This window comes from Protopterus annectens, chromosome 8.part0 (genome assembly GCF_019279795.1).
Source record: "Protopterus annectens isolate FY-2018-M chromosome 8.part0, PAN1.0, whole genome shotgun sequence".
Lineage (NCBI taxonomy): Eukaryota > Metazoa > Chordata > Ceratodontiformes > Protopteridae > Protopterus > Protopterus annectens.
In genome coordinates this window covers 1,438,090,411-1,438,378,768 of record NC_056741.1, presented here as the reverse complement: position 1 = coordinate 1,438,378,768, position 288,358 = coordinate 1,438,090,411, and positions in this window count along the sequence as shown.

Sequence of the window (288,358 nt, the reverse complement as noted above, 5' to 3'; positions counted from 1 at the left end):
CATGACATATGAGGTCAATGACAATCTGAGCCTGTTCTTTGAGGTTACACATGTAACTACACTGTGCATTGTGGTTCTACTTTGATTGGGTGGCTACTTTTGTCACTTACCATGTCTACTCAGCATCACAACATCACTATGTGCTCCTTTTAGCTGAAGAGGTAGTGCCTCCATGTTAGGGGAGGCACCCCTCATCACAACTATTACACAGCGCTGTCCACCTGTCATTGTACGGCCTGCTAATGTCAGTGGCCACCAGTCAGGTGGCCTGAGCCATAATGAGACTGTGTCCCTCATGTCACATACAGCTGAGTTCATGCCATTCTAATGCTGCTGACATAATGCATGGGTGTAGAGCCCTGCATACTTGCATGTCCCTTCTAAAGAGGAGGTGCAGTCACACTATGTCAACCATCCCACAGGAGATAATAAATGGCTGTCTTGACATATATGTCTGTATTGACTGTGGGGGGTACATGCCAGAAGTTCTAAGGAGAGTGATCTGTGGCCAGATCCCACCAGGGAGGACCTCACATTGGGGGGCTGTACTGGTCACCCATATTGGCAAACACATGATGCACTACATTGGTTCCCTGTGTGGGGATGTCATGACTCTGCTGCTGGACATTGTAGGTAAGGACCTAGATCATCCTTTGGGCAAGTGAGATGCAGCATGACTAAACAACAGAGTGTATACATATTTCACTTCCCTAATGTGGTTGTCTGTACTCTGTACAGACATCTTGCATGACTCTCATCCTTCAACATGCTGGAAGTAACTACAGCACTTACTTGCATGAAGGACAACTAGCAGATAGTACCAAGCAGTGTCCCCAAATCTCTGAGTCATGTCACCTGAAATGCCATGATAGGAGTTAGCATGGATATGAGCACTGACAGTGGACCAAACACTAAATCAAATATGCACTGCCAAAACACAGTCTTCTTTCAAAAAACTACAATAATTCCAAAAATAAAAGAATATGAAAACCAAAGCTGTAGAATAATTGATGGTCTGATGAAGTGTTATACGAAAGTGCTTACCTGTAATTAAATTCTTCTAGAGCTTTGGTGGTTGTATTCTTTTATTTTTTGGAATTACTGGACCAAACAGTATTACTTTTGCTCAAGACCAGATCATGCCTACTGACTCCAACCGGTGGAGCCCATTGACTGTTACATTATACATTGGATGTCAGACATGTCTCACTCCACCAACAATGGCCTGACAAGGTGTATGACAATATTACACCAGCAAGCCTTGCTAGAAACTGTGTATGTCATGTACAGAGTGTTATGTCAGCTGGTGGATAGGCAAGTGTCTGAAAATGATACTCTGAGAAGATAGCAATGAGTGCCCTGCGCTGCAATGACACCAGTCACCGGTGGGGTTCACCATCCTCCATTACTGGCATACCCATCTACCTATTCCCTCTCTGCAGTCACAGCCTCTGTCAGTGACCTCTGACTGAGTACTTTAGTACATCTTGCATAACCAACAGTTATCCAAGATGGCCTAAGACACAGTCAGTTGTACGATGAGCCACTGACAAAGACTAACTGCCAATGACTGCACAATACTATCCTGTGGGACATCATCCACCCCTGAAAAATATTGTAGTGTCCACACACCGCACACAGTTAAGCCATTACACATGGAGTTATAGGCACAGAGAGTAATGTAGACTTTGACTCTCACTGGTCCTTAAGATGTGGGAATGCATTCACTGTTGTACACCCTACACCGACAGGTTTGGGATACAAATCCCAGACTGTCACTGTTATACTGAATACGGCAGTTATCATAGCTATCATTGTGTGCAATGGCACCATTGCTATGTCACTACATAGGCATATTGTACAACTGTAGCAGCCACACAGGTGCCATGGTACACCAATTTATAGCATAGATAAGTCCTATGGAGTCCATGTCACAACCATACATGTGTAGTCTGTCCCCTAAAAGCTTTGGAGGGGATGTTTCCAGGTCCATACATGGAGGTGTCAAATCCCACTGTGTACCCCGTGTATCCATGACAGGGCTAACACATGTCTCACCTGTTCTACATGCCTACAACATCACTGTGGTATATATAGTACATACTGAAAAGACAGGTATGTAACACAGACAGTACATATGCCATACATGAAACAGCCCCCCCCCATACATGTGAAGCACACATCTGTTGTGACACAGCATGTGGAGGTTGCAAAATGGGATGCAGAACATGATATTCATAACGGATGCCGGGCAACTATCTGTACTGGACACATGGTATTTGTAGATCGGCCAACTCCATCACCACAGCTTGCAGATGCATGAGTTCCCAAAACCCCAGTGACACTTACCAAGGGTAGCAGACCTGTTCACAGATTAGGGATCACAAGTACGCTGAATGCCAGCATTGTCCTTGCTAGCCTGTTATACACATGTGAACCTATGGAGCCATGCACTTATAGTGCTGTACCTTGCTGAAGACATATTCTGCTGTGCTGACATGCCATTCTATGCTGCTTTATTGTTGCTGTGTATCCCTAGGTTACCCCAACAGACTTCTGAAATAAAAATCATAAACAGGTTCATGACAAACTTGTTATCATGTAACTATACAGCCATTATAACATCAAGTACACAAAACTATGTGGCATACTCATGACAGATGCCAGCATACAGTATCGGCCAGTAACCACTATAAGTGGCATGCCAAAACAACAATGCATTACACAAGTACATGTCAAGTAATATAGTCACCCTGTGCATCAGACTCATAGCTTCATTTCCGTGCATCAATGGTGAGGATGACAGGGATGTGGCACAGGTATAATCACTTACACAGGGTGTTGTGTGGGTGTGCAGGAGGCCTAAGCTGACCCAAAGGGTTGACAGCATGTGTGTGTCAAGAAGGGTAGGAGGTAAGATGGACCATGGAAAGGTGCCATGTGTGTCTATTGATGACCTACATTTGACAGTGTTGTGTGAGTGTGTGAGTGTACACAGTCAAGCTCAGTGATAGCCCTACATGTGTGTACGTTGTACAGTTTTGGACCGTACATGGTAAATTTGACAGTTCACCATCTCCGGCCCTGAACATACGAACTGGTTCTGCCAGGAATTGCACTAGCACCTCCATGCTCAAGGTCAGAAGCGGTGCTAGTACCTGATGGTGACTGCTGTCTGCTGGGAATGTGTCCCCCACAGGAATACCCAGGACCATGAGCCCATGGCATGGACAGCACACTCACCTCTGTAGCACTGGATGTACTGCGTGATTGTGCATGGCCACATGGACTTTCAGCAGATGAGCTTGCTAACCTATGTCCACGAGTCTGACACTCAAGTCCAACCACATGTTCCTGCACAATGTGCGGTTCAAGACAGACACTGTCTCAGCCCACTTTCTGTACACTGCCATCAATCAACTGATCCAGGGGGTCCCCAATGCAGTGGAGGCAGCCATGGATGTCAGACTGTGCTGTATCCATAACCCTAAGCATACATCTGATGTTCCATTTAGAATGTGCCTGTGCCTCCATGACAGCCTGAAACATGCACCGAGTGACCCATGATGTGACACCTACAACAGGTGATGGATGGATAGCAGACCACCTACAAGAACCCCTGTCAATCCAGTTGTGTGGACCTTGTCAGCTCTCTGGCTATGGCCAGTGTCTACACTCACTGGAGCCATGCCATAGTTGCCACATTTTCCTGTTCAATGTCCTCACCCTCTGATTGTCCAATATTTGTGGCCTTTGGGGATTGGGTATCTGTGGGCATACTGACTGTGTGTGGTGGCAATGGAGGCAGAAAAGTGATGTCAACCTCTGAGACAGATTCAGCCCCTAACACCCCCACTTCTGCCTCACTGTGGCCACCATCATCATCAGAGTCCAGACACTGGCATCAGGTTGTGTAGGGGACAGAGACCAACCCACCCTGTCACCTGTGATAAGAAAGAAAAAAGCAGTACATGAATACCTGCACTATTGTGTATGAAAAATCCACCAATACTCATAATAACAAAGACTGACAACTTGATTAGCAGTCAAATTTTCTCTCTCCACTTTCGTCCAAAATAGGCTTCTTGAGAACAAAATACACATCCAACTCAAGACTTTTATAACAGTCACTTTAAGTAAATCAAGTAAAACATGACCAGTACAATTTACCTTTTAATTAAGCAATATGACACAGTACTTGCTAAAACAACACATAAAAGCCCAGTACACCTATCATAACACATATATTGATATACACATTTCACTGTGTAATTTAATGCCCTTTCAACCTTTTGTGTTGTAACATGCATTTTAGTGCAAATGTCTCATTTAAACCAGGAGGCTTACCTTGTCTTAACTGTCATTGTCAAAGTGTTTCTGTTTGTTCAACAACACTCCTGTGATTACCCCCTCTAAGATCCTTACGTACCTGTTCCAGAATGGAAAATAAAAACATTCTACCCTGTTTACACATGACATTATGTTGAAATATGGCATTATTCTGGTCCTTAATTTTAATAGAATTTAAATGTTTTTAACAAAACCATGTCATGCTTACCAGGAGCAGGGCTAGGGTCTTGGCCACTTCCTGATGGACCTGTGAGGGTAAGGTAATGTCAGTACCTATACATGTTGCAGCGCAACAAGGTAATACATAGGTTCATAAGTTCATAGGTGTGTACTAGCTAATGGCCATGGGGCCTTTACAAGCCTACCCCATAGGATTACCCTGGCATCGTGCCACCCAGCCTTACTTCCCAGTACATCTGTCAAGTAAAGTCACTGGAGTGATCTCTGGGGTGAATTTTCTATTCCCCATCCACTCAAGATTTCTCTTGAAGAGGGCCAGTGAGGTGCTCTGCTTGACATGTATGGGAAGTCTATTCCATAGCATGGGCAGTCTCTGGGTTATGAACCTGTCTCTCCAGCATGTTCTGTTGATTGTGGTAATGAGGTTGATGTCTCTGGAGCATGTGGTGCAGAAGGATTGGGATTTCTTTAGATGTAGCATTTCTAACAGAGCTAGGTCAGACATGGCTTTGTAAGATAGGCAGAGATCGCCTCTAAGCAGGCAATATGAGACAAAGAATAGTTGGAGTTTTTTGAGTCTGTCCATATAGGAAAAATGTTTAAGGCCTAGGATTCTCTTTGTGAGGTACTTTTGCGGCCTCTCCAGTTGTTGCTGGTGTTTAGTGAGGTACATGTCAAATAGAACATTGTACTCAATGATTGGCTTAATGAGAGAAGAGTAGAGGGAGACAATGACCTCTTTCTTCCTGGATGCAAAACCCTTAATAATGAGATGTGCCACATAGAAGGACTTTTTAACCACAGCGGCAAAGCAGTGGTCAAAATAGAGGTTGTTGTCAAACTGTGTGCCCAGATCTCTTATAACACCTTCTGTGTTCAGTGGACTACCATTGATGTGGTAATTCATGAGAACTGGGCTTTTCCCAAAGGGGATGATGGCACATTTTTTGGCATTACGCTTAAGGCCATGGTTCTGACACCAGTCATTGGTCTCAGTGAGGCCTTTCTGTAGGATGTTAACATCACCGGGGAGTTAATAATAGCTCCCAACTTGCAATCATCTGCAAACATTGTCAGGCAGAGTCCCTTTATGTTGGCCTGGACTTCAGAAAAGTAGATACCAAACAGGAGAAGACTCAGGACTGATCCCTGTGGGACTCCACTCATGACTGTTCAGCAGCCTGACTTGGAGTCAACTACTTTCACACTGTGGGTTCTACCTGTGAGCCAGTTTGTAACCCATCTAATGATATAGGGGTTGATGCCTAGCTTAGTGAGTTTTTCTATGATTCATGAGTGGGGAATGGTATCAAAGGCCTTGGTTAGATCAAGGTAGGCTGTATGAACCACCTTGCCTTCATCCACAGCTCTGGTGACTGACTCAAAGAAGTTGACCAAGTTGAGCAGGCATGATCTACACTTCACAAAATCAAACTGTGTGGGATCCAGTGTTTGGAGATTTCCTATATCCTTGTTTATTAGGTCCATGATGATGCATTCCATAACTTTGCATTTCAGACTCAGCAGGCTAATGGGCTGATAGTTCCCAGGGTCTTTATTTGCTTCTCCTTTGTGGAGAGGGATGACTGTAGCAGTGCACCATTTGGTAGGGACAAAGGCTGAGGTGAGGCTGTGATTGAACAGGGCATACAGGTGTGGTGCCAGTTCACTCTGTAGTTCATGTAGAAGACAGCCAGGGATATTGTCAGGTCCCATAGAAGCTGTATTCTTGGCCTTGGACAGTGCTGTTTTAACCTGTGCAGCAATAATACTGGGTGCCTGGCAATCTACTGGTATTGTGACTGGTCCTTTGGGGGGGAGGGGTAAAGTTGGCACTGAATCTGTCGGCCAGTATATTGGCAATATCTTTTGGCTTGGTATAGGAGGTACCATTGTGCAGTAGCTCAGAGCAAATCTGGGTATTGCCGTGGAGATTCTTTACATAACTATAGAAGGCCTTGTGGTTGTCTTTACTATCAACTGCAATTTTGTTTTCATAGCTAGCTTTAGAGGATTTTATGAGGGATCTCAACTTTTTTTGAGGTTGATATGGGAGTTTTTCCAGTCTTGGGACTTCACCTTATTCCGCATCAATTTCCTCCTTCTGTTGTAGAGTTTGTTTATGGCAGGGGGCCACCAGATTGGCTTCCTTTCTTTTGGAGGAGAGCATCTTGGTTCTATTGGGTAAGGCAAGATCCATGCATTTGTGTACGTGTTCATACAGTGCATTGATGTATGATTTGGCAGTCATGCAACTATTCTCCATTTGCATGGGTGTCATGAAGTTAGCCACCTCTGTTTTTAGGAGCCCAGAGTTAGCTTTGGAGAAGTTTTTCATGGTGGTTACCTTTGCAGGGGTGGGGTGGGGTGTGAGGGATGTGGATTTCCAAGGTGATTATTTTGTGGTCGGATCTAAACAGGGAGGAGTTGACTATTGTTGTAGAGCAATGGTTGCTCATGTTAGTAATGACCAGGTCAAGGATGTTGTTACCTCTAGTGGGGGTAAGAATGAGCTGGTCCAGGGCATTGAAATTAATGAATTCCAGGAAACATTGGGCAAGTGTATTGGTACATGAGTAGTTTCCCCAGTTAATGGAGAAGTAGTTGAAGTCATCCAGTATGAGAGTGTTAGGTTGGACCATAATATTCTCCAGGGTGCTTAGGAACGTGGAGTGTGAGTCCTGGAGCATGGTTGGGGACATATAGCAGGCTATGGCCTGAATTGCTGTCTTACCCAATGTTAGCTACACATGAAGTATTTCAGATGCGTTATGTTGGGCTACCCATCTAGAGGTGTGCACATCCTTTATGAATATGGAAACACCACCGCCTTTGGAGCTTCAGTACAAGTTCTGGGGCCAAAAGGTGTGGAATGAGTTATAGCCTGATAGTGCAGGGCATCTATATATCTCACATTTATAGTACCTACTGTGTTACTGGTTGTATTGCTCACATTCTGAGTATGAGAGTACGACCAAGGTAAAACCTTCCCCTCCCAAAGAACTAAGACCTGACACCCACATAAAATTATATTCAGCCTGACACACTGACTGCTACAGTATTACAGTGCTGATAACAGTAAGCCTACCTGCATGCTCTTCTGCTGTGGAAACTGTGGCACCCACTTCCATGATGTATCGTATGATAGATGCCTGCGAGCTGTTGTGTATGCCTAGGTTCACCAGGAATTTCTCAGTGGTCATGAGTGGTTGTTCCACTGCAGACCCTCCACCAGTGATGGCACGATCCCTGGCTACATCTGCTGCCCTTCATCATACAGCATTGATAATGACTGTTGCATGGTGTTGAAACTGCTCATATGTCCTGCCCTGATTGCTCATGCCATTCATGTCATGGACAAGGTCTGCCCACAATGCAGCCCGTTGTTCTCTGTTTGCATCCCCATGGACAGTAGGATGTGATGATGTTGCCTTAGTCCTTGCAGTATAATTTCATTTTCCGCATCAGAGAAGGGTGCATGGCATCTAAAATACATGATTCCTGAAAGACAAAAAAAGAGGGGAAAACATTACAGGATCACATACATGGAAGTACACTATGCAGAGATACAGCAAGGACAAAATGTCTGGCAATATCCAGTGCTTGCTCACATATGTCACTCTCCGCAGTGTTCAAACATACTAAGTGTGTGTGGATGCAACTGAGATAGTAACAATAGTCAGGTATTCCCATGTGTGCCATGACAAATACTGCTGTATGATCATACACCCAACACTTGGGTCTACTGTGGTGTGTCCCCTACAGGCAACCCCCTGATAATAGGAACAGTACTAAACAATTAGCAGTGTGGTATTACAACCATTATAAAGGGACACTCCAACGAGACGAGTGTGCCACAATGACAACAGACAACACACCTTTGATGTATAGTGCATCCTGTATAGGTGTAAGACAGCAGGAGATTAATGACATGTCATTATCTCAGGTCTGCATCAGGCTTAATGCTGTGATCCCTATTCCCCATATGTCTGTTCACCCATTAGCATCCTGTTGTACACAAAATCAGTTACATACCTGATCAAATGCAGTACTCCTCTGTTGATACATGGTGACAGTAAAGTTTTCACACATGTGTGCTCTGTGTAAGGAAAGTCTCATACATACTCATTCCCCATAGCCAGCTGCTTGCCTTTTAACCATGCTTCTCATCAGCAGGTGATTTTCTCTAAACCAATATGTGGGTCTGAAGCAGACATGTCATTTGAAATGCATTGTGTGTATAAAGAGTGTATGGCTCAGTCATTAATTGCTGCCTTCACAATACTGTAAATTCAGTTCTACACACCACTGAATTTGAACCCAGGACTGTGCATGACAAAATGCACCGGTTGCAAGGCGATTGACAGACGGAAATACTGAGTCACTGCTGCAGCAGGTGTATTTGCAAGATATATGTGCACACATACAGGCTGTGACATACATTTTCTGCATCCATCAGTATATGTATGGCTTTATATGGATGTATGTGTGCATCAGGGTCCCAGGGGAACATGTATTGTGCCATTAATGCCTTAGCAGGTGTCTCTCTACCTGTTACTGCTGAAGGGCACATTTACCTGCTAACACGTCTCACTTACATCCATTCTTATGTTTTTTTAATCAAGTTTTGGCAGTGCGGAGGCGTGACATGCAGCTCCGCTGAAACACGCTTAATGGCTGTGACTGGCAATTACTATGTTTTCTTTTAATCACCTGTTTTAAGTAAGAGTTGTGTAGCATGGCAGGTGGTCTGCAGATGTGATGGTCTTGGGCTCAAAATATGGGATATGGGACAAGTGTTTATTTTGTAAGTGTGTATTACAAATTTAAAAACAGTTATAGTCAATATTGCGCTGAGCTAAGTGAAGCTGCATGACGTGAAGTGACATGCAGCATCGCGCTAAAAAAATATAAAGAAAAGAAAAATGGGGAGATAGGATAGTGGTGAAATGGGGTGCAAGCAGGGGTAAACACAGTGAAAGGCAGGTAGGGATGTGGAGGAAGGGTGTAGGAAAGAACCACAGCTATCCATTTCTTGTACAGCAATGACTTTGAACTCTCAACCCCAGAAAGAAGGGTGAGAACAACATAACTGCGTTGTCAGTCCAACTGGACCAAATTCCGTATGTCCAGTGGACACGTGCAAAATGGAGAGCTATGTATGGGGCGATATATTTTTTTTTTGGGGGGGGGCAGTGCCCATTTTTTTTAAGGCGAGAGTAGAATGTTGGGGAAGGGACATAGGTGCACATGGGGGAGGTAAGTTAGGTAGTTGAGGATCCATTTGCAGACAGACAAGACAGCAAAAATAGATTTGTAGTGAAGAAACACATCCGAAGTATAAAACACACAAAATTTAATAAAGGTAAGCACTTCACATCTGATATGATGCTTCATCAGACCAAAATAAACTCTTCACAGCTCAGCTTATATAGTTACAACACAATTAACCAATTAATCATTCAATCAAATCCTAATTAAAAAAGTATTAAAAGCATACATAAATACATTCCTATTTCAAACTTCTATTTTTGAGGTAAGGCTTTATTGATGGTCTATCATTTAAGTCAGGGAACCGATCTGCTTGAAATTCAATAATCCATTTAAGCTCCCTTAGCTCAGTAATATTTTTTATATCACCTAGCCTAAGTCCTAACTCTACACACTCTATCACTTTAAAGTTAAAGGTATGGGACTGATCAACAGATACTAAATGCTTAGCTAAAGCACTTCTGTTTATATCTCATTTATTCATTGCTAAGAGATGTTCTCTAACACGTTCTCGAAGAGTATGGTTCATCATACCTACATAAAAACAGCTGCAGGTATTACATTCAGCAAGATAGATTAAATTCTTTGTATTACAATATGCTGATATTTTGAAAAAGTACTTCTTCCTAGTAGTGGGGTGAATAAATTCACTATGTGCAGCCAAAACATCGCATGCATTACATTTCCCACACAGGGTTAAGCCTGTTTATAAATTATGCCATTATTATTTGCATTACATAACAGCTTCTTTTTTTTAATTAGGATTTGATTGAATGATTAATTGGTTAATTGCATTGTAACTATATAAGCTAAGCTGTGAAGAGTTTCTTTTGATCTGAAGAAGCATCATATCAGATGTGAAAGTGCTTACCTTTATTAAATTTTGTGTGTTTTATACTTAGGCTGTGTTTCTTCACTACAAATATATTTTTGCTATTTGGACTTGTTGTTGCAGTGAAGTTCATCCACAGTGGCCTTCTTTTTACTGTTTTGGAAACAGACAAGACAGCAGACAGGGGCAGTGTGTGACACATAAGGGGGGTGAACACCCTGGATAGGGAGGGTGTTGTGGAATCCAAGTCCCATGTGCCTCCAGACAGCAGCAGCATGACTCACATCCCCACTCATGGGACAGTCGATAGTGCTCCTTCACTGCCCCGGGGGTGGCAGTGCTGGAGGCTGGGCACTGGGTCAAGGCTGCCCCAACAGGTTGGCCAGCATGTCCTCAATCAGGTGGTGGTCAAACACAAGGTAGACTATTCTGTGCACCAAGACCAGCAGCTCATCCTGGGTGACAACACCCCTTCCACCATTGCTCCCAGAGTGGGGACCATCTCCATCCCATGGGGTGGTACTACCTGATGCCCCTAGTAGTCCAGGGGCAGCAGAAGGGGCACCATTGGTCTGGATCCCAGACGTGCTGGGATCCAGAGCCACGGCCGATTGAGGCAAGGTATGGGGATCAGCCGGAACCAGCCTACCTTGACATGCTGTTGTGAATGCGGCATAGCAATATGTTAAGGTTAGCAATAACCAAACCATTGCTAGTATTAGCAGATTGGAACATCATTTTCATTCATCCAAATACATATTAATGTACAGCATGTGTAACACAACAGTAAATAACATAACACTCAGTATGGTAACAGCATGCCAGTAAGACGTAAACCACAAGGGCAACAAAATAGTTTAACAAAGTATGTTAATAGTAAATCATAATAACACATAACAATATTACATCACATTTTGCAAAAATATAATCAGTTTAACAACATATGTTAATATTAAATCATAATAATAAATGGCAGTAATAAATAAATGAAGATAAGGGGTGGGGAGGAAGAGAAAGAATCAATCCATTACTGACAATGCAGACTATATCTCTAAAAACACCAATACTAAATACTCTACAGGCGTGTAGTGTCAGTTCTGACTACAGTGACTACAGTTCTCCTATAGCTGATGTAGCACGTACATACCTCTGAAGCTGTTAGCATGGGTCAGTATGGGCCAAGCAATAACAACTATAGGTACACTACTACACAGAACACTTTCACATAATGTGGACATCTATAACTAGCAAGGTGTTCTGTAAACAGATTTGTTAATATATTGCATTCTAGGTAATCATTTTTCTGGCAATCCAGTGACAGACAGATTAGGCAGTTTTAATTACATTGTGTGAAATTGTGACACTTGAGAGGCATGTTTGTGTACAGTACATAATCAGAGGTGGATCCAAAACAGCTATGGATGGGAGGGGCTTCCACTGTCTAAAAACAGATGCCAGGAGTTATCCAGTACTAGACAGTCTCACATCTTGGTGCACTCATCCCACACTTTCTATTCAAGTTCTGTATATTTAGAAATATGCATACGAAGCTATGAACACTGAATTAAAGAAAGCAAATACATTTCATACAGACATTAAAAGCATAAGCAGAATTTATAACAGTCGATATTCACTTTAGACAAAAGTAATTTCTTATTTTACTTACCCCTACCCTCCCCCCAAGTCTGCCCACACCATCTAGATGACATCATCCTGTATTTCCATATCTTGTCTTAGTCCAGCTTTTTCTTCAGTTCTTTCATTGAACTAACTGGCCAATAATTCTCTGAAAGTCACTGAAATAAACTGATTAAGTCAGGAGTGTGGGTATCTGGTAGGCCCTCATAAGCCTTGGGGTTCTAGATTCTCTAAGGTGCATTTTATGAGATGTTTTTAAATCTTTTGATCCAATAAAGTCCTGAATAAAAATCTTGACTAAGAAAGAAATAAGTTATGTAGAATGCTTAAGATTATAATAATATTTCCCCAAAAATAAAAAGTGTTTATGATACACAAGTCATATCTAGAAATAGTGTTTACCTTCCTAACCTCCCCAAAATAGTCACCTTCTATGAACTACTTTGGTGTTAGATCAAGATGCAAGTGAAAGAGCAAGTGGCTGCATACATTTTACACTGTTGCTGTTATTCATATAAATGCCTACTAATCCATACCACCAAAGGATCGCCATCTGTATATATGCATGTTTCTCCTACATGGTACACTGGTTCTAGATAAGCTACAGTAACTTTCTGTGCAAGCGTATGAGTTCAGACAGTGAGAAAATGAAGGCAGAAAAAATGGCCACACTGTCTCCATCTCCCACATAACTTGTAACACACCCTTCTGAGTACATACCTGGGCATGGGTAATTTAGATTGAAACCTAGTGAACAGGTTGATTCTCCCCTTCTAAGGCTGTGTCAAAATCCACTTACACATCTGGGGGTGTGGGTGTTGCCAACTCCCAAGAAACTCAAGAGTCTAGATGCTCTGAGATGCATTTTTGTTTCATTTGGAAAGATAATTTGCTTACTCAGTCTCTTATGAGTCCATTCTGGCTCCTAGAGTGACCATATGGACAACCACCTCTGTCCTCAGAGTTTTCAAGGCAAAGGTGTTCCATTACTTGGCCATTTCTCCCCAGTTACTATAGAAACTATTCAAACCCCATCAATGTGCGTACTGTTTTATTTACGTATACGGTGATTACAGATATTGAAATAAAATAGCACAAACAATGATATCCATTTGCTAATGCAAAATACAGTCTCACAATGAAAAGAGACTTAGTATGAGCAGTAAACTTCTCTGCCTTTGAAACTCACATTCATTGAAATGGCATGAAATCCACATTCAAACCAAATACATCTGGCCAGTGCAGGAATAAGTTCACCTTTGGGCTGTTTGTTTTCAAACCATAGGCTCCTTGCACACATTTTTAGGACCATGCATACATATATGTGTTCTTTGATTCACCGTCTTGATTGTATTAAATTATATTCCTTGTGTAATATAGCACCAATTGTTAGAATGTGTTTTAAATTTGTAATTTGGAAAATCCTTCTAATAAGCAATGAAACAAAATGTATGAACCAGTAATGACAAAACTACTCATTTCAGAAAATTTCAACCATAAAAGGCAAACACCTTTCATTACAATCCACCAATATCACTCAAGTAAGCACAATCTCTGCAAAAGTAAAAGTCATATGAATAATTCCACAATAAACAGTGCTGTAACTTACAAAGATGTTGCTACTGGCAAACAACTTTGCATTTTAGTGTTTCATCTACAAATTCAGTGCCTGCTGCCCTTGAAGAATTAATTCATTATGTTACATTAAAAAATACTGGTAAGCTGAAAATATTCAATAGGGAATGACTAACAAACCAACAACAGATTCATAGTTACTAGGCATTTCTTACAAAGGAGGACACACCAAATAATCAACAATAAAAAGGACACTACAATATCTGCACTGCACCTACATGAGCAACGTCATATGTAACAATATCAAGTGTTAACCAACCAGTTAGCACCAAAGTCACTGCACATAAGAACTTATAGGGGGAAGCCTACTGATTTATTTATTTATTTATTTATTTATTTATTTATGTTCAATCCCTGTAGCTTTTTCTTGCCAAATTAGTCCAGCAGAGCCAAACCTTGCCATGTCCACAGCTCCCACAAAGCTGCACTGTGTATATAACGGAAACAACTACAGCTGTAATGTGGGCAGCAGCACCATAAATAAACTTGTATCATGGTCAAATTCTATGTCTGTCTCTGTCTGTCTACCTGTGTCGCTGTGTCTTGGTGTCTGTCTGTCTCAGTGGATGCCTGTCTGCTGTGTCGCTGTGTTTCGCTGTCTGTCTGTGTCTCGGTGGGTGTTTGTTTGTATGTTGGTGTGTCTGTGTGTATTGCCGGGATGCAGGATGACCTCCATACTTTATGTGCAGTTGAGTAAAATGTGCACTTCTTTAAATCCTACTATAATTAATAAGCTTTATGATACAGTGGTATGCATCCTTGACTATGCACTGCAAAGTCAGGGCACATTTACTTGCAGAGCCCTTTGCATGTCCCACCCAGTGATACCACTTAGAACACTGTAGGAAGCAGAGCTAAGTAAAGTCCCACACTTAAAACAGTGCTAGGGTATGATGGCTTGCACCACTGCTGAACATACAGACCCATGGTGGGGCATGGAGGAAAGGAAGATATTGGCAAGTAGGCCAGAGAGACATGAAGTCAGTGCTGACTGTGGAAAACAAACTTCAAATCAAGCAGTATATACATAAAAATGTACATACCATTTACTCAATACTTCCACTAGGACAGCTGGAACTGAGACACTGAAGATTCCAGAGTTTTAATTCCACAGAACTTCATTTACTGTTTCAGAAGGATGTTTGGGCAGCCAGTCAGGTGTCACCCTAATACTGGGTGACTTTAACTACCCTGCCATTAACTGGGAAAACTACTCATGTCCCAACACCTTTGCCCAACGGTTCTTGGAATTCATACATTCCAACGCCCTGGATCAACTAATCCATAGTCCCACCAGGGGCTCCAATATCCTAGACCTGGTCATTACCAACATGGGAAATCAATGCTCCATACCTATGGTCACCCCCTCGTTAGTCAGGTCTGACCATAAGCTAATCACCCTTAACATCCACATCCCACCCCCACCCCCCAGTAAAGAAACCACCATAAAAAACTTCTCCAAAGCCAACTTCATGCTACTCAAGTCAGAAGTGACAAACTTCATGACACCCATGCAGACGGGAACTGAAATTTCAACTGCTGAATCCTACACTAAGGCACTGTACGAGCACATCCACTCATGCATGAATCGTGCCATCCCAAATAGAACCAAAATGCTCTCATCCAAAAAAGGAAGCCAATCTGGTGGTCCCTTGCCATAAACAAACTTTACAACAAAAGGAAGAAACTTTTGCAGAAAAGAGGAAAATCCCAGGATGCAAAAAACTCCCTTACTAGCCTCAGTAAGAAACTGAGATGCCTCATAAAATCCTCCAAAGCTAGTTACGAAAATAAAATTGCCAAAGAGTCCAAAGACAACCACAAAGCATTCTATAACTATGTCAAGAATCTAAATGGCAATGCTCAGATCTGCTCTGAGCTAAAATAGAATGGCATTAAATATACTGATCCGAAGGATATTGCCAATATCCTGGCAGATCGATTCAGTGCCAACTTCACCCCCCTCTCTCCCCCTAAATGGCCCATCTCAATACCGGAAGATTGCCAAATTCCAGTAATAACGGCCACACAGGTACAAAACGCACTCTCTAAAGCCAAGAATACAGCATCCATGGGACCAGATGACATCCCGGCTGTGTACTACATGAACTACAATATGAACTGGCACCTCACCTAAGTGTCATGTTTAATCATAGCCTCACCTCAGGTTTCGTGCCCACTGAGTGGCGCAGAGCTACAGTTATCCCAATCCACAAGGGGATCCACCTTGGATCCCGGAAACTACCGTCCCATCAGTCTGACAAACCTTATCTGCAAGGCCATGGAGCGTATTATCATGGAACTTATAAACAAAGACATTGGCAACCTTCAAACACTGGACCCTACCCAGTTTGGGTTTGTGAAGGGCCGATCTTGTCTCCTGAACCTGATTGACTTCTTTGAATCAGTCTCCAGAGCCATGGACAAGGGTAAGGTGGTCCAAACAGCCTATCTAGACCTTGCCAAGGCCTTTGACACCATCCCCCACTCTGGAATCATAGATAAACTTACTAAGTTGGGCATTAATCCCTATGTCACCCAATGGGTTGCTAAATGGCTTACTGATAGAACCCACACTGTAAAAGTAGCCGACTCCAAATCCAGCTCCAGACAAGTGACAAGTGGAGTACCTCAGGGTTCAGTCCTGGGGCAGCTCTTGTTTGGCATCTACTTCTCTGAAGTACAGGTCAACACTAAGGGACTCTGGCTAACAAAGTTTGCAGATGACTGCAAACTGGGAGCCATTATTGAATCCCCAAATGATGTGGATACTCTACAAAAGGGCCTTACAGAAACAGATGCTTGGTGCCAGAGCCATGGGCTCAAGCTCAATGCCAAGAAATGTAGTGTTATCCCCTTTGGGAAAAAACATGTATCCATGAATTACCATATAGGTGGCAGTACACTAAACACAGAAAGTGTGATAAGAGACTTAGGGACACAGGTGGACAGTGGTCTCACCTTCGATAACCACATTGCCACAACAGTCAGGAAATCCTTCTATGTGGCACACCTCATTACGAAGGGCTTTTCATCCAGAAAAAAAGGAGGTCATTGTCCCACTGTCCTCATCCCTCATTAGACCCATTATAGAATACAATGCCCCATTTGGTATGTACCTCTCAAGACATCTGCAACAACTGGAAAGGCCTCAGAAATACCTCACTAAAAGAATCACAGGCCTAAAGCAGATGCCCTACGCTGACCGCCTTAAAAAAATCCAGCTATACTCTGTCGCATATCATCTACTCAGAGGCAATCTCTGCTTAACATACAAGGCCATGTCAAACCCAGAGCTGTTGGACATGCTACACTTAAAGAAATCCCAATCCCTCAGAGCTACACGCTCCAGGGATCTAAACCTTGTCATCACAATAAACAAAACATGCTGGAGGGATAGGTTCCTGACCCAGAGACTCCCCAGACTCTGGAATAGATTGCCCATACATGTCAAGCAGAGTGCCTCTTTGGACCTCTTCAAGAGGAACCTTGACGATTGGATGGGAGAAAGGAAATTCACCCCAGGGATCACGTCAGTCGCCCTGCTAGACAGGGGTCCAGGAAAGTAAATAATGTGGGAAGAAATAGCCAGGGAATTGTTATGGCTAGGCTTGTATAGGCCCTAGGGCTGATAGCCTAGTACCAACCTATGAACCTATGAACCTATGAACCAATGCCCTGATGAAGATTGGGATTTTGCAGCTGCAGTAATAAAAAACAAATAAAAATGTAAGCAGCAAAATAAATTTAAATCCAGCACAGCAAATGACCACCTGTGTAAAATGGCCAGTTTAAATTCCATGTGCGAATGTGGAATGCCTTGTCCATCCATTTTAGTGTGCAACACACAGAAGCATGGTTCTCCTTAAAGGAAAAGACCCACTGCAGAGTGAAGAAGTTTCATTTTTAATTGTTGAAGTCTCCTGCAGCTTTAAGAGTGGTAGCATGCTCGCCCCCCCCTCTCCCTATGGTTCAGGAGCCCTTGGCAGACAGACAGGGAATAGAGTGCAAGAGCCGAGACAAAGAATCGCTGCCAGCATGACCAGTGGCGTAGAGAGAGTTTGTGCCAACCAGGGCTGTCTTTGAGTTTGCTATACCTCCCCTTTCACAAAATCATGGTCAAATGGGACCTCCCATACACAGCTCTCTCCCCCTGCAGCCGTTCCAGTGTCGCATTGCTCCCCATTTACCATAAACACTGAAATGTGCTTACTGTTTTATGCTTTACTTCTACAATGATTATTTGGATTTCATGTAAAACTTTTATTTTAAATTTTATACTACAATTTTATACTACAAGCACTGATAGACATCTGCTAAACAAAGCAATGCAGTCTCACAATGAAAACCGACTTACCATTAAAACTTCTCTGCCCTTGAAACTTACATTCATTTAAACAGCATTGAAACCCACATTCAAAGAAAATCCTCCTGGCCAGTGGCAGATAAAGTTTATCTTTGGGCAGTTTTCAAATCACAGGCCCTTTGTCCACATATTTAGGATCATGCAAACATACATGTGTTCTTTGATTCACCTTCCTCATTGTATTATATTATATTCCTCATATAATATGGCACACTTGTTAGAGTGTGTTTTAAAATTATTGTTTTGAATGTTTTTCCAGTAAGCAATGAAAAAAATGTATGAACCAATAATGACAGAATTGCCCAATTCAGAATATTTGTATCATAAAAGTCTACTCAAACGTCTCTCATTACAATTCACCAATATCAGTAAATATACACAATCTCTACAGAAGTAAAAGTCATCTAAATAACCACATCGATGAGATTTGTAACTAATGAAGAGGTTGCTCCTAGCAAACAACTTTATATTTCATTGCTTCCTCTACAAATAAAGTGCCTGTTGCCCTTGAAGAATAAATTGCCTTTGTTACATTAAAAAATGATACCCTAGTAATATTGCAATAGGGAGTGGATGGCAAACTAATAACAGGTTCATAGTTACTAGGACATTCTCAGGACTGCACCATCCACCCCCTTTAAAGTACAATGCAGTATAGTATCAACAATCTATCTACTTACTGTGGGAGTAGAACCCACAGCCTTCTTTATCAAAAGCAAGTATACTACCTGTTGTGCTACTAACAATGTGAACAGGATTGGCATAAGCAGCACTTAACTTCTCTTCCCCTGAAGCTCAGGTCTTTGCAAAATCCACTTGACACTCAACTATATCTCTCAACTTTGCAGCACAAGAAATCTGGAAAAAGCCAAAATTTACTGGGGGGTGGAAAGGCCCAAAACCAGGGGCACATATTAAACAGTGCTTGTACAATCTAAAAAGTTGCTAGAATAAAATGTTTTGTGTTACCATGCATTTCCTGAAAGATAGAAAGAATGAAAGTTAAAGTTTAGTGAATTCAGTTTTCACTGATTTGCCAGAACAAATTCAAATTCAACTCGCACACACACACAAAACTTAAAATTTTCCTTACATACACACACATACATACACACACACACAAACACATGCACACACACAAAAACTTGAAATTCCCCACACACAAAACTTCAAATTCCTCTTACACACACAAAACTTCAAATTTCCCTTACATACACGCAAAACTTCATATTTCCCTTTAAAGCACACAAAAATTCAAATTATCCTTACTTGGTGGTCATTGAATAATTTCAGTGGCAGCAACACTTACTTGGTCTATGCTTGAGCAAAATAACACTCATACAAAAATTCAAATTCCCCTTACTTTGCAGCAAAATAACATTTACTTGTTTCATGCATTGAGCACTTTGAATGGCAACAAAATAATGTTTCAAAAATATAATTAATTGCACACTTGTTAGCAGCAAAACACTTTAAAATTGGGATAACAGGAAGACCAGAATGTCTGTGTGGCACAGAGGATAGGTGTGTGCAACCAGAACAGCTACAGGACCATTCTTAAATAAGAATACCCTTAAAAATGAAACAAGTGCTGCCCGGGACCCTTTGATGCTTAATAATGCAATGGGGGGCTCAGCACCCCACAGCCACCCCCCCCGATAAATCTGCCAGTGATAATCTAAACATCCATTATGCCTTACCTGGCAGGCGCATGGGACTAGAACCCAATACCTTTGAACATCTGAAACAAATTAAACTTTATTGGTATTGCTGATAACTGTCTGAAATGTTAGCACACTCATCTGCTCATAACATGGGCTACCTCAACCATATACCATATACCATTTGTTCCTGGAGTGGAAGAATAAGAGACCATTATGTGACTGAATTCATTTTGCATTCTAGAGCTATTACAGTGCTATACTTGACTGCAGTGACAGTAGAACTCACATGCATGGCATATAGCCGTACTGCATATATTGAAACAAATTTCTTTAGGAATCAACAATGCTGCTTAGCACTTTATTGGTATTACTGATAAGTGTCTTTGAAATGTAACCACAATCATATCTGTTCATAACATGGGCTACCTCACCCATATAACTTTTGTTCCTGGACTGGGAGAAAAAGGCAGCATTATGTGACTGATTTCATTTTGCATTCCAGAACTATTACAGTGCTATACTTGACTGCAGTGACAGTAGAACACACATGCATGGAATATGGCCATAATGCATTTATTAAAACAGATTTCTGTAGGAATTAACAATGCTGCTTAACACTTTATTGGTATTTCTGATAAATGTCTGTGAAGTGCATAAAATATCTGCCCATAGACTGGGCTACCTCAGCCATATACCTTTGTTACCTGAAGTAGGAGGAACAGAGAGCATTATGTGACCAATATTAGCCTGGAGACAGCTTTGGACCACACTGTAAGTTCAACAATTCAGTTTGCAAGCCATTACTTTTGCATTCTACAGCAATGGCAATGTTACACTTGACGGCAGCAACCTTGCCATAGACAAGTAATGCATACAACTCTACTGCAATGGTTATGACAACACAATCCTGCTGTACACCATTTTGCTTACTGTTATTGGTATTGTTTATCATTTATTGCAATACAGTTGTTATTGTTAATTTCATGCACTACAGCTCTACTTGCCCATTTATTGTACTACAGTTTTTATGGTGTATACTTCATTGCAGTAAATGCTTTACTCTTTCTTGCTTATTGCACTACAGTTAGCATAATAAATCCATACATTCCACACTCACAGCACACCTGGCCAGGCGCCCAGTATGGGACTCGACATAGTGAGCCCTCTCAGCTGCAGCTGTTGGGAGAAAAGCACACCATTATGCATACCAGTTTTGCATACATTCAGCTTGCATATTAGTAAAACAGAGGAAAACATACTTATGTATTTATGGGGCATTCCAAGCTCTAGCTTCTTGGACCCAGGTGTCCAAGGTTCCTCTTTTACTCCTCTTCAGGTCATCATAATGGTGATGACACTGCTCACCTATGCAGGGGATTCCAGTAACACTGGTAAATTCCCTGGCCAACCAGTCTCAGGCCTGCGCCTTACACTCCAAGCCCTGGAAACCACCCTGCAGCAGCCTGGGTTCATGATTTTTCACCAGGAGTCCAACAAAGACCCTGGACTCATGAAAACCTCATCTATGCACCCAAAAGCTCGCACCTTCATCAATACTGCCTGCCATATCCACAGTTGATTAGACTCCAAGGGATGATGCTGAATTTCCACCTATTTTGCTTAATATAGGCTGTTTTCCTGCACTTACACATCATTGAACAACATTCAAAAATGCATCACAGTGCTTTGCAACATGCAAACCAGTTAAGCAGAGCTAACCAGCATGAAAACTTTCACAACCAAGATTTTAGCTAAGCTTAGCACCACACAAACAAAAGTAGCCACTGGCATGTTTAAGCAGTGCTCAGCCCAGTGCAACAGTGCCATATTTTACAGATTTGTTTTTAAAATTAAACATATATAATAAATTAAATTATACACATCTTATCATTGCTATGGACTCGAACCCAAGACCTACTAAACATTAGGTTGTATCTCTACCCATTTTGCTACTTGGATGTTACGAAAACTTGTATACTTTCACATATACTACTGAGCTACCTGTTAGCATTGCAAAGCATTGTGGTGAGCCATGCAAATGCACTTAAAGAGACCCAGACATAAATAAGTAATGACATCCAGTTTCTATTTCTAGATGTCTAGCAACTGTTGGCTATGTATGTATGAGTGCCACTTGGCTCTGCGGTGCAATAAAAAAAAAAACAGAAAAAAAAAATATTTCAAATTACAAAAATACATAATTATGATAATTAATGACATTCAGTTTCTATTTTTAGATGTCTGGCAGGTGTCTGCTGTCTATATGGGACTTCAGCTTGATATTGCTGCTCTCCACTCCGCTCCGCACAAACATGCAAAAAAATCGAAAAAAAAAAAATTAAGTAAATATTACACATTTGACCGAATTCACAGCATTTCAACAATAGCGGGGAGGAGTACAGGCCATCCACAACCACTGGTAGCCTCTACATATCTCTCTACACCAATTCAATAATCATGTTCCTTTGCTCTCCATCGGCAGAATGCCATCATTAATATGCATGGCTCGCTGCAGAGGGGCAACTGTGGCCATGTACATGGATACATTCTATGTAGGCTCTACTTGGAGCTTACATGTATTTTATTAAATCCTGGAGTATGTGTGTGTATTTATATATATATATATATATATATATATATATATATATATATATATAAAGAGAGAGAGAGAGCGTGTATATGTGTGTGTGTGTGTGTGTGTGTGTGTGTGTGTGTGTGTGTGTGTGTCTGTGTGTGTGTCTACATGTGAGTGTGCACAATACTATTAAATACCTACATAACTTATACTTCCATAAACAGCAATTAGATATCCCATATGAACTCTTAAACATTACACAGATGAAGCATTATGTATCAAAAATACTATATATTTATATATATGGCTGTGTGCATGTGCATGCCCATGTGTGTTTATGTTTTATTTTACAACACATTCATCACAAGCAGATTTTATTACACAAATCATTATTCAATTGACTGAATTATACTTTAAACAGTTTTGTGCTTTTCCTCACTTCAGGGGGAGTTGCTTAGGTTTAGTGTTGTGATTGCATGTGTAAACAGGTTGTTGACATTTGAAATCATCGTGGTTCAACCAATTTTATTAGCAATAAATGGTGTTTTAGATGAAACTGATCAATGGACTATATATTTACCAATTTCATCTTCAACCTATAGTAGTATAGTCATATATAAGAAATAATAGAATTTCTAATGATGTTGCAAGGCTCACTATCTATGGCATTAGGCCCCTCAAACCTGCCCGGACAGTCCATTATGTGACTGTAATACCCTACCCACCCTTTTGGGCAATGCATCAATCTGATAAAAAAGGGGGGGGGAGTGCATAACCACAATGTTAGTCAATATAGTTTCCAAGGGTTATATGGAGAAACCTTCCCCTGGCATCTAAGGTTTGGACCTTGGTCAAAGGTCAAAGGCTAAGTCTCTATGCCCAAGTGTTGCTTACATCTCCACACAGCTGAAGGACTTTTCTATAATGTTTAGTCCTATGAATCAAGGTCAGCCTGTACTTTTTGATCACAGAGCTTGTCAGCTTCAGGATATCACAAAGACATTTAAAAAAAATATAGATTATTAATAAAGAAACCAGCAACAAAAATAAAAAGAGAGCAACTTACTGTACTTTATTGGACAAAGTGCATAAAAGTAAGATCTAATGCATTCAATTAAAATGTGAAGTCAGTGGCAATTAACAAATCAGATTCAATTTTTCAGAGTTCTGGCTTTTAAAATTATTTCTACAGATACAGATTCATTTAAACCAGGTGTGATATTCCTTTAAAACCAGCCACATGCTTGCATCATTCCCTTCCATTGAATTCCACTATAATTAGTACTTGAACTGTAAAACTTTTAAGTTCATAACCATACTCAAAGTATTTAAATAAAGCATTATCTGCTTTTTAGTCCTTTATAGCATAAATTCTAATATATTCTTTCTTGTACTAAAGATCTTGAAAATTATTTTATTTTTAAATTCCTAGCCTCATCATCTGCATAAGGCTTAGGATATATTATTTTTTTACCTTTTGTTGTTATGTGTTTAACTTCTCTAATGGGTGTACCTCCCTTCTATAAAACCTTCTTTAAAGGCAATAATCTTTTTATAGATATCATTGTCACCTTTACTTAACATGGATTTGTGTGTTTTCTGAAACTCGATCACGTTATGTGTGTAGTTCTTTGGAAAGCGAACAGTCTATGTTTCCAAAATGCTGTAGCATTATTATTAAGTAACTGATTTCAGCAGTTGTGCTTGATATATATATTTATATATGTAAATATGTAATTATGTATATGCCCTGATTTGTGCTTGCCTCTTTTATCTTATAATTCTGACCTTCAGCTGAAAAGTGTCCTCATACAAAGATTTTTTTTTTGTATTATGAATTCATTCAAATGAATGCATTACCAGAAAAGGCTGGTGTTGCCCTTTCCTAAACCAACAGAATACATTCAGCTGGCTTGCTTTCTTTGAAATGGCTCCAAACATGATAAATTAATATGATACGGGTTGTGAAAAAGACAGCAACATGGTTAGCATTTTAATGTCAATAGTTTCTGTTATGCGCAGCTTAAAATATAAATAAGTAAAAAAAGTAAAACTAATAACTAAAGCAATCTGAAAAGTCTTACAGAATGTATACATTATGAATCTCGTTTTTTCTCCCAATGAACTATAACTTTTCATGTAATAACATATGAAATAGGCTTTGAACTATAAATCATTTCTATTTTCTCAAGGGCAACCTTTTCTCTTTGTGGAAATAATGCAGACACGTACACATTTAACCTGCTCCAGCCTGAACCACTTAACGTTCTGGACATAAATTATTCCTGCAACATAAGTGAAGAATCGGTACTATACTTAATCACATTATCCTAAATGCTCCTTAGTAAGTACCTTGTTCATTTTGTCCCCCCCACCACCACCACCACCACTTTTCCCTATTTCATAAAGACTTTCCCAGGTTTCTCTTGACTGCAGTTGAACAGTGTTGGCTCTCATCCATACTGCAACAAAGACTTGGCATTCCAGCTGTCTGCTTCTAATCTCCAGTGTCAGCTCTTGTTAATGTTTCGGCGTGAAATCAGAAGGAGAGAAGCTGCATGGAATATTAAAACCATGATCAGAATTCTTCTGAAACACTGATAGTCTGCAAGCAGCATTAACTGTGCGGCCAGATCACTGTCTCACATTAAATGAATGAGGAAAGATTGCCATCGGAGGGCACAGAGAGAGGACAGTCAATGAATCATTCAGCTAAATTAGCATTTTCATTTGAAGATCTAGGTTGCTTTATTGTTCTGCACAACATAAAGGTAACTAGTTGCTTCCCCTGCCTGGGATCCCACCTCATATTTGCTAAAAGTCTTACTAGCCTTCACCTTTAAAATAAAGTATTGCCTTGTGCTCTAACACTCTTTAAATGTAAGTAAAGAATCCTCTTAATTTCAATGTAAATTTCTAATACTTAAAAAACTTACTGCTCCAAACATTTTCATAACAGAGTGGTTGGAAGAACAATAATTTGCATTCAGCTATGTCTAGTGAAAGTACAGCTCTTCTGTAAATCACAAAAGAAAGAAAGAAAAATAAATTAAAATGGTGTTCTGTGATGCAGAAGTATGGACTAGTTTTACATTTACTGTTAAGCATTTTTTTCATAGGCGGATAACATCAGCTAATCTTTTAACCCGTAATTTAAACATATGCTAGCAAGCTGTAGATCACCAGTAAATCTCTGTACTGAAAAATAAATTCTTCATGTCATGAAATTAGTTACTCTCAAATTGACTTTCATTTTGTAGGTGCATGATACATAGTTAATATGGACCAAAGCACTAATAAAAATATAATTCATTTTCTGCTTGAATACTACAGCCTTTTCATTTGCCCTCTCATGATTATTGTCAGGTGCCTTGCTATAAATGTAGTTTGTTTGTACAAACATACTTAGCATCTGTATTCTTTTTCAAAATCTAGGTAAATCACCACCCTGTCTCTTAAACATAGTAAAGCGTACCTAAGCAGTGTTGCTATGATAAGCAGTATTCTTACTAGGTTGTACAGCACACCATGGTGAGGAAGGGGTATTTAAGAAATGCTAAACAAACTGTTAAGATTATAAACTATGAGATATGCTGCACAAAGCACAATAATTTACTTGATGTAAAGAAATATTAAAATAATAACATAAAGCATATATGAAACAGAATTAATGATATAGATACTTTCTGGTGATTCATTTCCCAATCCTGGCAGCTGAGACAAAGCTCTATGTTGTGGAAAAGTTCCACGAGGTACTTAACTGTTAGCTTCCAAAGCAAAAGTTTGTTTCATCTGTTTATCTTATACATAAGTAGGAATAGCAAATCTGCTATAACTTTGTTGAACTTCATGTCCGCAAGAAACACAAAGCAAATAATGCATTTATTCCTTTAAGACATTTGAAAAGTAAAGTTGTAAGTGCAGTATCTAAGTCATGTGCATTCGTCTTGTGCTTAAATTATGTTTTTAACGTGTTTCATAACTGAAGTACTGGAAAGATGAATTATTTCACAGGAAGCAGCTCAGGCTTTTTCTGCAACTGATGTCTTTTGTCTCTAAAAGGTAGAGGCTGAATCCCATCAGTTATGTCTTCCATGCTGTACCTTCACCCTTTCTCCACCTGTTACCTCCACTCTTACATGCTTCCACAAATTCGCTCTCATTTGTCCATTCCAGTAGACTATGGTATGCGTCCATAAACATTGCCTTTTCCACAAAGGAGTACTTTCACAAATCCAAGGAGTAGGTAGTCCCAACAATGTGGTGCTCATTTGTCCATTCCCATCACCCCACCCTTTAGACCTAAAGCAAGCCTTCACATTTTATTGACATAACTGTATGTGCTCATATCCAGTCCTTCCTGTATCTCCTGGTGTGTTGTGAGAGATCAGGCTGCTCTAGTCTCCGGTCGTATCAGTTCCCCTCCATTCCTTCTATCTTTTTGTCTGATGTGCTGTGGATGCCATCAAGAAGCCTGATGTCTCTTTCCTAGCATGGCTTTAGGAATTGTTCCTTTCCTATTGTAACTTCACAAATTGTTCCTTTCCTATCAAGGCTTCAGGAATTGCCCTTTTCTTAGCATGGCTTCATGAATTGTCCTTCTCTAGTGTGGCTTCAGTAACTGTCCCTATCTTAGTGTGGCTTCAGGAAATGTCTCTTTCCTAGCATGGCTTCAGGAATTGCCCCCTTCCTAATGTAGCTTCTGGAACAGCTCACAGTACTAAAGATGTAGTCTGTCCAAGGCATGGTACAGTCAAAGGTTTAACTTCTTTGCTAGTATAATCTGTTTCTCCTAAGGATGCACCACAGTATTCTGTTGGCACCTGCCACTACCTCATGTTGGTGGTCTAATTTAGATGGATCAGAACCTCCAGATCATTCTTTTTAACCATTAAAAGCATTTCCCACCAAATGCTGATATTCACATCAGAGTAGTTTGCTTTTGTCTGCACTGAACCTTTTATGTCACTTTTCATTTTGTTTATGTAGGCTTTCCAAATCCTTGTTTAGACCCCTCTCCTCACTTTCCAGGGTTGCTTCTAAGTCTGTGTCATCAGCAAAAAAGTCGATCCTGTACTGTACATCATCAGCTATGTTTGAACAGTTTATTCTTCTTTCTAATTGCTTTTTCCACCTGTGCCTGCTGAGTATCAAGCCATGTATCTCATACCTGGTAATTCTACCATATCTCAGAGTAAGATATTTCTGGAGGTGGCCTTCATACAGGCAGTCTTGAGGATGCTTTACCCCAGCTGTCTCAGAGCCATCACCCTTTACTGCAGTCTACTCACCCACCAAAAGGTTTGCCAGTTCACCTCTGCAGACCATCCCATTTGTCAGCTTGTGGGCCAATAGCGGACATCTGATATCACAAATGACCATTCAAGTGCAAGCGCAAGGCCTGCCAAATGGTCAGCAAATTCCCATGCGGTTACTACTTCTCCAGACTACTAATGGATCTGCAGTGAAACTGTCATCAGGTCAGACAACTGGGCATCTCTGTTAAGCCCTAAACCATAATCCATGTGGTAACATCAGTACCACATCATCACAAGATATCCAGTACCCTTCCCCAATGTGTGCATGCTCAGCATGCACTCTGTGTCTGACAGCTGCCATCACCAACTTGAGACACCAAGCTGAAGTCACTCCAGTCAACAGCCAACAGCAAGCCTCCATTTGTTGTTGTTCCAGCTGACCAGGATTCACCTCATTCTCCAAAGTGGATGAGATGACAAGAGCCAATCACTCCTGTTACCTGGTACCAGTAGATCTAACTAGACAGTAAAAGTTATATAAATAAATTATTATAGCTGGACCTTCTGCAGCATTCTCTCACTATGTCACCCTCACCACCTTCTTATGATTTTTACTCTATGATTTGTATGAAATCATAATGTTATGCAGTCTTACAGTCCCCATGTTCCCCTCTCAGTTAAAAAAGCACTTTCTGTGATTTTTCCATTCATCCATCCACAAACCCCTTTTCCCCATTTTTGCACATGGGACCAGGGTGTCACTTCAACACTGACAATCATCTAGAACTAAGGTTTACACTGCCAGGTGGCTAGCTCTGCCATGGCAGTTCATTCACTCCATGCACTCACACCTATGGCCAATTTAGAGTGCCCAATCCACTTACTGCATGTCTTTGGAAAGTGGGGGAAACCAGAGCACCCTGAGGAAACCCACAAGAAAAAGGGAAGACCTGCAGTAGGCATCATAGCCAAGAATTGAACCAGGGGACCTTTTGCTGTGAGGCAACAACACTATCTGCTTGCCACTGTGCTGCCCTTTCTGTGGTTTTTCCCACTCTGGTCAATTCCAATTTCCTAATTCTTTCCCTTTATAAAAAGAAATATACAGTTTGTTACAATATTGCTCTCATTTTAATGTTATTGGCTTTGCATGTAAAAAGTTTAAAGTGTGTGGAGCCTCTTTCTAATCCTTCGATGAACCTCTAGTCATCATAAGAGCCTTTGTCGCACTTATCCAACCATTCTGTTTTCCTGAAAGCCTTCTACCACTAATACTATCTCCTACAAGCATTATCAATGTTGCAAACAATATTGAACCCAAGATCACAAGCCCTGTGGTCCTCCACATTATAAGGGATACAGGTGAAAAGAGCTGATGTATTACACAGGGTCTAGGACTATTCACTGAAAGCACATTTCACTGAAAGTCAAATGACTGTGCACAAATCACTGAAAGCTCAATTCACTGAAACACATTTCACTGAAAGTTATATATGGCCTTTTCCCCACTGTACTACGACCCTGGAGTTATTATATATAGTAAGGAGGGGTATGGGTGGTGTAGTCCCCCACATAGTTTGGATATATATTATGTTCAGAAAAGAGTAACTTCTTGGAATTGCAAGTATCCATGTATATAGTTCAAAATATTTAAAATAGGTGGGGGCGGTGCCCCCCACTTACCCCCTTACTATATATACTAACTCCAGGGTCGCACTACAGTAGGGAAAAGGCCATATATAATTTTCAGTGAAATGTGTTTTAGTGAATTGTGTTTTCAGTGAATTGTGCACAGTCAAATGTGTTTCAGTGAAATGTGCTTTCAGTGAATAATCCTAGACCTATTACACATACCTCTGTATATGTCTTAGCAGGTAAGAGGCAAATCAGTCTATAAAATTGTAGGAGAGACCACATTAGGAGTGAAAATGGTTGACCAGGATATCACGATCAGCAGTGACTGTCACCTTAGATCAAAGACTACAACAGAGAAATAACAATGAGAAAAATTATTTTTCATGTGGGATAAAAAATTCAGTCCATGCTGAAGAAGGCAAATTCGTAGTTGGAGAATGCAGCAAGTTGTCAGGAAGGCTTAGATAACCAAAACTCAATTAAACTAGATGGAAAGATCTAAAATATCAAAGAAGATTTCAAGATGTAAAAAATAATTTGGCCCAGAACACCCAGGCAGATCACAACCAGCGTGAATGGATATGGGTGCAGTCCACAATTTGTAAGGCAGATGAATGAAATCACTCACATGAGCACATAGCATTTAGGAACGTGGTCAGGGAGCATGGAATCTTTTTTCAGCTACCTCTTCTCCACACTCCATAGACTCTGACTGAAGCTGTGCCATTCTAGCAGTGGCAATTTTGCCATTTAATATCTGAGCAGATAACATGTAACGTCTCAAAGTAAAAGCTCTGTGGATCAAACATCAGGATGGACTTTGCAGTCTGTCCAGGACCCCCTGTCCTTGAAATGAAAGAGCATGTTCACCTTGGGGTCTGAATGAGGAGATTATGAAATCAGCCAGAAGAGTAGTAGTGCTGAAAGTGAATTCACTGAATAAAAGAAATAGATTACTGACATTCGGTAAGACCCGCAGTGTTATAAGTCTGATAAAGCAGATGAACACAGTAATCAAGACTATTAACAGAAATTCATGTGATATAACAGAAGTAAATAGGATATAGTGCAGTGTATCTAAATTAATATCGGATAAAATCTTACCTCAAAAACAAAAAGCAGTAATGAAAAGAAAGCAGAGAAAGAAAATGCTGTCATGCAAGCATCACATAGAGAAACTATAAAGCAATGGAGACAAGAAACATCACTGTTGGACGAATGTAGATGAGGAAACAGATCAATAAAAATACTTAGAAAGACAGACAGGGTAAAGGCAATGCCAGTATCATAACAGACCAGGATCTGTCATATACTGTTGCAAATAATAAACTAAAGATATTATGATAGGCAGAAACACTTAGAAGATATGCAGATAAATATAGAGAAAATATACAGAATAAGCAATTCATTGATGACTCAAAAATGTGTTATAGAAAAGTCTGAAACAAAGCAAAAGCAATAGAAACACCACCAAAAAACAAGAAATTGACAAATTTTGGAGAAATATTTATGAAGACCCTGTGGAACATAACAAAGATGCTAAATGGATAGAAAAATTAAAAGAAACAGTAAGGAATTCAAAAGTATAGGATTATGAACTGGGCTGAAGTAACAGCCAGAGAAATTGAAATAACAGTAAGAAAAGCTCTTAAATGGAAAACCTCAGACCCAGATGCAATACCTAACATCTGGCTAAAAGTATAAACATCTTTACACAAAGATTTAGCCCTGAGTAAGGATTGCTTATATGTGCATCACTGACAGACATCAACCTGGTTAACGACAGGAAAAACGATATTCCTTCTTAACATTGAACCTGTAAGCCAGTCTAAAAACTATAGACCAAGAATTTACCTTCCCATGATATAAAACTATATAATGGAATTTATGCAGACAGAGTTTATAGTCATTTAGAAAAAAAAACCTCAATCATGGCAATCAGTCGAAGGGGTAACAAAAGAAATTCACATAGAGCAAACAATAATTTGCTGTTAAATAAACTCATAGCAGAGAATTGTAAAAAGGGGAAGAATCTAAGTATGGCATAGATAGATTACAAAAAAAGCATTTGACAGCATCCCGCATTCCTGGATAAAGAAGTGCTTACAGATATATAAGATACTCCCTACATTGGTACTTACAGATGTATAAGATACTCCCTACATTGATCAATTATATTACAGTGACCACAGAATAGTGGCAAACATCTTTAAGCTATGGGAAGGATAAATTGTTATCCCAGGGGAAAAAAAATTCAAAAGGGGATATTCCAGGGTGATTCTTTGTCACCATTGCAGCAATTGTGTTTTCTCTTGTCCTTAACTCATTAAGCTCTTTACTTAACAGATAAGTTTGGTTCCCAGAAAAAAAAAAAAAACTTGCTTAAAGACTTTTCATCTACTTTTTTGTGGATGATTTCAAACTATATAGTTCATCCGAGAAGGAGATGAAAACACAACTGCAGGTGGTTAAAACTTTTTGAGATGGTATAAGAATGCCATTTGTTCTTGATAATTGTGCGCAACTTTAAAAGCAGGAAAGTTGTAGTACCAAAAATATCAGTAAGGAACATGAATGTAATAAAAATGGAACCTGAGCAGGTGTAACTGAATAAATAGTTTGAAACTGATAAAGGATCAGCAGTTAAACATGAACAAATGTAAATAAAACTAAGTAAGGAATACTTCAGAAGATTAAAACTAATATTGAAAACAGCCCTGACATCTAAGAACAAAGTCAAAGCTATAAACAAATCTGCTCTTCCTGCGATAAACTTACAGTTGTGGGGTGATTGACTGGCCCCAAAAAGTACCCCATCAGCTGGACAGGGAAACAAGTAAAAGTTTCACACTTATCAAATGATATATAAAAATCAGTGTATACCAAGATTATATATTCCTCACTCAGAAGGAGGTATGGGCTTCCTCAAAATTAATTACATGTATAGAGTTTAATGTCAATGAACTGCATAAATATCTGCTGATCAAAATAGATCAAAACTTAGTGAAAGTGTTAAAACATGAGCAGAGGAATTCTAAGATGACCTCTCCGCTTAGTTTAGCAGAATCATTCCTGTATCAAGTGGAAATGGAAATCAAATCAGAAGTAGACATGAATCAGATAGCAACTGAATGTGCCAAAAAAAAGAAAGTATAAGGAGAAGGATCAGATGAGATGTAAAGAGATGTGGAAAAGCCTTAAATATAATGGCAAGTACAGAGATTTACATGTATTATTTATTTATTTATTGACATTTGGTGACTGGGGAAGTCCAAGTGGAACAGAAACCCATTTTCAGCAGACTCCCAGGGAGAAAAGCTCCAACAGTAAATTTAATACAATAGCAGTAAAGATATCATCCAATTAACATGTCATTGAAAGTTCAAGACATCATTACAAAGTTATCAAAGCAAGCATTATGAATAGAGAAATATGCATACATACTTTTACAATTTGAAAAAATTATTTACAAAGTATATAGCAATCACTAAAATATACACAGAAGCATATTTTATGGATCTGAGGATAAGAGGCAAAAAAACAGATATATCAAAGAGTTTGGTGGAGATTGTAGGATGCAAGAGGGTAGGTGGAAGGAAAGGAAGAGAGAGGGACTAAGACATAGGAGGGTGGGAAAAAAACAGATATTAGTTTGAGCAAAGGCAGGTGCAGGAATTGTACAGGTAGTTTTTTAGTGTAAGTTTATACTTTTTGGGGTTGCCTGTACTGGTGATATTATTTGATAGGTTGCTCCATAGTTTAGCTATGGCATAAGAATAGAGACACTCACCTGCCGTTTTGTTGGCATTGTATATGTCTATTAATTTTCTGTTGCTAGATCGTAAGTTTCTGGTGGGAATGTAAGTGTGCAGAATGGATTTTAGGGCTGGACAGCTATCAGGTGTGTGTATTAGTTTGAGTGTGACTGATAGCTGTAGGTAGTCAAGATAGTGAGGGAATTCTAGCCAGTTAAGCTCTTTGAGGGCATTGCAATGTTGGGTGTTTTAAGATGTACTAGTGGCAAATGTAACGATTTTATACTAACAAGACTGAAGTTTTGTTCTGAGGGAGGTGTCTAGATTAGTAAAAGTGGGAGCACCTTAGAGTAGAGAGTGAATCAGGTAGGTATTTGCCAGTTTTTTTTTTAGTGTTTGGGTCCATAAAGTATTTATGTCTATAGAGTGTTCCTAGTCTGAAATTAGTATTTTTAATGGCATTTAGAATGTGTTGCTCAAAAGTGAGTTTGCTGTCAATGGTGATTCCTAAACGTGTTGCAGTTTTTACGACTTCAATCTCTGTTTTTTATGGACATAGGTTTTGAATTCAGATGTATTAGTTTTAGGAGAAAAAAGTAGAAGCTTGTTTTTTGGGGGGGCGGGTTTAAGAAGTAGTTGTCCCTAATTTAGCCATGGTTCAATAGAGGTAAATGCACTCTGTGTTTTTACTAGCAGGTTGGGGATGTTGTTAGAGGAGGAGATAATAGTGGAATCACCAGTATATTAGATTATTGTGCTGTGATGGCTGGCGGTATGTAATTTATTAATGAATATATTAAAGAGGAGGGGTACTAGAATGAACCCTTGTAGGACTCCGTTTTTGTTGGTCTCTTGTTGAGATAGCCAATTTTGCCATTTTACACATTGTTGCCTATTGGATAAATAGTGCAACCATTGACTGGAGGTTGGTGAGCAACCTATTGCAGACAGTTGCTGAAGTAACTTGTTATAGGAGACAATGTCAAAGGCCTTTGGCAGGTCTAATAGTACTACAGAGGTGTGTAGGTTGGAGTCCCTAGCTTTGTTAATTATGTCAGTGAAAGAGATAAGAGCTATTGTTGTGCACTGAGCTGGCTTGAAACCATGCTGGGTGAAAGAAAAGAGATTATTATAGATAAGGTGGTTTAGCAGTGAATATGTATGCACCTTTCAAGTATTTTGGTATGGGAGAGAGAATAGAGATGATCCATAATTTGTAAAGTCATTAGATTTACCTCCTTTGTGTAACTATCTCCTGGAACAAACTCATGTTGGTCAGAATTTGATGCAGGAATGGTTAAGGAGAGGTGAGTTGAAAGCAAAAGTTAAAAAGTTAGAAATGGCAGCCCAGGATAGTAGACTACAATACAGATTGGTTTACAAAGTATACTGAACACATGGGAGAAACAGACAAATGCAGGTTCTGTAAAAAATAATTGAAAACAGTTGCACATCTAATTGCTGAGTGTGATACAATAATGGCAGAGGGCCTGTAGATTGAAAAGCACAAAAATATGCCAAGACTGTTTCATTGGGGATTGGGCAAACACTACGATATAGAAGTAGCTGAGAAGATTTGGAAACATGAATCACATAGCATTATAGAGCATGAAGGGAGCACCAATTACTAACAGTTGAAAAAAACAGATGCAAGAAAACCAGATACAGTTGCTCATGAAAAGAAGACAAAAGTAGTATTGATCTTTGAAATTGCTACACCCATTGATTACAATGTCTTACGTACAGAGAGACACAAGTCATAAAATATCAGGATTTGCAGGCAGAAACAGGAGCAACGTGGAAGAAAGATACCCTGACAATTCCAATACTAGTGGGAGCAACGGATCTTATAAAAAATAATCTATAGTCATACTTAGATATGCTACCAATACATGTAACTCCATTTGAATTGCAGGATGAAAACAAACAACAAAGGCAATGGATATTCTCCAGACAAATTTAATGTGAGCGCTTTCGAACACAATAATATGCAAACTTCTTCAGACAAACATAAAAATATAAACTGAGTTTAAATAGGCCTCCAAAAATGACATCAACAAATGACACCTATTTAAACTCAGTTTGTACTTTCATCATACTTTGTAAATTCCTCATTTACATCCATGCTGTGAGTCCCTGCCCTGTGTACGTCCTTCTAAACAGAAGTACATATGAACATCGACATTCCAACTGTCACTCCTACCATGTTCGAGGAGGAGGCTGCCATGCATGTCAGTGTTGACCTTTTGACTGTAAATCTGTATGTGGATATATATATATATATATTATTACTTATATTATTATTATTATTAAAGTTTGATTTTAGATATAATATTTATTTTATTGTTTTAAATGGACTTAATATATTCTTATGTGTTTTTTAGGGAAGGTTTGTGCCTTTAATTGTGGTGGACTGAATGATGATGTCATTTTTGGAGGCCTATTTAAACTCAGTTTGTACTTTTATGTTTGTCTGAAGAAGTTTGCTTATTACTGTGTTCAAAAGCGCTCACATTAAATTTGTCTGGAGAATACCCATTGCCTTTGTTATTTGTTTTTACTGTTTTGTCCTTTGGATTCGGTGAATTGCAGAATGAGTCAGTTCTGGGTACATCGCTGGTGCTGTAAAGAATAATTTTGGCTAACATCACAGACAGAAACAGTACTAATTTCGTGAACTTTAATTATAGCCTGAATTAGGAATGGGGTCTATTCCTGTGATGGTATTAGAAATCCAAAAGACTAGGAGAAATTAAACCCAGAGATATCTGTGGGCCGAAGAGTTGTCTTCTTAAGGGACATCTCTGAATGAAAATGAGAATAACGCTTACCAAGTTAAGTTCTGTCACCGCAGTGACCAGAATAATGAGACCAATGTTAAAATCTCAGGGAATATCTATTGATAGCATAGTGTCTCACAAGCCCTGACAGGGTGCCCAAGATGGGGAGAGCATTTCCGTAACAATGATCAGTGCCTAATTGTCAATTCCATCCATCTCTTTGAAACTGCCAACGCTATTACAGAGAAAAAAACAGGAGAGTCAAAGAGAGTAAAGAAGATGAAACGTTATTGAAATTAAGACATAATATCTGTTCAAGGTCAGAAGGATAAATAAGAGTCAGCTCCAGAGCAAAGTAACCAGTAGAAATGTCTGTCAGAACCTCTTTGCGTTATACCACAAGGCTACTGGAATGATTGTCTTTTCTTCAGATATCTATAGAGAAGTCTTTAATGAGTAATGCTGTCTGCCATCAGTATCTTATCCTAAGTCAAATAGCTGTTATTCCTTGCACTATGCTGATACCATGAAAGTTATCTGCAGCAGATCTCACCCTCTCACCCACTAACACCCATTATTTCATTGATCACTTCATTTCCTTAACAAATTAATTCCCTATACTTTTTTCTGCAGGTTGCTACCTTATTTGGGAGCCTGTCAGTCTATCTGCATCCATTTCTTTGACTTGCAATAGACTGAAGGAAAAGTGTCAAAATAAGTTTCAGCAACAGCATTTTTCACTTTTCTTTTCTGCAGTATGGCCTTAGAGTAGATGTCAATAAGCTTGGGTGAGGGGTAGTCGCCCTTCATCAGGGATACATGGGGCCTTTTCCTTGTAAAAAATACCTCTATGGTTCACTGAAAGTTATTTCAGCTTGTTTTTCATAGATTCATTTTCATTTAAAGTAAAATCACCCTAACAACATGATTCTCCCATATTTCAGCAAGTATATTCTCTATCCCGTTCATCTGGAGCTCATTGTTTTTTGCTTCAACCCATAATTCTACCCATACAAATTGCCACATAACAACCACACATAACAAATTAAAAAAAAGTACTCAAGTTCTTATAAAATTTGTCTGATTTAAAACTTCAGTTGCATCCATTCTAGAGACAGATAAGCTACATATCTCTTGCTTTCTGGCATTTGTCAGTCCCTTTTAAAAAATAGATTCTGTCTCCGCTTTAGATCTTTTGAACATCATCCACTCAGTGACATCAAGGCATGGGTACAAAGCTTTACAGGCGTTCTCATTGGCTCACACTTAAAATTAACTTAACTTATTTAAAATTAGAAGACTAGAACATTTGGTGTTATGATTTCATTATTATTGCAGAGGCATCCTCCAGATTATTGAGGCATTTGGTCTTAGTCATGTTATTGTCACTATAAGCCATTTTAGAGGACATACTTAAACTTTCAGCTGGGACTGACTATTAAGGACCTGAAGATGTAGGTGGCATTTTGGTCTGATCACTACCTAAGTCTACAATTGGGGGTTCTACCAGTTTAGTCATCAAACAGCAAAATGGTTCAGCATAGGGAGTCAGAAATTCAATAATATGATGACTTAATTCCACTGTTTTGGACCAGTTCCCTATACACTACAGTGCTGATTATCCAAAATGGTTAGCTGCATTCTTCTATCAAAAGTATTGTCTCATAGAAGTAGATTGCACAAGACCTGGAATGGCCATAAGCTATATGGAATCAATAAAAAACAGAAGAGGCTGGAGTGGAAAAAGTGATGAACTGTCTTGCTAAAGGACAGGCACGCGGTAAAGAACATTAGCCCACCTGTACACTTAGAGTGAGATGTCAGATGTAAAAGAAACATTCTTGTCTCAACAGATAATTTTAGCATGCTATGCAGTCTATCCTGTCCTGTCCTGTGAGCCAGGAAGCTCATTCCATCTAATACTGTTGATAAGGTACCTCAAATCATGAAAGGAGCTCTACAATATGCTGTCAGTGCTCAATGTGACATTCCTAACTGGGGTCCCCCAGAGTGGCTCTGGGTACATTTTTGGTCTTTTATGTATTCTGAGGTTATAAGGCTGGTTTCTCTTTTGCTTCCCACTTATTTTATTTTGGAATGGACCAAAAACATCCTAGACTGATTTATTCAAGCTTTACCATCCTTAGTCTGATAAGTTTAACTTTATTAAGAACAGGTGTCTGCATGTTGCTTTGAATTTCACCCATCTCTATCCCTTACTTCCTTGACTTGGTTACAGAAAATTGTTGATATACAACTTGTTTCAGTTTTACCTGCCCATACCTATTCTTTATTGTCCAGGTTGTCCTTTTTAGGTGTTGACACCATGTTGAAACAAACTTCTCAAAGTAATAAATGATCGAGTGATAAATGTTCAAAAGTATTAATATGAAATTGTCTGTCTTTGATCCCTAATATTTGAATACTGTACTATAGACACATCTGTATACCTTGTAGAATTTATGGAATATTCTGAAACAGGTATGCATTTTCTTGTAAAACTGGTGGGAGGGAACAGTCTTGAGAATTAATACCATTTTGAAAGATGCTTTGACTTATGGATTTCCTCAAAGCTCCACTTTAGTTCTGTTATTGTTCCATCTGGATATGCTATTCTTTGAGGTAATTATGATTAGTAGAGGACTAAATTCATTTTCTTATGATAATAATAAAACTTGCTCCTTTTTCTCTAAAAAAAGTGATGCATCTTGTTACCTCAAGATCAATATGAAGGTCATACTAAGTGGGCAGCAATTATCAGACTTAAATTCAGTGTCAACAAGATAAATGCTGCAGACATACATTTGTTTACCACAAATTTATTACAGGGCACTATGCTTGAGCTTGTAAGTAGGTGCACAATATAGGTATCATATTAGATGTCTCAGTGGCATTAAAGGACTAGGTTCCAAACTAAGGAATACCACTCAGATAAAATGTCAACTTTCAAGCCACCCAGCAGTATATACATTCACTTTAGATGATTATCACTGTTGATGTGATACCCCAGACCCATGTACAAAAAAATGTTTAAAAAGAGGTTGTGGATGGATGGATGGATGGATGGATGGATGGATGGATGGATGGATGGATGTTGATTAGAACGCTTATATATTTAAGAAAGATAAAATTAATTAACATTGACAAACACAATAAATAATGAGACTGGGACGAGAATAAAAAAAATATTCAATTGGAGTTAACAATCCATGAGAAATGAATCTCCAAGTCACAATGTACTCTCTATTTAGATTAAAGAAGGGAACAATAATGCCAAACGATTCATGAACAAAATTATTCACAATTATTCACAAGACAAATAGATGTAGAAAACTAATCATAAAACTGATATAATCTATAGTTGCACACTAACAAAGTCATTTAAAAGTGATTGTACTCTATAAAACAAAATGAAAGAGGTAGTAATTTATGTGGTTCCTTATTGTCTGACATGCCATTAAGCACAGATAAGACCCACCAAGAAAAGCAAGGAACCTCACAATCAGAATTTAACATATTCTAAGAAACACATTCAGTTTGAAAAATTATTTGAAAAAAAGCAGTCCTTCAAACCATGATTAGAAAATCACTACCAACTAGTAACATAACAGCAAGTAAGCACCCATCTTACTGGATAGAATGACCAATAGTCAAAGCAGAAATACTGTCCATTTAGCTTGATACACATAAATGTTGATGAGAAAATCAAGTGCGTGAAAAAACACAGCATACTGTATTAAGAAGAAAAGATGACATCTCCATCTGGCAAATGCATGCTCAGAGGAAAAACAGTGGAAACCCTCCAGTCAAAGCACAATATCAGAAGGAAATGTTCCAGCTGTCAAAACAGCAATCCAAGTCCAAGATTAAAGGACAGAGCACCATAAGTGCTTGATTAAATCCTGGCACATAACACATTTTACATAGCCATCCAAACAGTGCTCAGCATTGGAAGTAGTTTAAAGTCCTACTAGACAGCTAGCACTCAAATGCATTATCTCTTCTTTTTTTAATTCACATGGCATTCTAAGGTACAATAGTAAGACAGATGGAGGCATTAAATCCAAGCACCTATGTGTGGAAAGAAAGAAGTGTTCATATTAACTTCTCGGCGCAGTGCTATCTCTAGCATAGTTTACAGAGCTAGCGGCATAATATGCTCAGCTTTTTTAAAGGAAAAAATACTTTCAAATTACATGAATGAACTATAGCATCTAGTTCTGATTTTAGGAAGAAATTTTTGAATAATGCTTTTTATTGTCATGTTACAGAAGTAGAACCAAACCATTCTTTTGTATTTCATGTTTCCAAAAAGATACATGTGAACATACAGATAGTACAAATGATACAGAATTTGCTGAGTAAAAATTGATTTAATTATTACAAGCTGAAGTCTCCAAATAATTACTGTACTTTTAAACCAGTTTTGCAGCACATATGTTTGAGACATTGATTTTTTTAACTATTAATGTTTACATATATGTTACTTTTAGATAATAGGCTTGCTATTCTTAGAAATGTCTCCAACTAAATCATGTCATCCAGCTGAGTTATAAAGTGCAAACAGTTTCTACTAAACTTCGAAAAACTTCATGAAACATATTAGTTACACAAAATGTTGTGTGTTTTAAAAGTGCATGTCTAGATAGTTTGCACATTAAGTTTCCTGATATGGTTCTTGACCAGCCAAGAGGTCCAAAGAGGAATCAGAAAAGAAGATAATGCAGAAAATATACTCAAATACACAAATAGCAATACATTGGCATATCAGTTTGTGCTGTTATATCCAGTGCTTACTAAATGAACGGTTACCATATGCACCATTTTGGTTTTAACAGGTTCGATCTCTGTCCAAACTACAATTAACTAGTTACAAAGTATATGGTTTTTAACCATCTGATATAATTTAAAATGTACTTGGACTACACAGAAAACTCTGACAATAATTTGAGCTAAAGCACTCAACCTATATCTCAGCCTATTAAAAAGTATTTATTTGTAGTTAATGTATAATCTGCTTTCTCCAGATGCTTCTGACAACTTTGTTTATGCTCTTCTAATGCATTGTCATGACTTTTCTCATAAGTGTGAACATTTTACTAACTTGAGATCTTCTCCTACTGTAATGCTGTGCTTCCATTGAAAGAAATGATTTCAAACATCACCACCTGCTTGTAAATGTTTAATCTGCCAAGCCTCTGCTTACACTCACCAAGGGTGCCAGAACTTGTCAGACATTTGGGATGGATGGCTCGGCTAAAAAAAGACCCAACTGGTCATTAGCCTTGTACACACCTATGAACCTCTGACCCTATAGCTCAAACCATGGCTCTATATTCTTAGACATTAGTTTCTCCTGAAAGATGGTGCCTGCTAAAGTATAGATATTCTTAGCAAATTGCATTTCTTTTATGCTCATATTGTCAACCTATCCACATGCATATAGTTACTAGACAATATTATTTCTTTATATAATTACTGACAAAGACCACAAATCTTTGTAATTCCTCCCTTTTGGCATTTTTCATGTTACCTGTCCTTGCCTAGAAAATGGCAAGGGTGTCCAGAATGGCACATTGTATTTTAGCAGTCTTTAATTTTCTTTATAATTCCTACTTTCACACTGTCTCATGTAAGTGCCTCTTTTGCATTGACCTGTGGTGTTTAATTCATTGAAACCCTAGTTACTCACCATTGAATTGGGAAATAGTGAAACACTCTACCTATCTTCCATTGTATATGTGTCAAACTTGTGAATGATTTTATCAACTACAGGGATGACAAATGATTTGGAATAGCATTGTTATAACTTTCATATCACTTTTTAACCAATAAATAAAATAATGGTATTTAATATAAACATGGCAACAAACACCCCTGCGGTGTTGCAATTACAATTAACTGTACTAGCTAAAGTACTGAAATGTTGGGGCCATCTGCAATGAATCTGCAGTATCTGCCACATCCACATTGCTTCATTAAACAATTGTTGTTCAGATTCTTGTTCATAGCAGTGTGGCACCGAGTCTCAAGATTCTGTTTAATATTCATATTCTTGCAAGGAATAAACATCAGTTACAAACCCACTTTCTGTTTCATTTCCAGAGACCCTTTTTATAACCACCACCCTGATGTTGTTAGAGGCAAATGAAAAAAGGAATAATCGTATTCTTAGATTTATCAACACCCAATGAGTTGCTAATATTAAAATTTTTCCGTTGCCCAAATACGTTGAAACTTTGCCTTTCTACAGTTCAATAATATTTTTTTTCTGGGAAGTCTCTGTCTTCTAACATGTCTACAAGTTTATCTATTCCCAGTCTAAGCAGCCTGCCATCAGAAATTAATCGTAAAATGCATACTACTGGCCCTTGATATTTTTTAACTGAAAGGGTAGCAGCTCCAAAAATGAAGGCATTGGAAGAAGCGAGTTTTTGAAAAATGTTGACATCAAAATAGTGATCCATTTTCTGCTTGAAAACTGTATCACCGAAAATGCCAATTCTTTCAGAGTTAGCATTATGTGCACATGTTAAAATGGATGTGGTATTATTAATAGAGTTAATAAAGGACTCCAGAAAGGTGTGCCTCCTCTCAAAAAATAATAATCTCATATAAAAATCAGGCATAGAAATGTATGTAATTCTTAAATGTTGCATTTAAAATAAAAATATTCTCCCATTGCCACAAAATAAATTTGGCAAACCTCAGAACTGATAAAAGTAGTCACCTTCAAAATAAAAATAATTATTCCTTAAAATTACCTCGATAAATTCAAGTAGATAAATACAAGTATAAGGTAAATTTTTTTTTATTAAAATTCAGTAAGTATATTAAAATTTGCTTGAAATCAAAACAAATGATAGTGTTTATAATAAAGCACGTTTCTAATAATGAAGAACTGAACAAATTCACTGCGATATCTTGTTAGAGAAGGAGTCCAAATTCAATGTTTAAGACATATGATGAACATTTAAATCTGGAGTTACAGTTGAGTTATAGTCATTGCTTTCTTTTAAGCACTTTCCAAGGACTCTAGAACCTCTTCATACTGAAATTAGGTTTGTAGCATCATTCAAAAGCACAATTAACAGTTTTGACTGAGACTAAACTAAGACCTGGACTTAAACTGTCCTAGCGTAATAAGCTAGTTACTTCATTAAGTAATTCAAGCCTTTGCTTAGCCTAGATTAGATTGTACCCAGTACATGCAAATGCCTATTTGGAAGGATAACCTGGTGGAGTTGCTCAAACTAATATTTTGCACTAAATCAGACAGCATTTTGATGCAAGTTACTTTAATCAACCTCCTCTTTACTCAGTGCTTGAAGCCTGTTTGTAACTCAGTGCTATGACCTTTAGGCTATACTTAAAAGTAATAAATAATACTGTTGCAGTAGTTTTATGTGTTTCTGAAAGATTTGTGCCCCTCTCCCTGGTTCATGCAGCTTATTATTGTTTAAATTTGTATTTAAAAATTCAGAGCTTGACAAATTCATTTTTTTCAAGCAAAGTCAAATTTGTGTTTCAGAATGTTTTTACTGTCTGATTTAGCATTTGTCATGCAACCCTCTAAAGGAATAATGTTGTTTGCCTCAGCTTGCAAAGTTAGGAAGAGGTATTTATTTATTTTTATTTAAGTGCTTTACTGCTTGATAATCAGGAAAGCAGGCTGGGCCAAAGACTCTTTTCAGCCCAGACCCTGGGCCACAGGCAAAAACACTGAGAGTAAAGTTAGGTTAATAAAATATTACAAAAAGTACCATTTACAAAAAAGCAATACACTTTGGAATATATCCTTCTACAATTGAATGGTTTAATTGGGTTGTCTTATTCAAAATAATGTGATCAGGTTATTTCACCTTGCAAACATCAGTTCACACAAGCATGGAAAGTGTAAGAGGAATTCAAGAGAAACATGCAGGCACTACAAGTTAACTAAGGTTTGTAACCAAGAGCTGTGGTTAAGTTAGTGATTGGTGGTTATTTTATTTACCCATAATTCCTAGATCTATGATAAGTCAGTAATTAGAGGATATTTTATTTATCCATAATTGCTAAAGCATTTACGGGCTACTTCCTTGAAGAAGTGTTCAGAAAGAAACTTCTTAAACCCTCTCAGATTATTGATTTCTGCTATTTCAGAGAACTGATGCTGTTCTTTCACCAATGACTATTTTGAATATGAGTTGATTAAGAGAGATTACATCCTCCTGAGCATTCATTAGGGAGTATGACTGTTCCCTGAATGGAAGCTTTTTTTTCAGAGGAGGGCAATAACCTGTTTTCTAGAATTTCAGGAATGGCAGCAGTGCAGTTTTAGTAAAGTAGTTTTCTATAGCTTTGATCAAGTTATGCACATTAGTTGTAGCCTTTCTGAATGATACACTAGCCTGTGAAACTTCAGTGCTACCACATTTGAGTATTATAACATCAGTCATATGCACAGGTATGTTGCTTGACAGCTTAGTACTGGAAGCAGTGCAGTATTTCTTACCCTTACTATAATTACTGTATTACTGTAATTATTTTGAAGGATTTGTGTACAATTTATACACTCAGGTTTTATCTTGCCTTACTCTGTACCATTATTTATATACCACTAAGAAACGTTAATATATGCTATCGGGCACTCCACAGTAATTATATACAAGGTAAGGATGCTCTTGTCTACCTAAACACAGAAACTTGCATAACAACCACAGAAACTGATTCATGCAACCAGGCAGAAAGCCTGATAAGAATATGAACTTAATAATAATAAATCCCATTAGGCTGTGAGAACCAGTATGTTAGTGCACTTGCATTTAGTCAGAGGATGGTCTTATTTTTTTTCTCACATCATTTGATGCTTTTTGAGGTTACCTACAGTAGGCCATTCTTTTCAGCAGAGGCAGGCCTTGGGGGAGGGGAAAGCTTCAATACAGTAAGCATCCTGAGAGGATTTCTATCAAACAGATCTCTTTTCTATGAAAGATTCTAATTAATTCCTTTCAGTTATGAAATGCAACTCCATGTTACATAAAAAAAATTACATGGAGTCCGTTAATCTGTTAATCCTTCCTCCAGACAAGCTGGTTCTTTTTAAATCAACTTCCATTTTATCAACCCAATGGAGCAAAGATCCGCACTGCGCTCTATTCAACAAAACATTCTTTTCATGAGAGACTGACACAGCTAATATGACACCACAAAGGCATGAGGAATTCCAAACACCCAGCTCTTTGGATTAAAAACATACTAATCCCATGCCGTTTTTTTGTTCAGAGTTGAAGAGATGGTAGTGTGGAAACTCACAGTTGTTCACACTTATCAAAGTAACTGTATAGCAAGCATATCTTAGCATAACATTTTTCCTTCCAAAAGAGATTCACTTGTTTCCCTTGCTTATCACAGCACAGATTCTAATGCATATAACTGAGATGCTCACAAAAGAGGCGCAATCTCCAACTTTTTAATTTCTTAGAAGGATGTGTTGCATTATGGTTCCTAGTCAAACTGTGGTTATTACTTTAAGCACTGCCATCAAAGGAGCTAAGGAAATCAATTAGCTATTCTGTATATTCAGCAAAATCCTTGTCTCTGCTGTTCATTAAAGTTATGTATCATTGATTAACTGATGTGGGTCTTTGTTATACAAATATACTGAGACCCCCTAAAGAATTAAGCTCTTACATTTACCTAATCTGTGTGGACTGCAAAGCATGATTCTGAGTCTTTGTTTTTAATTCTGTTTGAAGTATCATACCTTATGATCAGGGCAACAGGTGAACAGGAGAAAGCAAAGTAAACTGCAGACATTTGTGCATTACACATTTAAGAATATGCAATATAACATAAACAGGTGTAAATTACTTATTCAAGAATATGCTACATAGCATAAGGTGAGTTGTATGTGTAATATATGAATGTCATTTTGTAGTCAAATGTGTGGCTGCAGCCTGCAGAATGGGGGGGGGGGGTCACATTTCTATTAATCTGCTGGAACATCCCTATTTATCCTATAGCAATAATTTGAATAGAACAGATGTACAGCCTAATCGGTTATCTTTCATGTGTCTCACTGAAGGTCATCTTAAGCTCAATGTAAGCTTTTTATAATATTCCCAAATATGTCACTGTCTAGAATACATTCCATGTAGAACAATTAACTCCCTACTTGAGCCAGTCTAAAATCATCAGACTACAGCACTTTCCCTAAAATGTGGATATTATGATATCAGTAAAAATGACACCTAAACAAGATATCCTGTACTCAATCAGTCTCCTTTCCTACAAGATATAGTGCATTAATTAATTAATTATTTTTTTCATTAATTCATTCTCTGATTATCTGCACAATCCAGTTTAGGCTTGTGGAGAAGTCAGATGCTGTCACAACAACCACCGAGTACAAGGCATAAACACACACTCACACACACACACACACACACACACACACACACACACACACACACACACACACACACACACACACACACACACACACACACACACACACACACACATGTGCACACACATGTAGTAGTAGATATGAGTATCCCCTAAACTGCTCCTAGGCACACGAGCATGACGCATGCACACACGCACACATACACACAAATACCAGCACATACTTTCACACACACATCATACATGTGCACACAGAAACAAACACATGCACAGTTGCACACAAACACACGCCCTTTTATTGCTGATGCACATGCACAGGTGCACAGATTAACATGTAGATGCATGCTTTCACACACACACACACACACACACACACACACACACACACACACACACACACAAACATGCGTGCGCACACACACACACACACACACACACACACACACACAAATACATACACACAGACATACCCAGACATATACAGACACATTCAGACACATGGCACACATCTAGTAGCAATTTGAAGAGCCATCATATCTAATACCTCATATCATTGGGGTGTGGAATGAAACATGATCACCTGGTAAACACTGATGGTGACTGACACACAGAGGACATGCAGTGTCTACATTGGCAGAACCTCAGTTAAGAATCTAATTAGATAAACAAGTTTGAGTTTATGAGTTGTCAGTACTAACCATATTGTACTGCCAATACAGCCAACTCAGTCATGACATGTCACTGCATATTGGACTGGCTAATGACCTTGAGAGATTTTATACACCAAAGCTCATTGCACCCCTATTCATGTAGTATTACCGCAATCTTCTTGGGAAAGTACTCCGAATTATATGGTGCCACCTTTATAAATTGCTCCATCAGACAGAGTGAAGCAGCTATACTGCTAGCAAAGATCAGCACAGGTCATTGGTCATATTTTTCACCATACAAACTGAATGCGGTACTGACCTACAGCTTATAGGTTCATAGGTTCATAGATAGATACTAGGCTATTAGCCCTAGAGCCTATATAAGCCTAGCCAAACAGTACCGTGACTTTCGCCACCCAAGAAAATTATTTTCCTGTGCCCCTGTCGAGCAGACCCACAGAAGTGATCCCCGGGGTAAATTTCCTATCTCCCATCCAATCATCAAGATCTTTCTTGAAGAGTGCTAATGAGGAGCTTTGTTTGATATAGATAGGTAGTTTGTTCCAGAGTATGGGAAGTCTCTGGGACAGGAATCTATCCCTCCAGCATGTTCTGTTTATTGTAGCGACAAGGTTTAGGTCCCTAGAGCATGTAGCTTGGAGGGATTGGGATTTCTTTAAGTGGAGCATGTCCAACAGCTCTGGGTTTGACATAGCTTTGTATGTTAGGCAGAGATCACCTCTGAGTTGGCGATATGCAACGCAGTAAAGCTGGAGTTTTTTGAGAAGGTCTGCACAGAGCATCTGTTTCCTTTCCCACTGCAGGAAATGCATTATCCAGGCGTTAACAAAAATCTCAGCTTTAGATTATACAAGGGGTCACTTGGAACCTCATGCCCAAAAATGCTCAGGGTACACTGTTAACTTATTGCAGCTCCATTCAAGTGGGGTAACTACTACAGTATTAGAAATATTGATGAAAAGCTAATTAAGGAAGTAGAGCTGCGGTGGTGTTGCTGCAGTAGCATTGTCGCCTCACAGTAAGATGTTGTCCTGTTCGATTCTCAGCTAGAGCGTCTTTTGTGTGGAGATATGCGTGAATGGGCGTACCTTCGTTCAAGGTTGTGTGTCAGGGCCGGCAACTCAGCACATAAAAATCTACTGCCAATCATTAGCGGACCAGAGTTCCGCTGTGGCGACCCCTAACTGGGAAAAGCCGAAAGACACAACAACTGACATATCTAAAAATAATCATGCCCTCCTCAGTTGTTCGAAAACTTGTGGAACTTCTTGCAAGAAGTTCATTACCTGGCAGGTTAATCAAAATGAACTAATACATAACTTTAATCTTGAGCAGTCGACATGTTATTTCCCCATTCACCATCACTGTTCTTTGACTATATGGCAATGGGAAAAATATCAATAGCCCAAATTTCACCCATGAGCATATAAATAGATAGCTGTAGGACATCACTCTAATATTCAAGCTCCAGGAAGTAACTCTGGGAGAAGGCAATAGGCAACTGAAGTCAGTTTCAAGCTATGGCTTCATTGGATTCGATGAACCTTCGCCACAGCTCATAAAAATGTGTGATGCTTTTTATCACCCATCCACTTTGTACCCTTATTAACATCTTTCTGCAGTCTGTTATATTCTGCAAGAAATGGAGGTTTGTTATAATCTCCTAAAAAAATGGGTCTGTATTAAATAAGCGAATGCTTAAATAAGCGAATGCTTATTCATTGACCTTAGTTCAGCGAACGCTGAAAATGTCGAACACTCAGAACAGGGATTTTTTCCCAGGGAAAAAAAATCGCTGTTCAGCAAAAAAAAAAATAAATAAATAACTTAAAACAGTATTTAATGTGGGGGGCTGTTCCCCCCCACACCCCCCAACTTAAATATACCAACTCCGAGATTGCACCACAGTGGAGGAAACGGCAAACTCCCAAAACCGGCCCAGCGATTTTTTTCACTAAGAAAAAAATCGCAGTTCCAGGTGTTCAGGATTTTTAGCATTCACTGAAATAGGGCCAATGAATCAGCATTCGCTTTTTTAAGCATTTACTGATTCAATATAGACCCAAAAAACACACATGCATTCACATACAACCTATCTAAGCAAATGCCCTCCCATCTTGCAATATCCTTTTCTCTCATTTCTGGATGTCCAGTTAACTGACCTCATATCTGAATCATTGTGGCCTCATGTGCAAGTAACAAAATTGCTTCTGCAAGGTCCAGAGCACACTATTCTTTATTTTATCTTAAATATGAAATCAATATCCTGTGCCACATGATCAAAGACAAACTGACATGTTTGCTTTTAGGGATCTCTCAAAACCATTGTCCCAGTGAAATACCACAAACTACTCATGCAACAGTTGTGCTATGATATGAAAAAACACTGTTCGTGGTTGGTTTCAGTGCTACCTGCATAACCAATGTAAAGAGTAAATGTGTACTGAGCAGTATGCAGTGCTATTACAATTACTAGACAGAGTGATGTAGGAATAATTTCTTTGTCCCTTTTGTTAGTCACTTTTATTAATTCAGTTGTCTTCAACTTCTCTGTCATCCAGTCATTTCTCTGTGCAGAAGACATTCCTTTCTGGTTCTGTTTACATTCATCAAGTGTTGTCTTTTTAACTTTAGCAAAGGCTCTACTAAAAATACATCAACTGTTCAGCAAAGTAGGTCTCAGTCTGAACTTAGGAAAAAAACAAAGCAATGTTTTTTAGAACAATTAAACAGCGAGCACAACCATTAAAAACTGTGAAGTAGGTTCATTTCCAGGTGACTCTTTCCAAAAAGTTAAATAATTCAAACAGGTGGAATTATGTCTGGACCATCTCCTGCATTTTTACATAAATGTTGACATTGCACTCTAACAGTTAGTAACTGTAATAAAACATTACTAGAAATCTGTAATCTTCTGAACAAGGATATCAGGTAATGCATTCAACAAAGGTATGACCATTACCCCCTTACATAAACATCCTTGGTACAGCAGCTGGCAGCACCACCAGATGTCAAAGATTGCAAGTGATAATGAATAAAACCATCTGCTGAATGGTCCAAATAAGAAAACATTATGTAGCCACTCTAGGCAAGGGTAGTTTGTTTCCCACTGCAGAAAAAGAGACTCTCCTAAAAGATTCTTTAAAGTAGGGTCCCTCATTCATGATGAGACATCCACATATTCATTGTAATCATTGTAACCATGTAGAGAAGGAAACGTTCATGGACAGACTTTTATTGTAAGAGAAAGATAAAAATAAGGAAAGCAACAACAGAAATAGTACAGGTGTAGGTACTTCGTTAATGTTCTCACTAAGGCATATCTGAGGAAAGAGAAAACAGGATCGCCCTTTTTGTTGATGACACAAAGAATGCTGAGCCATCGAGGAATGTGGCCATGCATCAAAGGAATGATTTAGAAAGGTTTGCAACAGGATCAAAAAGGTGTACTTGAAGTTCACTGCAGACAAATACAAAGTACTTCAACGGGGCCAGAATAGCCTTAGTGGGAACCATAAAATTGGAGGGGGGAGCAGAACTGCCAGCAGCATAGCATTAAAAGAGTCTAGTAGCATTGTTCACACCAAGATTCACCCCAGGTACAGAATAAGTTGTATATGGCAGCAAAAACAAAATGAACCAAAAACGATCCAAACTTCCAGTGACCACCAAAAATAAATAAAAACAACTGGAAAAATAGCAAAGAAGTCAAGGAGTAACGGTTTTAGCGTAAACGGTTTATTTTCCGCCTTCATCAGAGGCTTCTTCAGAAAACACAGACCGTCATTTACTTTAAAACTATTAACAAAAACAAAATGTTGAAGTATGTTTTTAGCAGAATAGACTTCAGAACCAGAGTACTAATACTTCCAAGCTACTTGGCTCTGGCCATACCACATTCTGACTAATTAATGCAATTTTGAACATGATACAAGGAGAGGGGCATTAGGAAGAAGTCCTGTGCAAAACCAAAAGAAGTATATGTGGAATGGAGGTCCAAGAGTAGGACCAAAACCCGTCTATCAAAATAAAATAAAAATAGCCATTCTGCTTTTCCATTGTTTTATTTTCTCGTGCTTGTTAATGGTCTTGGCTCAATGTTATATCATGGAATTGTCAACTAAATTTCTAAGTATAACCAAAAGAAATTTGTGATTAATCATCAGTCTATCCATAAAGCAGACATATTAAGAAAGATAGATGTGATAAAAGCAATGCGCAGTATTCAAACAGACCAGGATCTATTATGCACTATTGGAGATAAACTAAAAATTTCAAAACAGGCAGAAAGACTCAGAAGATACAAAGATAAATATAAGAGAAAAGCACAAAATAAGCAATTTATTGCTGACCCAAAAAAGTTTTATAGAGAATTGGGAAATAAGGTAAAAGGAATTGATAGACCGCTGAAAAAAGAAGAAGTAGATATATTTTGGAGAAGTATCTATGAAGATCTTGTGGAACATAACAAAGATGCTAAATGGACAGAAGAAGCAAAAGAAAGAAAGAATAAGAAGTTTAAAGGTACAGGATATGAAATGGGATGAAATAGCAGCCAGAGAGATTGAAACAAAGTTGAGAAAAGCCTCTAATTGGAAAACCCAAGGCCCAGATGCAGTACCTAACTTTTGGCTTAAAGTATTAACTTCTTTACAAGAGGATCTAGTCATGAGTAAGAACTATTTATATGCACACTCCGAACAGACACAGCACTGGTTAACAACAGGAAAAACAATGCTCTTATTTAAGAGTGAACCTGCAAGCTACCCTAAAAATTATAGACCAATAACTTGTCTTCCGACGACGTATAAACTATACACAAGGATTAATGCCGACAGAGTTTATAGTCATTTAGAAGAAAACTCAATTACGGCAGTAGAACAAAAGGGCAATAAAAGAAAGTCATATGGAACAAAGGATCATTTGTTGTTAAATAAAGTTATAGTGGAGAACTGTAAGAAAACGAAGAATATAAGTATGGTATGGATTGACTATAAAAAAGCAATTGATAGTATCCCACAATCATGGATAAAAGAGTGCATAAAAATGTATAAGGTACATCCTACACTAATTGATTACATTACAGTAACCATGAAACAGGGGCATGCCACTTTACAATTAAGCCATGATAAAGGACAGACTATTATCCCAGGGATAAAAATCCAAAGGGGCTATTTCAGGGTGACTCCCTGTCACTGTTGCTACTTTGCCCTGCCATTAATCCAATAAGATGTTTACTTAATAGGTTAGGTCATGGATATAATTTGGCTTCTAGAAAACAACAAAGTCTAATGACGTCTCATCTTCTCTTTGTCGATGATTTAAAATTGTATAGGTCTTCAGATGAGGAACTGAAAGCACAGCTTCAGGTTGTCAAAACTTTTTCAGATGATATTGGAATGTCATTTGGTCTTGATAAATGTGCAAAAGCAACTTTAAAAAAAGGAAAACTGCAGCACCAGGAAAACATCAGTTTGGGACAAGAATGTGATATAAAAGAACTTGAGCAAGAGGGGGTGTATAAATACTTGGGAATTGATGAAGGATCAGCAATAAAACATGAACAAATGTGAATAAAGCTTAGTAAGGAGTACTTTAGAAGACTTAAATTAATCCTGAAAACAGCATTGACACCTAGGAACAAGATCCAAGCTATAAATCAATTTGCTCTTTCTGTCCTAACTTATAGTTTTGGAGTGATTGACTGGCCCCAAAAAAGTGTTGGATAGATTGGATATTAAAACAATAAGGATGCTTCATGCTCACCAAATGATTTATAAAAATCAGTGTATGCCAAGATTATATATTCCCTGTTCTGAAGGAGGGATGGGCCTCTTGAAATGTATTACATGTATAGATCTGCAATCGTGGGACTCCACACATATCTACTGACCTCACAAGATCCAAATGTGGTGAAAGCTTTGAAACATGAGGAGAATAAATCTAAGATGACATCTCTGCTTAATTTAGCAGAAGCATACCAATGTCAAACAGGAATGGAAATCAAACCAGAAGTGGATAAAAAACAGGCAACAGATGAATGTGCTAAAAAACAAAAGAATATAAGGTGAAGGACCAGATGAGAAGGCAAGCAATGTGGAAAAAACATAAATATAGTTGCAAGTATAGAAAACTTCTGGAAGATCCTCATGTTGATCAAGAACGAATGCAGGAATGGTTAAGGAGAGGTGAAGTTACATCAAGAAATGAAAGATTAATATTGGCAGCCCAAGATAGTGGGCTATGTACATGCTGGTTTACTAAGTCCATCGAACATCTGGGAGAAACAGACATATGTAGGTTTTGTGGAACCAAATTGGAAATATTCACACACCTTATTGCTGGTTGTGACTCTCTAATGGCAGAGGGACTGTATACTGAAAGGCATAATAATGTGGCAAGATTGTTACACTGGAGATTGTGCAAACATTATGGTATCGAAGTGGTTGAAAAACACTGGAAACGTGAGCCACAGAGAATCATAGAAAATGATGAAGTTTACATCACTTGGGATCACCCAATACCAACAGTCCAAAAAATAAATGCTAGAAAACCGGATATAGTGGCCCAAGAAAAGAAGACAAAAGTAGCATTGACCATTGAAATCGCCACAGCTAGTGGCTACAGTGTCTTGCATACAGAGAGACACAAAGTCATAAAATACCTCGATCTGCAGGCAGAAAAGAGAGGCATGTAAAAGAAAGATACCCAGACAGTTCCAATAGTAGTAGGAGCAACTGGTCTTATAAAAAAAGAATTTACAATCGTATTTAGATATGTTACCAATTCATGTAACACCGTACAAATTGCAGAAGGAGTCATTACTGGGCACATTGCGGGTGCTGTGAAGAGCACTTTTGGCTAACATCAAAGAGTGAAACAATACTAATTTCATGAATTTTAATCATACTTTGGCTTAGGAATGGGATCCATTCCCGTCATGGTATTAGAAACCCAAAAGACTTGGAGAAATTAAAAAAAAAAGACATATCCGAAGTAGTTACTTAAATTGTGGTTTCAGCAATATGCAGATGATTTTAAACTTTTTTCAAACATTATTCAAATCTGGACAATTTTGTCCTGAGGCTGATGACAATCCATGAAGGAGAGTGTCACTCTTATTCAGCTCTTGGAGGGTATTTATTCCCAATTCCAGCTTGCTGGTACCAAAATTGGCAGACTGGATAGTGAGATCTTCCTCCTCCTTCCCTCCCCCTCTCTCTACTTTATGAGCAGTCATGGTGTTCTCTTCCCAATTTTCCCATTCCTTTCCTTTCCTGGGCCAGTTTACCAGAGCGCATGATGGATTTATGAGTGGTTGCAACATTGTATTGGTAGAACTGTCATGCATACTCAAGGGGGCACTCTCTGTTTACCACTTGGCTTGAAGACTGGACAAGTCCACTGAGGAAGGGGGCGAGGGTTGTTTACTTTACCTGACAGGAGGCTGCCTATAGCAATGAGGCCTCAGAATTTGTTCAGTGGTAAAATAAAATTATCTGTGGTTTACTGTTTGAACGATTCAGTGTTATAATGTTATGTTGGCATTACATGTCATGGTGTTTTGTTGGGGGACTGGACTTGTGGATAAACAGCAGCATCTATTTTGCAGCTGCAGTAAGCAGATACACCTATATACAATGCATTTCATAGTTATGTTTAATTTGTGCTGTTTTGTGATGTCATATGATGTCTGCTGAAAATGTTTAGAAAATGAAGCCATAAAGTTTTTATTATTGGAAAATGGAGTAATCTCATATGGGTAAGAGACCAGTTGCCATAATGGTTAAGGTCTTTGACTCCTATGCACAAGGTACAAGGCTCAATCCTGACCTTCAATCAATGCCTGTTTGGACTTTGCATGGTCTCCCTGTGTCTCTGGGGGATTCTTCCCAACTCCAAAAAACATGCTGAGTGTTTCCATCTCAAATTCACCAATGAGTTGTAAAATGGAGTAATCCCATTGAATTGGAGCTATGGGCAGCAGTACAGACTCTACATGGAAGAGTTGTTTAGACCAACTGCTTTGTATCTACTGTGGTGCAAAGTATCCTCAAGACAGAACACAGATGTGCACAATGGCAGGGCTAGCCACTTGATGGTGTAAAATATGGTTCTAGGTGATTTGCTGGGCATGGGCATTTGCCTGTGATAAGTGCATTGAGTACCTGGCCTATTTCCGGGACCTATGCTAACAGTGGGAGGGTGTATGTACCCCTATTGGCCAGTGTGTGCTTGCCATGATCAACCTGCCAAACAGGAACTAAGACTTGCTACATGCAGCTTGGAAGTGGATGACATGATGGTATGGAGGAGGCTGGACATCCTATGTATCCAAGACCCAAGATGGAAGGGCAGTGCAGCAAAGACACTTGGCTTGGGATCCAGAGTCTGCTACTCAGGAGGAGGACAGGTTAGAAATGGTGTGGGAATTGTGGTGAGAGACAGGCTTCAGAAGGCACTGAGGGATATCATCAGAATTAGTGACAGATCCATGGCAATCAGACTCCAGTGTAATGATAAGGCAGGATTCATAATCTCAGCCAATTCTACACAGCAGGGTTGGGATAGTGAGGAAAAGAGTGCACTCATACAGCAGTTGCAGGACCTACTTGATAAAGCAGGGCAACATAAAGTAGTGTTGATAATGGGTGATTTGAATATACATATCAGGACAGACAGAATACAATATGAAGACTGCTTGAGTCCACTTGGGTGAGGCAACAGGAATAAAGAAGGAGAGGCCATTTTACACTTCTGTCTGCAGCAACACATGGTTCAAAAAGAGAGACAGTCACAACATCAGATACAAGACTGGCCAACATACAACTCAGGTAAACTTCCTCCTAGTAAGGAAAGGGCAATGCAGTAAAATCAGTGATTGCAAAGTCATCCCCAGTAAAACAAACAATGGTCATAGAAAGCTCTATGGTCAACAGAGACCAGGATGTAGACCTAGAATTTGACTGGAGAGAATGTAAACCTGGAAGTTGACTGGAGAGAATGTAAAACAGTTCAAGGAATTACTCGGTTATCTAGCACTTCAAGAAGAATGGCAGCACCTCAAATCAGCATGTGAGGACTACAGAACAGATATGTGGCCAAACCAGGTATAGAAATAAGGTACATAAGAAAGCTCCTGAATGAAATAAGGAGTGCAGGAAAAAGTGTGAGCTAGAAAAGACGGACCAGACTAGGAAGGAATACTGGTTGGCTAACAAAGAAATAGCAAAGAGCAATGCATCAGAGGCACTTTACCAGCTTCTGAAAAGTGATTCAGTAGGTGGCACTAAGAAACTATATCAGGTTGCAAGACAAAGGCAGAAAGATAAAGAAGATTTGAGACACCCATCATAAGGGATGCCAGCAATGACCTTCTCATCAATCCACAGGATATCAAAGGCAGATGGAAGGAGTACTTCCAGCAGCTTCTGCATGAACAAAACCCCACAGAAGCTGTATTACCCCAGACACAGCCTACGATGAGAGAAGAACAGGAGCCCACCCTAGGAGAAGTAAGAATGGCATTAAAGAAAAGGAAATCAGGGAAATCAACAGGCTCGGACGAGGTCGCAGCAGATATAATAAGTATGCTGTGTGAGATAGAGTAGCAATGGCTCTTGAGGGTACTCCTAGCACTGCGGAGAGAATGGTATATCCCAGATGACTGGAGAATTAGCATACTCACGCCAGTGTACAAGAATAAAGTGGACATACATAACTGTGGGCAGTACAGAGGTATCAACCTCCTGTAACATTGCAAGAAAGTTCTGGAGAGGGTGATTGTTAAATGGATACGCAGAGTAGTAGAAAGTAAGATGGGAGAGGAGCAGTTCAGATTCAGGTCAGGATGCAGCACAACTGACCCGATTTTTGCAATGAGACAGATAGTCGAGAAGAAGCTAGAGATGAGAAAATAGTCCAAGCTGATTTGGGCAGTACTGCAATGGTTCAAATTCCCAGAAACATTGGTAGAATTAGTACAGGCTATGTATAAGGACCCAGTGACTCAAGTACAAACAGTGTTCAGTCTCACAGAGGGGTCTCAGTGGGAGTGGGAGTGGGTGTGCATCAGGATTCAGCTCTGAGCCCACCGCTGTTCATACTAGTGATGGACTACATTAGCAAACAGATCGGAGGGGACAGATCAACAAAGTTGCTGTGTGCAGATGATATGACATTACAGGTAGACTCTGCAAAAGAGCTTCAGCAAAAGATAGTGTAATGGAATGCAAAACGTAAGACACATAGGCTGAAACTAAGTACAGATAAGACAGCGGTAATCACAGCAAACTGGGGAAGTCAGAAGAAGCTGAGAATCGAGCTAGAAGGGAAGGTAGTTGAACAGGTTAATAGCTTCAACTATCTAGAAGGGGTGGTTGAGGAGAAGGGAAGTCTGAATGAAGAGGTCAAAGCTAGAATCAGAGGGGCTGCAGCAAACTGGCTTAGAGTGTCAGAGATGCTGAAAAGTAAGGTGTACAAAACAGTGGTGCATCCCATACTATTGTATGGTACAGAAACCTGGACAGTAAAGGCAGAGCAGATAAGAAGGCTAGAGGTGATAGAAATGAAGTGCCTGAGAAGGGTGGTAGGATGCACACTGGGGACAGATGAAGAAATGAGGACAAAAGATCAGAAGCCAAAGCAGCTTCAAGTGCAGAAAAGATCAAAGAGAACAGATTATGGTAGTTCAGGCACATGTGCTGAAAAGCAGAAGGCAATCCGGTGAAGAAGATTTGGAACAGACAGGAAGACAGTAAGAGGAAATGAGGGCACCCGGCAAAGAGGTGTATGGATTGTGTGAGAGATCTGTGAAAGTTAGGCATGTGTGTCAAAGAAGGCAGGAGTGTGGCATTGAAAATGGGAATAAGGGGGTTGATCTTGATGACTGAGTAGTCCCATACATGTGGTAAAATATTAACTAACCTGCAAGATGACACACTATATGTACACCATATCATATACAATGATTCTACTTTCCTTCTGCAACCAGTCTAGTGTCAAGTCATTTTTTTTCCAAAGGAAAGGGGCGCATATAAAATAATTATTAACGAGTTTTCTTAAAGATATTAGGTTTTAATATTCCATATGGTATGTGATTAATTCTTAATACCTGTATCTTTTATTTTTGTGGGAAATTTGCCAAATCCCTTTATTGCTGTGATCTGTAATGGAAGGACAACAATGAACTTACCAGTGCAATGAAGAGGTTAGCACATTGTTCATGTTGTACTACTTAGTAATTCTGGTTTGTCTGGTTAGACTCTGTTTCCTAGATGGCATGGTTTGCTTGTATTTCAAGTCATGGGTACCTTCATAATGTTTTCCTAAATATGGTCTACAGAATTTTGGCTTCAGCCTACACTTTTGTTATAGGCACTGACAACAAATACAGTTTGTAATGAAGTGCAGTTCTCAGGTACAAAACCTTGTATATAAATTTACAAGGCACTAGGTACAATTCACGGTCTTGGTCTTCTAGTAAAAACTATTCATTAGCAAGACTTTGTTACCTCTTATGTCATCCTCCATCCAATATTGTCTAATTGAAATTAACTCTTATAGTAACCCCATTAACAAACAATGCTAGCCACAGATTTTACTGGGCAAGTAAGGAATGGAAAAAGATTGCCCTGTCTTTCTTCTATATAATATACACACATCTATAGACACTTTACAGTTACCAATCCACATATCGCATGTTTCTGGGATGTGGGAGGAAACCAGAGTACAAGAGAAAACCTTATTAACACCAGAAGGTCATGCAGACTCTGCAAAGGAGGCACCCCAGTTGAGATCTAACCCAAAAAATCCCTTTTCATGCCATTGTGATACTATTTGGTGTGCCCTTGCACCCTTGTGCTGAAACTCATGGCATCTTTCATCTTTAGATAGATTACACTAAAATATTCAGCCACTAATTTAGAGAAGCTCTTCTCTGGTCAAGCATTATATAAACACTACATGACAGTGCTTACATTATACTCCATGATAAATACATTAAATAATGTAGGGTTTAACAGTGAGTAGACTGATAAGCTAAAAAGACCATTTTGCCTTTCTCCAGTGGTAACGTCTGTTTCCCCATCATCAATTTTTTACTATCCTAGATTTCAACATCTTCTTAATTAGTTAGTTTTCATTTTAGGAACATTACAATGTGGCTTGATTAAGATACAAAATCAAACAAATGTAAAATCAAATGCTGCAACCATATACATTATTAGTGTGCAATATCAGCAGTGAAATGTATGGTGGTAACATAGCATTTTATTCTATCAACTTTCCAAGATCATACAAGCAATGTTTAAAATATGTCCCTGTTTTTTGGGCTTTTGTCCCCCACAATACATTTTGCTTTTTTCCAGATTTCTTGTGCTGCAAAGTTAAGAGATACAGTTGAGTGCTGAGTGGATTTTACAAGGAGCTGAGAGCTTCAGGGGAAGAGAAGTTTAGTGCTGCTTATGCTGAGTTGGTTTGCTTTGTTAATAGCTCAACAGGTAGTGTACTTGCTTTTGATGCAGAAGGCTGTGAGTTCTACTCCCACAGTATGTAGATGCATTACTGATACTGTACTGTGTTATACTTTTAAAGGGGGTAGATGCTGCAGTCTTGAGAATGTCATATTTAGTGGGGATACCTAGTAACTATGAACCTGTTATCAGTTTGCTATCCAGTCCCTATTGCAATATTACTAGCTTATCATTTTTTAGTGTAACATAGGCAATGTATTCATCAAGGGCAAGAGGCACTTTATTTGTAGATGAAACAATGAAATATAAAGTTGTTTGCTAGCAGCAACCTCTTCATTAGTTGCAGATCACTTTAATGTGGAATTATTTAGATGACTGGTGGATTGTAAAAGTTTGAGTAGACTTTTTGATGGAAATGTTCTGAATTGGAGAGTTTTGTCATTATTGGTGCATGCATTTTGTTTCATTGTTTACTGAAAAAATGCTCAAAACAATAAAATTTAAACTCCGTCTGACAACTATACTGAATTATACAACATAATTTAATACAATCAGGAAGGTGTATCAAAAAATACATGTACATTTTGTGTGCAAGGGGCGTATAATTTGAAAACAGTCCAAAGTTAATATGTATCTGCCACTGGCCAGATATATTTTCTTTGAATGTGGGTTTCAATGCTGTTTCAATGTGTGAGTTTCAAGGGCAGAGAAGTTTGAATGCTAAGTCTATTTTCATTGTGTGACTGCATTGCTTTGTTTAGCAGATGTCTATTAGTGTTTGTACTGTAAAATATAAAGTAAAACTTTTAAATGAAATCCAAATCATGGTAGAAGTAAAGCAATATGCACATTACAGTGTTTATGGTAAATGGGGCAAAATAGCCAAGTAATGGGACATTGGAACGGCTGCAGGGGGGAGGCCCCATTCAACCATGATTTTGTGAGGGGGGAAGGGCAGCAAACGCAGAGACAGCCCCAGCTGAACTATACCTCTCAACTGTCCAGATTTTTGCAGAATGAATAGTTTTTTTTGCTTATTTTTGGTTTGTTCCTCATAAAATTTGTGGTTTTCTGGAAAATCCTTTAGGAATGAAGTCACTTAATAATGACAGACATTGAGTTTCAGCCTTCATATCCTTCAGAAAAATGATTGCTAAAGCAAGACCTGTTATTATATCAACTAAGTTTATACAAGCCAATTTTTTGTACTGTTTGTATGTTCCACCAATATATTTGGCCTTGTCCGGATTTCCTGCGTTAAGAGGTTGAGAGATACATGCAAATAAATTACTTTATAGAATTAGGCATATCCAAACCTCTCAGCTATCTCCAATTTTGGCTCAAAGTATTGCTCTCCCCTAATAATCCCTCTGCAAAATGGCAATTTTGGAAGAAAACATGGACGGTTTACAACTAATAAATAATTGTAATGATCAGCATTATAGATTACTTTTATTTCAGAAATGCATGTAGATTCTCTTAATTTGTCAGCTGCTCAACTTAACATTACTAATATTAAAAAAATGTCCCTTCTTTGACAGGTACCCAGCTGCATTGTGTGGCTGTTTTATATTTTTGCATCACATGTTTGGTCTGTCTTTCATAAAATTGTGTTTTTCTGGCAAATTAGTGGCAAATCATTAAAGACTGAAGTTAGAAAATAATGACAGACATTTGAGTTTCAGATTCCATACCCTTCAGAAAATTCATACTAATGCAAGACCTACTATTCTATTATCTTTCTAAGTTTATAAGAGCAATATTAAAAAAAAACTGTCCTTATTTTTGGGCCTCTGTTCAACTTCTGTTTATGGCTTTGTCCAGATTTCTTGCACTGAGGTTGAGAAGTGTGACAAATGTGTCAGGGGCATCACCGTCAGCCAAAGACATTTCAAATTACGACATACTTGTTGCACCCCACTCCTCCATGTAGTGACTCTGGATGTGTCCAAGCAAGGCAAGGAGCAGTTATGTAGTGTAAGTGTGCAGAGTATCCCCCATCCAAGGTAGACACAAGTACTACAGTGGCTTGTCATCTGTCCTTGATTTTGCAGACTGTTCTGGTTTTCTGTCATATTTTTATACTGTTGATTTATGCTTCTTATTATTTAGAAAATGCATATTGTTGCAGTGTCTGTTGCTCTGTGTTTAAGTAGCAGTGCTTTAACAACCATCAGGTAAGCTTGTCTGAGATTGAAGATGCAAGTAAGCTTTAATAAGCATATTGTTAAAGAATTACCAACATTGAAAGCCTTTCTGCTCTTGCCATGCAGAGAATATTTACATAACTAGATAATGTAAAGCCTTAGGTAGTGAAATGCATATGGCAGTATTTGTAATAAAGGACAGGATTACAGTATTTTCAGAAGCTCACTACATTTTTGCAGGCTTTACCCATAAACTAAACAGAATGCCAATCTATCATGTGTGGTCCATAACCTGTGCAGTAATCCTTTAAGCAATTTACCTTGAGCTTGTTTCTTGTTTGCTATTCATTTTTTACTTTGATCATGTTTTCCCCATGAAACAAGTAGATAGGTGTTTTCAGGCAGCAGGTCTTTTTGGGTTAAGAAACATTTTTACAAATGGGGATATCACAGAGATTGCTACTTTCAGCATGTTATTTGGTACTTTTATAAAGCTGAATATAAATTATAATTAGAACTGCAGTGCAAGGAGAAGTGGTTTGAGTTGAGTGCTGCTTGTTTTTTTTTACTTGATTTTGACTGGCATTCCAGTAATTTATTTAAAAAGTAATTTATTTTTTCATGCCTCACAACCTTTTTGTTTCCATCTAGATATTAAGTAAGTTGTCATGTAGCCAATGCATTAAAATATTTTCTTTCTTCTACACTTCATTTTGTCTTGATTGGACTCTCATAATGATGATTTGGCACCCAGGGCAGCGTATAAAATTCCATGTTTCTGTGGTTTTGAGCATAGCACTGCCCCTTTCTAGTTGGCCATACCCCTTCCCCTTGGCCCCACCCATTCAGCTGTCTCCTGCAGCCCCCTTTGATTTGAAGTCACCAGCCAACACTGGATAGCATTTTGGTTCTATTAGAGACTGCATGATCCATTCACTGGTGTAAGTGCTTATAAAGTGCATTTGTGTAGGATTCAGCAGTCGTATCCCTATTGTCCATCTGCATGGGTGTTGTGAAGTTTGCCACTTCTGCCTTAAGAAGCGTGAAGTTGGCTTTGGAGAAATTTTTTACGGTGGTTTCTCTAATGGGGGTGGGGGCGGGATGTGGATGTCTAGGGTGATTAGCTTGTGGTCGGATCTGACCAACGAGGAATTGACCTCTGGTGTGGAACTCCGGTTGCCCATGTTGGTAATGACCAGGTCTAGGATATTGCTGCCCCTGGTGGGGGTGTGGATAAGTTGATCCAAGGCGTTGGAATTTATGAATTCCAGAAAACGTTGAACCAAAGAGTTGGTACATGAGTAGTTTTCCCAGTTAATGGTGGGGTAGTTGAAATCGCCCATTATTAGGGTGTTAGGTTGTACCCTAATATTTTCCAGTGTATCAAGAAATGAGGAGTGGGAATCCTGGGGCATGGTGAGGGATCTGTAGCAAGCTACAATTTGGATTGTGGTCTTGCCCAGAGTTAGTTGCACTTGGATAATCTCGGATGCATTATGCTGAGCAACTAGCCTGGAGGTGTGGATATCCTTAATGAATATGGGCACGTCTCTGCCTTTAGTGTTTTGGTACAGGTTAGGTGGCCGAAAGGTGTGGTATGAATTATAGCCTGGTAATGCAGGGGTGCTTTCTGTTGCCTTGAACCAGGTCTCTGTCACTGCACAGATGTCGATGTTCTCCATTTTGAGTGCCTCAAGTGAGTGCATTTTGAGGTTTAGACTTCTAGCACTGAGGAGCATTACCCTTAGATTTTGCTTGCTTGTATCTGTTACTGTGGTGAGTTTGTCATTTGAACCTTGCCTAAAAAAGGCACTATAGAGATGGCAAGAGCCTTAACCAGTATCCAGAATCCCAAGGGCGACAGGTGCAGGCCATCTCTGGCAAAGCATCGTGGTCTGTCGATCATGTCATCCCAGGCAGACAGATACTGGATCCCCTTAGAATGATACCAGTAGCTTAGCCAATTCTGGAAGTCAATCAGTTTGTCCTCGTACTGTGGAATCATTCTGGGTGATGGCAGGATGCTACTCAGGGCTAGGGTCATACCTGACTGGGCTACAGATCGGACAGCTCCTTCATATCTCTTTTCATGTAGTCCAGGGACCAGGCTTGCACTTGTTTCAGCAAAACTCCACAGAGTTTGGCAACCATCTGTTGCTCTGCTGTACTCATCTGATCAATCCGAGGCATCCACTGTTCTCTGCAAAACTTAATATGATTTTTTTCACTGTGTCTGCACTTTTCAACTGTGTTTTTACTGTACCACTGCTTAATAGAAGTGTTTTTACACTTTGTTGTACTTTGATTGCTGTAACATAGGTAGATTCAGAACTGCTGACTCTAATTCTGTTTGTATAACTCGAGCACTAAACCAGGCTATCTTTTTCTTGGATAGAGTTCTCCTGCACCCTTGTGGCAGGAGTGTGCAGTTAGGACTTGTCCGATTGAAGGTTGCTGGCTCAATTTGAACATTTTTATTGATTAATTTGTTTAAATCCATTGCTACATAAGCCCCGTGTTTGCGCAAAGTACACCATCGTACACTGCCATGCAGACATGGTTACAGTACGCAGTTATAGATGCAAACATCTCTGCTTTAAAATGTTTCCCTTAATACTTTGCTGGTGCTCCATCGGTGTGTTCTCATGATTGTGTCTCACCAACATGTGATACACTTAGTGAAGCCCCTGAGGTACCAGCACAAATCTTGCCCACTAGCCCCTTGTATTTTTGACCACTTTTCCTGTCCTCTACTTACTTGGTCCTTCCTGTCCTCTCCCTGTTTCTGACCACATAAAACTTACTTAGCACTATGGACTGACAATTTCCCACAGTTTCTCCAGGCAGCCTGGTCAACATAGGCATTCTGAGGCAATGTAGCAATTGCCTCATGTACAATGACAACTCGCTTCTTCTAGTTCACACAAATTCACTGTGTGAGAGAGGCACCTATATTAAGAACCTAGAATTCAGGCTCTCTCACTCACCTGTAGAGAATATATGCAGTCCAACAATCCAACCACCACACGAAGGGATGCAAAAGAAGTTTAATGAGATAAGTGCTTTCTCGACATCTGTAGCTTCATCAGACCACTGAAAACAATTGCTGTGTCTTTGCCATCAGCTTTTACGGGCCAGAGAAAATCTTCTCTAATGAATCCTCGTTGAAGAGACCTTACCAGAGCCTAATGCAGAGCCAGGTAAATTTCAAGAGATGGAGCATAGCAACTTAGTCTTTAATTTGATATCTTGTGACTTAACCTCTGAATGTCTTGAAACCTAGTTCCTTCATACCTGGCATACACCCTGCACTGAATACTTTTTTAACTTTTTGTGAGAATGAACTACGGCAGACTTTGTCCTATGATTTTAAATGTTCATATTATAACTTGACATATAATGAGAATTTAGCTCTTAAAGCCTTAAGAGAATCTGATTCACTGGAAATAAGACCTGCAGACAAAGGTGGTGACATTGTTGTTTTAGATCGTATAGATTATGTTAGACAAGTGCATGCTATGCTTAATGATGAATCCACCTATTTAAAGATATATAAGTACCAAGTTAATGGCATAATGAGGAAAGCTGAATTTTATATTTGTGATCTTTTAATGACAGACCTTATTAATAAGGAATTATCTGATTATTTTTTTGGTTAAGCATCCTTTTGTCCCCCTTATATATGGGCTTCTGAAAATACATAAAGATGTACATAACCCCCCCATGCAACCTATAATCTCCAGCCAAGGCTGGATTATAGAACCGCTGTCAAGTTTTGTTGAAAAATCTTTATGTCCTCTTCTCAATGATATACCTACTGTTCTTAGAGATACGAAAGTATTTTTACATGATTTATATGCATGGCAAAATGAACGTAATGATTTATCTGAATTGCTTTTTGTTACTTTGGATATCAACTCATTTATAGTAATTCCCAATAATGCTGGAGTTGGGAGTGTGAGGATGTTTCTTACAAGGTTGAGTGGTATGAGCCACAATAGGGTGATGTTGATTTGCTCTTCACTGGAGTTGATACTAGAAAATAATGTTTTTATATTCCAGGATGACTATTACTTGCAAAATGTTGGTGTGGCAATGTGGACGGCTTGTGCTAATTCCTATGCAAATGCCATTCTTGTCCAGTGAGAGTTTAAGTTTGTACACAACAACAATTTATATTTGGACAGCTTAGTTTTTTACAGACATTTTGTTGACGAAATGTTTATTTTATGGAAAGGTACTACAGATAGTTTTGATGAGTTTTTAGAATATTTGCACAGCACGACATCCTATTTGGAATTTAAGTGTACTTATTATTTTTCTTCTGTTGATTTCCTAGATGTCACTATTAATAAGGATGGACTAGGTTTTGAAAGTAAGATATTTAGGAAACAATGTAAAAGGAATAATATATTGCATAAGTCGAGTATGTATCCAAGACATGTTCCTAATATTGTTAAGGGACAGTTGTTGAGAGAAACGCGTTTACATAGTAATGATATATTAGATGAACAAGCTTTTGCTGCAGGTGAAAAATGGTCACTTTCTAGAGGCTATTCCATGCTTGACGTCAAGAGGACAAGTAATTTTGTGCTGTCACATAGAGATACTGTTGCTAAACCTTATTTCAATGCACATGATGTCAGTTTAGATGTTGGTCCTGCTAGAGAACGTCAGGATAACCTACGATTAGTTTTTACCTATTCTAGTGGTACAACAGACATCTGTGACATTATTAAGAAATATTGGCCAGTGTTGCTAGCCAATAAAGAGATTAGTCAGATAGTAGGTCCTAAACCAAAGTTTGCGTTCAGGAATAACAGATCTCTTAAGTGCCAGTTATGCTATAAGAATTGTAAAACACATACTAATGTTGTTACTTCAGAACGTATAGGTACCTTTCCATGTAGAGGCTGTTCAGCTTGTACATACGTATGGACTACCAGTCATATTGTTTGTCCTGTTACCAAACGTCGTATTGATTTTAATATTTATGCAGACTGTAAAACTGCACATGTGATCCTATTAAACTGAGTGCTGTCTCTGTCAAGCCTATTACGTTGGTAAAACAAATTGTAGTCTCAAGGAGAGGATACTTGAACATGTTAATTATATTAGGAAACTGGATGAACGCAGTGTGTTAGCAAAACATGTTATTGAAAAAGGTCCAGGACATAAGTTTAGGTTTACAGTCTTAGAGGTTATGACTATTAATATAAGAGGGGGGATTTTAAATCTAGAACAGAATGTGTGGAGTAACGCTGGATAATTCGGTTTAAAGCTGACACTTTTCCTGGCTTAAATGGCAAAGTGTCTTTGAAGCCCTTATTAAGGACCAGGAAGATACCTCATTAATTTTAATATTTTACTGAATATATATATATATATATATATATATATATATATATATATATATATATATAATTTATTTTTTTTTTACTAAATGTTTTTATGCTTGTGAGTTGAAAGGTTTTAAGTTTTAGTACTGAATTTTATAGTAATAAATTTATAGCAATGTATGTTTAAGAGGGTGTGTTGTTTTATGTGAATGTTGATTTGTTAATGCTTTCTGACATCACTGTTTATTTAAATAGCGCTTTGGCACTTTTTATCAGTGGTCTAATGAAGCTACAGTTGTAGTGAAAGCACTTACCTCCTTAAACTTCTTTTCCATCCCTTCGTGTGGTGGTTGGATTGTTGGACTGCTTATATTCTTTACATTGGATTTTACATTTCCAAACTTTACCTGTGAGCTCTATCTGTTTTTTACTCTCTCACTCACCTGTCAGTTCATCTGACACAAAGCAGGTGGTCAACATGCATACCACACCTCTTGAACTTACTAACAATACATAAACCTAGATATGCGGAGGTCCTTACCAGAATCTTACCTAAACACCAAAGACCTCCCAAACACCAACACACTTCACATAATACATCTGCTGTAGTACATAGTGTACATAACATCTCACCCACCATTGTCTCATCAGATAAGCCCCTATGTCCTAACACAAAATCAGACATCCTAGTCACAGATGATTCTGTTGTGAGACACAAAGATGTCCCTCTCACCAGGTTGGATAAGGAAAAGGCCACTGTCAACTGTCTATCAGTGCCAGGATCCACCATATCACACATGCACCAAAGTCTCTCAACAACAAGTACTGTTATGACTCCATCAGAGTCCATTTTGGTGTGAACAACTTGAGACATAGAAAATAAACAAATCTATCCAACTAATAAAACAGCCGGTGAACAAAACAGAACTAAAATAAATGCACCAGCCGTACCACAGTAACGAAATTTAACAGTGCTGTAAGTGCTTTTAAGAATAAACCTCTTCAGCAGACTCAGAATAAAAACATTCAAAAACTTAAATAGTAGCATCAATTAAAGACAATAACCATTTAAAGACACAGTATCAACAATACATCTAAAAATACATGCCTAAAATATAACAAACTCAAAAATCGATGTGTCTTACCAAAAATAACTATCAAAAATAGTTAACAAGTAAAATTAAAAAAATAAACTTAATGCTCAAGAGGCCTAGTCTTCAAAAAAGGTTTGAGGGACACCTTATTGTTTAAACAGGGGGATTTGTCGGCACCAAATAACATAATCCATTTCTGCTCAGTGGCTTCAGTATAGTTTTTTAAGTCACCTCCTCTCTTATTATTAGCTAAAATCTCCAAGACTAAGAATTTAAAAATATGTCGGGATCCTTCACTTTTATCATGCATAGCGAGAGCACTACTCTCCTTACCATTTTTAATATCTCGATGCTCCAATATTCTATCTTTGAGACGTCTATTCATCTTGCCAATGTAATATGAAAAACATATTTCACAGTATGCTAGATAAACAACATTAGACATCTTACAATCTGCATAATGAGTACCATTGAATCTAAAACCTATGTGGGGGTGCATAAAGTTACTACCTGAATGAATATATGAGCAAGCCATACAGCTTCGACAGGCATATGTGCCTGCCCTATCAGACTTACTCAAGTGTCTTAAATCAGTAGACCTATGGCATAGATGACTCTTCAAGGATCTATTGTTACAAAACGTAAAATTTGGTTTCTTGTCTATCACATCCTTCAATCCATCAACACTAGAAAGAATACCTCAGTTCTTATTAATAATGTCACAGACTATACTAATATTGATGGCAAAAGTTAATGGCATCCTTAATTTATCATCACTTACATATTTTGGTGCTCCTGTAGTTACAGTTTCAGTAATATTAACAGAGCTTGTGACTTGTCTATCCCCAAAATAAGGTTTACAATGATCACCTCTAGTCTCCCAAGCTTCATTAATATATTTATCAATGGCTCGACTATCATAGCATCTCTCCAAGAACTCAGACTTCAAATTTTGAAGTGCTGAATGCAACTGATCATCATCGTTGTAAAGCCGCATTACTCTAAACACCTGCCCTTTAATTACATTGCGTTACGTATGGTTTGGATACATACTTGTGTTGTGCAGTAAATTGTTCTTCCTCACTGACTTTCTGTATAGACTAGTTCTAACAGTATTCAAATGATCTTTAGTAACTTTAACATCTAAAAGTTCAATTTCATGAACAGAATACTTGTGTGTAAATCTCAGAAAGTCAGTGGTCCCATTTAAATATCGAATTAATGCATTCAAATCAAGTTCAGTACCCTGCCACAACAAAAAATATCATCCACAAACCTTGTATACCATATTATATATCTACTATACATCTCATTGGAAAAAAACAAAGGAATGCTCCCAGTGTACACAAAGAAAGGTTGGTGTAATTATTGGCATAAGCTGTGCCCATAGCCACGCCAACCTTTTGGATGTAATAGTCATTACCAAACATAAATATGTTATTATTCAAAATAACATCCAATAAGGTACAGATCAAATTAAATTTGTCAGATGTAATACCTGCACTGCATAACAGCTCTCTTACATTATCAATGCCTCATCGGTTCGGGATCACCATAAATAATGATTCAATATCTAAAGTTACAAAATAACATTCAGTTTGTGCAAAAGCCCATTTGTAACTAAGTATCTCTAAAAAGGTTTTAGTGTCTTTCAAAACACTTTCACAACTGTCAAGTAAAGGGTGTAAGTTTTTTTCAACGTATATAGATAAGGGCTCTGTGGCCCATCCCCTACTGGACACTATCAGGCGCATATGTGGAACTTGAAGGCATTTATGTATCTGTATCTTAGATAGTCCATATGCAATAGGTATCACAGGATGATCAACTGAGAAATACTCAAATAATGGTTCATTTATCATTCCAGTGATTAATAAATCTAAAATCAGGAAAGCTATCTTATCTATTACACCCTTAACTACTGTCAGGGATATACAGTGATATGTCATCTCATCATTTAATAGAACATGCATTTATCTAATATATAAATCTTTATCTAAAATAACAATCTCGCCGCCCTTATCACTGAACTAGATGAAGAGAGACGTAACCAAGTTCTCTGATTATGTGTCTCAGCCAGGTATGTCCCAGGTATGTAAGCAGCATTTTATCTTTGTCTAGGATGATTCCACAATACAAACAAAAATGACTGACTTCAATAATTGGCTAAGTTTCTGATGTCATTCTAAGGGGATCCAGTGTCTGTCTGCCTGGGATGATATGGTCGACAGACCTCGATGCTTTGTCAGAGATGGTCTTCATCTGACACACCTGGAATTTCAGTTACTGGCTGTTGCCACCGCCCATAGTGCATTTTTTAGGCAATGTCACGAGAACAAAATTCCCAAAGTAAAAATATCCTCTAAAAGCAACCTCAGGGTTATGCTGCTAAATGCTAGGAGTGTCAACCAGAAACTGCACTCACTGAAAGAAGCCCTTATCTTGGAAGATGCTGACATTTGTGCAGTCACAGATACCTGGCTTAAAGTATATGAGAGCACCCCAGCCATACCAGGTTATACTTCTTCCACACGTTCAGACCCCAAATATAAGGCATGACAACCAAAGGAGGTGGTGTATCATTATTCATTAAAAATAATACACCTACAGATTGGAGATATAAGATGATTCCCTGGAATTACTTCAGGTAAAATTGACTGTTGGTAAGACCCCTCTTCAAGTCAGTGCCAGCTATAGGACCCCCTCCATGAAACAGGACATCCACTCAGCCTACTTGGATCTACTTGAGTCAATCAAGATAAAACCAAGCACCCTGGTTTTGGATGACTTTAACTACCTGTGCATTTACTGGGTAAATTATACATCTTCTAACACACTTGCCCAAAGGTTCCTGGATTTTGTTAACTCCAATGCCCAGGATCAGCTGGTTGATACCCCCATAAGGGGCTCAAATATACTGGATCTGGTGTTCACCAACATGGGGGACCATTGCACCATCAATGGCATAATGCCCTCCCTGGTGAGATCTGACCACAAATCAATCTCATTAGAAGTAACTATAATACCAGACCACCACCCCTTAGCAGCAACTAGGGGTGATGTTCCTGCAAACTATCACATCAATAGTAATACCCTAAGCACTCATTCAGTGGTGAGAGATCTGGGCACACAAGTTGACAGCAACCTTACCTTTGATTAGCATGTCACCACAGTGGTAAGAATGCCATTTTATATTGCTTATCTCATAAGCAAGGGCTTTGCCTCCAAGAGGTTATAACCCCCTGTACTTTTCCCTCATCAGGCTAATAATAGAGTACAGTGCACCCTCTGGTATGTACCTCTCCAAGCACCTGCAGCAATTGGAGAGACCACAAAGGTTCCTTACAAAGAAAATTCAGGGTCACCAGCGTCTGTTATATGAGGACAGACTGAACTCACTGTTGCTTTACTTTGTGACATACAGACTACTCAGAAGCAACATGTGCCTTGCATATAGGAAATCTCTGACCCTGCTCTATTGGAAATGCTGCACATTTTCAAGTCAAACAGCACATGGGTAACACTCTGCAAGGCTCTTATCCTAGGATGTGACGCCAACATAACCTACTTGAAGGACAGATTTGTTCTCCAGAGGCAGCCTCACCTTTCTAACAGGTTTCCAAATCATGTTAAACAGAGCCCTTCATTGACCCTATTTAAGAGGAATTTGGATGATTGGACGGGTAACCACAAATTCACTCTAGGGGTTCCACCTCTGTCCCTCTTGGACAGGGGCAATAGGTGCTGACTTTAGTGTCTGCTTTAGAACAGGCACTCTTGGTAACAATGGTTGATATTTGGCTAGGCTTGTAAGGGCCCCAGGGCCAGTAGCCTAGTAACCCAATATGATCCTATGCTCCCATGAAGGCTCTGCATGAGAAGAAATTATCAATTGACTGATTAACTGCAAAGTTTCCAGAAAGAAAGAGAAAGAGAGAGAGAGAGAGAGAGAGAGAGAGAGAGAGAGAGAGAGAGAATGCTACATGATAAAAATAGTAGGAATTTGTACTGTTTTCCAGACAAGATTACTGAAGTTGAAGAACTGTGTGTTTTCTATGCAAGAAGTCTCATGACAGTAAAAGAGAGCTGTGTTATAGTTCATTTCTTTTATATATATATATATATATATATATATATATATATATATATATATATATATATTTTTTTTTGTGAAGCCAAAGCCCTAATTGAATCTAAAGCTAATTAATGTTATGAGAAATGGAAAATATCATATAAGCCTTAGTGAATGCTAACAAAGCTTTAGAGAACTTGATCACAAGAAGAGATGCACAGCTACTGACCAGCACATGCTTAGCCTACAAAAAACAGATTTCCACAAGTTTGAACAAGCAGTACACCTCACTGGGAGTCTGAAATGCCAGTGGGCCTCTAAAGAAACTAAGCAAGGACAATGATCTCCTGCTTGGCAGCCTTCAAAAGTTACACAGCTTAACAGAAGTTGTCCTTAACCAAGTGTCCAAGTGTTATAATTGTAATTCTGTCATCCCACTGAACTGGGAATTACTGAATAAATTCACAGATGTAAAAGGTGCTTACGGCTAGCACTACTAGAAACTAAAACGAGAAATATTGGCAAGATCTGAAGCTTTATCTGAAATTTAGCGCCTTAAGTTTCACAAATGCACATTTAGTATGGACAGACAAGATGGGTTACAAATGGTTAACTTAATGCATATTTCAAAATGATAGTTAGAATCTCATATAACAATTCAAGTACAATTTAAGAAATCTTTGGCAGTACATACTCTTAAAAGGACACTCTCTTGTAATTTAAGAAAATGGGTATTCCACATTGGCCCTCAGTCTTCTGAACAACTAGATATTTTAGCAGAATGTATATTATTAGTGAACTTGCAAATCCTAAGATTAAAAAAAATTCTTTCACCTAAGTGAGTTACTATGCCTCCAAGCAAGATAAAACTATCATTATCTAACATAGTTTGTTTGAAGAGTTCTAAAATGGAAATACAGCCAATTACTGCACAGTTAGTGACAAATGTATTATACCTGTAAAAAAACTATTAATTCTAGTTAATAAATTGTTCCTAAAACCATATCTGTGTAATGTGGACCTACTTACTGTGATAGTGCAGACCCATAAGATGTATAGAATCTACTTTCTGTCGCATTGTAATTTCCATACATGTCAAATTAAATATTTTAGTTGAGGAACAGGGAATGCAGAGTTTGCTGGATTTTAGAAAGCATATTATTAAAATCAGAATATCTTTCTAAGCATGAAACAGCTTGTACACAGAAAATTTAAGTCATATCTATACATGGGAGCAAGAAAAAAACACCCTATAACACTAGTAGAAACACAGACACCTGATAAAGTGCTCTAGTGCACCAACAGATGCGATCACTGGCAAACACTTCCCACCAATTTAAAGAGACACTGAAGTTATGGGGAGAAAATGTTCAGCCAGCTGTACTCTGATATGTACATAGATGACACAAGTAAAGGAAAGGTGCAATGGAAGAAGAAAGAGAGAAAGAAAGAAAGAAAGAAAGAAAGAAAGAAAGAAAGAAAGAAAGAAAGAAAGAAAGAAAGAAAGAAAGAAAGAAAGAAAGAAAGAAAGGGTTAGATAAATCTTGAGACACAAGTCTTGCCAGAAGTTATTACTAAGGTCAGTTCATAAACTGACAGAGAGGGTGAAACACAGCAGAAGAGTCAAGTAGTCTACAAAATAAAGCACATCAGTGTGAGTTTTGATATCCAAGGTGAATTTTCCCCAAAATACAGTCACACAGCAGATAGTGTTATTAATTCTTGGCTGGGGTGCCTTCTCTGCAGAGTCTGCATACATAGCCACCCATTGTTGTAAACCTTGGCACTAAATGAATGCCACTGTTGATGTAACACATCAATTCCATCCCCAAAACATGGGAAAAAGGAGTTGTAGATGAATGGATGGACTCTGTTAAACTAAAAAGAAAATTCCGTGAAACCTGACAGGGAAAAGCTCATGATTAAAAAGGTACTAAGAGAGGTGGGTATAGAAACTGAAAACGTAACAGATTAATCTCAAATTGAAAGAAGGTGAAAAGGAAAACCCTAACTGAGTTTTAAGCTTCTTCTTGCAAAACCAAAATAGAAATCCAATTTTAAATAGAAACAGGAGTCTAAGAATAAAAAAAAAATAATAAGAAAAAGACTGAAGAAGAGGAAGGCAAGCAACCAGTATCTGAAGGAGGAATAGGACTTTTACCCTCAGCTGACCCCTGAAGGATAAACAAGAATAACATCCTAAACTTATAGGAAACTAGGAAACTCGGAGTTGTATACTGTACAGCGTAAAACTGTGTAAATAGTGTCTTGGGCTTTAGAAAACCCTGCATCAAGAAGTTGTCTAATTATCAAATGAACTTTATAACCTCACTGTAAGCTGAACTTTAGAACCTAATTGTAATGACATCTTTGGAATCTGCTAAATAGACTGCAATTTTGATTTCTGTTTTCCCTTGTTTCCTGCAAAAAACCTTGATTTTCTTTTTCTCAAAATGCAATGCTCGCTAAAAAACTGTTTTGTTTCTGACAAGAAAGATATTATAGTTTATATGCAGTTGTCAAGAAAGGAGATACTGCTAGCGCAGCTAGACTTTCATAAATAATTATATGTTATTTGTGAATATTGAAATGATTTAAATGATTTATATAAGATGCTTGTGTTGCAACTGTTATTAAAACTGTATGCCATATGCATATCAATCTGGTTTGTACAGACCTGTGTTGAAAAGGTATTTTATAAAGTGTTTGTGTTTGACATGTAATCACAGTGTGCCCTATTGAAGAAAGCAGAAATGTACATGCACTATTGTAACTGTATAAATGGGCTTACCATTGTAATGTCGCCGTACCATTGCATGGCTATGAAGTATTCAAACTAAAGATGTTTGAATACTTCATATGTGTGCAGTTTAAATGAGTGAACATTATATTTGCGAATGGACTGTGCATTCACAAATATAACATTCGAAGGGATGTACAGGGATCGCGATACAGTGCAGTTAGGGAAATACATCCTTTTCCTCACTGTAGTGCAATCTCGGAGTTGGAATATATAGTTAGGGAATGTGGGGGGGGGCACAGCCCCCCACAGGGGGTGCAGGCGCTTGCCCCCCTGCATAATCTGGATGTTAGGTGTGCTAGCTAGGGAGTAGCGGCAAGGGCGGCATTGCTGTTAATTGCCAAAAATATCATGTCCAACATTTTCGGCATTAACAGCTGATTTTTGACATTAGGACAGTTAGGTTATGTGTACTTTTGACAAATTAGTTCGCTGTTAAGTACCTTTTTTTTTTACTTTTGAGATTTCAATAGTAAACCATCTAAATGTATATATTTTAACAGTGAAAACTGGAATACAGGGGGTTAACTCAAGTCAAGCAAATTTCAGGAAAACAGCTGAAATTAAATTACTTTATAGACTACTCAAGAAAAGATGGTATCTTTCAGTTTTTAATGCAGCTGGAGACACAGAGTATGTGCTGAGAAGCTTTCTGTATTGTCTTTAGGGTGAATTAATTGCTAGTCTTGAAAGCACGAAGGAATGCAATTATTTTATGACTTCCAGCATCTGTCAAAGATCTGAGCAAAGCCTTTGCCTATGTATTTTTACAGGTAGATGCTAAATATTAACAGCTGCCATCAATGGTTGCTTTGGGCCTGGGGACTAGAAGTCAGATGACAAGAAATGACATCATTCTGCAAGCTAGCCCAGCAGTAATGTTTGAGATATTAATTTGAGAAATCCTTAGTGAGACAGATCATTCTGCATTCTGTCTTTAACCTGACAACAACAAGAAAAAAGCATTCACCACTTCTGCCTTGCTCTACTGAAGTAAGTTTCTAGGGAACAGTATAACTCTCTTAGATACAGTCAGGAATATAGTAAAGCTTAGTTTAGATATTTTTCTTTATGTAATTGAGGCCGTCCAGCAATGTTATTTTAAATATGTCCTGTGTTTTTTTAACTCTTATGTCACTGTGAATATATATTTAGTATTGTCTTGCTCTTTTATTATTTATTATTAAATATATTTAAACCTTTCATTGTGGCTGATCTGTATACAGATAGTAAGTTTTGGAGTACTTGCATATTTATTTGGTGACACTGTGTAGGCAACTCCTAATAGCCTTGCTCTCAGTCAAAATATCATTTGTATTACTATTAATATTACACATTAAAATTGGTCACCCTTTTGTTAAAGGCCTTAAAGTAGCTGATAGGGCATGACTGGTGGCAGTAGAAACTACCTTATAGTCTGGACAGAAGAGGGCATAGCTAGTAAACCTGTACCAGCCTTTCCTGTGTGTGTGTGTGTGTGCGTGTGTGCGTGTGTGTGTGTGTGTGTGTGTGTGTGTGTGTGTGTGTGTGTGTGTGTGTGTGTGTGTGTGTGTGTAAATCAAACCTCAAAGAGTGTGTGTGTGTGTCAGCTACTTGGGCATGGACACGAAGCATTGGTTGGACACAGAGGGTGCTGCAGGTCTTGCCTTGGTTAGTCAGTGGAGATCTCAACTCTATAGCTGTGCCAGTGGGGAGTCTTACTGGGGACTTGGAGAACGAGGAACCAGCCTGGACTGAGTGTGCTCTTAAGGGAAGCTGCACTTGATGCAGAGATTTGCATCTAGAAATACTATGTGTGCATCCTCCGAGTGTACATCCCCCACTGGTGCCAGGATTGAGGATTGAGGCTCCTTGATTACTGGTCCAATGCTGGGTTGTCAAATATTGGTGGCAGTGGTGGGATCACCACATCACATATTGAGATTCAGTAGTGTAGATATTGAACTCCTGTAGCCTGTAAGCAATGGTCACTAAAGAAGGTGTTTGTACTCTCAAGCAGCCACATGGTAGACAAATGGTAGACATTTATTTATGTTTTGTTAGCTTAGTTAGTCAGGTAGAGCAGGCAAGGATGTAAGCAGAGGATTATGGCAGCTGACAAGGAGTAAGTTGGCTGAGATGTGCCAAGCCAAAGGACTGGTGCATGCCAACCTGACTAAAGTAGAAATAATTGCAGCCTTAGTCACAGCTGCATCAAAGACCAGCAACCAGGAGGACAATCATACTGGCCTTGGGGATGTGCAACTCTCAGAAATTGGACAGCTCAACTTCACCTCAGAGGACTTAAAAATCCATTTGGAGTTAAAGAGACTTGAACTGGAGGCCAAATGGTTGGAACTAGAATCAGAAGAGAGACTACAGCATTTGGAGGCTGAAGAAAAGGAGACACTTATGCTATTAGATGCCATTACCATCAGCAGAGAGTCTGAGACATTTGGAGGCCAAAAAAATGAGAGACTGAGACATTTGGAGGCTGAAGAAAATAAGTGGCAGAGGCAACATGAACATGAAAAGGAGATGCTAACTCTTTGCCATGGTCATGGAGGTAATGGGGTAGGCAATAAACAAACCCCAGAAGCAATAAAGGTCAGTAAATTTCTTCCACAATTTACAGAGGGTGATAAATTTGATAGTTTCATTAATATGTTTGAAAGGATATGTAAACAGTATAATGTTGACCAAGGGCTCTGGGTATGGTTCTTGACCCCTTTACTCCATGGTAAAGCTGTAACTGCTGTTTCTAAATTGTCTGATACTGATTGCTTAAATTATAATACAGATAAAAATTGTTTATTAGAGTGTTTTAAGTTAACACCTGAAGCTTATAGAAAAAAAGTTTCGTAAGCATAGACGCAAGGCAGATGAAAATGTGTACAAATATATTGCTGAGTTAAGCACTTATTTTAATAGGTGGGTGAGTGGGTGTCAGGTCACCACATTTGAAGGGCTGGCAGACTTTTGGTGAGGGAACAAGCCCTTAGCACTTTGCCTGAGGACATGAGAATCTGTTTGGCAGATAGGGAATGCAATACAGGAGATGACTTGGAGAAAAAGGGAGACCTAAACCTCACTGCACAGGAAAGGGATACCCACTGCTACACATAGGTCTAAGGAAACCCACGGTAGGCAACCTAAATCACAACAATGGAGTCTGCCAGTAACAGGGGAAGCCACTAGTTCAGGTACACAGCCAGGATCAAGGGTTAAATGTTTTAAATGTAACCAGCCAGGCCTTGTAGCATGGAATCAAGGTGGGGAACAAAAGGTAGGGGAGCCAGCAAGTGAGAATGACAGAATGCCATCAGTAAGTCATCTGGAAACAACAAGGGTGCCAAACTACCACAAGAGGTTATATCCTATCTTAGTAGATGGGAAACAGGCCAGTGCTAAGAGAGACACAGCCTCTGACCTAACCATTGTGAAGCCTGTAATAGTTAAAGAGGAGCACTACTAGCTTGGGCAGCCTACTTCAGTCAGAGCTTTAGGAAGTACCCCATTTCAATAACTTTGGCTGGGGTTCACCTTGACTGGGAGCATGGAAAAGGAAGCAAATAAATAGGTGTGTTTGAGGATATCCCTGCAAATGTCCTGATAGGGAATGATTTTGATAATGCAGTACCTTGTGTGCATGCAGTTACATGCAGTCAGGCTTGGAGACAAGCATGTGGGTCTGGTAGCCTGGGGGGACCCAGACAGATCGTACAGTTGAAACCAGGACTGGTGAGGTGGCTACTGCAGGGAGAGAGCTACCCTGTAGCAATGAGACTGAAGGTGAGCCACAGCTGCTTGTGGGTACTGATGTTCCCTTGGACAGAGTGACTGCAAGGTCAGAGGTGAGTACTAGTACTCCACTTGTGGTCAATGCACTTTACTTAAGGCAGTGTTGGCAGAATTACACTGTTTAGCTATCTAGGAAAAATGGAGGGGAGAGTAGAAAAAATTAGTTACAAAAGCAGCAAAGAGTTTCAGAAGTAGATAATGGTAGCTTGATAGAATATTTACTTGTGCCAGTCTTTGACTACATACAATAACTAATGAAAGCAAGAATTAAGTCGGGTTTCATACAATTCTTAGATCAACAAATTTGAACATGAATTTAGTCCATTTGTATGACTGGGAAATTTTTGAAGTGGACAGAGATAGATCTGAAGATGTGACATATCTGCATTCCAGCAAATCATTTAAGTCACCCCCACAATTCAAGTTTCTTGCAAAAATGAGAGGTAGAAGAGTGGGAAACAAACTTGGTAGATTGGTAAAAAAGTAGGGAAAAAGTAGTAAAATAACAATGAACAGATATTTATAGGCAGAGAGAATTACCAAGCAACAGAGAAATAAAAAAGTGTGTCATATATTGGTCTGGCCTAGTTAATAATTGTCTCAGGCCTTCCTTGGGAACTGAAAAACTGACTCAGTATATTTACACATAACCCAGCTCTGTGGTATAGAACAAAGGATAAAGCCTTGACTATGATCCAGCTGACTTGAGTTTAATTAGCAGCTTGGGTGCTGGAACAGCAAATGGCATATGCCAGCTCTCCCCTCTTGGAGTAAAAGAGTTGATGGACTAGTTAGCTATTCTGTTGGGGTTTATATTACAACCTTGAAAGTCCTAAACAGCGAATACGGAATCATCAACACATATTACCTGAACTGCAAATACACCGAACACCCTAAACCGCAAAATTAAAAGTTTCAAACCGTCATAGTTGTCCAATCCCACAGCGCGCTACATACTACCTACCCAAACAAAATAAATAAACCACATACATACACTAACCAAAACCCTACTTCTAACCCTTACACACATTACTGTCTATGCACTTACCTTAACCCGCACTCTAACCCTATGGTCCGTAACTATAGCACACTTATGTTAAGGAGCTATACTCAAACAAAATAAAAAACCCACACATATACTCTTAACAAAACCCTACTTCTAACCCTACACTGAACCTTACATACATTACTGTCTATGCACTTACCTTAACCCGCACCCTAACCCTAAGGTCCGTAACTATTGCACACTATTACTATCTATACACTTACCTTAACCCACACCCTAACCATAAGGTCTGTAACTATCGCACACTTACCTTACAGAGCTATACCGCAGAAGGGCCAACCATGACGATTCAACATTTCACGCTTCAGGATGATCAGTGTTTTCACGTTTCGATGTATACGTGTCACCGTTTCCATATTTGGGTAAGTGGACCTTCGTGATTTCAATAGGGAACCATTCTGTTGCTGTGCAAACAGAGGCTTCCATGCAAACAATGGTCATCAGATTAGGGGACATTGGTTTGGTGATCCCAAGTCAATGACAGTGGCCCTCATAAGGCTTGTGTGTTGAAGCATGCACACATCAAGGGAAGGATATAGGATACTTCCATGGTGATGTTGTTCTCCATATCAGCACCATGGACAGTATTAAACCCAAAACAGCAATGTCCTGTATGGTTGCCTGTATGATGGTTTACCATGGATTGCTGTCTCCATGGTAATGGGGAATGAATGGGCAGTGAGATGCAAGAAAAATATTTAGAATAAACTATTTTTGGTGACACCAAGATAATAACCATGACATGTGGAGACTCGAGTCTTGGTACTGATAGTGGCAGACTTGCTTCAACCCTTTACAAATGGGTGAATCTGTACCTATGCAGTGATAACTCATTGAGCTGAAAACACACATATAAGAGGCTAACTAGAAAATCCAGAAATGAACAAGGACCTTGAGGTTATTGTAATGCAAAACCTAAACTATCAGACACAACATAAAATGGCATCTGTAAAACCACTGTTGATTTCTATTATGATTTTAGTATGATTAGTATGGAACTTTTCTCTTTGTGCTGGCACTGAAAAAAGAGTCTCCATCTGTGTGATAGTATAGGTTATTTTGAATTTGGGAATAAATCTTTAATTTACAACTACTATTTCTTAAACCTGTCTGCCTAAACCAGCAGGTCTATTGTAAAAATTAAATAATCATCATAAAGCTTTTCTCCCATTTGCTACATGGAGTCAGGCTGCTGCATCAACCCTCACTAAATCTCTCAATTCAGTGCCACTGTCCTACCTATTATGACAGTCATGCCTGACTGTCACAGTTCTTCTCTCGCAAAATATATCCATCTCTTTGCTGGACAACTTTGTTTCTTCTTGCCTACTTCTTGTCTGCCCCAAATCTTCTTCATTAGATTGCCTTCTGCTTTTCTGCATGTGCTCCTGAGCTAGTGTAATCTGTTTAATTTGACCTTCATTGCAATTGGAGCTACTCTGGTTTCTGCTCTGATGCCCTCATTTCTCTGTCTCTCCCACAGTGTGCATCCTACCACCTGTGTGACGCACTTCATCTCTAGCTTCTTTGCCTGCTCTGCCTTTACTGCTCATGTTTCTGTACCATATAGTCGTTTTGGTTGTATCACTTTGTGAACCTTACTTTTCAGCTTCTTTGACATTCTTGTGTCATACACTACCCTGACACTTGTGCCGGTTGGCTGCAGCCCATCTTACTTTAGCTTTGATCATCAGTCAGACTTCTGTTCTCAACCACCCCTCTCAGATACTTGAAGCTGTGAACCTGCTCCTTTATCTTCCATTCTGTCTCATTTCTCAGCTTCATTTGATTTTCCCCATATCCTACTATTACAGCTGTCTTATCTGCACTCAGTTTCATCCCATGTGCTTTCAGTTTTGCATTGTACTCACCTATGTTGTAGTTTTGCTCAGTCTCCTTTAATGCCACATCATCTGCATACAGCAACTTTATTGAGTGTCCTCCCTGAACTGTTTGCTACTGTAGTCTATCACTAGTGTCAACAGCAGTCGGCTCAGAGCAGAACGCTCGGCACACCCATTCCCAGTGGGAACCCTTTTATAAGACCAAACATTTTTCATCCTTGAGTCATTAGGTCCTTGTATGTAGCTTTCACTACTTCTGCCAGTGTTTCTGGGACTTGAACTACCTCAAGACTGCCAAAATCAGCTTTCTTGGGACCTTCTCATATGTTTTCTCCAAGCCTGGGAATGCACAGTTGAACTCTTATCTCATTTCTAATTTCTTCTCAACTATTTGTTTCATTGAAAACATGGTGCCAGTTTTGCTGTATATGGATCAGAATCCAAACAGTTTACCTCCTATCTTGCTTTCTATTACTGTGCATATCCATTTATCAATCACCCTCTTCAGAACTTCCATACAGTATGATAGGAGTTGAATACATCTGCACTGCCCACATTTGCAGATGCTGCTTTGTTCTTGTACACTGGCACTAGTATTCTTATTCTCCAGTCATCTGGGATATGCCTTTCTCTCCATGTTGCTATGAGTACCCTTAGGAGCCATTTTTTTCCCTATCTCACCCAACATCTTTATCATATCTGCTGTAACCTCATCTGTGCCTGCTGCCTTTCCTGACTTCCTTCTCCTTAGTACTGTTCTTACGTCTTCTAGGGTGGGCTCCTCCTCTTCTTTCATAGTAGGCTGTGTCTGGGGTAGTATAGCTTCAGTGGGGCTTTCTTCATTCAAAAGCTGCTGGAAGAATTCCTTCCATCTGCCTTTGACGTCCTGTGGACTGGTGAGCGGGTTGTTGCTGGCATCCCTTAGGAAGGGTGTCTGACTATTTTCTTTATCTTTCTTGCTTTGCTTTACAACCTAATAGAGGTGACTTTCCAAGAGTCGGTAGAGTGCCTCTGATGCCATGTTCTTTGCTATGGCAACTCCTCTCTTAGCTTCTTTGTTAACCAACAGTATTCTTTCTCAGACTGGTCCATCTTTTTCCTGCACTTTTTTTTGATGGACTCCTGTATTCCACCACCAGCTTTCTTTATGTACTTTATTTCTATGCATGTCCCAGCTGTATAGCTATTCTATAGTCCTCACACATGCTGATTTGAAGCACTGCTGTTCTTCTTCAACTCCTTCTATTTCATCTTCCTGAGGTGCTAAGGCCCTGAGTAATTCCGTGAACTGCTGTGCTTCCTCTCCTATTAACTTCCAGGACTTCAACCTGGCCTCTGTTGACCTTAGAGCCTTCTCTGACCACTGCTTACAGCTGATTTTGGCAATCAGTGGTTTATGCTGTGGGCTGACTGTTACAGTGGGGATGGCTTTGCAGCCATAGATTCTACCCCCAGTGCCCTTTCCTTACTAGGTGGAAGTCTACCTGAGTTGCATGTTGTCCAGTCATGTATGTGATCTTGTGATTGCCTCCCTTGCTAAACCACATGTTGGCAACCATCAAGCCATTTGCCAGACAGAAGCTCAGAGTGGCCTCTCCTTCTTAATTCTTGTTGATCCATCCATGTGGACCCAGGCAGTACTCATATTCTGTTCTGTCTGTCCCAATGTGTTCATTCAGGTCACTCATTATCAACATTAATTCTTTTTGTCCTGCATTATGTAATAGGTCCTGCAACTGATGTCTGAATGTACTATTTTCCTCACTATCACAACCCTACTATGTGGCACAGACAGAGATAATGAATAGTGCCCTATCCTTACACTGGAGTCTGATTGCCTTGAGTCTGTCGTTAATTCTGATGACAACCCGCACAGTTTTCTGAATCCTCTTCCTCACCAAAATTCCCAAACCTTTTCTAGTCTGTCTTTCTCTTGTGTAGTAAACTCTGGATACTAATCCAGGTGACTTTGCTGCACTGCCCTTCCATCTTGTCTCCTGGATACATAGGATATCAAGCCTCCTTCTTGCCATCATGTCACCCACTTCCAAGCAGCATCCTGTCAGTGAATCTGCACTGATTGCAGTAATCCTTAATTTATGTTTGTCAAGTAAATTGGCTTTATGTACAGCTTTCACTCAACAGAACTATACCAGGTAACTCAGGCTGGGCAACTGGACAATGGTGGGCCAGTAGCTTATTGACCCAGGGCTGCCACACTTAAAGGCTCGAAGAGACTGGACAGTAGGGGTTCATACACCCCTCCCACTCATTAGCAAGGGTCCCCGGCATAGATTAGAGTATGCCAGATTCTTAACCCACTTATCACACACAAACACCCACACCTATTTTTGGCAACAATAGTCAACCTGACCAAATCACCTAGATTCAGTTTTTACACTGTTAAGTGGCTATCCCTGAAATGGTGCACAATCTGTGATCCAAGTTCTATTCTGAGGATACTGTGCACCATAGCTGATACCCAAAGTGGTTGGTCTATATAACCCTTTCCCCTATAGAGTAGCATCTAGAGTCTTTACTGATGCCCAAAACTGCAGGCATCCTTTAGAAAGGGTATACGACTATTTCCTTTACAAAGGGTATACGACTATTTTCTTTACCTTTCTGTTTGAGGTAGAAACACTCAGCACGTTTTTCGGAGATTGGAAAAACCCCACAGAAACACAGGGAGAACATGCAAACTCCATACAGGCAATGGCCAGAAGTCAGGATCAAACTCTGTACATTGTGCATGGGAGGCAAAGATCTTAACCATTATACCAGCTGGTAAGTTGTAAAAAATTAAATAACTATCTGGAGCTCCAGTCAATGTTGTGAAATAAACAACAAAAGTCCTTGCACATGTTTTAGAAAAGTATCTAGTTTTTAAAGGCAAAAAAAGTGCATCCATTCAAAGGTTTGTCTTGAGAGTACAACCGTGCTTCATTTTCTAATTTTAAAAAAATTCACAATATTGTTTCAATTCATAAGTAAGAGAATATGTAAAGTAAGTGATTTCATCTGGGTGATTTAAAATGTTCCAGTCTAACAAGAGAAAGGAAATTTCACCTTATGTTTGTCTAATACATTTAGCAAAGACTAATATAATACCCTCATCTTTAAAGTAACTAAGTTAACTAACTTGCTCCTAATCCCATTCCTCTATATTTAAAGATATGGTAATCAAACTTAGATCTGCAGGTTCTAGTTTAGTTAAAATCTGCTGCATTAAGCATCATTTTACAGTACCAAATAAAACACCTATAAAACTGATTATATGGTGTCATTCTTAAGGCCCATACGCATGCAAAATATATTATGTAGTGGACAGTTATCATACAAAGTAATGTTAGTATTTTTGATGGTAACATGAAAAAATACTTAACTCTTAAAAGAAATACTGACAAATACAATACCTGCATTCTGCATTGTTCTTCATGAAATTAATTTAAAACATGACTTATATGATGATGTGATTCAAAACACAAATACATTTTATGCACTGTGTGTTAAGTGCTTAATTTACTGCCCTGACATTAATATGTGTACAACCACAAGAAGCTATTTATAAGTGGTGTAATTTAATCAGATTATATATATATATATATATATATATATATATATATATATATATATATATATATATATATATATATATATATATATATATATATATATAGCATGCTTTAGAAATCAGCAAATATGAGAAAGGTGTGCATATTAAAGGGTTTAATGAAAAGAGTCAAAGAGTCTAATTACATAATTTATAATCAGTTTTAAGGTGACAATTTTTATGACTTACTTATTGCTTTGCATTTTATTAGACATGGTCTAGCGCCTGACTCATGAAGATAAATGACACATTTTGCACATCTCTTATTTTTTATTCATACATTGGCAGCCAAATTGTTTATGAATGTACTTGCCAATACCACTTCATGTTTTGACTCCTAGAATATTTTGTTTACAGAATGTGTAACTGGCAAGATTTTTGCTTGTTTATTTATTTGATTTAAGATAAGGCAAAGCGATATTGGCCGCAGACTATCTATGCCCTCCCTTAGGTGAAATGTAGTAGCATATTTATATAAAATGAACTGCTTAAGGTTTACCATATGTAAACAGCGAGGGCACAATCTGACCATAGATATTCTGCTTTCTAACTCTGTTCTTCAGACACTTGCGCACCAAGTTATAGGTGGAAATGGATATTCTAGGTTTACCCTTGTATGGTATTAGTGAATCATAAGAATGAAACCTGGGCTGGTTAAATGCTGTCACATGCGAATAAAAACCTTGTGTTATTTATACAAATATGACAGCATTCAGAATAAGTAACATAGTAAACACTGACATGTTCAGCATGTGTGAAATTAAATATGCTAAGGATATGGTGCCGTGTGCCCTGATGCTTTTGTTCCACAGAGGCTTTTTGACAATGGGATTCAGTGATACATAAACAGTCACTATTTATTTGACACCAGAGAGATGCATCACATGATAATTTTAATTAAGTAAATCAACTGAACTGATATATATCAAAAGGATGAGCATTTCAACACAGCAATACAACATAGCAGAATAACTTTACAAAAAAAAGTTGTATAACACTTTATTTATGCTCATGCTTATAAAACCTCAACACAGCTATAAAACATTAACAGTTAAGAGACTTTTTTCAGTTATTTGTACTGAATGTTTCTGGATGACAACTAATTCATTCAAACCTCTTCAGCTGGAATTCCATGTTTAATTAAACTTTCAGATTTTGTCATTTAATAACTTTTTACAAGGTTTAGTGACCTCTAAATTAGTTATAAAATGAGGGCAGGAGGATCTCTTCTTTTCTGAGGAGTGTACCAGAATACATTCCTGTAGAAAATGCACTGAAAGTTTCATTCAAACAACTCGTTCCAGTCATCTCATGTTCAGTTTATTAATCTGTGACAGACCAAATAAGAATTGCTTAATGGACTACTTTTTTAATTTAAATATCTAAAGTAATGAATTTTGTCAAGTTTGTGAAATTTGCTTGTTTACCCTCTCAGTTTAGAAACGGGATTTTATTAATTATTTAAAATGAAAACTTCAAAGGTTAGCATTATGAAATTAAACCTAATTTTAACCTACTTGACACCCATTGTTAAAAAAGTAGCATTATTAATATTTTTCCATATCTTGTCATACACTGAATATGCAGTTTTTTCAGTATAAAATATACATCGATTTCTGCATGCATAAATAAATGACAGTTGCCTTTGTTGAAGGTTGGGCATCGAGCTGGGACCTCAGCACCATAAAAATCTACTGCCAATCATTAGCGGACCGGAGTTCCACTGTGGCAACCCATAACCGGGAAAAGCCGAAAGAAGAAGAACAACTGTAACTGTAAAAGAAAAATGTGTGCAGTATCTTGAACCTAAAAAAGATGCCCAGTAGTAATTTTTACTTAAATTATCCAGTAAAGGTAATTATACTGGGGTCACTTTATGGCTCCCTATGAAGAACCACTGCATTAGGTCTGGAAGATATCACTAATACACAAAAACGACAAGACCTTGCCTTCATAAATAATGAATGCGTGCTAGGTATGTCCCCAAGAGACCATTTCCTACAGTATAAAAAGACCTGTTAAAAAGTAGATGTGGCATTTTGATGTAAAGGGATTAAAACAAAAATATGTCAAGGGAGACCATTACATTAATAACATGTAGTACTCCATGTGCAAACAGTGAAGAAATGGTGTGAGCTCTTGCATAGTAAAAAGATGGCTACACAGGCATAAATTCCCACCACAAAATAAAAAATATTTCTTTCAAATTTAATAAGTAAAGATAGTAAGATATGAAAATGGAAACAATCATCAAAACTTATGGGATGTTTGGCTAATCAACAATGACTTAAAGCAAATATTGCAATAAAGATAAGAAGAAAACTGCTTATAATAATGGAAGGAGAAGAATGGCAAAGTAAATGACATTTAATAATATTTGGCTCTTTCCACCTCCATTTGTCTGCTGTGTGATCCAAGCAAGCCTCTTAACCTGACAGTGCTCTCAGGTCACCAATGAAAAGGGACACTTTTTGCTCAGTGGGTACCTGGTTAATACATACAGAAAGTAAATAAAGTCAGTAGCTGCTTACATATTCATTTGTTTAGGCCATCTTATAATTGTTTCAAACTGTCTCTAGATTACAAGTTAGAGTACTCCAGAGGAATCAATGGAATAGGCATGGATCATCAGTCAAGAGACAGATCACTGCAAATCTGTTCTATTCAAAGTCATTTTCAATTGAGCTGAAATCAGGTTCATTTTCACAACATTAGGTCAATACAAATGTAGCGACACAAACATAGTAACATGAAAATACAAGACCTATCTCCTCACTCTTCCCTAAGTTCCACCCCATCTAAGGATGCTGGCAATGTTTTGTGTTCAGCATTCTCTTAATCTATCACCTGGCCAGCAACAAGTAGTTGATCCTCCCATCAGTCATTACACTTTTTTGGCTGAAACATACAGATCCTACTGCTGGTGGAGCTCACTATGTACAATGTTTTTGCAATTAGAAATCATTCACAGTAAACATTAAGGCACAAATCTCATTAATATCATTATGTGCTACAATGTTATAATTTAATTTATAAGTGCTAGTTAATAACTATTGTCTACTATGTTCATATAATGGATAATTAAGCATGATTTAAGCAAAATTTGCAATGTTGTTCATACTACAAACATACTAAGGACAAATTCTAGTTCTAATATTAGTTACATTGAAGAATTGTGTAAGATCTGTTAATAACAAAACCAAGTAGCCATTGCGACCTTTTATTGACATATATCAATACCGTATAAAATATGGTTCTATATTAGAACATCGACAGGGCAGAAGAGCGAACACCCTTACGTCGACACAGCTTAATCAAAATGACTAAATCTGGAATGGCCAGAACAGCGATTTTTTTTTACCTAGGTAAAACAAATCGCTGGGCCATTGTTGGGAATTTGCCATTTCCTCCACTGTAGTGCGATCTCTGAGTTGATATATTTAAGTAAGGGGATGTGTGGGGCAAAGCCCCCCACTTAACTTTGTCTGCTGGTTTGTTTGTTTGTTTTTTTTGTTGGCCCTGCAATTTTCTTTCCCCTGGGAAAAAATTGTTGTTTTGGCCGTTTGAGATTTAGTCATTTCGGTTAAACTGTGTCGACATAAGGGCATTCGCTCTTCTGCCCTGTCGACATTCTAATATAGACCCTAAAATATAATCATCAACTCATGCAATGGCAGCATCACCTACTGACATCTTGTACTGCCTTCTTCCATGTGGAGTGGAAACTGTACTTCCAGTGGCAGTTTCCAACCCAAGGGCCATCTTGCCACTTGCCCCCACAGTAGCATAGCTTCAGCCTCCACTCATACTCCCTTAATCTCCGAACTGGTTCACAAAAACCCAGTGGGGAAACCAAAAACAGGGATAAACTGTCTCATAGTGTCCCACCAGGCTTGTCCTCCTCTTTCCTAACTGTGACAGAGAACAACGCTTCTCAGTAAGTTATACTTATTCAGATATTGCATATTTAACTGAACACTGATAGTCTAGCACTCATAAACCTACATTGTCAAGTGAGGGCTCACAACAAATCCTAAAGTGCCAAAGAAAAAATCAAATTCATTAAATCAGGACCACCATCCAGTAAATCTATGCTGTCTGTCTGAAACCATGTTGGATCTTTGTCCCAGTGGTCAACCACATGAAATGTCAATGCTCGAGCTGCTCTGCATATTCTGGATTCACAAATTCCTGCTTAGACTCTGCTGCCCTGAAAGATATCGTGTTGCCCTAATGTAATCTCAGAATGGTAGCCGACCAATATATAATCATCCATGGCCATACAGACTTTACTAAAAACAACAATCTAAAAATTTCAGAAAGCAAGCATCTTTTAGGTAAGAGACCAATATCATTACCACCCAGCTGCAACTATATTGAATGAGACATGACAATGTGATGAATTATTGCAATCTGGGCAAATCTGGGACACAGCACAGTCCAGGATAACCTTTCCATTCTACCTCCAAATTCAGACCATTGAGTCTAACAGATGCTCTCTTGCAGCTAAAACAATGAAGGAATGTTCAAATATGACACCACAGGCCATTCCTAGAAGAGAGACTAAAAAGAAGTTATGTCTTACCATAACATTCCATCTGTGTTGTTCATCTTCTTTCATTATTCACTGATGGGTTCAGTTTTGAGCCCTCAGAACTGAGTCAGCCTATTACCAAGCTCGCGACAGCCAAAAACTCTCGAGCTAAGCTTCTACCCACAATGCCCTTCTCCCTGTTACCTCAGATCGAGTTTGCCCAAGATAGACCAGGAAAGCAGAGGCCCCTTCTGCGCAAATGCCCTAAGACACCACTTGGACCCAAAGTATCCCACAGGAGCCTTTGTGGGGGGGGGGAGGGTGGGAAGTGATGAATGAAAGAAGATGAACAACACAGATGGAATATTATGGTAAGACAACTTCTCTATCTGATGTTGTTAATCTTCATTCCATTCATCACTGATGGGACAGAATCCCAAGCTACCTTGAGACACATGGGCAGCCCTTATGAAAGAATGTTCCTGAGTAACATTGAGCCAAAGGCAGCTCTCCCTCTGGAAAACACATCCAATTTGTAATGACTGATGAAAGTGTGGGGTTTAGCCCAAGTGGTTGCTGCACAAATGTCATCCATAGAAGCCCTGGAGTGGAGAGCTACAGATGTTGCCATATATCTAGTGGAATGGGCTTTAACCAGTGGCATAGGTTCTTTTGTGGAAGAGTAAGAGAAGTGTATACAGTCCCTTAGAAATTTCAATAAAGTAACCCTGGATACAGAATTTCCCATTCTAGGTCCAGAAAAGAAAATGAAGAGCCGATCAGACTTATGCATAATTTTTGTTCTATCTAAATAAAATCTCAGTTGTCTGTGCACATCCAAGGAATGCAGGCAGTACTCTCCTTTATTAGAAAAATTCAGAAAGAACACTGGTAGGTCAATGGACTGATTGATGAAGAAGTCAGAAATAACCTTGGGGAGGAAAGATGGACTTGTCCAGAGTGATAGTCTGTCCTTGTGAAAAAACAAATAGGGTCTTTTGATGTACAGTGCCTGTAGCTCTGAAACCCACCTGGCTGATGTAATGGCTACCAAAAACAAGGATTTCCAAGACAAGAATATCAGGTCACACTTTGCTGTGGGTTCAAAGGGTGTTTGAGTCAAAGACTGTAGAACTAACGTGAGGTTCCATGGCTCTATAAGCTGTCTGACAGGGCGCCTGATGTGTGAAACTCCTTTGAGAAAGGTTTTACATAAGCATAGTGAGATAAGAGGTGTACCATCTAGCCCATTATGGTAATTCGAAATTGCAGCCAGATGTACTCATATGGTAGATACTGCGGGACCCTCCTCATAAAACTTAGACAAGTATTGCAAAACTGCTGTGACTGGAGCCGAATACAGATCTAGCATGTTATCCTTTGAGCACCGAGAGAACCTTTTCCATTTGTCTTGATACAGTCATCTGGTGGATGGTTTATGAGAGGCCAGGATAATATCCCAAACAGGTGAGGTGAGATATGACTGCCTGGCAACTGACAGAAGTGGAGAAACCAAGCTGTCAGCTTGAGCCTGGATAGATTCGGGTGGCTCAACCCTTGGGGGTGAGCAATCAGGTCTGGAAGAGGGTCCAGAACCCACGGTGGGCATACCAGATGAGGCCAAAGGAAGGGGAACCAAACTTGTCTAGGCCGAAAGGGGGCTATGAGAATCACTTTGCATTTCAAGCGATGAGCTTTCTTTAGGAACTGTTGGATCAGAGGAATGGGGGGATAAGCATAAAGAAGTCCTGTGGACCAGTCGTGAATAAGACCATCCCTCAGGGACTCCCTCTTTGGGGGGAATAGGGCAAAATAGCTGTTGCACTTGTTCAATGGAGAGGCAAAAAGGTCGCAGCATGGCTGGCCTCAGTGGCTGAAAATTTCTGCTGCCACATCAGGATTGAGGGACCACTTATTGGGCAGGAGAATACATCTGCTCAATTTGTCCTCAATCACATTGGGACTCCCCGAGATGTACGTTGTTATCAGAAAGCATTTGGAAGGTATCACCCACTGCCAAATCCTCATGGCCTCTTGACACAACGGGTAGGGCTTGGTTCCTACTTGCTTGTTGATATACCAGACTACTGACATATTGTCTGACTGAATTTCAATTGTCCCAGAAGAAAGAACCACACAGCTTTCAGTTCCAGAACGTTGATATGCAGGTTGGCCTCCAAAGTGGACCATGTGCCTTGGACCATCTTTCCCTGGAAATGGCCCCCCCACCCAACCAGGGAAGCATCCGTGGTCACAATGGGCTTGGGCTGAGGTGACTGGAAAGGGTGACTCCAAAGTTCTGTATCTGGCCTCATCCACCAAAGAAGGTCCTGTTTGCAGGAGTTGGTTATCTGGATCTGGAAATGTAAAAGGTGGTGATTCGGGAACCACTGAGAAAGAAGAAGCCATTGGAGAATTTGCATGTGCAGCTTGGCAAGAAACACTATTGGGATTGATGCTGCCATGGATCCTAGGGCCTGAAGAACTTCTTTCACTGAGACTTTGTTTTGACAGAGTATCACCTGGAGTTGAAGCCTCAATCTCTGGAGTCTGTGAGCTGGGAGTGAAACCAGACAGGATCAGGTGTTGAAGACTGCTTGAATAAATTCTATCTGCTGAGTAGGGACCAGGTTTGACTTCTCCCAGTGTACAGTTATCCCCAAATCTCCGCCAGAGAAAGCATGTATTGTAGGGCTGTTACCAGAAGATACTTGGTGGGGGCAGTGAGGAGCCAATAGTCCAAATATGGAAACACTTGGAATCCTTGCAGTCTCAAGTGAGCTGTGACCACTGCCATGCACTTTGTGAACACTCTGGGGGCTGTAGAGAGACCGAACGGCAGGGCACAAAACTGGTAACTGTTGTCTCCTAGCCGGAAGCGAATCAGACTCCTGTAGTGCTGGTCCATTTTGATATTGTAATATGTATCCTGGAGATCTATTGAGCACATCCAATTGCCCTCCCTCAGAAAAGGGAGGATGGACTGAACCGTGACCATCCAGAATTCAGTTTGGGTGACAGACTTGTTCAAGCTGATGAGATCCAAAATAGGTCTCCAGTCCCCTGTCTTTTTTGGCATCGAAAAGAATCTTGAGTAAAATGTGGATCCACATTGGTCTGGTGGAATTGGTTGGAAGACTCTTTTTTGGCATAGCTTTTCTATTTCTGAAGCTGCCTCTTCCCTCTGACTGGGTGGAATGTCAGGAAGTCTTGTTGGAGGTTTTGAACAAGATATAAGGGGAATGGTGTTTTTGTTGTGTGTTTCGGCTTTTCCTGGTTAGGGATCGCCACAGCAGAACTCCGGTCCACTAATGATTGGCAGTAGATTTTTACGTGCCGAGTTGCCGGCCCTGATGCACAACCTTCAACGAAGGTACACCCATTCATGCATGTCTCCACACAGAAGACACTCTAGCTGAGAATCGAGCAGAACAACGTCTTACTGTGAGGCGATAACCCTACCACAGCACCACCACCACAGATATAAGGGGAATGGTGTAAACTCTGGTAATTATACTCTGCACCCAACAATCAGTGGTAATAGAGTGCCAGGCAGCTTGGTGCAGAAAGAAACGATCCCTGACTACTTCCAGAGGCAAGCAATCAGGCAGCTCTTCAAGAGCGCTGGTAAGACTGTCCAGAGAAAGAGTCTCTGGAGCCTTGGTTACATGGATCCCCTTTGTCTCTATAGGGGCATCTTCCAGAGTTGTTACCCCCTCTGTCTCTGGGGTATCATTAACATGTGTGGCATGGAAAGGACCCTGAGATTTTTTATGTCACATCTTCCCACTCCTCTGGTTCCTGGAAAAGCAGCATTGAGGATTGGAAAAATGAAGGCCTATGGCAGAAAGGGTCTTACCATCCTACTCGCACCTAGCTAGTGTGTCCTTCACTTTGGAACCAAAAAGGGAAGATGCTTCAATGGGAGCATTCGGAAAGGAAGACTTGAAGGGATCCATGAGGTCACAAATGTACATCCAGGCATGACGCCTCATAACAATGCCTGAACCCACAGCTGGTCCCATCAGTTGCATGTGAAAGCAACCTCATGGATAAGTTGGAGATTGATTCCAGGGTAGCAAGCTGTGAGGCAACTTTGTCCCGTACCTTGTCAGACACCTGTCCTGCGAGTGTTCTAGAGAGTTCTGAGATCAAGTCTCTTTGGAGCCTCGTAAAATGTGCCAAATAGTTCATGGACCGATTGGCAAAGGTCGCTGTTGCAAATACTCACTTCCCCAATGTGTCCACGGCCCAGGACTCCCTGTTGTGTGGATGGATAGCAGGACTCGCTTCAGCCAGATCCTTTTTCATGGCCGCCACCACTATAGTGTCAACTGGTAACCCTCTGGACCAGTGTGGGTTCTCCTCGGGAGGGGAAAGAATTTTGCCAGGTCTCTGAGGGATTGCCTCAATAGAGTCAGGGTTCTTCCATGCTCATTGCACAATGAGCTGGAATAACTCATCAGTAGGCAGGGTCACCCATAAGGTAGATGGCCATGCACAGAAAGCCTGCAAAAACACAGTCTCTTCAGAGGAAGGGTTGGAGGGCTTCCAGTCACCCCTCTGCTTTAACATTTCAAGGATGTCTCCGAAGGAGACATCATCAGGGGTGACCGTGGGGACCCTTCACCATTATCGTAATCCGTGTCTTCTGTTAAAGACTCCTCAGGCGAGTCAACATGCTTCCTCTTGCATGATCTCTTCCATGGGGGCTCCTCAGTGGGGACGTCTGAGGAGGACTCGGAAGAGTGGGTACCCTGAACAGGGGTTTCCTGCAGCTTCCCTGCCCAGTGTCCCTGGAGGTGGTCTGTGGCAGCTGTAGCTCAGGGGGAGAAAACTGGGGTTCCAACATCGGCAGAATGCTTCCGGAAGTGAGAGCCCTCTCCATCATATGGAAAGCAGGTCCTTCCGAAGAGGGATTGGAGCCCGGAACCAAGAAGGACAACCTCAGAACGAGGGTCACACACTGCTCCGTCAGACCCGCTCCCGAGGATGGAGTCTCAAGCCGGATCAGTGCAGACGAGGCTACCGGCACTGAGGAGGAAACCGAAGGACCACACGGAACTGTGCCCCAAACCAAGAAGCCCGCCACCCAACCACGAGACTGAGGAAGGAACCGAGGAGCAAAGGGATGGACCCAGATCCTCAGTTAGGTCCACTACAGGAGCCAAGATGAAGGGGTTCTGAGAAGGACGTTGGAGCAGAAGGCTTCAGAACTGGGATAGTCAATGGAGGAGAATAGGATGGAGTCCGTGGAGAGGTCAACCCAAGTCTTTTCAGAGGATCGGTCTTGGAAGGCATGGGTATCCCCCTGTCTACCAACAACTGATCCACAAGATGCACCACATCAAGTTTAGAAAGGCTCCTGGTGGATCTAGTGGATACTCTGGATGGGGAGTAAGGTCGATCTAAGAATGGGCTATACTGTTGGCCTAAGAATGGGTCTATGGACGGGGAGTATTAGGTCCATGGTGTGTGATCTGCTGGCATGGATGTCTCGAGTTTAGAGACAGGAAGTAGTGCTGTCAAATCCAGTGTTGCTGTAATAGACCTCGGTGCCAAAGGGACACTCAGAGCTGAAACGGGACGTTAAATCATCACTGCAGAGATTGGCATTGAAGGCGTGCATTGTGCCGAAATGGCCACAGATGCTGATGTTGTAGCAGGCGTGGTGAGGTCTATAGTCAGTGCTAGAGGAAGCATCGGAGCCGGCAATGAAGCCAGCACTGATTTAGCAATAGTCGAAGTGCTCAGAGCAGACGAGAATGGTGCGGAGGAGGAAGGCTTATGCTCCAAGGATAACTTCTGAATTTTTGGTTTCACAGGCTTACCCTGGTCACCTGAGGGTGAAGAGGGAACCAAATGGGGCCTTTTCTTAACTTTCATAGCAGGGGTTGATACCTCGATCGCAGAAAGGGCCTCTGAAAAGGGAAACTTTAGTAGTCCCTTCAAGATTAGTTTATTCTTGTGCTCGTTTAGAGTGCATTATTGGCTGAAACTCACAAATCCCACAGGAAGGCTGCACCGAAAGGTGGAGCACCCCCGAACAATAAACACAATCATCATGAGCGTCACTATTAGGTAGTTTATCATTACACAAGGCACAGTGTTTGAAACCAGATGTACCCTTCTTATCCGACATCTTGAGAAGTAATCACAACAATTCAAACTCTAAATCCCTAAGACAGGAAAGATTTAAACACACTCAGAAAATATAAACAAATCCAATATCAAAAACTCACCAGTAGAAAAAACAGAGAAAGAATACCAACTATGGTATTCAAGGAATACCACAAGGGTAAAGAGAAAAGGACCATGCCGGCATGGTACTGAAAAGGTTACTAAAGGGTACAAATAGAGAGAAAAATATCTAACACTACTGTAATTCGACAGGAATAAACTATAGTTCACAAAATTTTACAAACAAACTAGTTTAGACACAAATATCAAATAATTTTCCACTTAGCTGAGAGCTCGGCTGAAATGCGGCTTTACGGCTACGCTGCAAACAAGATCTGAGATAACAGGGAGAAGGGCATTGTGGGTAGAAGCTTAGCTTGAGAGTTTTTGACTGGTGCGAACTTGGTAATAGGCTGACTCGATTCCGAGGGCTCAGAACCAAACCCATCAGTGATGAATGGAAAAAAGATTAACAACATCAGATCAATTATTACAATAAAACACAACTCCCTAATGTAGTTCAAAAAGGAGAAGGAAGACCAAAGCCCCACCCATTTAATAACTTCTATGGATTGCCTTTCTCTAGCCAAATCCATTGCTCTTCCAATAAGGAATAATAACTATCAGAAGATTAATTATTCACACAGCTCTGGAAAGCAGGGTACAAAAAGATATGTGAGAGTATTTAAAGAATAAATCAAAATAAGACTTAGTGAACTGAAGGCTGAACACCATTCTGGCTGTGGTGACTAGACATAATAGGCTGGAGTGGTACATTGTCAGCTTCACTAAACGTCCTTATGATAGCTGATTGGTCTTTGATCAACAGGGCAAATGTAAACATCCTCCCAAGTGAACCCAAGAAGCAATTCACCCACCTGAAAAGCCCCCCCCCCCCATACATCCAAGATATGAGGGTTTTATAAATGGCATAGAAGTGACAGTTTGGTATTTATTTGCAAAAACCTTTGATAAGACTGGAAACAGACTTTTGTTAATAGGATGCCTGCTAATGGAGGACTGACCCAACACTCTGTCCCAATAAAGCACCATTCTGGAGACAAGCCACATTTTAGTGAAATCTGGTAACACTGCTAGCTTAGTCCAAAAGCTGAGAGCTGACAGGTGAATACTGAGTGTCTTGACTACTTCTTGAACCTAAAAACCGACAGATGAGAAAAGGGACCAAAATCTATAAACAACATAAGTGCCCCTGGTAAATTGGAAAAAGGCTCCAAGGCATGAAAATTACAACCTCTTCATGATAGCAGATTAGAATTGTGAAACCAAAGAAGTTTGCTACTCTTTGCCAATCATCCAAAGAATGCTGGGATGGCAGTGGGTGATTCCTGATCTTCTAGTGCAGGTAGTCTGAACTTGTCAATCTGAAATCAAAAAAGACAATCAACTAACTTGCTGGTTCTGCCTGCAATGTGTAAAGTTCTAAAGGGCAAGTTTATCTGCAAACTATGAAGACTGAGCTGCCATAGTAACAATTACACTGTTCTAGATTTGGACGTTCTTCTGGAAAGAGCATGCACTATAGCCATGTTATCACAGTGGAACAATATCCTGCTATTACAGAGCTGGCCCTGTCACACAACCATGGCCATTCAGGTAGGCATCGGTTCTAAGAATATGATATACTTAAGTACCTGATAACTCCAAGACCCGGGCCATGGTGAGGAAACATATCGACCCTGAATGTATCCTCCTAAGCCAAACCCACCAGCTGCATCAGTAAACAGCTGTAATTCCAAGGTAGTGACCTGTCCTTTTGACAATAAACAATGTCGCTATACTTCAATGAAACGAATCACCAGATACAAAGATCTGCCTTCATGCACCATGTGCCATGCCCTCAGTGGTACTTTTGCTTACCCTTATGCAGGTTAGCTGCACATCAAGTAAAAGTCTTGCCAGGACATGCCACCTAGCAGGCAACATCAAGCAAGTATGAACTAGCCAACATTCACTTTCTTGACTCTTAGGAAGTAGTCTATGTGGTCTCTTAATTTATTCATTTTGTTAATTGAAAGCCTATAAGTGGACTTAATCACATCAATCTCCATGCTAAAAAAAAAAAAAAAAAAAAAAAAAACAAGGTTTTCATCATCCTTTCCTCCTTGTTTTTTTATCTTGACATAACTGAAAAAAATAATAAAGCTGCTTTGGCACCTTTGGCTCCATTACCCACAAACAAAAAATTATCCAGGTAGTGGATCACTAATTGACCTGTGGTTTCAAGTTGCCAATCCCAGTAATGGGCCGTACTAAACTTCTTGAATGTGGAGCAGGCCACCGAGCACCCCATTGGCATAGTTACATAGAAGAAAAATAACCCATAAATGCTCATATCTAAGTGAGTCTAATCTTCTGACCGAATAGAAAATTGGCAAAAAGCTGCTCTATGTCATCCTTTGCAAGTCATGGGTCAGGGAATTTTTGAATGATATCAATGGGATCCTCTAAAGTCCAGTATATCACCTGGGAATTACATCTACTAATTCTGTCACTCACAGAGGAGTCTGATGGAAATGGCCTGTGGGGAATAACCCTATAACACCCCAGTGTATTATTTGGGATTAATTCTAACAGAGACACCTGAAAAATCTGAAAGGAGGGGACTAAAATGGGCCTAAAACCCTACCCAGTAAAACTTTTTTGCCAAATAATTCCTTCAACACTTCCAATTTGTTGGAGACTGAATGAAGGTCAGCACAACACTGAAATCAAGAGACCAAACTTGTTTTTAAAGGAAAACCCACAGACAACCCAATAATGAGCTATTGCCTAACTTAGATGAATGGGGTATCTTGCTAAAATTGCAACCAAAACCATGGCTTTTGCTGGAAATGCCAGATATTTATCTCTGATGAGGGGCTTGAAAGGAAGATCCCCCTAAAACCACAAAATGAAGATCCATGAACCGAAGCACTGTCTGTCTTAACACCTAAAGAACCAACTTCCAATGCAGATCACTTCCTGTTTAATGCATGATCTTCCATAAACCAGTACCTCAAGACCAGGTGCCCTTTGCTGCAATGAGAACACATGTGCATGAACCAACATGACAGCCAGGTACATAACCCATTATTATAAGCCTAACAAGATTTAAATCTACTGCAGGCTTACAGAAAACTGCCTGATGCCAAGGGTCTGAGCTTATCTACCATAACCCCTAAACATGAGTCTAAATGCCTCTCTTCTCACCTAAGAGAAGGCTCAATGACATTTAGTTTCATAAAGATTTTGTCATACCAAACCAAGAAAAACCTCCTCTAAAACACTGTGCATTTTTGATGGAACTAAAATATAATAACAGTGGAAGAGCCTGATTAGGCTCCTTCTCTACAATAATGGCCATGAAACATATGAAAACAGAAACCCAGTTATCCCAATTATGAGCCCAAGGTGTTCCCAGTTGTTCCTTCCCTGAAACTACTCTCCATAACATGTGAATCCAGGCACCATTGTACCCCTTCACCATGTACTAAATCAAAAATATCTACATATTTAAAACCTTGTCCTTTAATGCAGCTGATATGTGAGATATGATGGCCAACCCCAGGGTGAAAGTGTTAGAAATGGTACTGGCTTTGCTATTAACATGGCTGTCCTGACTGATCAGTGGGAACAGGGGAAAAAACTTGGTGAATCAACAGAATCAAGGCACTACCCTGATGCCTAACCTGAACTGACTGAAATCTATTCTCAATGAACAAATCAAATAATTTAGTCTTTCAGATAACACCTCAAAAAAAAATGTCAACTGCTTTAATGTTGCCTGTCCTGAAGTTATGCCTTCCCAGATAAATAGCAAATTACTGGCATTGCTTGTGAATAACAATCAGATCTTCCATTAAGTCCTCCCCAAACCTCCACCAAAACTGCTTCTTTTGTCTTTCTTTTGTCTTTTATGCCATTTTATGGTGACAGTGCTTCTGACAAATTATCCTTCTCTGTCTTAGGGCAGACCCTCTTGCCTTGTGATACCACTGGGGTCTTTTTCTGCTGCTGATCTACAGATGCTATATCTCCAAATAAAACCTTGGGCTGGGATTTGATGGCTTCCCACTTGAACTGGAAATCTGCATCCAAGCTCTGTAAATAAAAAAAATGAATAACCATTTACAACTTAAGATGGCAGCAACCTCTTTACTGATAAAAGCTTCCTAAGAACCTAGGCAAGAAAGATAGCCCCCCACCCTACCCTGTGCCCACTACCCAGCCATGCTCTAAACAATAACTATAAGAGGTGCATTAAGATTATAAATCCATGATCTTTGCTTCTCAAGCCACTGTTGAAGTTAAAGGAAAAGGCTAAGGGTAATACTATCCAGCTATCAGACTGTTTATAAGAGTACAAATAAACACCTACCTGACAGTCTCATTATCTGAAAGGGCTTAATCCACTAATGCAGCACCATAACCAGGAATCCTGAAATAGAAAATAACAACTTTGTCTAATCCTATGACACCGCGTTAGTTAATTTACATATGACATCATGAATAGGACAAATCACTCCTCTATACAGCTTCATTAATACAAAGAGGGGCCCTACCTGTTATTAAAGGACTGTACCTAACTAAAGTAGCAAACCCACGCTTATAAATGCAAATAAAAGTGACATATAAGAATATTATAAATTCAGTGTCATTTATAACTACAGGTAGTTTAGTAGCAACAGCCTTAAAGAATACAAACTGCTAAGAAAAAATGATGGGGGAGGGGGATTGAGGTCTGTTAATTATTAAATTACTTATTCTATGCTTTTATATTTTTTTATGATACATATAACCAGAGCCAAGGTAAAACTAATCCCAGTAGAAGAAATTGGATAAGAACCTCTGCATTAGCCTGCTGCACTAATTGAGAAGTTAGATAATTAATATTATCAATGCAGGCTAAAGGTAAATAAATGACAAAGGTTATTGTGAGGTATTACCCACTCATACTCTCAACCATCTCTGATTTTTAGACATCCTCGACATTGACCAACTTTTTTTTAATTCCACTTAAATGGTGACTTTCAAGGAAATGGTGGTAAACTGCACTAGATAAATAATGAATAAATAGAGTTATGATCCTCTTTAACGTTAGAAGATTAATAATAATTCACATCCTCTTATTCTGTCAATGTCCCAGTTAATCATACTAAATGATAAAATGTCAGTAAATGTTCTATAATATTTCTGGCCTTATCCCTAATTCTGAACAGCTTTGTCCTGATTAGTTAAAAGCTACGCATTTGTTCTGACACACTCCAACTTGTGATGGACACTACTCTTAAATGCAAGACCCACTCAGAAAATAAACCTTTTTCTTTTTTTAACATAATTTGAAAATAAAATGAAACACTAAAAGCAACACCATGAGAATCCTTTTTTGATAACTAAAAACTGCTATGAAAAATAGTGGGTGACGATAATTAAACCTAGTATGAGGTTCACAGAAGAGAATCTTCTGGATTTTCCCCTGACTAGAATTAATGGAAGGGAGAAGCATGTGCTTGTGAAAATATGTCTACTGTAGAGAACCTCATAATGTAAAGTTCCTCACAAACTTGAAAAATCTGCCACACACAATCCTGCTTGTTCGTGAGTGATATATTATTAAATGACATTAAAATTATTGCAATTGTAATAAAAGTGCAATGTTTTAGTCATTCTATTGCTTACTAGGCTAATACTCTTAGTGAACATTTGAAAGGATTGCCAACTATAAACCATCAGTTCTGTATTATGATGAGTAGAATTTCACAATACATGAGATAGAAATTGAAGCTAAAAAAACACTAACTAAAATACAGTAAACAGGTAACAACAACTTACAAGTAAAATCACCAGCCTTATCCTCCTTTTGAACTTATATAAGCTTATCCTCTATGACCGCAATAAACAAAATTACATTTTTCTTACTTCTTACTTTTTTTTTAATAGTCAACACAGACTAGAGCCTCAGTCATCTGCTTCCAAACCTCTGAAGCCAACAAAACCCCCAATGCCTGAATTAGAGTTAATTGACATTAATACACTTCTAAAACATAACTGAAGTCCCTCAACCAAAGCTCTCCCTTTAAACAGCATAACAAGGTATGTGCCGAAATTGTATCGCCTTTCATTTATTCACTCTCCTCATTTAATTCACTTATACCAGGTCACCGTGGTAAGTGGCATGTCAGGAAATTAAATAATGCACCATGTGACTCTCCAGCCAATCCAGCAAGGCTGACAGAAAGACTTGTTTGGTTGGGTTTAAAATAACCCCAGCCATGCTCCCCAAATGGCACAGATTGCTGCACAAACTTTTCTGAAAGAGTGAAAATAAATTGTTTCCATGTTCTGTACATACCTTCATTTCTCTTAAAGTATATCCTATTTCTCATATCTAAAGTTCTTATGGTCCTTCCACAGATGGTTGTCTAACATTATTTGTTGGGTGAAATATTCCCATCACATTAAAACCAGCAATTTAAGCATATTTGTGCGGGGTGCCTTCTGTGTGTCTACATGTCCTCCCTGTGGTTGCGTGGATTTCCTCCAGGTGCTCCGGTTTCCTCCCACATCCCAATGATAAATAAATAAATAAATAAATAAAATTACTTATTCTCAAAATTTTGACTACAATCCACTCTGCTACAGGCCCCATGAAGGCTCGGTGTCTCTCCAACCTAACACCACTTTTAAGTATTCAACTGCGGTACCACCTTTAACATTCTTGTAAGAAAAGCGCAGTCCGGGTCTGAACTGTCTGCAAACAGCTACAGTTAACTTTGAACCTAACAACACTCTTAAGTATTCAACTGTGGTACCACCTTTAACATTCTTGTAAGAAAAGCACAGTCCAGGTCTGAACTGTCTGCAAACAGCTACAGTTAACTTTGAGTATGTGTCTACCTGTTTGAGCCAATATTCATTTTCCCCTGGAGAGCACTCTGCTTTGGCTTGTAAGCAGCCCCCCCCCCACCACACACACACACACACACACACACACACACACACACACACACACACACACACACACACACACACACACACACACACACATCTTCCACTTTCTCTTATTCCCTTCTGTTAGCAAATAGTATCCATAACTGATCAATACTGTGTGTTTGTTAATTTAAACTATGACCACAGTAGCCTACTGATACAAGGTTATCCTGTTTTTCCACCTGAGAAATTAAGAAATGACTTACAGTTTCAGAGCAGTCCTTGGTCAATTGTAATTGTTTCTTAACACATACTTGTCTTTGCTTTGGCTCATTAGCAGAAGTACAAAGAACTGCCTGCTCACACCCTTGTTCTCCCCTCCCCCTTCCCTGTTTATTACCTTAAGGCAATCCCAAAGTTAGTAAATATTACCTGTGGCAGGCACCATTTGTAAAACTACAATCCACTCTGCTACAGGCCCCATGAAGGCTCAGTGTCTCTCCAGTAAGTGTTTTGCAACTATAAATGCCTATTTATGTTGAATTGTATTAGACATTTTACAACTGTATATGTTTATGTTGAATTGTGTTAGACATCTAATATGATTTATGCTTTATTATTGGATGTTATTATGGCATGCTAGCATTTGTATGTACCAAGTTGTTTTTAGTATAATAGTATGGTCTATTTGCATAGCTGCACCTTGTTCACTAATGTTATTCATTCATTCATACACACACACACACACACACACACACACACACACACACACACACACACACACACACACACACACACATCTTCCACTTTCTCTTATTCCCTTCTGTTAGCAAATAGTATCCATAACTGATCAATACTGTGTGTTTGTTAATTTAAACTATGACCACAGTAGCCTACTGATACATGGTTATCCTGTTTTTCCACATGAGAAATTAAGAAATGACTTATAGTTTCAGAGCAGTCCTTGGTCAGTTGTGATTGTTTATTAACACATACTTGTCTTTGCTTTGTGATTGTTTCCAGCCCCCTCATACGAGCAACTAACAGGGTCTCTACCCACTTCGCTCCCCACCCTGCCCCCTATTTCCTCCCGCCCCCAGAGGTCCTACCTTTATTGCACTCAAACCCCTCCCATCTTTCCAATAGCCAACCACAGTGCTAACCCAACACTACCTCCTCCATCTTCCCACTACTATCACACCTCCTCAACTAACATGTACAAGCATACCTTTCCTATGCTCACTGCATGCACTCTCCTTGCATATCTTACATCCTACCAAAGCTCCATCATTCCCCCACTCAACCACAACCACTGTACTACTACTCACACCACCACCCATGTCTCACCCATACTCAGCTCCCCTCCCACCAGCTCAAGAACCATCCCTATGCACCCGCACATATTCTACCAACTATATTACTCAAGCATAAAGCATCCCTACAACTTAACATAGTAACCCTCCCACCATACCTATTACCCACAGAACACTGTCATAAAGTTTCAAAACTAGCCCTAAGTGGAGACATCTACCCCAACCCTGGCCCTACCATCTCCAAGCCCAATCCTCATAATCAGAATAGAAACCACAACTTCTCCCATATTACAGCCAATAGAAAGCCAAGTGACTTCCTTCTACTAAGCCTACATATTAGAAGTATATCCAACAAAGTCCATGAACTCCATGCCACCATAGACTTGTACTCCCCAGATATAGTCATCCTGACAGAAACCTGGCTAAAACCTCACATTACCAGTGAGCAAATGCTCCCTACAGGTTACGGCATACTAAGAGTAGACCGGCTAAACAAAAAAGGAGGTGGTGTAGCTATAATATTTAAACAGCATCTAAACATCCAGATCTTAAAATCATCAGCTCCACAAATAGGCAATGAAGAAATAATATACACCAACCTCAAAATTAACCAAAACAAAACCATCAACATAATTGGACGCTACTTCCCACCTGGCCAAAACATCCCTCCACTAGAAAACCTCCTCAGCTGGTCTACCCACCATCTCCCCCAAGAAACTATCATCTTAGGTGATTTCAATATTGACTGGCAATCCTGTTCTGGCAACAATCCAACCCATCATGTACACCTTCATGGCTTCACCCAATTAGTCCAGTCACCAACCAGGATAAATAAAAACTCCAGTAAGCACACTACCCTGGACTGGATACTAGTCAGTAAGAGCCCCTAGTCATATATAACAGGCAGCTTATCAGATAGCCTCAGTGATCACTCCCCAACATTCCTACTCAAAAAATACCTATACCAAGCTAAACCTGTCATCTACCGTCAAATACGTAAAAAACTAAACTTTAACCCACTCACATTCATCTCATCCCTCAAAGAATGTAACTGGCATCCCCTAAAGTACCTCAGTCTAGATGATGCAGTTGAATTTTTTAATACTACCTTCCTGAACATCCTTAATTACCATGCCCCCATAAGATTTTCCAGAACCAAAGCACAACCCTCCCCATGGCTACAGAAAACCACTAAGTCAGAAATGAAAAACAGGGATAAAGCCTGGGAGCACTGGCACAAAACCAAAACCCCCTCAACTAGACAGAAATTCCGAGAACTATGCAATAGAGTCAAAAAGCTAATAAAACAGGACAAATTCCAATGCTACCAGTCTGCCCTAGACTCCTCACAACACAGCCCCAAACAATTCTGGTCCTCCATAAACTCCATCCTCCACCCAGGTAAAGTCAGTACCCCTCCTCCTAACATCCCTCACTCCTCAGAAAATATTGCTACCTCATTCAACACACACTTCACCCAAACCATACTATCACTAGCTAAACAACACAACCCCCGTCCCCTCCAACCCACACCTTCAACTAGTAATCTCCCCACTGCCTTCTCTTTTTCTCCTGTACCTACCTCCAACATAAAAAACTTTTAACTAAACTTAAACCCACTAAATTAGCAGCAGACAACCTCCCAAGTGAATACCTACAAATCGCAGCTGATGCTCTGGCCTACCCAGTATCCATCTTGATTAACCGATCTCTGTCAGAAAATTACGTTCCCACACTGTGGAAAGTATCACATATAATTCCCCTCCACAAAGGCGGGCCCTCCGCAGAACTAACCAATTACCGCCCCATAGCTATTCTCTCTCCACTCTCCAAAATACTAGAGAGATGCATACACTCTCAGGTCTCAGACTACCTCCTTACTAACAACCTCCTTTCCAGTACTCAGCATGGTTTCCGACCAAACCATAGCACCACCACTGCCTTACTCTCCTTTACTAACACTATCCTTCAGCATAAAAACAATGGCTATCTCTCCTCTGCTACTTTCCTAGACCTATCTAAAGCATTTGACATGGTCCCACACAAACAACTTATCTCTGTCCTCAATAACCTATCCTTCTCACAATCAGTCACCAACTGATTTCAGAGTTACCTGTCTGACCACCAACAATCCGTTGTATGGCAGAATGACATATCTCCCCAACTACCTGTCTCCATAGGGGTTTCCCAAGGATCCATCCTTGGACCCCTACTCTTCTCTGTTTACACCAATAAATCTAGCCTCTGCCACCAAACATGGCACACTCATACAATACGCAGATGACTCGACCATCATCTGCTCAGCCCAGTCCCTACCCAAACTGCAAAAAGTCACACAGGAAGCCTTTTCCTCTGTTGAAACATGGTTATCCGATGCCCAATTAATACTCAACCCAAACAAAACTAAACTACTCATCTTCCAACCCACCAAACATACTCAAAACAGCTCTCACTTTAACATCACAGCAAAAGACAACACCACTATATACCCAACTGAACACACCAAATTGCTAGGAGTGGAAATAGACAATAAACTAAAATTTGACATTCACATATCCATGCCCATAAAAAAAGTCCACAAAAAACTAGGAGCGTTATACAGAAATAAGCAATTTCTCACCAAAGCAGCAAATATTTCAATAGCAAATTCCCACCTTATCTCCACCCTACTTTATACCTCTCCAATATATACCAACCTAAGGCAATGTGATCTAAACAAGCTAGAGACCTGTTACAACAAAATCGCCAAATTCGCCACAGGGGCATCCTACCGTAGTCACCACTGTCTCTCACTTGCTGAACTAGGCTGGCTTGAACACCCTCACCTCCTTCAGTGGTATCAACTCTCACTCGCCCACAAACTAGTAAACCATCCACTAAATGTCCCATCCCTCCAGAATCTACTCCAACCCTATCGCACCACCAGACCACTAAGATCCAGCAACAAAAATCACTTGCAGATCACTAAAGCCAATAACTCTGCTGGTGAAGCACTATTCTCTTGCGCCATAGCCAAATTATGGAACTCACTCCCACCCACAATTACCTCAGTACCATCATTCACCCACTTCAAAACTTTACTAAAAGCGCACCTAAAAACATGGTGGCTATGCCCTTGCAACTCCCACTCTAATATCATCCACCCCATCCAACCACTACCTTTCTTTCCACTCCACTACCTTGATTATAGCAAGTTCAGATGCTCATAAGCCTAGTACTTATTATACAGCAGGAACTTCTCATTGTAACATTTGTTAATGTCTGTTATGTACTTCACAGATAAAGATTCTAGTTGTCTACTGATGTACTATGTTCTTCATCTGTAAATATGTTGTAAGTAATTGCTATGTTAAATTGTTAATCGCTATGTAATCCAATGTAACTACTGTCTGTTTATTTTACTGTGGAGCTTTTCTCCCCGGGCCTCCACTGAAAATGGACCTACGTCCAGTCGGACACTCCCGGTCAACAAATTTAAATAAATAAATAATAAATAAAATATGCTGTAGGTGGATTGGACACACTAAATTGGCCCTAGGCGTGAGTGCGTGCATGTGTGTGCCTTCTGTGGAAGGTTGGGCGCCGGGCTGGCAACTCAACACCGTAAAACTCCACTGCCAGTCATGAGTGGACAGTGATCCACTGTGGCGACCCCTAACTGGGAAAAGCCGAAAGAAGAAGAAGAAGAAGTACTTTCTGTTCTTCAAAATATATCTATTAACTACTAACTATCGTTGTCTATTTTTCTTTTTTTATTTAAATAACAAAGTCTCTAAAATGGTACAACATTTTCTCACAAATATCCAAGGAATATCTCTGCTAGTTTATAATGTCCTACAAAAACGTTTGATTATTTAATTATGCTGAGTGGCTAAATATGCAATTTTATGCCACACCATATAAACAGAAATACAGTCACTTTATACAGAAGTGCATCTTCATTTTAGGCCTAAATATATGTATTTATTTTTAGCTGTTACTTTGAAGAGTACTGAAAGCTATGATTTTGTTTACAGCTGCTGTTTATGCTATGCATCTGTCATTCAGATAAGCCCACTGGACCCAAGAAGTCACTTTTCAGGGATGACCTGATAATATTGTTTGGTCAAGTGACTTATCAGAGTCACACAATAGATAAATGAAAGTGGATGAAATCAAACGCTGCTTCCTTGACCACAGGAAGTAGCTTTTTAACAGCGCATACACATAATCCCCTACACTAACTGTGAAATTGCACTGTTTTGCAAATGTTACATTTCCTTCAAATTCTAAAGGTTAAACAACTAGTAAAATATTCACAAAAATTGCATAATTTGTACTTTGATTACTTTCAAATTTACTAATGGAAAGATTTATTTAGATAATACAAAATGTCTCCAGATGAACCCATATAAATAAATTAGTAAAGATGAAATTACTCAAAATACAAGTAAGCCCATTTTTTCATGTGTGTTTTACAAGTTGTGATGCCCCTACACTGGCCCAGTAATGAAGGAGCACCACCCCTCACCACTTGCAACAGTGGGAGGATGACAAGTACACACACAGTAAAGTGCAATTTCCCTTAAGAGCACACAGAGATCACAGTCAGTCTAGGGCTGGTTTCTCCCTCTTTCTCTAGATCTCCAATAAGACTCCCCACTGGCACAGATATAGGGTTGAGATCTCAGCTGAGTGGACAAGCCAAAACCTCCAGCACACTCTCTGTCCAACCACTGCTTCATGTCCCTGCCCAAGTAGCTTAGCTAACACACACACACTTTGAGATTTGATTTATATTCAAACACACACACACACACACACACACACACACACACACACACACACACACACACACACACACACACACACCTGGGAAAGGCTGGCACAGGTTTACTAGCTATACCCCTTCTGCCCAGACTCTATATAATAGTTTCCACTGCCACTGACCACTACTTATCAGCTACTTTAAGGCCCTTAACAAAGGGTGTCCAATCCTACTGTGTAATGTTACTAATAATCCAAATGGTAGTCTGACCAAGACTTGCAAGGCTATTTAGGACTGGCCTGTACAGTGTCAGCAAATACATATGCAAATACTCTAAGAGCTGAAATATGTCTCATAAATATCAGCCACAAAGATAGGTTTAAATGTATTTAATAATAAATAATAAAAGAACATGAAAATACTCAATAAATCAACACAGTAACTTCAGTGTTCAAAATCACCAGAAATATTTTAAAACAACATTGCAGGACAGTCTCAAACAAATACAGAAAACATCTAATTTAATCTTTACTATATTCCTGCCTATAACTAAAAGAGATACTATGCCCTAAATCTTACTTACAGGCAATTGCAGATGAGTGATGATGAGTGGATGTTCTTGCTAGGTCCAAGACAAAATACAAAATGCTCAGTCTCTCTCTGAGAGACTTCTTAAATTAATATCAGGTATTACTCCTGGGTTAGCTTGGATGACATCACTTTTTGTCACTTGACTTCTGTTCTCAGACCAAAACAGAAACTAACAGAATTTAACATCTCTGTGTGACAAATACATATCTCTCAGATGTCTGCAGTTTTTGGAAGCGTAGAGCAATAAAACACTTTCACATTTTAAACCTAGTAATTACTTCTCTCTCAAGACAATACAAAAACTTCTATCTCTAGACATTGTGTCTGCTACACTGAAACTGCGAGAGAACTCATAGCACAATTGTAAAGCAATTCAATTTCAACTCATCCTCTTGAAGTTTTGTAAGTTAACCTTTTTATGTTCTAGTTTCTACTGTTAAAACATACATTTGCACAGGTATATAATTTATATGCATTTCTGTTCTAAGTCAGCAGGGCATGCTGTGGTTACATTTTAGCTCAGTGCATAACATGCAGTTTTGTATAAATCCTATCAATATTCACAAATGACATAGAATTATTTATAAAATTCCAGATATCGGGGCTGGCAATATTTCCCTATATCACATACCCCCAAAAACTCAAGCTAGTTTTTCAAGTGACCCTTGAAACACATTGCTTGAGAGGGTTGAGCCTATCTGGGAATACCTTACTCCATTCCCTGTCTTGAGACCCCCATCTGCTTTAGCATTGCTAAACCCACTGTGGTGCACACTGTCATATCATATGCTTGCAACTCTAGGCTCCACATTAGTAACTTGGCATTTTGCTGGCTGGCTTGATGTAGCCATACTAAGGGATTGTGGTCTATAACTACAGTGAATTTCCTTCCATACAGATAAGGCTGAAGTTTCTGCAGTGCCCATACTATGGCTAGGCATTCCTTTTCTACAGCTGCATAGCATTTCTCCCTGGGTTGGAGCCTACAACTAAGATATACAACTGGGTACTCTTCTCCCTCTGAGGAAACCTGGCTGAGTACAGCCCCCACCCCATGGTTTGAAGCATCCACCTGCACAACAAATTCCTTGCTGTAATCTGGACTGGCTAACACATGGGGTCCTCCCAAAGCTCCTTTAAGCTTCTGGAATGCCTTCCCACGTGCTGGGGTCCACACTACCTTATCTGGCTTGTTTTTCCTTGTCAGATCTGTGAGGGGAGCAGCTATGGTGCTATAACTGGGGACACACATTCAGTAGTACCTTGCTGTCCCTAAGAATGCCCTCACCTGCTTTTTGGTAACAGGGGCAGGCCATGCCTGAATGACTTCCACTTTGGTAGGTTCTGGCCTGATCTTACCACTCCTAACTCTATGTCCCAGGTAGCAGACCTCTGCCATATCCACCTGACATTTGCTGGGCGTAATGATCAACCCTGCCCTCTGTAGTCTGCCCAGCACCTACCTGACATTCTGAAGGTGCTCTTGCCAGGAATGGCTGTACATGGCAATATCATCTAGGTAAGCAAGGGCAAAATCTCCTGCTCCTGCTAGGATATGAACTGCTAGCCTCTGGAAAGTTGCTGGGGCAATTTTCATCCCAAAGGGCATCTTCTTGAACTCATACAAGCCAAAAGGAGTCACAAAGACTGACCTCTGTCTAGCACTGGGAGTCAAGGGCACCTGCCAGTAACCATTGGTAAGATCAGTTGTGGTAAGATACTTACCCCAACCCAACTGCTCTAGGGCTGCATCTCTCCTAGGCATGGGGTAAGCATCTGACTCTGTGTGACTATTTAATTTCCTGTAGTCCACACGGAACCTAGTGCTGCCATTCTTCTTTGGTACCAGCACCACTGAGGAGGCCCATGGACTGCTGAATTACCTCTAGTTCCAACATTTTCTGTATCTCCTCCCTCAGAGTCTGCTTGACTCTACCAGGCACCCTATAAGGGGCCTGCTTAATAGGCCTTTGGGATCCTATATTCACATGGTGCTGCACCATGTGGGTGCACCCTGGTTTCCCAGTGAACATGTCCCCAAACTCCTGTAACACTGCTCAGATTTCTCAAACCTGGTAGGAGATAGCTGCTGGGACACTGCTACCCCTTCCACTGAGGTGTCATTCCGAGACTCACTGAGGAGATCAGGCACCAGATCCCACTCAGACTCCTCCTGCCATCCACTGCAAATACTAAGCACAAGGGCCTCCCGGTCATGGTAAGGTTTCATCATGTTAACATGGTACAATTTGTGCCCCTGCCTCCTGCCTATCAGTTCTACCATGTAGTTAACATCACTGACCTTCCTTACCACATTGTAGGGTCCCTCCCAAGCTGCCTGCAGCTTGTTGTGTCTGATAGGAATGAGAACCATTACCTGCTGCCCTACAGCATGCTCTCTAGCTCGAGCATTCCTGTCATACCAGACATCTTTCTGGTGTTGGTCTTCTGCCAGGTTCTCCGGGGCCAAGCCCCTGAGTTCCCTGAGCCCTGTCTTGAGGTTTAGGACATATGCCACAACAGACTCCTTGTCGGATTCACACTCACCCTCCCACTAACTGCAAATCCAGTCTAGAGGTCCCCTCACCCTGTGCACATACAGAAGCTCAAATGGTGAAAAACCTGTGGATTCCTGGGGAACCTCTCTGTAAGCAAACAACAGATGGGGCAAATATTTGTCCCACTCCCTCTTAAACTGGTCTACAATTACCCATAGCATCATCTTGAGTGTAGAGTTTAACCTCTCAACAAGACCATTATTTGGGATGTTATGGGGTGGTCTTTTAGGTGCTTCACCCCCACAGTACTTCCACAGACAAGCCAGCAGGTCGGACATGAAATTGGCACCTCTGTCAGTCAGTATTTCATTTGGGAAACCTACCCTGCTGAAAATCTCTAACAAAGCATTTGCCACCTTTTCTGCCTCAATGGAGGACAGAGCCACCACTTCAGGGTAAATGGTAGCAAAATCTACTTCGACTAGGATATACTTCTTCCCTGTGGAACTTGAGGTACTCAGAGGCCCCACAATATCCATAGCTATGCTCTGAAATGGCTCCTCAATCACAAGCAAAGGCATCAAAGGAACTTTCACCTTGTCTCCTGCTTTGCCTACCTTTTGGTACTGCTCACATGTCCTACAGCACCCTCTTACATCCCTGGAAATCCCAGGCCAATAAAAGTTCTGCATAATATGTCTCTTTGTACATTTTATGCCCATATGACCTGCAAAGGGAATATCATGGGCTATGACTAGAAGTGTCAGATGGTAGGCTCTGGGCACTACCCACTGCTGTGTTCTCTCACCCTCTAGTCCTGCCTCAAGGTCCACATTCTATACAGTAACCTTCAGATTCCCTCCTCCCTTGAGAATCAGGTGCCTCACTAGCTACCTCCCTCAGGCCTTGTAATGTATGGTCTGAGAGCTGAGCCTGTCTCAACTCTCTCTTTGTAACCCTTCCTAGCTCCCCTTCCTCAGGAAGTCTGGCATCCTCTGACAGAGGTGCCTCTCTGTCAGCCTGGGTACTACTATTACTCACCTCTGCCCTTGCAGCCACTCTGTCCAAGGGAATATCAGTACCTATAAAGAGCTGTGGTTCGCCTTCAGTCTACTGCTACAGGGTAGCTTCCTCCCTGAAGTAACCACTTCACCAGTCCTGACTGCAAGTGTGCGGTCTGTCTGAGTCTCCCCCAGGCTACCAGAACCACATGCTTGTCTCCAAGCCCGACTGTGTGTAACTGTATGCACACAAGGTACTGCATTATCTACATCATTTCCTATCAGGACACCTGCAGGGATATCCTCAGATACACCTACTTGCTGGCTTCCTTTTCCACCCTCCCAGTCAAGGTGAACCCTAACCAAAGGTATTTGGAATGGAGTCCTTCCTAAAGCTCCGACTGGAGTAGACTGCTCACGCAAGAAGTGCTCCTCTTTAACCATTGCAGGATTTACAATGGTTAGGTCAGAGGCTGTGTCTCTCTTAGCAGTGGCCTCTTTCCCATCCACTTAGATAGGATATAACCTCTTGTGGTAGTTTGGTACCCTTGTTGTCTAGAGACAACTTACTGCTGGTATTTTGTCATTGCCACTTAATGGGTCTCCCACCCTTTGTTCCCCACCTTGCCTCTGTGGGCATCTATATGCAACATGACCTCACTGGTTGCATTTAAAACATTTAACCTTTGGTCCTGGACATGTACCTGGACTAGGGCCTTCGCTTGCTACTGCCAAACTCTGTTGGGATAGTCTGGGCTGTCCACCATGGTTCCCTTAGACCCATGAGCAGCATTGGGTATCCCTTTCCTGTGCTGTGATACCCTGATTGCTAGATATAGGTCACCCTTCTTCCCCAACTCATCTGCAGTATTGCATTGTCTATCAGCTAACCAGATTCACATGTCCTCAGGAAAAGTGCTAATGGCTTGTTCCCTCACCAAAAGGTCTGGCAGCCCTTCAAAAGTGGTGACCTGACATCCACTCACCCACCTATGAAACTAAGTGCTTAGTTCAGCAACATATTCACACACACTTTCATCTGTCTTGCGTCTATGCTCAAGAAACTTTTTCCTATAAGCTTCAGCTGTTAACTTAAAGCATTCTAACAAACAATTCTTAACAGTATTATAATTTAAGTAATCAGTATCAGACAATTTAGAAATAGCAGTTACAGCTTTACCATGGAGTAAGGGGGTCAAGAGCCATATCCAGAGCCCTTGGTCAACATTATACTATTTACATACCCTTTCAAACATATTTTATTTATTTATTTTTATTTTACATTTGTTGACCGGGCTAGTCTGGCTGGATACATGTCCAGTTTCAGCAGAGGCCCGAGGAGAAAAGCTCCACTATATACTAGTAACTAAAACAACAAAAACAGTACAGTAAGATACAAAATTATAAGCATCTAGAGAACTATTCACATGTAGCATCGTAACAATACAGATGCACTTTAACAAAAATTTAAAATACAGTGAGGATTCATAGTCCCATATTCTTTGCAAAAGTAGAAATGGTAAAATCGAAAAAGAGAGAAAAATAGTAACTCACATAAGAGTCTATACAATATTTACAGTATTAACACATTATGCTAAACATTTTGTGCCAGGGCACTAGTTTTAAGAAATAGATTTGCACAGCAGGGAGCAGCATATAGGTTAAAATAAAAGGAGAGATGACAGGTTGCAGTAATATATCAAGTATAAAGAGAAAATGACAGTATAGGAAAAGTAAATATGCAAGTGGAATGCTAGGTGAGCTACTGAGAAGGGGTAGTACTAGAGATAGAGACAAGTAGAAGAGTGATGGAGAGGACTGTGGAGAGGGTTGGTTGCTGAGATCAGTCAGGATTAGAGCAGGGGCATAGCCAGTGAGATTTGAAATAGTTCCTTAGTTGTTTTTTGAAAAGTTGAGATGAGCCTAGAGTGGTCAGTTCTATGGGAAGTTTATTCCAGTATGAGCCAACAGCATTTGTAAACAAGGAGTCACCAGCTTTATTGTGAGATTTGAGAGTGGCTACTAGTAGTTTGTTGGTTGAGCGAAGGGAAGTAAGATTCCTGTAAGGGGCCATGAGGTTATTAAGTATGGGTGTATTAGTCGGGTAATGGAGAATTTTATAGGTGATAACTAATTGATGTAGGAGAATTAGATTTTGAAGTTCAAGCCAGTCAAGGTTTTTGAGATTAACACAGTGATGGGTACGAAATGGGGAACCTGTGGCAAACCTGGCAATGCTATGGTAGGCTGTGACAAGTTTCTGAAGGTTAGATTTTGAAAGGTTGATAAAAGATGGAGAGGCATACAATAATGTAGAGATGAGATGAGTTTGGGCTAGAGACACCCTGGTGGTTGTTGTAAGAAAGGGCTTAAGTCTATAGAGAGCACCTATCTTTTTATTAACAGCCTTGATGGTTAGATCGATGTGGCAATCAAAGTTTAGTTGATTATCTATTGTAAAGCCTAGTAGTTTAGTGGAACAATGAGGTGTAATGATAGTGCCATTGTCAGACACAATAGAAAAGGAGATAGGGGCAGACTTAAGGGTTGGAGAGAAGAGTAATAATTTGTTTTTTTTTGGGGGGGATTAAGGAGGAGACAGATATGTTGGAACCATTTTTATGCTGCCGTAAAGACTTTTTGGGTGGAAGAATGAAGTTCAGCTGGAGATACAGCAGAAGAGATGAGAGTTGAATCATCTGCATACTGAATACAAGTGGTTGTCGGGAGTGAAGTAGACAGGTTATTTATAAATAAGGAGAAGAGAAGGGGATCTAAGATGGATCCTTGGGGGACACCGATAGTGACTGGGAGCTGAGAGGATAGATGGCTGTCCCAAAGGACTGCTTGCTTTCCATCTTTCAAATAAGAGTCAAACCAGTGCAATGCCAAAGAGTCAAGTGAAAGAGATTTCAGAGTGTCTAGCAGAAGTTGATGGTTCACCATATCAAAGGCTTTAGAGAGGTCAAGAAATAAAGCAGAGGAGAATAGGTTGTAATTGCGATTTTTGTTGATAGTGTCTGTGAAGGAGAGAAGGGCAGTGGAAGTGCTATGGTAAGGCCTAAAACCATGTTGGAAGTCTACAAGTAGGCTATTTTGTAAAAGATGATGTAAGAGTTGATGGTGAATACAATGTTCCATAATTTTAGATAGTGGTGATAGTAAGGCTATAGGCCGGAAATTAGAAAGTTCATTAGTGTTTCCTCCTTTATGCAGAGGAATGATATGGGAGGCTTTCCAGCAGGATGGAATAGTAGATTTGGTTATTGTTCTGTTAATTAAGGTGGAGACTGGGTATGCTAGTTCTGCTGCTGCTAGTTGCAGATATTCAGCAGGTAGTTGGTCAGCTGAAGGAGTGCATGGTTTAAGTTTTGAGAGTAATTTACGTATATAGGTTGTGGAGACTGTACTAAATTTTAGAGTGGGGGTGTTTTTTTGAGGAGAGGTCTTTTGAAGGGAAGTGGGGGGAGCCATGGTGTTTGCTAGAGAGGTGATTGTTTCAGAGAAGAAGTTGTTGAATGTATTGGCTATTATATTGGGAGAGGTCTGAGCTAAGTTAGCTGGTGTAGGTGCTTTGGTATTCCCTGGATGGAGCAGTTTATTGATTCCTGACCAGAATTTTTTGGGGTTATGATTTTGGTTTTGTTGATATTGAAGGTAATATTTTTTTTTTATCAAGATAGGTGAGTTTTTTTGTAGTATTTCTAAGGTGTTTGAAGTTTTGATGGTCAGTTGGGTTTTTAGTAGTTCTCCATTTTGTCCATAGTTCATTCCTTAATAGCATTGTTTGCTTGGTTTCTTTAGAAAGCCAAGGGGCTGCTTTGGATCCTGTTCTAATTAAGCAAGAGGGGGCATGATGCTCGAGAATTTGGAGGAATGTGTTGTTGAAATGGGTAACTGCTTCATCAAGTGGGAGGTGTTTTAGAGCTGACCAGTTGCATTCTTTGAGTTCATTAAGGAAAGTAGGAAGGTTAAAGTATTTTTTGTTACGTACAGTACGATAGCTAGCCTGTTTGAGATTGTTATTTTTTTGTTTAGTGATGTAGGTGAGAAGATGGTCACTGATATTGTCTGGGAGTATTCCAGTTTTATATGAGAAGGGATTATTGTTGACCAATATCCAGTCCAGGATGGCTTGTTTATTGGTAGATTTGTGAATTCTAGTTGGGGAGTTTATGGTTTGTTGAAAGCTAAAGAGGTTGAGGTGATAGGTGGGTTTGGGAGATATGCAGGAGTTCCAATCAATATTAAAGTCTCCTGATTATGGTTTCCTGAGGAAAGCTGCAGGAGAGCCAGCTAAGAATGTTTTCAAGTGTATTTAAGTTGTTGCCTGGAGGGATATAGGAACATATTATATAAATGGCTTTGCTTTTATTTACTTGGTATTTGCTGCAGAGTATTTCAGCATTGGCCGGGGAGGGAGGCAGGGAGTCAATTGAGGCCACCTGCAGTTGAGATTTATAAAGTAAAGCAACTCCCCCACCCTTTTTGTTTAGACGATCCTGCCTTAAAATCCTATAGCCAGGAGGAGTGATTTTGTTGACTCTGGTACCTGGTTTAAGCCAGGTTTCAGTAAGACAGAGGATATCAAATGAGTAGAGGTCAATTAAAGCATGGAGTTGTGTGATTTTATTGTTGATGCTACGAATATTTAGGTGTGCTATTGAAAGGGTGTTGGAAGAGAAAGGTGAACTCAAATTGTTAGCAGTTTGATTTGAAAGGGTGTCGAGGAGGGAATTATTTGGGCCAGGGTTGGGGTGAATGTCCCTGTGTAACAGCAAGAGTGTTTGTGGGAGTGGAAATATTTTTGAGTTTTTAGAGGGTATTAGGTAGAACTTTCTAGTTGTGTGATACCTGTTATGGAGTACTCTGTGACAGTGAGGGGGAATGAAACTATCAAAGTTATCCCCCTCTGTAAATTGTGGAAGAAATTCACTGACCGTTGTTACTTCTGGGGTTTGGTTACTCTCTTCCCCATTAGCTCCATGACTCTGGTGAAGAGTCAGCATCTCCTTTTCATATTGCCTCTGCCTCTCATTCTTCTCAGTTTCCAGGTGTCACAGTTTTTCATTTTCTTCAGCCTTCAGACATCTCAGTTTCTCATTTTCCTCAGCCTCCAGACATCACAGTTTCTCATTTTCCTCAGACTCTAGATATCTCAGTCTATCTACTGCTTCTATTTCCAAATGCTTGGCCTCCAGCTGAAGTTTCTTTAACTCCAGATGGATTTTTAAGTCCTCTGTGGAAAAGTTGTCCTGTCCATTTTCTGAGAGTTGTACATCTCCAAGACCAGTCTGATTGTCCTCCTGATTGCTGGCCTGTGATGCAGCTGTGCTGAAAGCTTCAATAATTTCTGCCTTAGTCAGGTTAGCATGCACCAGTATTTTAGCCTGGCACATCTCAGCCAACTGGCTCTTTGTCAGCTTGCCATACTCCTCTGCTGACATGCTTGCCTGCTCTCCCTGGCTAACTAAGCTAACAAAAAAAATAAAACAATTGTGATATAAAAATCTGAATGCGCACTGTGTGGCTGGTTGAGAGTACAAACACCTTCAGTGACCACTGTACACAGACTACAAGAATTCAATATCCCACCACTTCCACCAATTAATATGTGAAGCCCTTGCACTGGCCCAACAATCAAGGAGCCTCAATCCTCCCCAGTGGCAACAGTGGGGGACATGCACACTGGGAGGATGACTGGGTGCATGCTAGTTTATGTAGTAAATAATAGTATGTGTAGCTATGGGTGCAGCTTGTGCAAATATCTATGGCAACCTAACTCTAGTTCAATGGGAAGAAATGTTTTTATTACAGGGAAATTAATTCAGCAAATATGTTCTGTGGTATGCACGTTCTGTGGATGACATGTTTTTTCTATGGGAAAACTCAATAGAGATGCTAGGTAGATTTTTAGAATTCCTACATGCAACAACACCATTTTAAAATTTTACCTGTAAGTACTCAAATGAACAGATAGAATTCCTTGATGTTCTAGTGAAGAAATCTGAAATGGGGCAGATGGCTACTAGCCTTTATAGAAAACCAAGTAGAAAGAATTGTATACTACATAAAAACAGCATGCACCCAAGACATGTTAGCAAAAACGTCATGAAAGGGCAGTTCCTGAGAGCTTCAAGATTACACAGTAAAAATGATGAGTTGGAGAGATCTATGGAACTGCTAACAGGAAAACTACTTGATAGAGGATATAACCACACAGAAATAGACACCACCATAGAAGGAGTATATCAAGAACATCAAGGGAAGGGTAGACCTTACTTCTTAGAACAAACTACAAGGGATAACCCTGTAACTGACTCCAGGGATGAGAAACTCAGGTTCCCCATTACATATCCAAATGATGTTAGTTAATTCTGTGATATATTCAAGAAAATTTGGAACATATTGCTAGCCACTAAAGAACTAGAGGGCATCATAGACTCTGTACCTCACTTTTCATTTACAAATAAAAAAATCACTTAAAATGCAGCTATGTTATAAAGCCCAAACACATAAGTCCCAGAGTACATCAGACAGGATAGGGACATATATGTGTAGGAACAACAGAGCTTGTAAGTACATTTTCTCATGTAGTACCGTCATACATCCACAGCAACAGTTTAGAATTGAATTAAATTTTTACTCAGACTGCAGGACTAAAAATATAGTTTATCTTAGCTTTTGCCAACACTGTGAAGTTTCTTATGTGGGCAAGACTAACAGAATGATCAAAGAACATAGTCTGGTGCACATGAGGGACATAGCAAATAAAAAAGAGAGCAGTGCCCTAGCTAAACATGTAGAAGCTGAGGGGCTACACCATGCTTTTAAATTCTTAGTTTTAGAAGTTCTTGAAGAAAATATCAGAGGGGGTGACCTTAGAAATAGAACGGAAGAGGCTGAGCAAAAATGGATTCTGCAACCAAATGCAGATAAACCCTCCGGAATAAATGAAACTGTTTCTTTGAAACCTTTCTTAAAGGCAAGAGCCTTAAAACATTAATTCCTTTTAATATGGTTTGAAAAGTATTCACACTTGATTTTGTACATTGTTCTTAATATATTTGTTTATTTATGCTTTTTCTACCATTTTTTAATTAATTGAATTTGATATGCATATTTAATTGTTTGTCTTAACTGATTGGCTACTTTGAGAGCATATATATATATTGAATAAGGTATGAGATGTTTGATTAAGTCTGATGAAGCGACCTGGAAGGTCGTGAAAGCTCTCACTTTGTCCTTCCAATAAAGAACCTTCTTTCTACTGTGGCAGTTCGACTTTTTTATAGATACTTTAGGTAATGTATATACCCATTAATTAAGCTAAATCCTCACTGTGAGGCCCCTACACTGGCCCAGCAATCAAGGAACCTCAATCCTCACTACTGGCAACAGCGGGGAATGAACACACAGTAAAGTGCAATTTCCCTTAAGAGCGCACAGAGATCACAGTCAGTCTGAATCTGATTTCTCCCTCTTTCTCCAGATCACCAGCAAGACTCCCCACTGGCACAGCTATAGGGTTGAGATCTCAGCTGAGTGGCCAAACTAAGATCTTCAGTACCTTCTCTGTCCAACCAGACCAAGTAGCTGACACACACACTCTTTGAGATTTGATTTATATACAAACACACACACACTCCTGGGAAAGGCTGGCACAGGTTGACTAGCTATGCCTCCTTCTGCCCAGTCTATAAAGTAGTTCCGACTACCATCAGCCACTCTTTATCAGCTTCTTTAAGGCCCTTAACAAAGGGTGTCCAATATTACTGTGCAATGTTACTATTAATCCAAATGGTAGTTTGATAAAGAGACCAAGGCTATTAGGAGTGGCCTGTACATTGTCACCAAATAGATATGCACATACTTTAAGAGCTTAAATATCTGTAGACAGATCAGCTACAATTGAAAGGTTTAAATATTTTAATAATAAATAATAAAAGAACAAGACAATACCCAGTAAGTAATTAGTTACATCAGAGTTCAAAATCATGGGAAATATTTAAAACAACATTGCAGGACAGTCTCATATAGATAAAAGAAAACATCTAAGCTATATTTTACTATATTCCTATCTGAATCTAAAAGAGTTACTATGTCCTAAAAACTTACAGTAAAGCAAGTGCAGAAGGTTGTGAGTGGATGTTTCCAGCTCATGTTGTTAGGTCAAAGACAAAATTCAAAATGCCCCCTCTCTCTTTCTCAGAGAGTTCTTAAATTAATATCAAACATTACTGCTGGGTTAGCTTGGATGACATCACCTTTTGTCACCTGACTTTAGTTCCCAAGCTAAACCCCCATTGTCAGAAACTACCTACATTTAACATCTCTCTGTCAAAATACGTTGCCTTCAAATGTTTGCAACTGCTAGAAAACATAAAACTATAAAACAATTACAAAACAACACATACAGTCTCCTAGTGTAGACATCCTGTCGCTTGTTGACTGAAAATGAAAGATATATAGCACAATCGTAAAACAATTTAATTTTAACTATTTTTTTGAAGTTTTGTAAGTTAACCCTCTATGTTCTAGGTCCCACTGTTAAAACATATACATGTACACAATTACAATAGTTATATATATATTTCTGTTCTAAACCAGCAGGGCATGCTGTGGTTATATTTTACCTCAGTACATAACGTACAGTTCTAACACAGTTGTAGCACAAGCATCTTACACAAAGCATGTTGGCATTCACAAATGACAAATAACTACTTCCAAAATTCCAGATAGCTGGGCTGGCAGCATTTCCTTCTGTCACACTTTTATATAAATCATATTAATATTCATAGGTGGGGTGGCCACGGTCGTGCAGTGGTTAGCATTGTTGCCTCACAGCAAGAGGTTCTCCTGTTCAATTCTCGGCTGGGGTGCCTTCTGTGCGGAGTCTCCATGTCCTCCCTGTGGTTGCGTAGGTGTGTTCCGGTTTCCTCCCACATCCCAAAGACATGCTGCAGGTGGATTCAACACTCTAAATTGGCATTAGGTGTGAGTGTTTGTGTATGTGTGCCTTCTGTGGAAGGTTGGGCACTGGGCTGCCAACTCGACACTGTAAAACTCCACTGCCAATCATGAGCAGACAGGTGATCTGCTGTGGTGACCCCTAACCGGGAAAAGCTGGAAGAAAAAGTGACATATAATTATTTACAAAATTCCAGCTAGCTGGACTGGCAGTATTTCCCTTTGTCACACTCACATTAAATAAACATTCTTAAAAACAATAGACTGGTGTGATAAGTGGTCAATGGTACCACCTGAAAAGTCGACCAAGAAAATGCAGTGAAGGAAATTCTCAACCGACTCAGGAATACAATAAAACAAAGTTTAATAGCTCACAAAGCTATTGGACTATGTTGTTCCTCAGTGTGTATCAAATACTTAAAACCACCACTCCTTACATATCACAATTAGTTAACTGGTAACACATGGCACAGCTTCAACACAATTATGTAAAAGGTATATCATCATTTTAAAAGATTCAGGTAATCCACAGCATACTCAAAAAATAAAAAGATAAAAAGATAGAAAATAGAATCCTACTAAGGAAATATATGCATATAAAAATATACATATAATATATACATATATACATATAAAAGCATACAAATATTTCCAAAATTTGTCTTAAAAAAATCAGTTTTTAATGAAATGAAGAAATCCTTTACAATCCGATCTAGTAGAGAAGAGTGTACCACAGTAATACGCAACAATGACTAGAAAATGGATGCTGAAGATCAGATGGTTCTTATCATCACTCCAAATAATGCAGACTATATCACCTGACAAGGGTGAACCCCTTTGCAGTTGCTGGCATCTGTAAAGAAGGTACTGCAAAAACAAATTACTAAAATACAACATGCTTAGTCTATTAAAATGCAACATGGTTAGACTATCTTACACAGTCCAGGCCTATTAATGAATTAATTCATTCTTTCATGCAATGAATAAAGCAAAAGAGTTGCAGACAATATAAATGCTGCAGAAGTAGGTTATGTTCAACAACCTACAGCTCATAAAAAATCAGAAATGTCATTGCATATAGAATGCTTTTTTGGGGAAGGGGAGGGGAGGTTTGTATGCTTGCATGATACCTACATCTTATTTTTGACTTCCCTCTGTCTTCTGTCATCAAGAATAGCTATCCCATCTGATAACACTTTGAAACCTTGCTGAGCTGCTATATTTTCCATTTTGACGCCTTTCTGAGGTGGTGATACAAAATGTTTGGAAAACTACTGCACTATACTGCTGTGAAAACACACTTCAGAAAGCATATGCTGCTGACAACATACCTGGCCCTTTCTTTTGGAGCTGATAATAATAATAACAGCAATAATAATAATAATAATAATAATAATAATAATAATAATAATAATAATAATAATCCATGTCATGCTCACCATGCAAAATAGAAGCATTTCTGTCAAATTACACACACTGTTTCCTGGAGTCTCATTTGCTCTGCCTGACAGCTTTCATTGACTGATGCTTTTGGCCAATGAGACTATAACTGATAAGCAGAGCAGGATATTGCTTTTTTAAGAGCTGGACAGAGGACAAGCAGAGAAATTATGTTTTTTTTGTTTGCATTTTTGTTACTTATTGTTGTATAACCATGTCCCTCAGCCAGCACTTGTGCCTATGTCACCCTGTGCTGCATCTGACCCAGACTGCTGGGTAAGAACAGCACCACTTGTATCCTGCACTTGTACTATAAGCATACACAGTAGAAAATCCAAATATTTGCAGTACCAATTCCATCATAAAGGTGGAGCTAGTCTTAGGCAGCAGAGGAGTCAGGGGTGCCAGCCAAAGCCTGTAAAGATGTGCAATAGGGCTGTGTATTAGTTGTCCTCTCCACAGGTTCATAGTACTTGCTAGGGTATTGATCTGTGAGGATCTAAAAAAGCCTAAGCTTGCATTCCCTTGTAGTGGCATAGTTAGGAGGGGTGGTCTGCACTTTTCCAGTTGTTGATGTGAAAACACTACTTCTGCACATGCAAGTCAGGAGCCATTCAACTGCAAACAAGTAAGGAGAAATATACAGCTTTAAGGTATGTGTGTGTGTGTGTGTGTGTGTGTGTGTGTGTGTGTGTGTGTGTGTGTGTGTGTGTGTGTGTGTGTGTGTGTGTGTGTGTGTGTGTGTGTGTGTGTGTGTGTGTGTGTGTGTGTGTGTATAAAATGCCCCAGTTAGGTGTTAGTCAGGCTCAAACCATGTACTTTGTGTATAGGGATCAAAAGCCTGAATTCTCTACCCATTCAAGGAACTGTCCCAGCTTGGAAATGTTTGGATCATACTTTTGGTCTGTTATTCTTAAAATTTGTGGTTTTCTAGCAAATCAATGAGAACTGAATTCACTAAACAATGACATTTAAATTTCAGTCTTCTTATCTTTCAGGAAATGCATGGTAACACAAAATATTTTATTCTAGCAACTTTCTAAGATTATACAAGCAATGTTTAAAATGTGTCCATGGTTTTGTGCCTTTGCACCCCCCAATAAATTTTGGCTTTTTTTCAGATTTATTGTTCCTGCAAAGCTGACAGATATAGTTGAGTGTCAAGTGGATTTTGCAAGGAGTTGAGAGCTTCAGGGGAAGAGAGGTTTGGTACTTTTTATATTACATCTACTTGTATTGCTTGTAGCACCACAGGTAGTAGGTGTGCTCGACACAGAAGGCTGTGGGTTCCACTCCCATACTATGTGGATGGATTGCTGATGTTTTAGTGTGTTGTACTTTAAAGGGGGTGGATGCTGCATGTTTGGCTCATATTTTTCATCTGTTCCTCTTAAAATGTGTGGTTTTCTGTCAGATCATTAAGAACTGAATTCACTAAATAATGTCATCTAAGTTTCAGTCTTCTTATCTTTCAGGAAATGCATGTTAACACAAAAATTTTATTCTAGTAACTTTCTAAGGTTATACAAGCAATGTTAAAAATGTGTCCCTGGTTTTGTACATTTGTCCCCCTCCCCCAATAAAATTTGGCTTTTTTTCAGATTTATTGTGCTGCAAAGTTGGCAGATATAGTTGAGTGTCAAGTGGATTTTACAAGGAGTTGAGAACTTCAGGAGAAGAGAAGTTTAGTATATTTTTATACCAAGCTTGCTTGCATTGTTTGTAGCACAATAGGTAGTGTCATTGCTGTTAATTCAGAAGGCTGTGGGTTCTACTCCCACAGTATGTGGATGGTTTGCTAATACTCTAGTGTGTTGTACTTTAAAGGGGGTGGATATTGCACATTTGGCTCATATTTTTGGTCTGTTTCTTGTAAAAGTTGTGTTTTTCTGACAAATCAGTGATAATTGAATTCACTAAATAATGACATCTAAGTTTCAGTCTTATCTTTCAGGAAATGCATGTTAACACAAAACATTGTATTCTAGCAACTTTCTAAGGTTATACAAGCAAGGTTAAAAATGTGTCCCTGGTTTGTATGTTTGCCCCCCCCAATAAGTTTTGGCATTTTTTAGATTTATTGTGCTGCAAAGTTGACAGATATAGTTGAGTGTCAAGTGGATTTTACAAGGAGCTGAGAGCCTCAGGGGAAGAGAAGTTTGTTACTCCTTATACCAAGTCTGCTTGCAATGTTCGTAGTACAACAGGTAGTGTACTTGCTTTTGATGCAGGATGCTGTGGGTTCTACTCCCAGAGTATATAGGATGGATTGCTGATACTGTACTGTGTTGTACTTTAAAGGGGGTAGATGTTGCAGTCCTGAGAATGTCCTCCTTTGGATGAGACAACTAGTAACTACGAACATGTTATCAGTTTGCCATCCACTTCTCATTGCAATATTACTAACTTATAATTTTTTTAATGTAACATTGGCCATCTATTCTTCAAGGGCAGCAGGCACTTTCTTTGCAGATTAAACAATTATATAAAGTTGCTTTCTAGCAGCAACCTCTTAATTAGTTACAGATATATTTAATGTGGAACTATTTAGATGACTTTTAGTTCTGCAGAGATTGTGCATATTTACTGATATTGGTGGATTCTAATGACAGAAGTATGAGCAGACTTTTATGATGGAAATTTTCTGAATTGGGCAGTTTTGTCATTATTGATTCATACATTTTATTTCATTGCTTACTGGAAAATTTTTCAAAACAATAAATTTAAAACACGCTCTAACGAGTGTGCTGTATTAAACAAGAAATATAATTTAATACAACCAGGAAGGTGAGTCAAAGAACACATGTATGCTTGCATGGTCTTAAATATGTGTGCAAAGGACCTATGATTTGAAAACAGCCCAAAGGTAAACTTTATCTACCACTGGCCAGATACATTTTCTTTGAATGTGGGTTTCAATGCTGTTTCAATGAATGTGAGTTTCAAGTGCAGAGAAGCTTTAATGCTAAGCCTGTTATCATTATGAGACTGTATTGCTTTGTTTAGCAGATGTCTATCAGTGTTTGTACTATAACATTTAAAATAAAACTTTTTGAAATTAAATCCAAATAATCATTGTAGAAGTAAAGCATAAAGCAGTATGCACATTACAGTATTTATGGTAAATGGGGAGAAATAGCCAAGCAATGTGACATTGGAATGGCTGCAAGGGGGTGGGGCCCATATGATTAGGATTTTTGTGAAGGGGAGGGGAGGCAAACTCAAAGGCAGCCCCAGGCAACACAAACTCTAGCTACGCCATGGTTCCCATGGTAGTTTCTTGGCCCTTGAGGTTTGTGTATGAATAATTCAGAAGTGGACAAAACAAGACTATGTTGGGACATTTACTTGTTGCGCCTATCCATTTATCTAAATAACATTTGAATAGAATAACAGATGTACTTTGCTTTATGTAGAATGGAAGACGGCTCCATAGATGTGGTATTCTCTGTGATGCATGCCTATTCCTCCAACATGTTCTATTTATATTACAAAAAAAAACAAGATCCTTTGAGTTGACGTTCTTGCTAACATTGGACTTGTGAATGTGTAGTAGGTCAGAAAGGACAGGATCTGCTGAGACTGTACACATAAGGCAGAGGTGACATCTTAGCAGTCATTATGACACTCAGAAGTGGGAAATAGGCTTTGAGATGGTCTGCATAGTTTTTATGTTTAGGCCTTTGACTATTTAATTAGAAAGTATTGTGGACTTTCCAGTTCTGACCACCATTTGGGCAGGTGTATACCAAAAAAGGGAGTTATACTTAATAATCAGCTTAATGAGAGCCAAGTACAATGGAAAGATTACATCCTTAGACCTGGGTACCATACATTTAGATATAAGTTGTGCAATGAAAATGGATATTCTTACAATAGTGGCTACATGGTGGTCAAAGGAAAATTCTTTGTCTAAAGCAATCTCATTTGAACTAAAACTGAAACAGAAATCTCTTCCATCCAAGGTACCTTTAGAAATTTCTTTGGCAAACTACCAACTCCTAAGTCATACATTGACAAGCTTCAAATCCCCACCAACCCAGTTAACTTCCCTGAATATGTAGAAATGTACACCACAACACTACACCAGCATGTAAACAGCTGCATAGATGCTGCTGTTTCCCATAAGAACAACTTCAGGGCAAACCACAGAAACAATCCCACATGGTGGAACCATAATATCAACAAGCATTGTAATAAAAGGAAAATAAATTTGACCAAAAGCAAAAAGTGTAATTCCCAGAATATTAGAGTTCTTATCACTGAATTAAACAAACAACTTACAAGATTAATAAACACCACCAAAGTGAGGCTAAAATAGCTACCCAAGCCAAAGAATTACAAAGCATTTTATAGTTATGTTCATAATCTCAAAAGTCCAATGCAGTAATGCATTGAGCTGATTGGAAATGAAGTTACCTACACTGAGGCTGAAGATATAGTTAATGTACTGGATGATAAATTTAGTGTTAACTTTACCACTCTCTCTCCTCTGTCTGTTCCTCAAAATATACTTGTAGCTGTCTTACCTCCAGCTATCTCACAACACCAAGTTCTAAAAGTGCTATCAAAAGCTGAAAATACTGTGTTGATGAGTCCTGACAACATCCCTAGATGCATTTTAAATAGCATGAAGCATGATTTAGCCACACCTCTAACAACATTGTTCAATCTTAGCCTCTGTACAGGTTTTGTACCAAGTGAATGAAGAACAGCTACAGTCATTCCCCTGCATAAGCGAGGACCATTCACCGACACAGGCAATTACAGAACTATAAGTCTGGCCAGCTTCATATACAAAGCCATGGAAAGACAAAGGGAACCTCAAAACACTAGACCCATCTCAGTTTGGATTCATTTAGGGCAACTCATGCTTCAAAGCAATGTATCAAAGCAAAATGGTACATACCACATACCTCAACCTGGCCAAAGCTTTTGACATAATACCCCACTCAGGCATAGTAGAAACGCTAAACAAACTGGGAATAAACCCCTATGTCACCCACTGGATTTCCAACTGTCTCACATATAGGCTGTATATAATCAAAATAGGGGATGTTACCTCCACAAAGAGAGCAGTTACCAGTAGCGTCCCCCAGGGTTCTGTGCTAGGACTGCTCCTGTTTGGCATCTACTTTTCTGAAGTAATTCCAATACCAAGGGGCTCTAGCTGGTTAAGTATGCAGATGATTCCAAGCCAGAAGCAGTCACTGAATCCACAAATGATTTAGCCATCCTCCAAGAAGGTTTGTCTTAAATAAATAACCTGCGTCAAAATCATGGTTTGAAACTAAATTCCAAAAAAATGCATTAATAAATCCTTTGGGAAGTCATCTACACAAGGGAACAACCACACTGAAAATATGCCTCTAAGATTTGACAAAGTTGTTCAGGATTTCAGAACTAATTTCTGAGTAACATATATCTATTGTTATAAGAAAGTGAAATTCCTTCTATAATATACAGCTTACAACAAAGGGATTGTGTCTAGATCTAGGGATGTCACTGTTCCCCTTTACTTAGTCCTTGTTAGGCCAGTCAATGAATATAATGCCCCCTTTGGCAGGTATCTCTCCAGACACATGTAACAACTGGAACGCCCACAAAGATACCATAATAAAAGGATACAAGGCCTAAATACATGTCCCACATGGACCAACTCAAAGCCCAGTCACTATACTTAGTATCGTACAGACTGCTTAGAGGTGACTTGTATCTGGCATACAAGACATCCTCTGACCCATTACTGGGAAATTAACTGCACATCAGCAAGTAAAATGACATCAGAAATACTCAGTCTGGGGATCTAAACCTCTTCTACAACATAAACAGTATGGTTTGTAGGGACAGGTGTATTTTGTAGGGACAGATGTATTTCACAGAGGATATTGCTGCTATGGCACAGCCTACTCCACAAAAAACAAAGTTCATCCCTGTCTATTTTCAAGTGCAAATTAGATTTATGGTATATAAACAGATAATTTACCCCAGGACAACCCCCTGTACTACTAATGGGCAGACGCAGTTCCTAAATGCTTTATCCCATGCATGGATCACCTCAAATTATCTATGGTATGATCCCAGTTATTCTCATTAGGATTAATATATAATTATCCACCGTGGGATGGGTAAGGCCAATCTATAACCAAATGGAATAGGTTATTTTGAGCACAAAAAGGGAACTTGGCTAGGCTTAAAATGACCCACAAAGGTATCTAGCCTAGTACTTATAAACCTATGAACCTATAAATACATTTCTAAATCCCTGACTAGAGGATCAACTTTCAGGGGATGCTTTTAATGTAATAGTTACAAGGCAAGTCATGCTTGATAAATAATACTATTTATACATTCCTTGGCATTTAATTTTAGTCCATGGTTTTGACAACAGCTATTTGTTTGGGAAAAGTCCTCTTGGAGGATTTTGGTGTCCAGTGGGGAATTTGTGATGATATGAAGCTTATAGTCTTCTGCAGAATTGGTCACTCAAAATCCCTTGACATTTGCTTTCACCTCTGAAATATAAATATCAAAGAAGAGTGGAATAGGGTCTGAACCCTGAGGTACACCTGAGTGACAGAGCCTCCGCACCCTAATTTTCTGGGTTTTATTTATGAGCCAGTCTGCTGTACAATTAGTTACATGGGGATTTACATTTAGCTCTGAATTTAATTTAATTTAATTTAATTTTAATTGCCACATTAATTCCTTTTCATCCAATCTTAATGAAAAAGGCCCACCCCTTATATTTTCATAAACCTTGTCGATAACAGAGTGGAATAGGGTCTGAACCCTGAGGTACACCTGAGTGACAGAGCCTCCGCACCGTAATTTTCTGGGTTTTATTTATGAGCCAGTCTGCTGTACAATTAGTTACATGGGGATTTACATTTAGCTCTGAATTTAATTTAATTTAATTTAATTTAATTTTAATTGCCACATTAATTCCTTTTCATCCAATCTTAATGAAAAAGGCCCACCCCTTATATTTTCATAAACCTTGTCAATAACAGTAAATTCAAACCTATGATCAGGATGAGTACTAATATGTTAGATGCCCTGGCTTTCCCTGGTTTGAATGATTCTGTTTCCATTGGAAGCATTTTAAAAATGAAAGCATTAATGAGATAATGCTTTTTTATTTTTGGTTGTATTCACATATGCATTTATGCATTTATATATGAGTATTATGTTTAGATTGTACATATTTAAAATGGTTTGAAATTGGTTCTGTTTAGGGCTTATAGTTAGTATTATACATTTCCTTTTGTTGCATTGCCCTTTTAAAAGTTTTGTCTGTTTTATTTGCTATGGTGATGTCAATTAAGTTCTTCTATTTAAGAGTTTTATTATTGTAAGAGAATTGTCTGATGAAGTTTGCCTATTCTGAGTAAACGAAAGCACTTACGATAATATTTCTGTGGTTTGGAGTGTTTTTTCTTTGTTTATTTTGTTGGTTTTTCGCTTTGTTTTGAGGTCTGTCTTTGATGGAAGATATAAACACCCAGCAGTCACAGAATCTGTTTCCGAATGAAGATTTGGGGTCAACGCCAGGTGTCAATGCACTGGAGAAGTTGACAGCACTTGTGGAACTTCTTACACAGCGTGTGGATGTTTTATCTAGCCAGGTCGCGGGAACCTTGGCATGCTCAAATAAGAGACTTTTATCCGGAGGCTCTTTTGGTTTGTCGAATTTGGGTGGAACTTTATCTAGTGGTGTTCCGGCTGCACAAGACAGTAGGAATCCCTTTCCTTCGGTCTCCTCCTTCGGCATTCCGGCTTCTGGTTTTCGGACATCACCCAACAATGGAGGACTTGTAAACGGACGTAGCTCAATGGAACCAAATTCTGATGAGGCTGTAAGTAATTCTTTTTTATTACCAAGCCTCATTGACTAGTTTAAGGATCCTGCTTCATTTAATTTTGGTACAACACAAGGCGACGGCCAAGCAGATCCGAATACTATTAATTACACTAGTATTGTTAATAACCTCAAAATGTTCAATATGAAGTTGTTTCGTTTTAAAAAGTTGCAGATCGAAATTCAGTATTTAACTGAATGTGTTAACCGGCAACAAGTCCCAAAAGGGCTGAGACTTTGGCGTTATCCGACCGGTCTGTGTAAAAACTCTGTCTTACATAAGGAGCTGTTAAAACTCTTTGATCGACATGGCTGTGAGTACATTAATTTACTTATTAAGGATTATATAGCACAGACCGAGATACTTAAAAATTAATTATCTAACCTAGACAATGTTATACGGGCAGATAAAGATTTTGCAAGATATAGATTTGATTTCTTGCACATTTTTTCAAGCATTGATGGTGCCCTGGTTAAAATCAGGGATAACAAGATTAAGAAATTAAACTGGGACCATTTGGCATATACAAAAGGCAATGCCTATCCCTTACCATGTTCCAATGGTGCCAACATTGAAATTTGCGAAGATGATGGGGGTTCTCTTCCTACTAACTCCCAGTTAGGCTTGGACAATACTGATATGGACGGCTCTGTTTTAAATGACGAGCCTCCACTTGAGAATCCTACCCTTAGGAAAGTGAACGACTTAACAATAGGTGTAATGCCAATGGTGGTAATAATAACAACAAAGGCAGTAATGCCAGCTCATCCCAGGTTTTTAAGAGGGCCAGAAATGGGGACACTGGTGGCCAATCGAACCATGCACCACAACAACAATGGTGGAAGAAGAAGACACTGAACAAACGAAGGAGATAGGTCCTAGTACAGACATAATGGACATGCCTATTATTGATTTTGACACACCAGTTGAAATTTTGGTAAATAGCACAAATGACTTTAAAATATACAATTATTCTTCATTTGTGCCTTCTCCTTTATTGATCGAAGTTTTGGCAAAAGGGTTTACCTTTGTGCCCACCTTTAGGGGGAATTTGACCAGAACTTTGGTTGATCTGAAAATCTACACTAGGAAATTGAATTTGCATGTCCTCTTTGGTAATAATTCTAGCATTGTGAATGAATTTAGAATTGCTAGAGTGTTTAATCCTACATTGCACCCTTCCATATTATTGTTTGAGAAGGTTTGTTCTAATGATTTTAGGACAACTTTCAACAACAAGGCTTTCCATAAAACTCAAAATGATAATCTATCTAAGGATGAGAATGATGCACTTAAAACTTTGAACTTTGCCGATATCCGGGTTATTAAACCGGATAAAGGAGGTGGGTTGGTTTTTATGAATAATGAAACATATACTGACAAAATGAAAACCCTCCTTTTGAATGAAGCTTATGTCAAGGTTTCTAGGAATGAAATAAATGGGGCATACCAACGATTTAAAGGGTTTATTAATGACATTTTTATTGATGGATGCATTGATGTTGACATCTATAATTATATTTGCTTTAGCTATCCAATGACCCCTGTGATTTTTGGACTGCCTAAAATACATAAAGATCTTAGGAATCCTCCTTTTCATCCCATCATAGACGGTAGGCAGTCCATTACGTATGGTTGTGCCAGATTTGTTGACAGCAAATTGAAATTGGCCCTTAGTGATGAATCCCAGATTTGTAGGGATTCTTGGGCTTTTTTGGAAAGCATTAATAAACTCCCTTTCTCTGAAGAGTTAAACTTTCTCACGATCGATGTCCGTGATTTATACACGGTGATACCACAAAACATCAGCTGTGAATGGGTGAGGGAGTTTTTGTTGGAGAAACAAATGGATGGGTGCAATATTGATTTGATTATTTACCTACTGGAATTAGTACTTGAAAATAATTACTTTATGTCTGACCAAGAATTTTATCTACAAAAAACGGGTGTTGCCATGGGTTCCCCATGTGGGGGTACTTTTGTCAATACAGTTATGGCTTTTTGGGAAAAACACTTCCTGTTTAAGAATATTGAATTTCAACAAAAAGTAACCTGGTACACCCGATTTTTGGACGATATTTTTATTCTTTGGAAAGGGGACCAAAATTCAGCCGATTTATTTATCCAGGACATTTCTAAATACACTGATTTTTTTGAAATTTACTTGGGAATTCCAAACTGAAAAAATATCATATTTGGATGTTAATTTGGTTAAAGATGTTCCCAATCGAAAGTTCATTTCAAAAATATTTAGGAAACCTACATATTCTAACGCCTTTCTTCATTACACTAGTTGCCACCCCCAATTCCAGAAAAGGGCAGTAGTAAAGGGGCAACTTGTTCGGGTGGCTAGAATGGCTTCCCTGGAGTCTGATTTTTTTGGAGGAATGTGAAACACTAAGGAAGATGTTTATTAAACGTGGCTATCCTAGTGTGTGGTTGGATGAACTAATGGAGGAGGTCTACCGGAAAAGGTTGAATGGTTGGTTTACTCCGCTCTTGAATAATATGGCAATAGGAGGTTCTTTTGCTCTTGAAATGGGTTCTGATGAATCAAGTATAGATCTTGGGGAGTACACATCACATAACCATGGAGAGGTGATCTCTAGTTCTATAGCCACATTAAATGAGGTTAACCCTTTAAATATGACTAATGAGAAATTGAGTTTTATTATAACATTTTCTTTGGATGCTTTAACAGTAAAATCTATTCTCTTTAAGAATTGGTATTTCCTAACTGAGGATCATACTATTCAAAAATGCATGTGGAATTACCCTAAAGTGGTTTTTAGGAGAGGCAGAAATATTAAATGTCTTCTGGAGAATCAGGCTTCAAATTTATATCTACCTCATAATGGTATGTTTAAATGTGAAGCCTGTAAGTGGTGCAAACATATTAATGTTAGAAATTCCTTTAGCATTTCAGGCAGGAAATACAATATAATGGGTAAATTTAAATGTAACTCAAAAGGGGTGGTTTATCTCAGTACTTGTATTTTATGTAACGCCTTTTATGTTGGCAAAACTGAGAGACCCCTTAAGAATAGAATTCATGAACACCTGTATGACATTGAAAATTAAATTTAAACAATGCTCTGGCTAAACATATTAGTACTCATCCTGATCATAGGTTTGAATTTACTGTTATTAACAAGGTTTATGAAAATGTAAGGGGTGGGCCTTTTTCATTAAGATTGGATGAAAAGGAATTAATGTGGCAATTAAAATTAAATGCCCTGGCTTTCCCTGGTTTGAATGATTCCATTTCCCTTGGAAACATTTTAAAAATGAAAGCATTAATGAGATAATGCTTTTTTATTTATGGTTGTATTTACAAATGTATTTATGCATTTATATATGAGTATTATGTTTAGATTGTACATATTTAAAATGGTTTGAAATTGGTTCTGTTTAGGGCTTATAGTTAGTATTATACATTTCCTTTTGTTGCATTGCCCTTTTAAAAGTTTTGTCTGTTTTATTTGCTATGGTGATGTCAATTAAGTTCTTCTATTTAAGGGTTTTATTATTGTAAGAGAATTGTCTGATGAAGTTTGCCTATTCTGAGTAAATGAAAGCGCTTAAGATAATATTTCTGTGGTTTGGAGTGTTTTTTCTTTGTTTATTTTGTTGGTTTTTTGCTTTGTTTTGAGGTATGTCATGTAATTTACTATTAGCTCTGCAGAATATTGGGCCTTGCTTCTATGGTTTCTAACATAAGTAAAGAAGGCTTTGTGGTTATTTTTCATATGCGTGGATATTTTTACCTCTGGGAGATCAGTGTTTGGTTGTAGTGTATAAGGATTCCATACTACTTATGTAGGAGGTATCAGCTACTACTTATGTAGGCGGTATCAGCTAAGGGGGTCATAGAAGAGGTCCTATAATTAGCTATGGTATTATATGGTGGTATTGTTGATAGTGGAAGAGTTCCAGGTTTGATATCTTGTCTAACAAGAACGAAGGTGAATTTTGTTATAGAATATGGAGACACCACCACCTTAAGTGTCTTAATCTAGAGTGGTGGGTATGAATGTATGATAAGCACGAAAACCCTGTATTGATGGATTTCTTTCAGTCTTTTTGGGCCAGGTCTCTATGATGATGTATATATCAATGTTTTCTATGGTGAAGAATGCTTGTAGGGAGCAGAGTTTTTTTATTAAGACTCCAAGCATTGCACAATAACGCATCTTTTTTTGATTGTATTTGTTTTATTTATCCATTGCTGGCTGGGTTAGCTCTACTATGCTCATGGCCTCATTTCAGGGTAGAAAGAAAGTGGTATTTATACTACTGGTGGGAATTTGTCCACAGAAACAGGGAACTTCACCTGCTCACTATACTGTACTCACTACTGGTTTTGCATGAGTGCATGTGTATGCCCCATTTCTAGTGCAGTGGCAGCTGGGAGCACAGTGTGTGAAATGGAGGCAATGTCTGTTAGAGCAGAGATGAATGCCAGCTCTAAAATCAAAGTAGTTAATAATTTGGAGGGTTTGGAAATCATTTTTAAGAAGGAGTTATCTGAGTCGACGGAAAATATAGAAAATGAAGAACGCATTATTACAACCCTCTAGTCAGGAAGGTTGCAGGATGATATACTAAATGAAATGATTGTTCAAAGTGTGCCAGAAAAAGATGTTGCATGGGGAGACATAATGGAGAGGATTCAGGGAAAAGAAGCAGACAGTATCCTTAAACAGGGAAAGTTGCCCCCCCCCCCCCAAAAAAAAAAAAAACATACACAGAGACAGTGACTAGCCAGACAATACTAGTAGAAGTGTTCTTGTTAGGGTCCAAAGTAAAAGGAACATGGAGATGGACAGGTATGAGATATGGCACACAGTCATACTTCCTTCGTGTAGCAAAACACCTGAGGTAAGGACCTTTATTTTTGATAAATAAAGACACATTTTGTGACATTATTTTTGATACTGCACAAAGTATGGAAAAAATTTTGTGTGAATATAAAAAAAGACAGAATGACAAACCATGGAATGACTATGTAGTTAAAACTTTTTTCTGAGAAACAAAAAAGAAAATGCACATACAATTTAGGACAGAAGTTGAGAGAGAAAGACTTTAAAATGCATTTAAAAAGTGATGGGCATGTCTAAAGCTTTTGATAGTAGTAGATTGTGCACTGTGCGATGGGACTGTAATGTTGTGTTTGAAAATGGAAAAAATGAAAAAAAAATAAAAAAATTATATATATATATATATATATATATATATATATATATATATATATATATATCATTATAACACAGACAACCCCCTCCTACCCCACAACACTATGACCTGTGAGAGATGCAGATATATAGCCAAACTGGAAGCCAAGACTGAATCAGCCAGTCAGGAGGAGAAGGTTAACACCTGTACAACACCACATTCGACACATAGCCCACCAGTACATTCACCACCACAGCCCTCACATGGAAATACAAAACACACACCTACCTTTGTGGAGGCTCTCAATAAAACTCTTCCCAAACAACAGAGACCTCTGAGGCAGAAATATAAACAACCACCACATCCCAGCACAAATCATGTAACACATAGCTCACACAAACAGTGTGCCACACAACCAAAGCCCCTAATGCAGAACAACTTACCCAACACACTAGTCATAGGTGACTCAATAGTAAGGCATACTGATGTCCCACTCACCAGGCTAAACAAGGAGAAAGTTACGGTCAGATGCCTGTTGGGTGCCAGGATCCGCCACATAATGCACACACTCTGTTCGCTCCACAACAGGTACAAATATGACTCAGCCATTGTCCATGTTGGTGTGAATGACCTGGGATGTACCTCCCTGGACTACATGAAAAGAGACGTAGTGGAGCGATTTTGTAGCCATATGACCCTAGCCGTGCGAAGCATCCTACCGTCACTCAGAGTGATACCACAGTACAAACAGAAAATGATTGACTTTAACAATTGGCTAAATTTCTGGTGTCATTCTAAGGGGATCCATTATCTGTCTGCCTGGGATGACATGATCGACAGATTTTGATGCTTCACCAGACATGACCTGTACCTGTCACCCCTAGGATTCTGGATACTGGCCAAATCTCTTGCTGCTCCTATAGTGCCTTTTTTAGGCAATGTCCTGAAAATAAAACTACCCCCGTAACAGTCACAAGCAAACAAAATCTGAGGGTTATGCTACTCACTGCTAGAAGCCTAACTCTCAAAATGCACTCACTCGAAGTACTCCTAAAAATGGAGAACATCGACATCTGTGTAGTGACTGAGACCTAGTTCAAGGCTCAGAAGAGCACCCCTGCATTACCAGGCTATAATTCTTACCACACCTTTTGGCCCCCAAATCCGGACCAAAGCACTGAAGGAGGTGGTGTCTCCATATTCATAAAAGATATGCACACCTCCAGACAAATAGCCCAACATAATGCATCTGAGATACTTCAGGTGCAGCTAACAATGGGTAAAACTGCAATCCAGGTTGTAGCTTGCTATAGATCTCCCACCATGTCCCAAGAGTCCCACTCCACATTCCTAAACACACTGGAAAATATTAGGGTACAATCCAATACCCTTATACTAGGAGATTTTAACTACCCCTCTGTTAATTGGGAAAATTACTCATGTACCAACACACTAGCTCAACGTTTTCTGGAAATCGTTAATTCCAACTCCCTAGACCAACTCATTCTTACCCCCACCAGGGGTAGAAACATCCTTGACCTGGTCATTACCAACATGGGCAACCATTGCTCTACACCTGAAATCAATTCTTCCCTGGTCAAATCTGACCACAAACTTATCACCATGAACATCCACATCCCACCAGCACATCCATTAAAGGAAACCACCATTAAAAACATCTCCAAAGCCAACTTTGGGCTTCTAAAAACTGACGTGGCAAACTTCACGACACCCACACAAATGGAAAATAGGTGTATGACTGCTGAATCATACACCAATGCACTGTATGAGCACATACACATGTGCATGGAATGGACCATACCAAACAGAACCAAGATGTTCTCCTCCAAAAAAGGAAGCCAGTCTGGTGGACAGAAGAAAAAAACTGTTGCAGAAAAGAGTGAAATCCCAAGACAGGAAAAACTCCCTTGTTAGCCTCAGCAAAAAACTGAGATCCCTTATGAAAACATCTAAAGCCTGTTATGAAAACAAAATTGCTGCAGATTCTAAAGACAACCATAAGGCATTCTATAGCTATGTCAAGAATCTATATGGCAAGTCTCAGATCTGCTCTGAGTTACAGTACAATGGCAATGCATATACAGAACCGACTGATATTACCAACATATTGGCCCACAGGTTCAGTGCGAACCTTACCCCCCTTTCACCCCCCAAAGGGCCCATATCAATACCTGAGAAATGCCAAGTCCCTATCATCACTGTTACACAGCTAAAAACTGCACTGTCCAAAGCCAAGAATACAGCTTCCCTGGGACCTGGCAATATCCCAGGCTGTATCCTACATGAACTACAAAATTAACTGGCAACACACCTGAGTACCATGTTCAATCACAGCCTCATTTTAGGCTTTGTTCCTGTAGAATGGCACACAGCTACGGTCATCCCACTCCATAAAGGGGGAGCAACTAGAGCTCCTGGAAACTACCGGTCCATTAGCCTGATGAGTCTGATATGTAAGGCCAAGGAGTGCATCATCATGGACCTTATCAACAGGGACATAGGGAATCTCCACACTCTGGACCCCATGCAGTTTGGGTTTGTGAAAAGCAGATCTTGCCTGCTTAACCTGATAGACTTATTCGAGTCTGTCACCAGAGCTGTGGATGAGGGCAAGGTAGTGCACACAGCCTACCTAGATCTTGCCAAGGCCTTCAACACCATACCTCCCTCAAGAATCATAGATAGACTCACTGAACTGGGCATAGACCCTTATGTCATAAAATGGGTGGTCAAATGGCTCACTGATAGAACCCACACTGTAAAACTAGTGGAATCTAAATCTGACTACTGTACCGACCAGTTACAAGTGGAGTTTCACAGTGATCGGTCCTGGATCCTCTCCTATTTGGCATCTACTTCTCTGAAGTCCAAGCCAATACAAAAGGACACTGGTTGACCAAGTTCACAGATGACTGCAAATTGGGAGCAATTATAGGATCTCCTATGGATGTAGACATCCTACAACAAGGCCTCACTGAGACCAATGACTGGTGCAAGAAACATGGCCTCAAGCTCAGTGCCAAAAAGTGCATTGTCATTCCCTTTGGGAAACATTTGGTGCCCATAAACTACCACATAGGCGGTAGTCCACTAAACACCAAAGGTGTGATAAGAGACCTGGGGACACAGGTAGACAGCAACCTCTTCCTTGATAACCACATTGCCACTGTGGTCAGACATTCCTTCTATGTAGCACATCTTATCACAAAAGGTTTCTCATCCAGGAAGAAAGAGGTAATAATCCCTCTTTACTCGTCCCTCATTAGACCTATTATAGAATATAATGCCCCATTTGGTATGTACCTCACTAGACACCTACAACAACTCGAAAAGCCACAGAAATACCTAACCTAGAGGATCTTAGGCCTTAGACATATGCCCTACACTGACAGACTAAAAAAAACTGCAGCTATACTCAGTCTCATATCGTCTACTTAGAGGCGATCTCTGCTTGACATACAAAGTCATGTCTGACCTGGAGCTGCTAGACATGCTACACCTAAAGAAATCCCAATCCTTCCATGCCACACGCTCCAGGGACCTAAACCTCATTACCACCATAAACAGAACATGCTGGAGGGGCAGGTTCCTAACCCAGCGACTTCCCATACTCTGGAACAAACTCCCCATTCACATCAAGCAGAGCACTTCACTGGCCCTTTTCAAGAGAAATCTTGATGAGTATATGGGCAATAGGAAGTTCACCCCAGGGATCATGTCAATGGCCCTGTTTGACAGGGGCATGGGAAACTAACTGGGGGTGGCAGTCACCCCGGGGATCACCTCAGTGGCCTTTCTTGAAAAGGGCACTGGGAACTTGCATCGGGCGGCATGATGCCAGGGAATTTCTTGGGCTAGGCTTATACAGGCTCCAGGGCAGTTAGCCTAGTACATACCTATGAACCTATGAACCTATGAAGGTAACAAGGATGTGGTAAAGTTTGAGGACAACCAAGAACAAGTTTTTTTTTTGCTAGAGGACACTTGGTAAATAATTGCAATAAAAAGAAATGTTACATATGTGGGAAATCTGGCCATGATATAAAAATGTTAATTTGAATGTTATAAATGTAAAAAAATGGACATATATGGATGGATTGTAAAGAAAAGGACAATGAACCCGATAGTGAAAATAAGATACACGATAAACAACAAAATGAAGAAGAAATAAAAGTAAAAATGAAGAATAATTTAGAAAAAGAAAAAGATGGTAATAAAAACAAAGGAAGAAGATGATATAGAATTAGAATCTGAAGTTAGTGATAAGGTTTATATTGACGAAAAAGACTTCTATTGTTAAAAGAGAGAGATAGAAAAAGGAAATTTAAAAGTATAAACTCAAAGGAGAAAAATAAAGGAAATGGATGAAAAACAATGTTTTTAAAAATAAATAGCATAAGAAGATGATGATTTTCCTTAAACTAAGGAATAGGGAAACAAACAATTTAAGGATTCTTTCAGTAAATGTTAATTGTATAAAAATATAAATAGAAGAAATACAGCCTAAAATGGTGAAAAAATGTGATGTAAACATAATTGTTTTAGAAGATACAAGATTCTTAACAAACGAAGAAAGAATACAAACAGAAAAAATATGGAATGGAAAGATAATATGGAATTCTGGCAATGACAACTGCTCAGAAGTAGCAATTCTATGTAGAAATGCAATGAAACGTCTAGATGTAACATTAATTAAGATGGGAAAACTTACCACTGCAGATTTAAAATGGCAGGAAAAGGTTTATAGGATTATAGCTATATATATGCATGCATCATCTATAAAGAAGGGGAAACTTATTACAACAGTTGTTAGATTATGTAGTAGTAAACATGGTGATTAAAAACATGAGACTTTGTGATTTCAGGGGGGAAAAGAAAGAAGACTGAAAAAGATATGATAAAAATGAGAGTAGTTATGAAATGTGGTAAATTGCTAATATGGAACAGAGAAGTGTGGGCATAAAAAAGAGGCATGCTAAAATCTGAAAAAGATTATTTCATAATGTCTGAAAGCATAAATATAATGGAATGAGATTCATTTGTAACAGGATTTACTGATCATTTGGTTATATGAATGGAAATAAATGAAAATAAAGGATACATTAAAGTAGTAAGGGTATAAAACTAAACCCATGATATTTACTGCTTCCAAAAAAACCCTAGATAAAACCTCATTCTCAGTCACCAGTCAAAATAATGCTCCTCTCAAAATAGTCTCTAATGCTAAACTACTAGAAGTCCTGATCGATGACCAGCTAAAGCTTGATAATCATCTACAAGTAAATATAGAAAAAGCACACAAAATAATAAGCATACTTTACAGCCACAAACATTACATCTCTCCCTCCACTAGGTTCACCCTCGCCAATACTTACCTTATCCCATCCCTACTATATGGTGCCTCTATCCTTACTAACCTGCAATCCTCTCTCAAGACTAAACTCTCCTCTTGCTATAATAAAATAACAAAATTTGCAACTGGCCATAGATCCACTTCCCATCACTGTACTGCCCTACACCAACTGAATTGGCTTGAGCTGTCCAGTTACCTCATCTATATTCAACTTGTCCAAGCACACAAACTTATTTTCACCCCCTCTCTCTGTCCCTCTCTTGCCACCACCTTTAAAATGCACCAACCAAATAGACTTTTGAGATCTAATTCCCAAAATCTAATTGAACTGCAGAAACCTGCCTATCCACCACGCAAACATCTAATGTCCTTCTCTCTAGCACACCATTAGAATTCCCTCCCACCTCTCATCCACACCACCAGCAGCCTCTCTTCATTCAAAACCTTACTTCACACACACCTAACTTTGCTATGGGAATGCTCTTGCTCCCACCCCACATAATCTCCCTACGCTACAGCTACTCTCTATAAGCTATAATTCACAAGAGCCTACCATTGTTTTGTACCCCTAATAAACTCTAGGAATTAGCATAACTTTTCAGTAGCCTAGAAATTAACTGCATGAATTAGCATAACTGTTAAAAAATGTAGTCTGTTTCTGTTATTGCATTGTGCTAATATGTTAAACTGGTAAAAACTTTGACTGATTGTAAATATTACTCTTATTACATTGTACTAATATGTGCACTCAACTAATATGTGTTTTTCTATTTGTTTAATTTTGCTTCATTTGTGCACATTACATTTCTCTAATAACTTACTCTTATGTTAAATCTGTAATTTGTAATTTTCTGGAGCTTTTCTCCCCAGGACTGCGTTGAAAACGGGCTCCTCGTGGCCCAATGGACTATCCCAGCAAACAAACTATAAATAAATAAATGAAAAATTATGGAATGAAAAAGGAGGTAATAATACAGTTATGAAGCGATCATATTACTATCAGGGAGTTTTAGAATAATTGGTCAGAAAATACAAAAGATAGATGTTTTTACAATGGCAAAACAAGACAAGAAATTTCGGCCTCGGTGGTGCAGTGGTTAGCGTTGCTGCCTCACAGCAAGAGGCTCTCCAGTTCAATTCTTGGCTGGGGTGTCTTCTGTGCAGAGTCTGCATGTCCTCCATGTGGTCGTGTGGGTTTCCTCCGGGTGCTCTGGTTTCCTCCCACATCCCCAAAGACATGCTGCAAGTGGATTGGACACGCTAAAATTGGCCCTAGGTGTGAGTGCGTGTGTGTGTGTGCCTTCCGTGGAAGGTTGGGCGCCGGGATGGCAACTCGACACTGTAAAACTTCACTGCCAATCATGAGCGGACAAGGTGATCCACTGTGGCGACCCCTAACCGGGAAAAGCCGAGAGAGAAAATAAGACAAGAAATATGGGAAAACAAGGGATGTATTAAAACATCTGACCATATGTATGAAACCTTAGAACTGAAAAAGAATATTATGATAAAGTGAATTATACAAAAGAGACTATAAGAAAATTAAATATTCCTTGTATAAACAAAGGTATTTATTATAAGGTAAAAAATAAGAGGTATCAGCTAAGGATATGGAATAATACAGATTAGAAGACATTTATGAAAATAATGCAAAAAACAGCAAAGGGTAAAAAAAATCACACAGGCAAACCATTCATTAAAAACTGCAAGAAAACACAGCCAAGCTAGAGTTTTTACTGTCTCATATCTTAAATCTCCTGTAATGGAGGAACTTGGGATGTATACAAACTAACTCACTAACAAAGGGAATGATGTCATTGTATTTGAATTATTTATACTGGCTTTTTATCTTATGTATTTGTCTGATGAAGGTTTTACATTGATTTTGTATGAAAGCGCTAACTGTACTGTGTTGTTATAAGCCTGCCTGACTTTGGATAAAGTATTTTTGGATGAACCTTGCTTTAGTGTTTTTTGAGCAGTTTTTTACATTAATTTTGGTTTGTTTGTTTGATTCATGGCAAGTGGTTCACCTTCTAGTCCTCAGTTGCTGTTTTCATTGGAGAACAGCAATTCTACTGCTGAAGTGATTGCTGTAGCAAATTTGACATCTATTATACAACGCCTTACTAATCAAGTGGATGACTTGACCAAGAGACTTAATGCTCAACAACCAAGCTCACAGGATTTTACCACCCTGCATAATCCAAGGTTTGGTACCAGAGAATTTGCTGTAGTCATGGATAATGTGCCTGCTTTAACCTTGTATTCAACTCAAAGCCAGTTGGTGGCCAGCCCTTCACATACTTCCCAGTTTGTCAGTTCTAACCGCCAATTGACTCAAGGTATGGTGCTTTCTGTACTTGAATGTTTGAATAAACCTGTTGATTTATTAGGTGCCTTGTCAACTGAAAGCACCTTTAGTCTGAACACTCAAATAGTATCTGGCATTGTTACCAATTTAAAAATGTTTGATTCAAAACTGTTTAAATACAAGAAATTTTAATTAGAAGTCTGTTATCTACAAGAGTACATAAATAGACGCCAAATACCTAAAGGTTTGCATCAGTGGCGATACCCGACTGGCCTTGTGCACAACTCAGACTTCTTTAAAGAATTTTCACAACTTTTTTATAGTTAAGGTTGTGAATTTTTAAGGTTATTAATTAATAACTACAATAATACCATGGTAACTATGAAAGAGGAACTACTGTATTTATAGACTTGCATTAAAGATGATACTGATTTTTCCATTATAAGTACAACTTTGATTGCGTTTTTAACAGCATTGAGGGTTCACTTATTAAGTTTAGATCCACTAAGCTACAAAAATTAGAACGGGATATGAGGGACTATCTGAATGGAGCTGCATACCCTCCTCCGCCCTTATCTATTATTCATGAGCAGCCAACCAATGGTATCAGGCAACCATCTACTAATTTACAAAATGACATGCCTGAAATCATAAATAATGGTTATCGCTCTACTGTTACTCAGGAAACAGGATCGGATGACCAAGGTGAACCTATTAGACATAGTGAACGTCTACAACAGCGTGAGGTGAACATCAACCACCCTAGTAATCAGGATTTTCACAGAACTGGGAAGGGGAACAGATGACAAATGAACCAGAGCTCATGGAACCCTCAGAAATTCAAGAAGAGCAACAAACAATGGAGATAGAAATCAGCACCAGTGTAGGAAATAATACTGAGAATGGCGGACACCTACGGATCCACTTGAATTCAAGTGGTGATTTTCATATCTACAACTATACGGACTTTATCCCACCATGTGAATTAGTGGACTTACTAGCAAAAGGTCTGTCTTTTGTATCTGGAAACATGCTGATTTGGCGAGGACACTACTTGACCTTAAAACTTTTACACGTAAGCTGAATCTTACATTGCTTTTGGGTCAGAATACTTGTAGTGGCAATGATTTATTTGTTTTTAGTGTGTATAACCCTCCCTTGAACAACACTATATTATTGTTTGAAAAACTTTGTGAATCGGACATTAGAGACTTATTAGGTAAAAGACCCCAAAAAAAACATATTCACCTAATATGTCTCTTGATGATAGGAAGGTTTCTGAATTATTGAAATCACAGAAAATTTGTGTTTTGAAACCTGACAAGGGTGGAGGGTTAATTTTATAAATGAACTGGATTATACTAACAAAATGTTGGAAATATTGCATACTGACACCTATGTTAACATCTCTTTGAATGAATTTAATGGTGCCTGCCAGTGGATTAGGTCTTTAATTAATGACCTATTTATAGATAACCATATTGGCATAGAGACATTGAATTACCTTAACATTTTGACACCTCTGACACCAGTCATTTTTAGGTTACCTAAGATCCACAAGGACTTGCATTACTACCCTTTCCGACCCATGGTGGATGGTAGGAACTGTATAACCTATGGATGTGCTAAACATATGTACAAGAAAACTAAAGAAATTCCTTGATGGTAAATCCCAAATTTGTAGGGATTCATGGGATTTTTGAATTCTTTAAATGCATTAAAGTTTCAGCGTAACCTTAATTTCCTGACCATTGATGTCAAGTATCTCTATACGGTGATTCCACATGACCTTGGCATCAGTTGGGTCAGAGAATTTCTGTCCCTAAAAGGAGCTCTAGGTACTGAAGTTGACCTTATTGAATATTTGTTCGAGATTGTTCTGTTTAACAACATGCTGATCTTTAATGGTGAGTGTGTTTTACAACAGACCGGTGTTGCTATGGGTTCCCTCTGTGGGGGTACCTTTCCGAATTGTGTAATGGCGCACTGGGAACATGAATATATATTTAAAAACCCCACATATAAGGACAGGGTTTACTGGTACACTAGATTTTTGGATGATATTTTTATCATCTTTCGGGGTGACCTAACCGATGCAGTTAACTTTGTCAATACCATTTCTGGGTTTACGTCTTTCCTTAAATTTACATATGAATTTAGGCTTGAGACCATTTCCTACCTGGATGTAGAAATGTCTAAGGACTTGACCAATGAAAGATATGTAGCTAAGATATTTTGTAAACCCACATACTCCAATACACTACTACACTTTAACAGCTCTCACCCATTTTATCAGAAGAGAGTTGTTATTAAAGGTCAACTAGTAAGAGCTGCTAGAATGACCACCCTGGACTCTGAGTTTTTGATAGAATGTACTACTATTAAAAACATGTTTCTCAAGAGATGATACCCACTTACACTTGTTGATGACATTATTAATGAGGTCCAAAGGAAAAGGGACAGTGTTTGGTTTAAACCACTATTAAATAACACCATTGTAACTGTAACAGAACCACCTTTTGAGGTGACAGTAGTTGATTCCTATGTAGATACTAGGGTGGAGGAATTGGATGTTAATACTGATGTCCATACTTCTAAATTTATTACCACCTTCTTCATTGATGCTGGGGCTCTACGTGAAATCCTACTGAAAAAATGGAGGATTTTATTGGATGATCCTGCTATCCAACAGAAAGTTGGTGAAAACCCTGGTTTGATTTTTAAAAGAGGGAATAATCTAAAGAATATCTTAGAAAATAACAGCAGGATGTCTCCCTCCAAATCAGGAATGACTAAATGTGGTAGATGCAACCTTTGTAAATTTATGATGGTTGCCAGCTCTTTCATGGTTAACAATGTGAAGTATTTGCATGGTAAATATAATTATGAAAGTTGCAGTATTGTTTATATTGCCTTATGTAAATGTTGCCCAGGGTTTTACATAGGTAAAACCAAGAGGCACTTTAAGCTGAGGGTATACGAACACCAATACAATATTGGGAAAGGTAATATCATGAATGCTTTGGCTAAACGTATTGGAAAACCCTGGGCATTTTTTCAATTACCTGGTAATTGATGATATTACTAAGAACATCAGGGGGAACCATGGCAACTATGTTTAGAAGAAAGGGAGCTCTATTGGCAGCTCAAGGGTAACGCATTTACTTGGCCTGACCTTAATGACCAGTGCTCTTTAAAGTGTATTTTACGTTTGAAAGCTTTAGAAAGAAAATAATATCACTATATTATTTTATGTTATCTTATTTTATTTGTATATGTATGTGTGTATATATATATATATATATATATATATATATATATATATATATATATATATATATATATATATATATATATATATGGGTCCCCTTCAGTACACCGACACGCCAGAAGGCCAACACTCTACAGAAGGAGACGAGAAGACTGACGATGCAGATGATCGACAAGGTGAGATCCCGACGGACAAAACACCGACATGGGCAAGGTGTGAGCGTGACTCGGTAAGTGTGCGATAGAGTGAGGGATTTAGTGTTAGGGAGCAGACAGGTAAGTGTGCGATAGTGAGGGACTGTAGTTTTAGGGGCGGGTTAAGTGAGTTAGGGTTAGGGTGCGGGTAGGGTGAGTGTGCGATAGTGACGGACTATATGTTTAAGGGTGGGTTAAGTGAGTTAGGGTTAGGGTGCGGGTAGGGTGAGTGTGCAATAGTGACGGACTATATGTTTAAGGGTGGGTTAAGTGAGTTAGGGTTAGGGTGCAGGTAGGGTATGTGTGCGACAGTGACGGACTGTAGGTTTAGGGGTGAGTTAAGTGAGTTAGGGTTAGGGTGCGGGTAGGGTAAGTGTGCGGTTGTGTCGGACCTTAGGATTAGGGTTTGGGTTAAGTTTAGTGCATGTATAGTTGTGTGTAATGTGTAGTTTACATTTTGTGTGTCGGTGTTTTGGGTGTTGGTGTTATGGTGTTCGGTTTTGTGCGTTGTCGGTATTGTGTGTTGTCGGTCTTTTGGTGTCGGTCTTTTGGGTGTCGGGTTTGTGGCGTGTCGGTGTAGTGAAGGGGATATATATATATATATATATATATATATATATATATATATATATATATATATATATATATATATATATATATATATATATATATATATATATATATATATATATATATATATTGATTTTGAATGTATTGAATATTATTATATGTATTACTGATTTGAAGTGATGTATATGTATTAATAGTGGGGAGTATGTGTCTTTAAATCACTAATAAGGGGAATGTTGTCATTGTATTTGAATTATTTATACTGTCTTTTTAGCTTATGTATTTGTCTGATGAAGTTCTTACATTGATTTTGGATGAAAGCGCTAAATGTACTGTGTTGTTATAAACCTCCCTGACTTTGGATAAAGTATTTATGGATCAACCTTGGCTTAGTGTTTTTTGAGCAGTTTTATATTCATTTTGGTTTATATATACAAATGATGCCTTAAGGACATCAAGTGTTTTATCTACGTGGCTTCTGAACGTTCATAACTTGTTTTGTTTTTTTTTTTTTAACTTTTTAAGTCTTTATGTTTACTTGCAGGCCAATAAAGCCAAAACCCACTAGATGTGAACATGTATGTTTCAGCCTTTTCATTAACCTCATCAGCACAGCATAAGTGGATAGTTTGGCTATAATTCCAAAACACAACATCTTTAAACCCAGCTGATTGCCCTTAAAGATTAAGGTGCCTCCAAAATATCCCAACTAACACCCAAGCCAAAGGGTAAAAGACACACAGACAAACCATTCAGTAGAAACTGCAACAAAAACCCAGCCATTCCAGAGTTCTCACTGTATGATACCTTAAACCTTTTGTAACAGAGGCCCATGGAATATATGCGAATGGCCCCTTAAGGACATTGAGTGTTTCAGCGATATGGCTTCTGAATGTCCATTTTTTTTTTTACTTTTTAATTCTTTATGTCCTTTCTTGAAGTTTGCAAAGCTTTTTTTTTTTGCTATTTTCACTCATTGCAAAGTAATTGTTGCTATTTTCACTGTTTGCTAAACATCTGCTCAGTTTGTTCATTTTCTCACCAAGCAGTGTTTTAAATAACTGATTTGTTTGTTGTTTAAACTATTCTTTCATGTCTCCTTGCTGTCTTTCTACTGTTTAAAAAATTTTTACTGTCTCACTGCTGTTTTTTTTTTTTTTTTGCTGTTTAAATCATTTCTAGTGTTCCCTGCCTAAATTAGTGTAGCTAGCAGCTGTAGCATAGTCCAGATACAGGTTTGTAGTGGCTGTTGTATTCTGAGCATATTTTCCAAGCCATCTTTGATTAAAAGGGGCCCTTCTGCACTCTTGTGAGAGAAGTGTGCAGATTGGAACCTGTTTGGTGAAAGGTGATTGGTCTACGGTTTGGAGTAAGCACCCTCTTTGGTTCTTTTGAACTTTTTAAATTTTTTTTTTAAGTTTTTAGCTTCTGGTATTTAAACCCCAAATTTGCTGGGTTTTTGTTTGTTTGCACCTTGCACAGCACCACTCACTGCTGAGCAACTGTGTGCCATAGCTGGACAGATAATTTCAACAATTTTTCCATTAGATACAGCTGTAGTACATTAGTGTAGTCCTCATCTTCAGTACATTTCTGGTCTTAGAAGTATTGCTAGTGAGCTGTGACCTATTAAACCACCTGCCAAAAACCCCGTCAGAAATGCCCATCTACAGAGCACCTACTAGATCAGTCCTGAAAGCACCCCCCCCTTTGTGATAAAACTTCTTCAAACCTAGCATTATGGACAGTTGGACTACCCTTGTTTCTCCTGATGGCCTTGTTGACTTGGGTCTCCTGAGGCAGTGTAGCAACTGCCTCATATACACTGACAACCCTCTACTAATAACTCACTCAAGTGCAGAGTGCAAGAGATCTATCTACATCAAGAATCTTGAATCCTTGTTCTCTAGCACTAGAAACAGTAATACTAAAGCAGTTGGCAACTCACCCACCACTACTCAAGCACATAGTACTACTACTCATACAAATAGAATGCATCCAACACATAAGTCAGCACACATGGAGGTTCTCTCAAAAAACTTACCAAAACAGCAGATACCTCCAAAACACAAGACTGCTACAACTAACACAGTTTCCACAGCATCCAAGACACAAAGCAACACCAGTGTCTCAAGTACAGATCCCATAAGGCGTAACACTCATAAACCAAATGTTCTTTTTATTGAAGACTCCATAGTGAGACACATGGATGTCCCACTCACCAGGTTAGAAAGGAGAAAGTCACAGTCAGCTGCTTGTCCAATACCAGCATTTATGAGATGCACTCAGATTTCTCATCAACAACTACCATTATGACTCTGTCATAGCTCATGTTGGAGTGAATGACCTGAAATGTACCTCACTGGACTATATGAAGAGTGACATAATTGAGCTCTCTGATTATGTGACCCAGGCAGGTATGTCCCTAGACTAGAACGGCATATTACCCTCACCTAGAATGATGCCACAATATAAACAAAAAATGATCGATTTCAATAACTTAGTATTTGGTATCATTCCAAGGGGATCTAGTTTCTGTCAGCCTGGGATAACATGCCTTGATGGAAATTGTTTGTACCTGACACCACTAGGCTTTCCACTGCTGGCAAAGACTCTTGCTTCCCACAAAGTGCCTTTTTTTTAGGCAAACTCTCAAAAACAAAATTGCTGATGTGAACATTGCCAGTCATAACAAAACAAGGGTTATGCTGCTAAAGCTAGGAGCTTAAACCAAAAACTGCACACCCTGGAAGCACTCCTATGACTGGAGGATGTAGATGTCTATGCAGTCACAGAAACCTGGTTCAAGGCATCAGAGAGTACACCAACCTTACAAAGCTACAATGCCTTCCACACCTTCAGACCACAAAATGAAATTGTGAAAACCAAAGGAGGTGGTGCATCTATCTATATTAGAGATAAATTTCCCTCCCTACTACTTAGACAGGACAATTCCATGGAGTTACTCCAAGTTCAGATTACTGTGGGTAAGATCCCCATTCAAGTCAGCTAGTTATAGATCCCCCTCCACGGATCGTGATGTGCATGAGGCCTACTTTGCTAAACTGAAGTCAATCCAAATATCACCAAACACTCTAGTCATGGGGGATTTCAATTATCCCACCATCACCTGGGAAACCTACTCTAGCCCTACCTGTCTAGCACAAAAGTTCCTTGACTTTAGTAACTCAAATGCTCTGGAACAAATTGTTCAAACCCCAACAAGAGGAACAAACATGACAGACAAGGGTACCACTGCAACTGTCGGACTCTCATTAGTTAAATTGGACCACAAATCAGTGGCCTTTGAACTGGCACTAACACCAGAATTCACAAAGGGTGAAGTCAGACTAAAAAACTTCACCAAGGCAAACTATACCCTGCTAGGGGAAGGTATAAATGCATTCCAGGCCCCACCCCCAGATGGAAGTGGTAACTACACCAAAGCTTGCACTAAAGCCCTATACAACCACTTGTATAAGTGTATAGACTTGGCTGTTCCAGAGAGAATCAAATTCAGAACCCCAAGTAAAACAAGCCACCCTGGTGGACAGCCAGCATCAGCATACTTTACAACAAATGCAAAAAGTTGCTATCTAGGAAAACTAAGGTGAGGCACCAGCAATGGAAAAGCACCCTCCTCAGCTTCAACAGGCAAATAAGACAACATAGCAAATTTTCTAAGGGTAACTTTGAGAAAAACTTAGCAATCACAGCCAAGGATAACCATAAGACCTTTTACAGCTACGTAAACAGCCTAAAAGGTAGGACCCAAGCATGTGCTGAACTAGTGAGTAATGATATCACACACACTGATCCGGCAGAGATTGAAAAACCTGCTGGTGGACAGATTTTCTGAAAATTTCACTCCCTTATCCCTTCTAAACTTATCACAAACCCTGCCCCCAACTTTCCCCTACCCTACATATCTGAAGAGCAGGTCATTAAAGTCTTCTCTAAAGCAAAAAAAAACGGCATCTATGTGACCAGATGGCATTCCGGTCTGTCTTCTAAACTAAAACATGAACTAGCATCACCATTAAGTACCTTATTCAATCACAGCCTAACCACAGGTTTTGTTCCTGTGGAATGGAGAACAGCAACAGTTATTCCCCTCCACAAATGTGGCCTAGCGACAGACCCATGGAATTATAGACCCATAAGTCTGATCAGCCTCATCTGTAAAGCCATGGAACATATCATAGACCTCATAAACAAAGACATAGGCAACATCCAAACCCTGGATCCAACCCAATTCGGCTTCGTTAAGGGCAGATCCCGCCTGTTTAACCTGGTGGATGTCTTTGAAAATGTGACCAAGTCCACTGATGAGGGCAAATTTGTGCGCAGCATAGCTCAACTTGGCTAAGGTCTTCAACGCAGTCACACACTCAAGCATCACCGATAAAATTAGCAAACTGAATGTAAACCCTTTTGTTGTAAGATGGGTTACCAACTGGCTCACAAACCAGTGACTCCACATCAACCAACAGACCTGTCATCAGCAGGCTGCCAAAAGGGTCAGTGATGGGCCCCCTACTGTTTGGTATGTACTTTTTAGAAGTTCATGCCAAAACTAAGGGCCTGTAGCTCACCAAGTTTGTGGATGACTGCAAACTGGGTGCAATTATCGAATCCCCAGATCATGTCAGTATACTTCAGGAGAGTCTTACACAGACCAACAACTGGTGCCTTAGTCATGGTCTCAAACTAAATGCAAAGAAATGCATCATCATTCCTTTGGTAAAAACAATGTCCCTTCACACTATCAAATTAACAACAATACCCTATGTGTCTACAAAGTGGTAAGGGATCTAGGATCACAAGTAGAGTGTGACCTTAACTTTGACAACCATGTGTCTACTGTAAAAAGGGAGGCCTTCAACCTAGCACACTTGATTAGCAAAAGCATCACCTCTAGAGCAAAGGAGGTTATAACCCCTCTATACTCGTCACTAATCAGGCCCATAATTGAGTATAATGTCCCTTTTGGCATGTACCGCACAAACCATCCACAGCAATTGAAAAGACCTCAGAGGTTTCTAACAGAGAGGATCAAGGGACTCTAGCACATGTGTTACACAGACTGACTAAAGTCCCTGTCACTATACTCAGTATCATATAGACTTCTTCAGGCAGACTTATGCCTGGCTTACAGAGCAATCTCCAACCCAAACCTAATAAATTTACTGCACATCTGTAAATCAAATGGGAGTAGATCTACCCATTACAGGGACCTAAATATAGCCTGTGACTTGAATTGGACCTGTTGGATAGACAGATTTGTCTCCCAGTGACTGCTGTGTCTTTGGAATAGACTGCCAATTCATATGAAGCAGAGCACCTCTATGACACTGTTCAAAAGGAACCTGGACGGGTAGATGGGGCACTGTAAATTCATACCAGGGATAATGCCCACAACCCTCCTGGACATGGGCAGTCATTACTAAATACAGTCCTGAGTATTGACTAGAGTATCTGTAGTATTACATTGGGATGAAACAGCTAGACTTGAAATGATTTCCAGGTTGATACCCTAGTAACCTCCTACGATCCTATGATAATACAAAAAAAATTGAAAATAAGATAGATCATCATGGAAGAAAGTTTATATGGTAAAAAAAGGATGTCAAGAATTATTAATGATAAGAGAAATGGTAAATGATGTTTTCGAAATAAAAGAGAATTTTGAACTTCTTGATGTTAATAAAGCATTTGATTCAGTTCTACATAAATATGATGGGATATAATGAAAGGATATAATTTTAGTAATAAAAACAGTTCAGCAGGTTCATGCAGTCTTCCATTATTTTATTGTTAACAAACAAACTAAGCATTTTCTTCTCTATATGAATTTACAGGGACATCCTCTGAGTTAAGAAAGGAAACGCTGCCTCAACTACATATATCTAGGCACACCTCTTAGTCATACCTCTCAACCTGGAATCATCACAAATCTGGACAAAGGCCCATGAAAAGTAGGTACAACTGGCCAAAAATTGCTATGCTGATTAACATAAAATTTGTGTATATAAGTAACTCCACCCACTCCAATGGAACTGTGGGATACCAAAATAAACAGAAATTGTAGAACAGACAAATTATTACCACAACCCCGTTCTCCAATAATGCTCAATAATGTACGGCAACTATGTATAGATATGAGTAACACAAAAAGCAGCTAAATGCAAAAATATTAATAGCATTCAGCACCAAATGCAATGATTTTCGCAGGTAGCATATGAATATGAATAGACATTTAAATACCTTAGTGTTTGTATAACTGTATCTACTTAGTTACACAAAATAAAAACTGGAACAGTCTCCAAACAATGGTAAAAAAAAAAACAAAGAAAAAATACCACTGTTAAGCCAGAAGACAAGCCTTAAAACAACTCTTTAATGTGACTTTATTTCACGCTTTTGTCAATAGCAATAGACTGCTTCAGAAATGAATTACACAAAAGATAGCTTCAATACTTGAAATAATCATGTTAACCAATCACAATAAAAATACAATTAAAAAACACATCCAATGTTAATTGCCACTCTATTTAACCCTTTAGCATCTAAACTCCTTTAGCCAATCTATGGTCCTTCAGAAAACATTTAATATTTATGGTGTCATTTAAACCTGGTGGTTTGTCTGCCTCTAATCTTAGTTGTCATCCAGTTTCTCTTTGCTCCACATGATTTTTTTAATTTCCTTCCCTTAAATCATAAGGTATGTGTTCCACCACTGCAAAGAGAAACTTCTTATAATGACTGCACCTAATAGTATGTTCATATAGGGCATTATTTCCATTCTTTGTTTTAATATGATAAAGGTGCTCATTATCCTGGTGCTCAACATCCTAGTGCTTATTCCTATATAGTAACTTGGACAGCTTAAACACAAAGCTATGTATACTATCCCTTTAGTCTGGCAAGGTATTTCTATGGTGTACTCTAAATGTTCTAACATCACGTAGGGTCCTTCATATATATACCTACAAGCAGCACAACTATTGTACTTAAAAGTGCCTTTATTTTTGTTGGTATGTAGAGCCCCAACTTTAGTGTGGTCATGTTGTAACATTTGTTTAATGGTATTGTTTTTTTTTTTTAAACAAAGAAAGGCTGTTTACCTAGAATGTCAACTAGGTCTCTATTCCCTTCTATAATCCTCCAGTTATTAGATATAATATTTCTGATGTCAATAGTATCTACAGACATTTCTATGGCATATCTAGCCCAAGTTGTTTCCTCTGTAGAATTTCTTTTATGTTTCTGCTGAAACCCTTTAACTAAGATGGGTTCAAATTGTTCAGATCTCCTGGAAATGATTTCCTGGGCATTTTTATTAAACACATCTACTCTATAGCCTCTTTCTTTAAACAAGACAGTAATAAAGTTTACCTCTTCTAAAAAGTCATTATCTTCACTTGTCATCCTAGAGGCTATTATAAACTGGCCTTGGGGTATATTTTTTTATAAAGTTAGGATGATTACTTCTATGGTGAAGATAAATGTATCTTTAGGAATTTTTTGTATCCCAAACAGAATACCTATTACTGGGAACTGCTTTGAGAGCACATTTTGGTGGGATTTAAAGATGAAGTACCCAGTGATGTCAAACAGGAACACTGTAAGCTGATTTTGAGTTTTTAAAGTGATGTCATTAATGTAGCTATCCACTGCTTTGCAGAAGAAAGTGAAACATTCATCCTCTTCTGTCACCAGGCACATTATCTCATTCATGGCAGTAGTATGCATGAATATCTCGCAAGTTCCTTGGAGAGATTGGAGTTATGATCATTCCATGTTACAAAATAATTACATTTTACTTGTCCCAATCCCCTTCAGTAAAACACATCACACTAATATGGTAGCTGATGACCTTTATTAAACTTCTATTAACATAACTTTATTGAAACATTTCAATTTGTTAATCACAACATGAAGATCCCTGTAATGATTCATCAGGGCAGCATATTCCCGCTCTCCCTGCCCAAATAAGCAGCATTGTTACCACTGCTTACTTGTTCTTACTTATCAAACAGCATCTCACCACTCACTTTCATTCCCCCAAACTCCTTCCATCAGACACCCAACATCAGTGGGGGAACAGAAGAGGGACAAGCCTGCCCCTCTTTTCTGCCCACCATCCTGACACAGGCTGTTCCCCCTTGCCTTCTGCAGCACCTTCACTAAGCCTTCTAAAAACAGACTTAAGTGTGCATTAAACAGATTCAAACCAAACTCATTCAGGTACTCTCCATCCTCTCTGAACCAAGCTAGGTCCCTGTCATCAAAGTCCCTATGCTCTATTGTACGAATACCCAAAGTAACCATTTGCCTTGCCAGCCTACAATTAATAAACTGTAAAGCCATAAAACTGCCTGCATTCCTCTAAAATAAATGTGGTACTATTTTGGACCACACAATACACATACCTAGTTATATCCTCTTCAAATTAACCAAATCCTCTCTTATCCTATATACCAGCTGCTGCTTTGGAATTATTCCCAAATGATTACCTGCTAAATGTATCACCAACATTCAAGGGGCCCCATCCATAATATATAAATGCAAACTCATCCACGAGCTGACTCCACGTGAGGACTCTGATACTATCCCATATGTCTCTCCTCCTGAAGCAATGCAAACCCAATTCATTGCCAGCCAGCCTAACTGCAGCTTGCTTCCCCACCTAGTGAATATAAGAATGACCCAGGATGAAAATCTCTTTTCCTAAAAATAAATAAATAAAACAAATTAAAAAAATAAAAATTAATACTAATCCACCACTTTAGCCAGTTATCTAATATAACACAAAAAGGCATTTGAAGACCAACAACCCACCCTCTTAATAACTTCAACTGATCTGCCTTCCCTTGCTAAATCCAAGGCCCTTCCCATGCAAAAGGAATGTGTGGAAAACCTCTCTCCCAGAAAACCATTACAACAAAAAGCTCTCCTCATCACATATACAAACTGATAACCTGTTATCATCTACCCCCTCTTGACTGAAAAATCAAGTCCTGAGGACTCCCCATATGGGTCCGCAGTAATTTCCTACCCCCAACCAACTGGACACAGCCTCTCATTCCTATCCTTCCCAAGAACAATCTGTGTGCCCATCCCCAACTTATCTGTTTTAGATCTATGCAACCAAATGTGCACTGATGCAGAAAATACAGTGACCCCCCCCCACCAAACTAGTGACCATAACAATTCTGACACCCTAAATGCTTCATGATACATCCATAAGGACAACACATGATTTTTTTATTGCTGTGATTCGTGTCTTGGATCAATAAACTTTGCCTTATTTAATTCGGTGGTGGTCGTTCTTCCAAAGGTGCTTTTTTTTTTGGTTACAGTTGTTTTTTGGCACCTATACTTCTTTTCTTCCATTCATTCTTACAATCTGCCAGCCACCGAGTTGCAAACCATTTTCCACCAAAAAACATTCCTATCCTATTACCCCCTGCTGCATCTGTAAACAATTGCAATTCCCCTTGACCAACCCAATCTGTCTGCCAAAAGAAGACACCATTAAACAGATCTAAGAAGGACGACCACAGTGCTAAATCAGACCGTGCCAACTTACCAACCTTTATCCAATGATGTTTGCTTCCCCCCTTTTAACAAAAAAGGACATGGTTCTACAAAATATATGAAAAAGGGGAATTGCCCTGCATGCAAAATTTAGAAACCCTAAAAGCATGACATCCTTAATCTGCCCCCTGTCCTTGAACTTCACCCATCCAAGTTTTTTCTTCAAACCTGTTATCTTCTCAACTGGTACACAAAACAATCCACATTCTGCATCCACTAATAATGCCAAAAAATCCAGTGTTTTCTCCGGGCCTTCCAACTTCTATAGTGCCAATGGGACTCCAAAAACTCTTGAATACCCTCCAGTGCTCCTTCAAAGCTTTCACCTACTATTAAGAAATCATCTGGGTAATGTAGCACCTTCTTAGTGCCCACCCATTGCTGCCAAATTCAATGAAGTGCAGTGCTAAATGTCTCAAAAGTGGCCCATGCTACTGAGCATTCCATCAGCATAGTCTTGTCAAAATAAGACTTGTTTCCAACCATCATGCCTAACAATGGAGTCTCTTCCTCCTTCACTGGCAGTAATCAAAACTCTAAGTCAATATCCACCTTTACCAACCACAGATACTTAAACCCCTGAATAACCCACACCAAATCATCCAAAGCATCATAACTAACCTTGGCATCCTCTACTGAAATAAAATCATTAATGGAGTTCCCCTCAGGATAAGACAAATGGTGAATTAATTGAAATTCACTGTCTGACTTCTTAGGAACCAAAACTAAATGCAAGACCTTAAAACTGCCAAAGGCAGGGCTATCAAACAGGCTTAATAATGTACCCACCTACTGATCTATCCCCCAACCCTTAATTAATAGAAAATCCCACAGAAAACCCATCAATTAATTTGTACACAATTGCTAGATCATGAAATTTCTTGAGCATATGTCACAATACCCACACCTTAATGGAAGAATGCATCCCCTGGTCTTCCTCTCATCCCTGAAAGGACACTCCCATCCTCTGCCCATGAAAATTCCCCCTAACTCACAGACTTTGAAATCCCTGGAAAAAGAGGGTAACACTCCCATCTCAGTTAAAAGTGGGACTGTATTAACAAAATTGCCTTCCTGACAGCCACATTGCATAGCTGGATGTACTTTCACACACTTTTAACAGGTATGCGAGAACCTACATATCACTTATGAGCAACCCCATGCATTAAAGGCCCAGCACACTCTCACCCCATCACTGCCTAACTTACCCCTTCTGCTAACTGCCCCAAAACTATCCATCATGGTGGCTAACCAGATACCAAGATGCCTAACTTCCCAACAGAGTGACTGATCTACTGCCTTTCACTTATGAACCCTCTGATCATACAACAACCAGCCAATCTCCGCCCACAGACATTGTGCCTCATGGATCATGAGAAAATAAGCCAAGAGTGGAAAAAGCCATGGCAGTATCTTTTTCCACCCAACTGTCCCATGTTCTTGGCCACAGCCTACCTACTCTCCTCCACCCCATGGCTGCTAAAGCTACCAAAAGATCTTTGCTATGTGCAGTTTCTGATTCCATCAAGTGTTGAGCTCCTTCAGCATCAATTAATTCAAAGATATCAATCTACTTACCCTTCCAAATCTTTTCTTTAACTAAGGGCAGTATGGGAGGGCTCAAAAAGACCCCTCTTTACCCCTTGACCCAAGGCCTGTGTAGCTAACAAATTGCCCAGTTGGATCCCAAACTCTGACCCAACTTTGTGTTGCTGTGATTCCAACCCATTTACGGTTGAACCAAAACTCCCCGTAGACAACCCTAAGCTACCCTCCCCAGCAAATGCCTCCCCTTGGACCTACCCCCTTCACTAAGCCTCTGCTAATTCTCTAACAATCAGCTTTGCCAGACTCCTGAAGTATCTCATCCCCTCCTAACCCTAAATTATTCCCAAACTGCACCAAGTCTGACATGTCTACGTGAATTCCCAAAAATATGTCATTACCTGTGGCCACATTGTGTACCACTCGAAAGGCCGGAACATCCACTGTGACAGCATCCCTTGACTGCTGTGCCAGCTTCCCTTGGGCCACCAACCTGCACTTCACTGCCTGCCTTCTACTATTCCAACTGGACTCACCAGGTTCTTTGGCAGACAAAGACTCACTGGTTGTCAATTCCCGGAATAGCTTTTTCACCTGAGAGACAATGGCCGCCCACCCCTGCCACAATTTTCCACTTCAGCCATCTACCAAAAGAAAAGACAACGGTAAGAGACCTGTTAAAAAATCATTCATTAGCCTAGTCTGCCAATCCAGATTGTACCTGCCCTTCACCCTTAGCAGTTTAGCTAGTGACCCATATGATAACAATGACTCAAAGCCGCCAGTGGAATATTATGATACCACTACCAGACTCTGACTGTAACTGCCTCACCCAAACCTGCTGACCACCTCTCTCTACCTGATAAGCCCCTGCTTAGTACAAGAACTCTATCAAATCTGAACCCTGGAAGACAAAGGTCCAAACCTCTCCTAGCCTTGCTGCATTTCCATCTACACAGTGCTAAGATCTTATATTGGGTTATTTATGTTAATATTTATTTGATTTTTGTGTTCATTTCATTGATTTTCTTTTTCTTATGTCTGTATGTATGTATATATATATATATATATATATATATATATATATATATATATGGTTGTGTGTGTGTGTGTGTGTGTGTGTGTGTGTGTGTGTGTGTGTGTGTGTGTATTTCCTGCCTTACCCACTAACTATCCTTGTGGTTATTTCAAACATAGCCCCTTTCTCAAAAGTGAAAATCAAACCATGTACCTTGTGTTTGCGAAGAAAACTCCATAACATAGCTCTCAACTAAATAACGACAAATCTCAAGAGAATCAGGCACAATCAGGGGCACTTTTAAACAATTAGTACTGTTAACTTAAGCTGCTAACAGGATAAGGTAATGCAAACTAATATACAGTTTCTGAGTAAAACAACTCTATAACTCTAGCTAGAGTCATTATTTATTAAGTGTAATTCACCAACATGTCTCCAAAAGTAAGCAGTTTTAGGAGGGATGAATAGGGACAGAGCTAAAATCTATGTTGAAATCAAGGATATCTCTGAAAATCAGGGACAGTTGAGAGATATACACCACAATCATAATGACAACCTTGTGGCTGTGAGGCTAAAGAAGTGCCCCTTCCAAAAAGTGTACACCCCAACAACAATATACAGTTATTTCCTTACAAATAACTATGCTGGCATCTGCATTAACTAAGTGAATGGCAATTGATTATTATGCAAACCAACTGTTTACATATCCACACTACACCTTGTAATGGTTTAGTGCCACACCACACATGCACAGCTAGCAACCATTATTTGGATAGCTAGCAGCCCATGAAAAGGCATTTGTGATTCAGCTAGAACAATACTAGCATCAAGAAAGCCACGACATCATACCGCCACCACCAGCAAACAATATTGTAAACTGCAGCCCAGGACACCACTCTCCCACCTACATCCTGCCCAGAAGGAGCTGCCTCCTACCATCCCACCAGTGCTAAATAACTGGACCAGTGCAACAAAAGCAGATAATTGGAGTATACTTCCACTTAGTATGAAAAGGACCAATTTAGCTTTAATGTCAGTAAAATTTCCCTAACCTAGGTCAGTCTTCAGTGCTTGCCTGCCTGAATAATTGCATCGCTGATTCTTTCTTTTTTTTTTTAGCACTACACTACCAAATATCTGGCCTTTACCCTCATCACTCAATACCTCCTCCTCCAGGACTCTAACCCAATGACAACCAAGCCAACTCAGAAAAGGAGAAAGAGAAAAAAATAAATAAGTAATTTTAATAACAAAACGACTCTCACACCCAAATAAATATATGCCAGATCTTTGTTGCCAGGCATTACCTACCTCCTCATGCACAAAAGTATTCATCCAAGGCCTACCTGACCACTGCAGTACCTACAGGTCGTCTTGGACATAACCCTGTACTGTAGCAAGTTCATGCCTAAATCTGATCCCTTTCCCAGGTACAGCCGCATAAGATTTCATAAGTTCCACCCCACACCCACCTCACTTGCTCCCACTCTTCTCCTTATTAAATTAACCCTTCTTGGCCAACAGCTCTACCTAATCTTATTCCTCTTCATCCGAGCCTTAATATCCTTCACCCCCCCTTCTACCCAACCCTAATCCCCTTCTTATTATCTCTGCCTAACCTTCAAAACACTGAAGGTGTCTCTGGGCAAATTGGTTTGTTCCCAAACTTCATTTGTTACAACTAGAGAGAGTCAAAGAGACAGAGAGAGAGAAAAAAAAAAGAAAGCTTTCAGGATGTGGCTCATTAGACTGAAGAAGGTAAGGCAGCCCGGGTTTATTGGGGAGGTTAGAAGATGGATGACTAAAATAACTACTCAGTTATAGCATTCCAAGCAGCAGATGACCATTAAACTACTGCTGTCTATATGCAGATTCATGGAGGAGGCCTGTTGAATTCACTAATCCCATCCCCTTTAGCACTGTTATACATTACATGCAATCTGTGTTACATGGTATCCCTGGAATATTTTATATAGGAAATAATACTAGACATTTGATAGTCATAGTTTTGAAACATCCTTTAGCTATTAGGAACAGAGATATAGTGAGTTCAGCAGCCATTCCCTTTTTGCCTTGAACTTTCCCCTACCCAAGAACAAGTGAACATCAGGAGATCAGCAGCCAAGCCATTTTTGTCTTCAATTCTTCCCTTCCCAAGAACAAGCAAATACATTGTTTCTGTCTTTACAAAAAATCAGTTTTGCTGCCAGACATAATTCAACTATACTTTGAGTAATTATTCCAAGTAAACAATAACATAAATGAATTTCATATATATACAGATTTGTATGCATATTATATATTGAATACTATTTAGATCATAAGTCCAAAACCCATATCATATTCATCAGAACAGAAATGACTCCTATGGTATGACCACTGTTGTTGGGCCTGTAATCTAACTCTGATGTCAAGTTGGCAGCCCGTAATTAACTAGCAAATCAGATCATCTGTCAACTGACCTTACCTCTTACCGATATCAATACCCATCTTACACTGCAAAATCTGAGAAGTTTGTCTTGGAGTACCCAGTGTAAACATTGCTTTGCTCGCTATATTATCTAGAAATATCTTCCAAGGGAAGTATAAACCTGCTTCTGTTGTAGAGGGGCATTCCCATTGCTTTGCACCTTCTTTAATTCATCACTGCCATTAGCAGACATAACAAAAACTACATGCATCCATCACTAATGGAGGCAATTGGAGTAACCATCCTTCCTCTCAATTTAGGAGAAATCAACCCTCCCATGAAATCTCGCTAGCATTAGTTCATGGAGGTCTAGTCTGCATTGCACAGCTTAGATCGGGGGAATGTACTTGTACCATACATCCAGGCATGAGGAGGCATTATTGACACCCTATCAGGAATCATCTGTTCTTCCCCATGTAGGCCTGAGTGCTCTGCAGAATCAGAATGGAAAGCCGATACACTTCCCAGGATCTTGTAAAACAAGTGGCCTACCCAAACTCTTACCCAGGTTATATTCCCTCAGGATGTGTCCCTCCCTATCCAGTCTTAATCCCACCCCCTGGGCTTGATGGTCACCTGCCACCTCTTAATTGTTAAACTGACCCTTAATTTTGGTCTACTTGCCTGTTACTTTATTGTGGGATGAGGAGAGGCAGGAAAACATAATCTGTTCCCAAACGTCCTTTCTCAACTAATGTCAGATGGGGATTTTTCATATAGATTTCACACATAAACAAAGTGAGAACAAAATTAGTATTAAAAAAACAGTGAGTCAAATGTATTCGTAAATATACTTGCTATAATGTTTTTGTCAGATTGAAAATCTGGATATGGTTTTGCTTTTATAATATAATATCTAAAAGTTTTCTTAATTTATGCAATATCATGTGCTAGACTACATGTGGAAAGTGCACTTTAACATGACAGATGATTTAATTGTTAATGCATAATTAAATTTGCACTATATAACAGGAAATTCAGAAGAGTTGAGTTATGCTTGTAGAGGCATACTCTGAAGATTTTATGCTCTGAAATTAGTGCCTGCAGAATTCAGCTTTAGTTTCTTCTGTGTTGATGGTTTGCTGCCACAAAAGCATGCATTTTTTTTTAATCTGGATGTTACATTTCAATGAAGGTATTCTATTCAAAAAAACATACATATATTAAAGAATAGGAAAAATGAAAAGAGAAATAGAAAATATTGCAGTTTAATGTAAGACAGTACAGAGTAATACATTTATACTGCCAAAGCCTAACCCATGCATTAAGCATGTGATCGATACTGGCAGTCATTTACTGTCACAGGAAACATGAGCATACCACATCTCATAACCGGAAAGTTTCAGAAGAGTGTGAATAAAAAAATAAAAGCACAGCATCATCTGGAGTAATAAATGAGTTTCACTGTTAAGTGACAGCTTAATAGTAATGCCTAATCATGAAGAATGTAATTCAGAAAGGTTTACTATCAAAATATTGAAGTTCATATACATGAACGGTTGATATTCCAAAACAGACGTCATCCTGCATGAATACTAATGAGTTAAAATGTCGACTCAGTTGATCGACATCAACAGATTCGACATTTATATCAAAATTCGAATGTGATGACAGTGTAGGTGCAAACGTATGTTAAACACCTACACTGTCATTCACATTTAAGCAGGGGGGGCAACCCCCCCTGCACCCCCCCCCCCCTGCAAATTAAATATCCTAATTCTGAGATTGCCACACAGTGAGGAAAGGGATACATTTCCCAAGCTGCACTGTAACGCAACTCTACTCAAAACATCGAGTTCATATCAGAGAATGCACACTTGCATATGTAATCTCGATCTCCTAACGTTCGGAAACACGGAAAGTAGACTAGCTAACGTTTGACTTTCCACGTTCACTGAACCAACGTTCAAGATTTTGATAGTAAACCATTCAGAAAGCATATAGCCAACACAGGTAGTCCAAAAGGAAATCTCTTAAAATCTTGGATTAAATGAAATACATGTCAAAAATGCCACGATGACAAACTGAGGAAATTTCTAAATGTGTATTCTTAATGTCAAAACTGGAAGGTGTTAGTTGACTACATGTACTTCATAGGATTAATAGGTCATGAAAAGGATCAATATTATGTTTTGTTTTGTTTTTTTTTTTAATAGACAGCTTAGTACTATTTAAGGAAATGAAACAAAGAAAGAACTGGATAGCTTACAATGCACCTGGAAAGGTATTACTTAGTTCAAATTGAAGTCAGCACCTAAAGCAGGCTTAACAAACACACCACTGACAAAGGAAGTTGAATATAGCCATTAAACAGACAAATTAATACATCAGTATTTACCAAATGAGACCTCACAGTTTAACTACAATTTGTAGAACACTAAAAAGAAACGGGTCTGGTCAGTATGAGTAGTTTATTGATTTTGTGTTGTAAAGTTTTTGAATTGACATAATGGACACTTGTAGTTGCTGTCACATATAGCAGATCCATCAGAAATTGCTTGTTTACACACCAGGAGCTTAGCAGGATTCAACTTACTTTTCACATCTGGTGAAATTATACTGTCAATCATTAAAAAAAATGTGACATCAGTTTTATTTCCTAGGGAGTATTCCAAGTTACATGTAAGAAACCCACAGGCCACACCTTCCCAAAAAAAAAAAAAAAACAAGAAATAAAGAAGAGGGATCCAAAAGGATGGTCAGTATTGAATATTATTACTATCTGTCGTAAGTAAGGTCAACTTATAACCTGTCTCATAACACTCCAGATTCTGATTGTGCTGGTTCTTGCAATTTAATAGGCAACAAGGTGTTAAAAAGCAGACCATGCAGCCTTTTCGAAGCCTAAGCAGGAACATCAAACATCTATCCTAAGCTGTTACTGGCCCCTTTAAATAATGCTTTCCTCAGAAATTATGACAGTGCTTATAGGACACCATATGCTTACATACCAGTCAGCCATTTCCTTCTGAGTTACAGATGAAGTAAAAATAATTACAGAACAAGCCCAAAATGATGGACACATTTTTAAAGGCTCTCACTATTACCTTAAAGCTTCTCAAAATGCTTTCCACTTTTAGGTGGCAAAAAGAGCAAAACCTTGAGGACAAATTTGGAATAGCCTTCTAAATTCTGGACAGTTCAGAGGTAAAGATTGAGGCACCAGCCAACTAGGCATCCTAATGTTTTCTTTAGAGGACAGCAATCACTATTTATTCCCAAGTGGGAAGGGACATGACATAGAGGAGGCAAACTTGTTGTGCTGCAGCTTTTGGGTGGGGTCTTCTTTTGGCCCATCTCTTCTGTCTCCTCCATATGAAACATTAGCAGTTGTACAATTACCTCAGATTCTTGGTGAAACTTTTACCTGAAGATTGAAAGATATTGTAAGAAAAGAGCAGCTTTGGCCTTTGTCATACATTTAATGTCTGACAAATCCATAGTATCAGTAGCATAGTGAAAGTGTCAAAATCCAGCTCCAAGGGAACAAACTAAATGATACACAATTACATTCTTTGCCTGTACCAGACAAACAAAGTGATCCCTGGTTCATAATTCTGCAATGCCTTGCATCACTCCAGCAAATCAGCACAACCAGTTTATCCTTAATGTCAAATAGAGCAACATAGTTTTACCTACACCTTCCCAAATCAGACAGCTCTTTCATTTGCATGATTGTACTCTTAACCAGGCAATGTTCCTTTTAAAGAAATTTCTAAGCTAAAATACTGCAGCATATTAACTGTTGTCTCCATAGATGTTAATGTACAGCATGTCTCCAAGACGGTTCTTCAGCAGTGTACCAGCTTTAGCTGAACATGTTCTGGTACACATGTTCAGCCAGCAGGCAGCTCAGAAAGCAGACTTACTGTATGGTCAGTCATTTTTACCTCCCTTCTAAATAAACATGCCGAATAAATACTCCCCAGGATTCATGAAGCTTGGCGCAAGGCCGGCGTTAGACTTGTGCTGACCGTGCGGTGTGAAGATGGCGCAGTAGCGCCAAATGCATATTAATGAAGGTGCGCTGCCGCCACAGCCATGTGCATAGGAAAGGAGCGCGAGTGCATAGGGCATGTCGAAGTGCCGCACGGAGGCGTGGAAATGTCAGCTGTTGACGTGCAACCTAAAATGCTTGCATATAACAATTTGCAAGCAATAGTAATCACATTTGTCAGTGTCCGTGGATACTGAAACGTATGCAAAGCATGCAAGACAGTTCCTGCGAACACAAAATGAAGAAGCAAACACAAATGCACGGTAGGGAATAACGGATCCCTATCCCGCAAAGAAATGACATTGAAATCCGTGTGCCCATAGTCCAACGCAGTGTAGATAGTTATACCAAGTGGAAGTGAAACGCATCATATGTTAGCGTGCCGCCAATAGGTACGTCCAGCCCAATGGTCAGGGTCACCAGCTGACCCATAGTGTGAGGGAGGGTACACAGCTGGGCAGATGTGTCCATAACAAAAAACACGATAAATGTAAATATCTAGTGACCGTATGACCAAATTATATCCCACAACGCATGTAATAGTCACATACAATAGATATGTCCGTATTTCACATACCAAATGTGATAGGAAATAGAATAAGCATGTAAACGAAACAGAAGGAGCATATAAACTGCTACAACAATAAGGCAACATGTAGGCTGAAAGGAACAGTATTATCCTTAGCATTGACTGTGTGTACGTGTTGTCCAGTACATTCAGATATGTGTCCGGAATATATCCCATCCTGGACATAGGAAAAGGTGGCATCCTACCAATGATTAGAACAGTCAGCCAAAATCCACACATCAGCGGTCCAAGCCGAACTTGTCAGGATGTGTCACAGTTGAACGGGTATTACCCAGGTATACCAACCATGTCATGAAAGTTAAGTATGGGCGTGTACCTATGTGCGTGAGGTATAGCATGTGGAAAGTCAAACATGGTAGGGTAGTCCACACAATCATACAGGCACCTGACATATGTAGGGTATGCAATGTGTTACCTTGACCGTGTCATGGGCCATCAACCAAAGCAGTGATGGATGGAGTGTCAGGAATATGTGTGTGGGGGGGATGGGTAATGGTATAATCCTCCGAGGCGACACTGTGTCGTATGCAGAATAGGTAAACCGGAGGTGTATGAGGGAGCAGCGGGTGAAGCAGAAAGAAACACAAAAACATGTATACACATCTGCAATACAACCAGACAGGCCATACTGTAGAACACAATCCCACAAACATATGAATATTAAAATGTGCGATACAAATGTACAGACATGTCACCGGCACATATCCACAGATTGGTCCTGATGGAACTGGCCATATCAAATGCAACACACCTGGATGCATAATGGACTACCCAGCATCCCCTCCACAGCACACAACCCGCCCCCATACCTGAACGTCCACCAAATCCAGCCATACTTGGCCTACTAGTTTGGTGCAGCCACATCTACACATAGTGACCACTACGCATATGTAGTAGGTAGTGTCACCCTAGGCAGTTTCAGGATTGCAAACTATGTATCCCTTGCATGTAAAACCCCCAGCACATTTTAGTAACACCAGAAGAATGTTCGTTATTGGTCTTGTTTTGGTCTTGTTAAATTTTTGGGATATCCCTCATGGGATAAGTAACCTGTGTAAACATTAGAATGGGTATGAAGACACGATGTCCAGTCCTGTAGATATCTGGATACAAGTTGGAATGTGCAGTAGTGGTGCACGAGACTATCCAGCCCTAGATGGTCATGCAGAACCTACTACCCAGGATCAAACACCTGCCCGTGACGCACATGTCCCAACACGAATAAGCGAGAGAATATATTGCACACATTCGCATAGTGGCACATGGTATATGGGTGATGAAGGCACTGATGTAAACAGGATACCCCCTGATCCACTGTGTGAGGGACAAGTAATGTGTGTGTAGGTGTGACCTGACCAACAATGATAGAATGCCAAATGTCCTGTGATTGTAGGAAATAACTATGTACCATACTGCATGTAACAGTTGCCCAAAGTGGTCACGTCAGGATAGAATAAACGTAATTCGTACAAGAAACAGGCAAACAACAAAAGTGCCAAAGGTATAGGCTCACAGCTAGGAAACAAATGAATGTTCTAAACCTGCACTGACCGTGGCTATGTGTTGGCCCAAACAATCTGGTGTCCCCACTAGGGTTACCATCTGTCCCACTTTGCGAGGGACAGTCCCTCTGTGGACAGTTATGTCCTGACAAAATATATTAAAAATGGCAAATGTCCTGAGATTGTAGGACATAATTGTGTCCCATATGTTATGTAATAGTTGCATAAAATAATTATTTCTGTATCTAAAATACCTAAATGTTACAAGAAACAGAATAAGCAACTAAACCGCTACAACAATAGGCTTTTATGTAGGCAAATAAGTAAAGTTCTATCCTTTGTACTGACCGTGGGTATGTGTCGGCCTGTAAAATCTGATGTGTGTTCCGAAAATGTCCCATCCTGGCCATTTGAAAAGGTGGCAACCCAGTCCCCAGAATACATCCCAACCTGTACATATGACAATGTCAATGCTACCAATGGTCAGAGCATTTGCACAATAACTGGCCAGCCTCTTAACCACTCACAAAGGCAGTGACCTTTGGAGGAAAGGTGTTGAATGAGAATGACTACTTACAACAATGAAGAGTAATAGATGTATTTAACTGCAGTAAAGTAATCTGTCAACACGTTCCAAGTTAATAGTACTAATATGGTAGAAGTGTCTGTGATTGTCCCTGAGTTGTCATAGCCTTGTCCCTGTCACTGTAGAAACGAGTCCCCGAGTATCACAGAGGTCCGTACACATAAGTACACCAACCAACTGTCACATCTGTTGACAGGACTATTGCATACCTGTAGTGAATTTATAACTGATGTCCAGAATAATATTCATTGTATCTATAAATGAATGAAATAGTCAAATGGGAAGGGAAACATGTGGAACCCCCCCCCAACCTGCATTATGTAGTGGAACCACTCCCCGCCCTAAATTATGTAGCGCCGACCTAATAATGTTGTCAGAGGTGCCCAAACACCTGCATCTGTAAACACAGGTTGAATGTTAAAATCTGGACTAACTCTGTCCATGTGCTACATCTGATCTTTTAACAGTGCCAGGGCAGTTCTAGTCACCAGTCGGCCGTGCCTAAACCCGGACCAGCACATTAACACCCTGAAAATCAAACACGCGTATGTGCGAGGACTATAAGCGTAGGAGTTCTGAATATCCTTGGAGTGAGTAGACATGCAGCACGGGTCCAGAGCAGTAGGAAACAGGGAATTTCCTAAGTGTAGTACTGCGGTTTTCCCAGCAGGAGAATGGATGCCTGCTGTGTAAGGGAAGTGGTGAGGCGTATGTCAGAGTAGCTATGTACCATGGGTATACATATAAATGAGCCAGAGCAACAATAGTGTAGTGGTTACAGCATCCGCCCAACGTAAAGGCATTCCCGGTTCAAGTACGACTATAGCACATATTACTTGTGTAATGAATGCCTCTGTGCTGTAAAGCCAACATTTATACATGTAAAGGTGACCACGTTCGCATGGGTCCGTTAACCGGATTCCATCAAAGTGGTACTTTCATAAGGAATAAGGCACATGTAATCCCAAAGAAGTGCCTGTAAACATATGTAACTTAGAATAAGGAGATGCAAGTGCCTCTGCTGGTGTACAGCTATTAGCATAGCAAATGTATGTTGTCTTGTACAGCTGTAACTTTTATATATATAGATAGATAAATATGTGTATAGATAAATATCCACAGACATAACAGAAATATGCAATTATATATCGACATATATATCTATATATACACATATATACATATATATAAATATAGATATATATATATATATATATATATATATATATATATATATATACACATATATATATATATATATATATATATATATATATATATATATATATATAGATATAGATATATATAGATATGTAAGGAACGCCGAAAGACGAAAGCAAACATAAGGGTTGTGAAGGGAATCCAGAGCAAGTAAGGAATCATAAAGTGCTCGCAGCATATGTCACATAAAGCTGCACAAGTGTGAGTAGAGCACCGCTCTTCACACCAGAGGCAGGGTTATACCAGTGGCCATAACATCGTTGAAGTGCTACGTCAACATTGTAAACAGATGGAATGTAGTACATGTTGCGACTACCTACACTTGTAACTCGCAAATCGTTCATAATCCATAACACCAAGAAAGGCACATATGTGCAAATATGAATGGATGGTGAGCCTGTGAATACATGAGGCGGTACAAAATGTGTGTAGGGCCCCAACGCTCATGAGAGGGCAATGTGTAAAGGTGTGTCATGGCTGCAATATCAGGTGTATAATGGCTGTTATGCATGGAAACTCAACACGGGTGTGCAGGAGAAACTATGGATATGCGATTATGGACACAGGAGTGCTAGGGTATGTTGCACCGGGTGCAATGGAGTGGCCTGTGGAGGTGAGCTAGTACTTAGGTGCGATTCCCAGATAGAGCGTCGTTTGCGTGGAGACATGCGTAAATGGGCATATCGTTGTCAGACGTTGTGCGTCAGGGCTGGCAGCCCAGCACATAAAACCTATACGCCACCCATGAGCAGAACGGAGTTCTGCTGTGACAACCCCAAACCGGGAAAAGCAGAAAGACACAACTACATGAAGACAACAATATGTTGACGTACAGTCACAGTAACACAAACACTCATCCTATCAACAGTAATAATATGAATGTGCACAGAAACAAACACAGTAGCAGGAATAATAGGCTGCGCATATGAGTAATAGGTCGAATGACACTGTATCACATCCCAGTTAGCAGCGGCACCCCAGACATGAAAAACGTGCGACATCTGTCCGCTGTATGATGTACAATATACTGATCACAAGTTCACTGGAGTGAAGTGTCGGTGTCATAATGACTCAGGCAATAGTATGCTGTTGAAGCAGAGATAAAACCCAATGCGCATGTGTAAGTGTCCATGTCTGGGAAATGTATAGGTTAATGGACAAACAGATGTATATATAGATAAAAACGTATATATACATATATCTATATTAATTTACATACACATATATATTCATACAGATATATATATATATATACACATGCACAAGGATATACTACTGATATATATATATATATATATATATATATATATATATATATATATATATATATATATATACACACAAACAGGTATTGATATACACACATACACACAAAACAAAATATATATGTCAGTGTAGATATACACATGTACATAAATAGGTTACTTCACAGCAATTAGGGGTAACATATTAACAGCCAGGGCATATGTGACTGGGAGGTCCAATAAATAAACTTTGTACCCCCCACATCGCCCAGCTAGGCTGAACAGACATACAGACAGGCAATACAGATCACTACACTGTCACTGTCCAAAACACATGTAGGAAAGTACCAGTGGGAGAGATCTGCAAGGTCTACACTTTAAACATGGATAACGGTGTCCCTTGCGGGACCCCAAAAATTCAGGGTACGTGTGAATCTGCTGACATTGATACAAGCAGGATGTAGGTGTACATGGAACAGTAGGTTGTGCAAGTGTGATAATACATGGGTTGACAAAATGTATGACATGTGTCCCGAGACGGGGAGAGTGGGCAATATGTAGGGGTGTGCTCATACCCCAGCTGCGCTCGAAGTAAGTATTTGTCACGACTGCTGTAGAGGGGTGCCAGGTAGGTGGACCATGGGTATGCAATAATGGGCTTAAGTGTGCAGGTGCTGGTTGGCAGTGATGTGGTAGGCCCGCCCAGTGGAAGTCATTAATATTCTTATGTGGGCATAGCATACGCCTACACCTCCCAAAGCTGAAGAGCACATCTACCGGATAGTCTGTAAACCATCGGGGGAATACATAGACACCAAATCAGTGCCATGTACTCGATTAGCATGGACGTCCATAGTTATGTATCAGAATGTAACAAAGTACAACTAAACACTTCCAGAACTAGTGATATTAGGTGAACAGGTGGCGGAATACAGGTAATGACAGATGACAACATGTATGAGTCAGAAGCAGCATGTACCTCGACAAACGTGAATGAATACATATGCTCTGTGACTGTAAATGTGTCTGGTTAATAGAACCAATCATCTAAGTGTGTCCCACAGGGTGTTATGCATTGTTTCTGATACAGTGTTCATTCACACCCATTGGTATGTGAGTTTTGCTGCTGATGGAAAGTGCATAATTTGCTGACCACCTTAGGTAGATGATAGCATAATAGAAGTGGTTCAACACCCGTACGCCTGCGAGAGACACACCCGTCTGGGCAGTTGTGTCCTGCAAAATGACAGTTATGGCACATGGCCTGTGAGTTCGGGAATGGAGGCTATATAGTGTGTGTAGTGGTGTCAGACATTAATTTGTTGTATCAGAAACAGCTACATGTAATAGGAAACAGTATTATCAATTATAATGCTACATGAATAACCTTAACGTATGCAAACCATGGAAGTCGTCCGTTTACTACTGGCTGTGGGTATGTGTTGTCTTGACACATGTGATAGCTCTACATATAGGGTCTATAGGGCTGCCACCATTCTGATTGGCCAAACTGGAACCTGGTCTGTAGATATGTCAGACGTACCAGGGCAGAACATACCTACAGCCATGCATAGTACAGAAAAATACATATCGGTACAAATCAAAGCGTAGTCTAGCAGCAGTAAAGTTGCTTATGCTACTACATATGACATATCGACGTGTCAGGTATACAAGACCTGTAACAAGCAACCAGTACAGACACGTACAACATGAGAATGTCCCCTAATCAGGACAGCTGCAATGGCTAGAGTATTGTCCATACCTCTCAACTGTCCCTGCATTTCAGGTACGTCCCTGAGTTTGACTGAAAGTTTAACTCTGTCCCTCTTAATCCCTCCTAAAATTAGTGACTGTTGAAGAAAAGGTGGTGAATCACACTTACTGATTAATGACAATAAGTAAGAGTTATAAACTACTTTTACTTTAGAATATGTGTATTGAGTCATATGCTCTGATTCTGTCAATGTTTCAGGTTAATAGCACTACTTTTGTAAAAGTGTCCCTGATGTTTTCTTGACCTGTCCCTGATTCTGTAGAAATGCGTCCTCGATTGGTGGAGAGGTCTGGTATTGTCACATGAGATATGCCTAATGAGGGACTGTCCCATGCAAAGTGGGAAAGGTGTCACTCCTACAGTCTCCCGTCATGCAATCTGAAAGGTGGACAACGTGCAGTAGGTATGTGGTAGCATGACTCGGCGGACAGCTGCGTTAACAAACTCAAGTCACATGTCAGCATTGCAGAGTATTGGTTCCCATGTATCAGGCAGATGGGAGCAGATCATATGAGGAACACGCATATAATATGATTACGTCACTGGACAGGCCGCCGAGTCCGTACAGTCGAACGCCTGCCGTCGCAAAATGGTTACACATACCCGATACTGTAGTCATGTAGTCCGATGTAATACGCATCACAAGGGATCGCACACACCCAGCGTGAATGACAAATGTAAGTGGAAATGTCGGTGAGCGAGCGGCTGTAAGCGTGTTTGTCTACCAGTATGCCAGTTATGCACTGTCAAAGAAATGTGGAGTCTAAACATGTATAAGGTGCTGTGACCAGAGGTCAGCAGTGCTTAACACTGTGCAAACCCATGCACAACTGCTCCCACCTGCTGGAATGTGCCTTACCCAGTCCGTATCCAAAGGCGTCAGTCTGTCCGCAAACAAAGAACCGCCCTATTCACGTGTTGGTAGCAGTACCCTGCGCACATAGCTCATGTGAATTAACAATAGACCATGGCATATGTACAGACAATAGACCTCACACACACCATACAGCGCAGTCATCCAACAGTATAGCAATGTACTGGCAGATATGTCCGGACCACTGGTGTATGCATGCCTGGCCGTCCTGTGTTTCAGTGTGTGAGCATGCCCAGTATGACTGTTACGCATGTTGTCGACCGACATTACCGTCATACCGTCATGTGTGTGAGCATGCCAAGTATGGTCAAATGTATTGCATGTGTCACATGTCCAGATAGTTAGTACTGTGTTGCTAACCCCTCCGTTCTGCACAGACAGGTGTCATGCTGTGTCTGCAGGGTAGCTAATGGTCATGTGGCATTGACAGTTGCTACATGTCTGCATAGCGTGGGGGGACATCCAACCACAACCACAGTCCTACACAGCACCGTGGGTGGCACACATGACTCTCACATGAGTAGGTTTGACGGGGGCACAGCCAACAGTTATACACATCTGCCACTACTGTACTGGTATGTCGGGTACTCCATGTCAGTGTGTGGACCTACCTAAATTGCTGGTTGGAGGGATACCAGTGTATGTCAGTTCCAAGCTTTAAATACCAGCACAGTGGTGTTGGACATCCTAGCTTACACAACATACATAAAACTGCCTGGCCTGCTGTAGTCTGTGTGTGTCTTAGGGGGTTGGGGTCATTCATTGGGCATATCCATAGGCCATCGTATATCATTTGTCTGTATTGGTCCACATCTGTCCAGCTGCATGGAACGTGTGTGGGCTGTACGGGCACACATGATAGTCAACCCATAATCTGCAGTGGGTTAGGACACCCTGTGTACTACAGGCTACCATTGTGACCCCCGTATGTGCTACAGAGATCATGGTGCCACTATGGATGTGTACTGTCTGCTGCCCTAACATTTGGCCACCACAGTCACTTGTATGCTCACATACATACCATAGCAATGGGAAAATACATATTCTAATACAACTGCCACTTGTTAGGTCAATAGACATACCCTGGGTGTGTTCTGGACTTGAGGACGGTGCTGGAGGGCTGCCTATGTCGGATGCACACAGTGCACCTCCTATACATGGCCGAGCACAGGTAGTGTCATGTTTGGCATCCATTGTACTGTGTGCGGGTCAGAGAGGGGGAATCCGTGGGTACCTACTGTGTCAGTGCATATGCCTTGTGTTGCCTCTTTGCCAAGGGCAGGTCATACTGTGCACCGGCTTTCGCCGACTGTGCCCTGCTCAGGTATTTCCTTCACCAAGTCACACTGTGTCTGTACAGGCCTTGGCAGTGGTCTTGGACTGTGTGGCCCTGCCCCATGCTGTACCTGCTGCAACTGTTACTGCAGGATAAGATTGTGTAGCATAGCGAATACCATAACAACTTGTATGCATGTAGCTTGGGAATACTGCAGAGCTCCAACGGATGTGTCCGGATACCAGAACTGTGAACTGAGCATCCCAAACACATGCACAAGTATATGTCTTGCCTGTGCATCCGCCTCAGTATGGTGTGAGTGTTCATGTGTGTGTGCATTGCTGATGGGTGTCATCAACCACGACACCAGTGTTTACCCAGCATCCCCCACTAGGAGACTGTAGGGGATGTCCATATTGGCATTGGTGTGCTACAGCTGTGTCAGAAGCCATATATCAGAATCATCATAGCTTCCAGGACAGACAGCACACACATGCAATCTCATGCCCTGGCCATCGCATATGGCCTAGCTGTTGGAGGGTATGCCCCTGCAGTGACTGTAGGCCCTACCCCACTCACCGGGTGGTGCTACGATGTGTATGTGTGTGCAGGCTATAGCACCCAGTACCCCGGGGTAGTCATCCATGTGGTTGAACAGACGCATATTGCTGGTCTACTAATCACGTGTGTTGAGGAATGTACGTGCTCACTAGCATGTGTTGACATGGCGTCTGTGAACTGATGCAATACTCTGGATGCAGATGCCTGTGAGATACCCATGATATCCCCAGTTGTGCTGTGTGAGGTACCTGTGGCTAGTACACCTAGGCCAACACATACCGTGGTATCCACTGTGATGTGTTTCCCTTGGCCTGTTTGATGTGTCAGGTGTGGCAGGCACAGGTAAACAAGCTGCTGTAGGAGGTCTCTGTCCACCCCATAGTGCTCCACCATCCCCAGCCCATGTAGCCCCTGGTAAGTCACCCTGGGTCTAGAAAGTCTTATGTCACCCCAGTAAGGGTTGTTCGGCAGCATACACATCCTCACTGCCCCAGCCTCCTGCACATGTTGGTATATGTTGCCTGCTGCAGCCCATCTCATTTGGTTGGGCTGTGTCATGAAATGTCCCTGCAGATATACACCGGTGGTGTAGAGTGTGGACGAAACCTGTGTGTATGCTGCTTGCTCGCATTACCGTACTGTTCAGGTGCGGGCTGGCCATGTCATCTGCTGATTGTGCTGATCAATACCTGTTTGTGCAGCCTGTACACCCTGACTACCCCACCACTGCTGTCATCCCTCCCAATGTCACCAGGCAGGTATAGACACACCCCTACCTTAGGTGTGCTAAGGCAGGAGCACTCCCGAGGCACAGTTCTGCAATGTACTTACAGTATGCCTGACCCACCTCCCATGCTGTCAACTATATTCAAGACCTGCACCCGGCTGACTACACACATACACTCCAGGGACCAGCATCACACCCTGGTGATAAATGGGATACACTATTGTTAACCTCATCTGCATAGTATAGACTTCTAATGAACAGTTATATGACCCATACCGAACCTCCAAATTAATAACCACTGCTCAGTGTCGCTCAGATCCATACACAACTGGCAACAGGTGCCTTACTATCACCATATTCAATGTCCCATGGTCTTCCCAGCAACAAAATAACCGGTGTCTACACGACTACAACCCGTGACCCTGCACACTACAGACGATGTGCATTACCACCATGCCATGGCAGATATACATAGATCCCAGGTTATCACATACAGATCATCCGGCACAAACATTCAATAGTGCTGATGTCCCCAGACATATATGTTCACATCAATGTCCACCTCTATATCTACATATATCATATATATTATTTTAATACATATATACATGGACATATGTATATATATATATATATATATATATATATATATACATAAAAACATATACATGTACACACATATGTAGATATCACATTTATATCACAACAGCGGACCACATGACAGCAATGCATTAGACAAGAATGAAAAGGAAACTACATGTGCCACCTGCATCATGTAGTGTTGTTACTATCAAGGCACATGTGTTTTGTTGCGTCACATGGGTCAGACCGTATCAAGGGTAAGAGTAGGGCTGCTGACAGTTACTCACCAGACCTATTGATGAATGTATGTGTTGACAACCCAGTGTCTTGGCAGAATATGCGGGCTGTGGACACTATATATGTCAGCAACAAAACACACTGAACACATCCCACAGCTAGTCACCCACAGATACCAACACATACGGTATAACTGCCAAACACACACATCTGCCATGCCTTACCTGTCTAGTCTACCACACTACAGCATTATGCAGTAACAGAATGCGCTACCGAGTTCCAGCAGCATCGCACTACCACAGGCATACATCTAGGTGGATAACATCATCCACAAAGGCAAAGACGCCGTTAGGGAATGTATGGTGAGTGAGCCATCTAAAAGCATCACTCTGTCCCCAGGCAGCTGGAAACACACACACACACACACACACACACACACACACACACACACTTGGCAGGGCTGGGAGTCGAACATACACCTAGCTACCTTATCACACTACAGCATTACGCAGTTACAGAATGCACTACCGAGATTACTGGAGCACAGCACTCCCAGAGGCATACTTCTAGGTGAATGACATCAACCGCAAAGGCAAAGACGCCGATAGGGAATGTATAGAGAGTGAGCCATCTAAAAGCATCTCTCTGTCCCCAGGCAGCTAGAAACACACACACACACACACACAGACACACACTTGGCAGGGCTGGGAGGCGAACATACACCTAACTACCTTATTACACTACAGCATTACGCAGTTACAGAACGCGCTACCAAGATTACTGGAACACAGCACTCCCAGAGGCATACTTCTAGGTGGATGACATCATCCGCAAAGGCAAAGACGCCAAAAGGGAATGTATGGGGAGTGAGCCATCTAAAAGCATCACTCTGTCCCCAGGCAGATGGAAACACACACACAGACACACACTTAGCAGGGCTGGGAGTCGAACTTATACCAAATTACCTTATCACACTACAGCCTTATGCAGTTACATAATGCACTACCGAGATTACTGGAACACAGCACTCCCAGAGGCATACTTCTAGGTGGATGACATCATCCGCAAAGGCAAAGACACCAATAGGGAATGTATGGGGAGTGAGCCATCTAAAAGCATTACTCTGTCCCCAGGCAGCTGGAAACACACACACTTGGCAGGGCTGGAAGTCAAACATACGCCTAACTACCTTATCACATTATAGCATTACGCAGTTACAGAACACGCTACCAAGATTACTGGAACACAGCACTCCCAGAGGCATACTTCTAGGTGGATGACATCATCCGCCAAGGCAAAGACGCCAAAAGGGAATGTATGGGGAGTGAGCCGTCTAAAAGCATCACTCTGTCCCCAGGCAGATGGAAACACACACACTTGGCAGGGCTGCGAGTCGAACTTATACCAAATTACCTTATCACACTACAGCATTACGCAGTTACAGAACGTGCTACTGAGATTACTGGAACTCAGCACTCCCAGAGGCATACTTCTAAGTGGATGACATCATCCGCAAAGGCAAAGACACCAATAGGGAATGTATGGGGAGTGAGCCATCTAAAAGCATTACTCTGTCCCCAGGCAGCTGGAAACACACACACACTTGGCAGGGCTGGGAGTCAAACATACACCTAACTACCTTATCACATTATAGCATTACACAGTTACAGAACGCGCTACTGAGATTATTGGAACACAGCACTCCCAGAGGCATAGTTCTAGGTGGATGACATCATCTGCAAAGGCAAAGACGCCAATAGGGAATGTATGGGGAGTGAGCCGTCTAAAAGCATTACTCTGTCCCCAGGCAGCTGGAAACACACACACACAGATTTGGCAGGGCTGGGAATCGAACATACACCTAACTACCTTATCACACTACAGCATTACACAGTTACAGAATGCACTACCAAGATTACTGGAACACAACACTCCCAGAGGCATACTTCTAGGTGGATGACATCATCCGCAAAGGCAAAGACGCCGATAGGGAATGTATGGGGAGTGAGCCATCTAAAAAGCATTACTCTGTCCCCAGGCAGCTAGAAACACACACATACACACACACACACACTTGGCAGGGCTGGGAGTCGAACATACACCTAACTACCTTATCACACTGCAGCATTACGCAGTTACAGAATGCACTACCGAGATTACTGGAACACAGCACTCCCAGAGGCATACTTCTAGGTGGATAACATCATCCGCAAAGGCAAAGACGCCGATAGGGAATGTATAGAGAGTGAGCAGTCTAAAAGCATATTACTGTCCCAAGGTAGATGTAGACAAACACACGGCAGTGGTGTGAGCGGGACAACTGCCTATCTACGGAGCACTATTACAACACTACATAGATACAAAACGTGCCACAGACAGTACACCCTTCAAGACAGTCAACCAGTGTGTTCAATGTAGGAATCCATCCTGACGCGGGGTATGGACAACTGTTGCCTGGATGACCACCATCACTATACAGGATGTCAATGGCCATGCCCATACATAGAGGCACATCACAGACACAAGGTGTCACTGGGCATGCTCACACAGTATCACACGTCCGTTTGGAATGTACTGTGTGTCCATCTGTACAATGGCGTACTGGGCATGCTCACACACTTAGTAGTAGTGAAGGGCTGTCTTGCATGCACATGGATTCTAAACATGGAAGGGCACAGTTTGGAATGTACTGTGTGTCCATCTACACAAGGGCGTACTGGGCATGCTCACACACTTAGTAGTAGCAAAGGGCTGTCTTGCATGCACATGGATTCTAAACACGGAAGGGCACAGTATGGTGTTACTGTCCCCACGTACATGAAGGCCACTCACATGTACTGACCAGTACACACTCAAGAGCCATCACGGATGTCTCAGGTGCAGATCACAGAGGTAAATGCTGCATTCTACTATGTAGCCCTCAGACATCACCATGTCCTTGGACCAGCAACACACATCCAGACATTACCACAACACCATGTGACTCATGACCAGTGGACTGTACATAGGTCTACAGCAACTGTGCAGACTACACATGTACTGACAGGGTTCCATCATGTGTTATGCAATGCAATGATACCACTGTTCATAACCAGGTCGGCTCTACACATAACAGGGGCCCTGGGTCTTACAGAGCTGTAACAGATGACCGTCGCTGTACACCAAAGAACACACATGTTTGGAAATGACATACATGTAATTGCAGTGGATATGTACATGGACCACAGACACACACACAACACATATGTACATAGCATAGCTTTTGCTGTCCTCCGTGCACACAAGTGGCTACAGCAATCACATGCATGCACTTGGAAGATAGGTCCATGGCTGTTGAATGCTAACAGTACATAAGGTAGCAATGTTGACCGAGGTTACATTCCCTCTGTACTAGTTACCCATGACAACCATCATATCATACAAGAGTCCATGTGTTATGTATGTCATCACACATGTCCACCAATTGCAATGCATACAAACATGGCTACATGACAGGCATGTAGGACCAACACACATGTACATGTAGTGGTGTGCATACAGCTACCATTCATGTGCAGTAGCTGATGTATGTAATTCATCTGTGCCTAACTACAACATGCAGTTGCAATGCAGCCCCATCATTGACACCTGTATATGGTGAAATACTGACAGTACGGTAGGATGTACATCAGGTATGGATGGATGTGTGTACATAAAGTGGTGATCCACCTTTGCAGATGGATGTTTGCCGAAGACAGCTCACAGGTGTGTCACAAGCCATCCTACCGTTACATGTGCAAACAGTACGCTATGTTACTGTTACTTGATGGTGAAGACATACAACCTACACAGCGGTCAGGGTGTTACTGACTATAAGTCACTTGACACCTGTAACACTTACATCCTCCCGTGTGCATATAGCAGCGCAATTGCCGAAGGTAGCGTTGGTACACATAATGCGGCCAATACTGCTGCATGTCTGTCAGACGTATCAGCATATAGCAGGTGTATCATTCACAGTACTGCCATGTGTGTTTGCTTGTGTGACCATATATGCCACATATGGTGGGGAATACATCCCAATTGTTACACACTCCTGTACACTGTCGTAGAGATCTGTACATACTGCAGTGTGGAAAGCATGACGTAGGCAGGGGTGGTGTGTGTATCGCACACGTCAGCTATCTGTATGTGAATGACATTTGTGGACTCCACAGTGTGTGTGTGTGTGTGTGTGTGTGTGTGTGTGTGTGTGTGTGTGTGTGTGTGTGTGTGTGTGTGTATGTATGTATGGCTGTCTGGTGCATGGAGTGAGGGTGTATGCTACCATACAGAACAGACAGGATCCCTAACCCCTCATGGTGATGCAGTCTACTACCCTGTTGATGCCATTGGTCTCAGCCTTACTGGCTACCTGTACATGTTCATTCTCTGTGTCGCGTCGTGTGGGTGCACAGTACTGTGAGGCTGATTACCACATAGGCAGGGGTCCTCACCTCAACACTATCGAGTGTGCGTTATAGTGTTGTTGACGCCATGAGTGTGGGCATGTTACTGTGTGTTTCAGTGTATGTCTGCGTGTGTTCTCATCCTGTAATGTGACAGGGTATTACTGCTACACAGTGAGGCCTCATGCTATCAAGTGGACTCTAATGTTATCATCGGCCAGACCGCTGTGTAAACCCCCCGCACCATGTCAACATACCTGTGATGTGACCTGGTATGGATGTCACGTCTCTAGCCACTGTAGCCTATTAAACAGCCCACATGCTTCTGGATCAGTAGATGTGTGGACATCTGTGGAATGGTAGCCTAACAGTGAGGTTGAGGCTACGTATAGCATGCTGGTATTGCCATACATGCCTGTGAGTACTCCACAGTTACACATGTGAAACTGCAAACACTGCTACTTATTGGCACATGCAAGTAGACCTTAAGGGGGGAAGTGGGGCATCATTACCAACATGCTGTTACTGTTGTTGCCAAGACACATACTGTGAACATACAACAATGCACTCCAACTGCAAACACTGTAACATAATAGCACATGCAATTGGACCTTAAAGAGGGAAGCAGGGCATAATTACCAACATGCTGTTACCATTGTTACCAAGACACATACTGTGAACATATACCAATGCATTATAAACCTTACTACATGGTATGTCTGGTGCGTGTCAACAGTACACAACTAATGTCATATACACTTATCTCACTATTCTGTTCACCCTGTGCATCAGACCATATGAGCATGTCCCTGCACCAATGGTGTGGATGACAGGGATGTGGCACAGACATCATCATATGCACAGGGTGATAATGTTTGCCAGGGGCATAGGCTGCACCAGTGGATGACATCATGTGTGTGGGTAAGGTCCGGTGATCTGATTGGGCATGTGTGGTTGATATGCATGTGGGTGTTGCGGTGCCCTACAGATGTTTCTGCTGTGTGCGTGTATGTGTGCACACAGTTCTGCCTTTTGTCAGGCCTACACAGGGGTATTATTGACAGCTCCAGATTGTACAGACCAGGATGTACAGCTCACTGTGTCCAGCCACGGCCACATGACCTGTGCCTGCCAGGGGTTGCACGGGCACTACCAGGTGGAGGTACAGATTGGCTACTGTCTGATGACACTTGTCCACTGGAACCGTGTCCCTGCTGGGAATGTCCAGGGCCATGTCCCCGTGGCCTGTTGTGTCCTGGTGTGGACAGTGCAGCACCAGCTGCACTGCTACTGCTACCGGCACTATAGGAGCGGGCATGTGAGGTGGCTCATTCACGTTGACCTGCACTAGGTGGTGTAGCTGGCCTACGTCCACGTGGCCTATGCCGCACTCCTACCAGATGTTCCAGCACAGACAGCTCATGCTCGCGGATTGCCATGCCACGGTAAAGGATTCCAACCATGTCACCCAATCGCCTGTCCAGAACATCAGCAATCTGCTGTTGAGCATTTTCCAATGCCTGGATGTTGTCATTTAGAGTACGGATAGCAGCCCTCTGAAGCCTCTGCCCTTCACTGTTCTGCTGTTCAGCACGTGCTTGTGCCGCCATTACAGTCTGGATCATGCGCCTGGTGACACCAGCTGCTGCGCTCTGTCCTGCAGGTGCATGTCTGCCAGAGGTCCTCCTACGAGCAGCACTGGCCACATGCCTGTGTGGCACATCTGCAGTCATTACACTGACACCATGGTGTGGAGACACACCTTACGTAGCCACCACAAGTTCCTGTTCTGAGCTAACACACGCTGACTGTCCTTCTTCTATGGCCACTGGTGATGGGGTATGTGTTGGCATGAGAACTGTGTGCGGGGAAGAGGGGGGACATAGCTGGGATGGCAACCATTGGCACAGATTCAGCCCCTGACAACCCTGCCTGTAGCTCATGCATATGTTCACCACTGCTAGTATCTGTGGGAACACTAACATCAGATGGACTGCAGGAGGGTAACGCACCTACATCACCTGTGAATGCAAAGAAAGACTCTACATTACAATAGACACACAGACACACAGACACACCATGCATGTGATTTGACAGACGGCATGCAGCATGCATGTGATACAGCAGACGGCATGCAGCTCAGACATTAATAGTGGTAGTTAGCATACCTCCCTGGGTTGCACACAACAGCAAGCAGGTGTCATATCAGTAGCAGACGGCATGCAGCATGCATGTGATACAGCAGATGGCATGCAGCTCAGACATTAATAGTGGTAGTTAGCATACCTCCCTGGGTTGCACACAACAGCAAGCAGGTGTCATATCAGTAGCCATGCAGTTCACACAATCATGGTAGTAAGCATGCATCCCTGTGATACACCATGTGGACCAGCACAGGTTAACAGTACACATGGCTGAAGTGACCTTGACATGTAATCTGCTGATGTGTGCATTGACATGCATACATGTCTGACACAATGGTGTCCTGACACATGCACAGCGTTGTAATGGGTATCACATTGCAGTGTTGTCTGTATGCCCTACAGATAGATTGCACTTTTAGCAAATGTGCATAAGCATTGAAGGGTAGTGTGAGGCGTCTACATTGCTATACAGTGTGAAGTACAGACACTGTGCCATTGCATGGCATCATGAGGTGTCTATAGTGCTATACAGTGTGTAATAAGTACACAGTGCATAGCCATAACTGCGTGCATACATATTACATAACTGTGGATTGTGACCCACGTTGCTGAGGTGTATGCACACCAAACCATGCTGTGTCATGTGACAGGTCACTGGAAGACCTAGGGGTGACACCCCTGCACAACTACTACAAATTCTTAGCTGCCTGGCAACCATGTCCACACATGGCAGACTTGTCAATACACCATGTCCCACATGACATTAATGTACCACACACACGAGGTGCATGGCTGACAGTGATCTCCTACAGCAGCAAGGGAAATGTACGGTATCTGTGGCCTGATGTGGTGTTGATGTCTGTGGAAGCTGTACAGGTGACTACTGTCATGCTATGACACAGTCGTGATGTTCAACACATCTTATATGATCGAATTAAGTGACACCTTCACTAGCTGTGCACAGGCATTTAGGATGTCCAGTGTTCCACATCAACTATATAATCAGTCAACTAAGGCTATAGTTGGACCATGTGTGGACAATGTGCAACAGGGTGTATACACATCACAACTACTGTGTGGCTACATGTCTCTGGCCATCCTCCATGGCCATGTGTGAACATGTGTTGGCCAAATGTTTGTGATGGCCGTCTATCACGTCTGTGTTATCCCATATGACATACACCCATAGATGTCAGATATGTCACTGTCCACAAGGCTATGCAGACAACGGGTTGTATGTTTGGTATGTGGGGTATGTACTATGGGATAGTGAGACAATATTGCAGCCAGAACACTACATGTCTGGGACATGTCAGATGGCACACCACAATGTGTGCACCCATTGCATGGGCATATTACACAATGGTGACTCCTGTGGGCTGCCCATATCCCAGCTCATTGTGTGGCACCGTTTGCGTACCACACATGTGTTGTTCCAATGTATAGTACATATGCCTACATTGAACACCTCCACTGTTGTATGCACAGCTGTCCACACATCTAGCAATGACAGGTACTGTGGTTTCATGTCGGTGTTTCATTTAGTTTGTATATCTTGCACATGGGTAGCCAGTGTGAATGATGACAGATGCGACCTGTATATCATGACTGGACCATACATTATGTGTACATGTGTTAACTGGCCACATGGGGTATAGATATATGCATTAACATGCCTGATACTGATAACTGTCTCACCTGCAATGGACCGATGTCTGTGCGGCACACCAGAGGTACCTGTATAGGGGTGACACAGCAGTTTGAACATTATCCATGACTGTATGACAGCCACAGGGTGCACTGTGCATGTTAACACATTCGCCTGTACAATAGCATATAGTATGCACATGTGTGCATACACAGGGTAGCATACTGTAGTATGCGGCATGTGTGTAAACATACCTTGCATATGATGTTACATTACATATTGTACAGTGACACATGCAACTAAATGGGATATAATAGTCATATGTGCAGTAGTGACTTACCAGGCAACTCCAGGCTCATTGGTTGGGAGACACCCACTTCCACGATGGCAGCTAGTGTTTGTGTATGCTGTTCTGAGGGTGTCCCCAGGCTGGCCAGTAGCTCCTCGGTGTGTGTGAGTGGGGGCTGGGTTTGTGGGCCACCACCTGTTCCACCTTGTTCCCTGGCGGTTGCATTGGCACGCTGTTTCGCATGTCGTATCAGGTCCATGCAGTGTCTGCGCACCTGCTGGTAGGTGCGGTTATCGCCACCCACATCATTAACCCTCCTGCGAAGGTCCTGCCACAGGTCATCACACAGCTGGGCAAGCTGTGGCACATGGCTGAACAACACCTCGTAGTTCTCATGGAGGTACGGGATGAGGGCATCATCCTCCTGGCGGCTATAAGCTAGCAGGCGTGAACGAGGCATTATCTGGAAGACATAATGATGGAGACAGGTCACAGTATCACAGAGATGTACAGAGATACAGCTGCACATACATTTGTATTAAATCTAGTACATCTGAACAGTTATCTTTGCAAATCATCATAACACTGACACGACTGCCATGTTTGTGTCCCACACATGTAACACCCGTTATGCATTGGATATCATCACCGTATATGTGTGTCACCTCATTACATTGTTCATACTCCATGTGAATGCTGTCTTGATGTGGGCATGTCTGTTTGCCTGTACTGGTGTTCTTACCTATCAGCACATGCCTGGATGTGTACACAGTAATGCTGTTGACTTTGATGCTGTTTATATGTTACATATCAACACATACACTGCCTTAATGGACATGAGCAGTGACAATGCACACATATACATGGAGACCTTTACATGCATGTGTTTTGCCATATACATCTACACGGCACTGTACAGTAGTTCAACATCCTGACACGTATTGCCTGTGTTGCCCATGTGATAGACATGGGACAATGGCTAGCCGGACGTCATTCGTAAGGATGGTTATCAACTATGGCATGTACAGGCAAGGTTTTCTAGCTGTATCCGACAGCCATTTTGCCACTGCAAGGTGCATCAGTGCCACATTACTGATCCAGACAGTTAATAATACATCTACCATGCGGTCATCGCACCATGTATGACAGAGATGACATGTGCAGCTTTGATGGACAGGGATGCATGGTATGGCAGGAGTATGTAACATGTATGGCACAGGGATCTGTCCAGCATGTGGTGATCCTTGTAGTAGGACGGTGGCTGTCCATGACGTATGTCTTTCAGATCAGGATATGTATGTGTAGCATGTCCAACATCACAGTGTAGCATATCTCTTTATGCAAGGTAGCCAGCATGCTGCATAGTGGAGGTGAGGATTGTGAAGGCTGGTATCGCCCATCCACGCATGGCCAATACTCCTTAAAAGTGATATGTGATCCGATATTGGTCACCCGAGTGCTGAGTATGCCTGTGCAATGATCTCCATGCTCATGGATGGCACCCTGTCATTACATGGGTGCCTCGTATGACTACCTAATAGGCCTGGAGACGTCACCAACTCAGGGAGGTGAACTGCACAGCACCATCACTTACACAGTGTCCATAATGTTGACCACTGCCTAGATGGTAGTTAATGGGTACAGCATTATTCACCTAGCGGTGATAATGCTATTATCAGCTGTCAGATTGTCCACATATGTCACACACCTCACCCACAAAGCCCATTCTGTATGTTGTCCACAACACTGAGACAGCTATTGCTCCTAGGTCATGGACATTCACATCCTTACATACATAGATGCCTCCCATTTGTCTGTGTGGTATGCCTACACTGAGGGGGGAGTACACAACATTAACCCTGTTTTATGGTAGCTGCCACTGGTGTGATATGCACATGTCACTCAGACACCTTTTGTAGTGTTGCTTCTGTCAACAGGCCACTGGTAGAACACTCCTGTGACAAACGAAGGTACATCTAGTATACTCAGTGTAGCTGGAACACGGTATGGGTGATGATGCCCTATGGCCTGTCACAGGTATGCTATGCAGAGTGAAATCATCCATACTGTCATCTACTTCTGTACTGCTAACATCTACGTTGATAAAGGTTCATAGACTTGCAGACCATACTCAGCAGGGTAATATTGCAGTGCCTCCAATTATGACTATCGTCTCCACTTGTGGGTTGCAGTGGGTTGATATTATCCAACACCCTATCTGTATTGCATATTCATGCTCAGCACTTGTTCAGAACATGTGAGCACTTCAATGAGCTACTAATTACTATAGCACTCATTCCAACTCATGTCTTACAAGTACACTGTCTGTCCTTACATTTCCAGCTTGCTTACAGTACAACAGCTGTTGTACACATGTAACTCACATATCTTGTGAGACATGGTTGAATATACAGGCATGTCCAAGTGTCACATACCAGTGCTATTGCCTGTCTATATGATGAATATGGCAAACATGTGGCAATAGAGCAATTGTCTCATGTACACAGTCAATGCTCACCTCCCAACATACGACACTACAGCCTATGGGAGATGCACATATGTGGCCATGCTGGGGGTAATGCTCTCACCAACCCAGACTGGACCTGACATTCATGTGGGGATGTTTAACATTTGCAACACACCCCATTCATCACATAGTCTCACAAGATCTCCACCACCACAGGCCACACATAGTATGAGTACGACATTTGCAGAACCTCTCCATACTCTGTGTAGGCACCAGAGGCAGCCTCCATTACCAAACACAACAACAATTACTTATAGTCCACAGACTCATGTGTGCCCATCAACTACAGCCAATAGGGTGTTATAACATACCCAACACACCGGTCATAGGTGACTCTGTAGGCGGTCACACTGATACACCAGGGATCACTGCAGTGGCTGTACTGTACAGAGATGCAGGTAACACATGGCTCTGCTGTTCACAGACAGGACACTACCCTAGAGAGGTGCCGCCAGTGTAAACACTGTAGTTGGGCTTACACATAGACTTGCCAGACAGCATAGTACCTCACTATGTACCTGTGAAGCTATTACATGCCCTTTGTGCATGGTTAATTGAGTTGCTCTTCCATTTTAATTAGCTATCATGCTGTTACAGTGTCCCATGACTACAAGCCATACACATCCTGCTATTGTGTATTGTACATGCCAATTGACGATACCTTTTGTTTGCATGATATAACAGTTGTGCTGTGTAGAATATCTGACATATCTACCAACAATACTGTACATTACACATATTTTACACATTATCCCATAATGCAAAGCATACTTGCACAGCAGGACCACCTTAGGCATGTTATTGTCATTATATGCCCATACACATGCCTACTGTGATGGTATATCAACATATACTATCCCCTGCTATGGCACGTACTTGTTCGACATACCCTACCACTGACGGCGGGTGGTGTGGAATTGTTCTGTTTAAAGCCCTCATGTAACATCCCTTGTGGTGTATGTGATGTTTATCTTGTGGCCCACAGCAGGACACACAATTTCTACAAGCATTGCTATGCTCAACAAGACATCACTACAGAATACCTTTTCCCACTTTATGCATTGCATGCACTTTTAATTAATACAAAACAGGCTCTACGTACACTAACATACTGAGTGTTCTACATACCTTGTTAGCGTTCCGAATCTTCGTAAATATCTCTCTTACACCTTTTCTGTTTAAACGGTTCTATGGTATGAGCATACGGTTTGAATGTATGGCAAGTCATCCTTATATACGTCAATACCTGTAACATGTGGTTTCCTGCTGCCAATTGGTGTTCCTGAGTAAATTATTACATGCACATCAGCTGTGCAGCTACTCCATTCGCCAATTACGCGGCAACAGTGGGGTATAATTTAATTCTCCACTTGGGCATTGCCCTTTTGCCCTACCTTCAGGGAGACAGCCTGTATGTGTTTTGTTGTGAGGAATTGCAACTGATATTTGTAGAGACACGGATATTTTGAATTCATGTCCCCCGTGGATTGTGTGTGACGGCTAGAGTATGTGGTTCTACATGTGAGTGTACCTGTCATCTCAACCATCTGATAAGGGACTGTTGCAAACAAATCCTGTAACATCGCCGTCTGTTCCATTATACAACAGCTACGATTTCACATGGCGCCTTTACAAATGTGTCTCTGACAAGGTATGTTAATGGTTCTGCAGATGTAATTGAGTGAGTGGATGTTTGTGATGTTATTACAGTCTGTATTGTAATTGTTTTGGGTGTGGGGGAGATGTAGGTGGGTGCACATAGCATATACAGGTTTGTGGGGACCGCATTCCTACATATTCCATATATGTGTGTGGGCTCCTTCCCTAATTGAAGACCTATCACTTAGTAGACTGAACTATGGTTGTTACGGGCTTATACATTGAGCCATTGTTAATTGGTTTCTATATAGTATGCAGGTGAGGTTGATACTTCCATACCTCTGGAAATACAGTGATATGTAAAGGAATGTTACTAAATGACAGCTGTCTCGTGTATTTCTGTCACAGATATTTGCACTCATTGCAGTTCTGTTGGTGACTGAGCCTCTTTGGCATGGGTTGCCACCTTTTCAAATGGCCATAGTGGGACATTTGCAGGACACACATCGGTGTTTACAGGCCGACACATACCCACGGTCAGTACACAGGGTAGAACATACTTTTATCTTGAATACATACTTATTCTTGTAGCACTTTAGCTACTTATCATGTTTCATGTAATGTTTCTGTTTTGTAGATACAGGCATAACTATTTAATGCAACTGTTACATAATATATGGGACATAATTATGTCCTACAATCTCGGACATTTGCCCTTTTTAATATTTTTTGTCAGGACACAACTGCCCAGGGAGGGGCTGTCCCTCTTAAAGTGGGACAGGTGGTACCGTATGCCTACGGCCAACTATGACCACACCTACCGTACTGCTCTACCTCCGAGTTAGCACTAACAGACACACGATGCAAACACACACACACACACACACACACACACACATTACAGTCCCATGGAAATGCACACGGCACCCTCAACACACACATACACAGACTACAGCAATCACAAACACAGTTGAACACAGTACCTACGTGGACCGCAACACTGGCAGCAATAACTAAATGTCCCTTAATATCGTGATAATATTACACGTGGTTCCAGTGTTCCGGTACTGTGTTCTTTCGGTCTTTAAGCCTTGTGATTACGTGTGTCGGTATGTGACACATTCCATAGTTGGCAGTATCCTATTTATTTCTACCTCCGTGGTTGTGTACATGTCGTTGACCTATCTATATATTTGCAGATATAGGTGAATCCGTATGTATCAACATATATCTCTCTATCTCCCTTTCTATCTCTATTATATATATGTATATATATATATATATATATATATATATATATATATATATATATGAGAGAGTGAGATGGAGAATACACCTTTCCTTGTGTACATGTCAGTGTATACTGTTTCCTGGACTCCGCACGTTTGTGTTTGAACCTGTCACATTACACACCTGCCGTTGGTACATCTTGGGTAGCTTAGTGTTAGGAGCTTGTGTACATGATTGCGTGTTCTACTCCTGGCAGTGGTTGTTTTACCCTTCGGAGCAGGCACTATTAGTACAGGGGTGAATAATGCTTGTTTCACCTGTTCTGGACATCACTGACCGTGATCTGCGCGATATTCAGAGAAGCTTAGCCCTGTTTCGTGCATATCCGTATGGTCATGTTTAAATGATGCTTACCAGCACTGGGCAATGCATATTCCCGCTAACATGTGCTAAACCTGATCTGATGACCTGCATCCACCATCCATCATTCGTGCCTTTGGGATTACGTAACGTCCCTTGCAGGACATGGTACCGGGGACATGCACGACAGTCAGTGCATTTAACACTTAGGTATCTGGGATTTGCACACATGTTATGGCGTTTTGTATGTGGACTGCACTACGGCTGTTACTCCATACTGCAATCAAATGGGTAACTCAGTTAGTTTACATATGGATGAGACCTATTAATGGTATGTCCAAGTGATGTTTAATGGATGTGCCCCAGCATTGGGAATGTATGTCACAGTGAGCCACACACTATAATGTGCTACACCTTCACACAACCATAGGTGGAGCATGCTGGGGTGACAGATACCTGTCATGGGTACACCCCATGCTTTGCCACTACACCCATGATTACATTGTATGGAGCCCCTCATTTACACACCAGGGAATCCATGCAGAGTGTGTGGGGAACAGTGATTACACACATGGATCCCACAATTGGCTCTGCTCCACTGAGGGTCAGTTGGTTACTCAATGTGGTGGCGACAGCAGACACTGTTTTCCTCGATTGATGAATGGCCTCTGACAATCGGGCATATACCTACCGATGTACCTAGGAACCTATACATACAGTACTACCATATGCTGATAGATGCGTGTCCTGTTCAGGTGTTGACATTCCTTGTTTCAATAGCTGTTGTATGTGCAATCGTTGAGGGCTGCCTTTGTAGGATTCACACAGTAGGCCACCTATACATTACAATTTACAGGTGGTCGTGTGTGTGTGCCATCCATTTTACTGTGTGTGCAGGTGGAGAGGTGTGTCAGTCCATAGGGACCTACACTGTCAGAGTATGTGCTATACGTTCCCTCTTTGCCAAAGCGTAGGCATATTGGGCATGCCTCCGTCTGCCTACTGGGGCTGGCACAGGGTGTTCGTGGTCTGAATCCCTCTGTGCCTGTGATGGCCTTGGCAATTGCAGTGGGCTGTGAGGACCTTCACCATTATGTCCCTGCTTCAGCTGTTTCCACAGGATCATATTATGTAGCATGGCACATACTATGAAGATGTGGGCACACGTGCCTGGAGAGTACTGCAAGGCTCCACCAGATATGTCCAAGCAACGGAACTGTGATTTCAGCATCCCAAACACACGCTCTATGATGATTCTGGTTTGTGCGTGTGCCTCATTATGGCGTTCTTGCATGGGTGTGTGTGCATTTCTGATGGGAGTCATCATCCATGGCTCCAGTGCATAGCCAGCATCCCCCACAAGGTGGCCATGTGGGATGTCTCCCCTGACAAATACCTGATACAGCTGTGAGGCATGCCAGATGTGGGAGTCATGGTAGCTTCCAGGGCTGCCAGCACACACATCCATGATAATGCCCTGGGCATTGCACACAACCTGGCAGTTTATGGAGTGGTATCCCTTGCGGTTTATGTAGCGCCTACCATGCTCACCGGGTGGTGACTTGATATGTATGTGCGTGCAGTCTATCGCACCCAGTACCTCCGGGTAGTGTGCCACATGGTGGAAGAGACGCATATCACTGGCCAACTCCTCCCGAGTTCGGTGGAAGTATATATGCTCATTGGCATGTAGTAACAAAGCATCCAGGAACTGGTGTAATACCCTGGATGCTGATACCTGTGAGATCCCCATTATATCTCTAGTTGGCCTTTGAAAGGTACATGTGGCTAGTATTCGCAAACTTACACATACCTTCATGTCCACTGGGATGGGTTCCCCTCTGTTGTTTCTGGATCTCAGGCGTGGCCGGCACAGCTCAACTATTTGCTGTAAGATGTCCCTGTCCACCCTGTAATGCTCTACTATCTCCAGATCATGTAGCCCCTGGTAGGTTACCCTTGGTCTGAACACTCTTCTCCTCCTCCGGGGCCTGCGGTGGTTGTCAGCATCATCCTCCACAACACCTTCAGTCACTAACACATGGTGATGAATCACAGCTATGGCAGCTCCCAACATGTACATTGTAAAAGTTCCCCATATGTTTACACCTATGGTGCAGTGTTTGGGAATACACAGGTGTGTGTGAGGTGCTTTCACACTTTATACTATTGTGCTGTGAACACTGATGATGTCATAGGATGTGTATGTATGATCGTAGCTACAGGGTATCTTATGTGTTTTATGACAGGAACTACTATTGTGGTGCCTTTGGTGTTGAATTACATTTGGCTGCTGTGGATTACCTCTTGCCCTTCCCTTTACATTTCTTCACGTTTCATCTCCCATTTTCTGGCATGCATCCAGCAGCCTGCTTTCATTTGGACTTTCCTAAACCTCGCTTATCTTGCGTAATGTGTTCTATGGCTGGTCTACTGCAGGTTTGCTTTGCTCTGCTATGACAGTTCTCTTTTCTTTGCAATCCGACACCTCCCCTATCCTGTTTTGCAGGTTTCTGCGAGCAGACTTGTCAGCTGCCGTCGATTGCCCACTGTGAGTTAATAGGTGTTAATTGCTCAGTTGTACTCCAATTACCCTACTGCAGCATTTCCTTATTTTCTTCCCCTGACCTTCCTGTTTGAGCTATGGTGTGTGGCGCATGGGTCCGCTTACCGGTTTTTGAGCACATTTTCATCCCCATACACATGCGCTTTCAGGCACCATATGTGCTCTCAGCTAAACGATGCTATACCTACCTCCCCACCCCTGTCCTGTGGCTTTGCTTAGCAATGGCCAGGCCGGATTTGCATTGCTCCAATGTGCTTACAGCTACGGTGGCACACCCCACTGCTGATGTCATATATACCTCTAAACCACACCTCAGTGTTGTAGCGCTGCGCTGTATGGTACATCCTTAGTCTGGCGGGACGTTTGCGATTCACTATTACCTGCCTCATTTGCATGGCATTGACTACTAATTCCTAGTTACCGTGCCAAACACTGTCACAGACCCTTAGCAACCCTTGCAGCTTGGTTGTGGTGTACCATGCATACCATTGAGTATTATGGTGAAATCATGATTTGTATTACATTGCTATTTTATGACATTTGTATATATTTTCTTTGTGTTCCCATTTGTGCACACATGCCCTGCGGTTGTACTTTGCGTTACTGTGGACATGACATTCAATGTTGTTTTTTAGGTGTTGTGCATATTTTCTTATGCCATTGGCTGTATATTTAGCCATTGGCATATGTTAACTTTGTAATACATGAGTCTGGTCCACTTTCATAGCTCCGATGTTCTGTTTGGAAAAATGTAAACCGTGTTTTTTGGTTTACATTTCTGTGGGCTTACACTATGCCTGCACCACTTCATGAATCACTATGTACCTTCATTTGCATGGTGCAACACTGCGCATGGGGTGATTAGCACACCTAAGCCAAGGGCTGCACAGATCTGGCATACGCCGGTAGTGGATGTGGAATTGGATCATACCTGAATTGCTCAGCAGCCATATTTGGCGTTATACCACCTATGCTACTCCTGCGCCTGGCACAAGCTTCATGAATCCCGGGGACTGTCCCACTAACAGTCAGGTCTGTTCTTCCCCCATACTATGGTACAGAGCCTATTGCAAATGTTTAATGGTTGGGAGGGTGGCCTAATGGTTGGGAGGGTGGCCTAATGGTTAAGGTGTTTGCCTTACAAACACAAGGTGCAGGGTTTGAGTCCCACAAGGGATAATTGGCTAGGCTTAAAATGGCTCACAAGGGCAGTTAGCTTAGTACTAAGCTATGAACCTATGAACCTATATCTTTTAAATGCCTCCCTGTGAGATATGTTCAGAAAGTACAACAATTTAAGTGCATTGCATCAGCAGCCCCTTTGAGATCACTCTTGTATACCCTGATTTTCGAGGAGATATTATTTTCATCAAGCTATCTACACTATACTTTGGACTAAAGCTCCTTTACCACGAACGGTATAAACTTCTTTTTCTAAGACAAAGTCCAGAACAATCATTTGCATTCATTTTCTCACCTCAACCAGCCATCTACTATGCTATCAATTAATGCCACCCAGCTGTTCACAGGAATGCACTAGAACTGATTTTCTTTTGTATCCTACAAACTTTGTTCCAATCACGGTCTTTCAGAGCCCTTGCACAATAAAATACCCATTAGATGTATATAGTTTTACCCCCATTACCACCAGTACAGATGACAACAGTATCACTGTCACTAGTGCAGCTGTCATAGCAGTATAGTATGTTTGTGTTTCAGCCTGTCACTGTCACTCGTGCAGCTGTCATAGCAGTGTAGTGTGTTTGTGTTTGAGCCTCTCACTGCCACTAGTGCAGCTGTCATAGCAGTATAGTGTGTTTGTGTTTGAGCCTCTCACTGTCGCTAATGCAGCTATCATAGCACTATAGTGTGAGTTTGAGCCTCTCACTGTCACTAGTGCAGCTGTCATAGCAGTATAGTGTGTTTGTGTTTGAGCCTCCTTACAGAATCCTGTTGTATCCATACACTATATGGTGTTCTACTTGGGAAGCTGTCCCCACTAACAGCTAGGTGGCAGTAATGCCAGCTATTTCTGTTGACTGTTTCTGTAGAACTTTATTGACTTTTAGTATAATGATGGCAAGTATGTTGAACTTGCTCCATGCAATGTATGTCATGTCAGATGGACACCTGATATAGTACTGTTAGTTATACACATATTATGCTGTATCCTTGCAATGTATTTCCCTGCACTCTATTTGTGAGTTGAATCTGAAATCTACTACATATATAAATAAATTAGTTATAATTATAAATAAATTAAAGCACATCTTTGAGGGGAAGGAACAACGGGCTATCTAAAGCCTTTGTGGTAAGACACATTTTGGCTTAGACAAAGATATCATTCAGTCTTCAGAGTTAGAATCTTCAGACGTTTTTTTTGGACAACCTTCTAAGTGAATTGAACATAGTGTTTCTTTTGTTATAGCTATCAACAGAACTGATCAGGAAAAACTCATGTAATGCCGTAACCTATCAAAGGCATGGAAGAATAGCCAGGAATAATTCTGAAAACTCCAAGATCTGTAACCCATGCTAAGCACAAATGAAAGTCCATTTCCTTTCTAACAAGACATACTATACAACTGTATAAACACTATCACAAAAATGGTCTGAAGTAAACTGGATTATAGCCAGGTACCCCATGAAAAAATATCTTCTTACAGACTGCCATGTTGAACTGTATTTATGCAGCCCAAGAACATACATATTTATATATATATATATATATATATATATATATATATATATATATATATATATATATATATATTTATATATTTTATTTACTTAATCTTTTGTCCTTTATTTTTTTATGCTTACTTCTGCATATGCAACTATCGGTTGAATGCAATTTTCCCAAACTATATTAAATGCTTTAAAGGAATACACATAAGGATAAATTCTGCAAGAAAAAGTTTAATATAGTTCCCAAGGCAGACATGGAAGTAATGCATAGAACAATAGAAAAATGTTCTGCAGAAGCCCAAATAAAATGTTTCTCCGCCAGCAGTGAACACTCGTGACTTGTCTAATTTTCTGATTTATAAAACTCGCTTTAACTATAATTTGGAGAGAGGAGGGGGTTAAACAGTTAAACTTTTAACAGGTATTTGCTGCTTGTAATAATGTGCATCAACTACATATAAACTTATAACTACAGTTAATGTAAAGGCTACCAAGAACAGGGAAACTTTTAACAGCTGTATCATTTATTCATTTATTTATTTATTTATTTATTTATTTATTTATTTATTTTACATTTGTTTACTGGGATAGTCCGACTGGATATATGTCCATTTTCAGGGGAGGCCCAGGGAGAAAAGCTCCAAATAGATAAAATTACATAAATAACATTTGAAAGTATAAAACAAAGTATACAACAAAGTGTAAAACAAAGTGATTATGTACAATGGTTTGTGGCATTCCCTAATAGGGACACACAATTCACATGGTCAGACACAATTAAAGGCAAGAGACATCAGATTGGATACAGAGCTTGGTGAAGTAGTTACATGTTACAATATGTAGAGATTATGCTTTCAGTTTATAACTTAATCAAGGTTGGTACACGGAAAAGCCAGTTCACTTTGAGATGCTGTTTGAGGTTTTTTTTTTTAGAGGCCTATGGAGGATTGTAGGGTTATATAGTTTGGCAATGAGTTCCAGGTTTTGCCAACAAAGTTGGCAAACAGGGATTCACCAGCAGCGTTATTAGCTTTGTGCGTTTGGACCAGTAGTTTTTTGGCTGATCGTAGGGATCTCAAGTTGCTATATGGCTTAATGATATTTATAAGTGAGGGGGTATCCTCAGGGTGGTACAAAATTTTGTGCACTACTAAGAGTTGATTGAATTGAATTAAGCTGGCCAGTTCTAGCCACTCTACTTTCAGGTTCTGGCAGTGGTGGGTTCTATAAGTGGAGCCAGTGGCAAATCTGGCAATATGGTTGTAGCTGTGGGAGAGCTTACCTAGTTCAGATTTGTTGAGGTTTGAGAGTACTGTCGAGGCATATAAAAGAGTAGAGAGTAGATGTGACCGGGCAATTGCAGCCCTAGCCAGTGGGGTTAAAAATGTTTTGTTTCTATACAGTGATCCAAGCTTCTTATTGATGGTCTGTATGGTTTTGTTGACCTGTAGGTCAAATTTAAGATTATTGTCTATGATAACCCCTAGGAGCTTAGTGTGTTGATCTGGGGAGATAGTGGTACCATTGTTAGACGTGACAGAGAATGAAAGTGTGGCAGATCTACTAGTGGGGGTGAAGAGTAGAAGTCTAGTTGTATTGGGGATCAGCAGTAGGCATTGGTTGGTGAGCCAGTTCTCAACAGTGTTGAATGTATTTTGGGTTGGGATTTGCAGTTCGGATGGGGAGGTGGCTGAGCAGATCAGAGTGGAATCATCTGCATATTGAATGCAGGTAGCTTTAGGGATTCCAGTGTGAAGGTCATTGATAAAAATAGAAAAGAGTAGTGGACCTAGTATGGAGCCTTAAGGGACACCAAGTGTGAGAGGTGGCTGGCTGGAGAGTTTGCCCTGTCATAATACCGCCTGTTGTCTACCAGTCAGGTAGGACTGGAACCACTAGATTGCGTGCTTATTGAGGGTAATAGACTTGAGAGAGATAATGAGAAGTTCATGGTTGACCATGTCGAAGGCTTTTGATAGGTCAAGAAAGAGGGCAGAGGATAGCCTATTATTATTCCTATTTTGGTTTATGGCGTTAGTAAAGGAAAGAAGGGCCAAGGTGGTGCTATGGTTTGGCCTGAAGCCATGCTGGGAGTTGGCAGTAAGTTATTCTGTGTAAGGTACTGCATTAGTTGCTTGTGTACACATTTCTCCATTATTTTGGTTAGTGGGGAAAGAATGGCAATGGGTCTATAGTTGGATATGTCTGTAGAACTTCCACCTTTGTGGAGTGGGATGAAGTGGGATATTTTCCAGAGTGAGGGGATAGCGCTTTTGGATAAGGTCCTGTTGATTAGGATAGATATGGGATATGCAATGGCATCTGTCGCTATTTGTAGGTACTCTGCAGGGAGGTGGTCAGCAGTGAGGGTAGTAGCTTTTAGTTTTTTTTTATAAGTGTTTTGATAAAACTTGTGGATATTGGTTGGAAGCTAAATTGATGGTGATTAGTGGGTAGATTAGGGGTGTGGTTTAGGTTTGTGAGGGTTAGTTGATTTGCTAGGGATTGGATTGTTTCAGTGAAAAAGTTATTATAAGCGGCAGCTATGGTCTCAGGGGAGCTATGGGTGTGGTTAGCTGGGGTTGGGGTGGTAGAATGACCTGGATGTAGAAGTTGATTTAGGCCTGCCCAGAACTTTTGAGGGTGGCTTTGGTGTTTTTGTAAGAGATTTTGGTAAAAGCTTTTTTTGCCTAGTAAAATTGATTTTTTTTGTATCATTCCTGAGTTGACAATATTTTAAATGCTCAAGTGGGGCTTTAGTTGATCTCCAGCTGGCCCTGGCTCTGTTCCTAGTTTTGATTTTAGATTTGGTATCCTTTGTGAGCCATGGTGCTGTGTTTGATCTAGATTTTATTGTACATGATGGAGCATGGGAATCAAGGATGCTTAGGAATTTAGTGTTAAAGTAAGCTACAACCTCTTCTAGTGGTAGATTTTTTTAGTTTTGACCAGTCAACTGCTTTTAATTCATTTAGGAAAATAGCAGCGTCAAAGTTTTTCCTATTTCTAAGTGTTTTATATTTGGTCTGGTGGGGGTTTCTTGCCTTATGTTTTATGATATAGGTTAGTAGATGGTCACTAAGGTCATCAGAGAAAGTGCCAGATGTGTATAGTTGGGGTCGGTTATTAACTAGGATCTAATCTAGGATATTTCCCTGTTGGTCAGTTTGTTTATCCTTATGGGAGAGGTTATGGTCTGTTTAATCCCAGATAGGTTTATAGGGGTGAGAGGGGGTTCGGAGGAGCAGGGTGCCAGTCGGTATTGAAGTCGCCAAGAACTATGGTTTCTTGGGGATAGGTAGTGGATAACCAGTGAAGGATATCCTCCAGAGTATTTAAGTTGTTACCTGGTGGAATATATGCACAGACAATGTTCAAGCATTTGTTATGATTAATCTGTAGTTTGGTTATGAGGAGTTCTGCATTACTGAATTGGGGTGGTTGAATGGCGTCTGTATTAACAGTTAGAGTATTTTTGTAGAGGACTGCTATCCCACCTCCTTTCCTTGTAGCACGGTCTAACCAGTGAATATTATATCCTGGAGGTAGTATCTCATTATCAGTAGTACTAGGTTAGTACGGTCTAACCAGTGAATATTATATCCTGGAGGTAGTATCTCATTATCAGTAGTACTAGGTTAGTACAGTCTAACCGGTGAATATTATATCCTGGAGGTAGTATCTCATTATCAGTAGTACTAGGTTAGTATGGTCTAACCGGTGAATATTATATCCTGGAGGTAGTATCTCATTATCAGTAGTATTAGGTTAGTATGGTCTAACTGGTGAATATTATATCCTGGAGGTAGTATCTCATTATCAGTAGTACTAGGTTAGTATGGTCTAACCGGTGAATATTGTATCCTGGAGGTAGTATCTCATTATCAGTAGTACTAGGTTAGTATGGTCTAACCAGTGAATATTGTATCCTGGAGGTAGTATCTCATTATCAGTAGTACTAGGTTAGTATGTTCTAACTGGTGAATATTATATCCTGGAGGTAGTATCTCATTATCAGTAGTACTAGGTTAGTATGGTCTAACCAGTGAATATTATATCCTGGAGGTCATATCTCATTATCAGTAGTACTAGGTTAGTATGTTCTAACCAGTGAATATTATATCCTGGAGGTAGTATCTCATTATCAGTAGTACTAGGTTAGTACAGTCTAACCGCTGAATATTATATCCTGGGGTAGTATCTCATTATCAGTAGTACTAGGTTAGTATGGTCTAACCAGTGAATATTATATCCTGGAGGTCATATCTCATTATCAGTAGTACTAGGTTAGTATGGTCTAACCAGTGAATATTATATCCTGGAGATAGTATCTCATTATCAGTAGTACTAGGTTAGTACGGTCCAACCAGTAAATATTATATCCTGGAGGTAGTATCTCATTATCAGTAGTACTAGGTTAGTACGGTCTAACCAGTGAATATTATATCCTGGAGGTAGTATCTCATTATCAGTAGTACTAGGTTAGTACAGTCTAACCGGTGAATATTATATCCTGGAGGTAGTATCTCATTATCAGTAGTACTAGGTTAGTACGGTCTAATCTGTGAATATTATATCCTGGAGGTAGTATCTCATTATCAGTAGTACTAGGTTAGTATGGTCTAACCGGTGAATATTATATCCTGGAGGTAGTATCTCATTATCAGTAGTACTAGGTTAGTATGGTCTAACTGGTGAATATTATATCCTGGAGGTAGTATCTCATTATCAGTAGTACTAGGTTAGTATGGTCTAACCAGTGAATATTATATCCTGGAGGTAGTATCTCATTATCAGTAGTACTAGGTTAGTATGGTCTAATCTATGAATATTACATCCTGGAGGTAGTATCTCATTATCAGTAGTACTAGGTTAGTATGGTCTAACCGTTGAATATTATATCCTGGAGGTAGTATCTCATTATCAGTAGTACTAGGTTAGTATGTTCTAACCAGTGAATATTATATCCTGGAGGTAGTATCTCATTATCAGTAGTACTAGGTTAGTACAGTCTAATCTGTGAATATTATATCCTGGAGGTAGTATCTCATTATCAGTAGTACTAGGTTAGTATGGTCTAACCAGTGAATATTATATCCTGGAGGTCATATCTCATTATCAGTAGTACTAGGTTAGTATGGTCTAACCAGTGAATATTATATCCTGGAGATAGTATCTCATTATCAGTAGTACTAGGTTAGTACGGTCTAACCAGTGAATATTATATCCTGGAGGTAGTATCTCATTATCAGTAGTACTAGGTTAGTACAGTCTAACTGGTGAATATTATATCCTGGAGGTAGTATCTCATTATTAGTAGTACTAGGTTAGTACAGTCTAACCGGTGAATATTATATCCTGGAGGTAGTATCTCATTATCAGTAGTACTAGGTTAGTATGTTCTAACCAGTGAATATAATATCCTGGAGGTAGTATCTCATTATCAGTAGTACTAGGTTAGTATGTTCTAACCAGTGAATATTATATCCTGGAGGTAGTATCTCATTATCAGTAGTACTAGGTTAGTACAGTCTAACCGGTGAATATTATATCCTGGAGGTAGTATCTCATTATTAGTAGTACTAGGTTAGTACAGTCTAACCAGTGAATATTGTATCCTGGAGGTAGTATCTCATTATCAGTAGTACTAGGTTAGTACAGTCTAACCGGTGAATATTATATCCTGGAGGTAGTATTTTATTATCAGTAGTACTAGGTTAGTATGGTCTAACCAGTGAATATTATATCCTGGAGGTAGTATCTCATTATCAGTAGTACTAGGTTAGTATGGTCTAACCGGTGAATATTATATCCTGGAGGTAGTATCTCATTATCAGTAGTACTAGGTTAGTATGGTCTAACCAGTGAATATTATATCCTGGAGGTAGTATCTCATTATCAGTAGTACTAGGTTAGTGCAGTCTAACCAGTGAATATTGTATCCTGGAGGTAGTATCTCATTATCAGTAGTACTAGGTTAGTATGTTCTAACCAGTGAATATTATATCCTGGAGGTAGTATCTCATTATCAGTAGTACTAGGTTAGTATGTTCTAACCAGTGTATATTATATCCTGGGGGTAGTATCTCATTATCAGTAGTACTAGGTTAGTATGGTCTAACCGGTGAATATTATATCCTGGAGGTAGTATCTCATTATCAGTAGTACTAGGTTAGTACGGTCTAACCATTGAATATTATATCCTGGAGGTAGTATCTCATTATCAGTAGTACTAGGTTAGTACAGTCTAACCAGTGAATATTATATCCTGCAGGTAGTATCTCATTATCAGTAGTACTAGGTTAGTATGGTCTAACCGGTGAATATTATATCCTGGAGGTAGTATCTCATTATCAGTAGTACTAGGTTAGTACAGTCTAACAGGTGAATATTATATCCTGGAGGTAGTATCTCATTATCAGTAGTACTAGGTTAGTATGGTCTAACTGGTGAATATTGTATCCTGGAGGTAGTATCTCATTATCAGTAGTACTAGGTTAGTACAGTCTAACCAGTGAATATTATATCCTGGAGGCAGTATCTCATTATCAGTAGTACTAGGTTAGTATGGTCTAACCGGTGAATATTATATCCTGGAGGTAGTATCTCATTATCAGTAGTACTAGGTTAGTACAGTCTAACTGGTGAATATTATATCCTGGAGGTAGTATCTCATTATCAGTAGTACTAGGTTAGTACGGTCTAACCAGTGAATATTATATCCTGGAGGTAGTATCTCATTATCAGTAGTACTAGGTTAGTATGATCTAACCAGTGAATATTATATCCTGGAGGTAGTATCTCATTATCAGTAGTACTAGGTTAGTATGGTCTAACTGGTGAATATTATATCCTGGAGGTAGTATCTCATTATCAGTAGTACTAGGTTAGTAAGATCTAACCAGTGAATATTATATCCTGGAGGTAGTATCTCATTATCAGTAGTACTAGGTTAGTATGGTCTAACTGTTGAATATTATATCCTGGAGGTAGTATCTCATTATCAGTAGTACTAGGTTAGTATTATATCCTGGAGGTAGTATCTCATTATCAGTAGTACTAGGTTAGTACGGTCTAACCGGTGAATATTATAACCTGGAGGTAGTATCTCATTATCAGTAGTACTAGGTTAGTATGGTCTAACCAGTGAATATTATACCCTGGAGGTAGTATCTCATTATCAGTAGTACTAGGTTTTAGCCAGGTTTCTTTAAGACACAATGTCTGGGGAGTGGGTTGTTAGGAGGGCGTGTAGGTTGGGAATCTTATTGTTAGTACTTCTAATATTCAGGTGAAATGCTAGAAGGGAACTAGTGGGAGTAGAAAGGGGTAGCTTGACTGAGGGGGTTGTGGTAGTGGAGTGAGAGTTATTGGGTGTGGGTGGGCCAGGATGGATGGGCCGGGTTGGGATGAATGTCCCCATGTATTATAAGGTTATAGTGACAGGATACTCTAAGCTTTAGGAGTTTATTTATAAGTTTTATATAGTCTTTGTCTTTAGGATTATGTTTTGTGGCTCTACAGGAGTGATATTTTGTTAATGATGGTAGATTTGGTGTCCTGGGGATGGTAAAGTGTTTGGTCTTATGTGTGAAGTCATGGGTGGCTGTTTGACCATTTGGGTAGTAAATACTATGGTCAAGTTTACTTGCTTCAACCCTCTGATGGACATTTAAAAAAGTCAGCTTACAGATTAATAATTGCTACAAACTGATAAGTATAATTAAATATTAGTATACGAGGGAAGATGCTGTGCTGTCCCCTGTCACTGTCTGTATTAACTAATATATTCATACATGTATATAGAGAAAGGGCACAATAAGGAGTTTAAACACCAACATGATCGCCCTGATCACGTTGCCAAGGAAATTATCAATTTAATTTCAGAATTCTTCTGATATACTTCTAGCTGACCCAGCATGCCTTACTACATCACCATCTGCACAGCCTTGTTCCCTAAGTCCCACGTCTGTCAACCTCTTAGTGAAAGACATCTGGAAAAAGCCAAAAAGCAATGGGAGTACAAAGGCCTAAGTCAGGAACAGATTTTAATTACTGCTCTTATAACCTTAGAAAGTTGTTAGAATTACATGTTTTGCATTAGCATGCGATTTCTGAAGGATATAAATTCTGAAACTCAAATGTTTATTATTATATAATGACTTCAATCTTCAATGATTTAGCTAAAAAACATACATGTTATGAGGAACAGCCCAAAAATAAGAGACAAAAAGTTGGACATTGAGTGAAAATCGAAAATCTGTACATTTGAAAGGTATGTATCAGCCTCACTGTTTATCCCATCTTAAATTTGTCATTTCATTTCTTTTTTATACCACATCCTGAACAGGTCCCACACACAAACTTGTGTCACTATTGATACATTTTTACTTAGCAGCCCTGACTTCAAGGTCTTGTTTCTTTTCCTTGTTGAAAGACTTTAGGGCCTGTAACTCGGGTACTTCTCCATGGCAACTGCATGTACCCTTTTCGTGTCCATTGTACTCCTGCCAAGTGAAAACTAATGAAGTGCTGCACTTTCAGTATGGTCTCAGCAGAATTTTATGTAGTGAAAGTACTAACCTGAAACTGAAGGAAGAAAACCCTGTTCAAAAATTATAGAGCATTCCATTTGCCTAGGCAACATCTTTCTTATTTTAGAAGACTGAATCATGTAGGTTCATAGGTACTAGTTATGTATTCCAGGAGACTACTTAGGGGCTTAGCTCAATTTCTCAATTGTTCCACAGCTACCAAGTAGAGGCTGAGAATATCACACCATGGAATGCAGGAAATAGCTTGTCAAGAGTTCATAGCCTTAATCTTCTACACTATGTGCCTGACAATGTTACACTTAACGGTCACAGATAGAACCTTCTTTGCCTCCATTACACTCATGTGAACCCTTCATGCCCTGATGTGAGTCAACTTCTAGTCTTCAGTTTTTGACTGTGTACATATCAAGTCATCGGCCTATTTAGATCTCGTTGTAGCTTAAGGGTTCTACCTTCCTTACTGCCCTCAGGTCCACGGTAGTGTAACTAGAAACAAATACTCATTATCTCATGAGGTCTATCATATGAGAAGGTATTGAACAAAATCAGTCTAGGAAATCACCTCTTTTATGAACCCATTAATCAGTGGTGTTTTTTCAGGCAGCTCACCCATCTCACTTATCAAACTCTGGCATTGAAGCAAACCATTTCCTTATGTGTCCGATATCCATTTATAGAAAGCACATTCTTCAATGGATCTTCATTTGTGTCTTAATGGAATAAAGTTTAAGATTTTGCTTTCACTTATAACTTCAAGAAGGATGATCATGGCACTGTGCTCTGTATCCAGTTTACATGTGATCTAGTTCTAGTAAGGGAGTTAGTCTGTATGATAGCTTTTATGCAAATGGTAATGCCTAACAGGGTGGGTATTATTAGGGAAATAAAGACTGCCATTGGGTGTATTTTACCAGGCTTTAACTGTACACCCTATTGTTATGTTTTTACATAGCATCCATGTCTTCAATGTTTTGATTTTCTCTATGGTGAAAGATATCAAGGCCTATAATTCAGGCACTGTGCCCATGGCTACTAAATGTGCCCTCTTCATAACCACAGATTCCTGGATTTTGTAAACACAAACTCCCTAGATCACATTGTCAATAAACCAACAGATCATACTGGATCTATTCCTCACTAATATGGGAGAGTGCTGCACAGCCCCTAGTGTAATGTCTTCCCTGGTAAGGTCAGACCACAAAATGGTCTCTTTTGAAGTAAAAATAAAACCTGGAACCACAGCTAACCTTGGAATATTTGGGAACTACTCTAAAGCTAACTTCCTATGATTAAATGATAACCTAGCAAAATTTCAAGCCCACCATAAAGCCTGAGAACACTGTTTCCTACGCAGAACTGTTCACAGAAACCCTGTACCAGCATGTTAATAGCTGCAGCATAGATGCAGCTGTGCCCACCAAGAAAAAGTACAGATCTAACTCAAAAAACAATTCACCCTGGTGGGATTACAACATCAATAGGCTGTGTAACAGGAGGAAGAAAATCATGGCAAAAATTACAAGGTGCAGCACCCAGGAGGATAAAAGCACTCTCATCAAACTAAAAAAACAACTCAGAGGACAAATAAAGTCTACCAAACCCAAATATGAGGTAAATTTGGCCTCCCAAGCCAAGGACAACCACAATGCATTCTTTAGCTATGTCCACAATCTCAAAGGCAATGCACAATTGTGTGCTGAGTTCATTGTAAATGGAGCCACCTATACTAGATATAACAAACATACTGGCCAAGAAATTCAGTTCCAACTTTACCACTCTCTCCCCCTCAGCCTTTCCCCAGGAAATACCATCAAATATAACTCCCCCTACTATCACTAGGGAACATGTCCTTAATGCTCTCTCTAAGGCCAAGAACACTGCATCAATGGGCCCAGATAATATCTCAGGGCCTTCTAAATAGCATGAAACATAGAATTGCTATTTAACTGTAACCTCCAAACAGGCTTTTTACCTCATGAATGGAGAACAGCAACAGTCACCCCTCTGCAAAAAGATGGGCAATTTACAGACCCTGAAAACTACAGATGCATAAGTCTCACTAGTCTCATATGCAAAACCATGGAAAGAATTATCATGGAAATTATCAATAATCACATAGGAAACCTCCAGACACCAGAACCAATCCGATTTGGTTTCTTCAAGGGCAGGACATGCCTACTCAACCTGGTGGACGCCTTTGAGAAGGTCGCCAAAACGGTGGATGAAGGCAAAATGGTTCACACTGCCTATCTGGACCTGGCCAAGGCAGTTGACTCAATATCCCACTTGGGCTTTGTTGACAAACTTAAGAGGTTATGTATAAACCCTTATGTCATCCAGTGGATAGCCAGATCACTCACAGAAAGGACTGAGGAATTTAGAATTGGGGAGTCCACCTCCACAAAGAGGTCAGTCACATGTGGAGTCCCTCAGGGATTGGTCCAGGGACTGCTTGTTTTTGGCATTTACTTCTGTGAAGTCAAGGCCAATGTCAATGGCCTCTGGCTGAATAAATTTGCAGACAATTGCAAATTAGGAGCTGTCATTGAATCACCCACCGATACAAATGTTCTCCAGGAAGGGCTGGCACAGACAAACAGCTGGCGCTAGAGCCATGGACTAAAAATAAATACCAAGAAATACCTAAGTCAGGAAGTCATCAACCCCTGGTAACTCTCATCTTGACAACACACCCCTAAGAGTTGACCCAGGAGTCAGGAGTCATGTGTCTACAGTAGTGAAAAAATCCTTCTATGTTGTGCAATTAATAAAGAAAGGTATGGCATCTAGGTCCAAGGAAGTCATTGTTCCATTGTATTTAGCATTTATCAGACCTATCATTGAGTACAATGCCCTCTTTGGTATGTACCTAACCAGGCATATCCAACAACTGGAATGTTCACAGAGGTTCCTCACTAAAAGAATGCAAGAAGTAAATAATATGTCCCATGTAGACCATCTGAAGGCCCTATCCCTGTAGTCTGTCTCCTACAGGCTGTTGAGGGGAGATCTATGCCTGGCACACAAAGTATTGTCAGACACCTCCCTGATGGACCTACTGCATATCTGCAAAACAAATACCATCAGAATTACCCATTGTAAAGACTTAAACCTTGTTTGTTCATATAGTTATATTTCATCATAGCAGCATACTAGCTAGGGGCACGCTAAGCCCAGCCAGGAGTGCTTGGCTTCCGGGCCTCCTCTAGATTATTAGAGCCTACTGCCCCTGTAAAGTAGGTCAGAGAGGGTAATTTTTTTAAGATTATTTACTGTGCTCTGTCTAGCAGAGACACAGGAGAGATCCCAGCTATGTCTCAGGGATTGGGATGGGATTCTATTCCAGAGGAGGGGAAATGAATCTGAATCTCAGCCTCATGTTGTGTTTTTGTTTTATGTGAGGAGGGTTTAGGTGGGCTCTAAGGACTTGGGTTTTGAGGTGGAGCATTGAGGAGCATCATGTCCATTTGGGTTTGACATGGCTTTATCATAGATCAGCATAGATCGCCTCTGCAACTGAGTAGTGCTGGAGGAGAGAGCTGGAGCTTCTTTTCTTTGGTTGGGAGACATCAGTTTGTCTTTTTATGATACTTTGATCCTCTCTCCAGGGTGCTGCAGGTGTCGGGTGAGGTAAGGTGAAAAAGGGGGGTAAAGGGCATTATGGGGGCTATGGATTATGAGAGGGGAGAGTGAGGGGCTCAATGACCTCTCTTGATCTAGATCTTGTGCTATATAGAAGGTCTTATGCTATAGCTTGTCTTTCTAACCACTTTAGGAGATGATTATCAAAGGAGATATCTACCAAATCTCCCAAATCTCTAATTACTTCTTCTGTGTCTAACCACCTACCTGGTAATTTCACCTTTGTGCCTTTGTTTTTTTTGTAATTTCTGTTTATGCACTTTTTCTTTTTTTTTTGGCTTAGGTGGCTCTGGCACTGGCAAGCATGTGAGTGCTCTGGAGGGAACCCTTTTTTGTGTCAGCTGTGTATTTGGGGAGCCAGTGTGGCCAGTCAGTCATGATTTCTGCCCATAATAACCCCGTGTTGTTGTTGAACCTCAGAGAAGTATATTGAGAACAAGAGAGGTCCCAGAACTGAGCCCTGTGGTGGGGTCCCACTTGTATTGGTTTTGGATTTGGACATGGCACCTTCTATTCTGACCATGTGGGTTCTATCTCTGAGCCAGTTTTTTGCCCATCTTGTGATATAGGGGTTGATATTTAAGCTGGGGTCCAGTTCGCTCAAAATGTCTTGTTTATGAGTTCATGATGAATATGCTCTGATAGCTTTACAGATCAGACTAGTGTTGTGGCACCACCTGTGGGAGTGGGACCACTGCTGTAGCTGTATCTTTTGGTACATATCCTGTCCTGTAAAGGCTAAGTTTGAACAGTGACTTTAACGGAGGGTTCAGTTCTTCTTGGAGCTCATGTAAGACACACTGTCTGCCAGGATGTTGGCTATGTCTGTAGGTTTCCACACAGACAGTCTGTTTTTTTTGTAGGAGTGAGTCTTGGTTTTATTTGGGATATACGATCCATGCATTCCTGCAGGTGCAGTGAGAAGTGCAAAGTTTGGCTTTTGAAATTCTTTTACAGTGATTTCTTTGGTGACCAGTTGTTCCATTGCGTTAGAGTTTATAAATTCAAGGAACCATTGGGTTAGGGTGTTTGTGCAGTGCCACTAACCTGGAGGTGTAGGTATCTTTGATGAATATAGACTCTCTAACCTGGTAGCTGGGGTCCTCTCAGGAGCCTTGAACCAGGTTTCGCTGACACTGATTTTTGTGAGACAAGTGACTCGTGGATTGAGTTGAGGGTTGGATTGTTGTGGATGTGCTTAGAGGTCTCTTTACTGTTTGGCATTTTTATTTAGAGCCTGCTGAGTTTTTGTTTTGTGTGTTTATGGGGTGGTATGGATGCAATAGGTCTGTGTGAGACTGGATTTGTGGTGTGGATGGTTACCTTTTCCTCCTGACTGACTGTGCCAGTCTTGGGCTGAGAGAGCTCTGCCTCCAGTTTGGCTATATGTGATATAAAAAGGACCTGCTGGAGAGACAGGTATGTATCCCAGAGATTACCCCTTCGCTGGAACAGGGAGACCATCTATGTGAACCAGAATTCCTCCCTAATCCAATTCAAATGTAACTTGGAAAATTAGATAGGGAACAGAAAACTCATCCATGGTTTGGCACCTATGTCTCTAATGGACTCAGGCAGCCTATAAATGGTTCATGTCCCAGGCCCCTGCTTGTAAATCTTTCACCTCTCAAGCCCCTGCTTTCACTTATCAAGGGTTCCAGAACTTGTCAGAGATTTGGGCTGCATGACTAGGATTAAAAAAGGCCATTTTGGTCATTATTCTAGCAAACACTTATAAACCTATGAACCATTGTGCTCCTTCTAAGTGATAACCAGTGAAAAGAAAAATAAATATTTCTCTTGTCTAGTTAGATAACCCAAATTATTGTCATCAAATATAGACTGGTCATTATAAAGTCATTTCTGACATGGAGCCCATAATAGGCTAAATATAAAATAATTTCATGAAAAAAGTGACAGCTCTGATTACAGAATATGTATGCAGATGTTTAAGGACAGGAAGCTGTCTGAACTATTTCTGTTGTACTCTCTCAGTATTCTGAATGCTTAGGACTCAAGAAGCAAATAAAAAAATCAAGGTATTCCATATAAAACATTGCAGTATTCTTGATGATACCTGCAGTCATATATTTTAGTTCTCAGTGGGCTTTTGCAATCCTCCAGTTTCTCCTCCATTGCAAAATAATATAATGCTGAATCTCCTAGATTCCTCCTCCTGCAACTTCTGCTACTTTAGACTCCAAAGGAGTAATGGTGGTCAGAATGATCAAAAAAAATATTGGATTTCTTTCACATCCAAGGTTGTTAGTTTCAATAAACTCAAATATTTGTAACAATTCAAAAATTCTGATATGGTATTTTGCACTGAAGAGTCAAACAGATCTGAGACCTTATGGTTACGAAATAACCAGACTCTGGGAGTTGTTAATAAGTTTTCCTCTTTGCTTTTCAGAGGTTCTGAAGACTGATTTTAATTGCTGATCAGTGATTCCAATAAAATAATTTTTAGTCTCTATCTCCAGAACCACCAAGCCCCTATTGCCTATTGTCCCACTCATTTCTACAATGTCCTGCATCTTACAAGAGAAAAGACAGAGATTTTGTGGCTATCATCCAGTAAGGGGACACAACATTTTCATACGTTCCTGACATCAGCCAGGCAGTACACCTCAATACTTACTATACCTAGCCAATGTGTGTGCACTTCTATATACACCATCAATACTCACATGTAATCCTTCTTTGGTTAGCAATCCCTGGTCACCCATTTCACAGGAGCTGCACTTCTGAAGTGCAGCTCCTTTTGACCTCACAGAATAGGTGAGTCAGTCATAGTAACCCCTTTCCATTCCTCCAACACTAAGTCTTCAAGGTCTGAATGACTAGTTCATATGGATCATCTGGACACAGTCAGGGTCAATATCTTGACACAGTGGAACTGCAGTGAGAGTTATTTGTGTAGTTAGTTGTCTTCATTAGTTCTTTAATGATGAATCAATTAGTTTCCTGAGCATCCGTGTAAAATAAAAGGTCATGCTACATCTGGAATGACAAGAACATATTGTATGAGAAATACTTCAACTGTCTTACTTTATGACTGTGTTATAAAATAAAGTGATGCAAATGTTCATTGTCTAAGCATAGCAAGATTGTCAATAAAGGGAGAGATAAAGGCAAACTTGTCTCTTCCTTAATTCTAGGCTTGTCTTATAAGTGCCGGAAGCTGTTGAAGACTGGGGGGGTGGAGGGTGAGGGGGGCACTTAGTGATCTAAAAAGGGCAATTTTTTATAACTATTTACTACTACAACATAGGTTCACTTGGAGGACATTTTAAACTTAGCCAATTCCCTTTTGGTGCTTGAATTAACATTTTCTGATTGGTCTTACCTATCCCATGGCTGATAATTGTATATTAGCCCTAGTGAGAAAACTGTATTCATACCATAGATAATTTGAGGGGACCCATGTAAGAGATGCAGCATTTAGGAACTGCCTCCATACATTAGTGGCATGAGGGGCAATCCTGGAGTACATTTTCCATTACCGATCCTTAGATCCAAGTTGCCTTTAAATATGGAAGGATGAGATTTGTTTTATTTTTATGGATCGTCTGTTCTGAAACAGTGGTAGCTTCTGTGATATATATATCCATCTCTCCACAACATTCAGTTTTGATACCTAGATTGAGTGTTTCAGATGCTATTTAACTTGCTGATGTTCAGTAGGTCCATCTGTATTAGGTCGGAGGATGCCTTGTATGCCAGACATGTCACCTCTCAGCACTCTGTAGGATACTGAGTATAGTAATAAATCTTTGAGGTGGTCCATGCAAGACCTATTGTTTAGGACTTGTATCCTTTTAGTAAGGTATGTCTGAAGGTATTCCAGTTGTTGCATGGGGCTGGACAGATACATACCAAAGTGGGCATTATACAAATTGGCTGACCTAATGAGAGCTTTGTAAAGGGGGACAACAAAATCTCTAGAGCTAGTCATAATCAATTTGTTTATAAGCTGTGCAATATAGGAAGGCTTTCTTATGACAATGGGCACATGTTGGTCAAAAGTTAGGTCACTGTACACACAAGTTCCCAAATGCCAAACAACTGGGTCAGTTCTCAGAGGGCATTGTCATGATTTTGACACCATTTATTATTTGGGACAAACCTTTCTGCATGATGGTTAAGTCAGTTGGGGATTCAATAACTGCTCCTAGCTTGCAGTCTTCTCAGACGTAGCCGCCCAAAGCCCTTTGGTATTTTGTTTTACTTTTGAGATGTATATGCCAAACAGAAAAAGTCTCAGCACCGAACCCTGGGAGACTCCATTGGTGACTGGTCTCTTCCCCTATTTTGATCTCCTGCAGCCTGTATAAAAACCTCAGAATAAAGTAAAATTGTTTATTTCCCGGAGATAGTTTATGCAGCATTTTATTTTAGCATATCAGCAATAGTCTGTGATTTTTTAAAACTTTTCACTGTTGCATTATTGTAACATTTTGTACTTCTAGGTGCCATTAACACACACACACACACACACACACACACACACACACATTAAGATTTGCATGTCCACATCCAGTCATGCTGAATTTGTCACATTGATGTTTTTTTTTAATTAGCAAGGTGAATGAGCTGTTAATAATGATCCTTTTTTTACAGGTTGAGGTATTATGATCAAAAGGGAGCTGTAAAGTGGCATGTCACTTTGTACATGGTTTCCAACAATATTAAACTAAGTTATAACTGAAAAGTAGTCTTAAACATTTAGATTACCTACTTTTAAAATATAATAAAATAAATTATATTACACAGAAATTCACATTTCTACACTCCTTTTTGTGTATTCTGTGTCATACATGGCAATTTTACTGCAGCATCGTTTTCCCTCTTCATTGTAATTGCCATGGCAACTGAAAAGGGGCTGTTGAGATTAACAAGTTTATCTTAAATAAAGTATACTGTTTTTATAATAATTTTTTTTGTTACAAATGTGGGTCACAGAGAGCAGTTTTAGGGTTGTCAATTTGTTGTAGTTTACATTCACTCTCTTATTTAATTAGTTGACTCATTTTAGTCTCAAGCCCCTATCTGCATTTTTTATTGTTTTTTTTCATGAACTATATAAGCTGAATATTTGGTCTAATACTGAGCATACATCGGTAGGTGTGCATTCTTCACTGCCATCATCAGCAGAACCTAAAAGTACATTTTGTTGCACTCGAACCATTCCAGTCTGCATCCTTGCTTGCTGCTGTAATTAACCATTGCTCTCTTGTTCTGCTATGACTGGCTCAGATTAGGGATGTTACTTGCTGACTGTAACTGTCACCTGTTTACTTAGTCACATTTTTCCAGGTTCATTAGCAGGTTAGATGGCTCTACTGTCTAATAGCAGTGAGATTACTTTTTTAGTCTTTGGTATACTTCATTGAAGGATGTTAAACTGATTTTGTCCTGTACTATTCCACTAGATGCATTGTTTTAGTTCATCTGTTCAATTTATTTTAATAGTAATGTTTTTATTCCTTTGCCAGTCATTTCTGCCCATTTTACACACACACACACACACACACACACACACACACACACACACACACACACACACACACACACACACACACACAAACACACACATACCACTTGTCAGCCTTAAATACACTAATGGAGCACTTGTCAGCCTTAAATACATTAACGGAGCACTTGTCAGCCTTAAATACGTAACAGAGCACTTGTCAGCCTTAAATACATAACAGAGCACTTGTCAGCCTTACAGTGGGGGTGATTCTGGCAGTAGGCCTGGCTTAGCATGCACTAGCAGCAATGATGTGATTAGGAACATTTTCCACGCACTTTTGTGTTTGAATTCAAGTTAGTGTGTGACGTACGCATGAGTCCTTTGTTGGCTCCTCCTCATTAAACAAAAAATGTTACATGTCTTGCAGCTGTAAAAGTGGGGGAGCACTTCCTCCCCCTCACTCTGTGGTTCCGGCGCCTATGCAAGTATTTGACACCATTTGTCACAGCAAACTTTTACTTCAAATGGCCTCACTATGTTTCTCGCAGCCCACCCTTCTGTGATTCAAAAGCTACCTGTCCAGTAGGTATCAGTCAGTAAATTGGCACTCCATGCTTCCTCCTTACCTCCCAGTTACCACCAGTGTACCACAAGGCTCTGCCCTTGGTCCCCTCCTCTTTAACATTTTCACCAACACCCTCTATACTTCCACACAAACAGGCTACCCTAATGCAATGCAAACATGATTCTACACTCATCTGCACATCTGATATCATGGTACATCTCCAAAAAGTTGCTCAGGAGGCTTTAACAGCCACTGAAACATGACTTCATAACACTTGTAATAGATGCCTCATATAGTGGAGGCAGGCATATTAGTCAGGCATTTTTTACCATCATTGGATTGTTCCATTCTATTCATTCATATGGTAACAATTGGTAGATTTTTTCACACATCACACACACGTGTATTGATGAGTGGTTTGATCACACTCATCACATCAGGGTCTCGTTTTTTGGGGGGGTAGGTGGGTGGTTCTACCTGCGCAAGGGACTGTGGGAAGATCCATCATGGTGTGTTTAGTAGGATATCAGCTAAAAGGGACACTACACACTCATCTGAGTTCAGTGGTTAGTGATTAAATTCATGTTGGATGACCACATGTCCACTTCCTAATATAAGAGGGACATTAGATAGATTTAAGTTAGTCATTACCATCTGCATAATAGGAATATGATTCATTTTATTAAAGAATAAGGTACCATATAAATGTGATCTGTTATCTACATTAGTAAATTCTAGCCATTAATTTCTATAGATCAACATAAAATATATCACAGAAAATCAAAATAATTGCAATAAACTGTTTATTACGATTTTTTAGTATGCCTTTTTTAAGGCATCATTCATTTTAGTAAGAATGTGTTGGAATAACATGAGTTCATGTTTTTGCGTTACATGATTGAAACGCAAAAAATGGGTTGTTTTTATTTATGAATGTAAAGTATGATGTCAATGGTTTTAACATCACTTCCTGTGTATTTGTTATAAGACCAGCCTGGTTTTGTAATAAAAGTGGAAGAAAGCTTAAAATAACAACACCTGTTCTCTTTCTTAGTCACTGTTTACAGTTTGTGACTAGTTTTTGTCATGACTTCATAACTCACAACTCATGCTCAACCCAAAAAAGACCAAACTACTACTTTTTCGCCAAATCCCTCTCTCATGAAAAAATCAAATTTTAAAGTCCTCTCTCTTAGGTTCATAGGTTCATAGGTAGGAACTAAGCTATCTGCCCGAGGGCATTTACAAGCCTAGCCAGAGTGTGTCGGCTTTCGCCGCCCCATTGATTAATTAACTGAGCCTCTGTCAAGCAGAGCCAATGAAGTGATCCCAGGGGTGTATTTTCTGTTACCCATCCACTCGTAAACTTTTTTCTTGAAGAGTGTTAGTGAGGGGCTCTGCCTAATGTAGATAGGAATTTTGTTCCAAAGCATGGGAAGTCTCTGTGACAGGAATCTATCCCTCCAGCATGTTCTATTTATTGTTGTGGTGAGGTTTAGCTCACTAGAGCGCATGGCTCGCAGTGACTTGGATTTCTTTAGGTGGAGCATGTCCATCAATTCTGAGTTGGACATGGCTTTGTAAGGCAGGCAGAGATCACCTCTGATTAAGCGATATGCCACTGAGTACAGCTGGAGTTTTTTCAGTTGGTCTGCATAGGACATATGTTTGAGGTCAGTAATCCTCTTGCTGAGGTACTTTTGTGGTCTTTCCAGCTGTTTGAAGTGTCTTGTGAGGTACATCCCAAATGGGGCATTGTACTCTATGATGGGTCTGATGAGTGGCGAGTAGACGGGCACTATAACCTCTTTATTTCTAGATGCAAACCCTTTAATAATTAGATGGGCCACATAGAAGGATTTCCTAACTACTTTGGCAATATGATTGTCAAAGGAGAGATTACTATCTACCTGGGTCCCCAGATCTCTTATTACCTCTTCTGTATTAAGGGGGCTGCCACCTATGTGGTAATTTGTGGGTGTTTTATTTTTCCCAAATAGAATGACTATGCATTTTTTGGCATTTAGCTTGAGGCCATGACTTTGACACCAGGTGTCCATCTCAGTAAGGCCTTTTAGGAGGATGTCTGTGTCAGCCGGAGAGACAATTATGGCTCCCAGTTTGCAGTCATCGGTGAACTTGGTTAGCCATAGTCCTCCTGTGTTTGCCTGTACTTCTGAGAAGTATATGCCGAACAGTAGGGGTCCCAGGACAGAGCCTTGTGGGACACCACTTGTGACTGGTTTAGAGTCGGACCTGGAGCCTGCTATTCTTGCGGCTTGAGTTCTGTCTGTAAGCCAGTTGGCAACCCATCTTGTGACGTAGGGGTTTATGTTCAGGTTGGTGAAAAATAGCATTAAAAATATTCTGCACTAAAAATATTCTGCACAGCTATGTTCCCAGTCAGTCATTGTGATCCAGTGACCAAAAACTCCTGTCTGTCTACAAACTTACCAAATCTGCTGGGCATTGTCTATACTTCTACAAGGTTGTTTAGGCCTGGAACTCCCTATCTGTTTCCATCAGGTCTATACTCTCCCTCCCATTTTTCAAAACCACTCTGAAAGGCTTTCTAGCTAAAATCTGGCTTTGTTCTTGTTCAAAACCAAGATAAACTATATTCCTAAATGTGAACAAGTACCTTTTCATTCCTTATACCACCTTACTCTTTTCTGACTTTCTTTCTAAATATACCATAAGCCTGTTTTCCCCTCACTTCATATTGCAATTCCTCTTTGTATTAGACTAACCTACCCTTAATTTCTCTATAAACTGTCTACAATTTCTTTAAATATTAAACGATTGTCATATACCTTGTATCGAATCTTAACTAATATTTTTATATTATGTCTAATTTGTTATAATTATTTAACTGTGTATGTTTTTGTTTTATTTTGGAAGATTATAAAATTATTGTTCTTAAAATGTTTTGCAATACTTTGGAGCTTTTCTCTCCAGGCCTCCACTGCAAATGGGCTTCTTCCCAGTCAGACATTCCAGATAACTGAATGTCAATAAATAAATAACTAAGAACTACAGAATCATTCTTTAGGGAAAAATGTGTATCATCTCAGCTATGGCATATTACTTAAGATAACAATGTTGTTAGATTTCTGGGTCCAAAAATGTGCAGGTTATAACATATGAAAGAAGTCTACTGTAATACATTACAATTCTTAGATAACTCTATAGATAGAGTTTGTTTTGGGAATGCATGTCTGATTCCAAAAAGATGGTGCCCTGTAGCTCATTGTAGTAAAAGTAAGTGAAGAGAATGTGTGATGTGAGAGATTGTAAACTCATAAGTTAAGTGGATTAACATTGTCTTTTAGTGGGTTTACAGCTCAGGAAGGAGAACTGTTTATATTATGCAGGAAAAGGAAAACAATAATGGCTAAAGTTATACATTTGGCATAATCAACTAATTTAAACTGCAGGACTCAAAGAAAATCATCTGCTGAAATGATATTTCATCTCATTTTTAGGGATGATTTAAAACTGTATATCTCATCAGGTAAACACCTGAAAGACAGCTATAAGTTGTTAAAAGTGTTCTCAGATGACATAGGAATGCCATTTGGTCTTGACAAATATCTAAAAGCAACATTTGAAAGAGGAAAACTGAAGACTCAAGAAAATGCATTACTTGGAGAGGAATGTGATATAAAATAGAACAAGAAGGAGAATACAACTATCCTGGAAGAGATGAAGGGGCAGTGATCCAGCATGAAAACAACGAGAACAAAGCTCAGTAAACAATATTTTAGAAGACTAAAATTAATATTGAAAATTGCTTTGGCACTTGAATAAAGTGCAATCTATAAATCAACTTGCACTTCTTGTTTTAACTTATAGCTTTGGGATGATTTACTGGCCACAAACATAGCTGAATAAACTTAACAGGAAAACAAGAACATTTTTCCATGCCCATCAAATGATACAGAAGAACCAGTGTTTATCAAGATTATATATATCCCTCAATCTGAAGGAGGCATGGACCTCCTTGAAATTGAGTATACATACAGGTTTGTGATAGGGGATTGCATATGTATTTATTAACATCATCAGACCCAAACATGGTGACTATTCTTAAAACATGAACAAAGTAAGTCTAAGATGACTCCTTTAGTTAGCAGAATCCTTTAGGGAAAAAAAGCAGGGATGAAAATCCAACCAAACGTTTAAAAACAGGGTGGCAACAGAAACAAAAGAAAGCATACAAAAAATGGGATCAGGAAAAAAGAAAAGATAAATGAAAAGGTCACAATTACAGCAGGAAGAATATAGATCTGCTGGAACAGTCACATGGTGACCAGAAGCTGTCGTGCAAATGGCTTAGACGGGGTGCATTTAAACCAGAAGGTGAAAGGTTAATATTGACAGCTCAAGATAGTGGATTGCATTCTAGACAATTCATAAAATCCATAGAAAAGGTAGTAGATACAGACAAATTAAGGTTTTGCATTACAGAACTAGAAACAGTTACACATCTTGTTGCATGGTGTGATACACTCATGGCTGGAGGTTTGTGTACTGAAAAGCATAACAATGTGACAAAGTTGTTACACTGAATACTGTATAAACATTACAACATACAGGCAGCTGAGAGACATTAGACACATGAGCCTCAAAGAATTGTTGAAAATGCTGAAGTAATAATTACGTGGGATCATCCCATACTAGCGACTAAGAAGGTAGAAGCAAACAGACCAGATAACATAATTCAAGAGAAAAAAACAGAAATTACTTTGATTAATTAAATTTCTACACCTAGTGACGGTGGTGTCTTACAAGCTAAAAGGCATACATTTGTAAAATATCAGGACTTGCGAGTAGAAATGCGAGCAATGTCGAATAAGGATGGGCTAATAAAAAAGAATCTTCAAACATATCTAAATATGCTAGCATTTAAGTAACCCCTTAACTGCTGCAAAAAGAGGCAATTCTGGGTACAGTGCAGGTGCTGAGAAGATCACTGTTATCAAATGTCAAAGACTGAAGTAAAATTGATTTTGTGACCTTTAATTATGTCCTGACCTAGGAATGAGATCCATTCCTGTCAAGGTATTTATAAGCCTAAGCATTTAGAGAAATTAAACCTAGGAAGGGAGTAGGCATGGAAATCAAACCAGAAGTGGACAAAATAGGTAATAACAGAAAATGTAATAAAGCAAAAGAAAGAATAGAAAGATGTGATCAGAAAAAAGAAAAGAAAATTCAAAACTTGTAATGAAGAATAACGAAAACTGCTGAGACAACCGCATGTTGATCAAGAGTCGAAGCACAAATGGCTTGAGTGAAGTGAATTTAAACCAAAAGATGACAGGTTAAAACAAACTGCTCAATCCACAGGAAATACAGGAGATACAGACTAATATATATGTTCGGTAGTACATAAATAGAAACAGTTGTACGTCTTGCAGGTTGTAATACTCTTATGCCTGATAGTCTGCATACTGGAAGACATAACAACATGGCTATTTTGGTGCACTGGAGACTGTATAAATATTATAACATACAGGTAGTGTAGAGGCATTGGAAACATGAATCCACAAAGGATTACGGAAAACAAATAGTCTTCACATAGGATCACCAATACTGACTAATGGCTAAGAAGGCAGATGTAAGAAAAATAGATATTATAGTTAAAAAAGCAAAACTGATTACTGAAATTGCTACTCTCTGTGACTTTAGCATCTAATGTGCTGAAAGAAAAAATATAAAATATCAAGACATGCAAGCAGAAACTACAGCAATAAGGAATAAGGATACCCAGATACTGTCAGTAGGAATGGACAAAGCAACCTGGAGAATAAAAATGAATTTCCAGGCATATTTAAAGATGCTGCCAAGCCACCTAATCCTATAGGAAATACAGAACAAGGCACTTCAGCTCCATAACTAGTATGGAAAAGCATTTTTGGCAGACATCAAGGACTGAAGTAAAACTGATTTCATGAACTTTAATTAAGTCCTGACCTAGGAATAGTGTCCATTCTATTCACAGTATTAAAATAACCTATATATGTGGAGAAATTTATTGGACACTGGATGACTAGTCACCACCTATTTCCAAAAATTAACAGAAGGATACACAATATGCTGTGCATGTTGCAGCTGTGAGTGACAGTGAAAAAGAAATAAATAGAGGGTGCACGAGGTATTCATTTGAAGGGACTGAATACTTCCATTGGACTACATCATTTTTAAGGTCTTTTTTCCCTTATCATTCTTAAATTTATTGCTATAGTCTACCACTGAAGTGTTCTTCCACCAAGTGAACTGCCACGTTACGTTAAAGTCAATTTTATTTTAATACTAGTGTTTAAGCAGCGTGGCTGTGCTCCTTATACCTCCCAATGAGACAATTTCACCATCACACCCACAATGTCTAAATATTCAATATCTGAGATGAGATCAAGTTGGTGGAGAGGAGAAATATATTTCTTCTTTCCTCCCACCTAGTACAATCTTGGAGACAATATATGCATATCAGAGAGATTAAGGGTGTGACAGCAGTGCTACCACATGGAGGGATGTAGAGGCAAGAACACTACAAGATGCTATTTTAGTCTCATATGTCAGATGGTGAGGCAGGACAATGAAGTCAGAATCAGTCACATGGCATAGACCCTGCCTTTCAAGTTTAAAATAAAAATAAATTACTGTCATCCAGCATCATGCTAATGTTCTGCTGTGTCTGATATTTTCAGGATTGCCGGGAATTATCAATGTTCAATCTACCAATGTCTTCTTAATGTGTTATTAATCAGATGAGAAATCACTAGATATAAGGGGGCAGCGCCTAGATGGCCAACTGAGAGCAGTGAATTTTGAGAGCTCCATAAACTAGTATAATAATATGGGAAAATGTTATTATTTTCAAGTTTAAAATGTCATAAATCTATAGATAAACTACTAAACTACATAAATATCAATTTTGGTGGAGATATACAAACATTTTCCTGTCACGTAACTTGGAGATATGTTGAGTCACTGAATATGAACAACTCAAGGAATTCTCATCCAGATGCTGCTTTGAAAAAAGAACTGCAATTGATGACATCTACCTTACAGGAACTATCTTTGAAGATGGATGGCTTTAAAATTGACTTAGAAAGCCTCAAATTAAATTCTCAAAAACAGACTGATACTCTTAAGGAACTATTACAGCAACACCATACAAAAATAACAAATATGGAGACTTCTCTAAATGACATTGAAGGGAGACTCAAAGAGGAAAAATTCCAAAAAGAATTTCTGCTTAAACAGAATACATGGCTGCTTAACAAAATAGATGACTTAGAAAAAAGGTAAAGGAGAAACAACATAAGGATCTTTGGTCTTCATGAAAACACTGAATGAGAAGATATTATTTCATTCTTAACAACCTGGATTCCTGAATTTGTAGACTTGAAAGAGGGACTTTTATTTGGAATTGAAATAGAGCACTGAGGAAACCTGCTTCTAACTCAACAAATACTCCACCTAGATCCATAGTTATAAAATTCTTTCATTTCTGGACAAGGAACTAATATTAAAATCTGCTTGGAGAAAATCACCCATAAAATACAATCAAAGCTGGATAAGGTTTGACAATGATTATTCTTCCAGAATACTAGAACAAAGGAAAAAAGTCTGGTCAATAATAAAACCGTTGAAACAAAATAACATTAAAGCACAGCTGGCCTTTCCAGCCAAGATAAAAATACTTTTTGCCAATGAGATGAGAACTTTTAATAAGTTAGAAGACGCTACTATATTCATCAAAAACAACAACATAGTGCCTATCCCAGAAGAAATGGAATGCATGGCCCCTACTCTTAAAAGAATAAAAGAAACAAATCCTTGGACTGATGCTAGAAAGAAGCAACAAAACATGATTCCAAGATAGCTGTCCCAAAAATAACTCTTACAAGTTACATCTCTCAAAGTATCAACTGATATGGTACATCACTTGTCATCTGTTTTTATTTTAAAAATAAAAGGAGGGTTTCTTAAACAACTGAGAAACAGTAATGATTTATTCAGAATGTTCAAAGAGTCTAATAATTCTTCACAAACAAAGGTAGGTCAAGATGGGTTACTATTTACATTATTGGGAAAGAAATAATCTATTATATAAGCCAAACAAAGCAACATATAATACAAACACAGATGTTTCTATTCCCCTACTTGAACTAAATGAATACTTATCTTGTTCATTTTTCATTGATTTTACTTATAATAATTTAAGTAATTCATTAACTAATTAAACAAGGTACCATTCATTAGAGTTCAGACTCAAATGTAACAAATTAACATCATATATAATAGCAGTAACAATAGAGTGTTTTGAAAAAAAAAATGCTGTCATGAAGACTAATGCCTTCTTCAGTTAAAGTACGATTTAGAAATGCCATGTATGTCCTGGTAAAATAATAGTAGCAAGCACTTAGTACAAATGTCATCATTATTCTGTCTATAGTTAATATCAATTATGGCAGGTATCACAGCTATGAGTGCTGTTTGATCAATCCTGATATGGTGTGCATGGATGCAGCCGTGTCTGGCAGCTAATACAAATGTCATTATTATTCTGTCTAAACATAGTTAATATCAATTATGGCAGGTATCATAGCTTTGAGTGCTGTTTGATTAAGTCTGACATGGTGTGTCTGGATGCAGCTGTTGTATGTTGCCATTTTCGTCTCTGGGGAGCTGTGGGTTGCAGCTTGTGATCGAGGTTTACTGATGCTTGTGTATTAGGAAGAGACATTTGGTGTTTTAGCCTAGATCCAAGGGAAGGGGTGGCTAAAACTGTGATTTGGGATATTTTGATTGAGAATAGTTTGTTTACACATCTGCTGAGTGAGATATGGGAAGGCTGGAAGAATGTGTTATCTCTTGTTGTGGAGGCTTCTTGGGAGGTTTTTTTATTTTTTGATCTGTTTGCTCTCCATTCTTTTCCTGGCTGCTGCCTCACTGAAAGGGAGGGAATTTAGCTTTGAAGTTGCAGTGAAGTGAAGCTTTGCTTCAGGTACATCGCAAGCCTCTGGTATGCAAGAAACAGACACACTAACAGAAATAGATGCTCCCAGGTTACTATGGTAACAGAGACAAAGTGACAATAATGCTTAACGGCCCTGAGGAGCCTCCGAGATGATTTTTGTAAATTATGTTTTTGGTTTAAAAAAAAAAAAAATATATATATATATATATATATATATATATATATATATATATATATATAAAATAATAATAAAAGGGCTGTTTTAAAAAACATGTAAACACATTGATGGTCTCCCAACTCTTCGTTTAGCTCATTAAGTTGATTCTTGATAAAAAAAAGGAAAAAAAATAAGAGCAATTTTACATGTAAAATGTATCTTGGTCTAAAGAAATTAAGGACTTACATAAGAGTGGAAGTTTGAGTTATTGTGAAAGACTAAGAGCACCTGGTCTTGTGCAGTATCCTTTGCAGTAGTCTGTAAGGTGAGCTTGCTTGGACGTGTTGGGCATATGGGGATAGCTGATTCTAGGGGTGTTTGGGGTCACTCAGAAAAAATGGAACAGTTCTAATATTGGTTTGGCTATTTTAAGAACAGCCTGTAAACACAACACATGAACTAGTGAATGGTATTCTGGAAAACTGGATGGGCATTGCTACCCATGCTTGAAGTACTGATATGTGTGTATGTAAGGATGGAAATATACTTATAACAAATAAGAAACTAGAAGGGTTTCATAATTTAAAGTCTATGGACTGTATAAACATGCTTGGAAGGAGCTAATAATAAGAATAAACATTACAGCTTGTGGTCTCTCAAATAACTAAGCAACAGCCAAAAAAAAAAAAAAACACACACACACAATAGTTATGTAATGTATGATTTTTAGTAAATCTAGACATAAAATATATAATCGTCATATAAGATGAAGCAGTCTGCTGAATTTAGATATTAAAGACAGGATTTAATAACATGGGCTTGTGTATAATAACACTACTGTCTTAACTTGTCATAAATAATATACACTGCATTGAATATCAAGGGGAAGCATGATGATTTTTTTATATAAGTAAATAAGCATAACAAGTCATGTAATTGCTTTAACTTGAATTGTAGTTTTTGTTACCCGTCTTGACCATACATAATACTTAAGCAGTTACCAAGGTAACTAATGTTTTATACATGACATCAAATGACAAAATTGTTCAAGAGAAACAATAGAAGCCTGATCTTGAAATGTCACAGAATGTAACAATCATATTCTGAACAAATAGTATTAAAGTGACAATAGACACTCAGTTTAATAACATGGGCTTGAGTATAATAACACTACTGTTTTAACGTGTCATAAATGACATACACTATATTTAACATCAAGGGGAAGCATGATGATTTTCTCTTATAAGTAATTCTGCATAACAAGTCATATAATTGCTTTAACTTGAATTGTGGTTTTGTAACACATCTTGACCATACATAATACTTAAGCTGTTACCAAGGTAACTAATGTTTTATACATAACATCAAACTGACAAAGTTGTTTGAGGGAAACAATAGAAGCCTGAACTAGGAATGTCACAGAATGTAACAATCACATTCTGAACAAATAGTATTAAACTGAGAATAATCACTCAGTTTAACCTTTGCTGTTTATACAAAATAGAATGTTGCCATTTAAATCTAAAAATGTTCAGTATATGCCATAAAATGGCAAATTATGAATATGGAAAGGGAACGTGCAATCATTAATCACAATAAGTGAATTTGTTGTTTTTAACCTATAATTTCACTCATTTTATAATATGAAATGACAGATATGAAAATCCTATGTGTAGGAAATGGGGGAAGAGGGATGCACTGATTCATCAATGTTTACATAAAACAAACTTGATGCTTTAAGTAAGTTAGCAGCAAAGTGATTACTTAAATGCTGGCAAACAATGACATATAACTTCTGATATATCCAATAAAATACATTGCATTATAAAAGTTAGGTATAAATATTATTACCATCTAGTTATACTAAATTATACGTTTTGAAATACTTCATCAATAAGGGTGAATATGTTAAATAACTGTGTGCTATAATCTTTTACTGAGGTTTTATATATGATACATCCTACTTTACTATGATTGAATTGCTTGTCATCTATCTTTCATGTAAATATTAACTGCTTATACAATAAGTAGACATTTATAGTGTATTAGAATTCTGCCTAATCTACAATAGTACTATATCTGTTCAAAATAATATAAATATTGCTTATTCCTATTGCAAATATTCTCCATATGATAATTCAATTTATGGAGCTCAGATGTTCTAGATTGTCAAGGTATGAGTGATAATCTGATGGACTTAGGTTTATCCATCAGTTAAGGAATGGTTTTCATTCCATGGCTAGTGCAGATCTTAGTTTTGTTAACATTTATTAATTTAAATTTGTTATTTCACAAAAACATTTTTAGTATGCCTGACCAAAACATTACTTTATTGATAAACACTCAAAGTATAAAACTGATAATTTCCTTTAAAAGTTCAAACATATACTTTATAGTTATCAGAAGAAAATGTTTAATAGTCACAATAAAACAAAAAAAAAAAATAGTATAAATAACCTAAGATGGATTTAACTTTATTATCTTTAAATACCAATGGCTTAAACAATCCTAGCAATAGATCAAATCTACTGAAATATTTAAAACTGAACAAAGCACAAATTGTCTTCCTTCAAGAAACTCATTTCAAAACAAATGACAATTAGAAATGGAATCCTAAGGAATATATGATATTGGCGCAGTCCACTTACAAGACAAAGACAAAAGGGGTAATCATTTTATGTAAAACAAATGTGATTAACCCATAAATCATTTATCAAATGTGATTAACCCAGAAATCATGTATAAGTATGAAAAAAGGCCTTAAGGCATTAGTAATAGTTAAATATAATAACAGAATATGGACCCTAGCCAATCTATACTGGTTCCCAGGCATTGGACCAGGAACTGTTAAAAAACACTTGGATTTCATTTCCAATAATTATAAAGGCAACTTAATATTAGGAGGAGATTTTAACTGTATATTTGATATTTCTGAAACTAAAAATAAAAGACTGATCCGTACAGCTGCTGTAGCAAAAGCTTTAAACAAGTGGGTAGAATCATTTCATCTTGTAGATTCTTTCAAATTTAAAGAAGATAAATCTTTGTTATTTTCCCATCAAGATCACAGATTTGGTACTCAAAATAGAATAGATAAAAAATTTGCTGCCCATGACTTACACTCTAAAATCATTAATTTCTCAATCATTCCCTAACCCTTTTCAGACCACAATTCATTGATACTAAAACTTCAAAATGGGTGCAAACCATTAATCTTTAACTCCAGAATTCCATCATATATAACTAAAATTAAAGAGTTCAAACCCTGGTTATTATCTGAATTACAATTCTTCTTAGATATCAATTACACCACAGAGATACATAAAATAATGATATGGGACTCATTCAAAGCTTACTTATATGGTAAAACCCTAATGTGGTATAAAAAATAAGAGAATGGGATTCTGAAATATTAGATCTACAATCCAAACTTTTGACAATAAAAGCTGAAAAAAATCAAAATCATTTGGAGATGAAAAAGAAAGTAGAAGTATTAAACAATAAATACAATAAAATTCTAACACATAAAACTAGTTTAGCTTTAGAAAAACTAAAAATTAATACCTTGGCCAATTCTCCCAAATATTCACATAATTTATCCACAAGAATCAAAATACGATCAAAAGTTAATAACATTAAAAGTATCTTCCATGAAAAGAAAGGGAAAAATGTCTCAGATATAGGTGACATTCTTAATGCCTATAGAAATCACTATATGGAACATTTCCAAAAAAGAAAATATACATATTGATCAATTAAATCTAGATGAAAAATGTTCTAATATAAAAAAAAGAAAAATTGAAACTAAATCTGCAAGCTCCCATATCCTACACAGAAACTCCAGATACAACAAAAGAGGGTAAAAATGATAAAGCTCCAGGTATAGATGGCATAATTATGGAAATATATACACTTTTTCCTTCAAAGATACTATTCCTCTTCCATAAAACTCTATTAGAAATTCAGTCACAAGTTTTAATACTACCCTCTTGGAGATATTTCTTAATTACACCAATCCTAAAGGAAAACAATTCCCCAAACTTCTGTACCTCATATAGACCTAAATCATTATTAAATAATGACTATAAGATATGTATGACAATATTAACTAACAAAATGAAAATACCACTATCCAAAAAACAATAAATAATGATCAAAATGGATTTATATATCATAGACACACAACAATATTAAAAGGATAATTTCTCTTATAGATTGTGTTAATAAAGAAAATAAAGAATCACTCATAATTGGCTTAGATATAGAGAAATCCTTTGATTCCCTAAATTTTATTCAAAATTCTGGTGTTATTTGAAATTCCTCCTTCCTTTGTTCATCTACTAAAGAATATATATATATATACTAATAATTTAGCGTATGCTAAGCTAGGTCCTTTCACCTCTGAATCTATACATATAACAAAGGGTACTAAACAAGGATGTCCCATGTCACCGATTCTATTTGCTTTGGCTATTGAAATATTGGCAGATTCAATACGTAACAATACAAAAATCAAAGGAGTAGATGTTTATGAACAATACAATTCTAAAGTAATGCTGATGACATATTATTAATGTTATCGAATACAAAAGAGACATTAGAAAAATTAGATATTTTAACTGACACATTTTACAGGACTTTTGGACTCCATTTCAGTAAATCAAAATCAACATTTTTATTTTTAAATAAAAATAAAGAATTGCAGACGAAGAGGAATCACATTATATGGAAACAAGAATCTACCTTAAAATATCTAGGAATTGAGTTATGCAAGGATAATAATGAATTATTTTCAAACAACTACAATAATATCATCAATTCAATTAAAATCTCTGTGGAAAAATGGAACAAAATAATATTAACATTTGAAGATAGACTACAATTAATAAAAACGGTTTTACTACACAAGATTCTATATATAGCTTTGGCAATACAATTATTACCAGAAAGGAATATACTCAAAAATATAAACTCATGCCTAATAAAATGTTTATGGTTTCCCAAAAGAAACAGAATAGCTTTAATACATCATATCAGACCATGGAAATAGGGAGGATTAAACTTTCCTGTTATAGAAACATATATAAAAGCATCAATATCTAAAACAATTTCAGATTGGATAAGTCCAAATTATTCTGCAAACTGGAAAGAATTACTAACTGTCATATCAATAAATTTTATTTTATTTTTTATTTTACATTTGTTGACCGGGCTAGTCTAGCTGGATATATGTCCATTTTCAGTAGAGGCCCAGGGAGAAAAGCTCCAATAGTTATAACAAGTTAAACAGAGATAGGCAATACAATACTAAAATGTGAAGACAGAGCTAGTTAATACACGATATACACAATATAGTCAGAGCAAAAACCAAAAGTATAATAGACAAATGTCTTATAATTTTTTTTTTGTTACAATAGTCATACAGTATGTAAGAGATAACATATATCTATATAGATGTTATATAAAGGTAGACCTATCAAGGGTATAGGGAGCAGAGATTGTAAGAATTATGAAAGAAGAAAAGATAGAGAGGAAGAAGCAGAGTTAATCCGGGTTGTTGCAGGAGCATAGCCAGTGTTTATTGAGATGAATTTTCAGTTGTCTTTTAAAAAGTTTGAGAGAGGACAAAGATAAGATATCAGAGGGTAGTTTGTTCCACATTTTTCTAACAGAGTTGGAAAAGAGACAGTCACCTGCAGAGTTATTGGGTTTGGTTATATTAATCAGTAGTTTGTTGGAAGAACGTAAATGTTTCAGGTTATTGTATGGTGTGATGAGGTTAGAGAGTATAGGCATTTTAGTTGGTTGGTATAAGATCTTGTGAGCTATTAAGAACTGTTGAAGTATGAGTTGGTTTGGAAGTTCAAGCCAACCTAGTTGTCTTAGGTTCAGGCAGTGGTGAGTTCTAAATGGGGATCCTGTAGCAAATTTAGCAATATTATAGTAAGATGTTGATAGTTTCTTGAGGTTGTTTTTGGAGAGATTTGTGTATATGGGGGAAGCATATAGAAGAGTAGAGATGAGGTGAGATCTGGCTAAGGTGGTCCTTGCTTCAGGTGTAAGGAAGGGTTTGATTCTGTAAAGGGATCTGATTTTTTTATTCACTAATTTTATTGTGTTGTTGATGTGAGAGTCAAAGCTGAGATTATTGTCAATAGTTATTCCTAAAAGTTTAGTAGTTGAATCTGGAGAAATAAGAGTGCTATCAGCGGAAGTAAGAGTGAAGTTGAGTGGGGCAGATTTACGGGAAGGTGAGAACAATAGTAATGTGGTTTTCTTAAGGTTAAGGAGTAGGCAACGGTCACAGAACCATTGTTCGATAGAGGTAAAAGCTTTTTGTGTGAGTGACTGGAGTTCAGTTTGTGAATTAGCAGTGCAGATTATAGTAGAATCATCTGCATATTGTATGCAGGTAGTGTTTGGGATAGCTGATTGGAGGTCATTAATAAAGATAGAAAATAGAAGGGGGCCTAGGATAGAGCCTTGAGGTACACCTAAAAAATAGGAAGGAGATTAGATAGTGCATTTTTCCAGAGAACTGCTTGCTGATGGTTTTCTAGGTAACATGTAAACCAAGTTAAGGAAGGAGGATCAAGTGAGAGAGATTTTAGTATGTGTAGAAGAAGTTTATGGTTAACCATGTCAAAAGCTTTAGATAAGTCAATGAAGACTGAAGATGATAGGTTATTATTGTTGCAGTTATAGTTGATGGAGTTGGTAAAGGAGAGTAATGCTGTGGTAGTACTGTGGGAGTATCTGAATCCATGCTGACAGTTAGCAAGTAGGTTGTTTTGCAGAAGGTGGTTAAGAAGTTGCTTATGGATATATTTTTCCATGATTTTAGCTATAGGTGATAGAAGTGCTATGGGACAAAAGTTAGAGAAGTCATTAGACTTACCCCCTTTGTGTAGTGGGATGATGTGAGATATCTTCCAGATAGAGGGGAACATTCCTTCATTTATGGATCTATTTATCAGAATAGAAATGGGATAGGCAATCACTTTGGCTCCTATTTGCAAGAATTCTGCAGGGAATTTGTCTGCAGAGGGGTTGGTAGGTCTTAGTTTTTGGAGCAGTGATAAGATGAAGGAGGTAGATACAGGTTGTAAGTGAAAGGAAGGAGGTGGATTTAAAGTAGGTAAGAGTAGCTTAGAGGTGTTGGGAGATAGGTGACTAGCAAGAGTTTGGATAGTATTAGTGAAGAATGAATTAAAGTCATTGGCTATTTGTGTGAGATTTTGTGGATTAGAGTCCTGAGGGTTAGGTGTGATAGACTGGCCTGGTGATAAAAGATTATTAATGCTGGCCCAGAATTTTTAGATTCCTTTTTGGAGGTTTGTTGTAATTGAAGGTAATAGTTCTTTTTGTCTGCCAGGATGGCTATTTTTGTACTGTTTCTAAGCTCTCTGAAGTTTTGGCGGTCAGTTAGATTTTTAGTGGTATGCCATTTAGCCCAAGATTTGTTTCTGAGAATTATTTTTTGCCTAGTATTATTGGTCAGCCAGGGTGCTGCTATAGCTTTGGTTCTAATAGTTCGACTAGGGGCATGGTGATCCAGGATAGCTAAGAATGTGGAATTGAAGTATTCTACTGCTTCATTAAGTGGGAGATATTTTAGTGGGGACCAATTACATTGTATTAATTCAGCTAGAAAATGTTCAGAGTTAAATTGCTTTTTTGAACGTAGTGTTCTGTAAGTGGTAGGTAAAATTAGGTTGGTTTTATGTCTAATTACATAAATAAGTGAGTGGTCACTTAGATCATCTGGGAGGGTACCTGACTGGTATGTTTGTTGAGGAGTATTAGTAAGAATCCAGTCTAATGTGGCTTCATTGTTGTTGGTTTTATTAGTTCTAGTGGGACTATTAATGAGTTGTATAAAGTCATGTACGTTTATATGGGAGGTGGGGTTTGTACTATTACAGGAATACCAATCAATGTTGAAATTGTCTAGGACTTGTGTTTCTTGAGGGAGGTAGGTGGAGAGTGAACTGAGGATGCATTCGAGTGTGTTGATGTTATTTCCTGGGGGAAGATAAACACATATGATATTTATGGCTTTACTACTGTTGACTTGAAGTTTGGAGCTGATTACCTCTGCATGATTATCTAGGCCAAGAGTCTGATGTATAATACTAATTTGGAATTGTGCTTTATAGAGAATTGCTACTCCTCCTCCCTTTTTTGCAGTGCGATCGAGTCTAATGATGTTATACCTGGGTGGGGTGATTTCATTGTCTTTGATGGTAGGCTTTAGCCATGTTTCAGTTAAACATAAAATATCAAATTGATGGATTTCTAGAAGGGCATGGACTTGAGTGATTTTATTACAAATACTTTGTATATTGAGATGGGCAATAGCGAGAGAGTTGGTTGGTATGGTAGATGACAGAGAAGTAGCTTTGTCTTGTTTTTTGTAGGTATTGGTATTGATATGGTGTGGGCCAGGGTTAGGATTAATATCTCCATCCAACAATAAGTGGAGGAGTTTAAAATCTTTTGGCTGGGGAAGTTTGTGAAAGCTGTCGATTAGTTTCCTAGATTTTGGTTTACTTAATTTGAAGTATGCTAGTCTGTGGTATTTGGCTAGTAGGTAGTTGGGTTGAGTAGTGAGATTTAAGAAGGTATGAGAGAAAGTTGATATAGGTGTAGAGGTATGTTTAGATGGAAAAGGAAGAGTAGAGTAAAGTGGGTATTCATAGGAGGTTAAGAGGTAGGTAGTAATGAGAGAAGAAAAGTAATAAGCAGATAAGCAGTTTAAGTTGTGGAGGGATAAGTGTTGTGAGCATTTTAATTATTTGGGAGGTGAGCAAGGAGGATACGGGTAGATTGTAGTTCTAGAAGAGAAGTTGTAGTTTGACTTTAAGTAAATAGGGGAGGAGGTAGGTTAGTTAATTAGTGGGTGTGATGTTCAGTAGAAAAGGTTGAATAAGTATATGATATGTTCTTATCTGATTGGGGAAGTTAGGATAGGGGTGTGGTCACTAGTGCCATAAATGTAGGAGCACTGGGGGTGGGTGGGAATTGGGGGCAGGGTAGGGGAGCAGAGTGAGCCCGAAGGGCGAACGGAGCGGGCAGAGACAAGAGAGTGGACAACCAGGAAGACAATCTGTAGAATGGGATAAATATGCAGGTAAGTTTGAAAGCGAGAGAAAGCAGAAGTAGGTTAACATCCACCTTTTCTCATACCTTTTTTTTAATACCATTCCAAAATGGCTTCATTTTAACACAGTCAAAAAATGAATTTGATTTACAAAAATGTTCAAATAACAGATAATTTGCCACGGCACATATTATGTATTAGTATGCAATATAACATAACTAAGCCCACTAAAACTCATATGATTAATTATTACATTGACTCACTTAGGAAAATTAGTAATACAAATATAGATTTAAAAATTTGGTTTGATTTTTTAACACCATTCATAGTTACAAAGAGCTATCCACATAAAATATACAGAGAAATAATTAATTCCTGGGAAGAGAAAGGATTTGTGTGTTGGTTTCAATGTATCAAAGGACTAAAAGTTCTGGATATGCAAACAATAGAAACAACATACAAAATTCCACAACAAGATTGGCTAACTATGCAAAGCATTCTGATGTAATCGGAAGATTTATGCAGAATAAATAGTTATTCTTCATTTAAAGAAATGCCTAAACATATGAAATACCAATATGAAATCATATATAATAATTATGACATGGGAAATAGTATTTCAAAATTTTACAAGATATTGATAAATTATAAAACAACACCCAAATCCTCATATTGGAATTATATAACAAAAGGACACTCACTACAGCTAACTGAAGGAATTAAATAAAATATGTTATTATCAGTAAAACATACATCCTTTACACAATACTGGAAAGTTTTTTTATTGGAAATGCTTGCACAGAGCATTCTTAACTCCAGATAGAATTACTAAAATTAATTCTTCCACAAAGGGAATATGTTGGAAATGTGAGCAAATACACAATGCAGAATGGAATCACATTTTTTGACTGTGTTAAAATGAAGCCATTTTGGAATGGTATTAAAAAAAAGGTATGAGAAAAGATGGATGTTAAATTGAAAGAGACTGTCATGGTAGCCAAACCATGTTTTTGGAATTATTTTTTGCAGAAAGACAATCAGTCCACAACACTGGTTAATAAGAATGCAGTTATCTCTTAGTTTCAAACTATCTACAAATTCCAGTTAACCCTTCAGTAGGTTCATCATCAGCTGAATGTAGTCATGAAAAGGGTAATACATGAAGATAATCTAATGGTTAATTCATAATGATTTTGATTTTAAAAGCTTGGTAAGTACAAAAGATCTTTATTGGACATTTCTTTAAATAAACTGTATAGAAAATAACAGAGTGCCAAAGGGTTGAGAGTTTTTAAATTTCCAAAATGTACTACTAAAGAATAAAACCGTTTGAAGCAACTGGAAAATCTTTTTAATAAAACTGGTTTTGAATTTATGAGTATATTATGTAAATATAATGAAAGGAAAATAAATGAGTTGGTGAAGGAGGTAAGTGTGTTAAAAGAATAAAACTTACTTCGAAACACAAACAAACTGATGAAAAGTTTCAGAAAAGTCACACTTAGAAACAAACCGCTTTAATAACTTTTAAACGCACTTTTTTTACAAACGTTTTTCGTCTTACTCTATAGTAAAACTTCTTCAGAAAAAACAACAGTTCATTACAGGTGACCCTTATATAAATTCAATTCAAATTTAGGTGCCAAACTACGCACCAAATCATGATGAAATTTAAAGTTATATTCACCTCCATTGCATTTCAAAAAATACATTGATATAATACGTTAAATAAAATAAAATAAAATGAAATGAAATGAGATACATCATAAAGACTGGGATTGACTCTTATAAAAATGCTATTATTAAAAATATTCAACATAAATAAATAAATTTTAAATAAATTTTAAACATGTGCACTATTGGAGAAACCTTGAACATCCCTTGATAAGGGAAAAAAAACGATGGAGTAACAACTCTGTTGGGAGTTGGGAGATAAAATAGAGAAACTGGATTCCACTATAAAACAACATTCTGATTTTATTAGCTATAAATATGACTACTTGCGAGTATTTCACAGCATAGAGCAACATATAGAAAAAATAAAGAAAACGAAAATCAAAAAATTGGAAAGAGACAGAGGGCAATATGATAAAGGGATAGCATATCCATTGCCCTCATCGAAACAAGTATGGCAGAATAATCGTTTAGATTCATTAGATCTTTTTATGGAAAACAACAATGAAAATGAGTCCAGAATAAATGATAATAATATTAGTAACAATCACCATGAATATCAGTCTAATCCTTCTACTTCTGAATCATCACGACATCAAGATCAGAATATTGTGGAACAAAATCCAGTAAGAAGAAGTGAACGGATAAAAAGTTACAATAACATTAACAATTCTAGAGCAGAAGCAGCTAGTGGACCAACTACTTATACTAATAATAATAATAAAAATCAGGGTTTTCAGAAATATACGCAGAGGAAGCGATGGAACAGGAAGAGGAATCAGAACAACAGGAGATGACTGAGACAGAACATGAACTAAATGGACCTGATATCATAGAAAACAACAACAAAGATTTTACTATTTACAATTTTTCTTCTTTTCAGGTCACATAAGGTTTGGTGGATACACTTTCCAAGGGTTTAACTTTCGTACCATCAAGTAGAATGAATTTGACAGAAACGATTTGCGATCTTAAACTTTTTGTCAGAAAGTTAAATTTGAAACATATTTTCGGAACACAACCAGATCATTTTACGAATGAATTTAGAGTGGCTAGTTGTTACAATCCTCCTTTACATAATACACTGTTCACATTTGAGAAAATATGTGAATTGGATCTGAGGAGGTTAAGTAATAATAATTCAAAATTCATTGACAATTTGAATAAAGAAGAAAGGGATGGTCTGGAATGTTTATTAAAGGCCAACATTAGAATAATGAACCCAGATAAAGGAGGGGGCTTGGTCTTTATGGACAATCCAGATTATCAGCAGCGTATCAGGGATATTTTGAACACTGAGGTATACCAGATAGCATCCCTTAATGAATACAATAAAGCAAATCAAGTTATAAAAAGCTTCATAAATGAATTATTCATTGAAGCAAGAATTGATATTCATATATTTAATTTTTTGTTCATGTTAACACCTAGAGTCCCAGTAATTTTTGGGGTGCCCAAAATCCACAAAAATTTGTATAATCCCCCATTTAGACCTATTGTGGATGGGAGGAATTCCGCTACTTATGCATGCGCTAAATTCATTGATTCTGTTTTAAAGAAATATGTGGCAAAGGAAGAATGGATCATAAAAGATTCTTGGACATTCTTAGAAAGATTAAATAAGTTTGAATATAGAGATGAATACAGCTTTTTGACATTAGATGTCAAGGAACTGTATACTAGCATTCTGCATGACGAAGGAATAGAATGGGTTACAACTAGAATGCGTCAAAAGCAGGCATCAGAATCTGAAGTAACTCTTGTACAAGAAATGTTAGATATAATATTATCATATAACTTTATCCTTTTTGAAGATCAATATTATGTACAAAAGAAAGGTGTAGCAATGGGATCACCATGTGGTTCAAGCTATGCAAATATGGTGATGTCATATTGGGAGTGCAAATATGCTTTCTCGAATACTCTATTTCAAGAAGTAGTGAAGTTTTATGTCAGATTTATAGATGATATATTCATAATAATTCATGGCACAAAACAAATAGCAGAAAATTTAGTATCCATGTTGAATCATACATCTGAATTTTTGAACTTCACATACACATTTCATATTTCATCTATATCATATTTGGACGTAAAGGTGATAAAGAATGGTCATTTAAAACAATATGAAGCTCTAATATATAGGAAGCCTACATATTCTAATAAATTTCTGCATTTCTCTAGTTCACATCCATTCTATCAGAAACGTTCAGTGCTCAAAGGACAATTTGTCCGAGCAACATGATAACAACAGATGAAAAATTCGAAGAAGAATGCAGAAATTTAACGTCCATGTTTCTTAATAGAGCATATCCATTCAATCTGATAGAAGATATAATGAATTAAGTTACAATAAAAAGAAGGAATAGGTTCTACACACCTATTTTAAATAACAAGAGTAATGTAAATGAAGAGAGTTTGATTCATAGTAATGAAGGAATCATAGAAGTATACAATCAAGGGGGGCTCATAGAACAAGAGATAAAGTTTACTTTAGCATGTATCATGAATTTTTGTTCTTATTCAACACAAATAAAAGGAATAATTCTGAAAAATTGGGATTTATTGAAGGAAGATGCTGGTTTAAATTCAGTGTTCAATCTTACACCTAAATTTGTATGGAGGAAAACAAGTAGTTTCAAATTCCTCTTTCAAAGGCAGAAAGATATATTCATAAGAAATCCGGGCATGATGCAATGTGGTAATTGCCCATTTTGCTATATAATAGATACAGGTTACAGTATTGATATTAATGGTTATAAAATTTATTTAAAGGGGAGATACAATTTAACACAAAGGGAGTAGTGTATATAGCAAAATGCCAAGGTTGCCCATCATTTTATGTGGGCAAAACAGACTGTAGGATCAGAGACAGAATCGCAGAACATCTGAGAAGTATTAATCAAGTAAAAGAAGAGAATGCTTTAGCCAGGCATATCAAAATGAATCCTGAACATAAATTTAAGTTCAAAATCATACAACAGGTGCATCAAAACACAAGAGGGGGACCTATTGGTCTATTTTTGGAAAAGTTAGAACTTTTGTGGCAAATAAGGCTTAACGCATGTTTATATCCAGGCCTTAATGAAAAATGTTCCATCAGCTGTTTATTAAAATTGAAGAGTTTGGAAAGGTAAAATATAGTTCATGTATACTTCACCATATATAAATATATAAAAATATTTCATAATAAATAGTTTATAATATTATATATGGAATTACTGAAACAATTTAAGGATTTACATATGGTTAGTATTATTTAATAATTTTAAATATTTAATTTATAAGCAATATATCATACGCACCATTAAATATTTGCAAATTTGTATATTTCTTTCTATTGTATATTATTTTGGATATATTTGGAATTATACATAAGAAAGGTCTCCCGTATATGGGAAATGGATTTTTAAATATAGATAATAAATGCAACCTAAATGTAAACATAAATTCTTTCAGGAGGATATCATTTCATTAGTAGTATGATCACTTCCACTTTGTAAACGTTTGCATATTTAGTGTTTTTAAAAATATGAGAAGAAATCTCTGGACTCCTGTCATTATATATACAATTTGTAAGTCAGTTGAAACTAGAGGCTTATTACTATATAAAAAATATTTTATTATAAATTAAAAACAGCGATCGACATAAATAATTCACTTGTAGTTTTTAAATTAATGAATCCATGAAAAAGTAATACTTTTCATGGGCATGTTTATTTATATATTTTAGCTGTCATGATATTTGAACAATATTCCGGGCATCTGTCATCTTTATACAGAATACACTAATAGTTCGGAACATTGCTACACCATTATAAAAGCATTGGTGTTCAAGTTTTTGATAAAACATATACATATATATATTTTTTCATACATATATTTTTTACTATATATGTGTATTTTTGAATATTGAACATGAGTTATTCAAGTATAATTAAGGTTGTTACTCCATCGTTTTTTTCCCTTATCAAGGGATGTTCAAGGTTTCTCCAATAGTGCACATGTTTAAAATTTACTTAAAATGTATTTATTTAGGTTGAATATTTTTAATAATAGCATTTTTATGAGTCAATCCCAGTCTTTATGATGTATCTCATTTCATTTCATTTTATTTTATTTTATTTAATGTATTATATCAATGTATTTTTTGAAATGCAATGGAGGTGAATATAACTTTAAATTTCATCATGATTTGGTGCGTAGTTTGGCGCCTAAATTTGAATTGAATTTATATAAGGGTCACCTGTAATGAACTGTTGTTTTTTCTGAAGATGTTTTACTATAGAGTAAGACGAAAAACGTTTGTAAAAAAAGTGCATTTAAAAGTTATTAAAGCGGTTTGTGTTAAAAGAATATATAACAAGTCACACATTTCATTCTCATTCCAGTAATTTTAAATTAGTTCTTGACCAATTTGTCAAAAAAGAATGGAAGACCAAAAAATAATGAGAGACAAACAAGAGTATGAGAATGGTATTGCCTATTCCCAGTCTTTACCTAAAGTGGAAAGTCAGAAAATAACTCCAACAAGATTGTCAATCTAGTGCAATCAGCCTTTAATCATAAAAGAGTGGATGAAGCAGAGCAAACAGAATTTATTTTGAGTGCGGCAGCATGGAGATCCTGTGAAGATGTCAGTTTTTTATATATGTAAATTGTTATTGAAAATGCAAATTATTTTGTCTTATAAGTCTTCATATGAGTTGAGATGTAACTAATAAGTGTGCATCCTGTCAGTATGTTATAAAGGAAGTCTCAGTCAGAGAATTTATGACCATGTTTTTGCTATAAAAAACAAAAAAAAAATTAATGCATTAGCAAAACAGGTGATCAAGTATGTCTTATTCCAAAAGTCTGTTTTCTTCTGTAATAAACATTTTAAATGTAGATGTTTAGAGGAGGTGAAATTGACACGGCTTTAGAATATACAGAATTGCGCTGGCAAATTTCATTAGTTGCAGGTAGGTGTTCTTTGAGTGGACATTTAATTGTGGGTTAAAGAAAAAAAGAAACATGTAATTATTTACTATATAAATTATTCTTAATGCATTGTCACTTTTTTTATCATGATTCATTCATCATGACTGGAAGTTTTTTTTATGGAAAAAATATTTGGTTTTTAATCAATTCACTAGTTTTGTTTGATATTTTCTAAAGCAGTCTTAAGGATTAAAAAACAAATCTAAACATTAAAATGACTTTTTGGTATTTTATTCAAGGTTGTTATGGTTTTACATACCTTCTACGTTTTTAGTTTTTGTTGTCGTGTTATTAAACTGGCTTTACATCCTTTCCTGCCAGTGAATCACTGTGTATGCAATACCTGAAGAACTGAGTATTTTGTTAAAAAATGTCAGACTACTTTGCAGCATTTGCATCTGGATTGGGGTGAATTTGAACAATGTGGTTCCTGGGTCGGTAACTGATGGTGGAGTTACAATTGAAAGTATAAGAAAAGATGGAAATTATGTTTAAAGAGACTGTCATAGTAGCCAAACCATGCTTTTGGGATTGTTTTTGCAGCAGGACAATCTGGTTATCTCTTAGTTTCAAAATAATTTACAAATTCCAGTTAACTCTTTTGCAGGTTCATCATCAGCTGTAAGTAATCATGAAAAGAGTAATTAATGAAAACAAAGTATGACTCAAAAAAAGGGCTCCATATATGAATTAGACAGTTTTGAGCAAACAGCTAGCCAACAACAAGGAAGTGTTGATCCTTATATTGCCATTGGTTAGTGGGAATGGTCCTAACCAATTGCAGACTATCAGAGCTGTTATAACTACACCTACTGTTACAACTTTGTTGAATGAACAGACAACGGGGGACTCTAACCAAGGAAATGTACTGGGCACTTCCAAAAATGAGGGTACTCCTGTGTGTCCCTCTACAATGAGTATTGTGCCTTTTTTAGAGAAGAATCAATGGGTTGTAATGAAATTACCGGAACAGGTGCCAGTACAACCACACGATGCATCCAGGAATTATTCACGATCACTAGGAAGGGCTCAAAGAGGCCCGATTACACACAGCAAGGTAAACAGCCATTAACTAGTGCTGAGGATAGTAACAGCAATGAAATTGGGACTGAATTAAGAACTGACTCAGGAACTAATATAAGTGAGCAGTGTACGATACTTAATTTGAGTGACTGTGTATTATCAGAGGTGGCTTTCTTTACTCAAACAAGGTATTAAGTTTATACCAACTAATTTAGACAATGTGGTTAATGCTATTACAGTTTTGAGACTGTTTACTTGGAACTTGAATCTTAAAAATGTTTTTAAAGACTCTGTGACATATGCACCAATGCAATGTAAGAGAACTAGTGCATTTATACCCATAAGTGATCCTGTGATACTTGCTTTTAATAATTTCTGTGAAAAGCAAATACGTGAATTATATGAAGATGGTAATTTTAAAAAGGTTTATAATTTAACAAAACAAGTATCTGAAGCACTTGATATGTTGCAAAAAAATCAGGATATCATAATAAAAGATGCTGATAAGGGAGGTTGTACTGTTATTATGAATCAGAGTGATTACATTACAGCAATGAATGATTTGGTTTTGGATGTACAGATATTTAAACCTCTTACTGAGAAAGACATTGATTATTGTATTAGAATTAATATGTGCATTTATGATCTACAATTAATGAATGATATTGATATTGTGTTATTTAATAATTTTTCGGTACCATCTCCCATTATCCCTGTACTTTATGATCTCCCTAAAATACATAAATCTAGAACTAAACCTCCAATGAGACCGATAGTCTCTGGAAAAGGCTGGGTGACTGAGTCCATATCAGTATATTTACAGGATGTTATGAAGAACTTTCTTAAGTATATACATAGTTATATCAAGGATACTGGTGATTTTCTTAGGAAACTTTATCAGTGGTCAAACTCCAATATAAATCACAGTATTTTTCTGGTAACTTTTGATATCAAATCTTTGTTTAGGACTATTCAAAATAAACTATGGTGTTGAAAGAGTTAAAGAGATTATGTGTGAATATGGGCAGTATAGCCCAAGACAAGTGGATACTTTTTGTGAGTTATTGGAGTTGGCACTTGAAAACAATATATTTTTATTTAACAAGCAGGTTTATCATCAGGTATCTGGAGTTGCAATGAGCACCCCAGTTGCAAATACTTATGCCAACTTGGTATTAGGCATACAAGATTGTCAATCCAATCCAATCCAATAAGATTGTCAATCTAGTGCAATCATCCTTTAATCATAAAAGAGTGGATGAAGCAGAGCAAATATAATTTTTTTTGAGTGGGGCAGTATGGAGATCCTATGAAGGTGTCAGTTTTTCATATATGTAAATTGTTAATGCAAATGCAAATTATTTTGTCTTATAAGTATTCATATCAGTTGAGGTATAGATAATAAGCTTCCTGTCAGTATGTTATGAAGGAAGTCTCGGTCAGGGAATTTATGACTACGTTTTTGATATAAAAAACAAAAATAAAAATGATGCATTAGCAAAACACGTGATCAAGTATGTTTTATTCCAAAAGTCTGTTTTTTTCTGTAATAAAAATTTTACATGTAGCTTTTAGAGGAGGTGAAATTGACACTGCTTTAGAATATAGAGAATTGCATTGGCAAATTTTATTAGCTTCAGGAAGGTGTCCTTTTTTAAGTGGGCATTTAATTGTGAGTTAAAGAAAAGAAGAAACATGCAGTTATTTACTATATAAATTATTTTCAATGCATTGTCACTTTCTTTTATCATGATTCATTCATCATTACTTATAAGTTCATAGGCAGGTAGTAGGCTATTGGCCCAAGGGCCTACGTAAGCCTAGCCAGCAAAGTACCATAGCTTATGCCACCCAAGAAAGTTATTTTCCTGTGCCACTGTCCAGCAGAGACAAAGAAGTGATCCCTGGGGTGTATTTCCTATTTCCCATCCACTCATCAGTATTTTTCTTGAAGAGTGCTAATGAAGAACTTTGCTTGACATAGATGGGTAGCTTGTTCCAGAGTATAGGAAGTCTCTGGGACAGGAATCTATCCCTCCAGCATGTCCTGTTTATTGTGGTGACAAGGTTTAGGTCCCTAGAGGGTGTAGCTTGGAGGGATTGGGATTTCTTTAGGTGTAGCAAGTCCAACAGCTCTGGGTTTGACATAGCTTTATATGTTAGGCAGAGATCACCTCGGAGTAGGCAATATGCTATGGAGTAAAGCTGGAGTTTTTTGATATGGTCAGTGTAGGGCATTTGTTTGAGGCCAGTAATCCTCTTTGTGAGGTACTTCTGTGGCTGGAAGTTTTTTATGAAAAAAAAATATTTGTTTTTTTAATCAATTCACTAGTTTTGTTTGATATTTTCTAAAACAGTCTTAAGGATTAAAAAACAAAAGTAAACATTAAAAGGACTTTTTGGTGTTTTATTCAAGATTGTTATGGTTTTACATACCTTCTACTATTTTAGTTTCTGTTGTTTTGAGTGTTATTAAAATGGATTGACACCCTTTCCTGCCAGTGAATCACTGTGCATGCAATAGCTGAAGAACTGAGTATTTTGTTAAAAAATGTCAGACTACTTTGGAGCATTTGCAGCTGGTTTGGGTTGAATTTGAATACTGTGGTTCCTGTCTCTGTAACTGATAGTGGAGTTACAATTGAAAGTATAAGAAAAGATGGAAATTATATTGAAAGAGACTGTCATAGTAGCCAAACCATGCTTTTGGGATTGTTTTTGCAGCAGGACAATCTGGTTATCTCTTAGTTTCAAAATAATCTACAAATTCCAGTTAACCCTTTTGCAGGTTCATCATCAGCTGTAAGTAATCATGAAAAGAGTAATTAATGAAGATAATTTAATAGTTATGTGTAATGATTTTGAAAAAAAAGCTTGGTAAATACAAAAGACTTTTATGGGACATTCTGTTATTTTTAAATATACTGTATAGAAAATAAGAGAGTGCAAAAAAGTTTGAGAGTGTCTAAATTTCCAACAGATATTTCTGAAGAAAGTAGCCTTTTTAAGGAATTGGAAAATGTGTTTAATTAAACTGGTTTTCCATTAATGTCTAAATTATGCAAACATAATGAAAGGAAAATGAATGAGTTGGAGAATGAGGTAAGTGTTTTAAAGGAATGTATAACAAAACACATCATTTCAATCTCATTCAAGTCATTTTGAATTCATTCCTCATCAACTTGTCAAAAAAAATAGCTATTAAAGAATATAAGACCAAAACAAAAAAAAAAAAAGAAGACAAACACGAGCATGAGAATGGCATTGCCTATAACCAGTTTTTACCTAAAATTGTAAGAAAGGCAATAACTACAATATCACTCTCAGTCTAGTGCAATCTGCCTTTAATGATAAAACATGGATCCAGCAATCAGAATTTTTTTTTTTTATTGAGGCAACAGGGAAATCCTGTGGAGGTACCAGTATTTTCATATACGCATCTTGTAAATGCTAATGCAAATTATTTAGTCTTATAAGTATTTATATCAGTTGAGGTATAAATAATAAGTGTATGTCCTGCCACCATGTTATGCAGGAAGTCTCAGTCAGAGAATTTATATATTTTTGCTGTACAAAGTAAAAATGAAAATAATGCATTAGCAATACATATAATCAGTTATGTCTTATTCCAGAACTTTTTTATCTAATAAAAAGTTTAAATGTAGCTTTTAGAGAGGGGTTAGTGACACTGATTTAATATGTAGGGAATAGCATTGGCAAATTGTATCAGGTGCAGGAAGGTGTCCATCTTTCAATGGACATTTAACTGTAAATTAAAGAAAAAAGAAATATGCATCTCTTTATTACATGAATTATTCTTAATACATTGTCCCTTTCTTATATCACATTATTCATTCGTGACTCTTTTGGATTTTTTTTCTGAAAAAACGGATTTATCTTTTAATCAATTCACTAGTTTTGTTTGATATTTTCTGAAGTAGTCGTAAGGATTAAAAAGACAGTACTACATATTTAAAGGATTTTTCTGATGTATTTTTCAAGGTTGTTAAGGTTTTATAGACCTTCTACCATTATAATGTTTGTTGTTTTGAGTATGCGTAAAATGGCTTCACATTCTTTTCTGTCAGAGAGCTCACTGTGCATTCAATACCTGATGAACTGAGTATTTTGTTAAAAAATTCAAGTCCACTTTGGAGCATTTGCAGCTCATTCGGGTTGAATACAATAAGATTGTTCCCGAGTCCATAATTGATGGTGGAGCTACAATTTAAGGTATGAGAAAAGATGGATGTTATGTTGAAAGTGACTGTCATGATAGCCAAACCATGCTTCTGGAATTCTTTTTTGCAGCAAGACAATCAGTCTACAGCACTTGGTAATAAAAACATTAATTTTAAAACATTTTGCAAATTCCAGTCCAACATTTTGCAGTTTCATCATCAGCTCCAAGTAATCATGAAAAGGATAATAGATGAAGATGATTTAATGGTTATGTGGAATGATTTTGATAAAAAATTGGTAAAAAAAATCAAAAGATTTTTAGGTAAACTGTATAGAAAATAACAGAGTGTCAAAAGGATTGAGATTTTTTAAATTTCCAACACTTACTACTGAAAAAGTTTTAATAAAACTGGCTTTGCATTTATGAGTATATTATGTAAATATAATGAAAGGAAAAAGGATGAGCTGGTGAAGGAGGTAAGTGTGTTAAAAGAATATATAATGTGTCAGCACATTTCAATCTCATTCCAGTCATTTTAAATTAATTTTTCACCAATTTGTCAAAACAGATAAGTATTAAAGAATGGCAGACCAAAAAATAATGAAAGACAAACATGCGTATGAGAATCTTATTGCCTATTCCCACCTTGCCTAAAATGGAAGTCAGCCAATAACTTCAAGAAGATTGTCAATGTAGTGCAATCAGCCTTTAATGATAAAAGAGAGGATAGAGCAGAGCAATCCGATTTTTTTGAGTGGCACAACATGGAGATCCTGCACATTGTAAATGCTAATGCAAACTATTTAGACTTATAAGTATTCATATCAGCTAATGTATATGTACTTCTTGTCCAGCATGTTATATTGGATGTCTCTGTCAGAGAATTTGTGAGCATATTTTTGCTATAAAAAGAAAAAAATTAAAATAATGCATTAGCAATACATGTGGTTAATTATGTCTTATCCCAAATTTTTTTTTCTGTAATAAAAAGATTAAATGTAGCTGTTTAGAGGGAAAGATATTGACACTGCTTTAGAATGTACAGAATTGCATTAGCAAATTTTATAAGCTGTGGGAAGGTATCCTTTTTTGAGTGGGCATTTAACTGTGATTTAAAGAAAACAAGAAACATGCATTTCTTTATTACATAAACTACTTTTAATGCATTGTCACTTTCTTTTAGCTTGTGATTTATTCATTGTGCTTGCAAATTTTTTATTAAAGAAATTATTTACTTTGTAATCAAATCACTAGTTTTGTTTTGCATTTATGACTAAATTATGCAAACATAATGAAAGGAAATGGAGAAGGAGGTAAATGTTTTATGGAAAGTAGAATAAAACATAGCATTTCAATCTTATTCAAGTCATTTTGAATTAATTCTTCACCAACTTGTCAAGCATATATAGCTATTAAAGAATAGAAGATAAAAAAGAGACAAAAGAGTATAAGAATGGTGTTGCATTTTCCAAGTTTTTTCCCAAAATGGAAAAACAGCCAATAACTCCAATATGATTGTCAGTCTAGTGCAATCTATGATGAAAGAGTGGATACAGCAGAACAATCAGAAGATGTTTTTTGAGTGAGGCTACATGGAGATCCTGTGGAGGTGTCAGTGTTTCCATATATGCATTTTGTAAGTGTTAATGCAAATTATTTACTCATAATTATTCACATCATTTGAGGTATAAATAATAAGTGTACTTCCTCTCCAGCATGTTATGTAGGAAGTCTCAGTCAGAGAATTCATGAGTGCATTTTCACTATAAAAAGAGAAAAAGAAAATAGTGCATTAGCAACACATGCAGTATTCCAAAAGTTTTTTTTTTCTGTAATAAAAAAAGTTTAAATGTAGTGTTTTAGTCAGGGTGATATTGACACTGCTTTTACATATACAGAATTGCACTGGCAAATTTTGTAAGCTGTAAGAAGTTGTCCTTCATTGAGTGGACATTTAACTGTGAGTTAAAGAAAAATGAAACATGCAATTCTTTAGCACATTAATTATTTTTATGCATTGTCACTTTCTTTTATCTCATTATTCATTCATCATGACTGGAAGTTTTTTATGAAAGAAAGGATTTACTTTTTAATCAGTTCACTAGTTTTGCTTGATATTTTCTAAAGCAGTCTTAAGGACTGAAAAGACAAAGCTAAACATTTCAAGGACTTTTTTGTATTTTATTAAAATATTGTTCTGGTTTTATAAATTGTCTAATTTATAGTTTTTGTTGTAAGTGTTGTAAGTGTGAGTAAAATGAGTAAAATATGTTGGTGAAGGAGGTTAGTGTTTTGAAGGAATGTATAATAAAACAGCATTTCAATCTCATTCAAGTCATTTTAAATTAATTCTTCAACAACTTGTCAAAAATAGATAATTGTTAAAGAATAGAAGAAAAAAACAAATGAGAGACAAACATCAGTATGAGAATGGTATTTCTTATTTATAGTTTCTCCTAAAATGGAAAGACAGACAATAACTCCAATATGATTGTCAATCTACTGCAACCTGCCTTTAATGATAAAAGAGTAGATAGAGCAGAGCAATTAGATGTTTTTGTTTGTTTTTTTTTCTTTCTTTGCTTTGTTTTGTTTTGTTTTGTTTTGTTTTTTGAGTGAGGCCACATGGAGATCCTGTGGAGGTGTCTGTTTTCTCATACATGCATCTTGTAAATGCTAATGCAAATTATTTATTCTTGTAAGCATTTGTATCAGCTGATGTAAACATAGTAAACGCATATTTCCTGTCCAGCATATTATGTAGGTAGTCTCAGTCACAGTATTTATGAGTACGTTTTTGTTATAAAAAGTGTGACACCCATGCACTGTCCCAGTAATCAAAGAGCCTTAATCCTCACCACTAACACCAGTGTGGGACTTGCACATTGGGAGGATAACAAGTACACACATAGTGAAGTACAATTTCCCTCAAGAGCACACAGAGACCACAGTCAGTCTGGGGCTGGTTTCTCTCTCTTTTTCCAGATCCCCAATAAGCACAGCTATAGGGTTCAGATGTCAGCCGATTGGTCATGCCAAAGTCTCCAGCACCCTCTCTGTTCAACCAGTGCTTCATGTCCCTGCCCAAGTAGGTGACACACATGCACACCTTGAGATTTGATTTATATAAAACACACAGACACTCCTGGAGAAGACTGGCACAGGTTCACTAGCTATGCTCCCTTCTGCCTAGACTATAAGGTAGTACCAACTACCACCAACCACTACTATCAGCTACTATAAAGGCCCTTACCAAAGGGTGTCCAATTCTACTGTGCAATGTTATTATTATCCAATTGGTAAGTGTGACTGAGACTTGAAGGCTATTTAAGAGTGGCTTGCACAGTATCACCAAATGCATGCAAGTATTCTAACACCTTAAATTATCTCAACACAAAACAGCCACAGTTAAAAGGTTTAAATATATTTAATAATAAATAATAAAACACAAGACAATACTTATTAACTCAACAGATTGACAATAGAGAGTTCAGAAATCACAGGAAATAGTTTAAAACAACATTGTAGGACAGTCTCAAATAAATATAGAAAACATCTGCACTAATCTGGCTATATTCCTATCTATCTCTAAGAGAAATACTAAGATCTAAGTCTTACTTACAGAGCAAAGCAAGTGCTGGTGAGTTGTTGTCAGATTCAGAACAAAATACAAAATGTCCTCTCTTTCTCTCTGAGGTAGTTTTTAAATTGATAATACACATTGCTGCTGAGTCATTTCAGATTACATCATTCTTGTCACCTCTGCTCAAGTTCCCTGGCTAACAGAACTTAAAATTAATATTTCTTTGTGACCTGAAAATGCCAGGAAGTCACAGAGCAATAAAAGACACCTAGTAATTATCTCTGTCTTAAGACAGTAGAAGGAAGCTCCTAGCCCAGACATCCTGTCTCTTAGCTTGAGATCACACACCGTCATAAAATTCTTTACTACACATCTTATTTTCTTAGAGTTTGTAAGTTAACTTTGTATGTCACACTTTCTACCATAAAATATACATTACATAGACATGGCATTTATACACATTTCTGTTTTCTTCCAGCAGGGTGAACTGTGGTTACATTTTTGAAGCTCAGCACATAACACAGTTTTCTTACATTTGTGAAACAAGCCTGTGGATCATATTAATATTTACAATGACATAGAATTATTTACAAAATTCTATCTAGCTGGGCCGGCAGCCTCTCAGTTTATCACAAATAGCAAAAATGAAAATAATGCATTAGCAATACATGCAATCAAATATTTCTTATTCCAAAAGTTTGTTTCCTTGTATATTAAAAAGTTTAAATATAGCTTTTAGAAAGGATGATATCAGCACTGTTTTAGAATGTAGTGAATTGTGTTGCAAACTTTTATTAGATGTAGGAAGGTGTCCTTGTTTGAATAGACATTTAAACATGACCTCCTGCCTTTATATTTTTTGTTGTTTTTAAGTGTGAGTAAAATGGCTTCACATCCTTTTCACTCAGTGAACTCACTGTGCATTCAATACTTGAACTGAGTATTTTGATTAAAAAATTGTCAGTCTAGTACAGAGTAGTTGCAGCTGGTTTGGGTTGAATTGAAAAAGTGCTCCTGAGTCTGTAACTGATGGTGGTGCTAGAATTGAAGGTATGAGAAAAAAGGATGTTATATTGAAAGAGACTGTCATGGCAGCCAAACTGTGCTCTTGGAACTGTTTTTTTTTTTTCAGAAGGACAATCAGTCCTCAACATTGGGTGATAAAAATGCAATTATCTCTTAGTTTCAATGCAATCTACAAATTCCAGTCAATCCTTTTGCAAGTTCATCATCAACTGCAAGTAGTCATGAAAAGGGTAATAATGAAGTTATTTTAATGGTTATGTGTAATGATTAAAAAAAACACTGGCAAATATGAAAAACTCTCAAGTGATATTTTGTTTATTTTTTTAACTGTGCAGAAAAATAACAGAGTGTCAAAAGGTTTGAGAATTTTTAAATTTCCAACAGTTGTTACTGAAGAAACTAACCTTTTTTAAGGAATTGGAAAATCTTTTTAATAAAAATGGATTTTGCATTTATGAATGTATTATGTAAATATAATGAAAGGAAAATGGATGTGCTGGTGACTAAGGTAAGTGTGTAAAAGAATGTATAATAAAACACACAACATTCCAATCTCCTTCCATTCATTATAAATCAATTATTCATGAGCTTGTCAAAAAGAGATAAATATTAAAGAATGAAAAATAATGAGTGAGAAACACAAATTTTAGAATAGTATTGCCTATTCCCAGTTTTTGTCTAAAATAGAAAGACATCTAATAATTCCAACAAGATTGTCAATCTAGTGCAATCTGCCCTTAATAATAAAAGAGTGGATAGAGCATAGCATTCAAAAGTTTTTTTTGTTCCTTTGTTTGAACTGGGCCACATGGAGATACTGTGTAAGTGTCAGTTTTTCATATATGCATCATGTAAATGCTAATGCAAATTATTTAGTCATATGATTATTCACATCAGTTGAGGTATGAATAATAAATGTACTTCCCATTCAGCATGGTATGTAGGAATTCACAGTCAGAGAATTTATAACCATGCTTTTGCTGTAAAAAGCAAAAATGAAAATAATGCATTAACAATGAAGGCAATCAAGTATGTCTTATTCCAAAAGTTTGTCTTTTTCTGTAGAAAAGAGTATAAGTATTGTTTTTTAGTGGGAGTTAAATTGGCTCTGCTTTAGAATGTAGTGGATTATATTGGCAAATTTTATTAGATTCAGTAAGGTATCCTTGTTTGAAAAGATGTTTAAATTTGAGTTTAAAAAAGGAATATGCCATTATTTGTTATGTAAATTATATTTAATATATTTCCACTTTCTTATATCACATGATTAATTCATCATGGCTGTTTAGATTTTTTCTATCAAAAATGGATTTACATTTTATTAAATTCATTTCTTTTATTTGATATTTTCTGAAGATTTTTTAAGTATTAAAAGAACAGAGTTAAAAATTTAAAGAGCTTTTTTGGTGTTTTGTTCATGGTTGTTATGGTTTTATAGACCTTCTGTCTTTATATTTTTGTTGTTTTTGAATGTGAGTAAAATGGCTTTACATCTTTTTCACCCATTGAACTCACTGTGCACTCCATACCTGATGAACTAAGCATTTTGATAAAAAAAAATGTCAGTCCACTTCGGAGCATTTTCAGCTGATTTGGGTTAAATTGAACAAGGTGGTTCCTGAGTTTGCTGATGGTGGAATTAGAATTGAATCCATGAGAAAAGATTAATGTTATATTGAAAGAGACTTTCATGGCAGTGAAAAGATGCTTTTAGGATTGTTTTTTCAGCCGGACAATCCGTTCTCAACTTTGGGTGCTAAAAATGTGGTCATCTGTTAGTTTCAAAGTAATCTACAAATTTCAGTCAAGCTTTTTGAAAGTCCATCTGCAAGTAATCATAAAAAAGGATAATATTTTTAATGGTTATGTTTAATGATACTGAAAAAAGTTTGATAAATAACAAGTCTTTTATGGGAATTTTTTTTAACTCTATAGAAAATTACAAAGTGGCAAAATCTTTGAGATGTTTTAGATTTCTAGCAGGTATTACTGAAGAAAGTAACATTTTTAAGGAATTGGAAAATATGTTTAATAAAACTGGTCTTGTATTTATGAATATATTATATAAACATGAAAGGAAAATGGATAAGTTGGTGAAGGAGGTAAAGTGTGTTAAAGGAAAGTATAATGAAAAAACACAGTATTTCAATCTCTTTCCAGTAATTTTAAATTAATTCTTCGCCAACATAGCAAAACATATAACTATTAAAAATGGAAGCTCATAAAATAATTAAAGACAAACATGAGTATGATGATGGTATTGCCTATTCCCAGTTTTTGCCTAAAATGGAAAGACAGCCAATGACTCCAACAAGATTGTAAGTCTAGTGCAATCTGCTTTTTAATGATAAAATAGTGGATAGATCAGACAATCAGAATTTGTATTTATTTATTTATTTATGAGTGAGGCCCCATGGAGAGCCTGATGAGGTGTCAGTAATTTCATATATGCATATTGTAATCGTTAATGCAAATTGTTTAGTCATTTAAGTATTCACATCAGCTGAGGTATAAATAATAAGTGTACTACTTGTCAGGCTTGTTATGTATGAAGTTTCAGAGAATTTATAAATTTTTTTTTGCTATAAAAAGCAAAAATTAAAATAGCGCATTAACAATACATGTAGCCAAGTATGTCTTATTCCAGAACTTGTTTTTTTTTGGTAATAAAAAAAGTTTAAGTTTAGCTTTTAGAGAGTGGATATTTACACTATTTTAGAATGTAGGGAATGGCATTGGCAAATTTTATTAGATACAGGAACTTGTCCATCTTTTAATGGACAGTTAACTGTAAATTAAAGAAAAAAAGAAATATACAGCTCTTTATTATAAAAATTATGGTTAATACTTTGTCACAGTTCCCTATTAGAAGACCAAAGAATCATTCTTTCAAGTGCATCTTGGTCAAACTCAAACACCTGAAACAGCAAAATATTAAAGTGGCTTTTAAGCGAATTCTTTCCCTGGGAAAGAATTCACTTGGCCGCTTCATTACTTTGCCATTTTCAGCACTGTAGTGTAATCTTGGAGTTGGTATTTTTAAGTAGGGGGTGGAGGACAAAGCCCCCCACTTAATGTAATGTTTAAAGTATGTGGTTTTTTTTTGGAACAGTGATTTTTTTCCTGTAGGAAAAAAAATCGCTGTTCTGACAGTTTTAAATTGTAAGCTTTCGCTTGCATAGTGTTGATTAATCACCATTCACTTTTTAAAGCACTTGGTGATCTACTATAGACACTTTTTCACTTTCTTTATCACATGACTCATTCATCATGACTGATTGCATGTTTTTTTATGAAAAAAAGGATTTGGCTTTTAATCAATTCACTAGTTTTGTTTGTTATTTTCTGAAGCAGTCTTATGGATTAAAAAGACAGAGCTATAAATTTAAAGGACTTTTTTGGAGTTTTGTTCAAGATTGTTATGGTTTTCTAAACTTTCTATCATTATATTTTTGTTGAGTGTGAGTAAAATGGTTTCACATCATTTTCTGCCAGTAAACTCATTGAACTCAGTATTTTGTTAAAAATGTGACAGTCCACTTTGGAGCATTTGAAGTTGGTTTGGCATGAACTGAACAACGTGGCTTCTGAGTCTATAACTGATGATGGAGTTAAAAAATTGAAGGTATGAGAAAAGATGGAAGTTATACTGAAAGACACTGTCATGGTAGCCCAACCATGCTTTTTGAAATCTTTTTTGAAGCAAGCCAATCAGTCCACAACACTGGGTGATAAAAAATGTGGTTATTTCTTAGTTTCAAAATAATCTACAAATTCCAGCCGACCCTTTTGCGCTTTCATCATCAGCTGTAAGTAATCATGGAAAGGATAATAATGATGATAATTTAATGTTTATGTTTAATGATACTGAAGAAAAGCTCGGTAAATACAAAGGTCTTTTAGGGGAATTTTTTTCAAAACTGTATAGAAAATTATAGCATACAAAATGTTTGAAAGGTTTCAAATTTCTAACAGGTATTACTAAAGAAAGGAACCTTTTTTAAGGAATTGAAAAAGCTTTTTAATAAAACTGGTCTTGCATTTATAAATATATTATATAAACATAATGAAAGGAAAATGGATGAGTTGGTGAAGGGGGTAAGTATGTTAAAGGAATGTATTAGAAAACACACAGTATTTCAATCTCATTCCTCTAATTTTAAATTAATTATTCACCAACTTGACAAAAACAGATGACTTTAAAAAAAAATGGAAGCCCAAAAAAAAAAAAGAAATGATAGACAAACATGAGTATGAGGATTGTATTGCCTATTCCCAGTTTTTACTAAAATGGAAAACCAGCCAATAATTCTAACAAGATTGTTGGCACATCCATAATTGACAGAGAATCAGACAGCACCTTAAGTTTCAATGAACCAATGACATCTCAACAGCATTTGTATTGTGGCAAAAAAACACAGGTGAAGCAGAGAATTGATGAGACTGCAAACCATGAGTGTCAGGACTTTATTTAGATGGCATTAGTCTGTTTAGAATTTTATATTTATTTTAAGTAGATTTACTTTTTCAGAGACACAAATGGACAATTTAACGAAAGGTATATTATTCAGCCTACTTTTACAACTAATTTGATTAGAATGGTAGTTGAGCTTAAAATGTTCACAAGGAAAGTGAAACTTTCTTATTTATTTTGTGATCATTTTAATGACCAGATTAAAGTTAAAAAAAAACATTAAATCCTACCCGCTTCCATTGTAGTACAATAAAGACTTTGTAGCTGATGTATGAAGCTGACATATGTAAGTTACTGGAATTTTCTGTTAGAAAAAGCTTTTGTAATTCCAAGCTTGCTGAAAGACAAGCATTAAACTCTGTAAAAGAAGTAGCGGGTTTATAGTTTATGAAAGCTGATAAAAGTATTGACATTGTAACTATGTCTAATGAGCAGCATTATACATCTCTGTTCATTTATTGAATAATCTAACAGTTTATAAAGAATTTAAAAAAATAAACATTTTGGAACATTCCAGTCTTATGATGTACACTTAAAAAATGACACAGCTTCAGAGAAGATGTACACAAAAACTAAAAAACAGAAGTGACTATTCCAAATTCAGAAGGCAAGGAGAGTACCAGGAACCAACCACAAGAAAAAACAAAGTAAATATCACTCAATGACAACTGGGACTTCATCAGAACTGAAAACTCTTATTTAAAATCATGTAAATATGTAATTCAACCAATCACATGTTGATCACCACCCAATCACATACAAAATATATGACCATATGCAAATTGATATAAAGGCTAATACAACTGTTAAGACCTTATACAAATATGTATCAAAATATGCAAATTTAGTTTGTTGTATCCAAAAACATTTTATATATAAATAAAAATAAAATTATATCATATATTCCAAAGCTCATTCATAATTATAGCTTTGCAGCATGAAGCTTTAAAATGGCATAATAGAAATAGAATCATTAACTCCAGGGGGTATGATGGCATCTAACTTTAGTTGCCACTGTAATCTCTTTTAGAGTCCCATTGGCCCCTTGAGGGTCTCTTGAAACCTTATCTAAAATCACAAATTTAAATTCCTTAAAAGATTAACACTGACCAAAATGTTGATAGAGAACATTGGTTCTTCTTCCTAAATTATCTCTCCATTTTACCAACATAAAAGGAAAAATGTGCAATGAATACTACACCAAAAGACCCACAATTCCCTTCATTATTGCAAATTCTAGACAACATTTTAATTTCCAAATTTGCATATTCCTGCTATAAATGAAAGGTACACTGGCTACAACAACCATACTTTGTGGTACCTCTGTGCAGCCCACATTTATTATTTTTGTTGTCTAAACTCTCAAAAATAGTTTTAAACTTCTGTCTCATCTTGTTGACAAAATGGGGTTGTTCACCTAACACATCTAAATTCATCTTATACTTAAATATATTCCAATTCTTTTTGGCAATCCTGTTTACTTTATGGGGATTATATGCTGTATTTCAAAACCAGAGCTGTTTTAAAAATGAGTATTTTTGGTATAGTGGAGTTTGCTTGTGATGTCTTTACCACACCCAGACCACTTCCCAACATTGGTTTGTATCTTATTTTCCAATTCTTGGTTACTTTGTCACTAATATTTGTTATCAAATTCCTGTAGGAATGTTTCTCCTCTCCATTTGAGACTATTCAGTAATCCCAGCTAGTTTTCCCTATTCCAAACCTGTTTTTTGGGTGAAGGGATGACAAGTACAAAAATGCTAAAATGGAGATAGCTGCTGGAAAAGATTGTTTTCATAGACACATTTGAGGAGAATCACTCACTGCAGTGGTGGTGCTGCGGTAGCTTTGTCGCCTCACAGTTAGACGTTGCTCGTTCGATTCTCAGTTAGACCGTCTTCTGTGTAGCGACATGCGTGAATGGGCGTTCCTTCATTGAAGGTTGTGCGTTAGGCCTGGCAAGCCAGTATGTAAAAATCTACTGCCAATCATTAGCGGACCAGAGTTCCGCTGTGGCAACCCCTAACCGGGAAAAGCCGAAAGACACAAACAAACTCACAGGTTTTGTAGATGGTGACAGTCATATAAATCACACTAGTCAATGTGTGTACATGTATAAATTAAACAAAATAATTACATGCCAGATAAATATATCAATGAATTTGATTACTTTTTGTATTGTCATTCCATAACACAAATGTATCGTCTAGGTACAGTAAGTAAAATGTTTAATATTTTTTAAATCTAGAACTGAATTTGTTAGACTTTTCCCAATTTGCCAAAACCATAGTGGCATAAATGGGGGCACATGCAGCCACATAGCTACCCCTTTTGATTGTCTATAAAATTCCCCCACAAAAAAGAACTTCTATGAGTTCTACAAAAAATCTTACTTCCCTGCAAGTAAAAAAAAAATTACATTCTAATAATGCGTCATTGAACAGCATCAGTTCTTCTTCGTGTGGAGTGTTTGAAAACAAATCAATAATATTAATGGTTCAAAAGTTAACATTCAGGTCCCATCTTTTGTCCATAAATCTACCACAGAATTCTATGACTCTTTTAATGAATGTGTGTTCTGAAAAATACATGATTTCAGAACCCTATCAATGTATGATGCCAAAGGGTAGGTCTTCGATTCACAGGTAACCACCATTTGCCTTAAAGGTGGATGTTTGGCATCCTTATGGATCTTGGGGATACCAGAAATAGTCAGAATTAATTAACAGCTGGGAAATGTGTGAAAAGTTGTGTACTTCATGTGGTATGCCCCACCCCCATGAAAACCAACTCTCCAAAAATAAATCTATATTTCAGTATGCAGCATTGATTTTGTTGTGTGAGACCTGAACATATCTATCTTGATCATAAGATCATAGGAGATTACTAGGCTATTGACCTGGAGGTCATTTTAAGCCTAGCCATTTCATCCCAATGAATACCATTGAAATGCTAGTCAATACCCAAGATTGCATTTCGTGATGACTGCCCATGTCCAGGAGGGTTGTGGGCTCTATCCCCAGTAAGAAGTTATGGTGCCCCGTCCACTTGTCCAGGTTCCTCTTGAACAGTCTCATAGAGGTGCTCTGTTTCAAATGAATTGGTAGCCTGTTCTAAAGACATGGCAGTCACTGGGAGATTAATCTGTCCCTCCAGCATGACCTATTTAAGGTGCAGGCCATATTTAGGTCCCTGGAATGGGTAGCCCTTGTCTTGTTTGATTTATGGATATGCAGCAAGTTCATTAGGTTTGGTTCTTGGATTGCTCTCTAGGCCAGGCATAAATCTCCTCTAAGAAGTCTACATGATGCATAGTATAGTGACAGGGACATTAGTCAGTCTGTGTAAGGCACATGCAGGAGCCCCTTGATCATTTTTTTTCAACACTTCTTTATTAAATTTACACATATGACAAAGGCAGTCTTGCATTTATATAAATGAAAAACATAGAAAATGATATCACTTTAGTTACAAAGAATTTACATCACAGAGACCATTGAAACAACTGTAGTTGTAAACATTATACATCACTTATAAACCATCCAGTCATTGTTAGTTAAGCATTATATAGCTCATTCAAATCCTGCCTCTTAAACCTCATTCCTGCTCTGCATATATTGTTTCCATAATTCCCATTTTTTTCCTATGTAGTTTGCTGCTTCCCTTTTCTAAAAATCCCAATTCCAGTTGTTTTATCTCTGTTTCTATATTCACTACTTCCAGTAAAGTTGTTCTAGACTTTGATTTCCATTTTCTAGTAATTGCTTTTTTTGGCAGCCACCATAATTAGACGCAGCAAGGCTTTACTATGTCTATGCAATTCCAATTCTGTAGCATAACTCAAAAGAATCATCTCCCCAGTCAGTCCAATCTACTCATCCAGCATCTCTGACAGAGTGGTCTGCAGGGAATCCCAAATGTCTGCCAGCTCATTACACTTCAAAAAGTATGTTCCCAGCTACCTCTTTCTTGCCCATCACACCTCCAATATTTGCTATCCACCTGAGGAAAAAATCATTGTAGTCCACATGGGGTATACAAATAGCTATGTAAACACTTCCAGGCAAAGATCCTAAATCTTCTAGACTTTACAGCATATTTGGGAAATACACATATATCCCCATTGTCTTTTTGTGAATTGCTTATCCAGTCTCTCTTCCCAATCCTTTCTAAGCTTCTCTAATTGATTCTTATAATCATCATGCAATATTTTATAGGCTTTACTAATCATTCCTTTTTTAATGGCAGCTACTGTTCTAGATTATATTAAAAACTCTACCAATGCTGTTTTTTCATTTAGGAGCCTCCTATTTCTTTCTCTTTACCTATGCTCTGATATCAATCCTTGATAGGGAAGGCAATCTCTAACCTGCATTCCAAATAAATTCTTGGCCTCATTGCATTCTATAACCTTTCCCTTTCTGATTATATGCTCCCAATATCTTGCTTCCTTTGCCAGTTTTCTCCAATAAATTCCAGCCCCCTCTTGCCTATTATCTGTATCCCTGACCACAGTCAACCCTATCAGCAAAATCTCTTTTCTCCATTCTCATGCTGGTTTGGTTCTTAGAATACTCCCTGCAATTTTATGACTATAATACTCTGTATGATTTTGCTTGCTCTGCTCATGAGTCTACATCCAAAATCCCAATCTCTCCATATTTCTTGAGCTTCCTCCCTGTGTCAGCATCATTCCTTTCCACTTCAAATTATAGTTTTCTGCTTGTGCTATATATAAGAGCCTGAACTGTGTTGCTCTAAAATACCCCCTCAAATTAGGTAATCCTAGTACACCTTGTTCTATTGGTAGAATCATCTTATCCCACTTGACTCTTTCTGTCTTCCCTTCCCAGATAAAATCCTTCAACTATTTTTTAATTGCTATCCACAGCTTCTCCTTCAGTTGATAAAAGTATGTATGACCCGTGTATAAGACTAAAGGGACTAAAAATATTTTAATGGCTCATATCTTAGCATCCATATCCATATAAAAAACATCCAGTTTTTCAATTTTTGTATTATCTTCTGTTTAGTCCCTTTCCACATATCCTTAGCTGCCACCACAGAGTAATTTCTAATTCATATTCCTAAATACTTCATTTTATCATGTCCCCATAAATATAGATATTGTTGGACCAATTTGTTTGTTGGTATATAATTTACCGCTGTTGCCTTTTTTTAGCTTCATTCATTTTGTATCCTGAGAACATTTGAAACTGTCTTAAAATGTTCCACAGCACTGTAATGGCCCTTTCTGTTTTTCTCATGTATAAAATAATATCATCTGCAAACAGAGCCAGCTTTTCCTGACTACCATACCAATATATCATTATGCCTTTGAATTTCTGAGTCCCTTATTTTCTTTCCCAATGGTTCTAAATATAATGCAAACAAAAAAGGGGGAACCGGACAACCTTACCTAGTTCCTCTACTCATGCAGAAATTATCAGAGAGGACCCCACCCACTTTAATTCGCACCTCCGATCCCTCATATATTCTTCTAGTCAATTATATATATATATATATATATATATATATATATATATATGTGTGTGTGTGTGTGTGTGTGTGTGTGTGTGTGTGTGTGTGTGTGTGTGTATTTTTTTAAAAGCAGAAGCACTGAACCAATTTATTCAATTTTATCCATTAAAACCCATCCACCCCTCATCTAGCTTTATAATTCTAACTGAATAAGTAACCAGGGAATCTTTTTTCCTCTTCCACTCAAGTTATACCAAGACCATTTCTTATGTTTACTGCAGTGTGAAAGGTAATGTAAATCCCTCACACAGGTTTTCTCAAATGCTGAAATAAATGGGTGTAGGAGAGGGTTGTAAATACTTTTCTTTCTAAAACACTCAATAGTTCCAAAATTGTGAGTTTTATCTCTAAAATGTACTGCTAAATTCAATTTTCTTGTAAAAAAATTCAAGTTCAAGTATTCTTTCAATTTAGTAGAAAAGATAAATCCTTCTCAAAAAATGAAAAATGCTCCTTAGTCATTGTGAGGAGACTATAGTTAAAAATGTTATTTTCTGACTTTTGTACATAGTAGAAAAAGAGTATTACTATTATTTTTTTAACTTAAATTATAGTAGGAGTGCAAATGATGAAAGATGAGTGGAAAGAAACATAATTTTAACTAGAGAGATCTAACCTGGTGAAGAGCAGAAGTAGGAATATTTTTTTGAATAGGGTACTGCTTAAGTAATATTTTTAATCTAGGGAGTTCTGTGGACAATTTTTTGTTTGAATGGACTGCACTCAGCTTGGAGACATAACAGGAACACAGGGAGTTGCCTTCTTGACTGTTAGAGTTACTTATGATTAATAAGAACTGTTCACTTGAGCGGAGGTTCCTTTATAGGGAAGTAAGTAGAATTGGGGAATTATAGGTTACTTTTCTGTGCAGTAACAAGTTGAGAGTATGATAAATAGTTGTTTAATTTGAGAAAGTGGAGTTGGCTTAATTAGTGACAACGGTGGATTCTATATATAGAGCTGGGTTGCAAATGTTGCCATTTTGTTCTAACAGGATTTAAGCCTTATGCCTATATTTGTTAAGATGGGTGAGGCATGTAGGAGGGTTAGTGGTAGGTAGACTGAGACTAAGTTTTTTTCTTGTAGTGTCAGTCAGGTATTGTTTGACCCTATAAAAGTTTCCTAGCTTTTGTTGATTTTTTTACTGTATTATAAAAAAATGCAGTTTAAACACAAGGTTATCATTTATTACAATGCCAAGTAGTTTAATGTAGTTACTATTTCAGTTTTGGTATTATTCAATGATATAATCATGAAATATGGTTTTTGATTGTGATACTGTTTGGATGGGATGATTATAAGTTTGGTTTTATTGGGATTAATGATTAATAGAATTTTTTAGCCATGCTTCTATTTAAAGAAAACATGTTTGAGTGATTTCTTGGAGATTGAATAGTACTGGGGCTGTACATATCAATTTTGAGTCATATGTATATTGTACTATCCCAGCAAGGTGCATGGCAATATGGAGATTATTTATGAAGATATTGAAAAGCATAATAGAGATTATATTGCCTGTTTAAAGTAGTTGTTGAATTGAGTGGGAATTTAGTCAGTACTGTTGATAGTAGTGAAGACCTGCGGTGGTGGTGCTGCGGTAGCGTTGTCGCCTCACAGTAAGACGCTGTCCAGTTCGATTCTCAGCTAGAGCGTCTTCTGCGTGGAGGCATGCGTGAATGGGCGTACCTTCATTGAAGGTTGTGCATCAGGCCTGGCAAGCCAGTACGTAAAAATCAACTGCCAATCATTAGCGGACCGGAGTTCCACTGTGGCGACCCATAACCGGGAAAAGCCGAAAGACACAAACAAACAAATTGTTGATAGTAGTGAGTGGTGGATGCATGCTCAAAAGTGTAAAGTGTTTTGGGTGATTTTGATATTTGTGCTATAGATTATTATAATATGTTTGCTTAACCTCTTGGATATGATATTCTGTAAAGTTCCTAAGCTGTCTAAATAATCAACATGTATTTTCAGTTTTGTTTTTGTACCACTTTTTCCAGCCTTTATCCTGTTGTTTCATCTTTTTTTTTTTTTTTTTTTTTTTTTTTACTGTTGTTTCTTTGTTAGGCATTGTGCTTGTCTGGAGTTGACTCTTGTCCTACATACACAGGACGATCTAATTCAAATCTGATACAGTGGGATCTAGTGGCATGTACTGTAATATTCTCTGGTTATATTACACTAATGATTCAAGGAATTTATTTTTATTACATATGCTTGCGTTATGAACTTGGTTGTATATGATTTGCTGATCTTGCATGTTATATCTTCTGATTATATAAATTGACAAATGGTCACTTAGGCTGTCTGGAAGGCATTCAGTTGTCTTTAATTTATTAGGACTATAAGTTAATATCAAACCTAAAGTTGGCTCCCATTCTGTTCATTTATGTATTTTAGTTGAAGCCGTGACTAATTGTTGGAAACCATGAAGATTTATAGACTCAGTTGGGTATTAGCAATTATAAGCTGACAGTCTCTGTTTAAGTCTTCTGGTATTAGAGTTTCATATTGGGTCTGTTGAGATATCCACTGGAAAAACTTTTCTGCAGTTGTAATGTTTTTTCTGGAGGGATATAAATAGCTGTGATACAATTCTTTCTGCTGTTGATTTTGAGAAAAAAATATTAAATTGTGATTTGTTCCTGTAAAGAATGAGGTATATTTAAGGAATTTTGTTATAGATTATTGCAACAATGTCTGCCCCTTTGTTATGTATATTCAGTCAGTGTATATTTTATGCTAGGAGGACAGGTTTCAAAGTTGGATATTTCCTTTTTTAACCAGGTTTCAGTGGCTATGACTATATCGCAGGAACATATGGTTATGTATGTGTGGTTGCTTTGGATTTTGTTGCACATGCTTCTAAGGTTCATATTTATGATGAGAAAGTCTGATTTGGTTAATAGATGGGTAGAAGTGGTTGTTGTCTTTAGTAGTGGAATGCTGGTAATGGTATTTTGATAGAGTGTAGAACTGGGGTGTAGGTGAATAATTCCACTGATTTTTCTGTTTGACATATTGTGGAGAAAAGTATGGAACCAGATATATTGAAGTTTTAGTTTTAGTGTTGTTCTTTTTGTGCTCTGGCACCTAAAGTTGAAAAAGATCTAAAAGGGTGATTGGTATATATTAGGTGTCATGATGAATGAAAGGCAGTTCAGATGATAATTGAGTAAGCTTGGGTTGATAGGTGTGATGTTTGCATACAATGGGGTAATAAGATAGCTGCTATGAAGGATAAAAATAGTCAGGAGACAAAGTAATATCTTCTGAGTAAGGGCCATTTTGTGTAGTATATAGGATGCAATAATTTTGAGGTGGAAGTAAGTATTATAAAAGTAAGTGTTAGAAGTAGGTTTATTTTACTTTGATGTAAGGTAGCAGCACTGGTTTTAGGCAGAGAAAGATTAGTGTATTTTTAGTGCTGTGGATAACTAGATCGATGCAGATATTGTTTAATTGTGTTTGGGGTAAATTTTGGAAGGTATAAATGTAGCGATAGAAGGTGGGTGGGCACTGGGGGTAGGGTATGGGAGTGAAGTGAAGTTGAGTAGTAATGAATCGGTGAGCAAAGCTGACTTACCCATGGAAGCAAAAAAGCATTGATTTTGTAGAAAGACAACTATCTATAAAGACAGACTTTGGTGCAGATAAGATGTCTAAGTGCTGACATTGGACTGAGACAAGTAAGTAAGACAAAATAAATCTCTACCTCAGAGTTTGTTAAAGAGCCATTGTGAGGCACAATAAAGAGTTCAAAAGAGAAAAATAGGCTTATTTAAGAGGAGAAAAAGTATGCATAAGACTGGAAATAGAATGGGAAGGAAGCAATATTGCATTTAAAGATCTGACCAGAGAGATGTGCTAACTAATAAAAAGTTGGGACAAGAAAAAACTGTTTGCAACTAATGTATAACCAGATCGGTGAACTTGTGTTTCATGCAAATGTTAGGCGGTTTAAGAAAGTCCAATGGAGCTGAGTTCTCTAGCCCATATTCACTAGAAGTCTGCCTATTTCTCAAGATTAGTGTTTTGCTTTTAATTGTTTTATTTTTATACACCTTCTCCCTTTACATTTTATTAATAAATGTATTAAATGAACTGAGCACTTATTAAATATTGTTTTAAAGAACAAGAGGCGGTAATTGTGCAGGTCTACCAATTTAATGCTGTTCATTCACTAGGCATTGTCTTAAAATGCCATCTTTTAAGCATTTTGAATTCACTGCAATTACATTTATATGCTTTCCTTTAAAAACATAAAAATGAGTATAACATTTTCATGGTATAATCTCCACAAGTGCATGAGAACAACATGATGCATCAGATCCTAAAATGTGAGGATAAAGCATTGCCGCAAATCCAAAGACATAAAATTAAATTTCAGCGTTTCCATATACATTACAGGAAGACATCCATGTTAAATCCAGTAACTTAACAGCACATTCTGTCTTCTGTTCTATATAAAACAATTAAAAAGAACTGATATGAGTCATATTTTGTTTCTGGCTGGGTGATCAATGTCCAGAACATTGAACATAAAAGATTGCTAATATCCTGTCATGGCTGGTAGATTTATATAAGAGTGGGAAGGTTTTTGTGTACTCTGTTTCTCCCTCCTTTCTGAGTTTGTTTGATCTTAAAATTGTTTTATGTAAACAAAATGGTAAGTCACACAGCCTTACCATTTAGTAAAAAGTACAAGAAAGACCCAGCAAAGCTGGAGTCCTTACTATGTAATAGTTTAAACCTACTGAAGTGAAAGCCCATAGGGTACATGCAAATCGCCCCTTAAAGACATATCAGTGTTTCAGAAACATGTCTTCTGAATGTCTATGGATTTTTACTTATACTTCTCTAAGTCTTTGCTGGTGATTTCAGGCCAATAAAGCCAAATCCCACTAGCTGTAGACATGTCATTTTTGCCTTTTTTCAATACAGTATAAGTGGATTCTTTGGCCATACTTTAGAAACTCAAAGCTCAAAAACAAGCCAGATGTCCAAAACATTATTGTCGTTAGATACACATGCATATGTATGTATGTGCGTATGTATGTGTGTGTGTGTGTGTGTGTGTGTGTGTGTGTGTGTGTGTGTGTGTGTGTGTGTGTGTGTGTGTGTGTGTGTGTGTGTGCGTGTCTATGTGTGTGTGTGTGTGTGTGTGTGTGTGTGTGTGTGTGTGTGTGTGTGTGTGTGTGTCTAAGATGTAGTATGGGAACATTTTCTCCCTGCAAAAATATTTTTTTTACTTTTTCCAACTTGGAAGCATCACTGATTAAGCAGTCACTACCCAAGATATTACATGTTTTGTGAGCAAATACCCAGGATTGACTTTTGAAAAAATTAACCTCAATCAAGTGTTTTTATGGATGCACACAACTAAAGATTTACATTTGACTGTTTGCCTATCTACATCAAAGATTTAACAAGCTGCTTTCTAAAGTAAGAAATGCAGACTTGTTTTCAAGAACTACCTATCTTTTCGACTCATCCAACTGCACTCCATATGTGATATTTTAAATTAATTATGGCAGTGGTGTCCAGCAAGGTTATCCAAGAGAAAACATGATATTACTTATTTCAAATGTATGTATATGCTGTTATAAGGACTGCAGGAATATAGTGCTTTAAATATTCTACTGGAACCTTCCTTTGTTAAACAGAACTCTTTTGAAACAGATTATATGAGAGCATAACTATGTACAAACAAAATCAAAATCAAGACAAGATCAATGACCAAATGAATTCCACATGGACAGGCAATTCATAGGATACCCAAGGACACTTTTCCAAGAAAAATCATCATGTACAAATATCTGCATATTTTCTTTTGATGTATTTCCTGTCCAAAAATGCTTTTTGGGTCTCACATAAAGTTAATTTGACAAACCATGTTCAATAAAGTGTACTATCATACCACAATAGCAATTAAAAATGCTATCCTCTGTACACAAAAGATGCAACCATTCAAGGAACTTTTCTCAGTGCCAAGAATGACTTTATCACTAAGTTTATAGGATTCCTTCTTCAAACATATATAACAGTTCTCAAAACTACATGCATAATAGGAGCAAGAAAACCATTGCAATGATATTGGTAATGATTTGAATATTTTAGTTCTAGAAATATATATTTAGTGATATTATGGTTAGAACTCCAAATAAACTGCTGAATGCTAGCATTTATTTTATAGGTACAGGTATTTGTACAAAGGTATAACTGTTACCAGATGCAATCTATTTTTTGTGTCCTCCAATGGTTTTGGCATGTCTTTTCCTGTCATACCAGCCATTCCCATAATGATAGCTTCTCTTATAATGTTATTTACTGGCTGGGAGGGCATATTACAGGTTATCATATATATAATGATATTCACAAGGAAAAACATGGATTTGATTTGTCAGAAATGATTCAGGAAAGCTGGGGCTTGCTTCTTTCCTTGCCTCCTTAAAAGTAAATACTTTAATAACTGATATAAGAAAGTCAGAGTACTTGTTTATTCTTTTCCTCTTTAAAGAATATTTATGTAATCCCACATGACACTGACACAGTATTGTACTTTTAGGGGGCCTCTTCAGTCTATCTGTTATGTAACACTGACCTCTAGCTTGCAGATAATCCCAGTCCTGTTCTAATAATTGCCACCCAAACAAACTGCTAGAAGAAGAGTAATAGGGTGCAAGCATTCCATTGTCTTAAAAAAAAACACCTAATGTGATCATCAGCTTGTCATCCTTGCTGAGGATTGTGGGTTATATGAATGTTAGGTGGAAAATAAAGGAGTTTGCATTTTCTTTAGCTTCATCCTGCTCTATTATAACCTGGGGGAGGTTTTTCTTGACTGTTTATCATCTGATAGGAGATATTATATCTGTGTGCTACAGGACTGTTGAATCCTGTATATTCTGAACTATGTTGCATTAAAATATTTCTTCAGGTAGATATCTGTAGATATCAGTACCTTAACAAATGCTAGGATTTTTAAAATTTATGGATAAAGCCCATAACAATAGGCGTGCTATTTTGAGACAGATACCTAGATATTTGCAGTGTAATCCAGCTTCTGGGGATGCACAAGCCAGTGCATTTCTTTGTGCCAGTCCCAAGTCTGGATAAATGGGGAGGGTTGCGTCAGGAAGGGCATCTGGCATAAAATTTCACCAAATAATTCATGCGGACACCAGTAAATATTTCCATACTGGATCGGTCAAGGCCCGGATTAACAATGACTGCCACCAGTACTGTTAGCCAACAGGGTGCTGGCAGAAATTGGACTACTGCTGGCCGAAGGAGGAGAAGAGGTGGAAGGCATGGCGGAAGACAGGAAGAGAGGAGAAAGGCTAGGACTGTGGTAGTGAGGGTCAGAACTTTGAATGTTGGCAGTATGTCTAGTATAGGGAGAGAGAGCTACCTGATATGATGGACAGAAGGAAGGTTGGTAAATTGTGTTTTATCATGGTGTGGATGGGAGGAGAAATAGCGTAGGAGTTATCCTGAAGGAACAGTATGCTTAGAGTGTTTTGGATGTGAAAAGAGTGTCAGATAGAGTGATTTTCATGAAGCTGAAAATTGATGGTGTAATGATGAATGTTGTTAGTGCATATGCTCCACAAGTTTGGTGCGCGATGGATGAGAAAGAAAAATTTTGGAGTGAGTTGGATGAAGTGGTGATGACTGTACCCAAGGGTGAGAGAGTGGTGATTGGAGCAGATTTCAATGGGCATGTTGGTGAAGGGAACAGAGGGGATGAGGAAGTGATGGGTAGGTATGGTGTTAAACAAAGGAATGCAGAAGGTCAGATGGTAGTGGATTTTGCAAAAAGGATGGACATGGCTGTGGTGAATATGTATTTTAACAAGAGGGAGGAGCATAGGGTGACATACAAGAGTGAAGGAAGATGCACACAGGTGAATTAGATCTTATATAGGAGGGCCAGTTTGAAGGAGATTAGAGACTGTAAAATGGTGACCGGGGAAAGTGTAGTTAGGCAGCATAGGATGGTGGTTTGTAGGATGACGTTGGTGATCAAGAAGAGGAGGAGTGTGAGGGCAGCACCAAGGATCAAATGGTGGAAATTGAAAAAGAGTAACTGTGAGGTGGAGTTCAGGGATGAGTTAAGACAGGCACTGGGTGGCAGTGAAGAGTTACCAAATAGCTGGGTAACTACAGCAGAGCTAGTAAGGGAGATGGCTAGAAAGGTGTTTGGTATGACATCTGGACAGAGGAAGGACAACAAGGAGACATGGTGTTGGAATGAGGAAGTACAGGAGAGTATACAGAGAAAGAGGGTGGCAAAGAAGAAGTGGGATTGTTAGAGAGATGAAGAAAGTAGACAGGAGTATAAGGAGATGAGGTGCATGGCAAAGAGAGAGGTGGCGAAGGCTAAGAATAAGGCATATGAAGAGTTGTGTGAAAGGTTGGACACTAAGGAGGGAGAAAAGGACCTGTACCGATTGGATAGACAGAGGGACCGAGCTAGGAAAGATGTGCAGCTGGTAAAGGTGATAAAGGATAATGAGAGAAACATATTCACAAGCGAGGAGAGTGTGTTGAGGAGATGGAAAGAGTACTTTGAGGGGTTGATGAATGAAGAGAATGAGAGGAAGAGAAGTTTGGATGATGTGGGGATAGTGAATCATGAAGTGCAATGGATTAGCAAGGAGGAAGTAAGGATAGCTATGAAGAGGATGAAGAATGAAAAAAGCTGTTGGTCCAGATGACATACCTGTGGAAGCATGGAGGTGTTTAGGTGAAATGGCAGTGGAGTTTTTAACCAGATTGTTTAATGAAATCTTGGAAAGTGAGAGGGTGCCTGAGGAATGGAGAAAAGGTGTTTTGGTACCAATTTTTAAGAATAATGGTGATGTGCAAAGCTGTAGTAACTACAGAGGGATTAAATTGATCAGTCACAGCATGAAGTTATGGGAAAGAGTAGTGGAAGCTAGGTTAAGAAGGGATGTGATGATTAGTGATCAGCAGTATGGTTTCATGCCGGGAAAGAGCACTACAGATGTTTGCTCTGAGAGTGTTGATGGAGAAGTACAGAGAAGGTCAGAAGAAGCTGCATTGTGTTTTTATAGACTTAGAGAAAGCATATGACAGAGTGCCTAGAGAGGAGTTGTGGTATTGTATAAGGAAGTCAGGAGTGTCAGAGAAGTATGTAAGAGTGATACAGGATATGTACAAGGCTAGTGTGAGAGTGGTGAGGTCTGCAGTGGGAGTGACAGATGTGTTTAAGGTGGAGTTGGGGTTACATTAAGGATCAGCTCTGAGCCCTTTCTTATTTGCAATGGTTATGGACAGGATGATAGACAAGATCAGACAGGAGTCCCCGTGGACTATGATGTTTGCAGATGACTGATCTGTAGTGAGAGTAGGCAACAGGTGGCGGAGACCCTGGAGAGATGGAGATATGCTCTAGACAGAAGGGAAATGAAGGTCAGCAGGACTAAGACAGAGTATATGTGTGTGAATGAGAGGGAGGATAGAGAAATGGTGCGGATGCAAGGAGTAGAGGTGGCGAAGGTGAATGAGTTTACATACTTAGGATCAATAGTTCAGAGTAACGGCGAGTGTGGAAGAGAGGTGAAGAAGAGAGTACAGGCAGGATGGAGTGGGTGGAGGAGAGTGTCAGGAGTGATTTGTGACAGATGAGTACCAGTAAGAGTGAAAGTGAAGGTCTACAAGTGGGTAGTGAGACTAGGTATGCTATATGGGTTGGAGACAGTGGCATTGACAAAAAGGCAGGAGTTTGAGCTGGATGTGGCAGAGTTAAAGATGTTAAGATTTGCAATGGGTGTGATGAGGGTAGACAGGATTAGGAATAAGTATATTAGAGGGTCATCCCAGGTTGGAAGGTTTGGAGACAAAGCCAGAGAGGCAAGATTACGTTGGTTTTGACATGTGCTGAGGAGGGATGCTGAGTATATTGGGAAAAAGATGCTAAGGATGAAGCTACCAGGTAACAGGAAAAGAGGAAGGCCTAAGTTAAGGTTTATGGATGTGGTGAGAGAGGACATGCAGGTGGTTGGTGTTACAGAGCAAGATGCAGAGGATAGGAAGAAATGGAAACAGATGATCCGCTGTGGCAACCCCTAACGGGAACAGCCAAAAGAAGATGATGACCTAGATGTATGCAGTGCAGAACATGTAACTTTGGCATCGATGTTTCCATATCACAGAATCACAGAATATATCCTAAGTAAGTATATAACTTAGAAAGATCAATGATCACCACTTTTTTACTCATTTTTTTAACGTGCTTTGCTGAAATACAAAATATGAAAACCAGTCAGCTGCAGAAAATAACTAACACTATCTGTCAGTTTAATGCAAATGGTTAAAAATAGAAACTGTTCAAACAGTCCATATGAAGTACAAGGTTTCATTCCTGCAGGCTCCTTTTGCTTACTGTGTGATTAAACAGGTTACTTAACCAGACAGTGCTCACAGATCACCCCAAAAATAGATTTGTGCTTAGTGTGTTGACCCAGCTGACAATGAACAAACTAAAAAATAAAAACAACAGACTGCAGAATTTGGCATTTTGGTTTACCTCATTTTGGAAGTGGGTTGTTCTTCATATATATTACCAGTAAAAGCGGTTCAAACCTTTACAGATGACTCCTTCTGAAAAGTGTGGGATAAAGTTAGTGGGGAAACAAAGAAGCCATATTAAGCCAAGTACCTGTGGGATGATGGATCTACCCTCTCATCCTCAAGTTCTTGCAAAACAGATTAGGTAAGCCTTCATGCCGCTTTCCTACTTATTTGTATTTACATTTGCATTAGTGCTTGCACCTATATAAATAGGTAAGCATATATTCCTTACTTTACAGATGGTGGTACTGTTGTAAGTATCTGATCACTTGCTGTCTGGCATGTTAATGTCAGTTGCACAAGGGAAAATTCTTTACGATGCATGTACTAAATGCAGGATGTTTGCATTTAAAGTGGCATTTATCATTTTTCATTGTGCAGCTGATATATGTAGATGTAAATGTAACTTTTGTTCAAATTCTAAAAAGATTTCAAACAGTTCTAATGTTCTCTAAAGCTTTTATTTTGTATGTTGTTCCACTTTCTCCATGGCTTGGCCTTGTGAAGTCAGTTATTTACGTGTATGCATATAGACAAATAAAATCTAAACACCACAGATATGTTGCAGAATCTAAGGGTTATCTTGCATGGTGATCAGTTGATGAAACAACAGGTAATGGCATAACCTGAGTTAGCTACTAAAATTTCTGAATAATGCCCAGAATGCATGCTTTTACCATAATGCAGACAACAATCATAATCACCCCCTTCTGGAATTGTGCTATCTACCTCTGCATAAACAATAAAGCAATGTTGAGATTATGCTGAGTTTTAGTTAATTACACTAACCAAAACTAATACAAGTTGAACCAGCTGCTGTTTTAAGACACATTACTATTAATCATGTCAGTTTATTGGCAGCAAATATTCTAAATAAATACACAGAATTCTTTCTCCATTACCTTAACTTGTGAGATTTTCATTGATCTGGCCATGCCATCATTAAAACCTTCCATTTCTGCAGACAGTGCAAGTGTATATTTATTCTGTACATGTAATTTATTTCATACATGAGTGGGTAACTGATCCACACCTTTGGTTTGGTAATTTATCATTTTTAATAGTGCTTCTGTCACTAAAATATTTAAGTAGTATATCAGAAATGGACGACTTATGGTCAAAGCTTTTTCAAGTAAAATGATGAAAAAATGTAGTCACATACAAGATTCCATTAGTTTTTATTGATATTTGTTGTTTCTAGGCCCTACTTTGTCAATGTCTTCTTTCCTGTGCAGACAAAAAAGAAATATAGGCTACTCATTAGTTCAGTTTCCTTTTTTATTTTTATTTTTTTCATTTTTTTCTAGGCTTGATTTTTTTGTTAACTTAGGCCCAGTGAGAATAGGCAATATTTTATATAAGTGTCTTGGTAAGGCAAAGTAGCCAAATTGCATCCCTTTGAGTCTGAAAAATGTCCCTGGTGATCCTGATAAACAAATACACATAAATAAATAAAATAAATGCAGCATAAAAAAGAATAGAGAGTATTTATGCCCCTAACTCCGAGTTAAAGCATTATTACTGTTAATTAGATTACTACTCTGTTTCCTTTGACCAAATGTTAAGCATTACTAGTTCTGTAACAATATTTGAGAACACCAATAAAACCTAAGAGGGATATGTGCCTGAACGTTCATGAAATGTGTTATTAAAAAAATATCAAAATAAAGCACGCTAGTAAAAAATAAAACTATTGGAAAGAACAAAGGGCATGTATAACAACAAAACTGAATTGTTAAATTTATTGTGATACTAGTTAGTGTAGCTACATTATGAAATGAGTTCTATCAAGCCAATGATTCTATCCAAGATATGTGTTGACAGGAAATCAAAACATCATGAACAAAAACTGAGGCAAACTGATATCAAAGAAGTGTGTCCCACAGAAATGTTCAGAACATCTTATATCTAAGATACCATTAAGATATCCCATTCTGTATCAGTGAAAAGTTTTATTTGCAACACTGCAGCACTATACCTCAAGAGACAGTGCTGAATGAGATTTAAGTGTAGTTTCATAACATGGACTCATTAACAGAATTCAAGTGGAGGCTGTCACTTTGCACTCCTAATAATTAATCTGATATTTGGATGGTAAAATTATTTTTGTACTCTGGGTTTTTAAATGACATGCCGTGGTTTAACCTGTTTTTTCTCTGCATGTACTACACTTTTTGTTGGCTTTTGACTGTCATTATAAATGCATAATATCCATAATATGGTTTATCAGCCACTGATACTGACTTTATGTCATGCCATATATAATGTTGATAAGCAGTTTTCTTACCACATTTCCATGATGGAGATAAGAATATATTTACAATAATAACAGTAAAAGGAAGAATGGTGAATTATCCTGGTGAAGTAAGGCTCTTCTTGCTGTATGCAGATATGACAGTGTTTGCATTGATTGATTACTGGGGGAAATATAATAGTTTGCGTCTTGAAATTGTGATTTGCACAATCCAGAGATGAAATGTGTCAAAGGATATTTAAGTAGTATATTACAAATGAGCTGTGACAATGTGGGTGGCTAATAAGAAATAGTAAGGTAGAGCAGGGAGCTTTGCAAGGGGTGTGGAGGTAAAGCAAGCACAGAAAACTGTTGACGAAAAGTTAAAATTAATGTTATTTGCAACTTTCATATAGGAACTGGTTGCTTTACAGTTCTTTGATGTGATATGTAACACAAACTGCACAGCCATGCAACAGTTTATCGCATCATTTTTATGTGTATTGAAGGTGGATCCCTGGTCAGGAAAAACATTACTACTGTCTCACTTCATTCAGACTCAGAGCTTTGTTTAGCAAAAGCTTTTCATCAGTACTTTATCCTGGTGGGGTTCCACTCACAACCAGCCTATGCCAGGATAAGCATATGACTTGACATATGTGGATTTATCTTGAGTTATCAAAAGTAATTTCTGCAAACAGAAAAAAAATTAAAACTGTTTGACCAAAATACCACCAACGAACAACTCCGCAATTTTGTATTTGCAGGGGAATAAGCCCTCCTACAACCTTCATAAGGGGTGACACCCCTCCATACCCCCAGATTTATATATGCCAACTATAACAACATACAACAGTGGAGAAAAATGCATTCCATTGTTAACAAAGTAATTTCTGACAAAATCACTTGCTCTTTTTGTGTTTGCAGAAATTACTTTTGGAGACATGATATGCTCCAATGCATTCTTGGATATTCCTTTTCACACATTCAGTCCTTTTTTGGCCTCTTTCATAGAAAATCCTTTCCTATTTTTATTGCTTTTTTATTTATTTGATTATGTCATAATCTTTGGAAGTCAATACCTGATTTGGAGTTGTAATGCTGTGACACAGCACCCCCATGAGACCTCCCACCTCCTCCATATTCACTTTAACTAAGTTCCTCTGTCCCAGGACAAAGGCATATCAACTTATATTTCTCGTGGTAGTCATAGGGGTCTAAAAGTTAGCTTGACTTCAAGCAGAGGTTGTGGGCTAATTATCTAATCCCCATCTTCCTCTACGTGTTAATATCCTTAGAAGGATGAGCTGTGCAATGAGGTATAGATAGTGGGAACAGTATTGCCGGAAGCAAGGCTCAGAACACTCTCCGTTCCCACCACTCATCTTTCCAGCATCTGCTCACTTAGACAGGGCTCTCAGCAGGACAGAATGAAATGCTCTATCCACACATCTATCCCAGGGAAGATGAGCAAGTTTGGCCTCTTCATTCCTTCCCCTGACAGTTCCAAAATGAAATCAAGCTTCTACTTGAAAATATTTATTTGGATCACAGTCAAAGGTTTATCACTATTTTTTGTCTGTTTGTTTTTGTAAAAAAATGCTGGATGCCTACAATGCCTATAGACCTTAGCATCAAAGGCTTTGTAGGCAATGTTCATGCAGTGTCACAGAGTTTCTGCACTTACGACAGTAACCATGGCACTTCTCTTCTAAGAACTGCACTGTAACACATAGGTAACTCATGACTTGCTCCAAGTCACTGAAATGACTTATTTTTAGAGTTAATATGGCGCAAGGTCAAAAATGAGCAGGTATGCCACTCTGAATGTATAGCTGATAAATATCCACAAATCTCATTCGCTTTTTGGATGTGATAAAGAAAGACAAGTTCTTAAAAGGAATACCTCAGAATCTGAAAGTACAAAATAATCCCTTTCTTTGATTTAGAAAGGATAAGGTCTTCTTCCATTAAGCATGAAAATGTAAAGATGATAGGCCAGGAGTTCTTGCCAGGCTTAGGTAGATGTGGGAACTTAAAAACTTCTGCTCTGCAGAGTGCAATTGTTCAGCAGGTCAGTGCATTTGGTAGGTGGACTTACAATAAAGTAATCATATTGTGCTAATCTGCATGCTGTTTGAGGCCCACTAATTTTAGACTTTTTCAATGTTGCCTGTTCAGTAACTCTTACAGCCTCTGTGCAATGGATATGATGTTGTCCACCTAAGTAGGAAATTGTTAATGCCAGTTTTCTACTTGTGCCAGCCCATCAGAGATAGAAGTGTTTGTGTCCTGGTGAGCATCTACAGTGACCAGGTACTCATGTTTCTTGGTACTCTTGATGTTTACTGTCAGTCCTATGAAGGTGGCCTTCTCTGGCTCTGCAGTGGTGATCTTGGCTGATCCTGCTTTGTTGGCTTGCTGAGAGGAAAGGTTCACATCATAGATGGCCCCAATAGCATGGCAATCATTGAAGTAATTGATTTTCTTCATTAGACTATAATTCAAAGTGTGACCATCTGAGTCACCCACACTGTTGCTTTTTGCAATGCTGCCCTTACACACATAATGGTTAATCACTGATAATAAGGAAACAAACAGCAGGGGACAATGAATATTAGTCTATGATGATAAGGAGCATTTAGAAAACTAACGAGCAATGAATTAGAAGTTCAACAAATCATAAAACATTAAAAATATTATGTCTGTGAGAGCTGATCATCCAGGAATCCATTCAAATTAAACTTGAAAATAAATCCACATACCTTTTCAGCTTTTCCCACACTGAATATGAAGGCACTTTTGAAAATTACATTTTAGGTTTTTGGGGTAATAGCTCACACATCTCCCATGAAAGAGGAAATTACTTACACCTCTTATTAAAATAACTCAGTGATTGCCAAATCTCATTGAAAGTTATAAAATACACTTTACAATAGCTTTGTTTAATCAACCAGTCTTGACTAAATGGTTCTTGTTGTACTGGTTTTCTGTACCAGATACCCTTCAGACAGTTTCTCAATACTCAGCTCATGGTCTTACTTGTCCATGACAGATGGAAAGACTATTCCTCTACAAGTGCATCCATGAGTCCTTCTGGCTTTAATTACTGTCTGCTCCACTGTTTCTTGTTATTCATTTCATAAGTAATTATGATTCCAAAATCCACTTCCTGTGTGTGGCCTGCAGCCTTATACATCACAGTGTGCACACTCAGAATCATCCTTCTAAAGGTGCCTAACATATTAACTTTGATTAAAGCTAAATAATCATCTTTGTCAGATGATGTTCTTGCCCCCATTACAGTGGGGTGATGAAGGTCAATACATTTTCATGCATAAAAACAAAGGTTAAGTAACAGCCTACAGCACCCAACAGACCAAAAGACAGAAATTGCATGTGTCCAGATAACACTAAATAATGCTGAATACCTCGCAACTGCATGCAACAGAGCCCCTTCCATGACAAACTAGTAGCAAGAAGTGAACTTCTAGAACTCATAAAATAATTAAACTTGACTTATAAATAATTGGAGATTTAATTTATCTCACACAGCTTATTGTGATAATAACATCTCAATAAAATCAAACAGTGTATCTTAAATATTATTTACACAAACTGCTTTGAGTATATAGCAAAATGAAAAAAGAAAAAAAAAACTACAATGGGAAGTAAAAAACAGATATGTTGTTCACATGCCATTCTTAGTCAACGTAGACCATGGGTAGTCATATTAACCATAAAAATCAAGGTGAAACTTGCACATAACATATGCACTTACAGAGGCTATAGAAATAATGAGTAGCAATAAATGAATGATGTTCTTACCACCACAAACTGGAATTACATTTTAAGCAAGCCCAACATGTTGAGTGAAATATTTAAGCAATAACCCACGCCTGGGTGTGGGTAATGCTGGATTTACCCACAGTTGGTGTGATTTGGTCATGAGGGCGAAGCCCAAGTGGCCAAACAAAGACAACCGTGGGTAAATCCAGCATTACCCTCACCCAGAAGTGGGTTATTGCTATTATACAATGACATTATTTAAGAAAAAAATACTTACTTTTCTTAAATAATGGCATTGTATAATGCCTCCGTGCTGCCCTTCTGCAGCTGTCTGGTATTCTGCGGCAGTTCTTATGTACTGTGCATGTGCATGCTTACGCAGTCCATCAGAGCAGTGGGTGGAAGCAACAGAGAAAGCAAGATCTCTGTTGCTTTTTAGAAACTGTCTCGCTATGTTAAAGGAGTTTAACATAGCAAGACAGCTTTCAAAAAAAGCAACAGAGATCTTCCTTTCTCCGTTGCTTTTTTTAAAGCTGTCTCGCTATGTTAAATGGGTTTAACTATGGAACGAATACTCATGAAAGTCATTCAGAAGGATACTGGTAATTTACTTCAACTGTATATGCATCAGCAAGGATGTGTTAAGTTCAGACCATGCCTACAAATATGTTCCTTTCTCTGAGGATCATCACTGCCCCAGGCAAGTCTTTGTGTGCCCAGAGATATAACTAGGGTGGCGTGAAGGGTGAGGCTGTACCATTCACAAGCTATTAGGGGGTATGACAGGCAGTTGTTCTTGGGGCACAAGTGCATTACCGTCATTCAGTTAAGATGCACAGGTGATATTGTAGCTTCCTGCTTTCACTGCATTCACACTTTAGTTAGGAGCTCAATATGTTAGTAACTTAGTACCCATAGCAAGGAGTTTGTTAATTTTTTGGCAAAGAGCTTGCTACAATTTCTGAAATTTGCAGACAACCTTTTTTTAGCTTGCCAGAGTCACCACTCTGGGGGTCAGACCTCCAGTTAACCTAGCTAAAGATCTAATTGTACCTGAATCTTGCCAACATCCCACACATATGACGAGAATTAATAATGATGTGATCCACTAAATAGCTAAATGCCTATGTGGAAGAATCCAAATAATAAGTCTACATGGCTAATGGCTCATGCCATTGGAAGTCTCCAGAAATATTGCAGGATTTCATACTCAGTCTTGTACATTTAGAATACATTCTAACGCTATTGCCATTTTTAGGCACAGTTCATCTCATGGATATTCTAACTAGCAAATTCCAGTGTATGTAATATCAAAGCAGCACTGCTGAATGTCAAAAGCCCAAATAACAATATATCTGAACTAGAGGCTTTATTTTACCTCAGTGGCATCACCATTTGTATAATTACAAAAACCTGGTTCCTGTATAGTAACTTCACACCCTCTGTTCAAGTATGCAGTGCCTGTCGTGCATTCAGATCCACTGGTAACTGTGGGAGAGTATCTTTATGTATTCATAACCCTACTGGCTCTTGCAAGAGTCTATGTGTACAGATACACAAGTCCCAGGTATACGTTATAAAATGAAGTATTGCATTATTTCCAGTTAAAGAACTCCATCTCGGACCCAGTTAAGAGCATGAAGAATACCTTAACCAGTTATAAAATTTAAGGACTGAACCAAATACCATTCTTATGTGTGACATCAACTATCCATACATGCACTAGCAAATGCACGTTATCAACATTAAATATGGGCACAGATTTCTGGATGTCTTAAATGCCAATGCACCTGGCCAAATTGTCCCCTTGGTCATTAGAGATGTTAATCTTCTAGATCTTATCAATGCAAATGTTGCAAAAATAGTACATCCCCCACCACCTCCCCCATTATTATCAGTCCTCGAGTCAAATCTGACCATCTCACTGAGACCTTTTCCTTGAAAAACTGTTTTTAGGTCCAGTAACTCCTGTACATGCATGGATTACTCCAAATTCATTGCTAATTATTTACCAGACTTACTGATAACCACAAATGGTAACACTCCCCAGTGACTTTACACCTGATACTGCTGCTTATTCTTCTAGATTTTACTTCCTCATGGATCAGTGTGTTGAGGTACCAGTGTGCTGAGGTTCTGATGAAGTGCTTTGAACTGTCTGTGGATTAAAGAACTAAACCTGCTATTAAAAATATACATTTTCACTTATTTTTCTTTGTTGCCAGTTTTGAGCATTTTTTAGACAATCTTTTGTTTGATTCCACTTGAGGCAGCTGTACTGAATTTCTATCTAATTTTACCACCTTCTCTAAACTGTGAAGCATTATTAATATTATTGTAAACAAATTCTCACTAAATTCACCTCAACTTAATACCATCAACCTCCCATTCTCTCCCTCTCACTTTCTTTGCCAGTAATATGAGTTATGTCCTTTAAGCACTTTCCAAAATTAACAATACCAGTTCCATGGATCTTGATAACATGCTTGGATGTCTGTTGTAAAGCTTTTAGTCCCACCTTACAAAACCTCTCCATCAACTTTTCAGCCTGAGTGTCTCCACTGGTTAATCCAGTCTAATAGCAACACAACAACATGGCTTTAGACCCTTCCATAGCACCTCCACTGCAGAATTCACCAGCATTGTCAATACTCACAGAAACAACATTCTCCTTGTATCTGCCACCTTCCTTGACTTGTCCAAAGCATTCGATATGGTTAACCACAATAAACTCCTTCTTACACTAGCAACTCTAAACCTTACCACCCCTGCCATCTCCTGGTTCAAAAACTACCTAGAGGGAAGGAAACAAGCTGTTGTGTGGCAAAACCCACTCTCCCCCTCCCTATCAGTCTCCTTAGGAGTACCCCAAGTTTCCATCCTGGGCCACTTCTTTTTACCCTCTTCACCAATCAGCTCCCAAACAGTATTCCTAAAGCCTCAATAGTGCAATATGCAGATGCAGATGGTACCACCATAATATGTGCAGCCAAATCAATTGACATCCTTCATTCCCTAACACAAGAATGCTTTTCCCTAGCAGAAACTTGGATTACAACCAAAGGCTCATTCTGAACCCAAGTAAAACAAAGCTAGTGCTCTTTAGCTCCCACAGAGTCACAACTCCTACTGATTCTTTCTTCATCTCCTCCTTTAACAACACCACAATCACCCCCACAAATCATACCAAACTCTTAGGGGTTGAAATAGATAATCACCTTAGATTTGACCTACATATTTCTATAACCATAAAAAAGTACATAAAAAAACTTGGCCTACTGTATTGCAATAAAAAATTCCTCACTGACCACTCCAAAACTACAATAGTGAGGACTCACCTACTATCCACCCTACTTTATGCCTCCCCCATGCTTACAAATCTCCGCAAATCCGACCTAAACAAACTTGATAGTTGTTATAATCAGATAGCTAAAATTGCTACATCCTCTCCCAACAGAACACATCACTGTGAATGCCTAAAAAACTGAATTGGCTAGAACTACCACTACTACTTCAACTCAATCAACTATCACTAGCCCACAAAATAATACATAACTCTGAAAACACCCCAGCCCTACAAAATCTTTTGCAAGCCTATACAACCGCCAGGCACTTGAGGTCTAGCACACAAAACCTCTTCAAAGTAACCAAGTATAACAATGAAGCTGGTAAGTATGTCTACAGCCACTGTATAGCAAAAACCTGGAACTCCCTTCCTGCCCACATAACTGACAACAAATCCCCATCACAGTTCAAGAAACTTGTTAAAACTCACTTTTTGAATAATCGACTGTGCTCCTGTATCCCCCGTGGCTAATTTCTCAGAACACTTTACCTAACTTAAGTAACTCTGCTAAACCAACCAATACCTTCTAAAATGTAATATTATATTGTAGAGAACAAATTTATCCTATCTGTTAGTTAATATGTATGTCAAAGTCTCTTCTATGGAAATTGTATGTCAAAAGTCTGTCCTTAAAACTATATTTTGTAAAAAATTGTTCTCTTGGAGCTGTTCTCCCTGGGCCTCCATTGAAAATGGACTTGTAATCCAGTTGGACTCTCCTGGTCAACAAATGTAAAATAAAATAAAATAAATAAAATCCCTGAGGTGTGGTGTGGAAGCAGCGTTTGTGATGCCATAATTGTCTCCCTAATTATTTGTGAGGCTATGGAATGCATGATAGTTGAACTAATAAACACTGGCATAGGTGATCTCATATCACTTTTAAAGGCTTCTCATCTCTTTGACAATATCTCCTTTGTTGGAATTATTGAAAAACTATCCCAACTATCTCTTAAATATTTTGCTGGACAGGCAATTGGCTGTTTAAAAGAAGCCATGCCTTTAAGGTTGAGTGAAATTATTTTTGTTAGAAAAACATCATCCCTGGTGTCGGGCCTGGGGCCCTCCTGTTTGGTATATACGTCTTGGGCATGAAAGCTAATATCAATGTACTATGGCTAACCAAGTTTACTAATGATTACAAACTGGGGGGCAGTTATCACATTTCATTCTGATACTCTAATTAGTCACTAAAGACAGAAACAAATGCTTGGTGTGTCAATTATGAACATACATTGAAAGCCAATAAATGTGTCATAGTTTCCTTTGGTAGATCTAGCATCAGTATTACTTATCATATAGATAGCATTCAACTTATATCTGGATTAGTCTTTATGGACTTGGACCCCTATATTGATGGCAATGATTCCTTCAGCCACTTTGTCTCTGTCGTGGTTTGGAAATTCTACTACTTTGGACAATTTATCATTCGTGATATCTCCTCAGGGATCAGAGAGCTATAATACCACAATATTCCTCTCATTAGGTCCATTACTGAATATAATGACTCCTTCAGCAAGTACCTTGGTAAAGACCGACCTGAACCAGTACAACAGATCTTAATATAGTCTCACCAAAAAGATCTCAGACATCATTAACTTCACTACTGTAATAGACTAAAAGCCCAATCTCTCTAATCAGTATTACACAGGTTCCTGAGAGGTGATATTAGTTTAACTTTCTATACAGTGAATGAACCAGTACTCTTTGATTGCCTTTATCCAGATAGAACCAGTAGTAAAGGAAACACCTGGTCTAAAGACATAAATCTATATTGCACTATCAATAACACCAAACGGTATGCTTAGTATCCAATCAAATATATCCTCTGTTGCTGGAATACAACACCCCTGCATATCACCATAGTGACGTGTAAAACCAATCTAGATGACTATGTGACTGCAGTCTTTAGCTGGAATATGTAGAGATAATCTGCTCTGTGTGGGGACACTGCTATCCCCCCCCCCCCATACTGGGTGATGTGGCTGAGCCTCTTGATGGTTTTCTTGACTATAAATTTAGTAAGAATTTTTAAATCTATTAAATTAATCCTTACTTGTATTTAACATTTTACCTGGCCCATATGACTAAAAAAACATCAAATTCTTTGCAATAAATTCTGCAGTTGTAGATTCAAAAGGATATTTAAATTAACCTACCTGTTTTGTTGTACTGTTTGTGATTCTTTCTTGAACCTAAAATCACATATGCACGCACATATCAATTCATGCTGTAACTGTGTTCACCAACAATTATTTTGTACATCTTAACAGAACGAATGGAATTGTTTCATTTTTGCTTAATATGAATAAAAATTATTTTATTTTTTTATTTTATTTTAATTTTTAACTGAGGTAAATTACTGATCCGTATAGGCCTTGTCTTTCTTCTTGGTATCACTAAGGCAACTAAAAGGCAACCATTGCCTTGCATCTAGAGGCTCAGTACACTCTATCCTGTCACAGATTTACAAGTCCAAGTAGTCTAAACACCCACTCAGGAATGCCAATCTCTTTTGTAACATAAATTGAACATGTTGGAGAGATAGGTATGTATCATAGAGAATACCTGTTCTATGGAGCCATTTTCCACTCTTCATAAAGCAAAGTACTTCTCTTACTCTCTTCAAAAGTAATGTTGAAATATGGATGGGAAACCATGCATTCACCCCCACCATTGTCCTTTATGGAGATGAGCAGCAAGTAAATGCCCCAATATATTCTTGTTATGCCCACATCTGGGTTATTCATATGCAAAATATAAGGTCTATAAACTACCATGGGAATGTAAGGCTGGGCTTCTTAATTTCCTCACTGATCAATGGCCTAGTAAGAACCTAAGAACCTATGAACTTAAAAAGATAAGAAAAGATCAGAAAGACAGGCAAAGTAAAGAGAGCTAAGTAAAGAAAGAGGATAATATGAACAAATACAAAACATGAATGAGAAGAGAGTGGGCACTTAGATTTCAAGGAAAAGTGGTATCTTGAAGAAGGAGTTATATTTGTTTGTTTGTGTCTTTCGGCTTTTCCTGGTTAGGGGTCGCCACAGCAGAACTCCGGTCCGCTAATGATTGGCAGTTGATTTTTCCGTACCGGCTTGCCAGACCTGATGCACAACCTTCAACGAAGGTACGCCCATTCATGCATGTCTCCATGCAGAAGATGCTCTAGCTGAGAATCGAACTGGACAGCTTCTTACTGTGAGGCGGCAACGCTACCGCAGCACCACCACAGTTCAAAAAAGCTCATTAGCTGAGAGAAGTCTACTGAGTATAAGTGCTACTTTGGAAAATAAGTTCTGGAGAGGGTTTGCCAAACAGAGAAACAATCTATATTTCACCATAAGAGCAACAACATTGCAAGACATGCATACTTTTTAACCAAAGTACATGCACTTAACTCAAAATTTACAAGTTCATCATCTCCACAAACAAAGATTCATAACAAACTAATTCTAATGTGCCGCACAAGCAACAACCTGTGATAAAGCCAAATATTATGTTTTCCTAATCATGGGAAATATGAAAAGTTTTGAGAAGCAATGGAAAATGATTTGAAAAATGAGAAATGGAATATTTGAAACAGTTGGTTTTGTGTGATAAAGTTTGCTTCATAGGCTACCAATGCTGAGATATGCAAATTCAGAGCAAGGTGATATTTCTAAGAAATTTGGCAGTGTAATAAATTCTGCTTAACAACGGAGTGGGCAATAATAATGTAAATAATAAAATGTTCAGAACTGAAACAAATTAAACAAAAAATTGAACTGTTTTCTGGTAGTACAATGCATTATTTGACACTGGGGAACAAATTACTCCCTTTTTTACAGGCCTAAAAGCAGATAAGCTGAAAGGCACTAAAGGTCCACAGGCCTGACTTTAAAGAGATATGAAGGAGGGGTGGACAACAGGTACAGAGAACTCCTTGGGCATTAACTTGTCTACCTATGCCTGAAGTCTGTGACTTTAAACATTTAAGTGGTTTTATGGATGTTACTATGATTGAAATGCCTTTTGCATTAAAAACAATGAGTCCTACTATGGAAAGAATCTGGAAGAAATATAATAAATCAGTTTTGCAATGAGTACCAAGTAAATATGAAATCAATAGTATCAAAAATGTTCAGTACTACAGATGTTTGGTTAAACGTATACTTCAGTCAAACAAGGAAATATTGTTTTACATTCCAGTTATCTCCATTTGTATAACTCATTCTACATCCAATTCTATGCCTTGTTTATTTTTTAAACATCCTTATTTTCTGATTAAAGACTTCAAGACATTCTATGAAACAAAAATCTGGTTTGAAAGTATTACTATTGCAGTTGCTAAATAATTTGGTATTAGAAGAGCAAAACAAGTCTGGTGTACATATAAACATTTCAGAACAGCTCCCTTTTGAAATGTCAGCACTCGAAATGCCCAGTGCCAAAAAGAAAAAAAAAAAGACCTGAAATACAGCAGAAGAGCAAATCTCAATCACTTTTCTCCTTAAAACTTATTTTTGCAGGGGGTGAAGACCCCTGCACCCCATCCCCAAACTTATATATATATATATATATATATATATATATATATATATATATATATATATATATATACCAACTCTGAGATTGCCATATGTCAGAAAAAAGGGAATATTCTAAGAAATGATGGCATCTCGGATTTAGTATATATAAGTCAGATATTTTGGCCATTCAGACTCCATTTTTAAGGACTCACTGTAGCGGGTTCTGCCATTTCAAATGGTTACCTTTCAATTTTTCACAAAAGTTAGTTGAGTATTGTCTCTATAATCATCTTGACTCAATGAGTTTGGAGCATGACATTTCCATCTAGGAAACCTTTGACTGTCCACTTTTAATATAAAATTAAAGAGAAAATGTTAGATTATGAGTACTGCTGCTGACAACACATGGAAGGTGATAACACTGTTGTATAGATTTACAAGAAGGGATAACTCCACATATGCCTTTTACAGGGACTTCTGAAATTTGCTCTTCATAAAAGGTCAGTAACTACATTTAAACTAAAAGTAATTACCGGATGAAAATAACCTACTTGGATGCATGAATGTGCTTCAAATGAAATCAGACTTGCCACAATTTTGACTTAGAAAGCATTTCTAGTAGGACCAGAATGATAAAATTGAAGAAATAAAAGTTATATTTTTATAAAATAAATAGTGAAAAATTATGGTGTGAAAGATATCCAATTTGAAAAAAAAAACTAATGAAACTAAGAAAATAAAGGTGAAAAGGTTAAATAAAGGGGCTTGCTTTTGATGCTGAAAATTATGACATGGCGCTTATTTGTTAATTTTCTTTATTAACGCCATGGTAGTTTGGTGGTGTGAATAGGCTAAGCCCATTAACCAGTGGACCAACCAGTTAGAAATCAACATACAATACATTACACAAAACATAAAAGCAATGTGTGCATAATCAGGAAGACAAATAATATACGGATACTAGTTAAAATGAACATCGTTTGAGCATAATTAAAACATGTTTTTCATGATATTCTCAAAGGAGTTGTAAGAGCAACAGACTACAACATTCATTATAACAATGATCTATGAATTACTAGATTGTGATTTTTTTCACACTTTCTATACAAGACATATCACAAAAGAATAAAAAGTAGTAAAGAAAAGAAGAAATAAAAAGCAAAAAGTCATTCAGAAGTGTATGCAAGGTAAGAAAATATGCATCAAAAACATTTACTGAATTTGGGATAGAAGGAAAAATGTACTTTGGGAATAAAGGTTTGAAACAAAGGCATTTAAAAGGAAACATTATAAGAATATATTACTACTAAACTATAGAATGATTAAAAAAATTAGAAGAAGAATAAAAATCAAAATATGACAATTTTGAATATATATATATATATATATATATATATATACACACACACACACACACACACACACACACACACACACACACACACACACACACACACATACAGAGAGAGAGAGAGAAAGATGAAACCCTTTTCAGAACTTCTTCCCCAAAGTAAAGCGTAACAATGACAAAGTCTACTCAGTATATGAATGCAAGAGTATAAATAGAATATATATTCCGGTTGAAATTGGAACTTGGACATTACTGAATCCACAGAAGGTAGGTCCCATGGGCTAAAGGAAAAAGATAACTGAAATCAAAAATGAAGGAAGTGAAAACCATATGAAGGAAAACTTCAGATTTCTGTGTGGTGACAACTGAAGCAAAATCAATGCTGCTGAAAGTGTGTCAGAAGACAGAGAAGGTGAAGGTGAACGTCCATATCAGGTAAGTGAGTGTTCATATTTTAATAACAAAAAATAAAGTAATGTTAAAAAAACTCAGAGGGGGTATTAGAGTAAGTAAATTATACAAGGCAACATGCTAATCTACCTACTCCCTTTAACAAATGACACATATTATTTATTTATTTATTTATTTTTAATTTAAAGAAATGGTCTTTTGACAAAGGGGACTGACTAAACAAACTACACTATATCCAATTTATGTGCATGCCAGAAAGGCTAAAAGAAAACCATTTCTTTCCTAGTCTATTTCATCTTTTTTATCTGGGAGTAAATGTTAGTGAGGTGATGTGGTATCATAAAGATTATCCAAGCAAGAAAAAATGGAGAGTTAGGAAAGGTCCATTACTGAAGGAATCCCACACTATGGACTGTATACTCTATATAAACATGTAGAAATTCTGTATTCCTCTTCATCTCTTTGTGTATGAGAACAATACTTCCAGTTTTTCCATATCTCACAGACCATATATTGCAAATAATCATGATTGTCTACTGCTATTTCTTTTCTACCGGAGCATACCAGCTCATCTTATCTATTTATTTATTTACTTATTTATTTATTTAGATAGCCGTGGTAGTCCAGCTAGCTAAACAAGCCCTTTTTCAGTGGAGGCCTGGCAAGAAAAGCTCCACGATTATAAGAAGTGAGAGCACACATTATAAAAGTGCAGATTGTAAAATATATAATGAATTATACCTTAAAATAGGATATTACATCGGGTGATAATTTTGAGTACAAGAACAGGTAAGTAGAAAATTATTGCTGTACAAACACAAAATAGTGCAGTGACCTTGATAAAGAAGCTGTAAATTGTTACTCCCAGAAGAATGGAAAGAAAGTTTCTGAAAGAGACCATTTTCCAGCGTTATGTGACTGGGATAAAAGCACTTCCTGTGATTCATGTGAACCATGACTTTGTTTTGCTTTCAATAAGACAGGTTGCATTATTTCCAATTATATATAACAAAGTGCATTATTTTTATGAACACTGGTAATGTCAGCTGCTTTAATTAGTTTCCAAATTAGGCAATACTCAATTGACAAAAGCTGGAGCCATAGTGGCACTCATCACTACTCTTCTGACCTGATGATGCATGCTGTTATTAAAAACAAAACAAATTATTTTACAAAATAGCTGTATTAACAAACATAATGTGTTAATTTTAGTAGTTGTGAAGCCAGTATTTGAACTGAGATATTCTCCAAGAAAATCTAATCCGACTTCCTGAGGGATTTTGGTATACAATGACTCAATGTCCATAGTTATTAGTAGGCTTTAACTACCACAAAATCTGTAATGCCGCAACAAATCTAAAAAGTTCCAAAAATCTTTAATATACAAATATACTTTTTGACCTACTAGATTTAAAATTGTAAACCAATATATATTCAATGCTGCTCTCCCACTAGCTACTATAGGCCTGAAAGGTGGTTGATCCACATTTTTGTGTATTTTGGGCACTGCAAACAAATGTCCCACCTTAGGTTTGTCTACATGGAAAAAAATCATATAAGCGTAAATTTATAAATCCCTGTTGAAAAGATCTAACAAAATATTATCTATAGATTTCTATCCAGCATGTACGCTCTTTAAATCTATACA